Raw genomic sequence first — 288358 nt, forward strand, 5'->3', positions numbered from 1 at the left:
AGTTACATACATGACAGTAAAAGGTGCTACTATTATTATTATTATTATTGTTATTACTGTTAGCAGCAGCAGAAGTAGTAGCACCATTAGTTGTACATATGATGGTGTATTTTTTCTTGTTCGTGTTGCTGTCCGTCTGGGCTGGACACCAAAAAATGTCCAGGACACCAATAATCACAGCTGAATGCCCAAATGACTGTAGACAAGCAAAGTTTAGTAGTGATGCAAATCTGGTCTTTGGAGTAAAACCATTTTCAATTATCAACCTTTTAAACTTCTGATAAACTGATACTCGGGAGCACAGAAAAAAGAAAAAGAAGAAAAAAGAAAACATATTGGTCAACGTTAAATGATTGTTTGATGGAGCTTGTGTGTGTGCTTATACTTGTACTATTAGAAATATGTTTAGTAAAGACTGAGACAGAAAAAAGTTGCCCCCCCCCCCCCCCCCCCCGATTAGGAACCAGGACTGATGAACAGGATGAAGGGCCCCACACAGACCTGAGACTCTTTAGATTATTAGATTCTCAGTTAGCACCATCTAGTGGACAGATAACAGAACTACATCAACAGGTGGATGATTTCTTAAATGTTTCTTCATGCTGATTGGCTGTTTAAAATACCTGTTTGATGTTTGCTGGTATAAATATTCTCCAGATATTGTAAAGAGGTTAAACTACATTTATATTATAAAGATTTACATGTATGACTGTTAGTGATTAACAGGTAAAACCAACAGCAGTTTGATTTTAATCTCATCATCAGTTAAAAATGCAGGAAGTGTCAGAACTGGTTGAACAGCTTTGATCAACTTGACTAAAGTTCATTTTTTAACTGTGTTCAAACTTCCATCTTACAACTCTGAGACTGACTCTGTTTAACTGAAGCACATTTAACACAGTTCATGTCTCTAGATGGACCAGAGCCAGCTGTAAGGGACCTTAGAGGCTGCTTAGGGCCCCTCAGACATGGATGGATGTACAAAATCAAACTTTTGAAATATATTGACGTGTTTTGGGGTTTTCTAGGGCATGTGTTGTAATAATAAATCATTTAATTCTATAATTTTGTACTTTGGGGTTGTAAAACAATTCTCTGATTAATCTCTTTTTAGCATATCACCAATGTCCAGATCACCTCTTGATACTTGTGACATGTTATTGACAGTAATAAGAACTACTGTGTGTGTGTGATGTGCAGCTGGTTGTAATGAATGAGCATGTTGTTGTGTTTGTGTGAAGGTGTTTCTCTGCTATGGATCAGAGTGAGGACAGAGAGGAGGGAGTCCCTCCCTCTAAAAGCTCTCTGTGTGGGGAACATGACAGCCAGACCAAAGCTCAGAGGTGAGATGAGGATCTCTAACTGTCCATCACTGTTCTCCACTCACATCACTCCACCATCATTATTCACACTCAAAGCTCTGTGTGTGTTGTGTTGAAGGACAGAGAAGCAGCACAGACCAGACTCTGATGAACTCAGCCAACCTGAACCTAAGAAGTTCAGTGATGAACATAAATCTGCTGATCAGAGGTAAGAATGTAAAATCTTTGTTTCTGTTAGTTTCCATCACACCTCAGAAAATGTTGAAGTCTTTGTCATGAAGTCATGAACCACTTCTCATTCTTTCTCTGTAGTGTTAAAAACATGAAGTACAGCACCACATCATCAGATCTCAGTATGTTTTAAGGTTGATATGATCGTTCTGACTGATTGTCTGACTGGTCGGCTGTGTACGTGGCATGCGCTCTAACCACTCAACCACCTGCGTGCCTTCTTCAGGAATTTTAATCAGATATACTCTGAGAACCTGAAGTGAACAATGGTGTGTGAACTTTGACAGGAATCTGTTGTAGAATATGAAATTCGATCACAGTTCATTTATACTTTCCCAGCAAAACTTAAGCCAGACGTCCCAAAATGGTTCAAAAATATTTCCACAGTGAAAGTTGTGCCAAATGTCCAAGAGGTTACTTGGATGTTCCAACAATGTAAAATATGCTGTTACCATCATCAACTAGAATATTTAACTATCTGTTGATGTTTCTCTATAAAAGGTACATTCTGATATTTGTTGAGATCAACAACATTAATATGTTCTGCTTTCTACAATGGTCCAGCTGACGTCCTGGTCTGAACCAAAGGTCTGTTATATGTTTTAAAAAACGTGTAACTTTCTAGATCCTCCTGATAATAACCAAACACACAGCAACCACATGAAGCATCTGAATGAATACAAGATTAACAGAAACACACTGAGTCAATACTGATGTGTAACAAAATGTTATTAGGATCAACTAAACAGTAAAAGATGATGATCAGAAGTTCAGCTTCTTGTAAATAATCAGTCTGAATAGTTGAATTCCTAAGTTAGGAAGGCAGCTGTGGAAGACACTGAATCTGGATTGAGTCTCAGGTGGGGACAGTAGTGATAGGTCAGACAGGATCAGGTACCTTTCTTACCTTTAACTATGACGAGGCCCAGGGCAGGACAGATAGCAGATAGTCCAGGAGACAACAAGTCCTCCACAGTCAATTAAAGCAGTGCTTTGATCATGTGACTCCAGGTTTCTAATGCGGTGCCTCTATCAGCAGTAATCAGCAGGATGACATCATCATGTGTCTGTTCCACATCACTGTTAGTCAATGATGTTTGATGATGTGACAGCGCTGTGGTTAAGGTCTGGTTAGGTTTATAAAGATGATGGTTTGTGTTAAAATCATCACTTTGTTAAGGTTACAGAAACGTGCTGTGGGTTAAAGATACTACTTCCTTAAAGTTAGGCCACCTTCATCGTCATGGCAACAATGATAACCACGGGGTTAAAGGTTAGGGGACGATCGTGGTCACGCTTTTAAAAAACTGCCCCGACTTGTTGTTGGAAACATGAAACAAAGTCCAGTGTTGGGTTACTGCCTCCATCCATCCCTCCTCCTCTGAATGAGGACATCTGTCCACATATATATACATCATCTGAACTGCACCACTGCTCCACCTCACTGTTACTACGGCAACTAGATGGCAGCTGTCACTCAAACTAACTACAGCTTGTGTTCAGTGACGACCAGCTGTGTGGTTTTTCTTGGTCTCCACCAACATCACTGAGACCTGATGTTGTCCTGCTGTCAAAGGCCTCATAGCAGGAGATCATGTTTGAGCAGACTGTGTCCTGGAAGATCAGAGATGCATCTGTGCTCTCTAAGCTAGTTAGCCAAGCTAACAATGTCAGTTTGTTGTAGCTGTGTGGATCAGTTTCTTACTGCAGGTTTATGTAGAAACACCTGATGTGTCGTAGCTGTCGTCCAACAAAACACACAATCTTCAGGATCAACACTGTAGTTACACTTGTTTTATCTCTTCTCTGTTTCCATCAGGATCCATCAGCAGAGACCAGATTCTCCTGAACCCAGCTGTGTGTCCATGAAGAGTGACTGGTCTAATGATCGACTTATTACCTTCAAACATGGACATCAGTCAGCTGATCACAGGTCAGACTGTAAAATGTTTGTCTATTATCCAACTCTCATAAGAAGAAGTTTGATTGATGTAGAAATTCATTCTTGACCTCAGTGATACATAACTGCAGTAAAAACTCTGAACAGTTTTACTAACTTAGTTCATTCCAGAACTTTCTGTTGTATCCCATGGTCTTCCTCCGTGAATGAGACTTACTCAGGTATCATCAAGTCAGATGTGAATGTCCTCTTTGATCTTTCTCTGACTGTCCATTGACTGCTGGTCAATGACCTTTGACCTCTTCCCAGTGGCTACTGTGGAGTATTGTGTGTATTAAAGTCTCATATATCTCATTATTCTGATGTTGTTCAAAAACTATTAAAACAGGTCAGTGAGCCACAACTTCCCAATGCAGCTTTCAGCTTCACCAGCTCGTTGTGGCTCTGCACGAGATTTCTTGACAATGAAAAAATATAGAAAATAATGACCATACCTGAACAAATCCATTATCTGATGAAGGCTATGGGATACAGTTGAGAGCTGTAGGAATGACAACAGATGTTGAACTTAGAGTATTTACCACAGAAGAGCCATGAGAATAATTATGACTGGGTTTTTATTTCCATCAGGATCCATCAGCAGAGACCAGATTCTCCTGAACCCAGCTGTGTGTCCATGAAGAGTGACTGGTCTAATGACCGAATTCTTTCCTTCAAACATGGACACCAGTCTGCTGATCAGAGGTCAGACTGTAAAATGTTTGTCTGTTATTATCCAACTCTCATAAGAAGAAGTTTGATTGACTGAAACAGTTTTTACACACAATGTCCTCATAAACACAAACACACACACTCCTCCTACAAACACTTTTCTAGAAACCATAAACTTTATGTGTATAACAGTTTTTAAACAGAGGTACAAAGTCTTTACAGAGACAAATGATCAGAGGTCAGACAGAACAGCCGAGTGTTTTACCTGGATCCACTGTGATAGAACACAACACCTTTAACACTGAGTGTCATTATTTATTCTGAGACTTCATCTTTTCTTCACAGAGTTCATCAGCAGAGCTCAGAGGTTCTCAGTGGTCAGTCTGTCCAGCAGCATCAAACACAGCTGGACTCCATATTTATGGTGTGTAAATGTAAAGCACAGCTACTACTGCTAACTACAACAGCCACAGACTAAATACTAAACTACCATTCTGGTCCTAACAGTCTCCATGCTGCACTCTGTAGACCAGCAGCTTTTCAGTCTGTCACTGATCATCTGATGTTGACTTCTACCAGTTACATTTACATTTGATTCTGTTCCAGCTGCTGGAGGAGAACATCAGCAAGTTTGTGAAGAATGAGCTGAAGAAGATGCAGAAGGCTCTGAGTCCAGATTACCCAGAATGCTTAGAGAGTCAGAGTGAGGATGAGGAGGTGTTGGACGGTGAGGAGGAACAGCAGAGGAGGAGCAGCAGAGAGGCATTTCTGAAGATCACACTGCACTTCCTGAGGAGAATGAAGCAGGAGGAGCTGGCTGAGCTTCTGCAGAGCAGTAAGAGGATTTTAACAGATTTAACATGATGGAGAGGAAATGGAGGCAACATGGGAGAGGTTTATATTTCAAACTCTGCTGTTAATATGATGCACACATCTGCATCAGATCTATGAACTCTTCTGAGCTGAAAACAGTCAGAAACTGTCTATCTTAATCTCATGAGCTTGCAAGTAGATGAAAATATCTACGCTTGAACGTGTTTCTATATGTTTTTGTTTGTCTTTTATTTATTTAGGAACTACAGGTGTAGCTCTCTCCTGTCAGCATAAAATGAAGTCTAACCTGCAGAAGAAGTTCTGGTGTTTGTTTGAGGGGATCGCTAAAGCAGGAAACCCAACCCTTCTGAATCAGATCTACACACCGCTCTACATCACAGATGAAAAGACTGCAGAGGTCAATGATGAACATGAGGTCAGACAGATTGAAACAGCATCCAGGAAACCAGACAGACCAGAAACAACAATCAGACAAGAAGACATCTTTAAAGTCTCACCTGGAAGAGATGAACCAATCAGAACAGTGATGACAAAGGGAGTGGCTGGCATTGGGAAAACAGTCTTAACACAGAAGTTCACTCTGGACTGGGCTGAAGACAAAGCCAACCAGGACATACACTTCACATTTCCATTCACTTTCAGAGAGCTGAATGTGCTGAAAGAGAAAAAGTACAGCTTGGTGGAACTTGTTCATCACTTCTTTACTGAAACCAAAGAAGCAGGAATCTGCAGGTTTGAAGAGTTCCAGGTTGTGTTCATCTTTGACGGTCTGGATGAGTGTCGACTTCCTCTGGACTTCCACAACACTGAGATCCTGACTGATGTTACAGAGTCCACCTCAGTGGATGTGCTGCTGACAAACCTCATCAGGGGGAAACTGCTTCCCTCTGCTCGCCTCTGGATAACCACACGACCTGCAGCAGCCAATCAGATCCCTCCTGAGTGTGTCGGCATGGTGACAGAGATCAGAGGGTTCACTGACCCACAGAAGGAGGAGTACTTCAGGAAGAGATTCAGAGATGAGAAGCAGGCCAACACCATCATCTCCCACATCAAGAAATCACGAAGCCTCCACATCATGTGCCACATCCCAGTCTTCTGCTGGATCACTGCTACAGTTCTGGAGGATGTTTTGAAAAGAAGAGAGGGAGGAGAGCTGCCCAAGACCCTGACTGAGATGTACATCCACTTCCTAGTGGTTCAGTCCAAACTGAAGAACGTCAAGTATGATGGAGGAGCTGAGACAGATCCACACTGGAGTCCAGAGAGCAGGAAGATGATTGAGTCTCTGGGAAAACTGGCTTTTGAGCAGCTGCAGAAAGGCAACCTGATCTTCTATGAATCAGACCTGACAGAGTGTGGCATCGATATCAAAGCAGCCTCAGTGTGCTCAGGAGTGTTCACAGAGATCTTTAAAGAGGAGAGAGGGCTGTACCAGGACAAGGTGTTCTGCTTCGTCCATCTGAGCATTCAAGAGTTTCTGGCTGCTCTTCATGTCCATCTGACATTCATCAAGTCTGGAGTCAATTTGCTAGCAGAACAACAAACAACATCTCAGACATGTTTCTACCAGAGTGCTGTGGACAAGGCCTTAAAGAGTCCAAATGGACACCTGGACTTGTTCCTCCGCTTCCTCCTGGGTCTTTCACTACAGACCAATCAGATTCTCTTACGAGGCCTGCTGACACAGACAGGAAGTAGCTCACTCACCAATCAGGAAACAGTCGACTACATCAAGAAGAAGATCAGTGAGAATCTGTCTGCAGAGAGAAGCATCAATCTGTTCCACTGCCTGAATGAACTGAATGATTGTTCTCTAGTGGAGGAGATCCAACTGTACCTGAGATCAGGAAGTCTCTCCACAGATAAACTGTCTCCTGCTCAGTGGTCAGCTCTGGGCTTCATCTTACTGTCATCAGAAGAAGATCTGGACGTGTTTGACCTGAAGAAATACTCTGCTTCAGAGGAGGTTCTTCTGAGGCTGCTGCCAGTGGTCAAAGCCTCCAACAAAGCTTTGTAGGTGGAACAATAACATGAATAAATAATGTTAAATATGTTCATTTTATGAATGACAAAACATTTTGTTTGTGTTATCATTACCTCTTCTTCAGGTTGAATGGCTGTAACCTCTCAGAGAGAAGCTGTGCAGCTCTGTCCTCAGTTCTCAGCTCCCAGTCCTCTAGCCTGAGAGATCTGGACCTGAGTAACAATGATCTGCAGGATTCAGGAGTGAAGCAGCTTTCTGTTGGACTGGAGAGTCCACATTGTGGACTGGAAAATCTCAGGTCAGGATACATCATCCATAATTTCTTTGTTGCGCAAGCTGACAATATAGCTGGTTCTGAAAGACTTTTTATGCAGATTATAGTTGCTATTTCACATTTAAATTGACAGTTATCTTATCAACATCTGTAGGATGTACTTGGCACTTATATGACTAAAAAACATTGTGTTATCAACCTTTTCATATTTCCAGTCTGTCAGGATGTCTGATCACAGAGGAAGGCTGTGCTTCTCTGGCCTCAGCTCTGAGCTCCAACCCCTCCCATCTGAGAGAGCTGGACCTGAGCTACAATCATCCAGGAGACTCAGGAGAGAAGCTTTTGTCTGCTGGACTGGAGGATCCACACTGGAGACTGGATACTCTCAGGTATGAACAGACAGGACACTTTTAGGTAAACAACTTTGATTCAGAACATAAATATTGGTTCTTGACGTAACAGTTTGAAGATCATGTGATGTGAGTGAAACCTAAGGAAAAAACAAGTGGACCTAAAGTTATTCTTTATTAAACTTTCATCATCTCCTGGTGTCCTTGAAGTTCACTTGTATCGTGTAACAAGATGCGCTTAAATTATTAATTTAGATAATACAACTGATGAGCATGGTTCTTCTTCTTGCTGACTGTGTTGCTTATAAGAAGTCTGCCATGACACACAGTCAGTTTGGACTGTTTTGATGTAGACGAGTCACGAGAGTTTTTAAAAATATATCACTGGATCGCAACTGTCATTCCACTTTCATACAGAGCAGGTCAAGACCATCCTTTTAATATAATCAGTGTTGTCCTATGAGCAGCACTTGGCAATGACGACAAGGAGAAACTCTGATTTTATAGGAAAAAACCTTGAACAGAACCTGACACTAGGTGGGCAGCCATTTGCCTGGACCGGTTGGGTTAAGAGAAAGACGGTGTCATCTGAGAAGGAAGACCAGTCTTAAAGCAGCCATGGCAGCTTGGGTCAGATTGAAGAGTTGCAAGGGTAAATGAATAATGGCTAATCTATAATCTAGAGCAGATGGTGTGAATAGAGACTGACACTACATTGACAGTAAGTGGAAGCTGATGAGGATTTTAGCTGGCTCTGAGCAGTGAAATGAGTTATTATCACAGAGCCATTGCTGCCTTAAATGCTGCTAATAACTGAAGTGCAATACGTCAAGATATTAAAATGCTGCTAATTGGAGTGGGCAATATGCCATTCATTATTTTAAGTGCAATACATAGAGCTGTTATTTAATTATTTATACATAGTTTTATCTTTTGCACTTTTATGTTTTGTTTTGTTTGCATCAAAGGATTGCATCCAACTTCGTTGCACTTGTGTAATGACAATAAAGATTCTATTCTATTCTATTCATAAAGAGAGAAATCACTGAAGTGACTTTAGATGAATTTTATAATCATTATGTAACTTGCAACTGTGCACATGTAATGACACGTGACACTGAAGTGACATTACATTAGTTGTCTTAGTAACTTGCAGCCGAGTGCACATGATGATAGATGTTACTGATGTAATGTTAGATTAGTTGTGTCAGTATTTGGCACCCCGGTGTGTGTGAAGGCGAACAATGTGCCTTTAACTTAGTGACTTTAGCTTAGCTGTGTTGTAACTTGTGATGGATGCACATAACATTAGACTTTATGCAGGCGACATTAGATTGATTTTATTTGTAATAAGATATAGATGTTACTAAAGGGACAATGCTGGTGCCAGTAGCTATATATAATATTAAAGTGATGTTATAGTTGTATTGGAACTTGCAGCTGTGCCTGTCACGTTTCCAGTTTTCTGCCCTCACTGATTGAGGAGAGGAAGTCTGGGATCTTTTGGGAGTGTCACATTAGACAAGTATGAGTTTAGGTACACATGAGGCTGGTATGTGGTGGTATGAGACAGCTAGAAAATCATTTCTGTTTCTTCCTCCAGGGTGGACCATGGTGGAGAGCACAGGTTAAAACCTGATCTGAAGAAGTGTAAGTGTGGATTGAATTTGATTCATGACAACTAAACAGCACACAGTCAGTTTCTCTTTAAATACAAAGTTGGTCTTTGTGGTATTTATTCATTAAAACATTACTGACAAAATGTGTCATCATGAAACTTTATAGAAATGAACAACAGATCAGAAGTTAAACAGAGAATAAATCCATCAGGTGTGTCAGATGATAAACTGCTGCTGTGTTGTTTCTTCTTCTCTTCATCAGATTTCTGTGAACTCACACTGGACACAAACACAGTACACAGAAACCTCAAACTGTCTGACAACAGGAAGGTGACACATATGAAGAAAGACCAGTCATATCCTGATCATCCAGACAGATTTGACCGCTCCTATCAGCTGTTGTGTAGAAATGTTCTGACTGGTCGCTGTTACTGGGAGGTCGAGTGGAGAGGAAGAGTTAGTATATCAGTGAGTTACAGAGGAATCAGCAGGAGAGGAGACAGTCATGACTGTGTATTTGGATATAATGATCAGTCCTGGAGTCTGATCTGTTGTGATTATGGTTATTCTGTCCGTCACAATAAGACAGAAACACACATCACCTCCTCCTCCTCCTCCTCCTCCTCTTTCTCTGACAGAGTAGCAGTGTATGTGGACTATCCTGCTGGCACTCTGTCCTTCTACAGAGTCTCCTCTGACACACTGATCCACCTCCACACCTTCAACACCATATTCACTGAACCTCTGTATCCTGGGTTTGGGTTTTGTCAGTTTGGTTCCTCATTGTCTCTGTGTCCTCTGTCTGAGGGAGAGTCTCCTCCTGTGGAGACAAACAGTCACACTGCTGACTGAAGACAGCTGGTCAAATCACTGTTCACTCTGTTCACCGGTGAACAATAGAAACAGGAAGTGACAGCAGCTTCCTGTGTTTAAATGTTGATGGTGGACGAGGTTTCACTCTGGTTTCATTTGGATCACTGACTGTGCTTTAATGTCAGAATATAGTTTCTATTAGAAGTAGTGAAATGATCTCCTCTGGACTGAATTGATGTGTAAAAATTGTGTTGACTCTGATATTCACTTGAGTAAAGTTTTCTTGGAGCAGCATCTAGCAGCTGTTAGTGGCTGTTAGTTATTCCATTTTATCAGGATCTTAAAGTGAAGTCTTTCCTGAAAATGTCCACCAGACATCCCAGTCTGTTTGACATCAGCTCAGTTTGTGTTCAATCATTAACATCAACGTATGTTTCTATGTGATGTATGTATATAATAACATGTATGGGCCTCAGTTAGCACTTCTTTATTATATATGATCAATCTGTCTTTAGTAACAGGATATGTACCACAGTCCTTTGAAGTAGCTGAAATTAAACGTCTTGATTCAGGTGTATTAGCCAATTATCAACCTACATCTAATCTTCCCTTTCTCTCTACTACAGTTGAGAAAGCAGTCACCAGTTGTGGAACTTGTCAAAACTTGTGAGCTTGTGAAAGTTGTGTACCTTTCTACATAGTAATAGTTTATTGGAGGATTATCAGTCTGGATTTAGAGAGAGACAGTACTCTCTGTACTACTTTTGTTAGATATTAATGCTGGTTTAAGTCCCATTTATCAGAATGATTTCGGTTTGTGTATAATAATGATAAATCCTCCATGCACACAGTTAGACATGGAGTTCATTTTTCCTTGCTGTTGTCACCAAGTGCTTCTAATGTGGGAATGTTGGGTCTAGATCTGCTCTATGGGAGAAGTGCCCTGTGATGACTTCTGTTGTGATTTGCTTTGTGAATAAAATTGAACTGAAAATGAATTAATTGACTTATTTCATAATTATGACATATGCACTTTAAAGAGCCACCAGTGTCTTCAGATAACAGAAGTCCAGATGTTATGCTTTTAGATCCCAAGGCTGTTGGTTTGATCCCTGTTACTCACATAAACACATACAGGTTCTTCCAGTCTGCTGATTGATGCTACAAAAGATTGCAGAGAGCATCCTTCTGATAAGACTCCTCTCTGTTAATGATTTTAAAGCAAATCATTATTTTATGCTACAATCTTATATTTAATGCTCTATTCTAGTATTCTATTTCTCTCTTTCTATTTTATTATTAGTGTGTGTGTGTGTGTGTGTGTGTGTGTGTGTGTGTGTGTGTGTGTGTGTGAAAACGTTCAGGACACTCAAACAAATCAATCAGTAGTAGTAAAACTATGTGTGTGTGCATATATGTACATTTATAACTGGTACTAACAGTAACAGTTAACTGTATTATTTAAATCTAGGTCTACTCCTGTATTTAAGAACAATGTTGACACATCAGGGCCAATTAAGGTTACTGTTGCTCCTCCATTATATCTGTTATATCTGTTTGTGTTGGGCTGATTATTAAATGTTTAGTGGTCAGATATCAGAACTACATGTGATGTGTGATTTCTCGGACACAGACTGGTTAGACTGGTTTTCACGTCACTCTGATGTTGTTTAGACTTGGACTGTGAAGTTATGAGGGTGTGACAGCGTCCTCAGATCAAATGCTCACAGACAGCAGGACTGACGAGGGAGAATGAGCAGCTTCTTCTCTCCCAGTGTTTCCTCTACACATGAAGGTGGAAAGTGTCTGTAAGTTGACCTGAAGTGAGTTCAGCAGGTGAGAATCCTACCAGAGAAATCTGTAAATGTCTGATGAACACCATCACTTTGATCACATTGTGTTGTATCACTGTTTGACTGCAGCTCAAATGTTTCTTCCTGCTGATTGGTTGTTTAAAAATATGTATTTGATGCTTGCTGGTATAAATGTAGATGTTTTTTTGTCTAGGTTAAACTACATGTATTTTATAAAGATTAACATGTATCACTGTCAGTGATTACGATGTAAAACCAACAGCAGCCTGAATTTAATCTCTGACCATCAGTGAAAAATGCAGGGAGTGTCAGAACTAGTCAGACAGCTTTGATGGACTTGAAATGTTCATCTAAGAAAATTACATTATGAACAGTCACATATATGACAGTAAAAGGTGCTACTATCATTATTATTATTATTGTTATTACTGTTAGCAGCAGCAGAAGTAGTAGCACCATTAGTTGTACATATGATAATGTAATTTTTCTTGTTCGTGTTTCTGTCCATCAGGGCTGGACACCAAAAAATGTGCAGGACACCAATAATCACAGCTGAATGCCCAAATGACTGTAGACAAGCAGTGTAGTAGTGATGCAAATTTGGTCTTTGGAGTAAAAACAATTTCAATTGTCAACCTTTTAAACTTCTGATAAACTGATACTCGGGAGCACAGAAAAAAGAAAAAGAAGAAAAAAAGAGAACATATTGGTCGACGTTAAATGATTGTTTGATGGAGTAAACTAAAGAGAGTGTGTTTATACTTGTATTATTAGAAATATTTATAGTAAAGACCCCCACCCCCACCCCCCGTCCCCTTGATTAGGAACCAGGACTGATGAACAGGATGAAGGGCCCCACACAGACCTGAGACTCTTTAGATTATTAGATTGTCAATTAGCACCATCTAGTGGACAGAAAGCAGAACTACATCAACAGGTGTATGATATATACCATATATTGATATGTTTTTGGGTTTTCTAGGGCATGTGTTGTAATAATAAATAATTTAATTATATAATTTTGTACTTTGGGGTTGTAAAACAATTTGCTGATTAATCCCCTTTTAGCATATCGCCAATGTCCAGATCACCTCTTGATACTTGTGACATGTTATTGACAGTAATAAGAACTACAGTGTGTGTGTGTGATGTGCAGCTGGTTGTAATGAATGAGCATGTTGTTGTGTTTGTGTGAAGGTGTTTCTCTGCTATGGATCAGAGTGAGGACAGAGAGGAGGGAGTCCCTCCCTCTAAAAGCTCTCTGTGTGGGGAACATGACAGCCAGACCAAAGCTCAGAGGTGAGATGAGGATCTCTAACTGTCCATCACTGTTCTCCACTCACATCACTCCACCATCATTATTCACACTCAAAGCTCTGTGTGTGTTGTGTTGAAGGACAGAGAAGCAGCACAGACCAGACTTTGCTGGACCTGAACCTAAGAAGTTCAGCGATGAACATAAATCTGCTGATCAGAGGTAAGAATGTAAAATCTTTGTTTCTGTTAGTTTCCATCACACCTCAGAAAATGTTGAAGTCTTTGTCATGAAGTCATGAACCACTTCTCATTCTTTCTCTGTAGTGTTAAAAACATGAAGTACAGCACCACATCATCAGATCTCAGTATGTTTTAAGGTTGATATGATCGTTCTGACTGATTGTCTGACTGGTCGGCTGTGTACGTGGCATGCGCTCTAACCACTCAACCACCTGCGTGCCTTCTTCAGGAATTTTAATCAGATATACTCTGAGAACCTGAAGTGAACAAAGGTGTGTGAACTTTGACAGGAATCTGTTGTAGAATATGAAATTCGATCACAGTTCATTTATACTTTCCCAGCAAAACTTAATCCAGACGTCCCAAAATGGTTCAAAATATTTCCACAGTGAAAGTTGTGCCAATGTCCAAGAGATTACCTGGATGTTCCAGCAATGTAAAATATGTTGTTACCATCATCAACTAGAGTATTTAACTATCTGTTGATGTTTCTCTATAAAAGGTTCATTCTGATATTTGTTGAGATCAACAACATTAATATGTTCTGCTTTCTAAAATGGTCCAGCTGACGTCCTGGTCTGAACCAAAGGTCTGTTATATGTTTTAAAAAACGTGTAACTTTCTAGATCCTCCTGATAATAACCAAACACACAGCAACCACATGAAGCATCTGAATGAATACAAGATTAACAGAAACACAAGTCAATACTGATGTGTAACAAAATGTTATTAGGATCAACTAAACAGTCAAAGATGATGATCAGAAGTTCAGCTTCTTGTAAATAATCAGTCTGAATAGTTGAACTCTTAAGTTAGGGAGGTAGCTGTGGAAGACACTGAATCTGGATTGAGTCTCAGGTGGGGACAGTAGTGATAGGTCAGACAGGATCAGGTACCTTTCTTACCTTTAGCTATGACGAGGCCCAGGGCAGGACAGATAGCAGATAGTCCAGGAGAAGCTGCAGGCAGTCATTAATGAGGCTCACAGCAACAGGACCCAACTCACTAACAGCTGGATGTGAATCTGACACAAAACTACACAACTAACACAACAAGTCCTCCACATTCAATTAAAGCAGTGCTTTGATCATGTGACTCCAGGTTTCTAATGTGGTGCTTCTATCAGCAGTAATCAGCAGGATGACATCATCATGTGTCTGTTCCACATCACTGTTAATCAATAATGATGTTTGATGATGTGACAGCGCTGTGGTTAAGGTCTGGTTAGGTTTATAAAGATGATGCTTTGTGTTAAAATCATCACTTTGTTAAGGTTTCAGAAACGTGCTGTGGGTTAAAGATACTACTTCCTTAAAGTAAGGCCACCGTCATCGTCATGGCAACAATAATAACTACGGGGTTAGGTGATGATCGTAGTCACGCTTTTAAAAAACTGTCCCGACTCGTTGTTGGAAACAGGAAATAAAGTCCAGTGTTGGGTTACTGCCTCCATCCTCCTGTGAATGAGGACATCTGTCCACATATATATACGTCATCTGAACTGCACCACTGCTCCACCTCACTGTTACTACGGCAACTAGATGGCAGCTGTTACTCAAACTAACTACAGGTTGTGTTCAGTGACGACCAGTTGTGTGGTTTTTCTTGGTCCCCACCAACATCACTCAGACCTGATGTTGTCCTGCTGTCAAAGGCCTCATAGCAGGAGATCATGTTTGAGCAGACTGTGTCCTGGAAGATCAGAGATGCATCTGTGCTCTCTAAGCTAGTTAGCCAAGCTAACAATGTCAGTTTGTTGTAGCTGTGTGGATCAGTTTCTTACTGCAGGTTAGTGTTGTGTCGTTCGCGAACGTGTCGTTCGAACGAATGAATCTTTTGAGTGAACGAAGTGAACTGAATCACTTCATGAACTGATTCGTTCCTTTCTCAGTTCAGTTCAGTTGAGCTCAGCCGCGAGCATGGCTGCCGGTCGGGAGTGGAACTGCCGCGACTCACTCACTCGTTCACTGCGAACGAATCACTCAGTGAACGACAACACTTTGACTGACTCTGAGTGATTGTTTCCCCTTCGCGGGGATACGCTTTCATGCCAATAGCATCAATTTCTCCAAGCTAATGGCTAACGAAAACAAACACACACACACGCCCCCATCCCCATTATCGTAATGGACTTAGGCACACATAAAGTAATGAGAGGAGAGGAGACAGAAGAGTGAGTGAGAGTCACCAGTGCAGGGCATGTCGTTCAATGATTCGTTCGCGAACGTGATTCGCCGTCATTCAGTTCATGATTCAGCCCACTTTCAGCACAGTACGTGAACGAGATTCACGTCCTCAGCAGGTCGTTCAATGAATCGTTCGCGAACGAAAGTGGCGCTGTGTCAGTCACTCACTGACTCAGGGCACTGAGGGCTGAGGAGTTGATTCACATTCAGTACATGTACTGCTAACATTAGCGCTGTGTTGCTAACATCAGTGTAGCATCATGTTATGTTATTTTACTGTGCACAGAGGACACTTTCACTGTGTAATATTTTTAGTGCATGTATAAGCAGCGCTGCGTCTCCCGCAAATGATTGTATAATATAGTCCTTGAACGCACCGTCCCTCAGTAAGTGAACGTGAACCTCAGGGCTGAATCATGAACTGAATGACGGATTATTTGGCTGTTTATCAGTTCAGGGAGTTGGAGAGCACTGAACGATTCGGTGAACGAATCTTTTGAACTTTACAGTAAAAAGAACTGCCGTTCCCATCACTACTGCAGGTTTATGTAGAAACACCTGATGTGTCGTAGCTGTCGTCCAACAAAACACACAATCTTCAGGAGCAACACTGTAGTTACACTTGTTTTATCTCTTCTCTGTTTCCATCAGGATCCATCAGCAGAGACCAGATTCTCCTGAACCCAGCTGTGTGTCCATGAAGAGTGACTGGTCTATGGGTGTACCTTTTCACTTCAAACAAGGACATCAGTCTGCTGATCAGAGGTCAGACTGTAAAATGTTTATTATCCAACTCTCATAAGAAGAAGTTTGATTGATGTAGAAATTAATTCTTGACCTCAGTGATACATAACTGCAGTAAAAACTCTAACAGTTTTACTAACTTAGTTCATTCCAGACCTTTCTGTTGTATCCCATGGTCTTCCTCAGTGAATGAGACTTACTCAGGTATCATCAAGTCAGATGTGAATGTCCTCTTTGATCTTTCTCTGACTGTCCATTGACTGCTGGTCAATGACCTTTGACCTCTTCCCAGTGGATACTGTGGAGTATTGTGTGTATTAAAGTCTCATATATCTTATTATTCTGATGTTGTTCAAAAACTATTAAAACAGGTCAGTGAGCCACAACTTCCCAATGCAGCTTTCAGCTTCACCAGCTCGTTGTGGCTCTGCACGAGATTTCTTGACAATGAAAAAATATAGAAAATAATGACCATACCTGAACAAATCCATTATCTGATGAAGGCTATGGGATACAGTTGAGAGCTGTAGGAATGACAACAGATGTTAAACTAAGAGTATTTACCACAGAAGAGCCATGAGAATAATTATGACTGGGTTTTTATTTCCATCAGGATCCATCAGCAGAGACCAGATTCTCCTGAACCCAGCTGTGTGTCCATGAAGAGTGACTGGTCTAATGATCGATTTATTACCTTCAAACATGGACATCAGTCAGCTGATCAGAGGTACAAAATCTTTACAGAGAATCAATGATCAGAGGTCAGACAGAACAGCCGAGTGTTTTACCTGGATCCACTGTGATAGAACACAACACCTTTAACACTGAGTGTCATTATTTATTCTGAGACTTCATCTTTTCTTCACAGAGTTCATCAGCAGAGCTCAGAGGTTCTCAGTGGTCAGTCTGTCCAGCAGCATCAAACACAGCTGGACTCCATATTTATGGTGTGTAAATGTAAAGCACAGCTACTACTGCTAACTACAACAGCCACAGACTAAATACTAAACTACCATTCTGGTCCTAACAGTCTCCATGCTGCACTCTGTAGACCAGCAGCTTTTCAGTCTGTCACTGATCATCTGATGTTGACTTCTACCAGTTACATTTACATTTGATTCTGTTCCAGCTGCTGGAGGAGAACATCAGCAGGTTTGTGAAGAACGAGCTGAAGAAGATGCAGAAGGCTCTTAGTCCAGATTACCCAGAATGCTTAGAGAGTCACAATGAGGATGAGGAGGTGTTGGATGGTGAGGAGGAAGAGCAGAGGAGGAGCAGCAGAGAGGCATTTCTGAAGATCACAGTGCACTTCCTGAGGAGAATGAAGCAGGAGGAGCTGGCTGAGCTTCTGCAGAGCAGTAAGAGGATTTTAACAGATTTAACATGATGGAGAGGAAATGGAGGCAACATGGGAGAGGTTTATATTTCAAACTCTGCCGTTAATATGATGCACACATCTGCATCAGATCTATGAATTCTTCTGAGCTGAAAACAGTCAGAAACTGTCTATCTTAGTGTTTCCATATATTAGATTTACAAGCAACAACACGTTTTGTACGAAAGGGCCGTCAGATCAAAGGCAGATACGCGTGACAGTTACGCGCGGCGCATCGGGAGCGCGTGCACGCGAGCCTGAAGACAGCAGAAAGTGCAGAGTGGAGAGAGGGAGAGAGAGCTGACGCTGCCAGTCAGAAGCTGCCAGCCAGAGACTAAGTGGTTCAATTGATAATTGTGTGCGTGCGTCCATGAGACCTGTAAGTCGTATTATTTATGTTGCTAGTTCACTATCATTTGTTTCATAAGTTGTTAATTATAGCCACCTAGCTTGGAGCTGCTTGCTACCATGAAAACATGTGGTTGTTAATTGATTAGCTAGGATGTGTAGCTACGTATTTTTCTGTAATAAGTTAGCAAGCACACTGTTTATGCTAATTAGTTACACTGCATATAATATGCAGAAAGGTGTGTTTATTACAATTATTAAAGGTGCATCGTGTCAATATATTTTGTGTATGTAATGTGGGTAAGATAATATGTTTCTTTCTTTTTCTGGACAGAACCACTCACAAAGCTATGCCCATGTTCTGTACTGTTGCTTGAGCTTAATTAAACAGTCAAACTAAAGAAGAGTTGTCAGCATCTGTGTTTTGACGGACACACCTGGGGCGAAGCTAGAGATCAGAATCAGCCAAACAGCAATTTATACAGTCCTTTATTACCCCTCAGTAACACGTTTTGTTTGTCTTTTATTTATTTAGGAACTCCAGGTGCAGCTATCTCCTGTCAGCATAAACTCAAGTCTAACCTGCAGAAGAAGTTCCAGTGTCTGTTTGAGGGGATCGCTAAAGCAGGAAACCCAACCCTTGTGAATCAGATCTACACACCGCTCTACATCACAGAGGGAGGGACTGCAGAGGTCAATGATGAACATGAGGTCAGACAGATTGAAACAGCATCCAGGAAACCAGACAGACCAGAAACAACAATCAGACAAGAAGACATCTTTAAAGCCTCACCTGGAAGAGATGAACCAATCAGAACAGTGATGACAAAGGGAGTGGCTGGCATTGGGAAAACAGTCTTAACACAGAAGTTCACTCTGGACTGGGCTGAAGACAAAGCCAACCAGGACATACACTTCACATTTCCATTCACTTTCAGAGAGCTGAATGTGCTGAAAGAGAAAAAGTACAGCTTGGTGGAACTTGTTCATCACTTCTTTACTGAAACCAAAGAAGCAGGAATCTGCAGGTTTGAAGAGTTCCAGGTTGTGTTCATCTTTGACGGTCTGGATGAGTGTCGACTTCCTCTGGACTTCCACAACACTGAGATCCTGACTGATGTTACAGAGTCCACCACAGTGGATGTGCTGCTGACAAACCTCATCAGGGGGAAACTGCTTCCCTCTGCTCGCCTCTGGATAACCACACGACCTGCAGCAGCCAATCAGATCCCTCCTGAGTGTGTCAGCATGGTGACAGAGATCAGAGGGTTCACTGACCCACAGAAGGAGAAGTACTTCAGGAAGAGATTCAGAGATGAGGAGCAGGCCAGCACCATCATCTCCCACATCAAGACATCACGAAGCCTCCACATCATGTGCCACATCCCAGTCTTCTGCTGGATCACTGCTACAGTTCTGGAGGATGTGTTGAAAAGCAGAGAGGGAGGAGAGCTTCCCAAGACCCTGACTGAGATGTACATCCACTTCCTGGTGGTTCAGTCCAAACTGAAGAACGTCAAGTATGATGGAGGAGCTGAGACAGATCCACACTGGAGTCCAGAGAGCAGGAAGATGATTGAGTCTCTGGGAAAACTGGCTTTTGAGCAGCTGCAGAAAGGCAACCTGATCTTCTATGAATCAGACCTGACAGAGTGTGGCATCGATATCAGAGCAGCCTCAGTGTACTCAGGAGTGTTCACACAGGTCTTTAAAGAGGAGACAGGGCTGTACCAGGACAAGGTGTTCTGCTTCGTCCATCTGAGTGTTCAGGAGTTTCTGGCTGCTCTTCATGTCCATCTGACATTCATCAAGTCTGGAGTCAATCTGCTAGCAGAAGAACAAACAACATCCCACATATGTTTCTACCAGAGTGCTGTGGATGAGGCCTTAAAGAGTCCAAATGGACACCTGGACTTGTTCCTCCGCTTCCTCCTGGGTCTTTCACTGCAGACCAATCAGACTCTTCTACGAGGTCTGCTGACACAGACAGGAAGTAGCTCACAGACCAATCAGGAAACAGTCGAGTACATCAAGAAGAAGATCAGTGAGAATTTGTCTGCAGACAGAAGCATCAATCTGTTCCACTGTCTGAATGAACTGAATGATCGTTCTCTAGTGGAGGAGATCCAACGGTACCTGAGACCAGGAAGTCTCTCCACAGTTAAACTGTCTCCTGCTCAGTGCTCAGCTCTGGGCTTCATCTTACTGTCATCAGAAAAAGATCTGGACGTGTTTGACCTGAAGAAATACTCTGCTTCAGAGGAGGCTCTTCTGAGCCTGCTGCCAGTGGTCAAAGCCTCCAACAAAGCTGTGTATGTGGAACAATAACATGAATAAATAATGTTAAATATGTTCATTTTATGAATGGCTAAACATTTTGTATGTGTTAATCATTTCCTCTTCTTCAGGTTGAATGGCTGTAACCTCTCAGAGAGAAGCTGTGCAGCTCTGTCTTCAGTTCTCAGCTCCCAGTCCTCTTGCCTGAGAGAGCTGGACCTGAGTAACAACAACCTGCAGGATTCAGGAGTGAAGCAACTTTCCGCTGGACTGGAGAGTCCACACTGTACACTGAAGACTCTCAGGTCAGGATACATCATCCATCATTTCATTGTTGCGCAAGCTGACAATATAGCTGGTTCTGAAAGACTTTTTATGCAGATTATAGTTGCTGTTTTACATTTAAATTGACACTTATCTTAGCAACATCTGTAGGATGTACTTGGCACTTATATGACTAAAACACATTGTTATCAACCTTTTCATATTTCCAGTCTGTCAGGATGTCTGATCACAGAGGAAGGCTGTGCTTCTCTTGCCTCAGCTCTGAGGTCCAACCCCTCCCATCTGAGAGAGCTGGACCTGAGCTACAATCATCCAGGAGACTCAGGAGAGAAGCTTTTGTCTGCTGGACTGGAGGATCCACACTGGAGACTGGACACTCTCAGGTATGGACAGACAGGACACTTTTAGGTAAACAACTTTGATTTAGAACATAAATGTTGATTCCTGATGTAAAAGTTTGAGGATTATGTGATGTGAGTGAAACCTAAGGATCTCCTGGTGTCCCTGAAGTTCATTTCTATCATGTAAGAAGATGCACTTAAATGATTAATTTAGACAATATAATTGATGAGCATGGTTCTTCTTCTTGCTGACTGTGTTGCTTATAAGAAGTCTGCCATGACACACAGTCAGTGTGAACCCCCAAAACCTCCAACTGAGCAGATCTGCAGATCTTTAAGATGTGAATGGTGAATGGTGAATGGTACTGTTTTCATGTAGACAAGTCAAGACAGTTTTTTAAAATATATCAGCGGATCGCAACTCTCATTCCACTTTCATACATAGCAGGTCAACACCATCCTTTTAATTTACTCAGTGTTGTCCTATGAGCAGCACTTGGCAATGACGACAAGGAGAAACTCTGATTTTATTGGAAAAATCCTTGAACAGAACCTGACTCTAGGTGGGCAGCCATCTGCCTGGACCGGTTGGGTTAATAGAAAGACGGTGTCATCTGAGAAGGAAGACCAGTCTAAAAGCAGCTATAGCAGCTTGGGTCAGATTGAAGAGCTTCAAGGGTAAATGAATAATGACTAATCTATAATCTAGAGCAGATGGTGTGAATAGAGACTGACACTACATTGACAGTAAGTGGAAGCTGATGAGGATTTTAGCTAGCTTTGAGCAGTGAAATAAACTGTGGATGGATACCAGGCCTGGCTGTCAGTTAGGAGTTTAGAGACAAAAGCAGAAGATGCTAAGATAAGGGACAAGGGGCACAGATAATGAAATGGTCATGGTGAGAATGATCAATCACCAGGGAAAGCCAAAAACATAGTGAAAGACTCATCCCACCCTGGTCACCCATTGTTTGAGCAGCTGCCATCAGGTAGGAGATACAGGATTTTAAAGACAAGGACAAATAGACTAAGAAACAGTTTTCATCACAGAGCCATTGCTGCCTTGAATGCTGCTAATAACTGAAGTTCAATACGTCAAGATATTAAAATGCTGCTAATTGGAGTGGGCAATATGCCATTCATTATTTTAAGTGCAATACATAGAGCTGTTATTTAAGTATTTATACATAGTTTTATCTTTTGCACTTTTATGTTTTGTTTTGTTTGCATCAAAGGATTGCATCCAATTTCGTTGCACTTGTGTAATGACAATAAAGATTCTATTCTATTCTATTCATAACGAGAAAAATCAATGAAATGACTTTAGATGAATTTTATAATGTAATGGCAGTGTAAAGTGACACTAGATTAGTTGTCTTAGTAACTTGCAACCCGGTACACATGATGATAGATGTTACTGATGTAATGTTGGATTAGTTGTGTCAGTATTTGGCACCAGTTTAGGTACACATGAGGCTGGTATGTGGTGGTATGAGACAGCTAGAAAATCATTCTGTCTGTGTTTCTTCCTCCAGGGTGGACAATGGTGGAGAGCAGTGGTTAAAACCTGGTCTGAAGAAGTGTAAGTGCGGATTGAATTTGATTCATGACAACTAAACGGCACACAGTCAGTTTCTCTTTAAATACAAAGTTGGTCTTTGTGGTATTTATTCATTAAAACATTACTGACAAAATGTGTCATCATGAAACTTTATAGAAATGAACAACAGATCAGAAGTTAAACAGAGAATAAATCCATCAGGTGTGTCAGATGATAAACTGCTGCTGTGTTGTTTCTTCTTCTCTTCATCAGATTTCTGTGAACTCACACTGGACACAAACACAGTAAACAGAAACCTCAAACTGTCTGATAACAACAGGAAGGTGACACATATGAAGAAGGATCAGTCATATCCTGATCATCCAGACAGATTTGACGGCTCCTATCAGCTGCTGTGTAGTAATGTTCTGACTAGTCGCTGTTACTGGGAGGTCGAGTGGAGAGGAAGAGTTAGTATATCAGTGAGTTACAGAGGAATCAGCAGGAGAGGAAACAGTCATGACTGTGTGTTTGGATATAATGATCAGTCCTGGAGTCTGATCTGTTGTGATTATGGTTACTCTGTACGTCACAATAAGACAGAAACACACATCTCCTCCTCCTCCCCCTCCTCCTCCATCTCCTCCTCCTCCCCCTCCTCCTCCATCTCCTCCTCCTCCTCCTCCTCTGTCTCTAACAGAGTAGCAGTGTATGTGGACTGTCCTGCTGGCACTCTGTCCTTCTACAGAGTCTACTCTGACACACTGATCCACCTCCGCACCTTCAACACCACATTCACTGAACCTCTGTATGCTGGGTTTGGGTTTTGTCAGTTTGGTTCCTCAGTTTCTCTGTGTCCTCTGTCTGAGTGAGAGTCTCCTCCTGAGGAGACAAACAGTCACACTGCTGACTGAAGACAGCTGCTGAAATCACTGTTCACTCTGTTCAGCAGTGAACAATAGAAACAGGAACTGACAGCAGCTTCCTGTGTTTAAATGTTGAAGATGGACGAGGTTTCACTCTGGTTTCATTTGGATCACTGACTGTGCTTTAATGTCAGAATATAGTTTCTATTAGAAGTAGTGAAATGATCTCCTCTGGACTGAATTGATGTGTAAAAACTGTGTTGACTCTGATATTCACTTGAGTAAAGTTTTCTTGGAGCAGCATCTAGCAGCTGTTAGTGGCTGTTAGTTATTCCATTTTATCAGGATCTTAAAGTGAAGTTTTTCCTGAAAAGGTCCACCAGACATCCCAGTCTGTTTGACATCAGCTCAGTTTGTGTTCAATCATTAACATCAACGTATGTTTCTATGTGATGTATGTATATGGGCCTCAGTTAGCACTTCTTTATTATATATGATCAATCTGTCTTTAGTAACAGGATATGTACCACAGTCCTTTGAAGTAGCTGAAATTAAACCTCTTTGTAAAAAAACGATTGTTGATTCAGGTTTATTAGCCAATTATCAACCTACATCTAATCTTCCCTTTCTCTCTACTACAGTTGAGAAAGCAGTCACCAGTTGTGGAACTTGTCAAAACTTGTGAGCTTGTGAAAGTTATGTACCTTTCTACATAGTAATAGTTTATTGGAGGATTATCAGTCTGGATTTAGAGAGACAGTACTCTCTGTACTACTTTTGTTAGATATTAATGCTGGTTTCAGTCCCATTTATAATGATTTCGGTTTGTGTATATCAATGATAAATCCTCCATGCACACAGTTAGACATGGAGTTCATTTTTCCTTGCTGTTGTCACCAAGTGCTTCTAATGTGAGAATGTTGGGTCTAGATCTGCTCTATGGGAGAAGTGCCCTGTGATGACTTCTGCTGTGATTTGCTTTGTGAATAAAATTGAACTGAAAATGAATTAATTGACTTATTTCATAACTATGACTTAAGTATCTTATAACTTCTTTTTTGACTTATTTTCTGACTGGATGAATGAATCACAGAAAACAGTCAGACAATAATGCAAAATTATTTTATTATCTTGAACCTACTAGAACATTGTGCTCCCAGTATGCAGCTGACTTGTGGTTCCTAGTACAGTATCTCCAAAAGTAAGATGGGAAGCAGAGGAAACCTTTTGTCTGGACAACTGACATGATGGAGCCCATTTATGTGTCTTTTTAAATGTGTGTCAGAGGAGTCAAATGTTTTTCTTTCTGATCAACATTAAAACAATGCAAACGATGTTTAAGATTCATATGCACTTTAAAGAGCCACCAGTGTCTTTATATAACAGAAGTCCAGATGTTATGCTTTTAGATCCCAAGGCTGTTGGTTTGATCCCTGTTACTCACATAAACACATACAGGTGCTTCCAGTCTGCTGATTGATGCTGCAAAAGACTGCAGAGAGTGTCCTTCTGATAAGACTCCTCTCTTTCTCTGTTTTTAGTCACGTCACACCTTCGGGTTTCATTCACAATTCACACAAACAAAATACATAAAAACACTGGTGGACAAAAAGTAGAGCTATATCATCTGATATATCTGATTTCTGTGACACTGACTGCTTAGACCAGTGATTTCAAGGTCCACCGATGTTTGTTTAGACTTGTACTGTGAAGTTATGAGGATGTGACAGCGTCCTCAGATTAAATGCTCACAGACAGCAGGACTGAAGAAAGAATGAGCAGCTTCTTCTCTCCCAGTGTTTCCTCTACACAGACTCTCAAACATGCATTCATCACCTCACGTCTGGACTATTGTAATGCCGTCTTGTATGGGGTCCCCAATAAAATGCTGGACAGGCTCCAACATCAATCAATCAATCAATCAATCAATCAATCAATCAATCAATCTTCATTTGTATAGCGCCAGATCACAACAAAGTCATCTCAAGGCACTTTACACATACAGCCTCCAAAACTCAGCTGCCAGGGTTCTCACTCGAACTAAACACTGGCAACACACACTCAAACAGCTGCACTGGCTTCCAGTTAAGCTCCATATCATTTTTAAACTTCTCCTCCTCACCTATAAATCTCCTCATATCGTTGCACCCCAGTACTTAATGGACCTTCTCCATGTCTACCACCCTTCACGAGACCTGTGCTCTGCCGACTTGGGCCTCCTGTCCATCCCCCTCACCCTAACCCCCCCCTCGCACCAGAAGGCAAACCATTGGGAACAGGGCCTTCAGTGTGGAACTTGCTCCCCCCTACAATCGCCAAGCACCAACTCTGGGCTCTTTTAAATCAAAGTTGAAAAAACACTTGTTCCTGGAGGCTTTTGCCGGCTAAATGTGTGTTTTTGTCTGTGTTTATTATTATTGTGAAGTGACCTTGGGTTTCGTGAAAGGCACTAAAGTTATTATTAATATTATTATTATTATTATTATTATTATAACACATGAAGGTGGAAAGTGTCTGTAAGTTGACCTGAAGTGAGTTCAGCAGGTGAGAATCCTACCAGAGAAATCTGTAAATGACTGTACAGATAAAATGCTGATTGGCTGTTGATGATTACAGACATAAATATTAAGGTTTTTCTCAAAGTTAAACTACATTTATTTTATTACACTGTTAGCGATTTCCCATTTAAAGCCAACAGCGGTTTGATCTTTTATCTCCAGACATCAATGGAAAATCCACCATTTGTCAGAAATGGTCTGACAGCTTTGATAAATTTGACTTAATTGCTTACATGATGTATGTGTTATATACTCTATGTCCTTTTAATGATTTTAAAGCAAATCATTATTTTATGCTGCAATCTTATATTTAATGCTCTATTCTAGTATTTTATTTCTCTCTTTCTATTTTTATTATTAGTGTGTGTGTGTGTGTGTGTGTGTGTGGGGGGGGGGGTTATTATTATTGCCTATTGCCTTAAATGCCTGTATGGGCTGGGCACCAGAAAAGGTTCAGGACACTCAAACAAATCAATCAGTAGTAGTAAAACTATGTGTGTGTGCATATATGTACATTTATAACAGTAACAGTTAACTGTATTATTTAAATCTAAGTCTACTCCTGTATTAAGAACAATGTTGACATATCAGGGCCAATCAAGGATACTGTTGCTCCTGCATTATATCTGTTTGTGTTGGGCTGATCATTAGATGTTTAGTGTACAAATATCAGAAGTACAGTGATGTGTGATTTCTCTGACACTGACTGGTTAGACTGGTTTTCACGTCACTCTGATGTTGTTTAGACTTGTACTGTGAAGTTATGAGGATGTGACAGCGTCCTCAGATCAAATGCTCACAGACAGCAGGACTGACGAGGGAGAATGAGCAGCTTCTTCTCTCCCAGTGTTTCCTCTACACATGAAGGTGGAAAGTGTCTGTAAGTTGACCTGAAGTGAGTTCAGCAGGTGAGAATCCTACCAGAGAAATCTGTAAATGTCTGATGAACACCATCACTTTGATCACATTGTGTTGTATCACTGTTTGACTGCAGCTCAAATGTTTCTTCATGCTGATTGGATGTTATAATGTTTATTTGATGCTTGCAGGTATAACATTTGTACATTGTCCATCTCTGGTAAACTAGTTTTTAAGAATAACTTACATGGATCACTGTTCATGATTATCATATACGACTGTTTGACTGTACAGGTGAAATGCTGATTGGCTGTTTAACAATATAAGTTTGATGCTTGCATATATAAATATTCTCAAGATATTCTAAAGAGGTTAAACTACATTTATTTTAGTTATTAACATGTAAAACCAACAGCAATTTAACCATTTATCTCTGATCATCAGTAAAAATGCAACAAGTGTAGATAATTGGACAGCTTTGATAAATATGACTTAATGTTATTCTCAGACACTTTCCTAAGAAAATGACTCACACAATGTTTGAATTACACTGAACAGTCATGTAAGAGATAGTAAAATGTGTTAACATTATTGTTATTATTACCTGTAGTAGTAGTAGTAATAGCATTAGTTGTATGTATATATTATAATTATGTTGGTTATTGTTCTATTGCCTTGTAAGTCTGTGAGGGTTGGGCACTATAAAAGGTGCAGAACATTAAAACAAATCAATCAGTTGTAGTTGTAACACTATTTATTTGCACATGTATGTATTACTAGTATTGATAGTAGAAGCTGTAGGCAGCTGTGAAATTGCATTATTTCAGTTTTCGTATTACTCCTGTATTTAAGAACAATGTTGACACATCAGGACCCGTATTAATCACGGTTACTATTGCTGCTGCATTACATCGGTTTGTGTTGAGATCTGTAGATTATTAGATGTTTAGTGTACAAATATCGCCTCTACATCAACTAGTGTGTGATTTCTCTGACACTGACTCGTCATATGTTTGTTTTAGACTCGGACTGTGAAGTTATGAGGGTGTAAAGGTGACCTCAGACCTTCTCTCCCAGTGTTTCCTCTACACATGAAGGTGGAAAGTGTCTGTAAGTTGACCTGAAGTGAGTTCAGCAGGTGAGAATCCTACCAGAGAAATCTGTAAATGTCTGATGAACACCATCACTTTGATCACATTGTGTTGTATCACTGTTTGACTGCAGCTCAAATGTTTCTTCATGCTGATTGGATGTTTAATGATGCTTGCACATATTATTATTTGTGCGTTTTCCATCTGTGGTAGACTAGTTTTTAAGAATAACTTACATGTATCACTGTTAGTTATTACCATGTAAAACCAACAGCAGTTTCAAGTGTTAGAAATGGTTTAACAGCTTTGATTAACTTGACTGATGTTAATTGTATTAATTTCTAAGAAAATGACTAACATGATGTATGCATACTGAGCACATACATGAGAGTATACACTGTTACCATTATGATTATCATTCATAGTAGCAGCATTAGTTGTATGTACATTCATTACTCATATTGATAGTAGCAGCAGCAGCAGTAAAAACACAATTTGCATAATTTTAATCTTCTATTAGTCCTATTATTATAGTATTCAAGTATTTCTTTCAGCTCGGTAGATGAGATGATTAATTAGCACCATCTAGTGGACGCATGGTAGAACTACATCATCTGATGTGTGATTTCTCTGATACTGACTGGTTAGGTGTTTGTGTGAAGGTGTTTCTCTGCTATGGATCAGAGTGAGGACAGAGAGGAGGGAGTCCCTCCCTCTAAAAGCTCTCTGTGTGGGGAACATGACAGCCAGACCAAAGCTCAGAGGTGAGATGAGGATCTCTAACTGTCCATCACTGTTCTCCACTCACATCACTCCACCATCATTATTCACACTCAAAGCTCTGTGTGTGTTGTGTTGAAGGACAGAGAAGCAGCACAGACCAGACTCTGATGAACCTGAACCTGAACCAAGCTGTGTGTCCATGAAGAGTGACTTCAAACATGGACATCAGTCAGCTGATCAGAGGTCAGACTATAAAATGTTTGTCCATTATTATCCAACTATCATAAGAAGAAGTTAAACTAACTTCAGCCAAAGGGAAATCAAACTCTTTATAGAGTTACTTTATCCATAACTAATTTTCTTGAGATTTTAAGCTGTTTAATTAATTTATCTGTGTTGTATTTTTCTTAGGATCCATCAGCAGAGACCAGATTCTCCTGAACCCAGCTGTGTGTCCATGAAGAGTGACTGGTCTAATGATCGAATTATTACCTTCAAACATGGACATCAGTCTGCTGATCAGAGGTCAGACTGTAAAATGTTTATTATCCAGCTCTCATAAGAAGAAGTTTGATTGACTAAAACAGTTTTTTCACACAATGTCCTCATAAATACAAACACACACACTCCTCCTCCAAACACATATCTAAAAACCACAAACTTCATCTCTATAACAGGTACAAATACATTAGTTTTAGTTTATTTATTCCAGTCACTAAACTCAAATACACATGTATAAATCAAGTAAATGATCATGTCCTTGTTTACTTAATCTTCCTTAGAAATATTGACAAACTAAAAGGGTAAATACAGCATCAAATCTGGTTCAAGCAAAAGTCTCTCCCTGATGCTGGGGTTGGTCAAATGTTCAACTAGTTGGTCAAAGATCATTTCATCAATTTTATCAGCATTGTTGAAGCGAGGTCACGCACTGCAGCCATATACTGTGCAATAGTCTCATGAGGTGCTCGCTTTTGTTTTCTGAAAGCGTGCCTTTCCACAACGTTAACTTTCTGTGTGAATTGTTTTCTCTAAAGCAGCAACAGCAGAGGGAAAATTGTCACCTGTATCTAGCCATGTGTAGGAAATCTGTTGTCCCTCAGCCGGAGGCAATGGAGTAGAGTAGCTCTCTTGCAAGCTTCAGGCCAAGCATTTCCCATTGCATTAATCACCAGCGAATAGTTGTTGAAAATCTGCATTCACATGTTGAGAGGCATTGGCGGGTCTCCTGGGCAAGGCAAACACATTGCAGGTACGTTTGCAGACATGTTGAGTCAGAAGAAAAAGAGACAAAAAAACATAGGTCCACTCATCGCCAAAATGTAGTCTTGACTCAGGTGCGCCAGAGTCTCAACAAGTGCTGTTTACTGAGGAGGCAATAGTAATAATAACAAAATGTAGTAAAGTAACAACTTGGCACCATGTACTGTGCCATCTTGGAATTGTATCTAACTCTCACTCTACTGCGTATCACAGTCCTTACATCACTACAGTGCCACCTTGTGGTATAAAGTAGCTATGATATAAATAAAGAATACAACAATGTTTTCTCATCTTTTTGCAATTATTAAGGCGTATGGTCTGTAGTCTCGATTTAGAATTGATGTTGGTCTGTACGAGTTGCACTCTACTTATCTTTTGGATTACAGAGATAATTGCTTATGACCGAAACATTGGAATTTTATTAATCCATCAGTGCTGTATTTTTCTCAGGATCCATCAGCAGATACCAGATTCTGTTATTATTCAACTCTCATGAGAAGAAGTTTGATTGACTTAGTTTTACACACTATGTCCTCATAAATACAAACACACACACACTCCTCCCACAAAGACTTTTCTAGAAACCACAAACTTTATGTGTATAACAGTGTTTAAACAGAGGTACAAAGTCTTTACAGAGACAAATGATCAGAGGTCAGACAGAACAGCTGAGTGTTTTACCTGGATCCACTGTGATAGATGTTGGAATTATTGTATATAAGTTATCCCATATTTACCCCTTTTCTATAATCATTAGTCCTTATGGTGTACAAGCATGCTGTTTTTTAAGGTTGTTTTTCAGGACTCTTTGAAGACCTGTGACCCTGCACAGGACGACTATCTGAAGATCTGTGACCAACCTGTGATCCTGCACAGGACGTCTATCTGAAGTTTTATGGCCAAACTGTAACCCTTATAAAAAGGATCTTTGAAGTGTGTGTGTCCACCCGAGGCAGACCAGCTGCAGATCAGTGACCTATTTGTGACCGATGTGTGACCCCCACCCTTTAGAGCAAAAATGACTATGTAAATTAGGGACTCCCTGAAAGCAATAAAAACAAAGGGTTCGGCAAGATTTGCTCAGAGCGGGTTGGAGATCCTAACTGAGCAGATCTCTGTCCGTTCTCCTTGCTCCTTGCAAGTAAAAACTCTAATTCTGTTGTCTTCTCTCCTTTGTTTGATATTTTAAGTGTTTTAGGTTGCCTGAACCTGACATTAACTTGGTCCTTCGAGCCGGATACCAACACACCTAAAGGATCCCAGCGGGCTGGTAAACTCCAGGAAGACTGTGGCCACAGCAAAATCTAAAGATCCTTTTCCAGGACTGGTTTTTTGCCCGCCTGTTGGGATCTGAAGGTTGACGGTAGTCCGAGAGGAGAAAGACAACAGTGGTGAGTTAGAGTTTGTTAAAAACAAGCGATTGACTGAGAGTCTTTGCGCGTTGTGATAAAAAACCCTGAGAATACTAGTCACTATCAGGTAATGAGGGACGACGGAGTCCGACAAATTCCGTGTAAAGTGAAATAGGCCTAGTGGGCGACGGAGTCCGAAAATATCCGTGTAAAGAAAAATAGGCCTAGTGGACAAGGGTGTCCTGTAAGACTCAGTGAAACGTACGTGAGTGAATGAGAGTGTGAGTGGAAATGAAATACCATTAGGTATCTTCATTTCATACCAAAATAGTAGGATTGTAAACAGCAAACCTCTTGTGGATGCAAAGGCAAGAATTCTCCACTCGAAAGAGTTGAAGTGAGAATTACCACAACAGGAAATTTTCTTGCTGTCCTACTAACAAGAAACCAGTTCTTAGAACACCCTAGGTGTTGAATAACTGGACTAAAATTACTAAAATGGGGAAGAAGTGAGTAAACTACTAAACTAAAAAATAAAGTAAGAAATAGACTCAAAAGATTGGAAATATGTTGAAACCCAGGATCCTGGTAAAATTAAGGACGTACGGATAGAAATACTAAGAGAAGCAACTAAAAGATACTAAAATGTAATAAATATTAAAACTTGGGGAGACGTCCCTAGAACATAGAAAATAGAGAAGTATAACCTTTGTACAAAGTAATGAGTATACATAAGGAAGGAGAATAATATAATAATGAAATAAACTAGTTGGAATTTGTTAAAACTCAGTAATGATGTATATAATTTTTTAAGAAATAAGCCTGTCAAGAAAAGTACAAATAGGAAGTTACCATGAAAAAGTAAGAATGAAGGAAGAGTGAAGTAGAGAAAGAGAAGAGAAAAGAAGGAGACAGAAAGTGTGAGAAAGAGTGAAGTAGAGAAAGGAATAAGAAAGAAATAGACAGTTGATGTTTCAAAGAAAAGATGATGATGAAGCAGGGCCAGTGAAGTGAAGGGAAGTTAAAGATAAGGAAGAAGGTGAAGATTTACAGCAGATTTGGATGACTGTAATGGGGCCTGATTGGCATTATGTGAGAGGGGATTGGAGTCCCCTAAATAACAATAATGTGGTGTTGGCATATGCTGATAGTGAATTGACTACTCGGGTAAGACACCTTATTGATAGAGTTACTCAACGCTTTAGGTGAAGAGCAAATTATGTGGAGATAGGAAGAAGTTGAGCAGAAGGAGGATGAGCCGTTCAAAGAATAAAAAATAATAATGACCACTGCTTTTAAGACTCATAGTGGGCTTCAAGATGATAATCAACCAAATGGGCCTTTCCAGCAAACAGTTTAAAAAAAAAGAAAAGAAAAAGTTCTTCATGCAGGATCTAAAGATGCAATCCGTAGTTGGGTGACTAAGCATTACATAGGACTTCCAACAGGAACTCTTGATGAATATGTTAATCACGCTTTGCATGCAGAGAAAGTTGTAAAGGAAAAGAACAAGAGTAAGAAGGCTGTAGAGACCTTTTACCATGACATGGAAGAAATCCTCTACCAGGGAGGAGGTGCTAGAGGAAGAGGAATAAATTATAGGAGGAGTAAGAAGAGGAGGAGCAGGAAAGGGAGATTATAGACAGAACAGAAACCCTTTCTGTTGTTGGAGTTGGAGTTGGAGAAAGAAAGTATAATTCAGCTTGAATAGGCTAAGAATGGCAGGCAAAGTGTTATCAGGAGAGTGAACAGGATAAGACAAATGTAGACCTTTTTAAATTTACAAGATATACTCTCAATGGATGATGTGAAACCTGAAGTAAGATTGTTGGTAAATGGAAAATTTATTACGTTTTTGTGTGACACAGGAGCTTGCAGAACTACCTGTAGGGAAGGTGTACCACAGGCTAAAACTAATGGCAATGTTGTAGTAGTAAGATCTGCAAGCGGGAAGTTAACTGAAGTTGAAGAATCTGAGCCAGTGTGGCTAAGAGATTCAGATGGCTCGTCTTACCGTCTATCCATTCTGATGTTTCCAGAATGTCCAGTTAACCTCCTTGGGAGAGATGGGTTGTTGTTATTAGGATTAGCATTGGTGCCTACGCCAGGAGGGCGGATTGTAGTTAAAAGAAAAGCAGAACTACAGAAGGGAGACTTTTTGGTTCTCCGAGGGATAGGACTACCACACTATTTCTATTCCCTTGATGTTCCTAATAAACCACCCCATAAGACCAGATGCTAAAGTATTTACTGTAGTGGATATCAGTAATGTGTTTTTCTCTGTACCTATAGATAAAAATAGTCAATATTGGTTTGCATTCACCTTTGGAGGCCAAAGATATACCTATACTAGATTACCTCAAGGTTATTGTGAAAGTCCAACTATCTATTCTCAAGTAATGAGTGCAAGCATGGCTAAGTTTCAACCCCCAGGGGGAAGTCAAGTTTTAATATATGTAGATGACATGTTATTAGCCTCTCCTGATTTGAAAACATGTAAAGAAGATACTTTAGCTTTACTAAAGCATTTGGCTGAAGAAGGCCATAAAGTAAGCAAAAGTAAACTCCAAATGTGTAAAATGCAAGTTAAATATTTAGGACTAATCTAAGTGCGGGAGGAAGAACAATAATGGAAGACAGAAAGATTGCAATTCTCCAAGCTCCAAAACTTTTAGTAAAAAAGCAGATGATGTCATTTCTGGGGTTGACAAACTATTGCAGAAATTGGGTACTAAACTATGCTGAAATAACGGCATCGTTAAATAAATTGATGTATGAAGAAGACCTTAAAATGACATCTTAGCTAAAATGGACTGATGAAGCTGAAAAAGTTTTCTGTGAAGTAAAGCAAGTGTTAGTGTCCAGTACAGCACTAGCATTGCCAGACTAACAAACCATTCATTCAGATGATTGACTGTAAAGGTAATTTTATGACCTCTGTATTGGCACAACAATATGGAGATAAGATGAAGCCTATAGCTTATTTTTCATCAAAGCTAGATAGTGTAGCTTGTGCACTACCACATTGTGTAAGAGCAGTCATAGCAGCATCCATGACTGTGGAAACAAGTACAAGTACCAAGAAAAATAGCAGTATGCAAATGTGCAGAACACACATATGGTACTGATAAAGTTTCTCTAGGAAATGCATTTGCAGATAAAACCGCAAAAGCAGCTGCAGCAGGTCAATTTAATATATTGACCTTAGAAGAATTAATTAATTTAGATGACACCACGCTAAAAGACATGCAACAACAAAGTACATAATCTAAAAAAAAGCATTTGGGAAAAGAATGGAGCTAAATTACAAAATGACATCTATGTATGACCAAGTAATAAACCTGTCCTACCAAAGAATCTCTATAAATGGGCAGCAATATTGAGCCATGGTGTAAACACATGTCTCAACAGGAGGGATTGTAGGACAGATACATCAATACTTTACCACTTATGGATTCAACTCTAATTAAAAAAAAAAATTGTAGAGCATGTTTGACCTGTGCTAAACATAATCCACAAGGAAATTTGAGACCGCGTAGAGGTACCTCAGTAAATGGATACCTCAGTATCCATTTCAAATTATCCATATGGACTTTATAGAGTTAAACCAAAGTGAAGGGAAAAAGTATTGTTTGGTCATAATAGATGCATTTTCAAAATGGATTGAACTTTTCCCAACCAAGAATCCAGACGCTTTGACGGTAGCAAAAGCACTTTGTAAGGATATTATTCCCAGGTATGGTATTCCTGAGAAGATATATAGTGATAATGGAACCCATTTCGTTAACCAAGTGGTTAAAAAGATTGGTGTAATGTTCCACATAGATTTAAAAAATCATTGTGCATACCACCCTCAAAGTACAGGATTAGTAGAAAGGATGAATGGAGCAATTAAGAATAGGCTGAAGAAATGTATGGAGGAAACAGGCAGATTATGGAGACAATGTTTAGACCTGGAAAAATTGTATATTAATATTGATATTACTACTGGGTTAACACCATATGAAATATTATTTGAAAGACCTTATAGGTTACCTCAATTTAAGAATCAATGGGAAATAGATGAAGAGGCTAATATAGCTGACTACATGAGAAACATGCTGGAAAAACAAAAACAGAAACAAACTGATGAAAATCCTTCTGTTTCCCAGCAGGAAATCCAATTAGTGGAACTGGGAGATTGGGTGCTAATATGAAGCATAAAAAAAAAAAGAAACACTGGCGCTCACCAAAGTGGAAAGGGCTGTATCAGGTACTAATAATGACCCCACAGCATTAAAAAATAGCAGAAAGATCAACTTGGATCCATTTAACATATTGTAAAAAGATCATTTCGACTGAAGACTCCGACAGGGGAGGTGAGCCAAAGACAGATAATAGGGTGGACCTGGACATTTAGAGTTCAGGTATACCTGAAAGTCAGTGAAGATCTTACAAGCCACCAAACCTAGTAGAGGAGGTCTTTCGGTCAAAATGACTCCAGGAGGGTCTAGTACTAAAATATCAGTCTGATAAATCTGAGTGTCAATCCATAAATCTGTGGGCATATTCCAGTGGAAGAGATCCTGAATTTAGAGCAGTTTTATGTTATGGAAGCCAAACTAAACCTGAAATGCCAAAAAGAACTTACAAGAAAGGAGGACAAATTCGGATGGCAAATAAAGTGACAGTGGATGAATGGTTCCAAGTCACAACTGGTGTTTCTGGAACTAATAATAACTGGTTGTTAATGGTAGAACAAGCTGCCAATATGACTAAGACTGACTGTGTAGTTTGCATGGGACCAAGACCACTTTTGCAGATTGTCCCGGCAGTGATACCACAGGAGTGTGTGTGAGTGTGTTATAGATTTTATGAATAACACAAACCCCAGTAAAAATTGTAGTATTTGGGATTCAGTTTTCCCGGTCACAGTGGCAGAAAAGGAAAAGCCGTTGTTTTCCAAGAAAGTAGCTAGAGGTAATTTTACGTGCATTAAAATAGAGATAGGAGATGGTTTTAGGAGAGGAAACCCCCTAGTCAATCTTACTGCAACCTCATGCAGAAAACATATAAGAGTAAGTACAATTGGTTCTAAACCTAATGATTTTAAACCAGTGTCTCGAGGAGACATTTGGTGGTGGTGTGGAGACGAAAGACTTTTTGACAAGTTGCCTAGAAATGTGACTGGATATTGTGCATTAGTGACATTACTGTTACCAGTTTCAGTACTTCCTATGACGACTGAAGGACTGATCACTGAATCAGTTATATTTGTGTCACAACAGTGGCTTCATAAGAAAAGATCCACTGCTTGGTTGACAGATAAAGATCCAACTTACATTGATGCTATCGATGTTCCACGCGGTGTACATAGTGAATATAAATTGGCTGATCAAGTAGCGGCAGGATTTGAGTCCACCCTCTGTTGGTGGTGTACCATAAATAAAAACATAGACAGGATTAACTACATTCATTACAATGTTCAAAAACTAGGAAATTGGACCCAGAGCGGATTTGAAGCTGTACATGGCCAACTGGCAGCTACTTCCCTTATGGCTTTTCAGAATAGAATAGCGCTGGATATGCTGTTGACAGAAAAAGGTGGTGTATGTGCAATGTTTGGGGAAAAGTGTTGTACTTTCATCCCCAATAGTGAGGCTGCTGATGGCAGTCTGACTAAGGCCATTGAGGGCCTGCGTTCACTGAATGGTAAAATGAAAGATCATTCCGGTGTTGACACCACCTTGTGGGATTCATGGATGAATACCTTTGGGAAATACAGAGCTCTGGTATCTTTTGTCTCAATTGCAGTTTTTGCAGCGATTTTGACTTTGTGTGGCTGTTGTTGTATTCCCTGTCTCTGTGCTTTAATTAATAGACTAATCACTACTGCCATTACACCCGTGGATAGTCGATTTGCTCAGATGTATCCTTTGCTTGGACATGATGATAATGATAATAATGATCTTGAAGATAATTTACCTGATCTGTTCCTGATTTCGTCTAATGTTAATTCTGATTGGTAAACAGTAAAAAGAAAACAAATAACTCTGAGTGTAAACCTGTTCGTTCTCATAAAAATGATTTTACAACTGAAAATCTTTTGAAGTGGTTGATATAAGTGAAATGAGAAGATGAGTAAATATGTGATAAACAGGAGGGAAATGTTGGAATTATTGTATATAAGTTATCCCATATTTACCCCTTTTCTATAATCATTAGTCCTTATGGTGTACAAGCATGCTGTTTTTTAAGGTTGTTTTTCAGGACTCTTTGAAGACCTGTGACCCTGCACAGGACGACTATCTGAAGATCTGTGACCAACCTGTGATCCTGCACAGGACGTCTATCTGAAGTTTTATGGCCAAACTGTAACCCTTATAAAAAGGTCTTTGAAGTGTGTGTGTCCACCCGAGGCAGACCAGCTGCAGATCAGTGACCTATTTGTGACCGATGTGTGACCCCCACCCTTTAGAGCAAAAATGACTATGTAAATTAGGGACTCCCTGAAAGCAATAAAAACAAAGGGTTCGGCAAGATTTGCTCAGAGCGGGTTGGAGATCCTAACTGAGCAGATCTCTGTCCGTTCTCCTTGCTCCTTGCAAGTAAAAACTCTAATTCTGTTGTCTTCTCTCCTTTGTTTGATATTTTAAGTGTTTTAGGTTGCCTGAACCTGACAATAGAACACAACACCTTTAACACTGAGTGTCATTATTTATTCTGAGACTTCATCTTTTCTTCACAGAGTTCATCAGCAGAGCTCAGAGGTTCTCAGTGGTCAGTCTGTCCAGCAGCATCAAACACAGGACTCCATATTTATGGTGTGTAAATGTAAAGCACAGCTACTACTGCTAACTACAACAGCCACAGACTAAATACTAAACTACCATTCTGGTCCTAACAGTCTCCATGCTGCACTCTGTAGACCAGCAGCTTTTCAGTCTGTCACTGATCATCTGATGTTGACTTCTACCAGTTACATTTACATTTGATTCTGTTCCAGCTGCTGGAGGAGAACATCAGCAGGTTTGTGAAGAACGAGCTGAAGAAGATGCAGAAGGCTCTGAGTCCAGATTACCCAGAATGCTTAGAGAGTCAGAGTGAGGATGAGGATGTGTTGGACGGTGAGGAGGAAGAGCAGAGGAGGAACAGCAGAGAGGCATTTCTGAAGATCACAGTGCACTTCCTGAGGAGAATGAAGCAGGAGGAGCTGGCTGAGCGTCTGCAGAGCAGTAAGAGGATTTTAACAGATTTAACATGATGGAGAGGAAATGGAGGCAACATGAGAAAGGTTTATATTTCAAACTCTGCTGTTAATATGATGCACACATCTGCATCAGATCTATGAATTCTTCAGAGCTGAAAACAGTCAGAAACTGTTTGTCCTCAACCGATGAGCTGAATAGATTTTATAGTGGGGGAAAGTATAAACATCTGCAGTTTAATGTTTACATTCTACCAATTTACTGTAGAATCATCTGTTTGATTTCATTTGTTGTTTGTTCATTCAGGAATTCGAGCTGCAAAGTGTCGACGTAAACTGAAGTCTAACCTGCAGAAGAAGTTCCAGTGTGTGTTTGAGGGGATCGCTAAAGCAGGAAACCCAACCCTTCTGAATCAGATCTACACACCGCTCTACATCACAGAGGGAGGGACTGCAGAGGTCAATGATGAACAAGAGGTCAGACAGATTGAAACAGCATCCAGGAAACCAGACAGACCAGAAACAACAATCAGACAAGAAGACATCTTTAAAGCCTCACCTGGAAGAGATGAACCAAGAACAGTGATGACAAAGGGAGTGGCTGGCATTGGGAAAACAGTCTTAACACAGAAGTTCACTCTGGACTGGGCTGAAGACAAAGCCAACCAGGACATACACTTCACATTCCCATTCACTTTCAGAGAGCTGAATGTGCTGAAGGCGAAAAAGTACAGCTTTGTGGAACTTGTTCATCACTTCTTTACTGAAACCAAAGAAGCAGGAATCTGCAGGTTTGAAGAGTTCCAGGTTGTGTTCATCTTTGACGGTCTGGATGAGTGTCGACTTCCTCTGGACTTCCACAACACTGAGATCCTGACTGATGTTACAGAGTCCACCTCAGTGGATGTGCTGCTGACAAACCTCATCAGGGGGAAACTGCTTCCCTCTGCTCGTCTCTGGATAACCACACGACCTGCAGCAGCCAATCAGATCCCTCCTGAGTGGCTAGGCATGGTGACAGAGATCAGAGGGTTCACTGACCCACAGAAGAAGGAGTACTTCAGGAAGAGATTCAGAGATAAGGAGCAGGCCAGCACCATCATCTACCACATTAAGACATCACGAAGCCTCCACATCATGTGCCACATCCCAGTCTTCTGCTGGATCACTGCTACAGTTCTGGAGGATGCGTTGAAAAGAAGAAAGAGAGGAGAGCTGCCCAAGACCCTGACTGAGATGTACATCCACTTCCTGGTGCTTCAGTCCAAACTGAAGAAGGTCAAGTATGATGGCGGAGCTGGGACAGATCCACACTGGAGTCCAGAGAACAGGAAGATGATTAAATCGTTAGGAAAACTGGCTTTTGAGCAGCTGCAGAAAGGCAACCTGATCTTCTATGAATCAGACCTGACAGAGTGTGGCATCGATATCAGAGCAGCCACAGTGTACTCAGGAGTGTACACACAGGTCTTTAAAGAGGAGAGAGGGCTGTACCAGGACAAGGTGTTCTGCTTCGTCCATCTGAGCGTTCAGGAGTTTCTGGCTGCTCTTCATGTCCATCTGACATTCATCAAGTCTGGAGTCAATCTGCTAGCAGAAGAACAAACAACATCGCAGACATGTTTCTACCAGAGTGCTGTGGACAAGGCCTTAAAGAGTCCAAATGGACACCTGGACTTGTTCCTTCGCTTCCTCCTGGGTCTTTCACTGCAGACCAATCAGACTCTCCTACGAGGTCTGCTGACACAGACAGGAAGTAGCTCAAAGACCAATCAGGAAACAGTCAAGTACATCAAGAAGAAGATCAGTAAGAATCTGTCTGCAGAGAGAATAATCAATCTGTTCCACTGTCTGAATGAACTGAATGATCGTTCTCTAGTGAAGGAGATCCAACAGTACTTGAGATCAGGAAGTCTCTCCACAGATAAACTGTCTCCTACTCAGTGGTCAGCTCTGGTCTTCATCTTACTGTCATCAGAAAAAGATCTGGACGTGTTTGACCTGAAGAAATACTCTGCTTCAGAGGAGGCTCTTCTGAGGCTACTGCCAGTGGTCAAAGCTTCACATAAAGCTGTGTAAGTGGATGAAACACTGGATATTTGAAAAAATAAATGATTAATAATAACAGTAATAACAATAATAATAATAATAATAATAATAATGTATATGTTAATCATTAATTTGTCTACAGGTTGAGTGGCTGCAACCTCTCACAGAGAAGCTGTGCAGCTCTGTCCTCAGTTCTCAGCTCCAAGTCCTCTAGTCTGAGAGATCTGGACCTGAGTAACAACAACCTGCAGGATTCAGGAGTGAAGCACCTTTCTGCTGGACTGGAGAGTCCACACTGTACACTGAAGACTCTCAGGTTAGGATACAGTACTTATAATTTCTTTATCTTGAACATTTACAATAAAGCTGATTCTGAGAGACTTTTAATACTGTTGACAGTTGCTGTTTTACATTCAGATTACTGTCAGTTATTCTGTATAACATCTGTAGGATTCAGGTATTTATATGATTAAAAACATTGTTTTATCAACCTTTTATATTTCCAGTCTGTCAGGATGTCTCATCACAGAGGAAGGCTGTGCTTCTCTGGCCTCAGCTCTAAGATCCAAACCCTCCCATCTGAGAGCGCTGGACCTGAGCTACAATCATCCAGGAGACTCAGGAGAGAAGCTGCTGGCTGCTGGACTGAAGGATCCACACTGGAGACTGGACACTCTCAGGTATGGACAGACTTTGATGATCAACATAAAAAGTGATTCTTGATCATGGACCTAGATTTATTCTTTAGTTAAACTTTCATGATCTCCTTATGTCCCTGAACTCAGCCTGTTTCTGTGTCACTCTGACAAACTGAGGAACACTGCTTCATGTTGAACAGCAGTTAGGACTCATGTTGGATAGAAAATCATTCTGACTGTGTTTCTTCCTCCAGGGTGGACCATGGTGGAGAGCACAGGTTAAAACCTGGTCTGAAGAAGTGTAAGTGTGGATTGAATTTGATTCATGACAACTAAACAGCACACAGTCAGTTTCTCTTTAAATACAAAGTTGGTCTTTGTGGTATTTATTCATTAAAACATTACTGACAAAATGTGTCATCATGAAACTTTATAGAAATGAACAACAGATCAGAAGTTAAACAGAGAATAAATCCATCAGGTGTGTCAGATGATACACTGCTGCTGTGTTGTTTCTTCTTCTCTTCATCAGATTTCTGTGAACTCACACTGGACACAAACACAGTGAACAGAAGACTCAAACTGTCTGATGACAACAGGAAGGTGACACATGTGGAGGAGGATCAGTCATATCCTGATCATCCAGACAGATTTGACGGCTACAATCAGCTGCTGTGTAGAAATGTTCTGACTGGTCGCTGTTACTGGGAGGTCGAGTGGAGAGGAAGAGTTAGTATATCAGTGAGTTACAGAGGAATCAGCAGGAGAGGAGACAGTGAAGACTGTGTGTTTGGATATAATGATCAGTCCTGGAGTCTGATCTGTAATGATTATGGTTACTCTGTCCGTCACAATAAGATAGAAACACACATCTCCTCCTCCTCCTCCTCCTCCTCTGTCTCTAACAGAGTAGCAGTGTATGTGGACTGTCCTGCTGGCACTCTGTCCTTCTACAGAGTCTCCTCTGACACACTGATCCACCTCCACACCTTCAACACCACATTCATTGAACCTCTGTATGCTGGGTTTGGGTTTGGGTCTTATGGTTCCTCAGTGTCTGTGTGTCCTCTGTCAGAGGGAGAGTCTCCTCCTGTGGAGACAAACAGTCACACTGCTGACTGAAGACAGCTGCTGAAATCACTGTTCACCAGTGAACAATAGAAACAGGAAGTGACAGCAGCTTCTTGTGTTTAAATGTTGATGGTGGACGAGGTTTCACTCTGGTTTCATTTGGATCACTGACTGTGCTTAAATGTCAGAATATAGTTTCTATTAGAAGTAGTGAAATGATCATAGCACAGAGACAGCACTAGTTTTCTCTGTACTACTCTTGCTGGATCTTAGTGCTGGTCGTATTGATCAGACTGATTTCAGCTTGTGTACATCAGTGATAAATCATCCATGCATACAAAAGTTAGACATGGAGTTCCATGAGGTGGTGCTTGGACCAATACTATTATATATGTGCTTCCTTTATTAATATTATTCGGAAACATTGTTGTGCAGATGATGCCCAATTATATTCATCACACCAATCAGTAAACTAAATTTCAAGCATTCCATAAGGACATAGAGGCCGGGATGACCTACAATAACAAGTCTCTAAAGACTCTCCAGCTGCTCCAGAATGCAGCTGCACGCATTCTGACAAAAACTAGAAAGAGAGAATATATTATTCCAATTTTAGCTTCACTGCAATGGCTTCCTGTAAAATCTAGAATAGGATTTAAAATCCTTCTCCTCACGTTCAAAGCTCTTCATGATCAGGCTCCATCATATCTGAAAGAGCTCATAGTACCTTATGAATCTACTAGAACAAGGTGCTCCTTACTTCTAGTTCCTTGAGTCTCGGCCTGCTATTATTGTTATTATTATTAGTCATATCTCTATTATTATTATTGTTATTAATATAATTGTTATTCATATGATTGTCGCTGCTGTGCTTCTCTCTCTTCTTCTTTCACTCTCAAACCAGCCAAACAAGGCAGAACGTGGCCAACCTAGAGTTGGTTCTGTTTGAGCTTTCTTCCTGTTAAAGGAGTTTTTCCTTGCTGTTGTCATCAAGTGCTGCTCATGTGGCAATGTTGGGTCTCTATAAATTAAAGAGTCTAGATCTGCTCTATATTAAAAGTGCCTTGTGGTAACTTCTGTTGTGATTTGCTTTGTATATAAAATTGAATTGAAAATAAATTAATTGAATTATCTCATAACTATGACAAAAGACTTTTTTTTCCTTCAGTTCAATTCATTCAATGTTCCTTTGTATTTTTCTGCTCCCGGATTCACTTCTTTTCTGTCTACAAAATATCTAACATTTTCTAATTTTATAGCATGTAAGACCTTTTTAATTGCTAAAAACTTGAAACTCTCAAAATGAAAGAAAGTAAAACTGCTCTGAACATCAAAGTATATACTTAAAATACAGTATCTGTGATTAACCTTTTCGAAGCTATAACATTCCTAACAGCTGAAACCCCTCCTGTTAATTGCTTGTCTTGTAGAAATCTCTGAACTAGAGACTTCATCTTTCCTTTGCACCATTCTGGGTCTCTGCTCATGAAGGTAGGGTCCAACGTGCAACCTCTCTGACAGTGGGGTATTTCAAAGGGCTCTTGTCTTGCATTTTATTAACCATTCTGGATAGGCACCTTATGCAGTCCCTTCTAAATTCAATGGCACTGAGTTCACCTATTTTGTTGCTTGATTTGTTCTGAACAGCCTAGCAAGGAGGGATTGCACATCTCATGTTAGTAATATATAAGGAATGAATGCAGTGTAGTCTTATTTCTTATTTGCCCTCATAGAACAAGAATAGTACATTACCTAAAGCACAGACTCCGCTCCCAAGCCAATGTCAGTGTGGCCTGCACCTACCCAGTTCTTCTGGTCATCATCGTCATGTTTGGTCAGCTTAAAGGGAGTGATGTCTTGGAGTACCTCTCTTTTGATGAAACGTCTCATCAGACTCTATAAAATGAAAAAATAAAGTCTTGTTACTGTTAAACAGCTTTCCTATTCCACCTCACAAGGGTATTATATAGTTATTCAACGTAGTAAACCCTCTTCAAAAGCCCATACAGCTCAAAATAAAAGTCATGTCATTTAAATTAATCAACAATTAGGTGATTATCATCATCAATTCTGTCAAATCTCTGCACAAAATGGCAAGACTGGCTCATCATTCTGGTATGTTGTCAAGAATGGACAAGTAAAGACATTTGTCCCAACACTGCATATCACGTTTTCCCAATATTGTGCAGTCCTACAATAATATTCAATGAACTATGACAAACATTTGTATTTTGATTATGTATTGTATATTAACATTAAAAACATGGTATACTATATGAACTGAATAGAAAAGGAACTGTAATTCTTCTAGCCTATATACAACCTGTCTCTCTTCATCCAAAATTAATCCAAATACAATTCCATGAACCACAAGTAAATAATATATAGGGCTACTTACTTTGAAATGGTGCAGCAGATCCTCAGTCTTTGAATTGTGATCCAAGATAACGAGACTGGACACAGCCTGCTTCCCAAAATCGGACATGGACATCAAGTTGTTTACTTTTTGTTGACTGGTTGAAATTTTCATCAAACATGAGCACAAATCATCCTGCGTTGTTAACTGCAGAAGTCGATTTGCTTTTGAAATACGAGGCAAGTCCAAATTCTATAATGTAGCTGGTTTTGTCCTTTCCACAAGTGAAAGACTCTGTGATTTGCCAATCAGGAAACATTGCCACGAACAACTCAGAAATTCCTTCATTAGATGCATAGGAGTTGTGCTGCATGGCAGTATTCAGACACCAGAACACCTGCGCCTGCACCGTTGCACTGGTGCCAAACACAGCTCAAAGATCGCTAGTTTTCCCTCCGTAACGGCTGCTGCTGTAATGGTCACAGATGCTGCTGTTGTGGTGATTGCAGGTGTAATGGTGGCAGCAGGTACTTTATCAGATACTTTATAAAATAACTAGACACTGGCTTTTACTGCTGACCGGTGGTTATCAGACTATATGTGTGATTTCACTGTGTTAATACCCATTGTGCCCAGTTTGAACGTTTTTTGCAAACATTGAAAAATCCCTCTCCGACCCGACCACTAACAGGCTGCAACCATGTTTTAAAGTCTTCTACCTCCAGCTACTTTTGCTGAAACTTGCAAACTCGTTGCAAACGTCCATAACACTAAGGCTATGTATTTTTTCGACAAATTATCAATTTTATATAAACACATTCAAAGAAAACTGATATTTTTTCCTTCTAAATCATCAAAGATTTTTAATGCCTATTGGAATCTAATTTTATGCTTTTTGATAACCAGCAGAAACCCTGATAACCTTTCCTTACTGACTTTTAACTTTTCTCAGAAGTTATGTTTCTCTTGTTTACCAATTTTATCACACTCACACTCACACAACCTCTGCAGCAAAATAAAATAATGTCCTTTAAACAAGAATAGAATAGAATAGAATAGAATGCCTTTATTGTCATTATACAAAGTACAATGAGATTTGAAGCTTCGCCATGAAGTGCACACATTAAATAGACATAAAATAGTCATTAAATAGACATAAAATGGACATTAAAATAGACATAAAATAAAATAGACATTTAAGAAAATTATGTACAGTAAAGGTGAAATAAGTGACTGTAGTGGTTAGCAGCACGTGGTTGAGGTAGCCATGACATTTTTAGTGCAAGTATGCTGTAATAATAGTGCAAAGGTATATGTCTGAGAGCATATTGATATGCAAATGGCGGTGTTAAGACATATTGTAGTGCAGTGACAGATCTTGATTGGGTCTGGATCAGTTTTTTAGTGCAGGCTTGAGTTGAGTATGGTGACGGCTCTTGGGAAGAAACTGTCTCTGAGTCTGTTTGTTTTGGCTGATATGCTCCTGTAGCGCCTGCCAGAGGGCAGCAGGTTGAAGAGGTGGTAGCCGGGATGTGTATGGTCTTTTATGATGCTCATTGCCCTTCCTAGGCATCGGGAGTTGTAGATGGTGGACAGGGGAGATAGGGGGCAGCCGATGATCTTTTGTGCTGTGTTGGTCACCCTCTGTAGTCTTTTCCTGTCCGCTTGTGTGCAGCTTGAGTGCCACACTGACACAGCATAGGTCAGCAGGCTCTCAATGGCTGACCGGTAGAAGGTCACCAGCAGGTTGGTGCTGAGTTGCTCTTTCCTGAGCACTCTCAGGAAGTGTAGCCTCTGCTGAGCCTTTTTGACCAGTGCGGTGGTGTTGGCTGCCCAGGACAGGTCAGCAGAGATGTGGACCCCAAGGAATTTGAAGGTCTCCACACGCTCCACACATCCGTCGTTGATGTACAGGGGGGCAGGAGCGGCTTTGTTCCGTCGGAAGTCCAGGATGAGTTCCTTAGTTTTGGAGATGTTCAGTGCCAGGTTGTTGAGGGCGCACCACTCACTGAGTCTAAGGACCTCATCTCTGTAGGCCGTCTCGTTCCCCTCTGTGATCATCCCCACCACCGTTGTGTCATCCGCGAATTTCACAATGATGTTCTCAGGGTGGGTGGGTCTGCAGTCGTGCGTGTAGAGTGAGTAGAGTAGTGGGCTCAGCACACAGCCCTGGGGCGAGCCGGTGCTGAGCATTCGGGTGGATGAGAGGTGAGGACCCAGCTTCACGTGCTGGGGTCGGTTGACCAGAAAGTCCTTGATCCAGGAGCAGGTGGAGGATGGGAGCCCCAGGTTGGCCAACTTGGGGATAAGAATGTCCGGTATTATTGTGTTAAAGGCTGAGCTGTAGTCGATGAAGAGCATTCTGACATAGCTCCCCCTTTTCTCGAGGTGGCTCAGTGCAGCATGGAGAGCGGTGGTTATTGCATCCTCAGTGGATCTATTTGTCCGGTATGCAAACTGGTGTGGGTCAAGGGTGGGGGGGAGACAGGCTTTGATGTGTCTCAGTACCAGTTTTTCAAAGCACTTTGTGATGATTGGGGTGAGTGCTACTGGGCGGAAGTCGTTGAGATTGTTTGTGGGTGACTTCTTGGGCACTGGGATGATGGTGGCCGATTTTAGGCAGGCTGGGATGGTGGCTTGTCTCAGTGACAGGTTGAAAATGACAGTGAAGACTGGTGCAAGTTGGTCAGCACATGCCTTGAGTACTTTCCCTGGTACTCCATCCGGTCCTGTGGCCTTCCTAGGGTTGACAGCACGGAGCACACGTCTCACGTCCACTACCTCCACGGTGAGTGGGGTGGTGTCAGAGGTTGGTGTGGGATGTAGTGAAGGTTGGGGTGGTGTGGCTGAGTACTGGGCTTGGGACTCAAAGCGGGCAAAGAAGCTGTTTAGCTCCTCTGCCAGTGCTACGTCCGAGTCCCCAGGAATCGCAGCGGAGCCCTTGTAGTTGGTGAGGGACTGTATGCTCTGCCACATCTGTCGGGGGTTGTTGAGTTGCCCTTCTATCTTCCCCTTGTAGTCTGCTTTTGCAGCCTTGATGCCTCTCCTCAGGTTGGCGCGAGCTGTGCTGTAGAGTGCTCTGTCGCCGGATCTGTAGGCTGCATCGCGGGCCCGGAGAAGTGATCGGACCTGGCTGGTCATCCACGGTTTCCGGTTTGGGTACACCTGGATGGTCTTCTCCACAGTGACCATACCCATGCAGTACTTGATGTAGGATAGTACTGTGTCTGTGAATGTGGTCAGGTCCTCATGTTGGAAAGTCTCCCACTGTGTCTGTTCAAAGCAGTCCTGGAGTCGGGGGAGGGCGTCGTCAGGCCAGGTGATAATGGTCTGTCTTTTGGGCTTTGTTTTCCGGCTGAGGGGGGTGTATGCAGGGGCCAGGAACAGTGAGAGGTGATCAGACTGGCCTAGGTGTGGAAGGGGTATGGCTCTGTACGCACTCTTGATGTTAGAGTACACGTGATCCAAAGTTTTATCCTCCCTTGTTGGAAATTTCACGTGCTGGTGAAATTTGGGCAAAACAGTTTTGAGATTTGCCTGATTAAAATCTCCTGCGATAATGTGCGCGCCGCATGGGTAGGCACGCTGGTGATTGTTTATGGCGTCAAGTAGTAGAGAGAGAGCGGTTCTTACATTTGCATCCGGTGGTATGTAGACCGTGGTGATGATAATGGCGGCCAGCTCTCTAGGCAGAAAGAAGGGTCTGCATCTCACCGACATGAATTCTAGGTCCGGGGAACAGTGTCTGTCCAGTACAGTGCTATTGTTACACCAACCTTCATTCACGTAGATGCAAAGCCCACCGCCTCTTTTTTTCCCCGAGTCGCTGGTCCTGTCTGATCTGTGTAGCGTGCGGCCTGTTAGCTGCACCGCAGCGTCGGGTATTTGTGGATGTAGCCACGTCTCCGTGATGATTAACGTGCAGCATTCTCGAACGAGACGATTTCCAGCTAGCTGTAATTCCAAATCGTCCGTCTTGTTTACCATGGATCTGGCGTTGGAGAGGTAGATGCTTGGCAGTGGTGGTTTGAGTGGCTGTTTCCTGAGCTTAGTCAACAGGCCAGCTCTGCAGCCTCGCTTCTGCGTCCTCTCCCGACGACGCCTCCTTCGCCTGCCGGATCCGATAACAATCCACGGAGACCCCGCTGGTCTCGCTATCTCGTCCGGAATGTTGTGCACGCGATGGAAGTCGCTACAAACAGTCGTTTTCTGCTGGTAACCGATGTCTAATAAGTCCATACGGTTGTAGTTGATATCGAAGTCCGGTACAGACGAACAACTTGCAAAAATACACACAAAAAACACGAAAAACGTGCACAGGTAGGGAGAGCTTGAAGCCGCTGCATGCTCATGCGCCGCCATCTTGAAACACAATCAAGATACAAATAAAGAAACAACCGTTGCAGGCCTGAGTGGATGCTTGGGAGGTAGAGACCTAAAACAAATGGCTGCTTCACCTGCGGCAGCAATAAACAAAATAGCAAGTGGACTGGTCAAGAGTTACTCACAAGTCCTGAAGCTGATAGAGGGCGATAGAGGGCAAAAGAGGGATGGGGCAGAGGCGATGCTGAGAGGAGAGAGGAGGGACGTGACCGGCTGGTGGACAACAACAGTCTCTCTGGCTGCAGAGCGGGAGACACCTACTCTTCCCAACAGTCCAAGGAGGGTTTCCTGCTCCTGTCTGATAGATGTGTACGACAGTCTTTCAGTCACTTATACTTTTAACAAAAAGCTTATTTACTTTTCATATCATGTCAAGCTTTACACACATCACCATAATAACACACACTAACTACACACTGTAGTTGCTGTGTGTTGTATCTGAGTGTGTGATAGGGACAAGGGAAATGGATGACTGAAAGACTACTGCATTTTCATTTTCATTTTTCATTATTATGTTGACTAACCAGCTTGCTGACCCCGAACCGTGGTAGAGGGCCTCATGTAAAGGTAGGTGTGTGTGTGTGTAGGCCTACCTTGTTTTTGTTTTCTCTTTACTTTATTATATTGTGTTGCTATATTTTGTATTCATCGTGTTCTTTTATGCTATGGTCGGACCCCAGGAAGAATAGCTTCAGCAAGGCTGCAGCTAATGGAGATCCTAATAAAACTAAACTGTAACATTAGCTGCTAGCAAAGTGAATAACGTGCAAATATGCTAACGCGCTAATCGCGATTAGCATCATCTCTATTTTACATGCATGAATCATGAAGAAACACTACAAATATATACACAGAGGGGTTTTTACCTGCTGGAAGTGGTTTCATATCTGATACCATTGATGTGACTCTGCATCCATCCAAGCATGAAACACACTGCGATGGTTACACAGCTCATGTGTCTGATAGCTGTTATCACCCTTACATCCCGTCTCTATACATCTCCAACTGGCTGACATGAGAATTACAACCAGTGTGATTGAACAAACGTTAAATGGACAACTCTATGCCCTGCAACACTAGATTAAAAGACTATAAACATGCTTCACAGCAACCAAACTATACTTGAACTAACATGAGCTGCATCAACGTAATGACAAAGATGAATTAATCTGCCTGTAGTGATTTTTAATACATTAACTATATTTTACTTATATTATTTATTTAATTTGTATCTGTCTTGATACATTTTTAGACTGGGCTACATCAGGTTTCAACCACCTGTGAGCAACTTTAATCTTAGAATATTAAATACAGCTTGCAGTTTTTCAGTAATACAGCATGATTACTTTAAATGTACTAGGCATGAACTCTGAAGTTATGAGGATATGATGGCTTCCTCAGATCAAACACAGAACAGAGTGAAAGGCCTCGATCTGAATACACGGTCCGTTACCACCATCTAGTGGACAGATAGTAGAACTACATCAACCGGTGTGATTTCTCTGACACTGACTGGTTAGACTGGTTTTGAAGTCGTATTATTTAGACTTGTACTGTGAAGTTATGATGATGTGACGCTGTAAAGGTTTCCCGATGATATCACGTCCCGTTTTTATTTCTTTATTTCTCACAACGATGACAGGCAGCTGCTCAATAAGCGGTGATAATGTGCAAACCGCCAGATATCAGTGAAGTTATAAGATATATGGAAAAAAATGAGCACATCTCGTGGAGACAAATCAAGTATTGTTAACGATCTCAACTCACTTAGTAAATGTCACCTTATAGGCTTATCACCAGTATTACTGCTCTAAGTCAACTCATCTCAGAATATTCACAGAAAAATAATAAAGACAAAATGGTTGTTGTATTAATAATAGCTCCAAGTGTGTTCGAAAGCAGAATTAAATAAATTATAATAAATTCTACTATCAGCCCTCGTTTAACACAACTTTTAGTGGGAGGGTGTGATCTCAGTGAAATTAAATTTATAATCAAAAGAATTAGAAATATGTTTAATTACATCTGGCCCATCAGTGTCTTGAAGAAACTCAATTATTTTCCAATGAAAGTTTTCACATGTTATGAACCAGATGTTTAAAATTCCTCATACCTCCAAAAACAGAAGAAATCCTTTTTAAAATAATAAATGGTGTTTATCCATCCAGTGACTGGTTAAGAAATTGTGTTTCATGATGAAACTACTGATCATTTATTTTTCCATTGTTTGTATTCTGATGTCTACTTTATTCACAAGTTCAAACATATGAAGGTTTAATGTTTCTCTCTTATATTAAAGCTCTGAAACTCATTAAAAATCAAACTGCAGTGCAACTATTTAGTATAATAGAAGAATATGATTTAAAGAATAAACCCAAGCCCTTTTAATTTATTCACTTTTAACTTTTATTTATTGTTATTTAATTGTCATTTATCATTTATTTTTTATTTGTCTTTTGTGTATTTCAGCTGTTCCCTTAAAACAGTGTAATAATCTAGGTGTCATGATGTTTGTATAAATAAAAACTGTTGACTAAAAAAACCCTCAACAGACTTCCTGGTCCTGCTGACAGTCTCATGTTTGTTCCTCTTTTGTTCGGTTTAAGCTGCCGATTAATTCCTCCGCCTGATTCAGATGATTTTCAGCATCTAAAGGTAATGTAAGCAACAGTTTCATCATGTTTGTGTCAGCAGCTGTTAAAATGATCTGATAACAGTACAGATGGAAGTTATACTGATGACTTATGTTCATTTCTTAACTGTATTCCTAAAAAGTCTCTAATTCAATCATCTGAATTTTATGCTTTAAAATGTTTTAAACATGATTTATTTTGACAGATTGATTCGATTTTGAAGAAAACGTTACTTTTATAAAGTTAATTTAACTTCAGTTTCTCTTTTAAATGTGTTTTTGAAATATTTTTATGACGCAGTTACAGAACGCAGCAAAAAGACTTCTCATCAGAAGTGACTGAAATAGGAACTAAACGCAGTAACAGGAAGTGAACAGGAAGACATGAAACCATATATGGTGGTGAAATGTGTCTGCAGAGAGTGAAATATGACTTTACATCAATGTGTATGTGACAGGTTGAACTCTTGTGGTAGCTGCTGTTTGTGGAGACTCAAAGTATAAAAGGTTTGTGTGAGCTGTTTCCAGACTGCAGGACAGAAAAGAGTCTTAACTGGCTCCAAAGGGACCAAAGGAGGTCCAGGTTGTTGGTGCTTTGGTCTGTGGCTTTAAAGATTCCCTCCAGATCAGATTTAAGATGTAAAATACTTTGAATCAGAATTTGTGTCTGATGTGATTTTTATACAAAACAAAGTTAAATCATCTTATTGAAATCCTGAAAATGTATGTATGTATATGGGCTCTTAGATGGTTCCTGTTTTTGGTGCCAAACTGGGTGTGCACTCTTGACCTCATGTTTTCTATTCTGTAACCACATAGTTGTGGTTTGAGTCAGATGTCAGAAGGATGCATCTCTGCAGGCAGTGAAATATGACTTTACATCAATGTGTATGTGACAGGTTGAACACTTGTGGTAGCTGCTGTGTTGGGTGGAGACTGAAAGTGTGAAATGTTTGTGTGAGCTGTTTTTTTATGTTCAGTTAAAGCAGACTGCAAAAAAGAGTCTTTACTGGCTCCAAAGGGACCAAAGGAGGTCCAGGTTGTTGGTGATTTAGTTATTTTAACTTCAGTTTCTGTTTTAAATGTGTTTTTGAAATATTTTTATGACGCAGTTACAAAACGCAGCAAATAAATTTCTTATCAGAAGTGACTATTAGAAAGAGGAACTAAACGCAGTAACAGGAAGTGAACAGGAAGACATGAAACCATATATGGTGTTGAAATGTGTCTGCAGAGAGTGAAATATGACATTACATCAAAGTCTATGTGACAGGTTGAACTCTTGTCGGTGATTTAGTTATTTTAACTTCAGTTTCTGTTTTACAATGTGTTTCTGCGTCAAACATTTGTATGATGCAGAAACAAAAGTAGAAAACCAAACCAACATACAGGCGTCTGATAAACTTCTCATCATACAGCTGAGCGTATTTATTCAGATTACATCAATGATCATTTATTATTTTCAGCTGCTCCACTAACATTGTAATGTCTGAGCTGTGCATTGAAATGCTCCTTGATGTGAGATAATGTGTTCATGCTTCTGGCATCAATAAGGATCTGAGAGGGAGTTTTTTTTTTAAAAATGTGACACTGCACAAAACATAAGGATAAATTATAATAAATAATAATTATACACATCATATTGTGATGTGTTTTATGGATGTTTCATATATATATAAATTGTTGTCCTTGTTCACAACGAGAGAAGACAGTGACGAGTAAAGGAGGCACTGAGGGGCTTTCTCAGCAGTGACATGGAGGACAGGTTTGGGAGCGTATGCTAGGTGTGTGGGCTAAAAGCAGGAAACTGTCATTGGTGATTTGTTTTGGCATATTGAATTTGCCTATAAGAGATGGATTTAGTTGGTCTTGTCTCTTCGTCTGTGCAGAATAGACAACTCCTTTTCCAGAAGTTACAAAGCTGTAAGTTATCATCATGAACACAACATAGTATATATATCCATATATAATCTGCAACAATTAACTATTGGATTTAGTCTCTTCAAACATAAGGATGCAGAATAATAGATGATAATCATAAAGAGATCAAATCATGTCTTATCAAACAGTCCCTCACTCCTCCAAATACAACATATTTGACATAAACTGCAAAAATGTTTGTATCATAGTTTTATAAAAAGTTACAGCTTTATTTTTAATAACATAGTGTGACGTGTTGATGTGAAAACTGTGAAAGACATTTGCTCAGTGTGTGTTCAGTTCTTTGGGGTTCTGTTTCCATCAGACAGACAACAGTGACATTAGTTTGTGGACAGATGAACATGAGTTTCCAGTGAAATCTGTCAGATTGGTTCATGTCCTCACAGAGAGTCTTGGCAGGTTCCTCCTGTGTGTTTGGAGCTGAACTCTGCTGCAAGCTTCACTGCTTTAATATCATCTTGATGCTTTTAGACTTTGACTGTGAAGTTATGAGAGTGTGACAGCGTCCTCAGATTGATGATGAAGGACTGATGAAGGAGAATCAGCTGCAGCTTCCTCTGTGTTTCCTCTACAGGTGAAGGTAGAACCACTCTGTGACCACATGTGGATCTGAATTCACCTGGTGAGTATTTTCTTCTTTCTGACACACAGCTGGATGAAAATAGATGCATGTCATCAGTTTTTAAACACAAGTGAACTATAACTTGCTGCATATGACAGAGCTGCCAACTTCTCAAAAAACCTTGGAGTGAGATTTTGTTGGGGGTGACCAAAATTTTGTCCCGCACGCAGCCACACACATTGGTGGCTCAAATATCATGGAATTGGAATTAATTTGCCGTTGTACCCATGTTGTGCATTCTGGTGGTTTGTAGGGCCCAAAGCCATTGATAGGGCGGCATACTGGAGATGGACAACATTGGTTACATTCTGAAGCAAAGACATAGCTGGAGGTCCACCCCCAGGAAATTTTGGATAAAGTAGATGTGATTTCCTGCATTCAAGTGGATATTTGGGTGGTATAATAAAGATGTGCAATACCTGAACTAACTCTGATTCATGTTCATCTGATCATGACTTGTAGGGCCTTCTAGACTTGAAATGTTTTAACAATCATCTTGTAATGAATCACTGTAGTTCTACTTTCTAAATATATAATTATCATATGCAGTATGCAGCACTGTAAGAGGTTTCTCCATATAGATATTTTATAGATGGATCATTTTGGTATTTAAGGAAATAACAACCATAAATACAAAAGTTAGATACAATCACAAATACTAAAAAGTAAATTAAGGGGTAGAAACAATTCTAATATATAATTAAAGCTGCAAGCAGCGATGATCGGGCCCAAGCCCCCCCACGCACCGCCCCGTACGCGCATGTCGGTGCGTGCTGCAGTCACACGGCAGACACAGCGGGCACGTAGACGTCTTGGCACCCGGGCTCGTAATGAACGTTGTGTGATGGGGCTAAGTCACATTGCATGTGTCCACTAGGTGGCGCTAGAGATCACCCACCAATTATATGTCATGTTGCAGTGTGTGATGTGGAGAACACATCCTGTAAATTTCATGTTAATCGGATAATGTTTGTCATATGAGGCTGACTTCCTGTGTCCAGTAGGTGGCGCTGTGTATTTGACGCAGTATTGATGCATAGATGTGTTCAGGGCGGGACCCTCTACATGTGTGATCAATTTCATGTAGGTGGGACAATGTCTGTAGGAGTTATAAGGATTTCCTGCTTCATGGCGAAGCATCGAAATTGTTTGCACAGCCACGCCCAACAGGAAGAAGTCATAAAAAAGCTTTTGATAACTTGTCATCTCCAATGTCTCAAGATGATTGTGTGTGAATTTGAAGTGGATGGGATGGAATCTGTAGGACTAGTTAGTTCAAATATGATGCCTGGAAATGACCAAAAAACTCACTAAAATATAGCATTTTTCCCAAGATGGCCGACTTCCTGTTGGACTTAGGGTATGGGTCCAAATGGCGTTTTTGTGCGTCTGGAGATGATACATAAACCTACCGAATTTCATTCTTCTATGTCAATCAGGAAGGCTGAGGTTCAATTTTGAAATATTCAAGGGGGCGCTATTGAGCCGTTTAGTCACGCCCATCCCATTGAAGTATATAGGATGTTGAATGAACCCACTCCAGACGTGTGTGTTGAGTTTCATTACCGTGGAGGCATCCTTTGCCCCTAAAAACTGTAATCGTATTATCATGGCGTTGAATGTGTTGTCATGGCAACGGTATTTGATGATGGGTCATGAGTTGCAGAATGTAGCATCACCAAGGTCTTATGTCTCAGCTGAGTTAATTTCAGGTATAAATACTTAAGATTATGGGAGTAATCAGTGAAAGACTGAAGCAAGTGACTTCCTGTTGCCAGTAGGTGGCGCTATGACTGTCACTAAATATGAGACTGTACATGTGTTCAGACCGGGACACTGAACAAGCATATGAAATTTGGAAAAGCTGAGACCATGTGGAGTCAAGTTATGAGGGTTTGAAATTTCATGGCGAAGGATCGAATGGTGAAGGAAATTGTCGGCGCCGCCACGGCCAAACCGGATCCCTAATCAGAAAGTTCTTGATAAGTTTTCATCTCCAATGTCTCAAGATGGTTCTGAGTGAATTTGAAGTCGGTCGGATTAAATCTCTAGGAGGAGTTTGCTCAAATGCGATGCGTATTCGATACAAAATGGCCGACTTCCTGTAGGAGTGAGGGTATGGGTCCAAGAGACTTTTTTGTACGTCTTTCCACGATACATATGTGTACCGAATTTCGTTTGTCTAGGACAATCTCAGGGGTGGGGCTCGCTTTTTTAAATTTTCTAGGGGGCGCTACAGAGCCATTTTGCAACGCCGATTTATGCAAACCATAAAATATCAAATTTTTCGCCGGGCCGAACATGATTGCACAATTTGGTGACTTTTCAAGCACGTTCAGGGGGGCAAAAAGGCCGTCGTTTAGGCAGAACGATAATAATAATTAAAGCTGCAAGCAGCGATGATCGGGCCCAAGCTCCCCCGCCCCGCCACTACTGAGCGAGACTTGCTATGACGCATACACAGTCAATATAAAGTTGGTTGGATTAGGAGGAATTCATTAAAGTATGTGGTGTGAAAATTCTATCAAACCGCGCCAAAATTGCAAATTCACTTCAAAATGGCCAACTTCCTGTTGGAGTGAGGGTATGGGTCTAAGAGACTTTTTTTTGCCTCTTTATGTGATACATATATATACCAAGTTTTGTTCATCTATGTCAATCTGGAGGGAGGGGCTCAATTTTCTTAATCATCTACGGGGTGCAGTACCCCCATTTGGCCAGCTGTTCCTGTTTAATGGCGAAACGTCAAAATTCCTCACATGAGCATATGGGTCCAAGAGACTTTTTTGTGCGTCTTTACATGATACATATGTGTACCGAATTTCGTTTGTCTATGTCAATCTGATTCGAGGGGCTCAATTTTTTTAATTTTCTAGGGGGCGCTATTGAGCCATTTTGTGTAGTGAGGATATGGGTCCAAGAGACTTTTTTGTACCTCTTTACATGATACATATATATACCAAGTTCTGTTCATCTATGTCAATCTGGAGTGAGGGGCTCAATTTCCTTAATATTGTATGGGGTGCAGTACCCCCATTTGGCCAGCAGTTCCTGTTTAATGGCGAAACGTCAAAATTCCTCACATCGCCACGAAGAAACTAAATCCCTAATCAGAAAGTTTTTGATAACTTTTCATCTCCAATGTGTCAAGATGTTTCTGAGTGAATTTGAAGTCGGTCAGATTAAATCTCTAGGAAGAGTTCACTCAAATGCGATGCGTAGAAAACGCCAAAATGGCGCCAAAAACGCAGATTCGACACAAAATGGCCGACTTCCTGTTGGAGTGAGGGTATGGGTCCAAGAGACTTTTTTGTGCGTCTTTACAGGATACATATGTGTACCGAATATCGTTTTTCTAGGTCAATCTGGAGGGAGGGGCTGAATTTTTTAATTATCTAGGGGGCGCTATTGAGCCATTTTGCCTTGTGAGCATATGGGTCCAAGAGACTTTTTTGTGCGTCTTTACACGATACATATGTGTACCGAATTTCGTTTATCTAGGACAATCTCAGAGGTGGGGCTCGCTTTTTTTAATTTTCTAGGGGGCGCTATTGAGCCATTTTCTCTCGCCCATTTTCGTGATCCTTAAAATATCAAATTTTTCGCCGGGTCGGACATGATTGCAAATTTTGGTGACTTTTCGGGCACGTTTAGGCTGTCAAAAACGCGTTTGTTTAGGCAGAACTATAATAATAATTAAAGCTGCAAGCAGCGATGATCGGGCCCAAGCTCCCCCGCCCCGCCACTACTGAGCGAGACTTGCTGCGACGCATCTTCAAGGTCTTGAGATGACACAGAGTCAATATGAAGTCGGTCGGATTAGGAGGAATTCATTAAAGTATGTGGTGTGAAAATTCTATCAAACCGCGCCAAAATTGCAAATTCACTTCAAAATGGCCGACTTTCTGTTGGAGTGAGAGTATGGGTCTAACAGACTTTTTTGTGCCTCTTTATGTGATACATATATATACCAAGTTTTGTTCATCTATGTCAATCTGGAGGGAGGGGCTCAATTTTCTTAATCTTCTATGGGGTGCAGTACCCCCATTTGGCCAGCAGTTCCTGTTTAATGGCGAAACGTCAAAATTCCTCACATCGCCACGAAGCAACCAAATCCCTAATCAGAAAGTTTTTGATAACTTTTCATCTCCAGTGTCTAAAGATGTTTCTGAGTGAATTTGAAGTCAATCGGATTAAATCCCTAGGACGAGTTTGTTAAAGTACAAGGCGTGGAAAACACCAAAATCGCACATATTTTTCAAAATGGCCGACTTCCTGTTGGAGTGACATCATGGGTCCAAGAGACTTTTTGGTGCGTCTTTACATGATACATATGTGTACCAAATTTCGTTTGTCTATGTCAATCTGACGTGAGGGGCTCAATTTTTTTTCAATTTTCAATAGGACGCTATTGTATCCAGTAGGTGGCGCTATTGAGCTGACACAGTATTGATGCATATACGTGTTCAGGGCGGGACCCTCTACATGCGTGATTAATTTGGTGTAAATCGGACGATGTCTGTAGGAGTTATAAGGACTTCCTGTTTAATGGCGAAGGATCGAATGGCGAAGGAAATTGTCGGCGCCGCCACGGCCAAACCGGATCCCTAATCAGAAAGTTTTTGATAACTTTTCATCTCCAATGTCTCAAGATGTTTCTGAGTGAATTTGAAGTCGGTCGGATTAAATCCCTAGGACAAGTTCGTTAAAGTACGAGGCGTGGAAATCGCCAAAATCGCACATATTTTTCAAAATGGCCGACTTCCTGTTGGAGTGACGTCATGGGCCCCACAGACTTTTTTGTGCGTCTGGACATGATACATATATATACCAAATTTCATTCATGTACGTCAATCTCTCACATTTTTATATTCAATAGGGGGCGCTATTGAGCCATTTTGCGACGACCATTTTGGCGGACCTTAAAATATCAAATTTTTCGCCGGGTCTGATGTACGTGCAAATTTTGGTGACTTTTCGGGCACGTTTAGGCTGTCAAAAACGCGTTTACTTTATAGGAACGATAATAATAATCGGTACGATTACAATAGGGCCTTCGCACTGTATAGTGCTTGGGCCCTAATTAAAGCTGCAAGCAGCGATGATCGGGCCCAAGCTCCCCCGCCCCGCCCACTACTGAGCGAGACTTGCTGTGACGCATACAGAGTCAATATAAAGTTGTTTGGATTAGGAGGAATTTATTAAAGCATGTGGTGTGAAAATTCTATCAAACCGTGCCAAAATTGCAAATTCACTTCAAAATGGCCGACTTCCTGTTGGAGTGAGGGTATGGGTCTAAGATACTTTTTTGTGCCTCTTTATGTGATACATATATATACCAAGTTTTGTTCATCTATGTCAATCTGGAGAGAGGGGCTCAATTTCCTTAATCTTCTATGGGGTGCAGTACCCCCATTTGGCCAGCTGTTCCTGTGTAATGGCGAAACGTCAAAATTCCTCACATCGCCACGAAGCAACCAAATCCCTTATCAGAAAGATTTTGATAACTTTTCATCTCCAATGTCTCAAGATGACTCTGTGTGAATGTGAAGTGGATGGGATGAAATCTCTAGGACTAGTTCGTTCAAATATGAGGCCTGGAAATGACCAAAAAACTCAGCAAAATATAGCATTTTTCCCAAGATGGCCGACTTCCTGTTGGACTTAGGGTATGGGTCCAAATGGCGTTTTTGTGCGTCTGGAGATGATACATAAACCTTCCGAATTTCATTCTTCTATGTCAATCGGGAAGGCTGAGGTTCAATTTTGAAATATTCAAGGGGGCGCTATTGAGCCGTTTAGTCACGCCCATCCCATTGAAGTATATAGGATGTTAAATGAACGCACTCCAGACGTGTGTGTTGAGTTTCGTTACCGTGGAGGCATCCTTTGCCCCTAAAAACTGTAATCGTATTTCATGGCGTTGAATGCGTTGTCATGGCAACAGTATTTGATGATGGGTCATGAGTTGCAGAATGTAGCATCACCAAGGTCTTATGTCTCAGCTGAGTTAATTTCAGGTATAAATACTTATGATTATGGGAGTAATCAGTGAAAGACTGAAGCAAGTGACTTCCTGTTTCCAGTAGGTGGCGCTATGACTGTCACTAAATATGAGACTGTACATGTGTTCAGACCGGGACGCTGAACAAGTATATTAAATTTGGAAAAGCTCAGACCATGTGGAGTCAAGTTATGAGGGTTTGAAATTTCATGGCGAAGGATCGAATGGTGAAGGAAATTGTCGGCGCCGCCACGCCCAAACCGGATCCCAAATCAGAAAGTTTTTGATAACTTTTCATCTCCAATGTCTCAAGATGTTTCTGAGTGAATTTGAAGTCGGTCGGATTGAATCTCTAGGAGGAGTTAGGGTTCAGATGCCTCGTATGAAGTCCTTCCGCCATTCTCAGGCCAGGAGCAGAGTATCATCATGCTCAGTCCTCAGCAGTCTGTGTGTGTGTGTGTGTGTGTGTCTGTCTGTGTGCGTCTGTGTGTGTGTCTGTGTGTGTGTATGTGTGTGTGTGTCTGTGTGTGTGTCTGTGTGTCTGTGTGTGTGTGTCTGTGTATGTGTGTCTGTGTCTGTGTGTGTGTGTGTGTGTGTGTCTGTGTGTGTGTGTCTGTGTATGTGTGTGTGTCTGTGTGTGTGTCTGTGTGTGTGTGTGTGTGTGTGTGTGTATGTGTGTCTGTGTGTGTGTGTGTGTGTGTGTGTGTGACTGAGAGGTCAGAGAGTAGGTGATAAACTGAGCTCCTCCTGCATTTGTTTTATGTTTGAAAATGAACAATATAAAATATATTAATTAAATATAATTTAATCAGCTAAATTAACTGAGCTGATCATCATTTTTTCTTGTTGTAAAACAAATCAGAAAAAAAGATTTTGTACAAAAAATATCAGAAATATGTTCTTTGTGGTGTATTTTGTCTTTTTTATGTCCCTCATGAGTTTCCTTGAAGGAGAAATGTTTTTTTCTAATCTGAAGTCTGAGGTGACATGTCTCCCTTAATAAAAAACACTCGCCATTATCTGTGCAGCAGGATCAATTGTCCTCTTTGTTTAAAACAAAAGATTCCCGCCATTAACTGTGCAGCTGGATTTTGATTGGTTGAATAATTTTTTTTTTCAGGTTGAGCTCCAGGGGTATAAATAGTTTGCTCGGAGCTCCAGAGGGCGTTGTTCTGCTTTCCCGCTGGACAACTTCACACTGCCTGACCAAGCGATTTTGAGAGAGAGAGCATTGCTGATTTCATCGACGGATTCACCAGGATTATCACTCCCTTTCACCGGATTTAACACATTTCTCTTGGATTAACACTTTTTCTTGGATTTTACTCGTTTTTACTGCATTTTTTAACAGTTTTCCCAGTTTTTTTCTTCAGTGTTTTACAGGCCTTTCTTCATCCTTGGCTTTGAGGACTTTATTCGAGCTCACAGTAAGTTATTCTTAATTTATCACTTTAAAAGGTACAAATGTATAGTGATATATCTCTCTCACAGAGTTATAGTTGGATATATTTCTTAAAAAATGTATTTATTAGGCCAGACGGGCTGTTGCTAGCTGCTAGCAAACCGCTAATGCTAGTAGTTAGCTAACAGGCTAATGCTATTCCATTCATTTGAATGTTCATGTGCTAACGCTAATGCTATTAGCTAGCTGCTTAGCATGCTAACAGGCTAATGCTATGCCAATAATTTGCTGGTTCATGGGCTAATGCTAGTGCTAACTGCAGTCACTGCTGTGTGTGGGTGCTCTTTAGCATACGCTAGCATTATGCTAGCGGATTTTTACATGACGTTTCAGAGCTATAAATAGCTACTTATCTGTTGTGTTATTAGCGACATGCTATTTTATGGCTATGAGAGACACTGTGATATTTATTAACGTCCGTTTTTATGTTAATAAAGTATGGCTTACAAGGTGAATTTAGGCTGTTATATTGGTTACCCTCTGTAGTCATCTCTCTGTGTGTGTGTGTGTGTGTGTGTGTACATGTGTGTGTGCGCGCGCTGCTCGCTGCTGTTACACACAGACAGGTTGACTAAACGTGTCTGCGCAGTATTTTGGTGACATGGAGAGTTGTTTCTACTGCTCCTGGTTTGCTGTGTTTCACCTGCTTTATTGATTGAGTAACTTTGAGTTATGTGGCTTATATATGAGTTACGATGGTCGTTAGCATTATGCTGCTGGATTTTTACATGATGTTTCAGAGCTATAAATAGCTACTTATCTGTTGTGTTATTAGCGACATGCTATTTTAAGGCTATGAGAGACACTGCGATGTTTATTAACGTCAGTTTTTATGTTAAAGTATGGCTTACAAGATTAATTTAGGCTGTTATATTGGTTACCTTCTGTAGTCATCTCTGTGTGTGTGTGTGTGTGTGCGCGCGCTGCTGTTACACACAGACAGGTGGACTAAATGTGTCTGCGCAGTATTTTGGTGACACTGAGTTGTTTCTACTGCTCCTGGTTTGCTGTGTTTTACCTGCTTTATTGATTGAGTAACTTTGAGTTATGTGGCTTATATATGAGTTAAAATGGTCGTTAGCATTATGCTGCTGGACTTTTACATGATGTTTCAGAGCTATAAATAGCTACTTATCTGTTGTGTTGTTAGCGACATGCTATTTTATGGCTATGAGAGACACTGCGATGTTTATTAACGTCAGTTTTTATGTTAAAGTATGGCTTACAAGATTAATTTAGGCTGTTATATTGGTTACCTTCTGTAGTCATCTCTGTGTGTGTGTGTGTGTGTGTGCGCGCGCTGCTGTTACACACAGACAGGTGGACTAAATGTGTCTGCGCAGTATTTTGGTGACACTGAGTTGTTTCTACTGCTCCTGGTTTGCTGTGTTTTACCTGCTTTATTGATTGAGTAACTTTGAGTTATGTGGCTTATATATGAGTTAAAATGGTCGTTAGCATTATGCTGCTGGACTTTTACATGATGTTTCAGAGCTATAAATAGCTACTTATCTGTTGTGTTGTTAGCGACATGCTATTTTATGGCTATGAGAGACACTGTGATTATTAACGTCCGTTTTTATGTTAATAAAGTATGGCTTATAAGGTGAATTTAGGCTGTTTATATTGGTTACCGTCTGTAGTCATCTGTGTGTGTGTGTGTGCGCTCTGCTGTTACACACACATAGTTGGTGACATGGAGGGTTTTTATTACTGCTCCTGGTTTGCTGTGTTTTACCTGCTTTCACACAGAGATTATTGATTGAGCGTATTTCTCTGAGTTATGTGGCTTATATATTTTTATGATGCTTGTTAGCATTTGTTAGCATTATGCTGCTGGACTTTTACATGATGTTTCAGAGCTATAAATAGCTACTTATCTGTTGTATTGTTAGCGACATGCTATTTTATGGCTATGAGAGACACTGTGATGTTTATTAACGTCAGTTTTTATGTTAATAAAGTATGGCTTATAAGATTAATTTAGGCTGTTATATTGGTTACCGTGTGTGTGCTACTGTTACACACACACACACACACACACACACACACACACAGCTGGACTGTGATGGAGGAGCTTGATAAGTTATATTAAGCGATGCTTTATTTTGTGTGTGTTTTGATTGTGTAACTTTAAGTGTATTGTTAGCATTTGTTAGCATTATGCTGGCGGACTTTTACATGATGTTTCAGAGCTATAAATAGCTACTTATCTGTTGTGGTGTTAGCGACAAGATAGAATTTAAGCTGTTATATTGATTACAGACTTTAGTCACGTGTGGGTGTGTGTGTGTGTGTGTGTGGCACACCAGTGACATAGAGCGGAATTATTATTTTATTGTTTATTTTATTATCATGATTATTATAATTATTTTGTTGTTGTTCTTCCTCCTGAAAGTTAGATTGGATGTTTGTGTGTTTGAGGAGCTTGGTTTATTCTGGATGGATATTTCTCTTCATGTGAAGCTGTTACAGCAGGGTTTAAACTGGCTGATATAATAAACGTGCTAAAAAAGGAAAGAGTATATATACATGTATTGATTGTTCTGTGTTAACTTAATGTAAATGTAATTTATTTATGAAATGTTTTATTATTATTATTATTATCAGTGCAGGGACAGAGGACACACACACAGCGTTTTTGTTCAGTTAAATTGATATCAATCCTGTTAAACTGTGTCTTACTGTGACTTTGTAATTAGCATGTCCTTCTATGTTTAAAAGCTATGGTCTGTAGAAATGCACAAAAATATATATAGATGGTTACAGCTGTGTAACAGTTAATACTAAGGGTTTTGTTTATTGAGCTTAGTGCATTAAACTTGAGTCTAAATACAGTCTCTGCTGCTTTGTTACTGATGTATATAAACTTTCTATTCATTCAGATGCCTCGTATGAAGTCCTTCCGCCGTTCCCAGGCCGCCAGGAGGCGAGTGGAGGAGCAGCGGATCGTCATGCTGGGTCCCCAGCAGCCTCCTTGTGACACCCTTGCACGTATGTACCCAACTATTATTTTAATGAATATTTTCCTTCATATGTGGAAGGTGTAAACTGTCTTGCAGTTTTCCTATTGGGAAAGTGTGTTGTGTTTTGGATATGTTGTAAATGATGTTTTTATCTTGGCTTCATCTAGGCCGTGGCACCGGCTGGCGCCACAAGGTGAGGAAGTGGCCGACCTCTGAGCTGACCGGCCGTCAGCACAAGTTGGTCCTTCCAGCTGATGCCCCCGACAAGAAGGTATTATTATTGTTATTGTTATTGTTATTATTATTATTATTATTACTATTATTTATTTATTTATTTATTTATTTTTAGAATTTAATAACAAACAATTTGATCCGAGGAGTAATTATTTCCATTATTTAAAAATATATATCTTGTGTTGTTTCAGTTGGTCCTTCTTGTCGGTGCCTCGCATCTGCGAAGCTTCGCAGATGGTGTGGTTCCGATGCCGGAGGGGTCCCTGTCCTTCGCTGTCATGTCGACGCCGGGGGCCTGTGCAGCTCAGTTGCGGACCGAGGTGCTGAACGCTACGGTACCTCGGGTCCCTGACTTGGTCTGTCTCATGGCTCCTAGCAACAACTTGACAGCGAGCCGGACAGTGGACGAGGGCCGGGCCGACTTCGCCAGGCTCCTGTGCACGGTCTGCACACGCTGGCCTAAGGTAAGCACATTTGTCATTACAATGATTATTATTGCGGTTATTATGATTGGTTGTATAATTATAACATGGAGGTGAGCTTGGGTTGGGCAGGTTGGGAAGGAGCAGCGCCAGGTGAGTTGATTGGTACAGTTGGACTAATTGACTAATCAAGCTCTCCTTTCACACTGTAGTAGGTGCTGGACAGCGTGGTGGCTGCACAGAGAGAGTGGAGGAGCACCGGAGCAGTAAAAGGCTGGCGAGTTGGTCGTTGCGGTGGAGAGCCCGGTGTAAAGCACCAGCACCTGAGAGCTGCGCAAGTTTTTGTGTGGCAATAAAAAATGTTAATTGAACTGTGTCTGACTAAACTGTGTTGAGGGAATTTCTAGTGGCAGCATCTTGTGCCACAAATGAATTTGATTGTGAAAAGACTTTTGTAATGAAATCTTTTATTTTATTTTATTTTTTCTAGGTGATCGTCATGGACTTCGTGCCGCGTTTGGTTGTGGATGAGGACCTCCAGGCCCACTTCCGGAACGCGTTCAGCCAGGTCGCTGCACGCATGGGTATGTTAAAAAAGAGAAAAAAATAGCCTTAATGTGAATTATGTTGTCTTTGAATATTTCAGTAATTAATGTTTTTTTTTCCTGTAGGTGTCCCGTACATCCATCTTGCGGACGACTTCCCCACGCGGCGTCTTGAGCTGTGGAGCAGAGACGGCGTAAGTAGTAGTACTACTTCTTTGTAGTTGAAATGTGACAACTTGGAGAGTCAAATTTCTGATGAGTAAATCGACTTTTCATGTGTTGTTTTTGCAGATCCACTTGAGTGACAGCGCTGGTATGCGCATCCTTCGGGAGTCACTGTGGAGGGCCGCTCTTCTGCATCTGGCGACGCCGCCACCAGAGCCCAGGGTGTCTCCGAGGACCTCGCCAGGGACGCCTCGTCGCCTTCCACGAGTGGTCGTCAAGGGGGAGATTGTCGTTCCTCGGCAATCAGACCCCTTCGACTGGTCGCTCGTGGAACGGTGCAGAAAGGTAAGGATTTGATTTAGACTTTTTTTTTTTAAAGTAACATTATAACAATAAGGTTTGACTTAAAGCTGCAGTTGGTAACTTTGAGCAGAGAGAGGACTTAGCATCAAATTTGAAGAAGTACAACTGTCAGATCCCTCCCCCTCCCTCTCCGCTGCACTCCTGCCTCCAAAGTCCCTCCCCCAGAGGAGGCTGACGTGCACGCGACCAAGTGATCGGTAATACATGAGCTACACTCCACACAGCTAGATATAACACGTTTACAGTGACTTTCACATGGCTATACCTTACCTAGAAACTGGGAGACATGAGCTTGACCGGCTCTGATTTGGTCTGTTTTCCGGTCGTGGTGGATTCTGGCAATTTGCAGTAGGAGCAGTTTGTTTTTTACAGATGACTAGTTTCATGTAATGATGTCTTTACATAGTGACAGTCTTAGCAAATATGACAAAAAGTTACTTTTATAAGACTTACCAACTGCAGCTTCAATCTATTTAATACAAACTTTGGTCATTACAGAGGAGACGTTCCAGCGAGGAGGAGTCGTGCGGCGCGGGTCGAAGTGGGAAGCTCCAGCAGGCGGTCAGTCTATTTGTGTTATACTTGAACTTTATCATTGATATTTTTAGTGATCATATGTGTATTATATGTTAAAGCAAGTTGTCAGTAATAGTCTGTCTCCATTATTATTTGACAGCTGGAGGTGTCCTTCCCACTGAACCCGGTGCGGTTCAGCAGCGCGGTGATGGAGGCGATGGACAGGGTCGCTCCATCTGATCTCTCCAGCCCTGAGATGTGCACTGCGCCAGCCGGCAAGAAGGTAAGCTACATGCAAATGATATGTGTTGGTTGAGGCTTTCTAATGAATTAATTTCATTTTAAATTTGATGTTAATTAATATTTTCATGTTTTTCTTTTAGAAACCCCGCGTGGACCGTCAGCCCAAGGCCGCCACTTCCAAGAGGAGACGGGCTCGACAGCAGGTTAGTAATTGATGACATTTTTGTTTGTATTATGTGGTGATTGAAAGCATGAAGAAATGTGTGGATGGAGTTGGTCAATTATTTTTGGTTTTTCTCCTCTTCTAGGTGAAGGCTGTTGTCGAGGCAGCTCCTGTGGAAGTGGTCGTGACGCAGAGGGAGACTCCTGCTGCCTGCGTCACAGGTAAGATTGACCCTAGTTCTAATGCTGTCCTGAAACATGCAATGCACTTTGAGTTTGAAAACATGTTTGTTAACCATGTCACATGTGTCCTCAGAGTCATCGCTCCCCAGCCCCGTGGACGTGGTCGTGACGCAGAGGGAGACTCCGGCTGCCTGCGTCACAGGTAAGATTGACCCTAGTTCCTGATTAGCCTTAACGGTCATTTATTGATGGAGGTTGAAAACGTGTTTGTTAACCATGTCACGTGTCCTCAGAGTCATCGCCCCCCAGCCCGATGGAGGAAGACTTCCCTAGATGCGTCAAAGGTAGGACAGACTTTGATTCTTCTAGTTCAGGTTCAGTGTGTTCGGACACTGGTGTTCCAACTGACCATGATGACTGTACATCTGCTAAGGTTAAATGGGTTAGGGGGAGCTTCCATCAGGGCAATGGTAGATTTAAATACCCAGGGCGTCAGTGTATGGCCATAGCTTTAGCAAGCTTGGCTAAACACACAGTCAGTAGTGTGTTCTCGTGGCGGCGTCGTGATTTGGATCATGTTCTCCATCTAGGTGATGACTTGTACGCGTTCTTGCGTGAGAACAACAGGATCGGTGGGACCTCTGAGTTCTTGTGTGTTCCTGAGTTGCCAGGACAACATGTTTTTGACGGGCAGCAGTTTACCTTTGACTATGGTAGTGATTATGTTAGTGGTGTGGTCAATGTAGTTGATGGAGAACTTGTTGAGGCTGGTTGTCACACCTCTCTCCTAAATGGATTGGAGAGGATGCTTGATAACTATAGCACGTGCTTACTGACCCTGGGTTGTAATACATGTGCGGTTATTAGTCAGAATGGTAGATATGCTGTTGTTGATTCACACGCACGCAGCGCTGCTGGATTGGTAGGTGTTTATGGTAGAAGTATAGTTGCTTATTTTAGTTGTGTTAGAGACCTGCATGAGTATGTATGCAATCTGGCTGCATCACTCAATGCAAGTCATGAACCTTTTGAGATCGCTGGTGTGCGTGTGTTTCACGTAGTGTTTAATGATGCTCCTGCTGATGATGTAGAGGTTGTGGTTGTTAGTGGTGATGCTACTCCAGATGAGGTCGTGTCTGTGATAGTTAGTGGGGATGCTCCTGCAGCTGATGCAGATGTTGTTAGTGGGGATGCTCCTGCAGCTGATGCAGATGTTGTGTTTGTTGGTGATGAGATGTGCAGACAGCTGCAGTTTGATCCCCTTAGTAAGGAGGTTGCCCAGTTGGTTTGTAAACGGGTAAATGTAGAGTTTGAGAAGGTTGATGAGGTAGTGTCTGCAGGAGTAGGTTTGTTAGGGTCTCCTTGTAAGAAGGAGAACATAGTGGCTGATGGGAACTGTTTCTTTAGGGCAGTGTCTCTAGCTGTGAGTGGAACACAGAAGAGTCATAGGAAGATTAGATTCGCTGTTGTTAAACATCTAGAGAAGAATGCGTCACAATACAATAGCATTTTGAGAAGTGAGTATTCTTCAGTGGCAGATTATGTTAGGGAGTCAAAGATGAGCTATGTTGGCAGCTGGGCAACAGAGGTGGAGATTCAGGCAGCAGCAGATTGTTTAGGAGTTAATATCTTTACATTTTGTGATGGTAGATGGTTAGAATATAGCTGTAAGTTTAATGGTTTGTCTAGACAGGGGATTTATTTGGAAAATTGTAACGGTAACCATTATGAAACTGTTGTTTGTGTCCATGAGCCTCATGAACGGAGTAGTTGTTATGGTTTGTGTAAAGTAAATAGCTCAGATTCTAAAGTTTATAATGTGAGATGTCGTAGTGTACAGAGTTGTTCTTTGGAACGTTCAGATTGTACAGGTGAAGATGGTAGTAGTTTTTCTAAATACTTGATAAGGAAGAAGAAATTACAAAGGAAAACTGAATATCAGGAAAATGTGTTGTTTAGGCAGAGAATGAAGGAAATTAGTATTGAGAAGTATAGGGAAAATTTGTTGCATAGAGAGAGAGTTAAAGCAAAGAGTGTTGGAAAGTATAGGGAAAATGTGGTTCATAGGCAGAGTGTGAAGGAAATGAGTCGAAGAAAGTATCATGGGGACTCGGAGCATAGAATTCGTGTTGTAGTAGATAACAAGTTGAAGAGAGTAGACATAAAAGAGAAACGGAAGCAGTTTGACTTTGTGATGGACCAGTTTTTGGATAAGGTTAAAGATGGTCCAGATTTTGTGTGTTCAGTTTGTCATAGGTTGTTGTTTAGACGGCAGGTTGTAAATTGTAGAAAAGAGAATTACAACAAGAATAAGGCATTAGCTTCATTAGCAGATAAGTGTATTAGTGAGGACTATTTACACAAGTGTAGTAAGGACTGTGTAGTGCCGTGTCAGTGGTTAGATTCAGCGAGAGGTCAGTTGTGGATTTGTCACACGTGTCATAGTAAGCTGAATAATGGTGTACTGCCACCTGAGAGTTCAGTTAATAACTTGAAACTCGATCCTATTCCACCGGAGTTGGCGTGTTTGAATAGTTTAGAGCAGCATTTAATTGCGTTACACATACCGTTTATGAAGATGTTGGCTCTGCCTAAGGGAGGTCAGAATGGAGTGCATGGTCCGGTGACATGTGTTCCTGCCAACATAGTGGAGACCAGTAAATTGTTGCCGCGCTCCAATATGGAGGGATCTTTGTTGCTTGTTAAGTTGAAGCGTAAGTTGACGTATAAAGGTCATTATGAGTATCAGTTTGTGGATACTATGCGCGTTAGGAAGGCGTTGCAGTTTTTAAAAGAAACAAACGTGTATTATAAAGACGTTGATTTTAATGAGGAGTGGCTAAATGCATTTCTTAGGGAAGAAGATGAGGCAGTTGTTGAACCGGAGGTTAGTGTTAATGCAGAAACTGGGGAAGATGAAGATGTTTCAGATGAGCTTTTACATGATAGGCAGCAGCATTGTATGTTTCAGGACACGTGTTTTATGCCTGTTGACATAGGTCAGGAAACATTAGATCAATATTATGAGGGTGTGTTAAATGTTGCGCCTGCAGAAGGTAACAATCCTGTTAAGTTACTTTCTGATCAGGAAAATGAAGCTAAATGTTTCCCAGTGTTGTTTCCTCTAGGTGGTAAGACATATCATGACAGTAGGTCTAGTCGTTTAACGTTGTCTCGGTATTTGAATAATAGGATTTTGCATGCTGACGGTAGGTTTTCTAGAAATGTAGAGTATATATTTTTCGGTCAGTACATGTCTGAGGTTCAGCAGGTTGTGTCGAACGTGTCAATCGCCCTGCGGAAAGGTAAGGGGCGTCCTTCTAAGAAGGTAGGTGGTCAAACTGTAAGGGACTTAATAAACGATGAAGAGTCCATGAAGAAGTTGTTGGAGTTTGATGACGGGTATCGTTTTCTGAAGCCGATCCGAGGTACCCCGGCTTTTTGGCAGGAAGCCCAGCGTGGGTTAGTTGCGTCGGTCCGTCAGCTTGGTCTGCCTACTTGGTTTTGTTCATTTTCTTCTGCAGATTTGAGATGGACTAATTTACTAGGTAGCATTTTGAAGCAGGAAGGTAGGACTCAGACTGCAGAAGATTTAGAGTGGGCAGACAAGTGTGAGTTACTGCGTCGTAATCCGGTCACTGCAGCGAGAATGTTTGATTATCGCTGGCATGTGTTTTTGAGGGAGGTCCTTATGTCCCCCTCCAATCCAATCGGTAAAATTGTCGATTTCTTTTATAGGGTAGAATTTCAGCAGCGCGGTTCACCACATGTACATTGCTTGTTTTGGATCGAAAACGCACCTAAAATTGATGAAAACACGGACGAAGAAGTCGTGGAATTTATTGATAAATACGTGACATGCGAGTTACCGGCACAAGATGAGACATTATTGGACATTGTCACATCTGTACAGCAACACTCAAAGCGACATTCTAAAACTTGTAAAAAGAAAAACACGGCTTGTCGTTTCAATTTTCCAAAAGTGCCATCCACTCGTACATTCATTTCTCGTAGTCCATCAGCGGAAGAACTAAAAAATAAATGTAAGTGCGAGGAATCCGCAGCGTGTACATGTGGTAAACGAAACATGAAAAAACCGGATCTCATGAAAAGAGATTATGCAGAAGATATAGTGGGACGTATCAAGGCAGCTGTGTTAAAGGAGGAAAATAGTAACCTCACTGTTGAGGAGTTGTGGCAGCGTTTAGGAATTAGTCAAGCTACGTTTGAGGCTGCATATAAACGTATCGCCAAAAAGACAACGGTTGTCTTGAAGAGGCAGGTTAATGAAGTCTGGATTAACCAGTATAGTAAGCCTCTGTTGAAATGTTGGAATGCCAATTTAGACGTCCAATTTGTAGTAGACGCGTACGCTTGTATAGTTTATATTATTTCTTATATCTCTAAGGCAGAGAGAGACATAGGATTGTTGCTAGGGAACGCCCAGAGGGAAGCGTCAAAGGACGGGAACGTTAGTGCCAAAGAGGCTTTGAAAAGTTTAGGTAGTGTTTATCTGCACAATAGAGATGTGAGTGCTCAGGAAGCTGTCTATAGGTTAAGTGGCATGCACCTGAAGGAGTTCTCTAGGAAGGTTGTATTTATACCTACAGGGGACAATATAGTTAAGATGAGTCTCCCTATAAGTATATTGAGGGAAAAGGCAGAGTCTTCAGATTGTAATGTAGATGACATCTGGATGACTAGTATAATTGATAGGTATAAGAATAGGCCTAGCGATAGTACATTTAATGATATGTGTATAGCCACATTTGCGTCGGAGTATCGCATCGTAGCTAAAAATGAGAAATGTAAAGTTAAGATTCAATTACAAAATGATTGCGGATTTGTCGCTAAAAGAACAAATACTGAACCTGCAGTAATTAGATATGCGCGTTTTTCGGAGACTAAAACTCCAGAATTATTTTATCAGAGTATCCTGCAGTTGTTCTTGCCGTATCGTTCTGATAAGCAATTAAAGCCGAAGAAATTTGATACATACGGACAGTTTTATAAGGATGCGCGTGTTAGGTTTAGTGATAGTACGATGCATTCGGTTAAGGATGTCGTAGATTTAAATAGAGGCAAATTTGAAATTAATGCCGACGAGTTGGACGAGATACTGGAAAATATAGCAATAGATGGTGTAGCAGAAGATGCCTGGGGTGAATTGTGCCCAGAGCAGGAAGTAGAGAGGTTAGAGTGTGTACAGGAAGAGGAAGAGAGAAAGAAAGGGCAGGTTTTAGATGGTGATGATGATGTTGATCATGAAAACGTCCCAGACTTAGCGGTGTGTAGGGAGCAGGTAGTGACTATAGAAAAAAGGAATAACATTATGTCTAGGACTGATGGCTTGGCTCTTATTAGGTCTTTAAATGAGACTCAGCGGTGTGTTTTCTATCAGGTGAGGCAGTGGTGTTTAGATAGGGTTAGAGGGAAGAAGCCACATCCCTTTCATGTTTTTATTACAGGTGGTGCAGGGACAGGAAAGAGCCATTTAATTAAAGCCATTCAGTATGAGGCTATGAGGTTGTTGTCAACAGTCTGTCGTCAACCTGACAATATTTGTGTCTTGTTAACAGCTCCTACGGGGATTGCTGCTTACAATTTACATGGAACAACTATTCATCACACATTTAGCATTGGCAAAGATGTTCGCCTTCCCTACGTACCTTTGGGTGAGGAAAAGGTGAACTCTTTGCGTGCTAAATATAGTGATCTTCAAATTTTGATTATAGATGAAATATCGATGGTTGATCACAGACTGTTGACGTATGTTCATAGTAGGTTGAGACAGATTAAACAGACTGGTGATTTGGCTCCGTTTGGGAACGTCTGTGTCATCGCTGTAGGAGATTTTTTCCAGTTGCCTCCAGTTAGAGGGAAGCCTCTTTATGAAGAGGAACTTGGAGTCAACCTGTGGTCGAGTCTTTTTAAGGTTGTCGAGTTGACAGAAGTAGTTCGGCAGAAAGATGGTGAGTTTGCGTCGTTGTTAAATCGCGTTAGAACTCGTTCAAAAGGGACGGCAATGTTGAATAGCGACATTGAAATATTAAAGCGTTGTGAAACCGGTGAAGTCAGCTCAGCTTTACACATTTTTCCGACGAATAGACAAGTAAATGAGCACAATGATGAAGAACTGTTGAAGACATGTCCTGAGTATGAGGAAATAGAGGCTCAGGACTATGTCAATGATAAAAAAACAGGGGAGTTAGTGTTGAAGAGTGGCCATCACACAAAGACATATAACACGTGTTTAGCCCAAGTGTTGTCATTAGGTAAAGGTGCACGTGTTATGTTGTGTAAAAATGTGGATGTGTCAGATGGTCTAGTTAATGGTGTGTGTGGCTTTGTGACAGACATAGTTCATTTAGAAAAGAAAAAGTTTCCTCACAGAGTGTTTGTTAAATTTGATGATGATCATGTTGGTGCTCAGAGGAGGAAACAGTGTAGTAGTAGTTTGTCAGTTGTAGCGGGTTCCATTGGTATTGAAGCAGAGGAAGAGAGGGTGACTAAAAAAGGTGGCATGCGTCGTCAGTTTCCACTTAGACTTGCGTGGGCGTGTACTGTACATAAGGTACAGGGTATAACTGTAGATAGTGCTGTGGTGTGTCTCAAGAAGGTGTTTTCTGCAGGTCAGGCGTATGTGGCCTTAAGTCGTGTTAGAAGTTTGTCAGGGTTGGTGATTCAAGACTTTGATGATAAGGCCATTTATTGTAAAGACAACATTAAGGATGCTATGCAGAGTATGCCCCAATATTTGATAGGAAATAACATTAGGCACAAATTGGATACAAATACATTCAATGTTTTTTTGATGAATGTACAAAATCTAACTAAACATGTATCAGATTTGGCTTCATGTACACAGCATTTACAGCTTAACTGTATTGCTGTGACAGAAACATGGCTACCTGCTGCATCTACAGAAGCAGTAAACATCGAGGGCTTCACTTTTCACAGTAGTCCTCGAAGTTTATCTTATAACAGTGACCATCCAGCACTGATTGCACTGCAAGGACAACAACATGGTGGTGTTGGCTTGTACAGTGCACACAATTTGGCCTCTAATATTATCACAATGCCACCATTCAGTTTAGAATGTATAGTTTATAATTGGCTAGAATATAATCTATTAGTAGCAGTTATTTATCGGCCACCGTCATATCCCATGTCTCTGTTTAAAGAACACTTAGGGAAATTACTTGATTGGCTACATCCTAAAAGTAACAATATTGCAGTCATGGGAGATTTTAATGACGATCTCTTGAAATCATCAAGTGTCTGCAAACTTCTAACAGACAAAGGGTTTGTTCAGTTAGTAACGCAGGCGACAACAGAGCAAGGGACTTTGATAGATCATGTTTATGTTAATACATCAGATTATGAAGTTGAGTGTGAGGTTGTGCCTGCATATTTTAGTGATCATGAAGCGATTGTTTGCAGTTTTAAATGTAGAAATGTATAAATAGGAAGAGTTGTCATAGTAACTATAGGTTGTGGTGTTTAGGTAATTGTTTCCAGTATCGGGTAGAATGGATTGCGTGTTAGTTGATCATGTGTATGTAGGAATATTTTTATAATCATAATAATAATAATGATAATAATAATAATGTATCAGACTAATAGGTGGTTGGTTAGTTGTAGACTTGTAATTAGTGGTCATTATAGTTGTAGATGTCAGTCTTGTGGTCAGCTGTATGTTCTGTAATGCTTTAATGTATACAACATGGGTCAAAAAGTGATTTGTTTATTTTGATGAATAATTGAAATCATTGTCAGAAATCATGAATTATATATATATTTTTTTTGAAATGTAGTCAAAACACTCAACTATGTATTTTGTAATATGACATGACCCATGGTGTGCATTAGAGGATGTTTGCATGGCTTTATCTATGTTGTATGTGATGTTGTGTTTTATGTTATTTATTATATTATTATTTATTATGTTGAATTTTAAAAATAGGTTTTCTTTTTCCTACATTACAACAGCATCTAGATGTATTGATAAATATTTGGCCCATTGAACCATTTATTCAAAACTGCACTATTTGCATAGTTTTCTATATTTGTTGAACAAATAAATTGTAGTTGTCATTTTGACATATAATAAAATGCTGTTGCTAATGTAGGTTTTGCTTTACCTACCATGTTCAGACTAAAAGCAAAAGGCACTGGTAATGGTACTCCTGGTTTATACTGGGATTGGGTTCGATTCCCTGCGGTGCCCTGCTGATTGGTTTGGTATTTACATGAAAGGTTCAGTTCATTGTCTCCAACAACTGTCATTAACTTCCATAACGCTGTCAAAACTCAATCTGTCTCCTGTAGTTGTGCTTTCTCCTCTGTCTCCTCTCTTGTCCTGTCACTTTCTGCAGAAGGAGTGGAGACGAGTGAGACCAGCTGTCATCAATTATGATTATTTCTGTATCACAATATCGTAGACTCTGTTGATACAGACAGTCATGCCTTCCAGTTCTTGTTGACTGTTTTATTGTTCTGTCAGTAATGCACCTTTCTGAATATCTGCTTCTTCATGTTTGCAGTCTCCCAGTTACCTTCCTGCAATAAAACTATTTTAAAACCAGTTACAACCTCCTGCCTCTGTTGTCTGTTCTAGGGTTAACACACTCAGCCCATTACATTACAGCATATTTACTGTTGCCAATAAGTGGTGCCATGACAATTTGGTGCAGATTGGAACATGTCTGTTAAAGTTACAGAAATGTCCTGCTTCATGGTCATCAAAGATCACTTCCTGTGGCCTTATGAGTAAGAGACATGTTTGTCTATGTCAATCTGAGTCAAGGGGCTCCATTTTTTAATTTCATAGAAGGTGCAGTGGTGTCTGTTGTATGGCGAAACATAAAAAAATCTCCATATCACCATGGCAACCAGTAATCAAAAAAGATTTTGATAGTTTTTCAGCTCCAATATCTGAAGATGTTTGAGTGAATTTGAAGTCGATCAGATTAAATTTCTAGTAGGAGTTAGTTTTAGTGCATCTTTACACGATACACATTTCATTTCGAATTTTGTTTGTCTATGTCAATCTCAGTCGAGGGGCTCAATTTTTAAAATATTCTAGGGGGAGCTATTGATCCACTTTGCCTTGTGAGGGTATGGGTCCAAGAAACATTTTTGTGCGTTCTTACGCAATACATATATATACCAAGTTTTGTTCATCTATGTCAATCTGGAGGGAGGGGCTCAATTTCCTTAATCTTCTATGGGGTGCAGTACCCCCATTTGGCCAGCAGTGCCTGTTTAATGGCGAAACATCAAAATTCCTCACATCGCCACGAAGCAACCAAATCCCTAATCAGAAAGTTTTTGATAACTTTTCATCTGCAATGTGTCAAGATGTTTCTGAGTGAATTTGAAGTCGGTCGGATTAAATCCCTAGGACAAGTTCATTAAAGTACGAGGCGTGGAAAACGCCAAAATCGCACATATTTTTCAAAATGGCCGACTTCCTGTTGGAGTGAGGGTATGGGTCCAAGAGACTTTTTTGTGCGTCTTTAGATGATACATAAGTCTACCAAATTTCGTTCATCTACATCAATCTGGAGGGAGGGGCTCAATTTTATTAATATTCTATGGGGTGCAGTACCCCCATTTGGCCAGCTGTTCCTGTTTAATGGCAAAACATCAAAATTCCTCACATCGCCACGAAGAAACCAAATCCCTAATCAGAAAGTTTTTGATAACTTTTTATCTCCAATGTCTCAAGATGTTTCTGAGTGAATTTGAAGTCGGTCGGATTAAATCCCTAGGACAAGTTCGTTAAAGTACGAGGCGTGGAAAAAACCAAAATCACACATATTTTTCAAAATGGCCGACTTCCTGTTGGAGTGACGTCATGGGTCCAAGAGAGTTTTTTGTGCGTCTTTACAAGATACATATGTGTACCAAATTTCGTTTATCTATGTCAATCTGACTTGAGGGGCTCAATTTTTTTTCAATTTTCAACAGGGCACTTTTGTATCCAGTAGGTGGCGCTATGGAGCTGACACAGTATTGATGCATATACGTGTTCAGGGCGGGACCCTCTACATGCGTGATTAATTTGGTGTAGATCGGACGATGTCTGGAGGAGTTATAAGGACTTCCTGTTTAATGGCGAAGGATCGAATGGTGAAGGAAATTGTCGGCGCCGCCACGGCCGAACCGGATCCCTAATCAGAAAGTTTTTGATAACTTTTTATCTCCAATGTCTCAAGATGTTTCTGAGTGAATTTGAAGTCGGTCGGATTAAATCCCTAGGACAAGTTCGTTAAAGTACGAGGCGTGGAAATCGCCAAAATCGCACATATTTTTCAAAATGGCCGACTTCCTGTTGGAGTGACGTCATGGGTCCCACTGACTTTTTTGTGCGTCTGGACATGATACATATATATACCAAATTTCGTTCATGTACGTCAATCTTTCACATTTTTATATTCGTTAGGGGGCGCTATTGAGCCATTTTGCGACAGCCATTTTGGCGGACCATAAAATATCAAATTTTTCGCCGGGTCTGATGTACGTGCAAATTTTCGTGAGTTTTGGGGCACGTTTAGGCTGTCAAAAAGGCGTTTGTTTTGTATAATAATAATAATCTCTACGATTACAATAGGGCCTTCGCACTGTATAGTGCTTGGGTTAGGGTTAGGGTTAGGGTTAACCCTAACCCTAACCCCTTCGACTGGTCGCTCGTGGAACGGTGCAGAAAGGTAAGGATTTGATTTAGACTTTTTTTTTTTAAAGTAACATTATAACAATAAGGTTTGACTTAAAGCTGCAGTTGGTAACTTTGAGCAGAGAGAGGACTTAGCATCAAATTTGAAGAAGTACAACTGTCAGATCCCTCCCCCTCCCTCTCCGCTGCACTCCTGCCTCCAAAGTCCCTCCCCCAGAGGAGGCTGACGTGCACGCGACCAAGTGATCGGTAATACATGAGCTACACTCCACACAGCTAGATATAACACGTTTACAGTGACTTTCACATGGCTATACCTTACCTAGAAACTGGGAGACATGAGCTTGACCGGCTCTGATTTGGTCTGTTTTCCGGTCGTGGTGGATTCTGGCAATTTGCAGTAGGAGCAGTTTGTTTTTTACAGATGACTAGTTTCATGTAATGATGTCTTTACATAGTGACAGTCTTAGCAAATATGACAAAAAGTTACTTTTATAAGACTTACCAACTGCAGCTTCAATCTATTTAATACAAACTTTGGTCATTACAGAGGAGACGTTCCAGCGAGGAGGAGTCGTGCGGCGCGGGTCGAAGTGGGAAGCTCCAGCAGGCGGTCAGTCTATTTGTGTTATACTTGAACTTTATCATTGATATTTTTAGTGATCATATGTGTATTATATGTTAAAGCAAGTTGTCAGTAATAGTCTGTCTCCATTATTATTTGACAGCTGGAGGTGTCCTTCCCACTGAACCCGGTGCGGTTCAGCAGCGCGGTGATGGAGGCGATGGACAGGGTCGCTCCATCTGATCTCTCCAGCCCTGAGATGTGCACTGCGCCAGCCGGCAAGAAGGTAAGCTACATGCAAATGATATGTGTTGGTTGAGGCTTTCTAATGAATTAATTTCATTTTAAATTTGATGTTAATTAATATTTTCATGTTTTTCTTTTAGAAACCCCGCGTGGACCGTCAGCCCAAGGCCGCCACTTCCAAGAGGAGACGGGCTCGACAGCAGGTTAGTAATTGATGACATTTTTGTTTGTATTATGTGGTGATTGAAAGCATGAAGAAATGTGTGGATGGAGTTGGTCAATTATTTTTGGTTTTTCTCCTCTTCTAGGTGAAGGCTGTTGTCGAGGCAGCTCCTGTGGAAGTGGTCGTGACGCAGAGGGAGACTCCTGCTGCCTGCGTCACAGGTAAGATTGACCCTAGTTCTAATGCTGTCCTGAAACATGCAATGCACTTTGAGTTTGAAAACATGTTTGTTAACCATGTCACATGTGTCCTCAGAGTCATCGCTCCCCAGCCCCGTGGACGTGGTCGTGACGCAGAGGGAGACTCCGGCTGCCTGCGTCACAGGTAAGATTGACCCTAGTTCCTGATTAGCCTTAACGGTCATTTATTGATGGAGGTTGAAAACGTGTTTGTTAACCATGTCACGTGTCCTCAGAGTCATCGCCCCCCAGCCCGATGGAGGAAGACTTCCCTAGATGCGTCAAAGGTAGGACAGACTTTGATTCTTCTAGTTCAGGTTCAGTGTGTTCGGACACTGGTGTTCCAACTGACCATGATGACTGTACATCTGCTAAGGTTAAATGGGTTAGGGGGAGCTTCCATCAGGGCAATGGTAGATTTAAATACCCAGGGCGTCAGTGTATGGCCATAGCTTTAGCAAGCTTGGCTAAACACACAGTCAGTAGTGTGTTCTCGTGGCGGCGTCGTGATTTGGATCATGTTCTCCATCTAGGTGATGACTTGTACGCGTTCTTGCGTGAGAACAACAGGATCGGTGGGACCTCTGAGTTCTTGTGTGTTCCTGAGTTGCCAGGACAACATGTTTTTGACGGGCAGCAGTTTACCTTTGACTATGGTAGTGATTATGTTAGTGGTGTGGTCAATGTAGTTGATGGAGAACTTGTTGAGGCTGGTTGTCACACCTCTCTCCTAAATGGATTGGAGAGGATGCTTGATAACTATAGCACGTGCTTACTGACCCTGGGTTGTAATACATGTGCGGTTATTAGTCAGAATGGTAGATATGCTGTTGTTGATTCACACGCACGCAGCGCTGCTGGATTGGTAGGTGTTTATGGTAGAAGTATAGTTGCTTATTTTAGTTGTGTTAGAGACCTGCATGAGTATGTATGCAATCTGGCTGCATCACTCAATGCAAGTCATGAACCTTTTGAGATCGCTGGTGTGCGTGTGTTTCACGTAGTGTTTAATGATGCTCCTGCTGATGATGTAGAGGTTGTGGTTGTTAGTGGTGATGCTACTCCAGATGAGGTCGTGTCTGTGATAGTTAGTGGGGATGCTCCTGCAGCTGATGCAGATGTTGTTAGTGGGGATGCTCCTGCAGCTGATGCAGATGTTGTGTTTGTTGGTGATGAGATGTGCAGACAGCTGCAGTTTGATCCCCTTAGTAAGGAGGTTGCCCAGTTGGTTTGTAAACGGGTAAATGTAGAGTTTGAGAAGGTTGATGAGGTAGTGTCTGCAGGAGTAGGTTTGTTAGGGTCTCCTTGTAAGAAGGAGAACATAGTGGCTGATGGGAACTGTTTCTTTAGGGCAGTGTCTCTAGCTGTGAGTGGAACACAGAAGAGTCATAGGAAGATTAGATTCGCTGTTGTTAAACATCTAGAGAAGAATGCGTCACAATACAATAGCATTTTGAGAAGTGAGTATTCTTCAGTGGCAGATTATGTTAGGGAGTCAAAGATGAGCTATGTTGGCAGCTGGGCAACAGAGGTGGAGATTCAGGCAGCAGCAGATTGTTTAGGAGTTAATATCTTTACATTTTGTGATGGTAGATGGTTAGAATATAGCTGTAAGTTTAATGGTTTGTCTAGACAGGGGATTTATTTGGAAAATTGTAACGGTAACCATTATGAAACTGTTGTTTGTGTCCATGAGCCTCATGAACGGAGTAGTTGTTATGGTTTGTGTAAAGTAAATAGCTCAGATTCTAAAGTTTATAATGTGAGATGTCGTAGTGTACAGAGTTGTTCTTTGGAACGTTCAGATTGTACAGGTGAAGATGGTAGTAGTTTTTCTAAATACTTGATAAGGAAGAAGAAATTACAAAGGAAAACTGAATATCAGGAAAATGTGTTGTTTAGGCAGAGAATGAAGGAAATTAGTATTGAGAAGTATAGGGAAAATTTGTTGCATAGAGAGAGAGTTAAAGCAAAGAGTGTTGGAAAGTATAGGGAAAATGTGGTTCATAGGCAGAGTGTGAAGGAAATGAGTCGAAGAAAGTATCATGGGGACTCGGAGCATAGAATTCGTGTTGTAGTAGATAACAAGTTGAAGAGAGTAGACATAAAAGAGAAACGGAAGCAGTTTGACTTTGTGATGGACCAGTTTTTGGATAAGGTTAAAGATGGTCCAGATTTTGTGTGTTCAGTTTGTCATAGGTTGTTGTTTAGACGGCAGGTTGTAAATTGTAGAAAAGAGAATTACAACAAGAATAAGGCATTAGCTTCATTAGCAGATAAGTGTATTAGTGAGGACTATTTACACAAGTGTAGTAAGGACTGTGTAGTGCCGTGTCAGTGGTTAGATTCAGCGAGAGGTCAGTTGTGGATTTGTCACACGTGTCATAGTAAGCTGAATAATGGTGTACTGCCACCTGAGAGTTCAGTTAATAACTTGAAACTCGATCCTATTCCACCGGAGTTGGCGTGTTTGAATAGTTTAGAGCAGCATTTAATTGCGTTACACATACCGTTTATGAAGATGTTGGCTCTGCCTAAGGGAGGTCAGAATGGAGTGCATGGTCCGGTGACATGTGTTCCTGCCAACATAGTGGAGACCAGTAAATTGTTGCCGCGCTCCAATATGGAGGGATCTTTGTTGCTTGTTAAGTTGAAGCGTAAGTTGACGTATAAAGGTCATTATGAGTATCAGTTTGTGGATACTATGCGCGTTAGGAAGGCGTTGCAGTTTTTAAAAGAAACAAACGTGTATTATAAAGACGTTGATTTTAATGAGGAGTGGCTAAATGCATTTCTTAGGGAAGAAGATGAGGCAGTTGTTGAACCGGAGGTTAGTGTTAATGCAGAAACTGGGGAAGATGAAGATGTTTCAGATGAGCTTTTACATGATAGGCAGCAGCATTGTATGTTTCAGGACACGTGTTTTATGCCTGTTGACATAGGTCAGGAAACATTAGATCAATATTATGAGGGTGTGTTAAATGTTGCGCCTGCAGAAGGTAACAATCCTGTTAAGTTACTTTCTGATCAGGAAAATGAAGCTAAATGTTTCCCAGTGTTGTTTCCTCTAGGTGGTAAGACATATCATGACAGTAGGTCTAGTCGTTTAACGTTGTCTCGGTATTTGAATAATAGGATTTTGCATGCTGACGGTAGGTTTTCTAGAAATGTAGAGTATATATTTTTCGGTCAGTACATGTCTGAGGTTCAGCAGGTTGTGTCGAACGTGTCAATCGCCCTGCGGAAAGGTAAGGGGCGTCCTTCTAAGAAGGTAGGTGGTCAAACTGTAAGGGACTTAATAAACGATGAAGAGTCCATGAAGAAGTTGTTGGAGTTTGATGACGGGTATCGTTTTCTGAAGCCGATCCGAGGTACCCCGGCTTTTTGGCAGGAAGCCCAGCGTGGGTTAGTTGCGTCGGTCCGTCAGCTTGGTCTGCCTACTTGGTTTTGTTCATTTTCTTCTGCAGATTTGAGATGGACTAATTTACTAGGTAGCATTTTGAAGCAGGAAGGTAGGACTCAGACTGCAGAAGATTTAGAGTGGGCAGACAAGTGTGAGTTACTGCGTCGTAATCCGGTCACTGCAGCGAGAATGTTTGATTATCGCTGGCATGTGTTTTTGAGGGAGGTCCTTATGTCCCCCTCCAATCCAATCGGTAAAATTGTCGATTTCTTTTATAGGGTAGAATTTCAGCAGCGCGGTTCACCACATGTACATTGCTTGTTTTGGATCGAAAACGCACCTAAAATTGATGAAAACACGGACGAAGAAGTCGTGGAATTTATTGATAAATACGTGACATGCGAGTTACCGGCACAAGATGAGACATTATTGGACATTGTCACATCTGTACAGCAACACTCAAAGCGACATTCTAAAACTTGTAAAAAGAAAAACACGGCTTGTCGTTTCAATTTTCCAAAAGTGCCATCCACTCGTACATTCATTTCTCGTAGTCCATCAGCGGAAGAACTAAAAAATAAATGTAAGTGCGAGGAATCCGCAGCGTGTACATGTGGTAAACGAAACATGAAAAAACCGGATCTCATGAAAAGAGATTATGCAGAAGATATAGTGGGACGTATCAAGGCAGCTGTGTTAAAGGAGGAAAATAGTAACCTCACTGTTGAGGAGTTGTGGCAGCGTTTAGGAATTAGTCAAGCTACGTTTGAGGCTGCATATAAACGTATCGCCAAAAAGACAACGGTTGTCTTGAAGAGGCAGGTTAATGAAGTCTGGATTAACCAGTATAGTAAGCCTCTGTTGAAATGTTGGAATGCCAATTTAGACGTCCAATTTGTAGTAGACGCGTACGCTTGTATAGTTTATATTATTTCTTATATCTCTAAGGCAGAGAGAGACATAGGATTGTTGCTAGGGAACGCCCAGAGGGAAGCGTCAAAGGACGGGAACGTTAGTGCCAAAGAGGCTTTGAAAAGTTTAGGTAGTGTTTATCTGCACAATAGAGATGTGAGTGCTCAGGAAGCTGTCTATAGGTTAAGTGGCATGCACCTGAAGGAGTTCTCTAGGAAGGTTGTATTTATACCTACAGGGGACAATATAGTTAAGATGAGTCTCCCTATAAGTATATTGAGGGAAAAGGCAGAGTCTTCAGATTGTAATGTAGATGACATCTGGATGACTAGTATAATTGATAGGTATAAGAATAGGCCTAGCGATAGTACATTTAATGATATGTGTATAGCCACATTTGCGTCGGAGTATCGCATCGTAGCTAAAAATGAGAAATGTAAAGTTAAGATTCAATTACAAAATGATTGCGGATTTGTCGCTAAAAGAACAAATACTGAACCTGCAGTAATTAGATATGCGCGTTTTTCGGAGACTAAAACTCCAGAATTATTTTATCAGAGTATCCTGCAGTTGTTCTTGCCGTATCGTTCTGATAAGCAATTAAAGCCGAAGAAATTTGATACATACGGACAGTTTTATAAGGATGCGCGTGTTAGGTTTAGTGATAGTACGATGCATTCGGTTAAGGATGTCGTAGATTTAAATAGAGGCAAATTTGAAATTAATGCCGACGAGTTGGACGAGATACTGGAAAATATAGCAATAGATGGTGTAGCAGAAGATGCCTGGGGTGAATTGTGCCCAGAGCAGGAAGTAGAGAGGTTAGAGTGTGTACAGGAAGAGGAAGAGAGAAAGAAAGGGCAGGTTTTAGATGGTGATGATGATGTTGATCATGAAAACGTCCCAGACTTAGCGGTGTGTAGGGAGCAGGTAGTGACTATAGAAAAAAGGAATAACATTATGTCTAGGACTGATGGCTTGGCTCTTATTAGGTCTTTAAATGAGACTCAGCGGTGTGTTTTCTATCAGGTGAGGCAGTGGTGTTTAGATAGGGTTAGAGGGAAGAAGCCACATCCCTTTCATGTTTTTATTACAGGTGGTGCAGGGACAGGAAAGAGCCATTTAATTAAAGCCATTCAGTATGAGGCTATGAGGTTGTTGTCAACAGTCTGTCGTCAACCTGACAATATTTGTGTCTTGTTAACAGCTCCTACGGGGATTGCTGCTTACAATTTACATGGAACAACTATTCATCACACATTTAGCATTGGCAAAGATGTTCGCCTTCCCTACGTACCTTTGGGTGAGGAAAAGGTGAACTCTTTGCGTGCTAAATATAGTGATCTTCAAATTTTGATTATAGATGAAATATCGATGGTTGATCACAGACTGTTGACGTATGTTCATAGTAGGTTGAGACAGATTAAACAGACTGGTGATTTGGCTCCGTTTGGGAACGTCTGTGTCATCGCTGTAGGAGATTTTTTCCAGTTGCCTCCAGTTAGAGGGAAGCCTCTTTATGAAGAGGAACTTGGAGTCAACCTGTGGTCGAGTCTTTTTAAGGTTGTCGAGTTGACAGAAGTAGTTCGGCAGAAAGATGGTGAGTTTGCGTCGTTGTTAAATCGCGTTAGAACTCGTTCAAAAGGGACGGCAATGTTGAATAGCGACATTGAAATATTAAAGCGTTGTGAAACCGGTGAAGTCAGCTCAGCTTTACACATTTTTCCGACGAATAGACAAGTAAATGAGCACAATGATGAAGAACTGTTGAAGACATGTCCTGAGTATGAGGAAATAGAGGCTCAGGACTATGTCAATGATAAAAAAACAGGGGAGTTAGTGTTGAAGAGTGGCCATCACACAAAGACATATAACACGTGTTTAGCCCAAGTGTTGTCATTAGGTAAAGGTGCACGTGTTATGTTGTGTAAAAATGTGGATGTGTCAGATGGTCTAGTTAATGGTGTGTGTGGCTTTGTGACAGACATAGTTCATTTAGAAAAGAAAAAGTTTCCTCACAGAGTGTTTGTTAAATTTGATGATGATCATGTTGGTGCTCAGAGGAGGAAACAGTGTAGTAGTAGTTTGTCAGTTGTAGCGGGTTCCATTGGTATTGAAGCAGAGGAAGAGAGGGTGACTAAAAAAGGTGGCATGCGTCGTCAGTTTCCACTTAGACTTGCGTGGGCGTGTACTGTACATAAGGTACAGGGTATAACTGTAGATAGTGCTGTGGTGTGTCTCAAGAAGGTGTTTTCTGCAGGTCAGGCGTATGTGGCCTTAAGTCGTGTTAGAAGTTTGTCAGGGTTGGTGATTCAAGACTTTGATGATAAGGCCATTTATTGTAAAGACAACATTAAGGATGCTATGCAGAGTATGCCCCAATATTTGATAGGAAATAACATTAGGCACAAATTGGATACAAATACATTCAATGTTTTTTTGATGAATGTACAAAATCTAACTAAACATGTATCAGATTTGGCTTCATGTACACAGCATTTACAGCTTAACTGTATTGCTGTGACAGAAACATGGCTACCTGCTGCATCTACAGAAGCAGTAAACATCGAGGGCTTCACTTTTCACAGTAGTCCTCGAAGTTTATCTTATAACAGTGACCATCCAGCACTGATTGCACTGCAAGGACAACAACATGGTGGTGTTGGCTTGTACAGTGCACACAATTTGGCCTCTAATATTATCACAATGCCACCATTCAGTTTAGAATGTATAGTTTATAATTGGCTAGAATATAATCTATTAGTAGCAGTTATTTATCGGCCACCGTCATATCCCATGTCTCTGTTTAAAGAACACTTAGGGAAATTACTTGATTGGCTACATCCTAAAAGTAACAATATTGCAGTCATGGGAGATTTTAATGACGATCTCTTGAAATCATCAAGTGTCTGCAAACTTCTAACAGACAAAGGGTTTGTTCAGTTAGTAACGCAGGCGACAACAGAGCAAGGGACTTTGATAGATCATGTTTATGTTAATACATCAGATTATGAAGTTGAGTGTGAGGTTGTGCCTGCATATTTTAGTGATCATGAAGCGATTGTTTGCAGTTTTAAATGTAGAAATGTATAAATAGGAAGAGTTGTCATAGTAACTATAGGTTGTGGTGTTTAGGTAATTGTTTCCAGTATCGGGTAGAATGGATTGCGTGTTAGTTGATCATGTGTATGTAGGAATATTTTTATAATCATAATAATAATAATGATAATAATAATAATGTATCAGACTAATAGGTGGTTGGTTAGTTGTAGACTTGTAATTAGTGGTCATTATAGTTGTAGATGTCAGTCTTGTGGTCAGCTGTATGTTCTGTAATGCTTTAATGTATACAACATGGGTCAAAAAGTGATTTGTTTATTTTGATGAATAATTGAAATCATTGTCAGAAATCATGAATTATATATATATTTTTTTTGAAATGTAGTCAAAACACTCAACTATGTATTTTGTAATATGACATGACCCATGGTGTGCATTAGAGGATGTTTGCATGGCTTTATCTATGTTGTATGTGATGTTGTGTTTTATGTTATTTATTATATTATTATTTATTATGTTGAATTTTAAAAATAGGTTTTCTTTTTCCTACATTACAACAGCATCTAGATGTATTGATAAATATTTGGCCCATTGAACCATTTATTCAAAACTGCACTATTTGCATAGTTTTCTATATTTGTTGAACAAATAAATTGTAGTTGTCATTTTGACATATAATAAAATGCTGTTGCTAATGTAGGTTTTGCTTTACCTACCATGTTCAGACTAAAAGCAAAAGGCACTGGTAATGGTACTCCTGGTTTATACTGGGATTGGGTTCGATTCCCTGCGGTGCCCTGCTGATTGGTTTGGTATTTACATGAAAGGTTCAGTTCATTGTCTCCAACAACTGTCATTAACTTCCATAACGCTGTCAAAACTCAATCTGTCTCCTGTAGTTGTGCTTTCTCCTCTGTCTCCTCTCTTGTCCTGTCACTTTCTGCAGAAGGAGTGGAGACGAGTGAGACCAGCTGTCATCAATTATGATTATTTCTGTATCACAATATCGTAGACTCTGTTGATACAGACAGTCATGCCTTCCAGTTCTTGTTGACTGTTTTATTGTTCTGTCAGTAATGCACCTTTCTGAATATCTGCTTCTTCATGTTTGCAGTCTCCCAGTTACCTTCCTGCAATAAAACTATTTTAAAACCAGTTACAACCTCCTGCCTCTGTTGTCTGTTCTAGGGTTAACACACTCAGCCCATTACATTACAGCATATTTACTGTTGCCAATAAGTGGTGCCATGACAATTTGGTGCAGATTGGAACATGTCTGTTAAAGTTACAGAAATGTCCTGCTTCATGGTCATCAAAGATCACTTCCTGTGGCCTTATGAGTAAGAGACATGTTTGTCTATGTCAATCTGAGTCAAGGGGCTCCATTTTTTAATTTCATAGAAGGTGCAGTGGTGTCTGTTGTATGGCGAAACATAAAAAAATCTCCATATCACCATGGCAACCAGTAATCAAAAAAGATTTTGATAGTTTTTCAGCTCCAATATCTGAAGATGTTTGAGTGAATTTGAAGTCGATCAGATTAAATTTCTAGTAGGAGTTAGTTTTAGTGCATCTTTACACGATACACATTTCATTTCGAATTTTGTTTGTCTATGTCAATCTCAGTCGAGGGGCTCAATTTTTAAAATATTCTAGGGGGAGCTATTGATCCACTTTGCCTTGTGAGGGTATGGGTCCAAGAAACATTTTTGTGCGTTCTTACGCAATACATATATATACCAAGTTTTGTTCATCTATGTCAATCTGGAGGGAGGGGCTCAATTTCCTTAATCTTCTATGGGGTGCAGTACCCCCATTTGGCCAGCAGTGCCTGTTTAATGGCGAAACATCAAAATTCCTCACATCGCCACGAAGCAACCAAATCCCTAATCAGAAAGTTTTTGATAACTTTTCATCTGCAATGTGTCAAGATGTTTCTGAGTGAATTTGAAGTCGGTCGGATTAAATCCCTAGGACAAGTTCATTAAAGTACGAGGCGTGGAAAACGCCAAAATCGCACATATTTTTCAAAATGGCCGACTTCCTGTTGGAGTGAGGGTATGGGTCCAAGAGACTTTTTTGTGCGTCTTTAGATGATACATAAGTCTACCAAATTTCGTTCATCTACATCAATCTGGAGGGAGGGGCTCAATTTTATTAATATTCTATGGGGTGCAGTACCCCCATTTGGCCAGCTGTTCCTGTTTAATGGCAAAACATCAAAATTCCTCACATCGCCACGAAGAAACCAAATCCCTAATCAGAAAGTTTTTGATAACTTTTTATCTCCAATGTCTCAAGATGTTTCTGAGTGAATTTGAAGTCGGTCGGATTAAATCCCTAGGACAAGTTCGTTAAAGTACGAGGCGTGGAAAAAACCAAAATCACACATATTTTTCAAAATGGCCGACTTCCTGTTGGAGTGACGTCATGGGTCCAAGAGAGTTTTTTGTGCGTCTTTACAAGATACATATGTGTACCAAATTTCGTTTATCTATGTCAATCTGACTTGAGGGGCTCAATTTTTTTTCAATTTTCAACAGGGCACTTTTGTATCCAGTAGGTGGCGCTATGGAGCTGACACAGTATTGATGCATATACGTGTTCAGGGCGGGACCCTCTACATGCGTGATTAATTTGGTGTAGATCGGACGATGTCTGGAGGAGTTATAAGGACTTCCTGTTTAATGGCGAAGGATCGAATGGTGAAGGAAATTGTCGGCGCCGCCACGGCCGAACCGGATCCCTAATCAGAAAGTTTTTGATAACTTTTTATCTCCAATGTCTCAAGATGTTTCTGAGTGAATTTGAAGTCGGTCGGATTAAATCCCTAGGACAAGTTCGTTAAAGTACGAGGCGTGGAAATCGCCAAAATCGCACATATTTTTCAAAATGGCCGACTTCCTGTTGGAGTGACGTCATGGGTCCCACTGACTTTTTTGTGCGTCTGGACATGATACATATATATACCAAATTTCGTTCATGTACGTCAATCTTTCACATTTTTATATTCGTTAGGGGGCGCTATTGAGCCATTTTGCGACAGCCATTTTGGCGGACCATAAAATATCAAATTTTTCGCCGGGTCTGATGTACGTGCAAATTTTCGTGAGTTTTGGGGCACGTTTAGGCTGTCAAAAAGGCGTTTGTTTTGTATAATAATAATAATCTCTACGATTACAATAGGGCCTTCGCACTGTATAGTGCTTGGGCCCTAATAATAATCGGCACGATTACAATAGGGCCTTCGCACTGTATAGTGCTTGGGCCCTAAATATAAAGTAAATAAAGAATCTAATTATCACAAATTATAACATAAAATAAAATAAATAAATAAACATAAATAAAAGTAAATTGCACAAATCCTGTATCACATAAATACACAAGTAGAACAAAATATAAATAGTGTTATAATTTTGTAGTGCGACTCATTTTACTTTTGGCATCATTAGGCTTCCACAGAGCTAGATTATCTGCTCCTCCTATCTCAGGCGCTCAGTGTGGAGACCATACAGTCTATGGAGAGACCTGAGCCCCCCCCCATCTCATACTTCAGACTGAGATCTCCTCAGCAGGTAGAAACTGCTGACGTGACATTATAAAAAAGAAGACATGACGTGCAATTGAGCGATAGAAAGCCGATCGTCTTTTGTTTTGCGTGAGAAAATGGATGTATGGCGTGAGTGCGTGTGAAAACAGGCAAAATCGTGTGTCACACGCCGAAAGCGTGAGAGTTGGCAGCTCTGTATGAGCTCTGTAGTGGACAAAAATACAACTGTATGAAAAGGAATCTAGTTAATGCAGTTTCTTCAACATGTATCCACAGTGGAAATCTTACAGTAATGACTAACTGTGGCGCCATCTGGTGGTAGAATAAAGAAGGACAGTGTGATAGACAGCAGTGTGTGTGTGATGTGCAGCTGGTTGTAATGAATGAGCATGTTGTTGTGTTTGTGTGAAGGTGTTTCTCTGCTATGGATCAGAGTGAGGACAGAGAGGAGGGAGTCCCTCCCTCTAAAAGCTCTCTGTGTGGGGAACATGACAGCCAGACCAAAGCTCAGAGGTGAGATGAGGATCTCGAACTGTCCATCACTGTTCTCCACTCACATCACTCCACCATCATTATTCACACTCAAAGCTCTGTGTGTGTTGTGTTGAAGGACAGAGAAGCAGCACAGACCAGACTCTGATGAACTCAACCGGCCGTCTGTCAAGAATCTGCTGTCGATGTTTGAACCTAAGAAGTTCAGTGATGGACATAAATCTGCTGATCAGAGGTAAGAATGTAAAATCTTTGTTTCTGTTAGTTTCCATCACACCTCAGAAAATGTTGAAGTCTTTGTCATGAAGTCATGAACCACTTCTCATTCTTTCTCTGTAGTGTTAAAAACATGAAGTACAGCACCACATCATCAGATCTCAGTATGTTTTAAGGTTGATATGATCGTTCTGACTGATTGTCTGACTGCAGGTTTCTTCTTACTGATGTCACTGTGGTCCCACATTTCAGAGTTAATTTAATGAGCCCAGTGTTGTTAGTTCTGATAGAAATGAGACCAAACTCATAGCAGGAGATCATGTTTGAGCAGACTGTGTCCTGGAAGATCAGAGATGCATCTGTGCTCTCTAAGCTAGTTAGCCAAGCTAACAATGTCAGTTTGTTGTAGCTGTGTGGATCAGTTTCTTACTGCAGGTTTATGTAGAAACACCTGATGTGTCGTAGCTGTCTTCCAACAAAACACACAATCTTCAGGATCAACACTGTAGTTACACCTGTTTTATCTCTTCTCTGTTTCCATCAGGATCCATCAGCAGAGACCAGATCCTCCTGAACCCAGCTGTGTGTCCATGAAGAGTGACTGGTCTAATGATCGACCTAGTGTCCTAAAAGTCTTTACAGAGACAAATGATCAGAGGTCAGACAGAATTGTTTTACCTGGATCCACTGTGATAGAATACAACACCTTTAACATTGAGTGTCATTATTTATTCTGAGTGTGAGGATTTTTATGGGCGTCTATACAATGACTTTTATTATCTCTGCTTTATAACCTTAAACGTTATAAACTTCCTTTCTTCAAATTTCCACCAGGATTTACAGTATAGAAGCTGAAACTATTTGTTGTTCGGTAGAAGGACTGTGTGTCCTTCTCCATGCTGGCATGTACTGAGTAAAAGAGAAAGATTCATCACTCCGTCGTCTCTACTTCTTCAGAAACTTCTAGTAACAAAAATTCTACAACATGAGACTTCATCTTTTCTTCACAGAGTTCATCAGCAGAGCTCAGAGGTTCTCAGTGGTCAGTCTGTCCAGCAGCATCAAACACAGCTGAACTCCATATTTAAGGTGTGTAAATGTAAAGTAAGTAAATGTAAGTGTCAAAATAATGCCTAATACTTCAAAAGGTGTTGGAGTCTCAAAATATTCAATCAAGCTGAATGCAGTGTGCATCCAATGAATTTCTTGCCAGCAGCAAAACCCGGAACCAAACCATGCAAAAATTATACCATGATTTGAGATAAGGGTTTCTTTTTATACTAATAATTGTGCTGACTACCGCTATAGCCAAGTGAATTTCAACCAATCAGTTTTCCTTCAAAACAACCTTATCTCATGGTAGTACAGCTTCTTCGTTTTGGTGGCTACTTCACCCAACTTTCGGTTGTAACGAACCTTATGCTGGGCATGAGATTTTCATTCGTGAGCAGTTTTGGAAACTCAGTCCTCAAACCTCAGTATTTTTCCACCAGAGTTTCCAACAGACCATTCAGCTAGTATTCAGTTGCTTCAGTATAGGTCATTTCAATTTCAATACTGTTCAGTTGCTTTTCTTACGTCTTTTAAAATAATAAAAGTATGGTATATTTAATCACATATTTTCAATATATAGTCATTAGATCACCACTGTGTTTATTGTCTCCGTAAGTGCAGAATCACACACAATTCCTTTATCATAATGCCCTCAGTTTTGATTATCATTAGCAGATAATAGTCAATAATCAAGTTCCCTTTTTAGCAGATACAATATACTACAACAGCCACAGACTAAATACTAAACTACCATTCTGGTCCTAACAGTCTCCATGCTGCACTCTGTAGACCAGCAGCTTTTCAGTCTGTCACTGATCATCTGATGTTGACTTCTACCAGTTACATTTACATTTGATTCTGTTCCAGCTGCTGGAGGAGAACATCAGCAGGTTTGTGAAGAACGAGCTGAAGAAGATCCAGAAGGATCTGAGTTCAGATTACGCAGAATGCTTAGAGAGTCAGAGTGAGGATGAGGAGGTGTTGGATGGTGAAGAGGAACAGCAGAGGAGGAGCAGCAGAGAGGCATTTCTGAAGATCACAGTGCACTTCCTGAGGAGAATGAAGCAGGAGAAGCTGGCTGAGCTTCTGCAGAGCAGTAAGAGGATTTTAACAGATTTAACATGATGGAGAGGAAATGGAGGCAACATGGGAGAGGTTTATATTTAAAACTCTGCTGTTAATATGATGCACACATCTGCATCAGATCTATGAATTCTTCTGAGCTGAAAACAGTCAGAAACTGTTTGTCATCAACTGATGAGCTGAATAGATTTCATAGTGGAGGAAAATATAAACATCTGCAGTTTAATGTTTACATTCTACCAATTTACTGTAGAATCATCTGATTGATTTCATTTGTTGTTTGTTCACTCAGGAACGTTCAGAGCTGCAGAGTGTCGATATAAACTCAAGTCTAACCTGCAGAAGAAATTCCAGTGTCTGTTTGAGGGGATCGCTAAAGCAGGAAACCCAACCCTTCTGAATCAGATCTACACACCGCTCTACATCACAGAGGGAGGGACTGCAGAGGTCAATGATGAACATGAGGTCAGACAGATTGAAACAGCATCCAGGAAACCAGACAGACCAGAAATAACAATCAGACAAGAAGACATCTTTAAAGCCTCACCTGGAAGAGATGAACCAATCAGAACAGTGATGACAAAGGGAGTGGCTGGCATTGGGAAAACAGTCTTAACACAGAAGTTCACTCTGGACTGGGCTGAAGACAAGGCCAACCAGGACATACACTTCACATTTCCATTCACTTTCAGACAGCTGAATGTGCTGAAAGGGAAAAAGTACAGCTTGGTGGAACTTGTTCATCACTTCTTTACTGAAACCAAAGAAGCAGGAATCTGCAGGTTTGAAGAGTTCCAGGTTGTGTTCATCTTTGACGGTCTGGATGAGTGTCGACTTCCTCTGGACTTCCACAACACTGAGATCCTTACTGATGTTACAGAGTCCACCTCAGTGGATGTGCTGCTGACAAACCTCATCAGGGGGAAACTGCTTCCCTCTGCTCGCCTCTGGATAACCACACGACCTGCAGCAGCCAATCAGATCCCTCCTGAGTGTGTCGGCATGGTGACAGAGGTCAGAGGGTTCACTGACCCACAGAAGGAGGAGTACTTCAGGAAGAGATTCAGAGATAAGAAGCAGGCCAAAACCATCATCTCCCACATCAAGACATCACGAAGCCTCCACATCATGTGCCACATCCCAGTCTTCTGCTGGATCACTGCTACAGTTCTGGAGGATGTGTTGAAAAGAAGAGAGAGAAGAGATCTGCCCAAGACCCTGACTGAGATGTACATCCACTTCCTGGTGCTTCAGTCCAAACTGAGGAACGTCAAGTATGATGGAGGAGCTGAGACAGATCCACACTGGAGTCCAGAGAGCAGGCAGATGATTGAGTCTCTGGGAAAACTGGCTTTTGAACAGCTGCAGAAAGGCAACCTGATCTTCTATGAATCAGACCTGACAGACTGTGGCATCGATATCAGAGCAGCCTCAGTCTGCTCAGGAGTGTTCACACAGGTCTTTAAAGAGGAGAGAGGGCTGTACCAGGACAAGGTGTTCTGCTTCGTCCATCTGAGTGTTCAGGAGTTTCTGGCTGCTCTTCATGTCCATCTGACATTCATCAAGTCTGGAGTCAATCTGCTGGCAGAAGAACAAACAACATCCCAGACACGTTTCTACCAGAGTGCTGTGGACGAGTCCTTAAAGAGTCCAAATGGACACCTGGACTTGTTCCTCCGCTTCCTCTTGGGTCTTTCACTGCAGACCAATCAGACTCTCCTAAGAGGTCTGCTGACACAGGCAGGAAGTAGCTCACAGACCAATCAGGAAACAGTCCAGTACATCAAGAAGAAGATCAATGAGAACATGTCGGCAGAGAGAAGCATCAATCTGTTCCACTGCCTGAATGAACTGAATGATCGTTCTCTAGTGGAGGAGATCCAACAATTCCTGAGATCAGGAAGTCTCTCCACAGATAAACTGTCTCCTGCTCAGTGGTCAGCTCTGGTCTTCATCTTACTGTCATCAGAAAAAGATCTGAAAGTGTTTGACCTGAAGAAATACTCTGCTTCAGAGGAAGCTCTTCTGAGGCTTCTGCCAGTGGTCAAAGCTTCAAATAAAGCTCTGTAAGTGGATGAAACACTGGATACATGAACTATTTCAAATATGTTTAATAAAAATAAAACTTGTTCATTGATTCTTCAGGTTGAGTGGCTGTAACCTCTCAGAGAGTAGCTGTGCAGCTCTGTCCTCAGTTCTCAGCTCCCAGTCCTCTAGTCTGAGAGATCTGGACCTGAGTAACAACAACCTGCAGGATTCAGGAGTGAAGCAGATTTCTGCTGGACTAGAGAGTCCACACTGTACACTGGAAACACTCAGGTCAGGATTAAGCATCTACAGTGGAGAGAACAAATATTTGATACACTGCCGATCTTGCAGGTTTTCCCACATACAAAGCATGTAGAGAGAGGTCTGTAATTTTTATCATAGGTTCACTTCCAACTGTGAGAGACGGAATCTAAAACAGAAATCCAGAAAATCACATCTCAAATGTTTGATTTTTAAATAATTAATTTGCATTTTATTGCATGACATAAGTATTTGATCACCTACCAACCAGTAAGAATTCCGGCTCTCACAGACCAAAATTGTAGACGTGCACAAGGCTGGGATGGGCTACAGGACAATAGGCAAGCAGCTTGGTGAGATGGCAATAACTGTTGGCACAATCTCCCTTGGTCTGGGGCTCCATGCAAGATCTCACCTCGTGGGGCATCAATGATCATGAGGAAGGTGAGGGATCAGCCTAGAACTACATGGCAGGACGTGGTCAATGACCTGAAGAGAGCTGGGACCACAGTCTCACACTGTTACAAACCCAGCTTGTAAGGGAAAAGGGAAAGTAACACACACACAACCCGATAGAAAGGATTGTAAAAGTAAAGAGGTATTTATTATATTTAATTGACAAATGGGAATTAATAATAAAGCCAACAGAAAAGGGCCGCCGGTTGCTGACAAACCAATAAACAAATATAACAAAAAGAGGACTCCTTACAAATAAAACGGAGCTAACTGTTTAATGGCTAAAGTGAAAAATAAACAACAAATCAAAATATTTCGAAAATGAAAACGTAACTAACTACTCTAGTGTTAACAAAAACAGAAATACAAATGATCAGCACTCCTAAACCTAGTGTAGGAAAACAATGTGACCAAAAATATGTGTGTGTGTGTGTGTGTGTGTGTGTATATATATATATATATAAAGAGAGAGACTATTCCTACCCCTGGAAACAATGCAGGATGGATGGGGCCATGTACCTCCTTCCCTCAGTAAGGGGTCGTGGCTGGGTCTTCCAGCATGACAACAACCCGAAACACACAGCCAGGGCAACTAAGGAGTGGCTCCGTAAGAAGGAAGTTCCTGGAGTGGCCTAGCCAGTCTCCAGACCTGAACCCAATGGAAAATCTTTGGAGGGAGCTGAAAGTCCGTATTGCCCAGCGACACCCCCGAAACCTGAAGGATCTGGAGAAGATCTGTATGGAGGAGTCGGCCAAAATCCCTGCTGCAGTGCAAACCTGGTCAAGACCTACAGGAAACATCTGATCTCTGTAATTGCAAACAAAGTTTCTGTACCAAATAATAAGTTCTGTTTTTCTGATGTATCAAATACTTATGTCATGCAATAAAATGATAAATAATGACTTAAAAATCATACAATGTGATTTTCTGGATTTCTGTTTTAGTTTCTGTCTCTCACAGTTGAAGAGTACCTATGATAACAATTACAGACTTCTACATGCTTTGTATGTGGGAAAACTTGCAAAATCGGCAGTGTATCAAATACTCCCCACTGTATAGTCTTGTTGTACTGAACAATGACAATAAAGATAAATGTTAATTATTCTGCACATCTGTAGGATTCTGGTCCATATGTGATTAAAAACATTGTGTTATCAACCTTTTTATATTTCCAGTCTGTCACGATGTCTGATCACAGAGGAAGGCTGTGCTTCTCTGGCCTCAGCTCTGAGCTGCAACCCCTCCCATCTGAGAGAGCTGGACCTGAGTGACAACAACCTGCAGGATTCAGGAGTGAAGGAGCTTTCAGCTGAACTGGAGAGTCCACACTGTACACTGGAAACTCTCAGGTCAGAATAGAGAATCTACAGTTTTCATGTTCTGAAAATGACAAAAAACTGGTTCTGAGACCTTTTTTTATACAGTTGATAATTTGCATGCTGATTTACATTTAGATTACTGTCAATCCTTCTGTACATCATCTGTAGGATTCTGGTATTTATATGATCAAAAACAGTTTGTTAACAATGTATAATGTGTAATCAATATTTTTATATTTCCAGTCTGTCAGGATGTCTGATCACAGAGGAAGGCTGTGCTTCTCTGGCCTCAGCTCTGCGGTCCAACCCCTCCCATCTGAGAGAGCTGGACCTGAGCTACAATCATCCAGGAGACTCAGGAGAGAAGCTTTTGTCTGCTGGACTGGAGGATCCACAGTGGAGACTGGACACTCTCAGGTATGTGTAGAAACTAACCTCCTTTAGCACACCTGACCATCCTTTATGAAAGAAAAGGAGATAATGCTGTCCCACAATTCCTCAGGGCAGCAACATAATATAATATAATACACACAGACATATCTCTATTTACCTGGCTTGGCCATAAAAGAGCATCTCAATAACAATAATCAGCTGCTAATGTTGCTTCAAGTTTGAAGTGGAGACAGATGACAGAATAAACTCCAGTGTGTCTCTCTGTTATATTTAGTTTTCTGATTCATCATCTAGTTAAAAATCTGTTAATTATCCGTCTGATCAACAAAAGAAACAGAAACAACTTTCTTCATTTATCAGACACATTTTTCTTCTTTCGTTATTTCCTCCATTAACTGTTATTATGGATGGATATTATATGTTGTTATGGATCAAATGAACATAAGGAGGAGTTTGTCTGTCACATTTTAAACATATTTATATTTGACATAATGTGTCATCATTTCCATGTGAGCGTCTGGTTTGATATGAGTTTACTTAGTTTATTGAGTTACATCATATCAATTATTCCTGAAACATTCAACCTAATAAAACAAATCAGTATTTAATAACACTCTGGTCATATTCAGAGTTATTACTAATTAATTCACAATCAGAATATCAATAAATATCCTTCAGATACAAATAATGAATAAATAACATTCTGCCAGTAGTAATGTTTCATATGTTTCTGAGCAGCACACAGTAGATACACAGCAGGAATGTTTGTTAAATAGATATAATATAATATAATATGATATAATATAATATATAGTAAGTGGACCTAAAGTTGTTCTTTAGCCTGTTTCTGTGTCACTCTGACAAACTGAGGAACACTGCTTCATGTTGAACAGCAGTTAGGTCTCATTGTAGGTTCCTAATTAACAAAGCCTTAGTTTGATGCTCTAATCCTTCCCTCGTTGCACTAACGACAAAAAAACCTCCACAGAATCCTCTTGATTCGCTTCAGCTGTTTACTTCAAAAATTAATCAGCGGTACAAACATTAATCCTAAAATAAGAAAATAAAAAGGAGGTAGAGAGGTCAAAAAACTGTGTGTCTCCACTTCATGCTTGCCTGACCGAATGGCTCCACAGGTAACCCCACCCACACAGATCATCACGTATTAAACAAAGGCAATGAAATATGCAAAAAAGCCACAACGTACTCCCAAATATCACGAAAACAATACAGGTGAGAGATTTAAACATTTTAAATAGGGCTGTCAGCGTTAGCGCGTTAATCGCGATTACATTAATGCAATCCATAACGCGTTAATATTTTTTAATCGCATTTTAATTTTGCAAGCCTTTTTGTCCCTTCTCCTCCCCCGTAGACGGCTCCTCTAGCTGTAGCGCTATGCTTTGAAGTGGCCTCCTGCAGTAAACCTACCACGCTGATGGAAAGTAAGAGAGCTACTGGACTTTTGAACAGCTTGTTTAACTTTAAAAAACGTCCAGACGGTTCAGTTGACAAGTCAAAAGTAAAATGCAACCTGTGTCAAACAGAGTTTAACTACCACCGGAGTACGTCGAGTTTGAGTTAGCACCTCCAAACACTAAACACCCAGGTGCAGCCAAGCCAGCCTCAGCTCCACCAAAGGACCATTTTGGAGTGTGGGAGTCGCAGCAGAGCCGTGATTGATTCCCAGTTAAGACACTCTGGTAAGAAATGCTTTACATTATGGGCTTAAAACTGCCTTGAAATGTAAAATAAGAGGATTTAAACCCTTCAACAGGCAGGGATGGAAAATGAGATGTAAGTAAAATATTTCCACTCATATTTTTAATATATTGTAACGTCCCTCAATAAACACTGAGACGTTAGCCGGTTTAGCTGGCTCTTTATTCCTTTTTATTACACAGGCTACTGTGGGCCGTAGCCAACACCAAAACAACCAAACCTAATGTAGTAGCTCCTTAGCCACACATGTGCTGCCGTCTTCTTCTCAGAGGCTAACAACAACAACAACACATCTGCACGCTGCAAGTCTCACTCTCAAGACGCGTTCACAGACACTCAGGAAAAACAGCACTTTAACTGAACAGAACAGAAACTGGCTTAAACTCTCAAATTTTATAACACAAAACAGTAACATGCCCAGTTTGTTACAATATTTTGGATTTTATGAGTTGTATCTCCACCAGGATGCGTTGCCCTTATTAAGGTATAAAATGGTGATAATGATAAAAAACACTTACAAGTGTTATTTAACATAGAAAAGTGATACAATCTGGTCATTAATATCACACATACTAGTTTCTTAACTGATTTTTATAAATTCTATCAAAGTATAGACCTACCACAAGCTTCAACATGATGTTAAAGAGTCTGTATCTCCTGGTGCACGCTGCCTGTTTAAGGGTTAAACATGCAATTAAAATGCGATGAGTGTAAGTGTCTGCTTCACTCAGCCAAGATCCCGTTTGGCATCAGCTATCCTGCTGTGCTCTCATTTACAACTCCAAGTGGGACAAAGCATTGGTTTGAAGATCCTAAGAAGGCTCTGAAATGCATCAAAAACCTTTAATTGCCCCCAGCCTTTGAGCTGTGATGTACACCCCCCCGCCCTCCCTTTTTAATTCTTGTACCTTGAGTGACTTGGGTCAGACAATGTGATCTATGTTTCACTCGCCTTCTCCCTCTCTGATAGACTTTTAATATGAACATCTGTGGTTTATTATACTGGGTGTTGGAGATGGTCTTTCCTTGCCCAGTCTTTGGGCTATGTCATGCCCCACTACCTGTAACATACCTCATAGCATAGATCTACCACTGTAGCCTCATGATTGCTATTGTTATCATGGTTGTTTTTACAGGTCCACACTATTTCATAATCTGCAGACGGTATGTGCATTATTAACAGAGACGCATTATTATTTATGCCTAGGTTGTAAGTTAGGTGTGTATGTGGGGTGGAGGGCATGTTCAGAGGTGTCATGGGGTGCTGAAGATGTCCCATACTGTTATAAGGCAGATGCTTTAATGTTGAAGAAAAATCTTCACACTGCTGCTTTTTTGTTTGTTTTTGATAACTAGTGGTGTCACTGCCACACTTGAGTGGCCTGAAACTCTTTGTTCCTTGAGTTAGTTATCTAGTTGTGGATTTATCAGGAAGGTTTGCTAGCACCCTGCTTCCTCACCTTCCTTTGTTCTTTTTGGTGTTTTTTGTTTTCTCTTGTTTTGGGCTGTTTTTCTTCCAGACATCCAGACATCTCTCTCACTGCTGTGGGGGCAACTCCATTTTTTATTTCATTATATATTTCAGTGTATGACAGCTCTTAATCTCATTTCAGTCAATGCCAGGGGTCTTAACATTCCACATAAGAGAACCACTGTACTAGAGTTTCTGCGTAAGAAAAATATAGATATCACCCTGTTATAACTTCATCTGCAGCTACAAAATGTAAATGGGTAATGATACTGTGTAAACGTAAACTAAAGTTTGACATGATTGACTCTTGAGCGGATGATGAGGGTCGGATAGCCATTGCCAAGATTCGCATGGATGGGAAAACATTGCACTTATTTCTGCTTATGCCCCTAATGCGTTTGTCGCTTTTTATGATCTATTAACTAAATCTTTGCTTGATCTCACAGGATTTCATTTAATTCTAGGGGCAGATTTCAACGCGGTATGTGACAACAGTATGGACAGAATAGGTGGCATCGAGAGTAGGGACCAATGTCTTGCGTCTGAGGCTCTGCGCCAGTGGGAAACCGACACAGGCATGGTTGACATTTGGCGTATGTTAAACACTTCTTTAAAAGGACTTTTCATTTTACTCAGGGAGACACAAATCCTTCGAGGATATATTTTTATTTTTGCCTCAAAAGATTTATTTCAAAATATTCAAAATGCTCATTATATCCTGGTTACCTGGTCTGATCATAAACCAGTATATTGCTCGGTTACTGTTTGTCCTTCTCCCACTAAAGCTCCCAGATGGCATTTCAATTTATCCTTATTGTCAGGAGTTTTCTAAACAGAACAAAGACTGGACCCACAATGCAGATCTGAAACCAAGGACGATTTATTCAGACAAAAAAAAACAGAAACAAAAATGCAGCTGGAGATGACAGGGCTGGGCGAGGCGAGGCTGAGGGCAGGCAAATGGCTGGGTAGAGAGGAGAAACACAAAAACAGGTAAGACCAAAGCAAGGTAAATCCAAAAACTCCAAAACTGGGTCAAGGTATACAAAAATACAGGGTCGAAGAGCCGAGAGCGTTACCACTGTGGATGAAACAGCGAACTGGCGATGAGTTGAGGAGGAGACCGGCTTATAAATGCTGTAGAGCAGGAAACGAGGTTGATGAATCTCAGGTGTGCAGAGGAGGGTGGATGCAGAAACTACCAGAAGGCCCCGCCCAGCCCCGGGGGAAAGAAAACATGGAGACAGAAAAAGAGCAACGGGCGAACTGGATCCTGACACTTATTGAGAGATAAAAAAATTCAAGGCTCAATTTGAAACTAATCTCAGGGAATTTTTGGAGTTTAATGTTGGCTCTGTTTCCGATCCAAGGATACTTTGGGAGGCAGTGTAGGGTTTTATAAGGAGTAACACTACTTTATACGCTTCAATACGAAACAGCCCAGTTGGAAGCTTTAGAATTAATATATGCGACCCTTGATACTATCTTGCAATGTAACTTTAACGAATACTTAGCCCTGCAAAAGGAGCTGATTAAAAAAGAGATTAACTCTCTTCTGAGGTGCCGTTCAGAATTCCTCATGCACAAAACAAGGCAAACTTGCTATTTTAACTCCTCAAGACCCAGTCATCTGCTAGCAATGAAACTTCGGATGGATGAGCACTTTGCTGATATTTTTTACATTAAAGACAAGGATGGCATTATACATTATATGTGACCCAAAAAAGGTAAACGCTTCTTTTGCCTCCTTTTATCAGGACTTATATAAATCAGAAAGTGACTTCCACAACCATGTTTGCAATAATTTCTTGAATAAGATCAGACTATCTCGCCTCAGTGATGATGACTCTGGTAAGTTAGTTCTGTCACATTACAGGAGTGTGAGGCAGCCGCAAGGGATATGTGTACAGGTAGATCTCCAGGCTCGGACGGATTCCACCTGAATTTTATCTCACTTTTTGGTCCTTGATCAGCCCGCTGTTAGTGGATACGATCCAATATTCAATCAAATTGGGATCTTTTTCCAGGGATGTTAATTTGGCAATAATCTCAGTGCTTCTGAAAAAGGGAAAGGATTCGGTAGAGTGCTCCAGCTACAGGCCTCTTTAGCTTTTAAATGCGATTTGAAGATTTACGCAAAAATACTGGCCCAGTGGCTTCAAGGTCATATGACAGAATTGGTTCATTGTGACCAGACAGGGTTCATAAAATCTAGACTGGCCACAGATAATATTAGAAGATTATTACATGTTATAACTTGTGCTCAAAACGTATGCTCCCCTGCTGCTGTCCTATCACTGGATGCTCTGGAGTGGCCTTTTTTGTGGTCAGTGCTTGAGTTTATGGGGTTCGGCTTGCCATTCATTAACATGATCAAGGTGCTGTGTAAAAACCCAACAGCTGCAGTGCTCACAGGCGAAACTAGTTCTCCTCCCTTTGCCACCTCAAGAGGATTGAGACAGGGCTGTCCTCTCAGCCCTCTGTTATTCGCCCTCTCTTGAGCCTCTAGCACAAGCCATCCGCAGCTCACCCACAATCTCTCCAATTTCCATCAGAGGAACGCACCATCACATCTCTCTGTATGCTGATGATGTTTTACTATACTTAAACAACCCATTGCAATGTATCCCTGACATTTTGTCAACTTTTGAATATTATGGTAAGATTTCCGGTTTCAAAATAAATTTGCAGAAATCGGCTTTGCTAACTTTAAATGTGTAATGCTCCCATCCCTGCTTCTAGTCCAATTGCTAAAAATCTTGTTTGGCTGGGGATAGATATCTCTTCCTCCATACAGACAATTACTAAAACTAATTATGGTAACACACTTAACAAAGTCATGGTGGATCTGGACAGGTGGTCTGGCCCGCCAAATTCACTTTGTGGCCGGATAGCTATAATTAAAATTAATATTCTGCCCAGAGTCAATTTTGTCAGCTCGATGCTCGATCTACTATTAACATGGAGGAAGGTGGAGAAGTTAGCTGGCTGCTCTTCTGGGTGGGGTCCACACACTCCATTTTTTTTTAACAACGATAGACTATTAATTGGCGGCTGTCCTATCCGTTTTTCTGACTGGGAAAAAAGCAACATTCACACTCTTGGTGATATTTATGGAGGGGGGGGTTACTTTCTTTTCAGGACATATGTATTAAGCATGGTATACCACGTGCCTCCTTTTTCTTCTATTTGCAGCTGAGATCGACTTTAAAAGACAATGGTGTCCCTTTACAGGGCCCACTAACACCACATCCACTCCGTAAATTGTTCCACTCTGCTAGAAGCTCATGTGGTTTTGTCTCGAGACTCTATTGGTTTTTATTGCGGTATTCTTACAGACCTCTGGCATTAGAAGTGATGTGGAGGAGAGATGTTCCAGATCTGAACCCCACATTTGATTTGGATAAAGTGTGGGTTAATATAGGCTTAGCATCCAGAAACCCTGATCATCAGCAAATACATTACAATGTTATACATAGGGTGTATTTAACGCCTAGGAAGCTTCATTTGATGAAGGCGATTAAGGACCCTACATGCACTGTTCTTCCAAAGTTATTTTCATATGTTCTGGGATTGTGCCCCAGTTTCCAGATTTTGGAAGGTGGTTGCCTTTAACCTCTCTAAATTGTTTAAGATCAGGTTGCCCTGTTCACCTGCTGTACTCATTTTGAATGATTTGTCAGGGCTGGGTTTGACAAGGGACAAAAGAGCATTGTTGGCTGGACTTACGGCTGCAAAAAAACTAGTTGCCATGCGTTGGAAATCTCCACATTCACTTTCTCTCCGAGCATGGGTTTTAACTAGGGCTGTCAAACGATTAATTTTTTTAAAATTGCAATTAATTGCAGAATTTCCATAGTTAATCGCGATTAATCACATTTTGAATTGCATGTTTAACCCTTAAACAGGCAGCGTGCACCAGGAGATACAGACTCTTTAACATCATGTTGAAGCTTGTGGTAGGTCTATACTTTGATAGAATTTATAAAAATCAGTTAAGAAACTAGTATGTGTGATATTAATGACCAGATTGTATCACTTTTCTATGTTAAATAACACTTGTAAGTGTTTTTATCATTATCACCATTTTATACCTTGATAAGGGCAACGCATCCTGGTGGAGATACAACTCATAAAATCCAAAATATTGTAACGAACTAGGCATGTTACTGTTTTGTGTTATAAAATTTGAGAGTTTAAGCCAGTTTCTGTTCTGTTCAGTTAAAGTGCTGTTTTTCCTGAGTGTCTGAACGCGTCTTGAGAGTGAGACTTGCAGCTAGCGTGCAGGTGTGTTGTTATTGTTAGCCTCTGAGAAGAAGACGGCAGCACGTGTGTGGCTAAGGAGCTACTACATTAGGTTTTGTTGTTTTAGCGTTGGCTACGGCCCACAGTAGACTGTGTAATAAAAAGGAATAAAGAGCCAGCTAAACCGGTTAACGCCTCAGTGTTTACTGAGGGACGTTACAATATATTAAAAATATGAGTGGAAATATTTTACTTACATCTCATTTTCATTTTCCCTGCCTGTTGAAGGGTTTAAATCCTCTTATTTTACGTTTCAAGGCAGTTTTAAGCCCATAATGTAAAAGCATTTCTTACCAGAGTGTCTTAACTGGGAATCAATCACGGCTCTGCTGCGACTCCCACACTCCAAAATGGTCCTTTGGTGGAGCTGAGGCTCGCTTGGCTGCACCTGGGTGTTTAGCGTGGAGGTGCTAACTCAAACTCCACGTACTCCGGTGGTAGTTAAACTCCGTTTGACACAGGTTGCATTTTACTTTTGACTTGTCAACTGAAGCGTCTGGAAGTGTTTTAAAGTTAAACAAGCCGTTCAAAAGTCCAGTAGCTCTCTTACTTTCCATCAGCGCGGTAGGTTTACTGCAGGAGGCCACTTCAAAGCATAGCGCTACAGCTAGAGGAGCCGTCTACGGGGGAGTAGAAGGGACAAAAAGGCTTGCAAAATTAAAATGAGATTAAAAAACATTAACGCGTTATGGATTGCATTAATGCAATCGTGATTAACACGTTAACACTAACAGCCTTAGTTTTAACATATTTGGACATTGTTTATTTGGAGTTGTCAACAGCTGGGATCCACGGAGCAACAGAGTCGGCAATAAAGGCTTGGTGTTCACTCTTAACTATCCTCCATGGATCACAGGTGTAATATTGTTTGAGATATGGAGTTGTGGATCCAGGGGGGCGGGTGGGTTTTATTTGGGGCTGTGACTTTTGCCATGATTTCATTATATTCGCATTTAATTATTTTATATACATATTTTATTAATTAATTAAATTGTTTATTTCAAATTATATTTCATTTCATTTATTTATTTTTTATAATTATGTATATATTTACTTGTTTTCTATTATTATTTTATCTTAGTTGGTTGTTTATGTGTATATGCATATATGCAAATTTTTTATAATATGTGCAAGTACATGTATTTTTCTACTTTATTTCTATTTATTTATTTTTGTATTTTCTTCGCTTCTGCATTTTGTATGTTTATACCTTTCCTTACAAAATAAAACATTTGATCAGAAAAAAAAAATTGCCCCTAATTGTTATCAATGTCCTTGAAAACAATTACTCAAAAAGTGTCAACTTAAACTAAAAAGGAGCCTAAATAATTTTACTATTACTTAGTGAAGGAAGTCCTTTGTTCTTTGCCCCATTCAAAATTAGGTCTTGGCTTCAGAACAGTCCAACTTCTGATTCCTGAAGAAGACACAGCTTTGTTACAGGGCGACAACGCTCATTGGTCTTTGTCTAAATCATTGAGGTCTGATACTGCCTTCGTGATGGGCCTGCTGTTTATGACCACCTCAGCTTCACAAAGCAAGGTGTGGAGACCCTCTTCATCCAAAAGTTGCTCCTTCACTGTGATATTCAGGATTTTTCACACTCCGTGGTGAGAACCTGCTGGAGGCTTGAAATGCCACTGAACACCTCTCTGTTGCAAGTGTTTCTCAATCTTGCTGATGTTCCATTCTTTGATCAATTCAATTCTTCATATCATTGTCAGCTGACTGGAGGTTGGTTCTGTTATCTGAATACATTTCTCTGACTTGTCCACTTCTGACAAGAAATCTGATTACATTGAGACATGTATCAGTGTGGAGTAAAGATCACATGAGAAGCGTCATATTATAAAGTTATTATAATAACTTATTATTATAAAATTTGCAGATGATTCGGTGATCATGTCCCTCCTTAGTCATTACGACCCTGTGCCTGGCCCCGTAGTGGAGGAATTCATTCAGTGGTGCAAGTAGTGTTTCCTTATCATTAATGTTTCCAAAACTAAGGAAATTGATTTTAGGAAGTCCAGTGCAGCTACCACTCCCCTGTCAATCAACGACCAAGCTGTAGAGAGGGTCCAGCAGTACAAATACCTTGGTACAGTGATTGACGACAGGCTGTCCTTGGAATATCAGGTCGATGCTGTGTGCAAAAAAGCCAACCAGCGCATGTACTTTTTTTTCGAAAGCTCAGTAACTTGAACATTGACACTAGGTTCAGGAGAATGTTTTATAGAATCTGTTCTTACATTTGCTTTTATCTGTTGGTTCGAGTCAATTAACTTAAAGAACCGCAACAGACTTCAGGGCATTGCCAATGTGTCTAGTAAAATCGCTGGTACTCCACTGATTCCCTTTTGCACAAAACTATGTAGGTCCCTGAGGAAAGCAAAAGAAATCTTGTCTGACCCCAGTCATCCCCTGGCATCGGAATTCAAACTGCTCCAATCCGGACACAGATTTTGTAAACACAGATGTAGGACAGGCAGATTCAAAAAGTCCTGGGTTCCAGCGGCCATTGGCCTTTTTAAATAACGGATGATTCTTAGCCTTTTTAAGCCATTTTAAGGTGGATTGCACACACTGTGGTCACTTTAACTTTTTTGTTTTTACAATTTATTGTTATTCTCTATTGTACTTTTGTGGATTGTTTATTTTTAATTGTAACTGGAATTGTTATTGTCATTTCTATTGTTTTGCTGCTGGCTGCACCACAAATTGCTCCTTGGGGACAATAAAGATATCTTGAACTTGAACTTGATGCACAGCAACGCATGGCAATACACGTGAAGATAACCCCATATCTCTTTACTTGGCCACTTCCTCTTTTCACTTGGAACGGGCCGAAATAATCAATGCCAACTCTTTTGAATGGAGAATCGTCAGGCAAGACCCTGCATATTGGTAGATCTGCCATGAGTTGCTTGCCAGCAGCTTCATGTAGTCTTCTACAGTGTGTTTGTCTCCATTATGTCACTTCCACATCTGAGTGGTCCATTCACTGTCTGGCCCAATATCGTTCTCACGGCGTATGGTTCATTGTCCACACTATTAACAAGGCACCATCGCCTTGGGAACATTTTCTCCTATGAGTAATTCAACCTCTGCTTGGATAGTGGGAATTCTCACCTCATTCAGGTTGGTTTATCAGTGACTCTGTAGCAAAAGTAGCAGAGCTACCTGGATCTTGAGCTTGCTACAGATTGTTGTTCGCAACTTTCTTTTGTTGTTTCTTTAGGGGTGATGTTCAAAAGTGTGTGATGCAGTCTAGAGCATTCTTGACATTGAAACTTCTGTTTGCAGCTGCTACTCATATGACCATATTTCAAACATGCAAAACACAGACCTTTGCTCCTCAAGAAATCAATCTTGTCTTTGTGTTGCTTGCTCTTGAACTTTTTGCAGACAATGAGGCTGTGTTGCTCTCTATCGCAATGAACACAAGGTTTGCTGCTAGCATCCACTGAGACGGGTTGTGTTTTTGATGTTGTAGGTTTGTTGTGTTCTGTCTTGGGGGACACAACAGCTGTTGTGAACACCTTCTTTGGTTTGAGTGTCTCTACATTCTGTGATTTTGGTTTACAGGATCTTACAGGATCTTTCGTGCTTATGGTGTTGTCCTTTATGTTTCCATATAGCGGGTGCAAAAGATACTTAACTTGCTGGTTCAAAGTCCACAAAATCCTTAGATCCTTTGTTCTTTCTTGTAGGTCACAGGCAAACCTTCTCCAAGATTCTTTGAGTTTATATGGAAGTTTATTTGCCAGTGCTTTTGTATTAGCTGTGCTAATGTGCAGGCTGCTGTGTGTGAGCAGCCTGTGAGGAATAATGCAAAGGACTGAAGAGCAACACCATCTTCTGGCTTGTCGGCCAATCCAAAGCCTCCTTTATGTAGGCTTCTACTATCTTGAAGTCATCACCGAAGAACTCCTTAAACATTAGTTTTGTTTTGGTATAACCTGCTGAAGGTTCCATGTGGATGCAACTCTTAGGCACTTTGTGTGGTCCACTTGTATACTGTAGCAAAAATTGAAGGCGATCATGATTGTCACCAGTGCAGCTTTCAATTCCATGCTCAATGGCTCTAATAAAGGATTTGTATTCCAGGGGTTCATCCGTCAATGTTGGAATGGTGAGATTGGGAAGTTGAGAGGCTTTGTGATTCTTCACAAAATACTCTGTGACACTGGCTTGCTGAGAGATAGCTTGGCAAAGTCCATCAATCACTGGTCCTTGCTGGTCTTTGGTGCAGACGTGGCCATTTGAATTGTTGCTGGTGGAACATTATGTTTAATGCTGGCTGTTGGCAAAGCGTGTCGTGATGGTAGCTGAAAGGTAGGTTTTGTATCTGCTTTACCATCCTCCACATTGACTTCACTGATGCTATTGCCTTCATGTGTGCATTCATATTTCTGCAAGGCCTCCATTTTAGCATCAGACTCAGCAAGCGCTGTCTGAATTGCATGCATTTCCTTTCTAGCCTTTATGGAAGCTTCTATCCTCTTTTGTTGGGCCTCAAACTCTGCTTCTCGCTGCTTCTTTTCAGCTTGCAGTTGAGCCTCCATTCATCCTTTTTTCTGCATGCCACTCTGCTTCTTCCTGTTCTATGGCCAACTTTTCTTTTAAAGCCACAGTCTTTGCCTTTGATACATGCTCCATTTCCACCTTTAATCTAACAACTTGAAGCTTATTTTTTACAGTGTCAACGTTTGCATCATATTCCATTAATCGAAGCTTGACAAGCGCAGTTTCAGGAGTGGGAACACACCAATTACACCTATAATAAACAGACATAACCATCTGCCCCCTTGTTCGCTCGCATTCGTGTTTCTCCCGTCTGTACTAGAACAACCATTGTGATCAAGAAGTTACTTATCAAAAGTGACTTACCAGTTACCGCGGCATGGATTTCCTATGTCTGTTACCCAGCGCCAAGGTCTCCAACCAGCCGAAGAAGCCGCCATAGCCTCGGTGCCCGAGGCCCCACCATCCCGGCTCCTAAACCAGCCAAGGAAACGGTCGACTCCTGCAAGCTCCGTGTCCTCCATCGTCACCATCCCGCCCGGATCATCTCTCCTCAACCTCCAAAACTACAGTTCATCCGACGACTCCTCCACCTCGCCAGGTACACCTCCCCCACCAGCCAAAAGAGGACGCTGTGTTTCGAGGACACACCCTTTCTGCACCGCACAATTCAGCCAGATTCACCCTGCTTACAGCCAATCCATCTACGCATCCGCCCGCATCCCTCGTCTCCCGTCCCCACAAATATCAGGAAACAAATATTAGACAGTAATTATGTCGACCTAGCCATATTACTCCTTCCCTCCCTCCACCAATCTCTGGTTGATAGACAAACAGATTAACCTGTAAGGTATTTTTACCAAAAATCATCCTCCGGCTTCAGGGAACTTAATCCCACGGAGTTCGCTTACACATTCTCCTTATACAGAGACGTCCTCTGCTCCAGATTTCCGGCACAACGCCAAGAACTGGATGACTATATGTCAATTATCCTTAATCTGGCACTCCGTTTTGGCGGTTTCGGCTTTTACCAATATCATATCCACTTCGCTTCCGAAACAGCAGCCGGCCTTCAACAGTTTAACGAAGTTACTTACTGGAGCACACTGGACACCGAGACTTATTGTCGCATCTTTGCCGCCCGCGCCGCTCAGCCTTGTTCCCTGTGCGCCGCACCTTCTCATCCCGCATCCACCTGTTCTATCCCGGCCAAGACCGGTAACCAACATAATCCGACCAGGAGTTATGCCCTTCCCCATATAACATCACCAGCCCCTCCAGCGACTCTCATTCCCAGGCCAGTCGCATCCAATCGCCCCCTCTTTTCACCCAATATTAACGGAGTGGATAAGAGGGGCAGACCCATTTTACACCAAGGCGGACGCACGATACATGCAATAACTTTAACGAAGAAGGATGCAAAATGTCTCAATGCCGCTACCTTCATGTGTGCTCCTTCTGCGGCAGCGGACATGCCAGGTCTGCATGCCCGAATAACCCCACTTCCTTTAAGTCAGGTAAGCACCCCTCGACACCTATAAACATCATGGCATTGAAAGCTGCTCTCTGTCACCACCCTGATCCAGCATTCGTTGAATTTCTCGTTACCGGTTTCAAGGAAGGCTTCCACCCCGGTACATCAGCAGAACCATCTGTTTCATTCGAATGTAGGAATCTGCAGTCAGCCACTAACGACCCTAGCTCTGTCGATTGCCTACTCTCCAAAAAGATCGAGCAAGGCTTCATGATCGGCCCCTTTTCTCAACCTCCCTTCCCTAACTTTCGTATTAGCCCTCTCGGTATAGCAACTCGAAAATACTCCGGCAAGCAGCGGGTCATAATTGATCTTTCAGCTGCGCATGGCAGCAGCGTCCCCAGCGTTAACAGCCTCATTCCTATGTTATATATTATATAACTACATATACTATATTATAGTATTCCCTTCATTACGCTACCATAAACCATGCTATTGCACTCATTAAACTCGCAGGCAAAGGTTAATGGCTTTCAAAAACCGACATCACAAGTGCATTTAAAGTTCTCCCTATCCACCCCAATTTCTGGCGGTTTTTCGGCGCAAAATGGCGAGGTGCATACTACTTCGCAGTAAGACTCACCTTCGGCTGCAAAAGTAGTCCCAAGATGTTCGACACATTATCACAAGCCCTATGCTGGATATTATGTAATAATCACAGCATCCAATTCCTCGTTCATCTCTTAGATGATTTTCTGCTCATTACCCCACCCTCTTCTCCTCCCACATCTGGCATAGCCACACTGACCTCCGTGTTTACCGACCTTGGTGTCCCACTGTCGGCAGAGAAAATGGAGGGCCCATCTATTTCATTAGAGTTCTTGGGCATCACTCTCGATACTAACTTGTTCCAAGCGTTCCTCCCCATCGAGAAGGTTAAACGTATCTGTCTTCTCATATCTAATTTCCTCTTGGCCCCATCTTGCACCAAACGACAATTACTCACCCTCCTCGGCCACCTTAACTTCGCCCTGCGCATTATCCCCCAGGGTCGGGCATTCATTTCACACCTTCTGTCTAGCACCTCTTCAGTACCGTCGCTCCTGTCATCCGTCTCACTGAACCCATCATGTCTCGCCGAGCTGCGCTTATGGCTCCATCTCCTCTCGAACTGGAACGGTATTTCTTTCTTTTACGATGACCAATTGACCAACTCCCTCGACATTCAGCTCTTCACTGATGCCGCTCCCTCAGCCGGTTTTGGGGGTTTCTACCAGAGCTCATGAACAATTGCCAGGTCGCTTCCTCCGCTCTCTTCGAAATCTACCCAATAGTAGCTGCCGCCGTCCTATGGGGACACGAATGGTCCAGTAAATCCATCCTCATACACTCCGATAATCTTTAAGTAGTCGATATCATCAACAAAGGTCGTTCCAACTCCAATTCAATCATGGCATTCATGCGTCGCCTCACATGGCACTCTGTCACCCACCAATATATCCTCTGCACTGCCCATGTCCAGGCCACCATAATACTATCGTTGACTCTCTCTCTCTCGCTTCATGTTTCAGAAGTTCAGAAACTTGGCTCTGCACACCGATCTGCTGCCGACTCCAGTTCCTCCATATTCAGCACTGACTTTCAACTTATAAATCCATCTCTAATACCCCTGATCATCGAATCCCAAAATCATATTGTTAACAGTTTATCACCTGCAACACTTGCCTCATACTCATAATTTTCCTCTCGTTTGATCTCACCACTGTAATCTGCTACATTACTTATTCTCATTCTGCCTTGAAGATAAGAACATCTACCATCAAATCCTACCTCAGCGGCATTAGTTTTTTCTCTAAACTTATCACCGGTAATCCAAGCCCAGCCTTAAACCATCCCCAAGTAAAGTCTCTTCTCTCCGGTCTCCTCCGCCAAGAACCAGCCAAACCTCCTAAACGGCTTCCTCGTACCGCCGAACTACTGTCCGCTTGCCTGCACACTATTCGCTCCAGTTACCAAACTCCTCACATCACCCTGACCCTCGAAGCGATGTTCATTTAAGCTTTTTTCGGTTTCCTCAGATGCTCAGAATTCACTGCATCATCATCCCACTTCGACCCGTGCCATCATGCTTGCACCTCTGACTTATCACTGTTTTCCGACGACACTATAGTACTCCATCTGAAGAAAACAAAAACTAATCAATCCGGCCCAGGCGCAGCGGCGGATCCTTCATCCGACCTCCCCACACCGCATCCATATCTCTCTTACCAAGACCACTCATCATCAATCATGCACAATTCATTCAATCTGTCAATAAATCTTTTAAATCGTATTTCATTGGTGATGTGTTCCTTGCTCGTGAATCGAAGCTTGACAAGCGCAGTTTCAGGAGCAGGAACACACACCAATTACACCCCTCCCGGCTTCTATATAAACAGACCTAACCATCTGCCCCCATGTTCGCTCGCATTCGTGTTTCTCCCCCTCCCTCTTTCTTCTGTTCTTCTCTCCTCTCTCACAGGTTCCTAGGGGGTTCGTCGCTGCCTGTGCGCAGCGGCGGATCCTTCATCCGACCTCCCCACACCGCATCCAGATCTCCGTACCAAGACCACTCATCATCAATCATGCACAATTCATCTGTCAATAAATCTTTTAAATCGTATTTCATTGGTGATGTGTTCCTTGCTCGTGAATTGCTCAATCTGCTTCATCAAGATAGCTTGTACCTGCGTGGCTGGATTTGTTTTACTGTCCGCTTTCCACTGTCTTGTTCATCCATGACAACTTCCATCTTTCATCAATAAAAATGTCAAAGCACCGTAGAGTCTTACTTTGTCATTCAGTCGAACAACAATTCTCCTTTCTTTTTTTTCAAAGGCACTCACATACTTTGGCGCATGCCGTCCTCCATACACTTGCGTCAATGAATGATCCGTCGCCAGGCAGGGAAAACTCCGACTCACCATGTTGTTTCCTTCTTCAGCCATCCGTTTTTAGTCAAGCCGTTCCACGTTCCGTTAATCAGTGAAAAGCAAGTTTTTTGACTAATGTAGGTTCCTAATTAACAAAGCCTTAGTTTGGCGCTCTAATCATTCCCTCGTTGTAATCCACACCAACGAGAAAAAAAACCTCCACAGAATCCTCTTGATTCGGTTCAACTGTTTACTTCAAAAATGAAACAGTGGTACAAACATTAATCCAAAAGAAGAAAATAAAAAACAGAGACAAAAGGAGGTAGGGAGGTCCAAAAACTGTGTGTCTCCACTTCATGCTCGCCTGACCGAATGACTCCACAGGTAACCCCACCCACACAGATCATCACGTATTAAACAAAGGCAATGAAATATGCACAATTATTAGAAAGCTACAACATACTCCCAAATATCACGAAAACAATACAGATGAGAAATTTAAACATTTTAAATGATCCACACACATATTTTACGTGTAATGAATTAAACTCTTAACTTCTTACTGTAAATAGAAATCATCAACATTTTTATCTATTAATACAGTAAATACTGTAGCCCTTTTTTCAGCATTCAGTCATTCTGACTGTGTTTCTTCCTCCAGGGTGGACCATGGTGGAGAGCACAGGTTAAAACCTGGTGTGAAGAAGTGTAAGTGTGGATTGAATTTGATTCATGACAACTAAACAGCACACAGTCAGTTTCTCTTTAAATACAAAGTTGGTCTTTGTGGTATTTATTCATTAAAACATTACTGACAAAATGTGTCATCATGAAACTTTATAGAAATGAACAACAGATCAGAAGTTAAACAGAGAATAAATCCATCAGGTGTGTCAGATGATAAACTGCTGCTGTGTTGTTTCTTCTTCTCTTCATCAGATTTCTGTGAACTCACACTGGACACAAACACAGTACACAGAAACCTCAAACTGTCTCACAACAACAGGAAGGTGACACATGTGAAGGAGGATCAGTCATATCCTTATCATCTAGACAGATTTGACCCCTTGACTCAGCTGCTGTGTAGAAATGATCTGAGTGGTCGCTGTTACTGGGAGGTCGAGTGGAGAGGAAGAGTTAGTATATCAGTGAGTTACAGAAGAATCAGAAGGAAAGGAAACAGTGATGACAGTTTGTTTGGATGGAACGATCAGTCCTGGAGTCTGAGCTGCTCCGATGGTCGTTACTCTGTCCGTCACAATAAGACAAGAACACCCATCCCCTCCTCCTCCTCCTCTGTCTCTGACAGAGTAGCAGTGTATGTGGACTGTCCTGCTGGCACTCTGTCCTTCTACAGAGTCTCCTCTGACACACTGATCCACCTCCACACCTTCTACACCACATTCACTGAACCTCTGTATGCTGGGTTCTGGGTTGACTCTGGTTCCTCGATGACTCTGTGTCCTCTGTCTGAGGTGAACACTCCCAGGTAAAATATTAACTAGCAGTTCAGTTTAATATCAGACACAGGGTTCATTTAGATATAGTTTTAGTCATAATTGAGTCATGTACATTGTTTTAGTTTTAGTGGACTAAATATCATTAGATTATAGATTATAGTCTATATAATATAATACAGTTTAAAGGATAATGCTTTTTTAAAGTTAGTGTTGAATGAGTGAAGTCATTATTCCTACTAGATGAAATGAATGTTATATTTATCTGTTATTGAATGGTAGGAAGGTTTGAATGGTTCATACACACAGACATATCTTTATTTACCTGGCTTGGCCATAAAAGAGCATCTCAATAACAATAATCAGCTGCTAATGTTGCTTCAAGTTTGAAGTGGAGACAGATGACAGAATAAACTCCAGTGTGTCTCTCTGTTATATTTAGTTTTCTGATTCATCATCTAGTTAAAAATCTGTTAATTATCCGTCTGATCAACAAAAGAAACAGAAACAACTTTCTTCATTTATCAGACACATTTTTCTTCTTTCGTTATTTCCTCCATTAACTGTTATTATGGATGGATATTATATGTTGTTATGGATCAAATGAACATAAGGAAGAGTTTGTCTGTCACATTTTAAATATATTTATATTTGACATAATGTGTCATCATTTCCATGTGAGCGTCTGGTTTGATATGAGTTTACTTAGTTTATTGAGTTACATCATATCAATTATTCCTCAAACATTCAACCTATTAAAACAAATCACTATTTAAAAACACTCTGGTCATATTCAGAGTTATTAAATAATTAATTCACAATCAGAATATCAATAAATAGCCTTCAGATACAAATAATGAATAAATAACATTCTGCCAGTAGTAATGTTTCATATGTTTCTGAGCAGCACACAGTAGATACAAAGCAGGAATGTTTGCTAAATAGATATAATATAATATAATATAATATAATATAATATAATATAATATAAATGTTCAGGATCTCCTGATGTCCCTGAACTCATCAGAGTCCATCTGTTATTTTATTATTGATGTATTTACTGTTTATTATAAAGAAGTTCACTTGTATCATGAACTTTATTTAGAACTTTCTAACTTGTGGTTGTTTCTTCTTATTGTGTCTTTCAACTATTATTATTATTATTATTATTATTATATATTCAAACCAAATGAATGAACACATGGAATAATTACAGTCAAATGTTTTGCTGTCTTATAGCTGCATTTATTCTCTGATCACTTCAAAAATGCTCATTTTGTCTCCTTTTGATATTGAAGTGATGACTGGCTCTATCCTCAGGACAACATGCAGAGATCAATATTTAATCTAGTGATTTATCATGTGGGAGGACATATTTGTTCATCACATCTTCTTCTTCAGGTCTTTTCCTCTCAGACTTCAGTGAAAGAATCCAGCAGACAGTTGAGACAGATTAGTTTCAGCCTGTTTCTGTGTCACTCTGACAAACTGAGGAACACTGCTTCATGTTGAACAGCAGTTAGGACTCATGTTGGATAGAAAATCATTCTGACTGTGTTTCTTCCTCCAGGGTGGACCATGGTGGAGAGCACAGGTTAAAACCTGATCTGGAGAAGTGTAAGTGTGGATTGAATCATGAAACTTTATATACATGAACAACAGATCAGAAGTTAAACAGAATAAATCCATCAGGTGTGTCAGATGATAAACTGCTGCTGTGTTGTTTCTTCTTCTCTTCATCAGATTTCTGTGAACTCACACTGGACACAAACACAGTGTACAGAAGACTCAAACTGTCTGATAACAACAGGAAGGTGACATATGTGAGGAAGGTTCAGTCATATCCTGATCATCCAGACAGATTTGACTACTGGGCTCAGCTGCTGTGTAGTAATGGTCTGACTGGTTGCTGTTACTGGGAGGTCGAGTGGAGAGGAGAGGTTAATATATCAGTGAGTTACAGAAGAATCAAAAGGAAAGGAGACAGTGGTGACAGCAGGTTTGGAGGGAACGATCAGTCCTGGAGTCTGGACTGCTCTGATGAAGATGGTTACTCTGTCTGGCACAATAAGACAAGAACATCCATCTACTCCTACTCCTACTCCTACTCATCCTCCTCCTCCTCCTCCTCCTCCTCCTCCTCCTCCTCCTCCTCCTCCTCCTCCTCCGTCTCTAACAGAGTAGCAGTGTATGTGGACTGTCCTGCTGGCACTCTGTCCTTCTACAGGGTCTCCTCTGACACACTGATCCACCTCCACACCTTCAACACCACATTCACTGAACCTCTGTATGCTGGGTTTGGGGTCTGGTCTGATTCCTCGATGTCTCTGTGTCGTCTGTCTGAGGTGGACACTCTCAGGTAAAATTTAAGGGTTAATTTTAACTGTAAATTTAGATTTACAGAATATCAATAAATAGCCTTCAGATACAAATAATGAATAAATAACATTCTGCCAGTAGTAATGTTTCATATGTTTCTGAGCAGCACACAGTAGATACACAGCAGGAATGTTTGTTAAATAGATATAATATAATATAATATAATATAATATAATTTAATATAATAAATATAATATAATATAAAAACTAGTAAACTGGTTTACGCAGTGAAGCTATGCAAAAACGACTGCTCAGAGAGGCTAACCTGACATTGGAAAAGGCCATAGCGATAAGTACATCAATGGAGATGGCAGCCCAAGAAGCACAACAGTTAAGTGCATCAACCCCAATGCATAAGTTATCCTTTGAGCCCAATAGCAAGACAGGAGCTAGCAAGCCATGCTACCTTTGTGGAAAAACAGGACACCAAGCATCAGAGTGTTGGTGTAAAGACTTGGACTGAGAAAACTGTGGTAAGAAAAGCCATATTGAACGTGCATGTAAAAATAAAAAGGCCCAGTCACACAAACGGCACACTGACACAAAGAAAAGTGGTTTCCACAGATACAAGAAGAAACAGGTGAACAAGATGGAACAGGACGAGCATAGTGACTGTGAGTCTGATGATGAAGATACAGTGCATGCGTTATCTATGGATGACGAAGATGATGATGAGTACTGGGTTACTCCTCTGTTAGAGAAACAAGCAGTGAGGATGCAAGTGGATACAGGTACATGTGTATCCATGGTTTCTGAAGCTGTTTACAAGGAAAAGCTACAGCACCTCACTCTTCGAAAGACAAAGTTAAGGACCTACACAGGTGAGCCTGTCCCTGTGTTAGGAGTTGTGCAAGTAACAGTTGAACACAATAATCAGAAAAAGACTCTTCCATTGTACATCATTCAAGGCCGTTCAGCTCTGCTTGGTCGCAGCTGGCTAAGAAAGCTCAGATTGAACTGGCAGGAAGTATTCCTGGTTAATGATGGAGACACAGGCCTCCTACAGGAGATCTTAAAGAAGCACTCTGAAGTGTTTAATGGAGAACTGGGCAGTATGAAAGATATCGTGGTCAAGCTGACAATCAAACCAGGAAGCACACCGAAGTGTTTTAAAGCTAGACCTGTCCTGTATGCCATCAAACCCAAGGTAGAAGCAGAGTTAGACAGGTTAGTGGAGAGTGGAGTTTTGGAACCTGTGAGCACAAGTGAGTGGGCTAAACCAATTGTTCCAGTCATGAAAAAAGATGGGGCCCCAAGGATCTGTGGTGGTTTTAAAGTGACTGTGAACCCTGTCTTGACTGTAGAACAGTATCCATTACCCCTCATCGCTGACCTCTTCTCAGGTTTGGCTGGAGGGCAGAAGTTTAGTAAAATAGACTTATGTCAGGCCTATCTCCAGATGCATGTTGATCCACAGTCACGGAAACTGTCGACCATAGTGACACACAAGGGTCTCTACAGATATCGGAGGCTCCCTTTTGGGATAACTTCTGCTCCGGCGCTTTTCCAAATAGCAATGGACCAGATACTGAGTGGGCTTCCAGGGGTCCAGTGCTACTTAGATGACCTGCTCATCACTGGACCGGATGAACAGTCACACTTGCAAAGACTGGAGGAATATGGTCTGGGAGTCAGTAAAGACAAGTGTGAGTTTTTCCGACCACCTGTTGAGTACCTGGGGCATGTGATCGACAGCTTTGTACTCCACAAAGTACCATCAAAAGTGAAGGCCATTGTGGAGGCTCCATCCCCAAAGAACGTGAGTCAGTTGAGCTCATTCCTGGGCTTGCTGACATATTATGCAAGATTTGTGCCCGACCTTGCTAACAAACTGAAACCGCTGCATGAGCTTCTCAACAAAACCAAGACATGGACATGGACAGACAAATGTGAGACGACTTTCAAAGGAGTGAAGACAGCTCTTTCTCAGTCTGAGGCCCTCACTCATTTTGACCCTGCACTACCACTGCAACTGGCATGTGACGCCTCACTGTATGGGGTGGGTGCAGTCGTGTCACACATCATGCCTTCAGGGGAAGAGAGGCCGATCACTTTTGCATCACGAACACTGAGTAAAGCTGAAAGCAACTACGCACAGATTGAGCATGAAGCCCTGTTGATAGTGTTTGGAGTTAAGAAGTTTCATCAGTAGATTCCGCAGAAAATTCACGCTGCTCACTGACCATCCTGCTCCAGTGACCGCGACTCATGTTAAGAAACACACACACACACACAGACCCAGTCATGTCTGAGGTTTTGGACATTGTCACTCATGGAAGGAGATCAGAACTGTCACCAAGCTTGAAGGCTTATCTGGTGAGAAGAAACAAGCTCTCAGTCCAGTCTGGATGCCCCTTGTGGGGCTATTGTGTCATTAGGCAAGGCAAGGCAAGGCAGTTTTATTTATATAGCGCATTTCATACACAATGGCAACTCAATGTGCTTTACATAAAACAGAAAAACATGTAATATGAGAAACATTAAAACATACAATTAACCCCCCACCCCCCATATTAAAAACAAAGTACAGAAAAATAGAAAGACATAAATAAAATGCTAGAATAGAGCATAAAATATAAGATTGCAGCATAAAATAATAAATTAGCTTTAAAATCATTAAAAGGACATTGAGTGCTAATAAAAGATTAAAATGTAAAGTGCTTTAAAAGAGCTCAATCATAAGCACAGGAGAAGAGAAATGTTTTTAACCTGGATTTAAAAATGTTCACAGTTGGGGCTGATTTCAGTTCTGCTGGTAGTTTGTCCCAGTTGTGTAAAAGCTGTTTCACCATGTTTAGTTTGAACTCTGGGCTCCACTACCTGACCTGAGTCAATAGATCTCAGAGCTCTGGGCTCAACTATCTGACCTGAGTCAGTAGATCTCAGAGGTCTGGGCTCAACTATCTGACCTGAGTCAGTAGATCTCAGAGCTCTACTGGGTTTATATTCTACTAACATGTCATTCCTGATTCTGGACCTATACACCACCAGTGAGACAGAAAGTGCTGAGTGATCTCCACTCTGGACACTGTGGGGTGCGAATGAAAGAAATAGCACGCAGTTATTTTTGGTGGCCAGGCTTGGATGCCGCTATAGAGGAGAACACAAAGTCATGTTCTGCCTGCCAGAAACTGAGGAATCTCCCGCAGCTGGCTCCATTATATCTGTGGGACTGGCCAGAAGTACCATGGCAAAGAGTCCACATAGACTTTGCTGGACCACTAGAGAACCACATGTTCTTAGTCGTAGTCGACGCACACAGCAAATGGCCTGAGGTTGTTGTCATGAAGAGCACCTCTTCAGAGAGAACCATTGAAGATCTAAGGTCTATCTTCAGCCGTTTTGGTTTGCCACAACAGCTTGTCAGTGATAATGGCCTGCAACTAGTGTCTGAAGAGTTCGAGACATTCATGGAGGAGAATGGTATTCAGCTCATCAAGTCTGCGCCTTATCACCCAGCTACTAATGGGCTTGCTGAAAGATTTGTACAGACCATGAAGCAAGCTCTCACATCATCTCAGAGCACACAGTCTCTTAACAGGCGCCTCAATGCTTTCCTGTTGTCATACAGAAACACAAACCTCATGCGACCACCAAGTTGTCTCCTGCCTCAGCTATGCTCAAGAGATAGCTCCGCACTCGACTTGACATCCTGAGGCCTCAAAAGACAAAAGAGGATGTGCACCAGCAACAGAGAGCTCAGGTGGAGAGGCGAGGCAAAGTTTTGCAGTTTCGCAGCTTCGCAGCTGGAGACCGTGTTCTCGCTTGGAACTGCACCAAGGGTGTGAAGTGGATGCCTGCAACAGTAATTGCAAGAACAGGTCCTGTGTCATACACAGTAGAAAACAGTGATCGATCCGTTGCTTCACATTTCTCGTTCTCCTGATTACTCACCTCAACCTGCATATCTTGTTCCAGAGCCTGAGATCTGTCAGGAACAGCATCCATCACTAGAACAATTTCAAATGCAACCTTCAGCAATGGACACTGTTCCAGGCACACCCAGAGCTGCTCAGGTGCCAACACCTGATATCACTTCACCCAGACCAGGCATCATACACTCCTCAACAAAAGACAATGAGACTGATTCATCCATAGGTTGTACTTACCCCAAAAGAGACAGACGACCTCCTGATAGACTGACGTGGTAGTTAGAGACCAACCCTTGACATTTGGGGCAGAATAATTCTCCAGGGTTCAGTCTGGGAATTGAGGCAGTCTACCCTCTTTCCCTAGTTCAGGCAACAGTTCTACAGCTAAAGAAAATGTTATTAAAAGTTTATATATATATATATAGGTAAAAAGATATACCTTCAGTAAGTACTGTGTGATAGTGAAATGTTTTGCTTTTGTTAAGGGAAAATCAAAAGTAGAGGAGGAATATGTTGTGTATTGATATCCTAAGTTTGTCCTTATTGAGATACCGTCACACCCCCCATGTGTTGTCATGATTTGTCCTGAGCAACGTAAACAGACATTAAGAGCATTTCTCCTGTGGTCTCGAGTATCTTTCATAGTTGTAATAAGAGTTAGTATACAACATTTCCTCTCAGACTTCAGTGAAAGAATCCAGCAGACAGTTGAGATAGATGCGTTTCAGCCTGTTTCTGTGTCACTCTGACAAACTGAGGAACACTGCTTCATGTTGAACAGCAGTTAGGACTCATGTTGGATAGAAAATCATTCTGACTGTGTTTCTTCCTCCAGGGTGGACCATGGTGGAGAGCAGTGGTTAAAACCTGATCTGGAGAAGTGTAAGTGTGGATTGAATTTGATTCATGACAACTAAACAGCACACAGTCAGTTTCTCTTTAAATACAAAGTTGGTCTTTGTGGTATTTATTCATTAAAACATTACTGACAAAATGTGTCATCATGACACTTCATAGAAATCAACAACAGATCGGAAGGTAAACAGAGATTCACGAGCAAGGAACACATCACAACTAGATATGTTTTAACAGATTTATTGACAGAATTTGAATGAATTGTGTATTCTTGATGCGGAGTGATTCTTGAGGTTGTGTGGGGAGGTTGGACGAAGGATCCGCCGCTGCGCCCGGACAGTGACGAACCCCCCAAAACCTCCAATTATTTGAGATGTGCTTGTGCGGATCTTAGATCGTTGAGTCTTGAGCAGATATAGCAGAAGGATCCAAGGAAATTGAAAAAATGCTAATATGAACATCGCTTTGAGGGTCAGGGCGATGTGAGGAGTTTGGTATCCTGAGCGAATGGTGTGTATGCAAGTGGACAGCAGTTCAGCGGTAAGAGAAAGCCGTTTTGCTGGTTCTTGGCTGAGGAGACCAGAGAGAAGTGACTTACTTGGGGATGGTTTATGGCTGGGCTGGGATTACCTGTGATTAGTTTGGAGAAAAACTAGTACCGCTGAGGTAGGATTTGATAGTAGGTGTTCTTATGTTCATGGCAGAATGAGCATAAGTAATGTAGCAGATGACAGTGGTGAGATAGAACGAGGGGAAAATGATGTTGTGTCGGTCATGAAAGTGTTGGAAATTATTCCAAGCTGTCCAGGAGGAGGAGAGTGTAGAAGATAAGCTGTTAATGTTGTAGTTTTGGAATTCGATGATCGGGAGTATTAGAGATGGATTTACAGATTGAAAGTCAGTGGAGAATATGGAGAAACTGGAGTTGGCAGCAGTTTGGCGTGCAGAGCCAAGTTTCTGAACTTCTGGAAAATAAAATGAGAGAGAGTTAGCGATGGTATTATGGTGGCCTGGGACGTGGGCGGCGCGGAGGATATATTGGTTAGTGACGGAGTGCCACGTGAGCGACGCATGAATGGCATGATTGGAGAGGAGTTGGAGCGACCTTTGTTAACGATTTCAACAACTGAGATTATCAGAGTGTATAAGAATGGATTAACTAGACTATTCGTGTCCCTATAGAACGGCGGCGGCTACTATGGGGTAGATTTCGAAGAGGTGGAGGAAGCGACCTGGCAATTGTCCATGAGTTCTGGGGGCCATTCTGATGCTAACCATCTACTGTTGTAGAAACCCCCAAAATCAGCAGAAGGAGCGGCATCAGTGTAGCTGGATGTCAAGGTAGTTCGTCAGCTGATTATCATAAAAGAAGGAGATACCGTTACAGCTAGAGAGGAGATGGAACCACAAGCGAAGCTCGGGGAGACATGATTCAGTGAGATGGAAGAAAGAAGCGACGGGACTGAGGATGCAATAGACAGCAGGTGGCTCTAAGGGCGTCAATAAAGAAATAGTTACGGTGACAAAATAGGACAACATATGTTACTTTGAACGTGTGACAGGGGCATTGATAATGAAATGGTAGAAGTGATGAGATAGGACGAAGTGTAGGTTACGTTGAATGTATGAAAGGGGCGTTGATAATGAAATGGTCGAAGTGACAAGAGAGAACGACAGGTAGTTTACGTTAAACGTGTGAAAGGGGGTGGTCTCAGCTGGCCATTTGGCGGAGAACGATGCATGGTTCTGTCTGATAAAGTTGCGGGAGTAGCACTTGGGGGCAATGACATCCCGTTGTCACTGCCCGGGAGAAATGAGCTGCAGGGATCAGTGTAGTCAAATATGGGTTATCCTGGTACCTCGATGAAGAGACTGAGGGGTGCTGGAATCCCGGTGGCAGATGTTCCAGTTGAAGCAGAGTGCTGGCAGCTCTCGGTGCCAGGAGTCTGGACTAGAGCAGGCTTCTGTGGCAACTAGAGCAGGATGTCCATGATAAAAGCTGCCTGCTGTCGAACTAGGTGAGCCAAGGTTGGATTGAGTAAACGGCGGGGTCACTGACATCAAACATCCTGGCCGAATTGAAGTGGTGCAGATGTAGTGAAAAACAGCAGGGGTTGTAGGCATCCCGGTGCCCGATGTTCCCGTTGGAACGAAGTGCTGTGGTTGGACAGATAAACATCATGGGTTGCAGGCATCCCGATGCCTGATGTCCATAACTAATCAAAGTGCTACTGTTAGATTTAAGGAAACAGCATGGTCACAGGCATCCCGGTGCCTGATGTCCCTGTCTAAATGAAGCGCTGTGGTCGTAGTGAGGAAACGCCATGGTTGCTGGTATCACTGTGCCCAATGTTCCCGTCTAAGCGGAACACTGTGGTTGGAGTTAGAAAACCATATGGGTCGCAGGCATCCCAGTGCCTGATGTCCCTGTCTAAATGAAATGCTGTGGCTGGAGTAAAGAAAACCGCATGGGTCGCAGGCATCCTGGTGCCTGATGTCTAAACGAAATGCTGTGGCTGGAGTAAAAAAACAGCATGGTTTGCAGGCATCCTGGTGCCTGATGTCCCTGTCTAAACAAAATGCTGTGGCTGGAGTATAGTGTTGTGTCGGTCACGAATGTGTCGGTAGAACGAACAAATCTTCTGAGTGAACGAACTGAACGGAATCACTTCATGAACTGATTCGTTCCTTTCTCAGTTCAGTTGAGCTCAGCCGCGAGCATGCCGGTCGGGAGTGGAACTGCCGCGACTCACTCGTGAATCTTCGGTGAACGAAGCAGCCAGCGTGCGGGCAGGGAGGGACTGTTGTTGACGCCTGAGCGAACGTGACTCGTGATTCGTTCACTGCAAACGAACGACATGTGAACGACAACACTCTGAGTGATTCTGTTTCCTCCTCAGTTCGTTCATTGAACGACCTGCTGAGGACGTGATTCTCGTTCACGTACTGTGCTGAAAGTGGCGCTGTGTCAGTCACTCACTGACTCAGGGCAGAGGAATTGATTCATGTTCAGTAACTGTACTGCTAACATTAGCGCTGTGTTGCTAACATCCGTGTAGCATCATGTTATGTTATTTTACTGTGCACAGAGGACACTTTGCCAGTGTAATAACTTTAGTGCATGTATAAGCAGCGCTGCGTCTCCCGCAAATGATTGTATACTATAGTCCGTGAACGCACCGTCCCTCAGTGAACGTGAACCTCAGGGCTGAATCATGAACTGAATGACGGATCATTTGGGTGTTCATCAGTTCAGGGAGTTGGAGAGCACTGAACGATTCAGTGAACGAATCTGTTGAATGAATCATTTTAATGAACGGATTCTAGAGATTCAGTACAGTAAAAAGAAATGCCGTTCCCATCACTACTGGAGTAAAGAAAACCGCATGGGTCGCAGGCATCCCGGTGCCTGATGTCCCTGTTTAGGAGTGGCGCTGCAGTTGGAGTGAGGAGACGGCAGGGGGTTTATGACTCAGACAATATAGAAGCAATTTCAGGTTAGTTGTATTTGTGATAAATTGTGTTAGTAGCTTGCGATCCAGCTTTTAATGTGGACGATACGGAGTGATTTCGGTTAGTATTGTGATAAGCTGTATTAGTAACGTGCAATACGATGTGTTTAATGGCAGATGATGCCAAAAATGACGATTGACTCGATATACTGCAACGTGCAACCCGGTGTTTGTAATGTTCAAGTGCGTGTGACTGTGTGCAATGGCAAAGAAACGTTAGAGTAGCTGCACGAGAAGCTTGCAGCTGGTATATGGAAAAGACAATGTTGAAGTAACTTCAAATTAGTTATGAATCTTTACTACAAAGTAGTGGAGATGGATAACATATGATGCAGGTCTGATGCCGTTGGTATAAATGCCATAGACTATATAGAAGAAATGGACGTAACAACGTGACGTCACCCACTGGTTTGTGGACTGCTGCTCAGAAGCCAATGGTTTCTAATCTGAGGCGGGGCCATGGGCGGAGCCATGGGCGGAGCGGGGAGGTTGCAATCAACCTGTCAATCACGACGTAGCCATACCCTAATGCATACCCTGCTTTATCAAATATAAATCAGGGATGGCAAATTTTTACGAATGAACATCATACTGCATTGAAGAAGGCTTTAAACTAGTGATTGAGACCATAAACACATTTTGAAAACGTTTACTGCGGTCTGCTGCTAGGTGACGAGAGGAGAACCGGTTTCCCACGAATCTTCAGTCAAGTCGGACGGGTTGATCTGCAGTTCGTGATCCGTGGTGAGTTCGCTCTTGGAGTAGAAATCGTAGCATTTGTTCAAGTTTTGTTGATGCAATGCGGGAAGTACGATCTGTTTCTGGGATGACCATGAAGCTTGACTGAGACTGCCTGCACGTGAAACTCGAAAGCGAGAGTGAACGAGGGGGAAGCTGTTAGGTCTGTTTATATAGGAGCTGGAAGGGGTATAATTGGTGTTTGTTCCCGCTCCTGAAACTGCGCTTATCAAGCTTCGAATAAATCCATCAGGTGTGCCAGGTGATAAACTGCTGCTGTGTTGTTTCTTCTTCTCTTCATCAGATTCATGTGAACTCACACTGGACACAAACACAGTAAACAGATTCCTCAAACTGTCTGACAACAACAGGAAGGTGACATGTGTGGAGGAGGATCAGTCATATCCTGATCATCCAGACAGATTTGACCCCATGGCTCAGCTGCTGTGTAGTAATGGTCTGACTGGTCGCTGTTACTGGGAGGTCGAGTGGAGAGGAACAGTTGATATATCAGTGAGTTGCAGAGGAATCAGCAGGAAAGGAAACAGTGATGACTGTTCGTTTGGATTGAACGATCAGTCCTGGAGTCTGAGCTGCTCTGATGGTCATTACTCTGTCCGTCACAATAAGACAGAAACATCCTCCTCCTCCTCCTCCTCCTCTGTCTCTGACAGAGTAGCAGTGTATGTGGACTGTCCTGCTGGCACTCTGTCCTTCTACAAAGTCTCCTCTGACACACTGATCCACCTCCACACCTTCAACACCACATTCACTGAAGCTCTGTATCCTGGGTTTGCAGTTGGGTCTGGTTCCTCGATGTCTCTGTGTCCTCTGTCTGAGGTGGACACTCCCAGGTAAAATATTAACTAGTAGTTCAGTTAATATCAGACACAGGGTTCATTTAGATATAGTTTTAGTCATAATTGAGTCATGTACATTGTTTTAGTTTTAGTGGACTAAATATCATTAGATTATAGATTATAGTCTATATAATATAATAAAGTTTAAAGGATAATGCTTTTTTAAACAACTTTCTTCATTTATCAGACACATTTTTCTTTTCATGTTATTTCCTCCATTAACTGTTATTATGGATGGATATTATATGTTGTTATGGATCAAATGAACATAAGGAAGAGTTTGTCTGTCACATTTTAAATTGCTGTCTTATAGCTGCATTTATTCTCTGATCACTTCAAAAATGCTCCTTTTGTCTCCTCTTGATATTGAAGTGATGACTGGCTCTATCCTCAGGACAACATGCAGAGATCAATATTTAATCTAGTGATTTATCATGTGGGAGGACATATTTGTTCATCACATCTTCTTCTTCAGGTCTTTTCCTCTCAGACTTCAGTGAAAGAATCCAGTAGACAGTTGAGACAGATGAGTTTCAGACTGTTTCTGTGTCACTCTGACAAACTGAGGAACACTGCTTCATGTTGAACAGCAGTTAGGACTCATGTTGGATAGAAAATCATTCTGAATGTGTTTCTTCCTCCAGGGTGGACCATGGTGGAGAGCAGTGGTTAAAACCTGGTCTGGAGAAGTGTAAGTGTGGATTGAATTTGATTCATGACAACTAAACAGCACACAGTCAGTTTCTCTTTAAATACAAAGTTGGTCTTTGTGGTATTTATTCATTAAAACATTACTGACAAAATGTGTCATCATGAAACTTTATAGAAATGAACAACAGATCAGAAGTTAAACAGAGAATAAATCCATCAGGTGTGTCAGATGATAAACTGCTGCTGTGTTGTTTCTTCTTCTCTTCTTCAGATTTCTGTGAACTCACACTGGACACAAACACAGTACACAGAAGACTCAAACTGTCTGACAACAACAGGAAGGTGACATGTGTGAAGAAGGTTCAGTCATATCCTGATCATCCAGACAGATTTGACTCCTTGGTTCAGCTGCTCTGTAGTAATGGTCTGACTGGTCGCTGTTACTGGGAGGTCGAGTGGAGAGGAGAGGTTGATATATCAGTGAGTTACAGAGGAATCAGCCGGAAAGGAAACAGTGATAACTGTTTGTTTGGAAGGAACGATCAGTCCTGGAGACTGATGTGCTCTGATGAAGATGGTTACTCTGTCTGTCACAATAAGACAGAAACATCCACCTCCTCCTCCTCCTCCTCCTCCTCCTCCTCCTCTGTCTCTAACAGAGTAGCAGTGTATGTGGACTGTCCTGCTGGCACTCTGTCCTTCTACAGAGTCTCGTCTGACACACTGATCCACCTCCACACCTTCTACACCACATTCACTGAACCTCTGTATCCTGGGTTTATGGTCTGCTCTGGTTCCTCAGTGACTCTGTGTCGTCTGTCTGAGGTGGACACTCCCAGGTAAGATATTAACTAGTGGTTCAGTTTAATATCAGACACAAGGTTCATTTAGATTGAGTTTTAGTCATAATTGAGTCATGTACATTGTTTTAGTTTTAGTGGACTAAATATCATTAAATTATAGATTATAGTCTATATAATATCATAAAGTTTAAAGGATAATGCTTTTTAAAGTTAGTCTTGAATGAGTGAAGTCATTATTCCTACTAGATGAAATGAATGTTATATTTATCTGTTATTGAATGGTTCATACACACAGACATATCTTTATTTACCTGGCTTAGCCATAAAAGAGCATCTCAATAACAATAATCAGCTGCTAATGTTGCTTCAAGTTTGAAGTGGAGACAGATGACAGAATAAACTCCAGTGTGTCTCTCTGTTATATTTAGTTTTCTGATTCATCATCTAGTTAAAAATCTGTTAATTATCCGTCTGATCAACAAAAGAAACAGAAACAACTTTCTTCATTTATCAGACACATTTTTCTTTTCATGTTATTTCCTCCATTAACTGTTATTATGGATGGATATTATATGTTGTTATGGATCAAATGAACATAAGGAAGAGTTTGTCCGTCACATTTTAAACATATTTATATTTGACATAATGTGTCATCATTTCCATGTGAGCGTCTGGTTTGATATGAGTTTACTTAGTTTATTGAGTTACATCATATCAATTATTCCTCAAACATTCAACCTAATAAAACAAATCAGTATTTAAAAACACTCTGGTCATATTCAGAGTTATTAAATAATTAATTCACAATCAGAATATCAATAAATATCCTTCAGATACAAATAATGAATAAATAACATTCTGCCAGTAGTAATGTTTCATATGTTTCTGAGCAGCACACAGTAGATACACAGCAGGAATGTTTGTTAAATACATATAATATAATATAATGTAGTAAGTGGACCTAAAGTTGTTCTTTAGCCTGTGTCACTCTGACAAACTGAGGAACACTGCTTCATGTTGAACAGCAGTTAGGACTCATGTTGGATAGAAAATCATTCTGACTGTGTTTCTTCTTCCAGGGTGGACCATGGTGGAGAGCACAGGTTAAAACCTGGTCTGGAGAAGTGTAAGTGTGGATTGAATTTGATTCATGACAACTAAACAGCACACAGTCAGTTTCTCTTTAAATACAAAGTTGGTCTTTGTGGTATTTATTCATTAAAACATTACTGACAAAATGTGTCATCATGAAACTTTATAGAAATGAACAACAGATCAGAAGTTAAACAGAGAATAAATCCATCAGGTGTGTCAGATGATAAACTGCTGCTGTGTTGTTTCTTCTTCTTTTCATCAGATTTCTGTGAACTCACACTGGACACAAACACAGTAAACTATTACCTCAAAGTGTCTGATAACAACAGGAAGGTGACACGTGTGAAGGAGGTTCAGTCATATCCTGATCATCCAGACAGATTTGACTATTGGCCTCAGCTGCTGTGTAGTAATGGTCTGACTGGTCGCTGTTACTGGGAGGTTGAGTGGAGAGGACACGTTGAAATATCAGTGAGTTACAGAAGAATCAGCAGGAAAGGACACAGTGATGACTGTTCGTTTGGAGATAACGATCAGTCCTGGAGTCTGGAGTGCTCTGATGATGGTTACTCTGTCTGGCACAATAACAAAGCAACATACCTCTCCTCCTCCTCCTCCTCTGTCTCTGGTAGAGTAGCAGTGTATGTGGACTGTCCTGCTGGCACTCTGTCCTTCTACAGAGTCTCCTCTGACACACTGATCCACCTCCACACCTTCAACACCACATTCACTGAACCTCTGTATCCTGGGTTCTGGGTCGAACCTGGTTCCTCGATGTCTCTGTGTCCTCTGTCTGAGGTGAACACTCCCAGGTAAAATTTAAGGGTTAATTTTTACAGTAAATTTCGATTTAGTTTTAGTCATAATTGAGTCATGTACATTGTTTTATTGGACTAAATATCATTAGATTGTAGATTATAGTCTATATGATATAATAAAGTTTAAAGGATAATGCTTTTTTAAAGTTAGTGTTGAATGAGTGAAGTCATTATTCCTACTAGATTAAATGAATGTTATATTTATCTGTTATTGAATGGTAGGAAGGTTTGAATGGTTAATACACACAGACATATCTTTATTTACCTGGCTTGGCCATAAAAGAGCATCTCAATAACAATAATCAGCTGCTAATGTTGCTTCAAGTTTGAAGTGGAGACAGATGACAGAATAAAGTCCAGTGTGTCTCTCTGTTATATTTAGTTTTCTGATTCATCATCTAGTTAAAAATCTGTTAATTATCCGTCTGATCAACAAAAGAAACAGAAACAACTTTCTTCATTTATCAGACACATTTTTCTTTTCATGTTATTTCCTCCATTAACTGTTATTATGGATGGATATTATATGTTGTTATGGATCAAATGAACATAAGGAAGAGTTTGTCTGTCACATTTTAAACATATTTATATTTTACATAATGTGTCATCATTTCCATGTGAGCGTCTGGTTTGATTTGAGTTTACTTAGTTTAATGAGTTACATCATATCAATTATTCCTCAAACATTCAACCTAATAAAACAAATCAGTATTTAAAAACACTCTGTGAATTAATTATTTAATAACTCTGAATATGACCAATCAGAATATCAATAAATAGCCTTCAGATACAAATAATGAATAAATAACATTCTGCCAGTAGTAATGTTTCATATGTTCCTGAGCAGCAGGAATGTGTGTTAAATAGATATAATATAATATAATATAATATAATATAATATAATATAATATAATATAATATAATATTATATTATATTATATTATATTATATTATATTATATTATATTATATATAGTAAGTGGACCTAAAGTTGTTCTTTAGCCTGTTTCTGTGTCACTCTGACAAACTGAGGAACACTGCTTCATGTTGAACAGCAGTTAGGACTCATGTTGGATAGAAAATCATTCTGACTGTGTTTCTTCCTCCAGGGTGGACCATGGTGGAGAGCACAGGTTAAAACCTGGTCTGAAGAAGTGTAAGTGTGGATTGAATTTGATTCATGACAACTAAACAGCACACAGTCAGTTTCTCTTTAAATACAAAGTTGGTCTTTGTGGTATTTATTCATTAAAACATTACTGACAAAATGTGTCATCATGAAACTTTATAGAAATGAACAACAGATCAGAAGTTAAACAGAGAATAAATCCATCAGGTGTGTCAGATGATAAACTGCTGCTGTGTTGTTTCTTCTTCTCTTCATCAGATTTCTGTGAACTCACACTGGACACAAACACAGTACACAGACTCCTCAAACTGTCTGACAACAACAGGAAGGTGACACATGTGGAGGAGCGTCAGTCATATCCTGATCATCCAGACAGATTTGACTACTGGCCTCAGCTGCTGTGTAGTAATGGTCTGACTGGTCGCTGTTACTGGGAGGTTGAGTGGAAAGGAAGAGTTGATATATCAGTGAGTTACAGAAGAATCAGCAGGAAAGGAGACAGTGATGACTGTTTGTTTGGATGGAACAATCAGTCCTGGAGACTGTTCTGCTCTGATGATGATGGTTACTCTGTCCGTCACAATAAGAGAGGAGCATCCATCTCCTCCTCCTCCTCCTCCTCTGTCTCTGACAGAGTAGCAGTGTATGTGGACTGTCCTGCTGGCACTCTGTCCTTCTACAGAGTCTCCTCTGACACACTGATCCACCTCCACACCTTCATCACCACATTCACTGAACCTCTGTATGCTGGGTTCTGGGTCGGACTTGGTTCCTCAATGTCTCTGTGTCCTCTGTCTGAGGTGAACACTCCCAGGTAAGAACAGACAGATGGACACTAGTGTTGTAGTACTCAACACCACATTTGAAGGGTTTTGGTCTTGACCCGTCTCAGACAAGCCGCATTCTGTTTTTTTTCTGTAGACCAGTCGAGACCACAGCTGCCATTACATCTTTTATTTTTGTATTTCTTACTGTGACTGAGAGTAAAACATCCACCTTCAACCAATAACTTATTTTACTTTGAAAGTTTTAATGCTGCCACTGGGCCACCCCTCCACCTGTGAGCGTTTCACACAGCACACCGGTGTTATGATGAAGTCTGTTCCCTCGTTGATATGTGTTTCAACATGCAGACGTGGTGCTACGAGAAACACAATTTAGTGTCGCGCAACTATGGAAGCCTAATGATGCCAAAAGTAAAATGAGTCACACTACCAAATTATAACACAATTTATATTTTGTTCTGTGTTTTTATTAGCAATATGTTATAAAGGTTCTTTATTTAATTTATATTGTTTCTACTCTTTATAATTTATTTTTTAGTATTTGTGATTGTATCTAACTTGTATTTATGGTTGTTATTTCCATAACTACAAAAATCATCCATCTATAAAATATATATGGGGCTATATAAGGAGTTCTGGAGCTATCTGTTTAGGGGGATTTGTAAGCTTATCAACCGTAGCAAACAGAGTACGAGTGTTGTTGGTGTTCTTATTAATAATTTCAGAAAAGTGTCACTGTCTAGCTTTGAGTAACTCATAGTTACAATTACAAAGACTTTGTTTGTAGAGGTCAAGGTGAATTTGAAGTTTAGTTTTTCTCCACTCCACTTACGCTCTGCTTTCCTGCATTCTTTGTTTAAAGCCTTTACCAGCATAGTGTTCCTCCATGATGTTTTGCTGCTCAAGGTTGTCTTCAGTGCTTGTAGTCAGTGCAGATAACTGACAGCAGTTCAGCAAACTCATCAATAAATGTTCCTGAGTATCTTGGAGGTCTATAAATGATTTAAAAAATAACTTTTAGATATAATTTGTTGGTGCTTCATTGAGAATAGCACCACAGCTACATTCAGTCAGCCATGTTTCACTAAGAAGTAAAACATCTAGATCATAGGTCATAATGACGTCATTAACTAGCAGTGATGTGTTGGCTAGTGATCTGATATTGAGTAGAGCTAGCCTTGTGGAGATAACAGGAGACACTGGTATATTTCGAGGTTGACATGCTATACTTAATAAATTGGCAGATTTATTTGAACCCTTGTTATTTCTCACCAGTTAAATCAGTCATCTTTTACCTGTCATCACAGGGATTGAGAAAGCTACCTGAACTCCATAGGGCCCTGACTTTTCCTGGGGGAGAACATAATTGGTATCAGTATTGCAGCCTGGACCCGGCACATATCAGTCAGACTCACAGATGATCTGAGTCAAAGGAGGTGGGGGGGCTCTGTGACTTTTGGGTGACGCTGTTTTCCAGCATGGTGGAATGGGAGGGGCTGGACGAGGAGGGAGGTGGAGAAAAAATGGGATTTGGGCGTGGTGTGAGTTGGATTCCAACATTGACAAGGTCATTCATCCTGTCGGTGAAATCCAGAAGTGGGGAGTCCTGACTGAGTGGAGAGAGTGAAAGGCTGGATAGGGTCCTGGTGGATGAAAGTTGGGAGTCTCCTGGTGGGGCTGGGGGAGACTCCTCCTGTTGGGCTGTTGTGGCTGTGGGAGACTCCTCATGTTGGGTTGTTAGGGCTGGGGGAGACTCCTCCTGTTGGGTTGTTGGGGCTGGGGGAGACTCCTCATGTTGGGCTGTTGGGGATGGGGGAGACTCCTCCTGTTGTTGTTAAAGCCTCTCTCTGGGTGTGCTGTCTTTCATGGTCAGTCCTTATCTCAGGTGGTAGCAATTCTTCGTCATGATGTATTAAAGGCCAACTTCCACCAGTTTGTGTGTTTTTAAAGTGCGCACACGACGTTCCTGGATGCTGCCTCTGGTCTTCAGAGTCAACTGACTTGGATTTTGTTTTTGACATCAGTGTTTACTGACAACCACATAAAAGAGAAATTAATCATTTCTAATAACGCAGACTGAGCGAATATTATATTGTCAGTATTTCAGAGACCCCCAAACTTTCACAAATCATGTTTTAAGGGGAGCTCATGTCTTACTGAGGAAGGCCAAACTCCCCCCAGCTCCCCTGTAGTTCACACTAATGGATTATGTCCCGTTCTTTAAATTGCACTTCTGATCCATAATCATGATGACATTACTCTGTTTGTAGAGAAAGCTAGATTGGAAAGTCCAGATGATGATGAACAGCTTGGTGGTTGTCACAGAGTTATCTTTAGAGAAGAGATACAGTCTGATTATTTGAACCCTCTTCATAAGCCAGTCCAGATAACTGGTGTGTTTGTATTTATTCCTGCAGGGTGGAGGACAGACGGGACAGCGCTACACCTGCCACACATAAAGGACGTGAGTGTTGAAACTGTGACCGCTTCAAAGTGTGATTGTGATTTGACAAAATACAAATCTAAAGATGTCTAGTTGAGATTGTATCTGTGGAGTTAAGTGTCTTTGTGACTTTGGTCTGTCCACCAGTTTTTATTCCACTTTGAATGCACCATGGTGCATTTGTTCACTTATCAGGATTCAGAGTGAAAACAACACAGGAGGTTCAGGTGAGACAGGAAGTACTAGTTGGGAACACTAATCATGTGTTTGATGGTTTATCACACACTAAACACTGCATAGTTGTTTGCAGTAGAAATGCAGCGTTTATATTACAAAGGAATCCAACAGGAATGTGTCTCCACATGTTTGTGATTCATCAACACAGTTTCTTGTTGGACGAGTCTGCGTTGTGTTTCTGTAACTCGCTGTGTTGCCGGACTGCCTCCATTCAGATGAAAGAGAGATGAGAGGGCTGCATTTTTTCATACAGGATTAATGTCTGAATGCAGCCTTAAAAACTGTCAGGTCCATCTTTGTCAGAGCCCTAATATCAATTTCAAACATTCATTTGCACTGTGAATTAAGAACCACTGTGATCACAAAATCTTTAAAGTAAGGTTTGTGTCTTACTCATTTTCTGGCAGAGGGGCTGGTAGGAGGATTTTGTTACTTTTAGACGGAGCCATTATCTGTTTTTCTCTGTTTTATATCCATCTGAAGTCCATATGTTGGGTTTTGGTGTGTTGGTCAGACAAAACAACACTAGAAGATATCACCTTGCACTCTAGGGGACTATGATAGACCTATTTTTATTCTGAGGATGTTGTGTTGCCTCACTGCAAGAAGTTGAATTCAATTGAATTTCAGCGATTTCTGTGTTGAGTTTGGATTTTTCTCCTTGTGTTCAAATGTCCAAAGACGTGGAGTGATCATTTAAAATGTTGTTGTTTAGACAGTTTGTTCCACCGTAATACCTGAAACAATGGAAAAAATATTTGTGAATCCAATTTAACTTTGGTTATGGGTCTTGAAAACATGACTGTGCTTGTGGTCTTTAGTTTGTTTGTTTTTTTATTTTGACATTATTGAAGGTTTTCCAGTAGAGACCAACAGGAGACATGTGGAGAAAGTCTCTGTCCAGTCTTAAACTGGAACTTTCTCTTTGTGTCTTTGCCCACTGAGTCACAAGCTTCATGTCTAGAAGTGAGTTTAATATCTGCTGTGTGTCTTCTTCTCCACATCCTCTAATCTCCCAGTTGATCCGTCCACATCCAACACAAACCTCGATGTGTCTGAGGACAGCAAAGACGGTCAGCTGGATCCTGATGACCCAGAGAGGCTGAAGCAGCAGCAGCAGCTTGAGCACAGAGAGGATCTGACTGGGACGAGTCATGGGCAGGTAGAATCAATACAAATGTCCATTTTTCACTTTACGTGTTTATTCATTTGTTATTGATTAGATTCATATTTTTCTCAGACTCCAAACATGATTTCCTGTCATCTGTATTATCTTCAAGCTCTCGTTTCTTCTCCTCTCACTCATCTGTGAAACAACCAGCTGCTGTTTAATGTAGTCCGGCAGAATGATTTCACTGCAGAATGTAAAGTTAAAGAGCAACTGATCATTTATTCAGTTGGACTAGTGATAATCAAATGATGAATAAACAGTAAAGAGTGCAGGTGGAGTAGAGACTGAAGCAGTGAGGATCCTGTCAGCTGTACCACTGTGAGGGTCAGCTGCTCAGTTGTGTAACTAATGTTGTCTCTTTCTCCATTTTAGGACTTCACACCCAAACTGCTGCCTGAGTCTACAAACATTTCATACAGGTAACTCAAACATGAGAATATTTCAACCCTCAAACTCATTGACTCCTTTCAGTGATGACACTTTACTTTCACTTCATACTCCTGCAGTTGCTGCTTCACTCACATCTCATCCAGTTGTTCAGTTTTGTCTTTTTAAACACCTACAGGTTCAGCTGTCCTGGTCCAGGTGTGTTCAGGTGTACTTTGACTGGACTGGTGTTTGGTACGGTTCAGGAGGCGGAGCTACAGTACAGGACTGTCCAATGGGACGAAAGACTTCTACAACCAGCTGGCAAGATGGCTGCAGGGCCGCTGTTCAACATCCACAGTCCTGACGGTGCTGTCAGTCAGCTCCACCTGCCACACTGTGAAACCATGGATGGTAAGATGATTATTGTGCTTTGTGAGTTTTATTAAAACAATAATAAGACTCCTGTTAGCGCCTCCTAGAGGCTGCAGAGTTCACTACAACCACAAGATGAACAAACACTGATGATTTATGAGTTCTTTGAATTTACCAACGTTGGAGCTAAACATGTAAAGTTTATGCTGAGACTGGCCGTCGAGGAAACTTGAAAAGGATTCATCATCTGGAGATATAAATGTGTTCATGACAGTTTTGAGAATGACATTTTGAAGCAATACAGCATTTGCTCAGGTTTAGAGTTATGATAGTAAAATGGAAACTTCTTGTCAGAATTCATTTTGAAACCATGAAAATACTAAAGCCTATTTTGTAATCTGTATTCCTTATATTTTCATTTCATCATCAACTTCATTTAATTAGCAGTTTAAACAATTTATTTAATATATCTCCTCTAGTCTAGATGACTCAAAGTCTCTCACTGGCTTCCCACCAACACTGACAGTAGTGTTGGATGATTTGTCCAGCCTGTCCAAACCGTTTAATTCTTCACTGACTAGACTGAGAGTCCTACACATCAAGTAAAATCAGTACCAACATATATTGAGGTTGTTGTTAGTAACATAAATGTGTTTTCACAGCTCCGCTCCCTGATGGTCTGCTGTCTGTCGTCCACATCACTGATGATGGAATGAGCATCCTGGAGCCGCTGGAGATTACAGACACTCATGTGGTTGTGAACGTCCCTCACTTCTCTCTCCTGGGCCTCGTCTGGGACGTTGTTACGAGATTCCTGAACAACACAATTAGGGGCCAGGTTCTGCTGTTCCTCCGACCTCCGGATGATGATGATGATCAAATACTTGATGTATTTCTGCTGCAGGGCAATATTCCTCTGAGCGAGGTAAAAGTATCTGTCATATAGTATGTGCTTACCATCAGCCTTGTTCTATACCACAGCTGTTTCCACAACAGTCCTGCTTCTCTTCTCTAGACCTCTTAAATCTTTTCAAGAGTGATTGTCCGATCTGAACTGAACATCTTCAGAATAATCTTTTGCTTTCAGTTTTTACTTTTTTTTTGGTTTAGTTTAGTTTTTTTCTGCATTATCTCTAGAGTCTATTATTGTCTGCCACAGAGTCACCTGTGATACCACCATCAGATATAGTAAAAATGTAATTGTGGGTTAAATTAATATAGAATTAAATATCTATTTTAGATTTTTTTTCATCATATTTTTAATATTCATATTTTTTATGTGATATTTTATCAGAATAACATTTTTACAAGAAACCTTTCTTGTTATAATTAACAACATATAATTGTATCTAAATTGATATATATCTACAGGATCTCATGGAGAGATAAAAGAAGAAATCTTTTACAAACATTACAGTTTTATTGCCACTGCAGTGAGGAAGACTTGTTTATTTCCACCTACAACATGTCTAGATTCATCTATAGATGTCCAGCTTGTACAATCACAGAACATGAATAACTCAAAGAGTTCATTGTCTATCTCTCTGTGAATAATCGCCTCAATAATCATGCTGTGTTACTGAAGGTTGCCGCCCAACAAGGAGCAGCTGAGAACATTAAGATCTCTTCTGACTGTGATCTCAGCATTGGTCAAAGTTACAGTGTTCACTGTGAACCTGAAGCCTCCATAATCCAGCCTGAGGTGAGTCACTCCTGATACACTTTTAATGGTAACAAACTTAATTATTATATGAATATATATATATATCAATTTTGGAAAATAGATTCACGATCAGAGTACAAGATAAAAACATTTACAACAGGTATGAAAATGACGCTTTGCTTCTGGTTTTCAGCATACACAATTTCGCACAAAGTGTGGACCAAACTTTTTCCCAACGTTTGAGGTTTTCCTCACTACAAAACATAACAAAATGGCTTTCATGGTCCAAGACCAAGAGGGGACACGAAGGTGGAATCGGCTGGTGCAACTGAGAGGTAAAGCTTTCACCTCATGTAAGCGTTTAGACCCCAGTTGTAAAATTATTATAGACATTATTACTCTAATAACAGATCAAAGATTCCACTTCTGGATTTGTCTTGCAGCCTTCAGACAATTTTACAGAAGTCTGAGGGTTTTGTATTTAGGAAAGAAAAAAGAGTATTTTAGATACATTTATCTGGATGGAAAGATACCTCCCTGTCTCCTGCCACATGATGATTTTGTTAAAATGTTCATCATTTCTAAAAGGTCTCTGTTTAAAAGTGACTGTTGGGTTATTAATTAACAGTCTTTTTTCTGGTTATCTTTCAGGTTCAAGAAGTGAAAATCTACAGAGGAATCTCCAAGCAAGGGACATCACCACAGTGGGGGAAAGCAGCACAGCAGAGGACTCTCCCAGCAGGGGGCACCAAACCAGCAGAGGAATCTCTCAGCAGGGGAATCACCCAGCAGAGGACATCGTTCCAGCGGAGGAGAGGCTGCGCTCAATACGGACACAGTTTGTTAACAGAGTGTCTGAACCTAATCTAGACAAGCTTCTGGATAAACTTCTTGAGTTTGGGGTTATAAATGATGATGAAATGCAGTTAGCCAGCACAAAAACAGGAGCAAACAAAGCTCGAGAAGTGATCGACACGGTGCGAAGAAAGGGAACTGAAGCCAGCTCACGTTTTATTGTTGCCCTCCGTGAAGTGGATCCAAACCTTTCCAGACTGCTCAACTTAAGCTGAGTGTGATGATGAATATGTATAACAGCTGACTGTTTTACAGTCTCAGGTTACATATTTTCATCTTTAGCTGGCAGCTGAAACTAATATGAAGTTCAGCGTCCAAATGAGTCAAATCTTCATCTTCTATGTTTCAACGCTCTTCTCAAAAGAGAGGGATAACGTGTGGGTAGGTCCTGGCTACAGAGATTTAAACAACTTGCCTACTGCTATAACTAAGCATGAGAGATCGAGTGCACATATTCAACATCAAATTGTGCTCAAAACCTTTGGAAATGCACTCCGATCAGCCGCGCTTTAAACGAGGCTAATCGACTGTGTCCGTGCACAACGTCAAGGTGCGAGAAAACCGAGAGATCCTCAAGGACTTAATACATGCTACATATATCTCGGCTAAGCAGGAGCTAACATTTCAGGGGAATGATAAGAGTGAGGGCTCCAGTAACCGAGATCACTCCAGCAGAGCAGCAGGGTTGGGGTAAGTATAGCAGAGCCACGCTGAGGAATCATCTCAAGTTAATCTACACTGTTTTTTTATTTCACTCTTTTAATACTAATAGTTGATAATCCAATCAGTTTCCTAGTTCATAAACCTGTATATACTGTTCATTTTTACAAATCTATACAAAACCTGCAGCATATATTGTTATTTTTTATTTTTTACAAATCTATACAAAGCCTACAAGGGCATTTATTGTACATATTTACAAATCTATACAAAGCCTGCAGCATATATTGTTATTATTATTGTTATTATTATTATTATTATTATTATTTTTATTTTTATTATTTTATTATTTTTTTTTACAAATCAATACAAATCCCACAAGGGCATTTATTGTACATATTTACAAATCTAGGTAAAGTCTGCATTACTTACAATGATGTAGTTTAAGTGAAGTGTTTTATCTGCATTCATGTATGTTTAGTATTTTTGAGTCACCTTGGTTGATTCTGAAATAGGCCTGTTTGTTTGTTTGAGGGAAAATGGTTTAAATGTTCAAAGTTATGTTTTCTACTAACTTTTTTATATTTATGATACTTTGCACACATTCAACAAATTGCAGTTAAAACTTCTATAAAAAAAAAAGCACTCTGATCACCCGAGTGTTACACATTTGCATCCATATGTTGTGTTTGGCTGTAGACTTTACAATGATGAAGATTAATGGAAGTGTTTTAGCTGCAATGAAGGTTTCCGTTCATGTTATTTAATATTTCTGAGTCACTTTGGCTGAATGTTGATTTCTGAAATAGGTCTGTTTTTTTTGTTTTTGTTTATTTCTGTCAGTTTATATTAATTGTTCATATTCACATCATACAAATCTATGCATTGTGCAGGTCTGTTGTTATTGTAGTCATTATTTGCAAATTAAGAATTATTTGATATATATTTCAATTAAATTTCTCATATTTCAACAAATGCTACTGTGTTGTTAATTTATACCTTATAATAACACCAAGATTTTATTATATTATAATTGTATTCTCAGCTGGTATAAGCTTTCATAATAACTAAACCAGACAAACAAACTCTTACATGTGTAATTTACGCCAGCATGGCCCTTTATTTCAGATATTTAGAGCAGTTGATTGAGCTTACTGATATTTGGTACAACATTTTATGTATATTAGGGTGGGGATTAGATTTTTGATTGCTCACTGCCTACCCAGCCACTGACCTCACCGCACGTCACTGGTGTAATGACATACTGTATCTCTGCAGTGACACCAAAGCCCTGCAGTGAGTCAGATGAATCAAGAAGACCCTAGGCATCCCCCTACTCTCCATTGAGGACCTCTATCACAGCTGATGCCTGCATAATACACTGAGCATTGTGAAAGATGCCTCAGATCCTCTTCACAGACTGTTTGATCCTCTTCCATCAGGCTGAATTATTCATACCATCTAAGTGATAACCACAAGACTGCAGAGAGTATCCTTCTGATAAGACTCCTCTCTTTCTCTGTTTTTAGTGACCTAAAATGTTCAGGTTTCATCCACAATTCAAAACCTTTGTCTCACAAACGCAAACAAACAGCACATGAAACAACACCTTGTCTCCTTCAGCTTCCTTTCATATAAACGTGTCTGAGGTTAAAGTCCTTACTGTGGAATTTAAAGTCAACATGTGACTAACAAACAGCAGGTCACAGCTTTGATCCACCTATGAGCAATTTATCTTAGAATCATAATTCAGTTCACATTATAGCAATTTTTCCTTAATGCAGCAAGATTACTTTCAATTTACTACTTGTACTAACTCTGATGTCATTTGAAGTATGTAGTGTGTTTCAACTTCGTAGTATGCGATTAGTTCCCGGATGGTTTAAACTTTACTAGATTCGCCAGAAATGCATCAAGAGCTGACTATTCACACTCAAATTACCCAAGATGCAACGTAACTTCTGAAAAAACCCCAAAATACAAACGTCACGGATAAAATAAAAGCACCAATTCTATCGTTACGGTTTTCTTCATAATAAAAGGCAACGGGTGTTTTATTTTGTGAAAATTACCGGAAGTGCGTTACTCGCTACGGCTAACTTGAGCGGCTCCGAATTCGCAGGAACAAAACTTTAAACAGGTGTTATTTGGACAAATTAGCGTCACATTGTGGATCTGAAGGGATACTTCCTCGCTTAAAAAGGTTAGAAATGTGGATAAAGTGGTTTATTTACAGAGTTAAAGCTAAAATGAAATCAGCTTCAATCTGCTGAATTTAGCTCGGGTAGGAACGAAATGCATTATGGGTTATCGTGTAGTTTACTACAGTGTAAACGGTCTGCTTACTATCTTAGAATCATAGTTCAATTCAGATTATAGAAATGTTTCATTAATGCAGCAAGATTACTTTCAATTAATTAGTTAGACATGGACTCTGAAGTTATAAGGGTGTGACGACTTCCTCAGATCATACACAGAAACAGTAAAAGACCACATAGAAGAGTTCAGGCTCTTCAGATGATAAATGATCAAATACCACCATCTAGTGGACAGATAGCAGAACTACATGTGATGTGTGATTTCTCTGACTCTGACTGATTTGACTGGTTTTCACGTCACTCTGATGTTGTTTAGACTTGGACTGTGAAGTTATGAGGATGTGACAGCGTCCTCAGATCAAATGCTCACAGACAGCAGGACTGACGAGGGAGAATGAGCAGCTTCTTCTCTCCCAGTGTTTCCTCTACACATGAAGGTGGAAAGTGTCTGTAAGTTGACCTGAAGTGAGTTCAGCAGGTGAGAATCCTACCAGAGAAATCTGTAAATGTCTGATGAACACCATCACTTTGATCACATTGTGTTGTATCACTGTTTGACTGCAGCTCAAATGTTTCTTCATTGATTGGCTGTTTAAAATACCTGTTTGATGGTTGCTGATATAAATATTGATTTAACCCTGTAAGACCCACTGTCACTTTCAACAATTATTAAAAGGTCTGCAAATGTTTTATTTTCTGAAGACCACATTTACATAGTTAACGGGTCCTATTGTTTGTCCTCACAATGCTATAGGATAGAAGAAGTGTTTATAGTCATCTGGCCATGAACTCACTCTACCTGTAAACTTCCCGTTGAGCTCATTTCCTTTTTTTTGCAGGACTGGATTTGTCAATATTCAAGTAAGTAAAAATCCTGAAATAATGTGTTTTGTGTTCATTACAACGTCTAGAACATGTACATATTTAGTTGTTTTGGAAAACATTCATCAAATGTGACTTAGAGCTTGTTATGTCTATGTTGTGGTAGTCAAACTAGCCTGTGCTCCTTACACATTACATAAGGACACTGCACTTCTCACATGTTCACTAATTGAAACAAATTATAGTAGAAATTTAAAGTGTTAGATGATTCATTGTAACTAAGTTTTAAATGTGCCTTTCTGTTAAATTTTTACTTAGTTTAGCTTAGAGCATGATTAAACACATGACTAAATTGTATGTAAAACTCCATCATCTAGAGCAGTATTTGAAACTCCCTGTATCTTTGTCGTTTTTTAACTTCTTGTAGCACCTCGTAGCATTAGGAGATAAAAAAACAGGCTCTGAATGATCTGGATCTGTTGCATTGTTCAGGGACAGGTGCGAATGGTTCTGAATGTGAACCTGTAAGTGCTCTGGGGGGATGCATGTGTTCCTTTTAGTATGATAAGTAGAGAGCAGAATACTATCACTGCTAGTCAACATAGACAACCTTCATTCAAACCACATTGAAAGTGAACATGGCTAAAACATTTTGTAAATACAAATTTTCCAGTATTTTTATTAATAACTGCTTATTCATAAAATTATGATTGATGTGTGATTATTACTGATGATATATTCTGTTATGGGGCTAAGTAAGCAATCAACCCTGCAAATCAAAGCTTCAATGTTCTGTATATCTGTTCAGACAAAGTGACAAATACAGAAATCCTGCTCTCAACATTTCCCTAAAAACTTCCTAAAATGTAAAAAAATTGAAGTCTCTTTCATTTCTATATCAGGTGCCTCCTAAAACAATATCTGAGAGGTCAAAAAATTGTTGCTCATTTTTTTCTATATCTGGGTCTTACAGGGTTAAAAAATACATGTTAACTACAGTTATTTTATTATTAACTATTTACATGTATGACTGTTGAAAAAACAGGAAGTGTCAGAACTGGTTGAACAGCTTTGATCAATTTGACTACAGTTCCTTTTTTAACTGTGTTCAAACTTCCATCTTACAACACTGAGACTGACTCTGTTTAACTGAAGCACATTTAACACAGTTCATGTCTCTAGATGGACCAGAGCCAGCTGTAAGGGACCTTAGAGGCTGCTTAGGGCCTCTCAGCCTTCAGGGGCCCAAACTAACAGAACATGTGAACTATGTTTGAGTTTAACTGTTAAACTTCTGCCACAGTTTAAATATTTAAAGATAAATGTAAAGATTTAAAACACAGACTATTTTTCTCACTAACAAACTTAAATCCCAACAGCACATTTTATTGTTTCAGGATATAACAAAGAACCAAATCTGGATATTAAAACCATTCTGAGGATTATAACAGATAACATGTAACCACTACTTGTAATGAAATAGGCTGTAAATAGTGCCAAGTAACTGGTACAAAAATATCTCACGTATAGGCCCTTTAGGAAGGATGATAAGAAACACATTCAATTAGAAAAAAATAATTTATTCCACACAGAAGAAAAATATATATAAATCAAGATTACCCCTTGTGTGTTAACTTAGATATGACCAAATATAACAATACAATAAAATAGACCTATTGAAATGCTGTATACCTTTTTTTTCAGAGCTTTTCAAATATTAACTGTTAACTGTTAACTCTCACACAGACAGCAGTGATGATGATGATGATGAAGATCTTCTGTCTTATATTAAAGCTCTGAAACTCAAAAAAATCAAGAAAAATCAAACTGCAGTGAAACTATTTAGCATAATAGAAGAATATGATATAAAGAATAAACCCTAGTCCTTTTAATTTATTCACTTTTAACTTTTATTTAATGTTATTTAATTGTCATTTATAATTTATGTTTTATTTGTCTTTCTGTATTTCAGCTGTTCCTTTATAACAGTGTAATGATCTTGGTGTGACTTCCTCGTTAAATTATGAAAAAAACTCCTCCCACTGTCAGTTCCATGTCTGTTCCTCTTTTCTTGGTTTCCTGCTTGAAGCTGCTGATTCATTTCACCTTCACTCATCAGCTTGATTCACATGATTTTCAGCATCTAAAGGTAACGTCCTCCATCCTCCCTCCTTTCCTTCCCTCCTTCCCTCCTTCCTGCATCTAAAGGTAACGTAAGCAACAGTTTCATCATGTTTGTGTCAGCGGCTGTTAAAATGATCTGATAACAGTACAGATGGAAGTTATACTGATGACTTATGTTCATTTCTTAACTGTATTCTTAAAAAGTCTCCAATCCAATAATCTGAATTTTATGCTTTAAAATGTTTTAACAGATTGATCAATTATAAAGATAACGTTACTTCTATAAAGTTATTTTAAGTTAAATTTCTCTTTTAAATGTGTGACACAGTTACAAAACGCAGCAAATAATCTTATCAGAAGTGACTGTTAGGAGGAGGAAGTGAACGCAATAACAGGGAGTGAACAGGAAGTGAACAGGTTGAACTCTTGTGGTAGCTGCTGTGTTACAGTGGCAGTACACAGACTTTTTGAAGGGTAGGGGCGAAAAGAAAAAAAAGGGCACATACAGCGTGTTCCTGCCACTGAAGAGGGAACTTTAGCGCACACTTTTCAACAATTGGGCCCCTCTGCAAACCCCCCCCCCACCCTCTCTTGTGCACACCACTAGGTGGAGACAGTGAAAAGTTCTTGCGTGAGCTGGGTTTTTTAGAGAAACTTTCCACTTTTAGATGAAAGTGAATCATTCTGCACAGAGAAAAGACATTTACCTGAAGGATCAAGAAGAAAACATTTTTTAAGTGGAGGGGAAGAAAAAAAGATGATGATGATGAATCCAGTGTAGAAATGTGTTGAACTGATCAATTCTGTCTTCAAAGAACATGATGACCTCTTGACCTTATGTATGTTTTATAGGCTGTAAGCACTTTGTTCTGGTTTGAGTCCGATGTCTCACTAAGTTCAGAATAAACATGATGAGTTTCATAAGTGGTTGTTAGAAGGAGGAACTGAATGTGAGAACAGGAAGCTGAGACACATGACTCCATATATGGAGGTGAAACATGTGACTTTACATCAATGTGTATGTGACAAGCTGAACTCTTGTGGTAGCTGCTGTTTGTGGAGACTGAAAGTATGAAATGTTTGTGTGAGCTGTTTCCAGACTGCAGGACAGAAAAAGAGTCTTAACTGGCTCCAAAAGGACCAAAGGAGGTCCAGGTTGTTGGTGCTTTGGTCTGTGGCTTTAAAGATTCCCTCCAGATCAGATTTAAGATGTAAAATACTTAGAATCAGAATTTGTGTCTGATGTGATTTTTATACAAAACAAAGTTAAATCATCTTATTAAAATCCTGAAAACAACATCTACTCATTCTCCATCAGTAAAAACTGTAAAATCTATCAATATGCACATTTTTCCATTTCATTATTTTTTCAGCTGGACTGAGAAACTAAGACAGACAGACAGATAACGTTACTTTTATAAAGTTATTTTAACTTCAGTTTCTCTTTTAAATGTGTTTTTGAAATATTTGTATGACGAAGAAACAAAAGTAGAAAACCAAACCAACATACAGGCGTCTGATGAACTTGTCATCATACAGCTGAGCATATTTATTCAGACTATATCAATGATCATTTATTATACTAACATTGTAATGTCTGAGCTGTGCATTAAAATGCTCCTGTAGATAAAAATGTTGAAACTCATTATTACTTCATGTTTGACCCTCCAGCCAAAAAAATACTCTTTCATACATTCCTGTGTTCTGGTCATTTTAGAGACAGATATCATGATTTAACTGTATTTTACCTCTATGGGAGAATATAATGCAGTGTTCCTCAGTCCTGCTCGTCCTGTTTAATGAAGCACAGCAGACCAACCTGACCTGGATGTGCTGGTATGTGTGTCAGAGTGTGGTGTGTATGTGTGTATTGAAAAATTATACATGTGTGAGCGTGTGTACCTAAATGTGTGTGTGTGTGTGTGTGTGTGTGTGTGTGTGTGTATGTGTGTGTGTACGTAAATGTGTGTATGTGTGTAGCAGCTGTAAGACGATCACATACCAGAAATCAGGATCTGGGTGTTTATTCTATAAGAGCAGCACAGGACACAGTCCGGTTGCCCAACGAGAGGAGACAGTGATGAGTAAAGGAGGCAGTGAGGGGCTTTCTCAGCAGTGACAGTGAAATGTTTCTGAAAGCTAACTGATGATGGTCCGACTGGGTTTTCACCCTCGTGTGCAATAGTTGGTTAATTGTGGGTAAGAAGACGCACAGAGGAGGAATTATATGATGTTGTAAAAGGTTCATTCTGGTAAAAAGTTAAGGAACAGAGAGTATGTGCAGTAATACACCTAAGAGCAGGATATCACATGGGCGTAGCGTGGGAGTGCAGGACATGGAGGACAGGTTTGGGAGCATATGCTAGGTGTGTGGGCTATATATATATATATATATACTATAAATACAACAGATTTGACATACACTGCAAAATTGTTTGTATCATAGTTTTATAAAAAGTTAATGCCTTATTTTAATAACATAGTGTGAACTGTTGATGTGAAAACTGTGAAAGACATTTGTTCAGTGTGTGTGTCTGTCAGATCTGTCAATCTGTCAGATTGGTTCATGTCCTCACAGAGAGTCTTGGCAGGTTCCTCCTGTGTGTTTGGAGCTGAACTCTGCTGCAAGCTTCACTGCTTTAATATCATCTTGATGCTTTTGGACTATGACTGTGAAGTTATGAGATTGTGACAGCATCCTCAGATTGATGATGAAGGACTGATGAAGGAGAATCAGCTTCTCTCTGTGTTTCCTCTACAGGTGAAGGTAGAACCACTCTGTGACCACATGTGGATCTGAATTCACCTGGTGAGTATTTTCTTCTTTCTGACACACAGCTGGATGAAAATAGATGCATGTCATCAGTTTTTAAACACAAGTGAACTATAACTTGCTGCATATGAGCTCTGTAGTGGACAAAAATACAACTGTATGAAAAGGAATGTAGTTAATGCAGTTTCTTCAACATGTATCCACAGTGGAAATCTTACAGTAATGACTGTGGTGCCATCTGGTGGTAGAATAAAGAATGACAGTGTGATAGACAGCAGTGTGTGTGTGATGTGCAGCTGGTTGTAATGAATGAGCATGTTGTTGTGTTTGTGTGAAGGTGTTTCTCTGCTATGGATCAGAGTGAGGACAGAGAGGAGGGAGTCCCTCCCTCTAAAAGCTCTCTGTGTGGGGAACATGACAGCCAGACCAAAGCTCAGAGGTGAGATGAGGATCTCTAAATGTCCATCACTGTTCTCCACTCACATCACTCCACCATCATTATTCACACTCAAAGCTCTGTGTGTGTTGTGTTGAAGGACAGAGAAGCAGCTCAGACCAGACTCTGATGGACTCAGCCTACCTGAACCTAAGAAGTTCAGTGATGAACATAAATCTGCTGATCAGAGGTAAGAATGTAAAATCTTTGTTTCTGGTAGTTTCCATCACACCTCAGAAAATGTTGTAGTCTTTACATGAAGTCATGAACCACTTCTCATTCTTTCTCTGTAGTGTTAAAAACATGAAGTACAGCACCACATCATCAGATCTCAGTATGTTTTAAGGTTGATATGATCGTTCTGACTGATTGTCTGACTGCAGGTTTCTTCTTACTGATGTCATTGTGGTCCCACATTTCAGAGTTAATTTAATGATCCCAGTGTTGTTAGTTCTGATAGAAATGAGACCAAACTCATAGCAGGAGATCATGTTTGAGCAGACTGTGTCCTGGAAGATCAGACATGCATCTGTGCTCTCTGAGCTAGTTAGCCAAGCTAACAATGTCAGTTTGTTGTAGCTGTGTGGATCAGTTTCTTACTGCAGGTTTATGTAGAAACACCTGATGTGTCGTCGCTGTCGTGTCAGGTGTGTGTGCCTTACCATCTCTAAAATGCACATGGGCGTCTATACAATGACTTTTATTATCTCTGCTTTATAACCTTAAACGTTATAAACTTCCCTTCTTCAAATTTCCACTAGGAGTTACAGTATAGAAGCTGAAACTGTTTGTTGTTCGGTAGAAGGACTGTGTATCCTTCTCCATGCTGGCATGTACTGAGTAAAAGAGAAAGATTCATCACTCCGTCGTCTGTACTTCAGAAACTTCTAGTAACAAAAATGAGACTTCATCTTTTCTTCACAGAGTTCATCAGCAGAGCTCAGAGGTTCTCAGTGGTCAGTCTGTCCAGCAGCATCAAACACAGCTGGACTCCATATTTATGGTGTGTAAATGTAAAGCACAGCTACTACTGCTAACTACAACAGCCACAGACTAAATACTAAACTACCATTCTGGTCCTAACAGTCTCCATGCTGCACTCTGTAGACCAGCAGCTTTTCAGTCTGTCACTGATCATCTGATGTTGACTTCTACCAGTTACATTTACATTTGATTGTGTTCCAGCTGCTGGAGGAGAACATCAGCAGGTTTGTGAAGAACGAGCTGAAGAAGATGCTGAAGGCTCTGAGTCCAGATTACCCAGAATGCTTAGAGAGTCAGAGTGAGGATGAGGAGGAGTTGGACGGTGAGGAGGAAGAGCAGAGGAGGAGCAGCAGAGAGGCATTTGTGAAGATCACAGTGCACTTCCTGAGGAGAATGAAGCAGGAGGAGCTGGCTGAGTGTCTGCAGAGCAGTAAGAGGATTTTAACAGATTTAACATGATGGAGAGGAAATGGAGGCAACATGGGAGAGGTTTATATTTCAAACTCTGCTGTTAATATGATGCACACATCTGCATCAGATCTATGAACTGTTCTGAGGTGAAAACAGCTGATTGATTAATTTGTTGTTTGTTCATTCAGGAACATTCAGAGCTGCAAACTGTCAACGTAAACTGAAGTCTAACCTGCAGAAGAAGTTCCAGTGTGTATTTGAGGGGATCGCTAAAGCAGGAAACCCAACCCTTCTGAATCAGATCTACACACCGCTCTACATCACAGAGGGAGGGACTGCAGAGGTCAATGATGAACATGAGGTCAGACAGATTGAAACAGCATCCAGGAAACCAGACAGACCAGAAACAACAATCAGACATGAAGACATCTTTAAAGCCTCACCTGGAAGAGATGAAGCAATCAGAACAGTGATGACAAGGGGAGTGGCTGGCATTGGGAAAACAGTCTTAACACAGAAGTTCACTCTGGACTGGGCTGAAGACAAAGCCAACCAGGACATACACTTCACATTTCCATTCACTTTCAGAGAGCTAAATGTGCTGAAAGAGAAAAAGTACAGCTTGGTGGAACTTGTTCATCACTTCTTTACTGAAACCAAAGAAGCAGGAATCTGCAGGTTTGAAGAGTTCCAGGTTGTGTTCATCTTTGACGGTCTGGATGAGTGTCGACTTCCTCTGGATTTCCACAACACTGAGATCCTGACTGATGTTACAGAGTCCACCTCAGTGGATGTGCTGCTGACAAACCTCATCAGGGGGAAACTGCTTCCCTCTGCTCGCCTCTGGATAACCACACGACCTGCAGCAGCCAATCAGATCCCTCCTGAGTGTGTCGGCATGGTGACAGAGGTCAGAGGGTTCACTGACCCACAGAAGGAGGAGTACTTCAGGAAGAGATTCAGATATGAGAAGCAAACCAGAACCATCATCTCCCACATCAAGACATCACGAAGCCTCCACATCATGTGCCACATCCCAGTCTTCTGCTGGATCACTGCTACAGTTCTGGAGGATGTGTTGAAAAGCAGAGAGGGAGGAGAGCTGCCCAAGACCCTGACTGAGATGTACATCCACTTCCTGGTGCTACAGTCCAAACTGAAGAACACCAAGTATGATGGAGGAGCTGAGACAGATCCACACTGGAGTCCAGAGAGCAGGAAGATGATTGAGTCTCTGGGAAAACTGGCTTTTGAGCAGCTGCAGAAAGGCAACCTGATCTTCTATGAATCAGACCTGACAGAGTGTGGCATCGATATCAGAGCAGCCTCAGTGTACTCAGGAGTGTTCACCCAGGTCTTTATAGAGGAGAAAGGGCTGTACCAGGACAAGGTGTTCTGCTTCGTCCATCTGAGCATTCAGGAGTTTCTGGCTGCTCTTCATGTCCATCTGACATTCATCAAGTCTGGAGTCAATCTGCTGGCAGAAGAACAAACAACATCCCTGACACGTTTCTACCAGAGTGCTGTGGACGAGGCCTTAAATAGTCCAAATGGACACCTGGACTTGTTCCTCCGCTTCCTCCTGGGTCTTTCACTGCAGACCAATCAGATTCTCCTACGAGGCCTGCTGACACAGACAGGAAGTAGCTCACAGTCCGATAAGGAAACAGTCGACTACATCAAGAAGAAGCTCAGTGAGAATCTGTCTGCAGAGAGAAGCATCAATCTGTTCCACTGTCTGAATGAACTGAATGATCGTTCTCTAGTGGAGGAGATCCAACACTACCTGAGATCAGGAAGTCTCTCCACAGTTAAACTGTCTCCTGCTCAGTGGTCAGCTCTGGTCTTCATCTTACTGTCATCAGAAAAAGATCTGGACGTATTTGACCTGAAGAAATACTCTGCTTCAGAGGAGGCTCTTCTGAGGCTGCTGCCAGTGTTCAAAACTTCAAGTAAAGCTCTGTAAGTGGATGAAACACTGGATATATGAACTATTTCAAATATGTTTAATTTAAAATAATATGATAAATAAAACGTGATGTGTTCATTACTAATCCTTTCTTCAGACTGAGTGACTGTAAACTCTCAGAGAGAAGTTGTGCAGCTCTGTCCTCAGTTCTCAGCTCCCAGTCCTCTAGTCTAAGATATCTGGACCTGAGTAACAACAACCTGCAGGATTCAGGAGTGAAGCAGCTTTCTGCTGGACTGGAGAGTCCACACTGTGGACTGGAAACTCTCAGGTCAGAATATAGCATTTATAATCTTGTTGTACTGAACAATGACAACAAAGCTAATTCTGACTTTTTATACAGTTGACAGTTGCTGATTTACATTCAAATTCATGTCAGATATTCTGTTCAACATCTGTGGGATCTTGGTATTGATATGATTAAAAACATTGTCCCATCAACCTTTTTATATGTCCAGTCTGTCAGGATGTCTGATCACAGAGGAAGGCTGTGCATCTCTGGCCTCAGCTCTGAGCTGCAACCCCTCCCATCTGAGAGAGCTGGACCTGAGTGACAACAACCTGCAGGATTCAGGAGTGAAGCAGCTTTCTGCTGGACTGGAGAGTCCACACTGTACACTGGAAAGTCTCAGGTCAGGAGATAGCATCTATAATTTCCCTGTCCTGAGTAATGACATTGTTTGCATGCTATTTTACATTCCGGTTAATAATAATAATAACAATAATAATGTCAAATATTCTGAACATCTGTAAGGTTCAACCTTTTTATGTTTGCAGCCTGTCAGGATGTCTGATCACAGAGGAAGGCTGTGCTTCTCTTGCCTCAGCTCTGACGTCCAACCCCTCCCATCTGAGAGAGCTGGACCTGAGATACAATCATCCAGGAGACTCAGGAGAGAAGCTTCTGTCTGCTGGACTGGAGGATCCACGCTGGAGACTGGACACTCTCAGGTAAGTGTAGAGAACTTTAAAATGGGTAAAATTAAATTTAACAGTAAATTTAGATTTAGTCATAATTGAGTCATGTACATTGTTTTAGTGGACTAAATATCATAAGATTATACAGCAGGAATGTTTGTTAAATAGATATAATATAATATAATATAATATAATATAATATGATATAAAAGTTCATGATCTCCTGATGTCCCTGAACTCATCAGAGTCCATCTGTTATTTTATTATTGATGTATTTACTGTTTATTATAAAGAAGTTCACTTGTATCATGAACTTTATTTAGAACTTTCTAACTTGTGGTTGTTTCTTCTTATTGTGTCTTTCAACTATTATTATTATTATATATTCAAACCAAATGAATGAACACATGGAATAATTACAGTCAAATGTTTTGCTGTCTTTTTTGCTGTCATTTATTCTCTGATCACTTCAAAATGCTCCTTTTGTCTCCTTTTGATATTGAAGTGATGACTGGCTCTATCCTCAGGACAACATGCAGAGATCAATATTTAATCTAGTGATTTATCATGTGGGAGGACATATTTGTTCATCACATCTTCTTCTTCAGGTCTTTTCCTCTCAGACTTCAGTGAAAGAATCCAGCAGACAGTTGAGACAGATGAGTTTCAGCCTGTTTCTGTGTCACTCTGACAAACTGAGGAACACTGCTTCATGTTGAACAGCAGTTAGGACTCATGTTGGATAGAAAATCATTCTTTGACTGTGTTTCTTCCTCCAGGGTGGACCATGGTGGAGAGCACAGGTTAAAACCTGATCTGAAGAAGTGTAAGTGTGGATTGAATTTGATTCATGACAACTAAACAGCACACAGTCAGTTTCTCTTTAAATACAAAGTTGGTCTTTGTGGTATTTATTCATTAAAACATTACTGACAAAATGTGTCATCATGAAACTTTATAGAAATGAACAACAGATCAGAAGTTAAACAGAGAATAAATCCATCAGGTGTGTCAGATGATAAACTGCTGCTGTGTTGTTTCTTCTTCTCTTCATCAGATTTCTGTGAACTCACACTGGACACAAACACAGTACACAGAAAACTCAAACTGTCTGATAACAACAGGAAGGTGACATGTGTGAAGGAGGATCAGTCATATCCTGATCATCCAGACAGATTTGACACCAAGGATCAGCTGCTGTGTAGTAATGGTCTGACTGGTCGCTGTTACTGGGAGGTCGAGTGTAGAGGAGAGGTTTATATATCAGTGAATTACAGAAGAATCAGCAGGAAAGGAGACAGTGAAGACAGCATGTTCGGATTGAACGATCACTCCTGGAGTCTGTTCTGCTCTGATGATGATAGTTACTTTGTCTTTCACAATAACAGAATAACACCCATTCCCTCCTCCTCCTCCTCCTCCTCCTCCTCCTCCTCCTCTGTCTCTAACAGAGTAGCAGTGTATGTGGACTGTCCTGCTGGCACTCTGTCCTTCTACAGAGTCTCCTCTGACACACTGATCCACCTCCACACCTTCAACACCACATTCACTGAACCTCTGTATGCTGGGTTTGGGTTTGGGTCTGATGGTTCCTCAGTGACTCTGTGTCGTCTGTTGGAGGTGAACGCTCTCAGGTAAAATGTTAACTAGTAGTTCAGTTTAATATCAGACACAGGGTTAGTTTTCATTTAGTTTTAGTCATAATTGAGTTATGTACATTGTTTTAGTTTTAGTGGACTAAATATCATATATTATATGTTGTTATGGATCAAATGAACATAAGGAAGAGTTTGTCTGTCACATTTTAAACATATTTATATTTGACATAATGTGTCATCTTCAGTCATATTCAGAGTTATTAAATAATTAATTCACAATCAGAATATCAATAAATAGCCTTCAGATACAAATAATGAATAAATAACATTCTGCCAGTAGTAATGTTTCATATGTTTCTGAGCAGCACACAGTAGATACACAGCAGGAATGTTTGTTAAATAGATATAATATAATATAATATAATATAATATAGTATAACATAATATAACATAATATAATATAATATAATATGATATAATATAATATAATATAAACGTTCAGGATCTCCTGATGTCCCTGAACTCATCAGAGTCCATCTGTTATTTTATTATTGATGTATTTACTGTTTATTATAAAGAAGTTCACTTGTATCATGAACTTTATTTAGAACTTTCTAACTTGTGGTTGTTTCTTCTTATTGTGTCTTTCAACTATTATTATTATTATATATTCAAACCAAATGAATGAACACATGGAATAATTACAGTCAAATGTTTTGCTGTCTTATAGCTGCATTTATTCTCTGATCACTTCAAAAATGCTCCTTTTGTCTCCTTTTTTTTTAACAATTTGTTTATTGAAATTTTTCAAAACAATAACAAGTACGACAACAACAAAAAAACAAAACGAAACCAACAACAATGTAATGAAAACATCCTAATTAAGCATCATACCTCTCCCACCCCCCACCCCAAATGTCATACACAGATAAAACGAGAGAAGAAAAAGAAAGAAAGAAAAAACAAAACAGGATAAAATAATCATGATAATAATAATAATAATAATAAAAAGATAAAATTAAAAAAAAATAATAAAAAAATAAAAATACAAAAATACAAAAGTTTGTAGGTACAAGGGAGATAAAGGCTTGGGTGAAGCTATATATTTGTCTTATATAGCATTGTGTTACATTCAACCTTCCAGTTTCCCGCTTTCCTACACTTTAGGTGGGTTATAGAGCCACATGGAAGCCCCAAAATCCCACTAGTGCCGACAACTCCCTACAGGACACTGCAGCACAGTCTTCAAGTTTGACCATGAGCATCACAATTAGGAGATATTCTATTACGTAAAAAGGTTACAAATCCTCCCCAACATTTTTCAAAAAGTGACAGCTTTTTCTTAAGATTAAACATGATCTTCTCTGACGTTAAGTATGAGGAGAGCTCTTTAAGCCATAAAGAGACTAGGGATCGACCGATATGGTTTTTTAAGGGCCGATACCGATACCGATTATTAGTAATGAAGGAAACCGATAACCGATATTTAGAACCGATATTCATTTGCAGTAAAAATTTAAATTTTGTTTGTTTGTTTTTGTACACTGTGAAAATCTGTGATAAAAAGACCTTAAACTTTTGTAGAATAACACAAACTCTGATCTTGGTTGAAATGGTTCAAGCAATTGTTTTATTATATAAAAACAAAAAGTGTTCAACAGGTTCAGCTCTGTAGGCTACTTGCTGTACCCATATGTTGCTATGTCTTCTTTTTATAAAATAAAGGAGCTCCAGGTCATGTTCACTTGATCATTCTTTTTGCCTTGGTGCTATTTATTTAGAAGCGTAATTATTTAAGCTATTTGCAAAATCGTGTCGCACTTGATGTGAATATAGGCAGGCAGGTAGGTCCAAATTTTGCTTCTGGGCATGCATGTCATTGAAACTGATCATAATACGGTTGTGGTGTCTTTAAAACTTCACCATAGAGTATTTTTATTGCAACTTCGACATTTTCTGTTGCCTTGCCTTCAAACACCATACTGCTGCTTCACGGAGCAGTCCTCTCCTCCTCTTCCTCTCCTCTCCTCTCTTCTCTTCTCTGTGGCGCTGCAACGAGAAGCTGCAGTGTTGATTGGCTGTCACTTGTGCCGTGCAGCCAATCAGTGGGCGCTGTAGGCGGGACATTGTTACACAGCCAAGAGTGGTGACTTCAGGCAGAGAGAGACGGCTGCATAAGAGCCAAAGGAGCGTGTTTTAAAATAAACTTATCTTATTGGTTATCGGTGGAAAAAACGGCCGACGCTGATTATCATAAAAATGCCGAATATCGGCCGATATTATCGGCCATGCCGATTATTGGTCGATCCTTAAAAGAGGGGGGACTCCTCGTTCTTCCAGTAGATGGCTATACATTTATTAGCTGCGACCAGGGCTAGTCTGATAAAGCGAATATTGCCTCTCTTATTGATTGGTAAAACTGATATATCCCCCATAGTGTCAGTCGTGGGTTGGTTGGGATTTCCACCCCCACAATTGTTTTAACTATGTCCAGGATGGATCTCCAGTACTGCTCCAGACTTCTACATGTCCAGAACATGTGCAGAAGAGTACTTGCTTCAGTCTTACATCTAGGACAGTATTCCGAGTAGCTACTGCTTATTCTATGAAGGCGCTGAGGAGTCAGATAAACCCTGTGAATAAGATTAAACTGCAAGAGTTTGTGTCTACTGTTGTAGGTGAATGATTGAGAGGTCTTACAAATCTCCTCCCATTCAAAGTCCTCGAAAGCATAATCAATGTCCATTTCCCACTTAACTTTTACATTAAGAGTTTTGTTTTCTGCCAGGCTCATGAGTCTGTTATAGGAATAGGATAAAAAGCCTTTAGGATTATGCTTGTCTTGTATCACACTTTCTATTTGAAAATCCTCTAGAGAGGTAAGTTTCCCACCTTGCTGCACTCTAATATAGTCTCTAACTTGAAAAAGTGTGCCGAGGGGAGCCCAAAAGAGGTTCTCAGTTGTTCAAAGGATTTCAGATTATCGAGCTCATACAGGTGTCCAAATGTACATATGCCTCTGTTAAACCAGTCTCTGGTAATGCCATCCCTCAGTGCCCCAGGTAGCACAGGATTAAAATGAAATGGAGTAGACCTGTATATTGCACGAACACTTTGGAACTTTGCTCTGATTTCATGCCATATTTTAGATGTGTGTTTTATCATTGGGTTTTGAGTTACCTTTTTTTGATTGTGATAGGAGTGAATAAATGGAATGCTTGACAATATTTCTGCTGTATGGGATTGTTCAATCTGTTTCCAGGCTGGAGGGTGCTCTAAACTTTTAATCCAAGTCCATACAGCTCTGGATTGAGCAGCCAAATAATATAATTGAAAGTCAGGCAGGTTGAGACCTCCTTGTTCAGTGGAACGACAGAGGGTTTTTAGTTTTACTCTGGGAACTTTACCATTCCACAAGAATCTAGAAATCAGTCTATCCAGATTTTTAAAAAAGGTTTTGGGGATCGGAGTTGGAAGGGCTTGAAACAGGTATAGGAATTTAGGTAGAACATTCATTTTTATACAGTTTATTCATCCAATTAGGGATATAGGTAGAGATTTCCACCTTTCCAGATCTGCTTCCACTTTTTTAAGCAGGGGTTCATAGTTGAGAGAGTAAATCTGATGTAATTGATTGGGTATCTGTACACCAAGATAACAGAGCTTGTAGGGCTCCCAATGAAAGGAAATGTTTCCCCTTGATAATCCTTGGGCAGCTGGGTTTAGAGGCATCACCACACTTTTAGGTTTGTTTATTTTGTACCCTGAGATGCAGCCATATTCGTCTAACAGATTGCAGAGGGCAGGGAGAGATGACGCCACACTAGTCAAGTACAGTATAATATCATCAGCATATAGCGAGATGATATGTTTTTCATTTTCAACCATAATGCCCTCTATGGCATGGTGTGCTCTAATAGCAATTGCGAGCCGCTCGACCGCCAGTGCAAAGAGGAGCGGGGACAGGGGACAGCCCTAGTGTGTGCCACGTGACAGAGGGAAGAGAGATGAGGTATCAGTATTTGTTCGAATCATCGCTGATGGGTTAAGGTATAGCATCTGTATCATTCGTATCAAGTTTGGGCCAAAGTTCATTTTTTGTAAAACTGCGAAGAGAAAGGGCCATTCTAAACGATCAAATGCCTGTTCGGCATCTAAAGAAAGGGTAATGACAGGCATGTTAATTTGTTCGGCACAGTGAATAATATTAAGAAACCTACGAATATTATCAGAGGAAAAGCGGTTCTGAATGAAGCCAGTCTGGTCTTTATTTATAAGACTAGGGATAACTTTCTCCAGTCTGGTAGCTATAACCTTGGTAAATATCTTATATTCTGATGACAAGAGGGCTATGGGCCTATAGGAGCCACAGAGTTTTGGGTCCTTGCCTGGTTTTAGCAGAACAGTAATCAGAGCCTGTTCTAAAGTGTTAGGTAATTGGTGGATTTGAATTGAATGCTTAAACATTTCCATCATCGGTGTGATTAGGCTAGATGTAAAAGTCTTATAAAAATCCATAGGAAATCCATCTGGCCCTGTCGATTTTCCTGCCGAAAGCTTCCCAATTGCATCTAAAACTTCCTGCTAAGTAATATCTGCCTCTGGACTGTCCCGTGTCCCCGCCGCCATCCCCGGAATGGTCAGACCCCCCAAGAAGTTATTCATTTTGTAAGTATCTACACCCTGAGAGGAGTATAAGTCTAGATAGAAATCCTTAAAGGTTTCATCAATAAGTCTGGGGTCATGGATTATTGTGGCCTCATCCTTGGTTTTAACTGAAGGAATGCATCTTGAGCTTTCCTCTTTTCGGATCTGCCAGGCTAATAATTTACCACTTTTATCCCCATGTTCATAGTGCTGTTGTTTAGTTCTGGCCATGGCATTTTCAACCACCCGAGTGGTTAGCGTGTTGTATTCAGTCCTTTTGTTATTTAGCAGATGAGAAATTGTTTCATTTTGAGTTTGAGAATGTTCTTTTTCAAGTTTCCTAATCTCTGATTCAAGTGTATTGGTTTTCAGCATATATATTGTTTTTTTTCTCCATGATGCATAACTTATGGTTTCACCTCTCAAGTAGGCTTTTAAGGATTCCCATACAGCTGTGGGTGAGGCGGTCCCTTTGTTAATGCTGAGAAAACTGTCGATCTTATTTCTGATAAGTGTAATATAATCTGCATCAATAAGTAGGTGTGTGGGGAATCGCCACAGTCTATTACTACAAGTGGAGGTCTTTTGAGCCATTAGGAGCATGAGAGGGGCATGGTCCGAGTGAGTCATGGCCAAATATTCACATGAGGATATAAGATGGTTTCTGTCAGCATGAGTAAGAAAAATATCAATTCTAGAATAGTTTTTATGAGCATGCGAGTAGAAAGAATACTCACGTAGTGATTTATGTCTTTCCCTCCATACATCTACAAGTTTGAAATCTGCCATTTCTTTTTTGAGTGTCTTAGCTGCCTGAGAACAAGTTTTGGAGTTTGAGGATGACCTATCCTTGGCCGGATCCAAAACTATATTCATATCTCCACCTATAATGAGTTCACTAGCAGGGCAAGTAAATGTGAAAAACAAACTCTGGAAGAATTGAGGGAAATCATAATTTGGGCCATAAACATTAACTAGTGTGATAGATTCACCTGCTATGGAGCCTTTAAGTATCAGGTATCGTCCCTGCTTGTCTCGCTCAACATTATCCACCTGTAGGGGGACATTTTTACCAATTAATGTGGCCACACCTCGAGATTGGGATGTGAAGGAGGAATAAAAGATCTGCCCCTGCCACTAGCGTATCAGTTTGGCATGCTCTGCATCCGTTAGGTGGGTCTCCTGTAGTAAAGCTATGTCTATTTTATGGTTTCTCAGAAAGTTAAGTACCTTTTTGCGTTTTGTCAAATCATTGATGCCATTGGTATTCCATGTCAAGTATCTAAGAATTGTAGCTGTCATTTCGTTGATCTATTTCTCCCATAAAATAATGTAAGGTCGGATGTAACCAGTTAGAGCAGTTAATCCTGGCCGCTGTCTCGTCTAGGAAATATATTTCTATCTCTTGTACATTGAAAATAGATGTATACATGGGAATGAAAAGGAGAAAAAAATAAAATAAAATAAAATAAATAAATAAATAAAGTCAAACTAAACCCTATAGTCCCCCCTCTTGTCCCTCTTCCTCCCCAACTGAGGAAGTGCAAAACCCCTATTCTTCCTGACGCTTTTTTAATGCAGCTGGAACCTATCTTGCTGCATTATAAAATGGAGCCAATCCTCCTTTAACGTTAAACAATATATTAGCCATTTAACCCTGTTCATATAACAGAAATTCACAGTCATTTAAAGTGAGAACGCAATTTAACTGTAGTATGCGGAAAAATGCCTTATGATAACACCACCTAGTGTTAGCAATTTACTCAGTTACTCTTTGTTCTGCACAAATATGTATAGTACGATTAAAGAAAGTAATATTTACATGTATGTTTGTGCAGACAACAGTGTAGTAAAAAAAACAGCAACAAAAAACAAAAACAAGTTAACAGTAGGAGAAGGAAAAAAGGGCCAACATTAATTCACAGTATATAGTAACCATCTCGAGGTTGTCTATGGTGATTATAACATTTTAGAATATTTTATAAACAGCCTTTTGGGCATGTATGCTCCCTATTAGTAAACTACTTACTTACTGGATCCATGATGTGAGTTAACAGCTCACATAATAAACTGTCTGTCCCCCAAGAAAGCAACAGTCCTGCGTGAAAGGGACAGGGTCGAGATAAATACGGGAATCCTCCGGCCAGGCAGGACCGTGCAAACCAGGCGCCGGGTGAGAAGAGGAGCTTCCCGGGCGACCAAAGGCGGTCTTGTCCGTCACTCATTGTCTTTATTCCCTCTCCTCCGGGAGAGTAGTCCCGCCGGTACGACATGAAATAGGATCGGGGTGTTTAGTCCAGGCTGTCGGGGTGGATGGTTATTCCTGGGGCAGCACGTCCGGGTGATATTTCCTCAAATAATTTTCAGCAGCTTGCGGTGTTGTGAAGGTGCGTCGCCCTCCCTCTAGATCCATTGAAAAGCCAGTTGGATGTAGTAGCCTAAAAGTGATGTTCTTTTCTTTGAGTCTCCGTTTTAGTGGAGCAAAGGCTTTCCTCTTTTTGTACAGGGCTGTAGACATATCTCCGAAAATCATGATAGTCGAGTTGCCGTATTGCAGTGAGTTTTTGTCCCGGGCTGCGTTGATGATCTTGACCGTGTCAGAGAAGCGGAGAGAGTCTGATCACAATGGCGCGGGGTCTAGCACCATCTGCTGGGCGTTGTAACAGGGATCTGTGAGCACGCTCCACTTCAAAAGTTTCCCCATCCATATCGAGTATCTTAGGTAGCCATTTTTGTATGAATGCCACCGTGTTCTTCTCCTCCACTCCTTCTGGAAAGCCGACCAACCTCAGGTTTTTTCTGCGGGCTCTGTTTTCCTGGTCGTCCAGTTGTTCCCTCAGCTCTCTCAATTCACCCTCCGTGTTTTTCCTATAGTCGTCCAGCTCAAGCTGCAAGGCAGTCAGGGAGTCATCAAACTCGCACTGTTTTCCCTCAACGCACTTGACTCGGTTCACAATGGCTTCGTTTTCACTGACAATTTTCTCCATCGTTTCAGAAAGTTCAGTCAAACGTCCCTCAATCATGGACTCAATCCTTTGTATCCCCTTTTCCATCTCGGATATGAACCATTGTGGGGGTTTGTCGGGTAGCCCACCTCGTTGCTGCTAGCAGTCGGTGTGGGGTCTAGCCGGTTTTTATCTTCCCTCATTGTTGTTCCTCCTGTCTTTTTCGGTGGCATGGTCTCACTTTCAGTGTATTCACTTGTGGAAGCAAGGATAGTGTCAGGATATTTCACTAAAGAATCAGTAAAAGGCTAATTTCAGCGAGCCAGTGAGCGGAGGTCAGCACCATGCGTCTGCTCCCTACACCTCCATAACCGGAAGCCTCCCCTTTTGTCTCCTTTTGATATTGAAGTGATGACTGGCTCTATTCTCAGGACAACATGCAGAGATCAATATTTAATCTAGTGATTTATCATGTGGGAGGACATATTTGTTCATCACATCTTCTTCTTCAGGTCTTTTCCTCTCAGACTTCAGTGAAAGAATCCAGCAGACAGTTGAGACAGATGAGTTTCAGCCTGTTTCTGTGTCACTCTGACAAAGTGAGGAACACTGCTTCATGTTGAACAGCAGTTAGGACTCATGTTGGATAGAAAATCATTCTGACTGTGTTTCTTCCTCCAGGGTGGACCATGGTGGAGAGCACAGGTTAAAACCTGATCTGGAGAAGTGTAAGTGTGGATTGAATTTGATTCATGACAACTAAACACCACACAGTCAGTTTCTCTTTAAATACAAAGTTGGTCTTTGTGGTATTTATTCATTAAAACATTACTGACAAAATGTGTCATCATGAAACTTTATAGAAATGAACAACAGATCAGAAGTTAAACAGAGAATAAATCCATCAGGTGTGTCAGATGATAAACTGCTGCTGTGTTGTTTCTTCTTCTCTTCATCAGATTTCTGTGAACTCACACTGGACACAAACACAGTAAACAGAGTCCTCAAACTGTCTGACAACAACAGGAAGGTGACATGTGTGGAGGAGGTTCAGTCATATCCTGATCATCCAGACAGATTTGACCACTACCGTCAGCTGCTGTGTAGTAATGGTCTGACTGGTCGCTGTTACTGGGAGGTCGAGTGGAGAGGAAGAGTTGATATATCAGTGAGTTACAGAAGAATCAGAAGGAAAGGAAACAGTAAAGACTGTTTGTTTGGATGGAACGATCAGTCCTGGAGTCTGATCTGCTCTGAAGATGGTCGTTACTCTGTCCATCACAATAAGACAAGAACATACATCTTCTCCTCCTCCTCCTCCTCTGTCTCTAACAGAGTAGCAGTGTATGTGGACTGTCCTGCTGGCACTCTGTCCTTCTACAGAGTCTCCTCTGACACACTGATCCACCTCCACACCTTCTACACCACATTCACTGAACCTCTGTGTGCTGGGTTTATAGTTGGATCTGGTTCCTCAGTGTCTCTGTGTCCTCTGTCTGAAGTGGAAACTCCCAGGTAAAATTTAAGGGTTAATTTTTATAGTAAATTTAGATTTAGTTTTATTCATAATTGAGTCATGGACATTGTTTTAGTTTTAGTGGACTAAATATCATTAGTTTATAGATTATAGTCTATATAATATAATAAAGTGTAAAGGATAATGCTTTTTTAAAGTTAGTGTTGAATGAGTGAAGTCATTATTCCTACTAGATGAAATGAATGTTATATTTATCTGTTATTGAATGGTAGGAAGGTTTGAATGGTTCATACACACAGACATATCTTTATTTACCTGGCTTGGCCATAAAAGAGCATGTCAATAACAAGGCAAGGCAGTTTTATTTATATAGCTCACTTCATACACAATGGCAACTCAATGTGCTTTACAGAAAAAACAGAAAAAACAGAAAAAACATGTAATTTGAGAAACATTAAAACATACAATTCATAACTTCCAATGGTCACAAAATAACTCCGCTCTTCCAAGTAGGACCTGAACCAGTCTAGCACTGTTCCACTGAGTCCTCCATGTACGACCTGAACCAGTCTAGGACTGTTCCGCTGAGTCCTGCCCAGGTTTCCAACCTGTTCAACAGTATACTGTGATCCACAGTGTCAAACGCAGCACTGAGATCCAACAGGACCAGAACTGACACCTTGCCTGAGTCAGTGTTCAACCTTATGTCATTTAACACTCTAATAAGAGCTGTTTCTGTACTGTGGTTAGGTCGGAAGCCAGATTGAAATTTGTCAAAAAGGCCACTGGAGTTCAAGAAATTACTGAGTTGATTAAAAACCACTTTCTCAATGATCTTATGCTATATTATGCTAGGCTATAAAAGGAAGATTTGAGATAGGTCTGTAGTTGGTTAACATGGAAGCATCCAGCTTTCTCTTTTTTAAGAGTGGCTTAATGGCAGCTACTTTTAGGGGTTTAGGAAACACACCTGATTTAAGTGAGCTATTTATTATTTGTCGCAAATCTGTTTGGACAGAGTTCACAATAGTTTTAAAGAAATCTGATGGCATTGTGTCAAGACAGTATGTTGATGGTTTTAGATACTGCACTGTTTCCTCTATGGTTTTTGGTCAACTGTTTTAAATTCTGACATCGCAGTTGAGTTATTCCTGGGAGGTCTTAGGGATTGCATCATTTTATTGTTTTGTTGATTTGTGTGTCTCCTGGTGGGTCTGGGGGAGACTCCTCATGTTTGGTGGTTGGTGCTGGGGGAGACTCCTCATGTTGGGTTGTTGGGGCTGGGGAAGATTCCTCATGTTGGGTTGTTGGGGCTGGGGAAGACTCCTCATGTCCTCCTATTGGGCTGTTGGGGCTGTGGGAGAGTTCTCATGTTGGGCTGTTGGAGCTGGGGGAGACTCCTCATGTTGGGTTGTTGGAGCTGGGGGAGACTCCTCATGTTGGGTTGTTGGGGCTGGGGAAGACTCCTCATGTTGGGTTGTTGGGGCTGGGGGAGACTCCTCCTGTTGGGCTGTTGGGGCTGGGGGAGACTCCTCATGTTGGGTTAAGGATGATGACGTTAAAGCCTCTCTCTGGGTGTGCTGACTTTCATGGTCAGTCTTTATCTCAGGCGGTAGCAATTCATCTCCAGAACGCTGTCTTATCTGTTGTTTTGGATTGTCTCGCCTCTTGTCCTTGGCAGGGACTGCTGGTGACTGACGCACAAAATAAAAAATGTTGTAGCTTAACAGCTGTACTCCTGAATTGTTAAAGCAAAATCCATCTGCCTTAAAGAGGTGAAATTGTCAATAAGCAGCACGCGTATCTTTGAGCCGTCTGTTGAGCATCATCAGCCTGCTGAATCTCCCCTGGACAGGCTGATGTGTGGCTTCAAGGGGTCTACAGATGATGAAGACAGTAACTTGAACATTATGCTTGGGTCCCTCATCAGACAGTGCTGCAGCTTCATAAGTAAGATTTTATTAGGATCAGATGCAGTTTTCATATTATATGTAGAGCCAGTGTCAATCCAGAGGTTGCTGTATGAAGCTTTCTTCCTAGATCTTTTAAAATAATCAATAAACCGCATCACTTCATGGTAGAATAGGGGCTAGTTACTGTGAAGCTAGTAACATTAGCAACGATGCTAACGTTATTTACACATAGACTAAGTTACTTCTCTGCTTTGACTTTGGCTTTAATCATATTTGGTGTCAACACCTTGTTAAATACTGCCAGGCTTATTATCACACTCACTACTAAAACACATGCTACTGTACTATCAGAGAAAGAAATGCTGCTATCAAACTGAAGCTAACTTACCGTCCCGCAGCAGACGCTTCAGACTCTGCCATGTTGGTCAGCTTGTGCAGTGGATACGTCTGTTACCATGACAATACACGTCCATGAACTTCGGGGGTGGAGCCCCAGAAGGAGCACGAAGGGAGGGGGGGCTAGTTTTGGTTTTCACTCAAATATCAACAACTTTTCTCCTCGTTTTCTCCAAGGGGGGAGTTGTGGGTTCTCCGAGTGAGGACCACTTCCGTGTTCAAAAAGCTGCAGTCCCCCCCCGCGGCCTCTGGGGGCTGGACCCAGAAGTGAGCAATTTCCCATTGAGCCCCATGTTAAAATAGCCGACTTTACAGCTTAAAAAAACATATTTAAAAACATATTTAATTAAAAACATATTTAATCCCCCCCCCCCCCCCCCCCCACACATATTTAATTTTTTTGTATCACAACCGTTTAAGTGTCATCTAGGCTTAAAATTTTGGCATAAATTAGGGCGTGGTTACGTTGAGTGACAGGTTCACAGACAGTTGCCAGCAGTTAGCTCTATGCTAAAGCATCAGAATCAGAAAAAAAGTCAGAAAAAAACAATCAGAAAAAAATCCCGCGAAATCCTGGAGGGACTGATTACAGTATTACAGTATTAGTGACATTATATGTTGTTATGGATCAAATGAACATAAGGAAGAGTTTGTCTGTCACATTTTAAACATATTTACATTTTACATAATGTGTCATCATTTCCAAGTGAGCGTTTGGTTTGATATGAGTTTACTTAGTTTATTGAGTTACATCATATCAATTATTCCTCAAACATTCAACCTAATAAAACAAATCAGTTTTTAAAACACTCTGGTTATATTCAGGTTGTTCAGGGTTCAAACCAAGTGAATGAACACATGGAATAATTACAGTCAAATGTTTTGCTGTCTTATAGCTGCATTTATTCTCTGATCACTTCAAAAATGCTCCTTTTGTCTCCTTTTGATATTGAAGTGATGACTGGCTCTATCCTCAGGACAACATGCAGAGATCAATATTTAATCTAGTGATTTATCATGTGGGAGGACATATTTGTTCATCACATCTTCTTCTTCAGGTCTTTTCCTCTCAGACTTCAGTGAAAGAATCCAGCAGACAGTTGAGACAGATGAGTTTCAGCCTGTTTCTGTGTCACTCTGACAAACTGAGGAACACTGCTTCATGTTGAAGAGCAGTTAGGACTCATGTTGGATAGAAAATCATTCTGACTGTGTTTCTTCCTCCAGGGTGGACCATGGTGGAGAGCACAGGTTAAAACCTGGTCTGAAGAAGTGTAAGTGTGGATTGAATTTGATTCATGACAACTAAACAGCACACAGTCAGTTTCTCTTTAAATACAAAGTTATTCATTAAAACATTACTGACAAGAAAAATACAGATGTGGGAACTTCCGGTTAAGCCATGATCGGGATAGACGCATAGTCAATTGCCCCGTTTCAATCAGTATCAAAAATACCCCTAAACTCGAAAACTCTAACGTCAAATCTATGAAGGGCGAGGTATGAGTGGGGGGAAACAAAAAGAGACGATACAAACTGGAGAGGGAGGGTAACTGAACAACTGAACAAAAACCCCAACAAAAAACAAATGGAGCCGACCGACGAAGAAAATGGTGACTTGCTAACTAGCAGCGATGGTGGTGACAAACTGCTCTGGGAACGGTCAACTATCTCAAATAACATCAGCGCCTTCAAAGATGACATTCACTCAGCTATCTCCGACCTCAAGGGAGAATTAAAGAAAGATTTCAAAGACAAGATAGCCAGGCTGAGACACGAGCTACACCACAAGCTAACTGAAGTCGAGACCAGGCTCCAGGGTCATGACCAGGCGATCAACGAGGCAGAGGAGCGTATTTCGGATATGGAAACAATCGGCGCTACAACGAAAGAGGTTCTGCTAAGTCTGTTGAAAGAGCAACGCAGGCTGCAAGAAAAAGTCACCGATTTAGAAAGCAGATCCAGAAGAAACAAAGCCCATTTAATAGGATCCGAATCCACTGAAGCACCGGCCCACGGACCTACGAGGACGCCCACCAAGCCGCAAAGGAGCTTCACGCACGGGGGATGGAGATGCCGGCTGTCAGAGAGGACCAAGCCTCCAAGTTAGAGGAGGGGATACTGAAGGCGTTCCCGTGGCAACGAGTGGCCGATGGGGGGAAAAAAAATGGAGACGCAAGTGAAAGAAAAGCTCCAAGGATTTAGAAATTCATCCCAATGTTAAAACTGGGAAAACAAGGGAGGCGATCTGTTCCTTTTTACTCTCTCTCTTTATTTTAAAACTTGGTCTGTTGAAACTACAGTAAATCACTGACTGAACCGAATTTCAGTGTTGGGCTCATTAGTGGACATGCAGCGCACCAGCAGGTCAGCTACTGCACCACTAAGGAGGGCCCCAACCATCCAGGAGGGATTTCCCCCTCCACCCACCAACAGGGACCATAGAGGGACACAGGTTCCTCAGTTACAGGAAGTTTTTGCATTTATTGATTTTGTTATGATGACGGTACATGCTTGTTCTTGTTTTACGTTCATAACGGGTGTATACTTTTTTTTTTCTTTCCACAAGGGAAATCTGCATTTGTTGAAGCTATCATCAGGTATGTCAGATGATAAACTGCTGCTGTGTTGTTTCTTCTTCTCTTCATCAGATTTCTGTGAACTCACACTGGACACAAACACAGTGAACAGAAACCTCAAACTGTCTGACAACAACAGGAAGGTGACATTTGTGAGAGAGTATCAGTCATATCCTGATCATCCAGACAGATTTGACTGTTGGAAACAGCTGCTGTGTAGTAATGGTCTGACTGGTCGCTGTTACTGGGAGGTCGAGTGGAGAGGAAGAGTTGATGTATCAGTGACTTACAGAAGAATCAGCAGGAAAGGAAACAGTGAAGACTGTGTGTTTGGATGGAATGATCAGTCCTGGAGTCTGATCTGCTTAGATGAAGACGGTTACTCTGTCTGGCACAATAAGAGAGATACATACATCTCCTCCTCCTCCTCCTCCTCCTCCTCTGTCTCTAACAGAGTAGCAGTGTATGTGGACTGTCCTGCTGGCACTCTGTCCTTCTACAGAGTCTCCTCTGACACACTGATCCACCTCCACACCTTCAACACCACATTCACTGAACCTCTGTATCCTGGGTTTGGAGTCTGGCCTGGTTCCTCGATGTCTCTGTGTCCTCTGTCTGAGGTGAACACTCCCAGGTAAGAACAGACAGTTGGACACTAGTGTTGTAGTACTCAACACCACATTTGAAGGGTCTTGGTCTTGACTCTTTTTTTTCTGTAGACCAGACGAGACCACATCTTTTATTTTTTTATTTCTTTCTGTGAATGAGAGTAAAACACCCACCTTCAACCAATAACTTATTTTACTTTGAAAGTTTTAACGCTGCCACCGGGCCGCCCCTCCATCTGTGAGCGTTTCACACAGCACACCGGTGTTATGATGAAGTCTGTTCCCCGTTGATATGTGTTTCAATATGCGGACGTGGTGCTATGAGAAACACAATTTAGTCTAGCGCAGCTATGGAAGCCTAATGATGCCAAAAGTAAAATGAGTCGCACCATAAAATTATAACTATTTATATTTTGTTCTGCTTGTGTATTTTTAAATTTTTTTCTGTTTTTATTAGCAATATGTTATAAAGATTCTTTATTTAATTTATATTTATATATTAGAATTGTTTCTACTCTTTATAATTTACTTTTTAGTATTTGTGATTGTATCTAACTTTTGAATTTATGGTTGTTATTTCCATAAATACCAAAATGATCTATCTATATAATATCTATATGAGGAAACCTTTTACAGTGCTGCATACTGCATATGATTATTATACATTTAGAAAGTAGAACTAAAGTGATTCATTACAAGATGATTAGTTAAAACATTTCAAATCAATTTCCATTTTGTGAATTTCAAATAAAAGAACAGTCATTTATTTCCTCATTGAAGTTTTCTTAAAAATATATTTAAAATCTCGTCTCGATCTCTTGAACCCAATATCGTGTCTCGTCTTGTCACACCCCTAGTAAACGTTTTTCTCTCGTCTTTATACTCACCAGCCTCTTCAATAGGAACACGTGTGTAATCTGACTCAATCCAACACAACAGCTCTGATATAAATTCTACATTTATGAAGTTTATACATTTTTGTTAACATTGTCAAAAGGTGATAATTCTTTTTATGACTGAGGTCATAGTGGGTGATGGTGGTGTATTAAGGTTCATTATATTGAATGGTGTTCCTAATATTTTGTCCACTCCATTAATATACAACCTCAGTAATAAACATAAAGGCAAGGCAGTTTTATTGATATAGCACATTTCATACCCAATGGCAACTCAATGTGCTTTACATAAAACAAACATTTAACAGTAAGAATCATCCAAAACATGCAATTTGAGAAATGGCTCCACTATCTGATCTCAGAGCTCTACTGGGTTTATATTCTACTAACATGTCATTTATGTATTCTGGACCTAAACCATTCAGTGATTTGTAGACCAGTAGCAGAACTTTAAAATCTATTCTATAGCTGACTGGGAGCCAGTGTAAAGACTTTAGAACTGACTGGGAGCCAGTGTAAAGACTTTAGAACTGACTGGGAGCCAGTGTAAAGACTTTAGAACTGGAGTGATGTGCTCTGATCTCTTTGTTCTGGTTCAAACTGGTGCTGCAGCTGTTTAATGTCCAGTCAGAAGACCGTTACAGTAGTCGAGTCTACTGGAGATGAAAGCATGAATAAACTTCTCTTGGTCTGATTGAGACATAAAACCCTTCACTCTGGATATGTTCTTAAGCTGATAGAAGGCTGTTTTGGTGATTGATTTGATGTGACTGCTGAAGGTCAGATCTGAGTCTATCAGCACACCAAGGTTTCGGACTTCGTCCCTAGTTTTTAGAGAGAGTGACTCGAGATGTTTGCTGACAGCAATCCTCTTCTCTTTATTGCCAAAAACAATGACCTCAGTTTTGTCCTGATTTAATTGAAGGCAATTTTGGTTCATCCAATTAGTTACTTGCTCTAAACAGTGACACAATGACTGTATTGGACTGTAGTCATCTGGGAACAGTGCTAGGTATATCTGTGTGTCATCTGCATAACTGTGATAGTCTACATTAGAGTTCTGCAGAATTTGACCCAAAGGCAGCATATATAGACTGAACAGAAGGGGTCCAAGAACTGACCCCTGACCCAAGGGCAGCATATATAGACTGAACAGAAGGGGTCCAAGAACTGACCCCTGAGGAACTCCACATGTCATAGCCACTCGATCAGATTCATAACTTCCAATGGTCACAAAATAACTCCACTCTTCCAAGTAAGACCTGAACCAGTCTAGGACTGTTCCACTGAGTCCTCCAAGTAGGACCTGAACCAGTCTAGGACTGTTCCGCTGAGTCCTGCAAGTAGGACCTGAACCAGTCTAGGACTGTTCCACTGAGTCCTCCATGTAGGACCTGAACCAGTCTAGTACTGTTCCGCTGAGTCCTGCCCAAGTTTCCAACCTGTTCAACAGTATACTGTGATCCACAGTGTCAAACGCAGCACTGAGATCCAACAGGACCAGAACTGACACCTTGCCTGAGTCAGTGTTCAACCTTATGTCATTTAACACTCTAATAAGAGCTGTTTCTGTACTGTGGTTAGGTCGGAAGCCTGATTGAAATTTGTCAAAAAGTCTACTGGAGTTCAACAAATTGCTGAGTTGATTAAAAACCATTTTCTCAATGATCTTATGCTATATTATGCTAGGCTATAAAAGGAAGACTTGAGATCTGTAGTTGGTTAACATGGAAGCATCCAGCGTTCTCTTTTTTAAGAGTGGCTTAATGGCAGCTACTTTTAGGGGTTTAGGAAACGTGCCTGATTGAAGTGAGCTATTTATTACTTGTCACAAATCAGTTTGGACAGAGTTCACAATAGTTTTAAAGAAATCTGATGGCATTGTGTCAAGACAGCATGTTGATGGTTTTAGATGCTGCACTGTTTCCTCTATGGTTTTTTGGTCAACTGTTTTAAATTCTGACGTCACAGTTGAGTTATTCCTGGGAGGTCTTAGAGATTGCATCATTTTATTGTTTTATTGATTTGTGTTGATATCTAACCTTATGGACTGGAATTTTTCACTGAAAAAGCAAATTCATTGCATTTTTCTGTGGAAAGGAGTTCTGGAGCTATCTGTTGAGGGGGGGGGGGTTTGTAAGCTTATCAACCGTAGCAAACAGAGTATTGATCTGTTTGCTACGAGTGTTGTTGATGTTCTTATTAATAATTTCAGAAAAGTGTTGCTGTCTAGCTTTGAGTAACTCATAGTTAAAATTACGAAGACTTTGTTTGTAGAGGTCAACGTGAATTTGGAGTTTAGTTTTTCTCCACTGCTTTCCTGCTTTCTGTTTTCAAAGCCTTTATCATCATAGTGTTCCTCCATGATGTTTTGCTGCTCAAGGTCGTCTTAGTTTTAATAGGTGCAACAGCATCCATGACATTTGATATTTTCCAGTTAAAGAGCCAAGTCCTTAACATCAACAGAAGAAATATCAACACCTTTACAGATAACCAGATCCAGAGTGTGTGTGGGTCCTTTTACATGTTGCAAGAGGCCAAAAGTGTCAAGTAGAGCATGTTAAAATCCCCTGTTATGATAAAAAAAAGTTGTAGTCAGCCACAAACTTAATTAACTCAAAGCTAGATTGGAAAGATGATGATGAACAGCTTGGTGGTTGTCACAGAGTTATATTTAGTGAAGTGTCTGATTATTTGAAGCCTCTTCATAAGACAGTCCAGATAACTGATGTGTTTGTATTTATTCCTGCAGGGTGGAGGACAGACGGGACAGCGCTACACCTGCCACACATAAAGGACGTGAGTATTGAGAATGTGACCGCTTCAAAGTGTGATTGTGATTTGACAAAATACAAATCTAAAGACGACTAGTTGAGATTGTATCTGTGGAGTTAAGTGTGTTTGTGACTTTGCTCTGTCCACCAGTTTTTATTCCACTTTGAATGCACCATGGTGCGTTTGTTCACTTATCAGGATTCAGAGTGAAAACAACACAGGAGGCTTCGTTGGTACGGTGTGTTGGGTGAGACAGGAAGTACTAGCTGGGAACACTAATCATGTGTTTGATGGTTTATCACACACTAAACACTGCATAGTTGTTTGCAGTAGAAATGCAGCGTTTATATTACAAAGGAATCCAGCAGGAATGTGTCTTCACATATTTGTGATTCATCAACACAGTTTCTTGTTGGACGAGTCTGCGCTGTGTTTCTGTAACTCGCTGTGTCGCCTGACTGCCTCCATTCAGATGAAAGAGAGATGAGAGGGCTGCATTTTTTCATACAGGGTTAATGTGTGAATGCAGCCTTAAAAACTGTCAGTTCCATCTTCGTCAGAGCCCTAATATAAATTTCAAACATTAATTTGCACTTTCTGGCAGAGAGGCTGGTAGGAGGATTTTGTTACTTTTAGACGGAGCCATTATCTGTTTTTCTCTGTTTTATTCTGTTTTATATCCACCTGAAGTCAATATTTTGGGTTTTGGTGTGTTGGTCAGACAAAACAACACTAGAAGATATCACCTTGCACTCTAGGGGACTATGATAGACCTAATTTTATTCTGAGGATGTTGTGTTGCCTCACTGCAAGAAGTTGAATTCAGTTGAATTTCAGCGATTTCTGTGTTGAGTTTGGATTTTTCTCCTTGTGTTCAAATGTCCAAAGACATGGAGTGATCATTTAAAATGTTGTTGTTTAGACAGTTTGTTCCACCGTAATGACTGAAACAATGGAATAAAAATATTTGTGAATCCAATTTAACTTTGGTTTTGGGTCTTGAAAACATGACTGTGCTTGTGGTCTTTAGTTTGTTTGTTTTTTTATTTTGACTTTATTGAAGGTTTTACAGTAGAGACCAACAGGAGACAAGCCTCCAAGTTAGAGGAGGGGATACTGAAGGCGTTCCCGTGGCAACGAGTGGCCGATGGGGGGAAAAAAAATGGAGACGCAAGTGAAAGAAAAGCTCCAAGGATTTAGAAATTCATCCCAATGTTAAAACTGGGAAAACAAGGGAGGCGATCTGTTCCTTTTTACTCTCTCTCTTTATTTTAAAACTTGGTCTGTTGAAACTACAGTAAATCACTGACTGAACCGAATTTCAGTGTTGGGCTCATTAGTGGACATGCAGCGCACCAGCAGGTCAGCTACTGCACCACTAAGGAGGGCCCCAACCATCCAGGAGGGATTTCCCCCTCCACCCACCAACAGGGACCATAGAGGGACACAGGTTCCTCAGTTACAGGAAGTTTTTGCATTTATTGATTTTGTTATGATGACGGTACATGCTTGTTCTTGTTTTACGTTCATAACGGGTGTATACTTTTTTTTTTCTTTCCACAAGGGAAATCTGCATTTGTTGAAGCTATCATCAGGTATGTCAGATGATAAACTGCTGCTGTGTTGTTTCTTCTTCTCTTCATCAGATTTCTGTGAACTCACACTGGACACAAACACAGTGAACAGAAACCTCAAACTGTCTGACAACAACAGGAAGGTGACATTTGTGAGAGAGTATCAGTCATATCCTGATCATCCAGACAGATTTGACTGTTGGAAACAGCTGCTGTGTAGTAATGGTCTGACTGGTCGCTGTTACTGGGAGGTCGAGTGGAGAGGAAGAGTTGATGTATCAGTGACTTACAGAAGAATCAGCAGGAAAGGAAACAGTGAAGACTTTGTGTTTGGATGGAATGATCAGTCCTGGAGTCTGATCTGCTTAGATGAAGACGGTTACTCTGTCTGGCACAATAAGAGAGATACATACATCTCCTCCTCCTCCTCCTCCTCCTCCTCTGTCTCTAACAGAGTAGCAGTGTATGTGGACTGTCCTGCTGGCACTCTGTCCTTCTACAGAGTCTCCTCTGACACACTGATCCACCTCCACACCTTCAACACCACATTCACTGAACCTCTGTATCCTGGGTTTGGAGTCTGGCCTGGTTCCTCGATGTCTCTGTGTCCTCTGTCTGAGGTGAACACTCCCAGGTAAGAACAGACAGTTGGACACTAGTGTTGTAGTACTCAACACCACATTTGAAGGGTCTTGGTCTTGACTCTTTTTTTTCTGTAGACCAGACGAGACCACATCTTTTATTTTTTTATTTCTTTCTGTGAATGAGAGTAAAACACCCACCTTCAACCAATAACTTATTTTACTTTGAAAGTTTTAACGCTGCCACCGGGCCGCCCCTCCATCTGTGAGCGTTTCACACAGCACACCGGTGTTATGATGAAGTCTGTTCCCCGTTGATATGTGTTTCAATATGCGGACGTGGTGCTATGAGAAACACAATTTAGTCTAGCGCAGCTATGGAAGCCTAATGATGCCAAAAGTAAAATGAGTCGCACCATAAAATTATAACTATTTATATTTTGTTCTGCTTGTGTATTTTTAAATTTTTTTCTGTTTTTATTAGCAATATGTTATAAAGATTCTTTATTTAATTTATATTTATATATTAGAATTGTTTCTACTCTTTATAATTTACTTTTTAGTATTTGTGATTGTATCTAACTTTTGAATTTATGGTTGTTATTTCCATAAATACCAAAATGATCTATCTATATAATATCTATATGAGGAAACCTTTTACAGTGCTGCATACTGCATATGATTATTATACATTTAGAAAGTAGAACTAAAGTGATTCATTACAAGATGATTAGTTAAAACATTTCAAATCAATTTCCATTTTGTGAATTTCAAATAAAAGAACAGTCATTTATTTCCTCATTGAAGTTTTCTTAAAAATATATTTAAAATCTCGTCTCGATCTCTTGAACCCAATATCGTGTCTCGTCTTGTCACACCCCTAGTAAACGTTTTTCTCTCGTCTTTATACTCACCAGCCTCTTCAATAGGAACACGTGTGTAATCTGACTCAATCCAACACAACAGCTCTGATATAAATTCTACATTTATGAAGTTTATACATTTTTGTTAACATTGTCAAAAGGTGATAATTCTTTTTATGACTGAGGTCATAGTGGGTGATGGTGGTGTATTAAGGTTCATTATATTGAATGGTGTTCCTAATATTTTGTCCACTCCATTAATATACAACCTCAGTAATAAACATAAAGGCAAGGCAGTTTTATTGATATAGCACATTTCATACCCAATGGCAACTCAATGTGCTTTACATAAAACAAACATTTAACAGTAAGAATCATCCAAAACATGCAATTTGAGAAATGGCTCCACTATCTGATCTCAGAGCTCTACTGGGTTTATATTCTACTAACATGTCATTTATGTATTCTGGACCTAAACCATTCAGTGATTTGTAGACCAGTAGCAGAACTTTAAAATCTATTCTATAGCTGACTGGGAGCCAGTGTAAAGACTTTAGAACTGACTGGGAGCCAGTGTAAAGACTTTAGAACTGACTGGGAGCCAGTGTAAAGACTTTAGAACTGGAGTGATGTGCTCTGATCTCTTTGTTCTGGTTCAAACTGGTGCTGCAGCTGTTTAATGTCCAGTCAGAAGACCGTTACAGTAGTCGAGTCTACTGGAGATGAAAGCATGAATAAACTTCTCTTGGTCTGATTGAGACATAAAACCCTTCACTCTGGATATGTTCTTAAGCTGATAGAAGGCTGTTTTGGTGATTGATTTGATGTGACTGCTGAAGGTCAGATCTGAGTCTATCAGCACACCAAGGTTTCGGACTTCGTCCCTAGTTTTTAGAGAGAGTGACTCGAGATGTTTGCTGACAGCAATCCTCTTCTCTTTATTGCCAAAAACAATGACCTCAGTTTTGTCCTGATTTAATTGAAGGCAATTTTGGTTCATCCAATTAGTTACTTGCTCTAAACAGTGACACAATGACTGTATTGGACTGTAGTCATCTGGGAACAGTGCTAGGTATATCTGTGTGTCATCTGCATAACTGTGATAGTCTACATTAGAGTTCTGCAGAATTTGACCCAAAGGCAGCATATATAGACTGAACAGAAGGGGTCCAAGAACTGACCCCTGACCCAAGGGCAGCATATATAGACTGAACAGAAGGGGTCCAAGAACTGACCCCTGAGGAACTCCACATGTCATAGCCACTCGATCAGATTCATAACTTCCAATGGTCACAAAATAACTCCACTCTTCCAAGTAAGACCTGAACCAGTCTAGGACTGTTCCACTGAGTCCTCCAAGTAGGACCTGAACCAGTCTAGGACTGTTCCGCTGAGTCCTGCAAGTAGGACCTGAACCAGTCTAGGACTGTTCCACTGAGTCCTCCATGTAGGACCTGAACCAGTCTAGTACTGTTCCGCTGAGTCCTGCCCAAGTTTCCAACCTGTTCAACAGTATACTGTGATCCACAGTGTCAAACGCAGCACTGAGATCCAACAGGACCAGAACTGACACCTTGCCTGAGTCAGTGTTCAACCTTATGTCATTTAACACTCTAATAAGAGCTGTTTCTGTACTGTGGTTAGGTCGGAAGCCTGATTGAAATTTGTCAAAAAGTCTACTGGAGTTCAACAAATTGCTGAGTTGATTAAAAACCATTTTCTCAATGATCTTATGCTATATTATGCTAGGCTATAAAAGGAAGACTTGAGATCTGTAGTTGGTTAACATGGAAGCATCCAGCGTTCTCTTTTTTAAGAGTGGCTTAATGGCAGCTACTTTTAGGGGTTTAGGAAACGTGCCTGATTGAAGTGAGCTATTTATTACTTGTCACAAATCAGTTTGGACAGAGTTCACAATAGTTTTAAAGAAATCTGATGGCATTGTGTCAAGACAGCATGTTGATGGTTTTAGATGCTGCACTGTTTCCTCTATGGTTTTTTGGTCAACTGTTTTAAATTCTGACGTCACAGTTGAGTTATTCCTGGGAGGTCTTAGAGATTGCATCATTTTATTGTTTTATTGATTTGTGTTGATATCTAACCTTATGGACTGGAATTTTTCACTGAAAAAGCAAATTCATTGCATTTTTCTGTGGAAAGGAGTTCTGGAGCTATCTGTTGAGGGGGGGGGGGTTTGTAAGCTTATCAACCGTAGCAAACAGAGTATTGATCTGTTTGCTACGAGTGTTGTTGATGTTCTTATTAATAATTTCAGAAAAGTGTTGCTGTCTAGCTTTGAGTAACTCATAGTTAAAATTACGAAGACTTTGTTTGTAGAGGTCAACGTGAATTTGGAGTTTAGTTTTTCTCCACTGCTTTCCTGCTTTCTGTTTTCAAAGCCTTTATCATCATAGTGTTCCTCCATGATGTTTTGCTGCTCAAGGTCGTCTTAGTTTTAATAGGTGCAACAGCATCCATGACATTTGATATTTTCCAGTTAAAGAGCCAAGTCCTTAACATCAACAGAAGAAATATCAACACCTTTACAGATAACCAGATCCAGAGTGTGTGTGGGTCCTTTTACATGTTGCAAGAGGCCAAAAGTGTCAAGTAGAGCATGTTAAAATCCCCTGTTATGATAAAAAAAAGTTGTAGTCAGCCACAAACTTAATTAACTCAAAGCTAGATTGGAAAGATGATGATGAACAGCTTGGTGGTTGTCACAGAGTTATATTTAGTGAAGTGTCTGATTATTTGAAGCCTCTTCATAAGACAGTCCAGATAACTGATGTGTTTGTATTTATTCCTGCAGGGTGGAGGACAGACGGGACAGCGCTACACCTGCCACACATAAAGGACGTGAGTATTGAGAATGTGACCGCTTCAAAGTGTGATTGTGATTTGACAAAATACAAATCTAAAGACGACTAGTTGAGATTGTATCTGTGGAGTTAAGTGTGTTTGTGACTTTGCTCTGTCCACCAGTTTTTATTCCACTTTGAATGCACCATGGTGCGTTTGTTCACTTATCAGGATTCAGAGTGAAAACAACACAGGAGGCTTCGTTGGTACGGTGTGTTGGGTGAGACAGGAAGTACTAGCTGGGAACACTAATCATGTGTTTGATGGTTTATCACACACTAAACACTGCATAGTTGTTTGCAGTAGAAATGCAGCGTTTATATTACAAAGGAATCCAGCAGGAATGTGTCTTCACATATTTGTGATTCATCAACACAGTTTCTTGTTGGACGAGTCTGCGCTGTGTTTCTGTAACTCGCTGTGTCGCCTGACTGCCTCCATTCAGATGAAAGAGAGATGAGAGGGCTGCATTTTTTCATACAGGGTTAATGTGTGAATGCAGCCTTAAAAACTGTCAGTTCCATCTTCGTCAGAGCCCTAATATAAATTTCAAACATTAATTTGCACTTTCTGGCAGAGAGGCTGGTAGGAGGATTTTGTTACTTTTAGACGGAGCCATTATCTGTTTTTCTCTGTTTTATTCTGTTTTATATCCACCTGAAGTCAATATTTTGGGTTTTGGTGTGTTGGTCAGACAAAACAACACTAGAAGATATCACCTTGCACTCTAGGGGACTATGATAGACCTAATTTTATTCTGAGGATGTTGTGTTGCCTCACTGCAAGAAGTTGAATTCAGTTGAATTTCAGCGATTTCTGTGTTGAGTTTGGATTTTTCTCCTTGTGTTCAAATGTCCAAAGACATGGAGTGATCATTTAAAATGTTGTTGTTTAGACAGTTTGTTCCACCGTAATGACTGAAACAATGGAATAAAAATATTTGTGAATCCAATTTAACTTTGGTTTTGGGTCTTGAAAACATGACTGTGCTTGTGGTCTTTAGTTTGTTTGTTTTTTTATTTTGACTTTATTGAAGGTTTTACAGTAGAGACCAACAGGAGACATGTGGAGAAAGTCTCTGTCCAGTCTTAAACTGGAACTTTCTCTTTGTGTCTTTGCCCACTGAGTCACAAGCTTCATGTCTAGAAGTGAGTTTAACATTTGCTGTGTCTTCTTCTCCACATCCTCTAATATCCCAGCTGATCCGTCCACATCCAACACAAACCTTGATGTGTCTGAGGACAGCAGAGACGATCAGCTGGATCCTGATGATCCAGAGAGGCTGAAACAGCAGCAGCAGCTTGAGCGCAGAGAGGATCTGACTGGGACAAGTCACTGGCAGGTAGAATCAATACAAATGTCAATTTTTCACTTTACGTGTTTATTCATTTGTTATTGATTAGATTAATGTTTTTCTCAGACTCCAAACATGATTTCCTGTCATCTGTATTACCGTCAAGCTCTTGTTTCCTCTCCTCTCACTCATCTGTGAAACAACCAGCTGCTGTTTAATGTCCAGCAGAATGATTTCACTGCAGAATGTAAAGTTAAAGAGCAACTGATCATTTATTCAGTTGGACTAGTGATAATCAAATGATGAATAAACAGTAAAGAGTGCAGGTGGAGTAGAGACTGAAGCAGTGAGGATCCTGTAAGCTGTACCACTGTGAGGGTCAGCTGCTCAGTTTCTGTAACTAATGTTGTCTCTTTCTCCATTTTAGGACTTCACACCCAAAGTGCTGACTGAGTCTGCAAACATTTCATACAGGTAACTCAAACATGAGATGCAGAATATTTCAACCCTCAACCTCATTGGCTTCTTTCAGAGATGACGCTTCACTTTCCCTTCATACTCCTGCAGCTGCTGCTTCACTCACATCTCATCCAGCTGTTCAGTTTGGTCTTTTTAAACACCTACAGGTTCAGCTGTCCTGGTCCAGGTGTGTTCAGGTGTACTTTGACTGGACTGGTGTTTGGTACAGTTCAGGAGGCGGAGCTACAGTACAGGACTGTCCAATGGGACGAAAGCCTTCTACAACCAGCTGGCAAGATGGCTGCAGGGCCGCTGTTCAACATCCACAGTCCTGACGGTGCTGTCAGTCAGCTCCACCTGCCACACTGTGAAACCATGGATGGTAAGATGATTATTGTGCTTTGTGAGTTTTATTAAAACAATAATAAGACTCCTGTTAGCGCCTCCTACAGGCTGCAGAGTTCACTACAACCACAAGATGAACAAACACTGATGATTTATCAGTTCTGTGATCTCACCAACGTTGGAGCTAAACATGTAAAGTTTATCCTGAGACTGGCCGTCGAGGAAACTTGAAAAGGGTTCATCATCTGGAGATACAAATGTGTTCATTACAGTTTTGAGAATGACATTTTAAAGCAATACATCATTTGCTCAGGTTTAGAGTTATGGTAGTAAATTTTGCCCTGTTCAATTAAGGCCAAACTGTCCATGTGTAATTGTGATTTTGTCCAAAAAAGAAAGTTTGGGAGGCCATGTTGTCAGAGTACATTTTGGAACCATGAAAATATTAAAACCTATTTTTTAAATCTGTATTCCTTATATTTTATTTTTCTCATCAACTTCATTTAATTGGCAGTTTAAACAATTTATTTAATATATCTCCTCTAGATGACTCAAAGTCCCTCACTGGCTTCCCACCAACACTGACAGTAGTGTTGGATGATTTGTCCAGCCTGTCCAAACTGTTTAATTCCTCACTGACTAGACTGAGAGTCCTACACGTCAAGTAAAATGAGTGCTAACATATATTGAGGTTGTTGTTAGTAACATAAATGTTCTTTCACAGCTCCGCTCCCTGAAGGTCTGCTGTCTGTCGTCCACATCACTGATGATGGAATGAGCATCCTGGAGCCGCTGGAGATTACAGACACTCATGTGGTTGTGAACGTCCCTCACTTCTCTCTCCTGGGCCTCATCTGGGACGTTGTTAAGAGGTTACTGAACATCACAATTAGGGGCCAGGTTCTGCTGTTCCTCCGACCTCCGGATGATGATGATGATCAAATACTTGATGTATTTCTGCTGCAGGGCAACATTCCTCTGAGCGAGGTAAAAGTATCTGTCATACAGTATGTGCTTACCATCAGCCTTGTTCTATACCACAGCTGTTTCCACAACAGTCCTGCTTCTCTTCTCTAGACCTCTTAAATCTTTTCAAGAGTGATTGTCCAATCTGAACTGAACATCTTCAGAATAATCTTTTGCTTTCAGTTTATAAGCTTTTTTTTGGGTTTAGTTTAGTTTTTTTCTGCATTATCTGTAGAGTCTATTATTGTCTGCCACAGAGTCACCTGTGATACCACCACCAGATACAGTAAAAATGTAATTGTGGGTTAAATTAATATAGAATTAAATATCTATTTTAGATTTTTTTTCATCATATTTTTAATATTCATATTTTTTATGTGATATTTTATCAGAATAACATTTTTACAAAAAACCTTTCTTGTTATAATTAACAACATATAATTGTATCTAAATTGATATATATCTACAGGATCTCATGGAGAGATAAAAGGAGAAATCCTTTACAAACATTACAGTTTTACTGCCACTGCACCTACAACATGTCTAGATTCATCTATAGATGTCCAGCATGTACAATAACAGAACATGAATAGCTCAGAGAGTTCATTGTCTATCTCTCTGTGAATAATCGCCTCAATAATCATGCTGTGTTACTGAAGGTTGCCGCCCAACAAGGAGCAGCTGAGAACATTAAGATCTCTTCTGACTGTGATCTCAGCATTGGTCAAAGTTACAGTGTTCACTGTGAACCTGAAGCCTCCATAATCCAGCCTGAGGTGAGTCACTCCTGATACACTTTTAATGGTAACAAACTTAATTATTATATGTTCAATTTTGGAAAATAGATTCACGATCAGAGTACAAGATCAAAACATTTACAACAGGTATGAAAATGACGCTTTGCTTTTGGTTTTCAGCATACACAATTTCGCACAAAGTGTGGACCAAACTTTTTCCCAACGTTTGAGGTTTTCCTCACTACAAAACATAACAAAATGGCTTTCATGGTCCAAGACCAAGAGGGGACACGAAGGTGGAATCGGCTGGTGCAACTGAGAGGTAAAGCTTTCACCTCATGTAAGCGTTTAGACCCCAGTTGTAAAATTATTATAGACATTATTACTCTAATAACAGATCAAAGATTCCACTTCTGGATTTGTCTTGCAGCCTTCAGACAATTTTACAGAAGTCTGAGGGTTTTAGGAAAGAAAAAAGAGTATTTTAGATACATTTATCTGGATGGAAAGATCCCTCCCTGTCTCCTGCCACATGATGATTTTGTTAAAATGTTCATCATTTCTAAAAGGTCTCTGTTTAAAAGTGACTGTTGGGTTATTAATTAACAGTCTTTTTTCTGGTTATCTTTCAGGTTCAAGAAGTGAAAATCTACAGAGGAATCTCCAAGCAAGGGACATCACCACAGTGGGGGAAAGCAGCACAGCAGAGGACTCTCCCAGCAGGGGGCACCAAACCAGCAGAGAAATCTCTCAGCAGGGGAATCACCCAGCAGAGGACATCGTTCCAGCAGAGGAGAGGCTGCGCTCAATACGGACACAGTTTGTTAACAGAGTGTCTGAACCTAATCTAGACAAGCTTCTGGATAAACTTCTTGAGTTTGGGGTTATAAATGATGATGAAATGCAGTTAGCCAGCACAAAAACAGGAGCAAACAAAGCTCGAGAAGTGATCGACACGGTGCGAAGAAAGGGAACTGAAGCCAGCTCACGTTTTATTGTTGCCCTCCGTGAAGTGGATCCAAACCTTTCCAGACTGCTCAACTTAAGCTGAGTGTGATGATGAATATGTATAACAGCTGACTGTTTTACAGTCTCAGGTTACATATTTTCATCTTTAGCTGGCAGCTGAAACTAATATGAAGTTCAGCGTCCAAATGAGTCAAATCTTCATCTTCTATGTTTCAACGCTCTTCTCAAAAGAGAGGGATAACGTGTGGGTAGGTCCTGGCTACAGAGATTTAAACAACTTGCCTACTGCTATAACTAAGCATGAGAGATCGAGTGCACATATTCAACATCAAATTGTGCTCAAAACCTTTGGAAATGCACTCCGATCAGCCGCGCTTTAAACGAGGCTAATCGACTGTGTCCGTGCACAACGTCAAGGTGCGAGAAAACCGAGAGATCCTCAAGGACTTAATACGTGCTACATATATCTCGGCTAAGCAGGAGCTAGCATTTCAGGGGAATGATAAGAGTGAGGGCTCCAGTAACCGAGATCACTCCAGCAGAGCAGCAGGGTTGGGGTTAGTATAGCAGAGCCACGCTGAGGAATCATCTCAAGTTAATCTACACTGTTTTTTTATTTCACTCTTTTAATACTAATAGTTGATAATCCAATTAGTTTCCTAGTTCATAAACCTGTATATACTGTTCATTTTTACAAATCTATACAAAACCTGCAGCATATATTGTTATTTTTTATTTTTTACAAATCTATACAAAGCCTACAAGGGCATTTATTGTACATATTTACAAATCTATACAAAGCCTGCAGCATATATTGTTATTATTATTGTTAATATTATTATTATTATTATTATTTTTATTTTTATTATTTTATTATTTTTTTTTACAAATCAATACAAATCCCACAAGGGCATTTATTGTACATATTTACAAATCTAGGTAAAGTCTGCATTACTTACAATGATGTAGTTTAAGTGAAGTGTTTTATCTGCATTCATGTATGTTTAGTATTTTTGAGTCACCTTGGTTGATTCTGAAATAGGCCTGTTTGTTTGTTTGAGGGAAAATGGTTTAAATGTTCAAAGTTATGTTTTCTACTAACTTTTTTATATTTATGATACTTTGCACACATTCAACATATTGCAGTTAAAACTTCTAAAAAAAAAAAAAGCACTCTGATCACCCGAGTGTTACACATTTGCATCCATATGTTGTGTTTGGCTGTAGACTTTACAATGATGATGATTAATGGAAGAGTTTTAGCTGCAGTGAAGGTTTGCATTCATGTTATTTAATATTTCTGAGTCACTTTGGCTGAATGTTGATTTCTGAAATAGGTCTGTGGTTTTTTTGTTTTTGTTTATTTCTGTCAGTTTATATTAATTATTCATATTCACATCATACAAATCTATGCATTGTGCAGGGCTGTTGTAATTGTCATTATTTGTAAATTAATAATTATTTGATATATATTTCAATTAAATTTCTCATATTTCAACAAATGCCACTGTGTTGTTAATTTATACCTTGTAATAACACCAAGATTTTATTATATTATAATTGTATTCTCAGCTGGTATAAGCTTTCATAATAACTAAACCAGACAAACAAACTCTTACATGTGTAATTTACACCAGCATGGCCCTTTATTTCAGATATTTAAAGCAGCTGATTGAGCTCACTGATATTTGGTACAACATTTTATGTATATTAGGGTGGGGTTTAGATTTTTGAATGCCCACTGCCTACCCAGCCACTGACCTCACCGCACGTCACTGGTGTGATGACATACTGTATCTCTGAGGTGACACCAAAGCCCTGCAGAGAGAAGTCAGATGAACCAAGAAGATCCTAGGCATCCTCCTACTCTCCATCCAGGACCTCTATCACAGCTGATGCCTGCATAATACATTGAGCATTATGAAAGATGCCTCATATCCTCTTCACAGACTGTTTGATCCTCTTCCATCAGGCTGAATTATTCATACCATCTAAGTGAGAACTACAAGACTGCAGAGATATCCTTCTGATAAGACTCCTCTCTTTCTCTGTTTTTAGTCACCTAAAATTTTCAGGTTTCATCCACAATTCAAAACCTTTGTCTCACAAACACAAACAAACGATACATAAAACAACACCTTGTCTCCTCCAGCTTCCTTTCATATAAACGTGTCAGAGGTTAAAGTCCTTACTGTGGAATTCAAAGTCAAAATGTGAAAACCTGATCATGCTGATGTTCTTTTCTGAGTCATGATATCTCAGGTTCAACTCTGACTAACAAACAGCAGGTCACAGCTTTGATCTGTGAGAAACTTTAATCTTAGAATCATAATTCAGTTCATATTATAGCAATTTTTCATTAATGCAGCAAGATTGCTTTCAATTTACTACTTGTACTAATTCTGACGTCATTTCAAGTATGTAGTGTTTCAACTTCGTAGTATGCGATTAGTTCCCGGATGGTTTACTAGATTCGCCAGAAATGCATCAAGAGCTGACTACTCACACTCAAATTACCCAAGATGCAACGTAACTTCTGAAAAAAACCCAAAATACAAACATCACGGATAAAATAAAAGCACCAATTCTATCGTTATGGTTTTCTTTATAATAAAAGGCAACGGGTGTTTTATTTTGTGAAAATTACCGGAAGTGCGTTACTCGCTATGGCTAACTTGAGCGGCTCCGAATTCGCAGGAACAAAACTTTAAACAGATGTTATTTGGACAAATTAGCATCACATTGTGGATCTAAAGTGATACTTCCTCGCTTAAAAAGGTTAGACATGTGGATAAAGTGGTTTATTTACAGAGTTAGAGCTAAAATGAAATCCGCTTCAGCCTGATGATTTCAGCTCGGGTAGGAACCAAATGCATTGTGGGTCATCGTGTAGTTTACTACAGTGTAAACGGTCTGCTTACTATCTTAGAATCATAATTCAGTTCAGATTATAGAAATGTTTCATTAATGCAGCAAGATTACTTTCAATTAATTAGTTAGACATGGACTCTGAAGTTATAAGAGTGTGACGACTTCCTCAGATCATACACAGAAACAGTAAAAGGCCTCATAGAAGAGTTCAGGCTCTTCAGATGATAAATGATCAAATACCACCATCTAGTGGACAGATAGCAGAACTACATGTGATGTGTGATTTCTCTGACACTGACTGATTTGACTGGTTTTAACGTCACTCTGATGTTGTTTAGACTTGTACTGTGAAGTTATGAGGATGTGACAGCGTCCTCAGATCAAATGCTCACAGACAGCAGGACTGACGAGGGAGAATGAGCAGCTTCTTCTCTCCCAGTGTTTCCTCTACACATGAAGGTGGAAAGTGTCTGTAAGTTGACCTGAAGTAAGTTCAGCAGGTGAGAATCCTACCAGAGAAATCTGTAAATGTCTGATGAACACCATCACTTTGATCACATTGTGTTGTATCACTGTTTGACTGCAGCTCAAATGTTTCTTCATGCTGATTGGCTGTTTAAAATACCTGTTTGATGGTTGCTGATATAAATATTGATTTAACCCTGTAAGACCCACTGTCACTTTCAACAATTATTAAAAGGTCTGCAAATGTTTTATTTTCTGAAGACCACATTTACATAGTTAACGGGTCCTATTGTTTGTCCTCACAATGCTATAGGATAGAAGAAGTGTTTATAGTCATCTGGCCATGAACTCACTCTACCTGTAAACTTCCCGTTGAGCTCATTTCCTTTTTTTTGCAGGACTGGATTTGTCAATATTCAAGTAAGTAAAAATCCTGAAATAATGTGTTTTGTGAAAACATTCATCAAATGTGACTTAGAGCTTGTTATGTCTATGTTGTGGTAGTCAAACTAGCCTGTGCTCCTTACACATTACATAAGGACACTGCACTTCTCACATGTTCACTAATTGAAACAAATTATAGTAGAAATTTAAAGTGTTAGATGATTCATTGTAACTAAGTTTTAAATGTGCCTTTCTGTTAAATTTTTACTTAGTTTAGCTTAGAGCATGATTAAACACATGACTAAATTGTATGTAAAACTCCATCATCTAGAGCAGTATTTGAAACTCCCTGTATCTTTGTCGTTTTTTAACTTTTTGTAGCACCTTGTAACATTAGGAGATAAAAAAACAGGCTCTGAATGATCTGGATCTGTTGCATTGTTCAGGGACAGGTGCGAATGGTTCTGAATGTGAACCTGTAAGTGCTCTGGGGGGGAAGCATGTGTTTCTTTTAGTATGATAAGTAGAGAGCAGAATACTATCACTGCTAGTCAACATAGACTGGGACTGAGACAACCTTCATTCAAACGACATTGAAAGTAAACATGACTAAAACATTTTGTAAATACAATTTTTCCAGTATTTTTTATCAAGAACTGCTTATTCATAAAAATATGATTGATGTGTGATTATTACTGATGATATATACTGTTATGGGGCTAAGTAAGCAATCAACCCTGCAAATGAATGCTTAAATGTTCTGTATATCTGTTCAGACAAAGGGACAAATACAGAAATCCTGCTCCCAAAATTTCCCTAAAAACTTCCCAAAATGTAAAAAAAATTGAAGACTCTTTCATTTCTATATCAGATGCCTCCTAAAACAATATCTGAGAGGTCAAAAAATGGTTGCTCATTTTTTTATATATCTGGGTCTTACAGGGTTAAAAAATCCATGTAAACTACAGTTATTTTAGAACTATGTATGACTGTTGAAAAAACAGGAAGTATCAGAACTGGTTGAGCTTTGATCAATTTGACTACAGTTCCTTTTTTAACTGTGTTCAAACTTCCATCTTACAACACTGAGACTGACTCTGTTTAACTGAAGCACATTTAACACAGTTCATGTCTCTAGATGGACCAGAGCCAGCTGTAAGGGACCTTAGAGGCTGCTTAGGGCCCCTCAGCCTTCAGGGGCTCAAACTAACAGAACATGTGAACTATGTTTGAGTTTAACTGTTAAACTTCTGACACAGTTTAAATAGTTAAAGATAAATGTAAAGATTTAAAACACAGACTATTTTTTTCACTAAAACGTAACATGTAACCACTACTTGTAATGAAATAGGCTGTAAATAGTGCCAAGTAACTAGTACAGAAATATCTCACGTATAGGCCCTTTAGGAAGGATGATAAGAAACACATTCAATTAGAAAGAATGAATTTATTCCACACAGAAGAAAAATATATATAAATCAAGATTACCCCTTGTGTGTTAACTTAGATATGACCAAATATAACAATAAAATAAAATAGACCAATTGAAATGCTGTATACCTTTTTTTCAGAGCTTTTCAAATATTAACTGTCTTGGCTCAGACTCTCTCACACAGACAGCAGTGATGATGATGATGAAGATCTTCTGTCTTATATTAAAGCTCTGAAACTCAAAAAAATCAAGAAAAATCAAACTGCAGTGAAACTATTTAGCATAATAGAAGAATATGATATAAAGAATAAACCCTAGTCCTTTTAATTTATTCACTTTTAACTTTTATTTAATGTTATTTAATTGTCATTTATAATTTATGTTTTATTTGTCTTTTCTGTATTTCAGCTGTTCCTTTATAACAGTGTAATGATCTTGGTGTGACTTCCTCGTTAAATTATGAAAAAAACTCCTCCCACTGTCAGTTCCATGTCTGTTCCTCTTTTCTTGGTTTCCTGCTTGAAGCTGCTGATTCATTTCACCTTCACTCATCAGCTTGATTCACATGATTTTCAGCATCTAAAGGTAACGTCCTCCATCCTCCCTCCTTTCCTTCCCTCCTTCCCTCCTTCCTGCATCTAAAGGTAACGTAAGCAACAGTTTCATCATGTTTGTGTCAGCAGCTGTTAAAATGATCTGATAACAGTACAGATGGAAGTTATACTGATGACTTATGTTCATTTCTTAACTGTATTCTTAAAAAGTCTCTAATCCAATCATCTGAATTTTATGCTTTAAAATGTTTTAACAGATTGATCAATTATAAAGATAACATTACTTCTATAAAGTTATTTTAACTTCAGTTTCTCTTTTAAATGTGTGACACAGTTACAAAACGCAGAAAATAAACTTATCAGAAGTGACTGTTAGGAGGAGAAAGTGAACGCAATAACAGGGAGTGAACAGGAAGTGAACAGGTTGAACTCTTGTGGTAGCTGCTGTGTTACAGTGGCAGTACACAGACTTTTTGAAGGGTAGGGGCGAAAAGAAAAAAAAGGGCACATACAGCGTGTTCCTGCCACTGAAGAGGGAACTTTAGCGCACACTTTTCAACAATTGGGCCCCTCTGCAAACCCCCCCCCCCCCCCCCCCCCCCACCCTCTCTTGTGCACACCACTGGGTGGAGACAGTGAAAAGTTCTTGCGTGAGCTGGGTTTTTTAGAGAAACTTTCCACTTTTAGATGAAAGTGAATCATTCTGCACAGAGAAAAGACATTTACCTGAAGGAACAAGAAGAAAACATTTTTTAAGTGGAGGGGAAGAAAAAAAGATGATGATGATGAATCCAGTGTAGAAATGTGTTGAACTGATCAATTCTGCCTTCAAAGAACATGATGACCTCTTGACCTTATGTATGTTTTATAGGCTGTAAGCACTTTGTTCTGGTTTGAGTCCGATGTCTCACTAAGTTCAGAATAAACATGATGAGTTTCATAAGTGGTTGTTAGAAGGAGGAACTGAATGTGAGAACAGGAAGCTGAGACACATGACTCCATATATGGAGGTGAAACATGTGACTTTACATCAATGTGTATGTGACAGGCTGAACTCTTGTGGTAGCTGCTGTTTGTGGAGACTGAAAGTATGAAATGTTTGTGTGAGCTGTTTCCAGACTGCAGGACAGAAAAGAGTCTTAACTGGCTCCAAAGGGACCAAAGGAGGTCCAGGTTGTTGGTGCTTTGGTCTGTGGCTTTAAAGATTCCCTCCAGATCAGATTTAAGATGTAAAATACTTTGAACAAGAATTTGTGTCTGTTGTGATTTTTATACAAAACAAAGTTAAATCATCTTATTAAAATCCTGAAAACAACATCTACTCATTCTCCATCAGTAAAAACTGTAAAATCTATCAATATGCACATTTTTCCATTTCATTATTTTTTCAGCTGGACTGAGAAACTAAGACAGACAGACAGATAACGTTACTTTTATAGTTATTTTAACTTCAGTTTCTCTTTTAAATGTGTTTTGAAATATTTGTATGACGAAGAAACAAAAGTAGAAAACCAAACCAACATACAGGCGTCTGATGAACTTGTCATCATACAGCTGAGCATATTTATTCAGACTATATCAATGATCATTTATTATACTAACATTGTAATGTCTGAGCTGTGCATTAAAATGCTCCTGTAGATAAAAATGTAGAGAATTGTTCCCCAGATCCCCATTAAAACTCATTATTACTTCATTTTTGACCCTCCAGCCAAAAAAATACTCTTTCATACATTCCTGTGTTCTGGTCATTTTAGAGACAGATATCATGATTTAACTGTATTTTACCTCTATGGGAGAATATAATGCAGTGTTTCTCAGTCCTGCTCGTCCTGTTTAATGAAGCACAGCAGACCAACCTGACCTGGATGTGCTGGTATGTGTGTCAGAGTGTGGTGTGTATGTGTGTATTGAAAAATTATACATGTGTGAGTGTGTGTACCTAAATGTGTGTGTGTGTGTGTGTGTGTGTATGTATGTGTGTGTGTACGTAAATGTGTGTATGTGTGTAGCAGCTGTAAGACGATCACATACCAGAAATCAGGATCTGGGTGTTTATTCTATAAGAGCAGCACAGGACACAGTCCGGTTGCCCAACGAGAGGAGACAGTGATGAGTAAAGGAGGCAGTGAGGGGCTTTCTCAGCAGTGACAGTGAAATGTTTCTGAAAGCTAACTGATGATGGTCCGACTGGGTTTTCACCCTCGTGTGCAATAGTTGGTTAATTGTGGGTAAGAAGACGCACAGAGGAGGAATTATATGATGTTGTAAAAGGTTCATTCTGGTAAAAAGTTAAGGAACAGAGAGTATGTGCAGTGATACACCTAGGAGCAGGATATCACATGGGCGTAGCATGGGAGTGCAGGACATGGAGGACAGGTTTGGGAGCATATGCTAGGTGTGTGGGTATATATATATATATATATATATATACATATATATATATATATATATATATATATACACTATAAATACAACAGATTTGACATACACTGCAAAAATGTTTGTATCATAGTTTTATAAAAAGTTTCAGCCTTATTTTAATAACATAGTGTGAACTGTTGATGTGAAAACTGTGAAAGACATTTGTTCAGTGTGTGTGTGTCTGTCAGATCTGTCAATCTGTCAGATTGGTTCATGTCCTCACAGAGAGTCTTGGCAGGTTCCTCCTGTGTGTTTGGAGCTGAACTCTGCTGCAAGCTTCACTGCTTTAATATCATCTTGATGCTTTTGGACTTTGACTGTGAAGTTATGAGAGTGTGACAGCATCCTCAGATTGATGATGAAGGACTGATGAAGGAGAATCAGCTTCTCTCTGTGTTTCCTCTACAGGTGAAGGTAGAACCACTCTGTGACCACATGTGGATCTGAATTCACCTGGTGAGTATGTTCTTCTTTCTGACACACAGCTGGATGAAAATAGATGCATGTCATCAGTTTTTAAACACAAGTGAACTATAACTTGCTGCATATGAGCTCTGTAGTGGACAAAAATACAACTGTATGAAAAGGAATGTAGTTAATGCAGTTTCTTCAACATGTATCCACAGTGGAAATCTTACAGTAATGACTGTGGTGCCATCTGGTGGTAGAATAAAGAATGACAGTGTGATAGACAGCAGTGTGTGTGTGATGTGCAGCTGGTTGTAATGAATGAGCATGTTGTTGTGTTTGTGTGAAGGTGTTTCTCTGCTATGGATCAGAGTGAGGACAGAGAGGAGGGAGTCCCTCCCTCTAAAAGCTCTCTGTGTGGGGAACATGACAGCCAGACCAAAGCTCAGAGGTGAGATGAGGATCTCTAAATGTCCATCACTGTTCTCCACTCACATCACTCCACCATCATTATTCACACTCAAAGCTCTGTGTGTGTTGTGTTGAAGGACAGAGAAGCAGCACAGACCAGACTCTGATGAACTCAGCCTACCTGAACCTAAGAAGTTCAGTGATGAACATAAATCTGCTGATCAGAGGTAAGAATGTAAAATCTTTGTTTCTGTTAGTTTCCATCACACCTCAGAAAATGTTGAAGTCTTTACATGAAGTCATGAACCACTTCTCATTCTTTCTCTGTAGTGTTAAAAACATGAAGTACAGCACCACATCATCAGATCTCAGTATGTTTTAAGGTTGATATGATCGTTCTGACTGATTGTCTGACTGCAGGTTTCTTCTTACTGATGTCACTGTGGTCCCACATTTCAGAGTTAATTTAATGAGCCCAGTGTTGTTAGTTCTGATAGAAATGAGACCAAACTCATAGCAGGAGATCATGTTTGAGCAGACTGTGTCCTGGAAGATCAGACATGCATCTGTGCTCTCTGAGCTAGTTAGCCAAGCTAACAATGTCAGTTTGTTGTAGCTGTGTGGATCAGTTTCTTACTGCAGGTTTATGTAGAAACACCTGATGTGTCGTCGCTGTCGTGTCAGGTGTGTGTGCCTTACCATCTCTAAAATGCACATGGGCGTCTATACAATGACTTTTATTATCTCTGCTTTATAACCTTAAACGTTATAAACTTCCCTTCTTCAAATTTCCACTAGGAGTTACAGTATAGAAGCTGAAACTGTTTGTTGTTCGGTAGAAGGACTGTGTATCCTTCTCCATGCTGGCATGTACTGAGTAAAAGAGAAAGATTCATCACTCCGTCGTCTGTACTTCAGAAACTTCTAGTGACAAAAATGATAAAACATGAGACTTCATCTTTTCTTCACAGAGTTCATCAGCAGAGCTCAGAGGTTCTCAGTGGTCAGTCTGTCCAGCAGCATCAAACACAGCTGGACTCCATATTTATGGTGTGTAAATGTAAAGCACAGCTACTACTGCTAACTACAACAGCCACAGACTAAATACTAAACTACCATTCTGGTCCTAACAGTCTCCATGCTGCACTCTGTAGACCAGCAGCTTTTCAGTCTGTCACTGATCATCTGATGTTGACTTCTACCAGTTACATTTACATTTGATTCTGTTCCAGCTGCTGGAGGAGAACATCAGCAGGTTTGTGAAGAACGAGCTGAAGAAGATCCAGAAGGCTCTGAGTCCAGATGACCCAGAATGCTTAGAGAGTCAGAGTGAGGATGAGGAGGAGTTGGACGGTGAGGAGGAAGAGCAGAGGAGGAGCAGCAGAGAGGCATTTGTGAAGATCACAGTGCACTTCCTGAGGAGAATGAAGCAGGAGGAGCTGGCTGAGCATCTGCAGAGCAGTAAGAGGATTTTAACAGATTTAACATGATGGAGAGGAAATGGAGGCAACATGGGAGAGGTTTATATTTCAAACTCTGCTGTTAATATGATGCACACGTCTGCATCAGATCTATGAACTGTTCTGAGGTGAAAACAGCTGATTGATTAATTTGTTGTTTGTTCATTCAGGAACATTCAGAGCTGCAAACTGTCAACGTAAACTGAAGTCTAACCTGCAGAAGAAGTTCCAGTGTGTATTTGAGGGGATCGCTAAAGCAGGAAACCCAACCCTTCTGAATCAGATCTACACACCGCTGTACATCACAGAGGGAGGGACTGCAGAGGTCAATGATGAACATGAGGTCAGACAGATTGAAACAGCATCCAGGAAACCAGACAGACCAGAAACAACAATCAGACATGAAGACATCTTTAAAGCCTCACCTGGAAGAGATGAAGCAATCAGAACAGTGATGACAAGGGGAGTGGCTGGCATTGGGAAAACAGTCTTAACACAGAAGTTCACTCTAGACTGGGCTGAAAACAAAGCCAACCAGGACATACACTTCACATTTCCATTCACTTTCAGAGAGCTGAATGTGCTGAAAGAGAAAAAGTACAGCTTGGTGGAACTTGTTCATCACTTCTTTACTGAAACCAAAGAAGCAGGAATCTGCAGGTTTGAAGAGTTCCAGGTTGTGTTCATCTTTGACGGTCTGGATGAGTGTCGACTTCCTCTGGACTTCCACAACACTGAGATCCTGACTGATGTTACAGAGTCCACCTCAGTGGATGTGCTGCTGACAAACCTCATCAGGGGGAAACTGCTTCCCTCTGCTCGCCTCTGGATAACCACACGACCTGCAGCAGCCAATCAGATCCCTCCTGAGTGTGTCGGCATGGTGACAGAGGTCAGAGGGTTCACTGACCCACAGAAGGAGGAGTACTTCAGGAAGAGATTCAGATATGAGAAGCAAACCAGAACCATCATCTCCCACATCAAGACATCACGAAGCCTCCACATCATGTGCCACATCCCAGTCTTCTGCTGGATCACTGCTACAGTTCTGGAGGATGTGCTGAAAAGCAGAGAGGGAGGAGAGCTGCCCAAGACCCTGACTGAGATGTACATCCACTTCCTGGTGCTACAGTCCAAACTGAAGAACACCAAGTATGATGGAGGAGCTGAGACAGATCCACACTGGAGTCCAGAGAGCAGGAAGATGATTGAGTCTCTGGGAAAACTGGCTTTTGAGCAGCTGCAGAAAGGCAACCTGATCTTCTATGAATCAGACCTGACAGAGTGTGGCATCGATATCAGAGCAGCCTCAGTGTACTCAGGAGTGTTCACCCAGGTCTTTATAGAAGAGAAAGGGCTGTACCAGGACAAGGTGTTCTGCTTCGTCCATCTGAGCATTCAGGAGTTTCTGGCTGCTCTTCATGTCCATCTGACATTCATCAAGTCTGGAGTCAATCTGCTGGCAGAAGAACAAACAACATCCCTGACACGTTTCTACCAGAGTGCTGTGGACGAGGCCTTAAATAGTCCAAATGGACACCTGGACTTGTTCCTCCGCTTCCTCCTGGGTCTTTCACTGCAGACCAATCAGATTCTCCTACGAGGCCTGCTGACACAGACAGGAAGTAGCTCACAGTCCGATAAGGAAACAGTCGACTACATCAAGAAGAAACTCAGTGAGAATCTGTCTGCAGAGAGAAGCATCAATCTGTTCCACTGTCTGAATGAACTGAATGATCGTTCTCTAGTGGAGGAGATCCAACACTACCTGAGATCAGGAAGTCTCTCCACAGTTAAACTGTCTCCTGCTCAGTGGTCAGCTCTGGTCTTCATCTTACTGTCATCAGAAAAAGATCTGGACGTATTTGACCTGAAGAAATACTCTGCTTCAGAGGAGGCTCTTCTGAGGCTGCTGCCAGTGTTCAAAACTTCAAGTAAAGCTCTGTAAGTGGATGAAACACTGGATATATGAACTATTTCAAATATGTTTAATTTAAAATAATATGATAAATAAAACGTGATGTGTTCATTACTAATCCTTTCTTCAGACTGAGTGACTGTAAACTCTCAGAGAGAAGTTGTGCAGCTCTGTCCTCAGTTCTCAGCTCCCAGTCCTCTAGTCTAAGATATCTGGACCTGAGTAACAACAACCTGCAGGATTCAGGAGTGAAGCAGCTTTCTGCTGGACTGGAGAGTCCACACTGTGGACTGGAAACTCTCAGGTCAGAATATAGCATTTATAATCTTGTTGTACTGAACAATGACAACAAAGCTAATTCTGACTTTTTATACAGTTGACAGTTGCTGATTTACATTCAAATTCATGTCAGATATTCTGTTCAACATCTGTGGGATCTTGGTATTGATATGATTAAAAACATTGTCCCATCAACCTTTTTATATGTCCAGTCTGTCAGGATGTCTGATCACAGAGGAAGGCTGTGCTTCTCTGGCCTCAGCTCTGAGCTGCAACCCCTCCCATCTGAGAGAGCTGGACCTGAGTGACAACAACCTGCAGGATTCAGGAGTGAAGCAGCTTTCTGTTGGACTAGAGAGTCCACACTGTACACTTGAAAGTCTCAGGTCAGGAGATAGCATCTATAATTTCCCTGTCCTGAGTAATGACATTGTTTGCATGCTATTTTACATTCCGGTTAATAATAATAATAATAATAATAATAATGTCAAATATTCTGAACATCTGTAAGGTTCAACCTTTTTATGTTTGCAGCCTGTCAGGATGTCTGATCACAGAGGAAGGCTGTGCTTCTCTTGCCTCAGCTCTGACGTCCAACCCCTCCCATCTGAGAGAGCTGGACCTGAGATACAATCATCCAGGAGACTCAGGAGAGAAGCTTCTGTCTGCTGGACTGGAGGATCCACGCTGGAGACTGGACACTCTCAGGTAAGTGTAGAGAACTTTAAAATGGGTAAAATTAAATTTAACAGTAAATTTAGATTTAGTCATAATTGAGTCATGTACATTGTTTTAGTGGACTAAATATCATAAGATTATACAGCAGGAATGTTTGTTAAATAGATATAATATAATATAACATAATATAATATAATATAATATGATATAAAAGTTCATGATCTCCTGATGTCCCTGAACTCATCAGAGTCCATCTGTTATTTTATTATTGATGTATTTACTGTTTATTATAAAGAAGTTCACTTGTATCATGAACTTTATTTAGAACTTTCTAACTTGTGGTTGTTTCTTCTTATTGTGTCTTTCAACTATTATTATTATTATATATTCAAACCAAATGAATGAACACATGGAATAATTACAGTCAAATGTTTTGCTGTCTTATAGCTGCATTTATTCTCTGATCACTTCAAAAATGCTCCTTTTGTCTCCTTTTGATATTGAAGTGATGACTGGCTCTATCCTCAGGACAACATGCAGAGATCAATATTTAATCTAGTGATTTATCATGTGGGAGGACATATTTGTTCATCACATCTTCTTCTTCAGGTCTTTTCCTCTCAGACTTCAGTGAAAGAATCCAGCAGACAGTTGAGACAGATGAGTTTCAGCCTGTTTCTGTGTCACTCTGACAAACTGAGGAACACTGCTTCATGTTGAACAGCAGTTAGGACTCATGTTGGATAGAAAATCATTCTGACTGTGTTTCTTCCTCCAGGATGGACCATGGTGGAGAGCACAGGTTAAAACCTGATCTGAAGAAGTGTAAGTGTGGATTGAATTTGATTCATGACAACTAAACAGCACACAGTCAGTTTCTCTTTAAATACAAAGTTGGTCTTTGTGGTATTTATTCATTAAAACATTACTGACAAAATGTGTCATCATGAAACTTTATAGACATGAACAACAGATCAGAAGTTAAACAGAGAATAAATCCATCAGGTGTGTCAGATGATAAACTGCTGCTGTGTTGTTTCTTCTTCTCTTCATCAGATTTCTGTGAACTCACACTGGACACAAACACAGTACACAGAAAACTCAAACTGTCTGATAACAACAGGAAGGTGACATGTGTGAAGGAGGATCAGTCATATCCTGATCATCCAGACAGATTTGACACCAAGGATCAGCTGCTGTGTAGTAATGGTCTGACTGGTCGCTGTTACTGGGAGGTCGAGTGTAGAGGAGAGGTTTATATATCAGTGAATTACAGAAGAATCAGCAGGAAAGGAGACAGTGAAGACAGCATGTTCGGATTGAACGATCACTCCTGGAGTCTGTTCTGCTCTGATGATGATAGTTACTTTGTCTTTCACAATAACAGAATAACACCCATTCCCTCCTCCTCCTCCTCCTCCTCCTCCTCCTCCTCCTCCTCCTCCTCTGTCTCTAACAGAGTAGCAGTGTATGTGGACTGTCCTGCTGGCACTCTGTCCTTCTACAGAGTCTCCTCTGACACACTGATCCACCTCCACACCTTCAACACCACATTCACTGAACCTCTGTATGCTGGGTTTGGGTTTGGGTCTGATGGTTCTTCAGTGACTCTGTGTCGTCTGTTGGAGGTGAACGCTCTCAGGTAAGATATTAACTAGTAGTTCAGTTTAATATCAGACACAGGGTTAGTTTTCATTTAGTTTTAGTCATAATTGAGTTATGTACATTGTTTTAGTTTTAGTGGACTAAATATCATATATTATATGTTGTTATGGATCAAATGAACATAAGGAAGAGTTTGTCTGTCACATTTTAAACATATTTATATTTGACATAATGTGTCATCATTTCCATGTGAGCGTCTGGTTTGATATGAGTTTACTTAGTTTATTGAGTTACATCATATCAATTATTCCTCAAACATTCAACCTAATAAAACAAATCACTATTTAAAAACACTCTGGTCATATTCAGAGTTATTAAATAATTAATTCACAATCAGAATATCAATAAATAGCCTTCAGATACAAATAATTAATAAATAACATTCTGCCAGTAGTAATGTTTCATATGTTTCTGAGCAGCACACAGTAGATACACAGCAGGGATGTTTGTTAAATAGATATAATATAATATAATATAATATAATATAGTATAACATAATATAACATAATATAATATAATATAATATAATATGATATAATATAATATAATATAAAAGTTCATGATCTCCTGATGTCCCTGAACTCATCAGAGTCCATCTGTTATTTTATTATTGATGTATTTACTGTTTATTATAAAGAAGTTCACTTGTATCATGAACTTTATTTAGAACTTTCTAACTTGTGGTTGTTTCTTCTTATTGTGTCTTTCAACTATTATTATTATTATATATTCAAACCAAATGAATGAACACATGGAGTAATTACAGTCAAATGTTTTGCTGTCTTATAGCTGCATTTATTCTCTGATCACTTCAAAAATGCTCCTTTTGTCTCCTTTTTTTTTAACAATTTGTTTATTGAAATTTTTCAAAACAATAACAAGTACGACAACAACAAAAAAACAAAACGAAACCAACAACAATGTAATGAAAACATCCTAATTAAGCATCATACCTCTCCCACCCCCCACCCCAAATGTCATACACAGATAAAACGAGAGAAGAAAAAGAAAGAAAGAAAAAACAAAACAGGATAAAATAATCATAATAATAATAATAATAAAAAGATAAAATTAAAAAAAAATAATAAAAAAATAAAAATACAAAAATACAAAAGTTTGTAGGTACAAGGGAGATAAAGGCTTGGGTGAAGCTATATCTTTGTCTTATATAGCATTGTGTTACATTCAACCTTCCAGTTTCCCGCTTTCCTACACTTTAGGTGGGTTATAGAGCCACATGGAAGCCCCAAAATCCCACTAGTGCCGACAACTCCCTACAGGACACTGCAGCACAGTTTTCAAGTTTGACCATGAGCATCACAATTAGGAGATATTCTATTACGTAAAAAGGTTACAAATCCTCCCCAACATTTTTCAAAAAGTGACAGCTTTTTCTTAAGATTAAACATGATCTTCTCTGACGTTAAGTATGAGGAGAGCTCTTTAAGCCATAAAGAGACTAGGGATCGACCGATATGGTTTTTTAAGGGCCGATACCGATACCGATTATTAGTAATGAAGGAAACCGATAACCGATATTTAGAACCGATATTCATTTGCAGTAAAAATTTAAATTTTGTTTGTTTGTTTTTGTACACTGTGAAAATCTGTGATAAAAAGACCTTAAACTTTTGTAGAATAACACAAACTCTGATCTTGGTTGAAATGGTTCAAGCAATTGTTTTATTATATAAAAACAAAAAGTGTTCAACAGGTTCAGCTCTGTAGGCTACTTGCTGTACCCATATGTTGCTATGTCTTCTTTTTATAAAATAAAGGAGCTCCAGGTCATGTTCACTTGATCATTCTTTTTGCCTTGGTGCTATTTATTTAGAAGCGTAATTATTTAAGCTATTTGCAAAATCGTGTCGCACTTGATGTGAATATAGGCAGGCAGGTAGGTCCAAATTTTGCTTCTGGGCATGCATGTCATTGAAACTGATCATAATAAGGTTGTGGTGTCTTTAAAACTTCACCATAGAGTATTTTTATTGCAACTTCGACATTTTCTGTTGCCTTGCCTTCAAACACCATACTGCTGCTTCACGGAGCAGTCCTCTCCTCCTCTCCTCCTCTTCCTCTCCTCTCCTCTCTTCTCTGTGGCGCTGCAACGAGAAGCTGCAGTGTTGATTGGCTGTCACTTGTGCCGTGCAGCCAATCAGTGGGCGCTGTAGGCGGGACATTGTTACACAGCCAAGAGTGGTGACTTCAGGCAGAGAGAGACGGCTGCATAGGAGCCAAAGGAGCGTGTTTTAAAATAAACTTATCTTATTGGTTATCGGTGGAAAAAACGGCCGACGCCGATTATCATAACAATGCCGAATATCGGCCGATATTATCGGCCATGCCGATTATTGGTCGATCCTTAAAAGAGGGGGGACTCCTCGTTCTTCCAGTAGATGGCTATACATTTATTAGCTGCGACCAGGGCTAGTCTGATAAAGCGAATATTGCCTCTCTTATTGATTGGTAAAACTGATATATCCCCCATAGTGTCAGTCGTGGGTTGGTTGGGATTTCCATCCCCACAATTGTTTTAACTATGTCCAGGATGGATCTCCAGTACTGCTCCAGACTTCTACATGTCCAGAACATGTGCAGAAGAGTACTTGCTTCAGTCTTACATCTAGGACAGTATTCCGAGTAGCTACTGCTTATTCTATGAAGGCGCTGAGGAGTCAGATAAACCCTGTGAATAAGATTAAACTGCAAGAGTTTGTGTCTACTGTTGTAGGTGAATGATTGAGAGGTCTTACAAATCTCCTCCCATTCAAAGTCCTCGAAAGCATAATCAATGTCCATTTCCCACTTAACTTTTACATTAAGAGTTTTGTTTTCTGCCAGGCTCATGAGTCTGTTATAGGAATAGGATAAAAAGCCTTTAGGATTATGCTTGTCTTGTATCATACTCTCTATTTGAAAATCCTCTAGAGAGGTAAGTTTCCCACCTTGCTGCACTCTAATATAGTCTCTAACTTGAAAAAGTGTGCCGAGGGGAGCCCAAAAGAGGTTCTCAGTTGTTCAAAGGATTTCAGATTATCGAGCTCATACAGGTGTCCAAATGTACATATGCCTCTGTTAAACCAGTCTCTGGTAATGCCATCCCTCAGTGCCCCAGGTAGCACAGGATTAAAATGAAATGGAGTAGACCTGTATATTGCACGAACACTTTGGAACTTTGCTCTGATTTCATGCCATATTTTAGATGTGTGTTTTATCATTGGGTTTTGAGTTACCTTTTTTTGATTGTGATAGGAGTGAATAAATGGAATGCTTGACAATATTTCTGCTGTATGGGATTGTTCAATCTGTTTCCAGGCTGGAGGGTGCTCTAAACTTTTAATCCAAGTCCATACAGCTCTGGATTGAGCAGCCAAATAATATAATTGAAAGTCAGGCAGGTTGAGACCTCCTTGTTCAGTGGAACGACAGAGGGTTTTTAGTTTTACTCTGGGAACTTTACCATTCCACAAGAATCTAGAAATCAGTCTATCCAGATTTTTAAAAAAGGTTTTGGGGATCGGAGTTGGAAGGGCTTGAAACAGGTATAGGAATTTAGGTAGAACATTCATTTTTATACAGTTTATTCATCCAATTAGGGATATAGGTAGAGATTTCCACCTTTCCAGATCTGCTTCCACTTTTTTAAGCAGGGGTTCATAGTTGAGAGAGTAAATCTGATGTAATTGATTGGGTATCTGTACACCAAGATAACAGAGCTTATAGGGCTCCCAATGAAAGGAAATGTTTCCCCTTGATAATCCTTGGGCAGCTGGGTTTAGAGGCATCACCACACTTTTAGGTTTGTTTATTTTGTACCCTGAGATGCAGCCATATTCGTCTAACAGATTGCAGAGGGCAGGGAGAGATGACGCCACACTAGTCAAGTACAGTATAATATCATCAGCATATAGCGAGATGATATGTTTTTCATTTTCAACCATAATGCCCTCTATGGCATGGTGTGCTCTAATAGCAATTGCGAGCCGCTAGACCGCCAGTGCAAAGAGGAGCGGGGACAGGGGACAGCCCTGGTGTGTGCCACGTGACAGAGGGAAGAGAGATGAGGTATCAGTATTTGTTCGAATCATCGCTGATGGGTTAAGGTATAGCATCTGTATCATTCGTATCAAGTTTGGGCCAAAGTTCATTTTTTGTAAAACTGCGAAGAGAAAGGGCCATTCTAAACGATCAAATGCCTGTTCGGCATCTAAAGAAAGGGTAATGACAGGCATGTTAATTTGTTCGGCACAGTGAATAATATTAAGAAACCTACGAATATTATCAGAGGAAAAGCGGTTCTGAATGAAGCCAGTCTGGTCTTTATTTATAAGACTAGGGATAACTTTCTCCAGTCTGGTAGCTATAACCTTGGTAAATATCTTATATTCTGATGACAAGAGGGCTATGGGCCTATAGGAGCCACAGAGTTTTGGGTCCTTGCCTGGTTTTAGCAGAACAGTAATCAGAGCCTGTTCTAAAGTGTTAGGTAATTGGTGGATTTCAATTGAATGCTTAAACATTTCCATCATCGGTGTGATTAGGCTAGATGTAAAAGTCTTATAAAAATCCATAGGAAATCCATCTGGCCCTGTCGATTTTCCTGCCGAAAGCTTCCCAATTGCATCTAAAACTTCCTGCTAAGTAATATCTGCCTCTGGACTGTCCCGTGTCCCCGCCGCCATCCCCGGAATGGTCAGACCCCCCAAGAAGTTATTCATTTTGTAAGTATCTACACCCTGAGAGGAGTATAAGTCTAGATAGAAATCCTTAAAGGTTTCATCAATAAGTCTGGGGTCATGGATTATTGTGGCCTCATCCTTGGTTTTAACTGAAGGAATGCATCTTGAGCTTTCCTCTTTTCGGATCTGCCAGGCTAATAATTTACCACTTTTATCCCCATGTTCATAGTACTGTTGTTTAGTTCTGGCCATGGCATTTTCAACCACCCGAGTGGTTAGCGTGTTGTATTCAGTCCTTTTGTTATTTAGCAGATGAGAAATTGTTTCATTTTGAGTTTGAGAATGTTCTTTTTCAAGTTTCCTAATCTCTGATTCAAGTGTATTGGTTTTCAGCATATATATTGTTTTTTTTCTCCATGATGCATAACTTATGGTTTCACCTCTCAAGTAGGCTTTTAAGGATTCCCATACAGCTGTGGGTGAGGCGGTCCCTTTGTTAATGCTGAGAAAACTGTCGATCTTATTTCTGATAAGTGTAATATAATCTGCATCAATAAGTAGGTGTGTGGGGAATCGCCACAGTCTATTACTACAAGTGGAGGTCTTTTGAGCCATTAGGAGCATGAGAGGGGCATGGTCCGAGTGAGTCATGGCCAAATATTCACATGAGGATATAAGATGGTTTCTGTCAGCATGAGTAAGAAAAATATCAATTCTAGAATAGTTTTTATGAGCATGCGAGTAGAAAGAATACTCACGTAGTGATTTATGTCTTTCCCTCCATATATCTACAAGTTTGAAATCTGCCATTTCTTTTTTGAGTGTCTTAGCTGCCTGAGAACAAGTTTTGGAGTTTGAGGATGACCTATCCTTGGCCGGATCCAAAACTATATTCATATCTCCACCTATAATGAGTTCACTAGCAGGGCAAGTAAATGTGAAAAACAAACTCTGGAAGAATTGAGGGAAATCATAATTTGGGCCATAAACATTAACTAGTGTGATAGATTCACCTGCTATGGAGCCTTTAAGTATCAGGTATCGTCCCTACTTGTCTCGCTCAACATTATCCACCTGTAGGGGGACATTTTTACCAATTAATGTGGCCACACCTCGAGATTGGGATGTGAAGGAGGAATAAAAGATCTGCCCCTGCCACTAGCGTATCAGTTTGGCATGCTCTGCATCCGTTAGGTGGGTCTCCTGTAGTAAAGCTATGTCTATTTTATGGTTTCTCAGAAAGTTAAGTACCTTTTTGCGTTTTGTCAAATCATTGATGCCATTGGTATTCCATGTCAAGTATCTAAGAATTGTAGCTGTCATTTCGTTGATCTATTTCTCCCATAAAATAATGTAAGGTCGGATGTAACCAGTTAGAGCAGTTAATCCTGGCCGCTGTCTCGTCTAGGAAATATATTTCTATCTCTTGTACATTGAAAATAGATGTATATATGGGAATGAAAAGGAGAAAAAAATAAAATAAAATAAAATAAATAAATAAATAAAGTCAAACTAAACCCTATAGTCCCCCCTCTTGTCCCTCTTCCTCCCCAACTGAGGAAGTGCAAAACCCCTATTCTTCCTGACGCTTTTTTAATGCAGCTGGAACCTATCTTGCTGCATTATAAAATGGAGCCAATCCTCCTTTAACGTTAAACAATATATTAGCCATTTAACCCTGTTCATATAACAGAAATTCGCAGTCATTTAAAGTGAGAACGCAATTTAACTGTAGTATGCGGAAAAATGCCTTATGATAACACCACCTAGTGTTAGCAATTTACTCAGTTACTCTTTGTTCTGCACAAATATGTATAGTACGATTAAAGAAAGTAATATTTACATGTATGTTTGTGCAGACAACAGTGTAGTAAAAAAAAACAGCAACAAAAAACAAAAACAAGTTAACAGTAGGAGAAGGAAAAAAGGGCCAACATTAATTCACAGTATATACAGTAGTAACCATCTCGAGGTTGTCTATGGTGATTATAACATTTTAGAATATTTTATAAACAGCCTTTTGGGCATGTATGCTCCCTATTAGTAAACTACTTACTTACTGGATCCATGATGTGAGTTAACAGCTCACATAATAAACTGTCTGTCCCCCAAGAAAGCAACAGTCCTGCGTGAAAGGGACAGGGTCGAGATAAATACGGGAATCCTCCGGCCAGGCAGGACCGTGCAAACCAGGCGCCGGGTGAGAAGAGGAGCTTCCCGGGCGACCAAAGGCGGTCTTGTCCGTCACTCATTGTCTTTATTCCCTCTCCTCCGGGAGAGTAGTCCCGCCGGTACGACATGAAATAGGATCGGGGTGTTTAGTCCAGGCTGTCGGGGTGGATGGTTATTCCTGGGGCAGCACGTCCGGGTGATATTTCCTCAAATAATTTTCAGCAGCTTGCGGTGTTGTGAAGGTGCGTCGCCCTCCCTCTAGATCCATTGAAAAGCCGGTTGGATGTAGTAGCCTAAAAGTGATGTTCTTTTCTTTGAGTCTCCGTTTTAGTGGAGCAAAGGCTTTCCTCTTTTTGTACAGGGCTGTAGACATATCTCCGAAAATCATGATAGTCGAGTTGCCGTATTGCAGTGAGTTTTTGTCCCGGGCTGCGTTGATGATCTTGACCGTGTCAGAGAAGCGGAGAGAGTCTGATCACAATGGCGCGGGGTCTAGCACCATCTGCTGGGCGTTGTAACAGGGATCTGTGAGCACGCTCCACTTCAAAAGTTTCCCCATCCATATCGAGTATCTTAGGTAGCCATTTTTGTATGAATGCCACCGTGTTCTTCTCCTCCACTCCTTCTGGAAAGCCGACCAACCTCAGGTTTTTTCTGCGGGCTCTGTTTTCCTGGTCGTCCAGTTGTTCCCTCAGCTCTCTCAATTCACCCTCCGTGTTTTTCCTGTAGTGGTCCAGCTCAAGCTGCAAGGCAGTCAGGGAGTCATCAAACTCGCACTGTTTTCCCTCAACGCACTTGACTTGGTTCACAATGGCTTCGTTTTCACTGACAATTTTCTCCATCGTTTCAGAAAGTTCAGTCAAACGTCCCTCAATCATGGACTCAATCCTTTGTATCCCCTTTTCCATCTCGGATATGAACCATTGTGGGGGTTTGTCGGGTAGCCCACCTCGTTGCCGCTAGCAGTCGGTGTGGGGTCTAGCCGGTTTTTATCTTCCCTCATTGTTGTTCCTCCTGTCTTTTTCGGTGGCATGGTCTCACTTTCAGTGTATTCACTTGTGGAAGCAAGGATAGTGTCAGGATATTTCACTAAAGAATCAGTAAAAGGCTAATTTCAGCGAGCCAGTGAGCGGAGGTCAGCACCATGCGTCTGCTCCCTACACCTCCATAACCGGAAGCCTCCCCTTTTGTCTCCTTTTGATATTGAAGTGATGACTGGCTCTATTCTCAGGATAACATGCAGAGATCAATATTTAATCTAGTGATTTATCATGTGGGAGGACATATTTGTTCATCACATCTTCTTCTTCAGGTCTTTTCCTCTCAGACTTCAGTGAAAGAATCCAGCAGACAGTTGAGACAGATGAGTTTCAGCCTGTTTCTGTGTCACTCTGACAAAGTGAGGAACACTGCTTCATGTTGAACAGCAGTTAGGACTCATGTTGGATAGAAAATCATTCTGACTGTGTTTCTTCCTCCAGGGTGGACCATGGTGGAGAGCACAGGTTAAAACCTGATCTGGAGAAGTGTAAGTGTGGATTGAATTTGATTCATGACAACTAAACACCACACAGTCAGTTTCTCTTTAAATACAAAGTTGGTCTTTGTGGTATTTATTCATTAAAACATTACTGACAAAATGTGTCATCATGAAACTTTATAGAAATGAACAACAGATCAGAAGTTAAACAGAGAATAAATCCATCAGGTGTGTCAGATGATAAACTGCTGCTGTGTTGTTTCTTCTTCTCTTCATCAGATTTCTGTGAACTCACACTGGACACAAACACAGTAAACAGAGTCCTCAAACTGTCTGACAACAACAGGAAGGTGACATGTGTGGAGGAGGTTCAGTCATATCCTGATCACCCAGACAGATTTGACCACTACCGTCAGCTGCTGTGTAGTAATGGTCTGACTGGTCGCTGTTACTGGGAGGTCGAGTGGAGAGGAAGAGTTGATATATCAGTGAGTTACAGAAGAATCAGAAGGAAAGGAAACAGTAAAGACTGTTTGTTTGGATGGAACGATCAGTCCTGGAGTCTGATCTGCTCTGAAGATGGTCGTTACTCTGTCCATCACAATAAGACAAGAACATACATCTTCTCCTCCTCCTCCTCCTCTGTCTCTAACAGAGTAGCAGTGTATGTGGACTGTCCTGCTGGCACTCTGTCCTTCTACAGAGTCTCCTCTGACACACTGATCCACCTCCACATCTTCTACACCACATTCACTGAACCTCTGTGTGCTGGGTTTATAGTTGGATCTGGTTCCTCAGTGTCTCTGTGTCCTCTGTCTGAAGTGGAAACTCCCAGGTAAAATTTAAGGGTTAATTTTTATAGTAAATTTAGATTTAGTTTTATTCATAATTGAGTCATGGACATTGTTTTAGTTTTAGTGGACTAAATATCATTAGTTTATAGATTATAGTCTATATAATATAATAAAGTGTGAAGGATAATGCTTTTTTAAAGTTAGTGTTGAATGAGTGATGTCATTATTCCTACTAGATGAAATGAATGTTATATTTATCTGTTATTGAATAGTAGGAAGGTTTGAATGGTTCATACACACAGACATATCTTTATTTACCTGGCTTGGCCATAAAAGAGCATGTCAATAACAAGGCAAGGCAGTTTTATTTATATAGCTCACTTCATACACAATGGCAACTCAATGTGCTTTACATAAAACAGAAAAAACATGTAATTTGAGAAACATTAAAACATACAATTCATAACTTCCAATGGTCACAAAATAACTCCGCTCTTCCAAGTAGGACCTGAACCAGTCTAGCACTGTTCCACTGAGTCCTCCATGTACGACCTGAACCAGTCTAGGACTGTTCCGCTGAGTCCTGCCCAGGTTTCCAACCTGTTCAACAGTATACTGTGATCCACAGTGTCAAACGCAGCACTGAGATCCAACAGGACCAGAACTGACACCTTGCCTGAGTCAGTGTTCAACCTTATGTCATTTAACACTCTAATAAGAGCTGTTTCTGTACTGTGGTTAGGTCGGAAGCCAGATTGAAATTTGTCAAAAAGGCCACTGGAGTTCAAGAAATTACTGAGTTGATTAAAAACCACTTTCTCAATGATCTTATGCTATATTGTGCTAGGCTATAAAAGGAAGATTTGAGATAGGTCTGTAGTTGGTTAACATGGAAGCATCCAGCTTTCTCTTTTTTAAGAGTGGCTTAATGGCAGCTACTTTTAGGGGTTTAGGAAACACACCTGATTTAAGTGAGCTATTTATTACTTGTCGCAAATCTGTTTGGACAGAGTTCACAATAGTTTTAAAGAAATCTGATGGCATTGTGTCAAGACAGTATGTTGATGGTTTTAGATACTGCACTGTTTCCTCTATGGTTTTTGGTCAACTGTTTTAAATTCTGACATCGCAGTTGAGTTATTCCTGGGAGGTCTTAGGGATTGCATCATTTTATTGTTTTGTTGATTTGTGTGTCTCCTGGTGGGTCTGGGGGAGACTCCTCATGTTTGGTGGTTGGTGCTGGGGGAGACTCCTCATGTTGGGTTGTTGGGGCTGGGGAAGATTCCTCATGTTGGGTTGTTGGGGCTGGGGAAGACTCCTCATGTCCTCCTATTGGGCTGTTGGGGCTGTGGGAGAGTTCTCATGTTGGGCTGTTGGAGCTGGGGGAGACTCCTCATGTTGGGTTGTTGGGGCTGGGGGAGACTCCTCATGTTGGGTTGTTGGGGCTGGGGAAGACTCCTCATGTTGGGCTGTTGGGGCTGGGGGAGACTCCTCATGTTGGGTTAAGGATGATGACGTTAAAGCCTCTCTCTGGGTGTGCTGACTTTCATGGTCAGTCTTTATATCAGGAGGTAGCAGTTCTTCTCCAGAACGCTGTCTTATCTGTTGTTTTGGATTGTCTCGCCTCTTGTCCTTGGCAGGGACTGCTGGTGACTGACGCACAAAATAAAAAATGTTGTAGCTTAACAGCTGTACTCCTGACTTGTTAAAGCAAAATCCATCTGCCTTAAAGAGGTGAAATTGTCAATAAAATTCACTGATTGAGCAGCACGCGTATCTTTGAGCCATCTGTTGAGCATCATCAGCCTGCTGAATCTCCCCTGGACAGGCTGATGTGTGGCTTCAAGGGGTCTACAGATGATGAAGACAGTAACTTGAACATTATGCTTGGGTCCCTCATCAGACAGTGCTGCAGCTTCATAAGTAAGATTTTATTAGGATCAGATGCAGTTTTCATATTATATGTAGAGCCAGTGTCAATCCAGAGGTTTCTGTATGAAGCTTTCTTCCTAGATCTTTTAAAATAATCAATAAACCGCATCACTTCATGGTAGAATAGGGGCTAGTTACTGTGAAGCTAGTAACATTAGCAACGATGCTAACGTTATTTACACATAGACTAAGTTACTTCTCTGCTTTGACTTTGGCTTTAATCATATTTGGTGTCAACACCTTGTTAAATACTGCCAGGCTTATTATCACACTCACTACTAAAACACATGCTACTGTACTATCAGAGAAAGAAATGCTGCTATCAAACTGAAGCTAACTTACCGTCCCGCAGCAGACGCTTCAGACTCTGCCATGTTGGTCAGCTTGTGCAGTGGATACGTCTGTTACCATGACAATACACGTCCATGAACTTCGGGGGTGGAGCCCCAGAAGGAGCACGAAGGGAGGGGGGGCTAGTTTTGGTTTTCACTCAAATATCAACAACTTTTCTCCTCGTTTTCTCCAAGGGGGGAGTTGTGGGTTCTCCGAGTGAGGACCACTTCCATGTTCAAAAAGCTGCAGTCCCCCCCCGCGGCCTCTGGGGGCTGGACCCAGAAGTGAGCAATTTCCCATTGAGCCCCATGTTAAAATAGCCGACTTTACAGCTTAAAAAAACATATTTAAAAACGTATTAAATTAAAAACATATTTAATCCCCCCCCCCCCCCCCCCCCACATATTAAATTTTTTTGTATCACAACCGTTTAAGTGTCATGTAGGCTTAAAATTTTGGCATAAATTAGGGCGTGGTTACGTTGAGTGACAGGTTCACAGACAGTTGCCAGCAGTTAGCTCTATGCTAAAGCATCAGAATCAGAAAAAAATCAGAAAAAAACAATCAGAAAAAAATCCCACGAAATCCTGGAGGGACTGATTACAGTATTACAGTATTAGTGACATTATATGTTGTTATGGATCAAATGAACATAAGGAAGAGTTTGTCTGTCACATTTTAAACACATTTACATTTTACATAATGTGTCATCATTTCCAAGTGAGCGCTTGGTTTGATATGAGTTTACTTAGTTTATTGAGTTACATCATATCAATTATTCCTCAAACATTCAACCTAATAAAACAAATCAGTTTTTAAAACACTCTGGTTATATTCAGGTTGTTCAGGGTTCAAACCAAGTGAATGAACACATGGAATAATTACAGTCAAATGTTTTGCTGTCTTATAGCTGCATTTATTCTCTGATCACTTCAAAAATGCTCCTTTTGTCTCCTTTTGATATTGAAGTGATGACTGGCTCTATCCTCAGGACAACATGCAGAGATCAATATTTAATCTAGTGATTTATCATGTGGGAGGACATATTTGTTCATCACATCTTCTTCTTCAGGTCTTTTCCTCTCAGACTTCAGTGAAAGAATCCAGCAGACAGTTGAGACAGATGAGTTTCAGCCTGTTTCTGTGTCACTCTGACAAACTGAGGAACACTGCTTCATGTTGAACAGCAGTTAGGACTCATGTTGGATAGAAAATCATTCTGACTGTGTTTCTTCCTCCAGGGTGGACCATGGTGGAGAGCACAGGTTAAAACCTGGTCTGAAGAAGTGTAAGTGTGGATTGAATTTGATTCATGACAACTAAACAGCACACAGTCAGTTTCTCTTTAAATACAAAGTTATTCATTAAAACATTACTGACAAGAAAAATACAGATGTGGGAACTTCCGGTTAAGCCATGATCGGGATAGACGCATAGTCAATTGCCCCGTTTCAATCAGTATCAAAAATACCCCTAAACTCGAAAACTCTAATGTCAAATCTATGAAGGGCGAGGTATGAGTGGGGAGAAACAAAAAGAGACGATACAAACTGGAGAGGGAGGGTAACTGAACAACTGAACAAAAACCCCAACAAAAAACAAATGGAGCCGACCGACGAAGAAAATGGTGACTTGCTAACTAGCAGCGATGGTGGTGACAAACTGCTCTGGGAACGGTCAACTATCTCAAATAACATCTGCGACTTCAAAGATGACATTCACTCAGCTATCTCCGACCTCAAGGGAGAATTAAAGAAAGATTTCAAAGACAAGATAGCCAGGCTGAGACACGAGCTACACCACAAGCTAACTGAAGTCGAGACCAGGCTCCAGGGTCATGACCAGGCGATCAACGAGGCAGAGGAGCGTATTTCGGATATGGAAACAAGCGGTGCTACAACGAAAGAGGTTCTGCTAAGTCTGTTGAAAGAGCAACGCAGGCTGCAAGAAAAAGTCACCGATTTTAGAAAGCAGATCCAGAAGAAACAAAGCCCATTTAATAGGATCCGGATCCACTGGAGCACCGGCCCACGGACCTACGAGGACGCCCACCAAGCCGCAAAGGAGCTTCACGCACGGGGGATGGAGATGCTGGCTGTCAGAGAGGACCAAGTCTTCAAGTTAGAGGAGGGGATACTGAAGGCGTTCCCGTGGCAACGAGCGGCCGATGGGGGAAAAAAATGGAGACGCAAGTGAAAGAAAAGCTCCAAGGATTTAGAAATTCATCCCAATGTTAAAACTGGGAAAACAAGGGAGGCGATCTGTTCCTTTTTACTCTCTCTCTTTATTTTAAAACTTGGTCTGTTGAAACTACAGTAAATCACTGACTGAACCGAATTTCAGTGTTGGACTCATTAGTGGACATGCAGCACACCAGCAGGTCAGCTACTGCACCACTAAGGAGGGCCCCAACTATCCAGGAGGGATTTCCCCCTCCACCCACCAACAGGGACCTTAGAGGGACACAGGTTCCTCAGTTACAGGAAGTTTTTGCATTTATTGATTTTGTTATGATGACGGTAAATGCTTGTCCTTGTTTTACGTTCATAATGGGTGTGGACTTTTCTTTTTTTTTCTTTCTACAAGGGAAATCTGCAGTTGTTGAAGCTATCATCAGGTATGTCAGATGATAAACTGCTGCTGTGTTGTTTCTTCTTCTCTTCATCAGATTTCTGTGAACTCACGCTGGACACAAACACAGTGAACAGAAACCTCAAACTGTCTGATAACAACAGGAAGGTGACATTTGTGGAGGAGGATCAGTCATATCCTGATCATCCAGACAGATTTGACTGTTGGAAACAGCTGCTGTGTAGTAATGGTCTGACTGGTCGCTGTTACTGGGAGGTCGAGTGGAGAGGAAGAGTTGATGTATCAGTGAGTTACAGAAGAATCAGCAGGAAAGGAAACAGTGAAGACTGTGTGTTTGGATGGAATGATCAGTCCTGGAGTCTGATCTGCTTAGATGAAGACGGTTACTCTGTCTGGCACAATAAGAGAGATACATACATCTCCTCCTCCTCGTCCTCCTCCTCCTCTGTCTCTAACAGAGTAGCAGTGTATGTGGACTGTCCTGCTGGCACTCTGTCCTTCTACAGAGTCTCCTCTGACACACTGATCCACCTCTACACCTTCAACACCACATTCACTGAGCCTCTGTATCCTGGGTTTGGAGTCTGGCCTGGTTCCTCGATGTCTCTGTGTCCTCTGTCTGAGGTGGAAACTTCCAGGTAAAATTTAGGGGTTAATTTTAACTGTAAATTTAGATTTAGTTTTAGTCATAATTGAGTCATGTACATTGTTTTAGTTTTAGTGGACTAAATATCATTAGATTATAGATTATAGTCTATATAATATAATAAAGTTTAAAGGATAATGCTTTTTTAAAGTTTGTGTTGAATGAGTGAAGTCATTATTCCTACTAGATGAAATGAATGTTATATTTATCTGTTATTGAATGGTAGGAAGGTTTGAATGGTTCATACACACAGACATATCTTTATTTACCGGGCTTGGCCATAAAAGAGCATCTCAATAACAATATGATGCATATGATAATTATATGTTTAGAAAGTAGAACTAAAGTGATTCATTACAAGATGATTAGTTAAAACATTTCAAATCAATTTTGTGAATTTCAAATAAAAGAACAGTCATTTATTTCCTCATTGAAGTTTTCTTAAAAATATATTTAAAATCTTGTCTCGATCTCTTGAACCCAATATCGTGTCTCGTCTTGTCACACCCCTAGTAAACGTTTTTCTCTCGTCTTTATACTCACCAGCCTCTTCAATAGGAACACGTGTGTAATCTGACTCAATCCAACACAACAGCTCTGATATAAATTCTACATTTATGAAGTTTATACATTTTTGTTAACATTGTCAAAAGGTGATAATTCTTTTTATGACTGAGGTCATAGTGGGTGATGGTGGTGTATTAAGGTTCATTATATTGAATGGTGTTCCTAATATTTTGTCCACTCCATTAATATATGACCTCAGTAATAAACATAAAGGCAAGGCAGCTTTATTTATATAGCACATTTCATACCCAATGGCAACTCAATGTGCTTTACATAAAACACACATTTAACAGTAAGAATCATCCAAAACATGCAATTTGAGAAATGGCTCCACTATCTGATCTCAGAGCTCTACTGGGTTTATATTCTACTAACATGTCATTCATGTATTCTGGACCTAAAACATTCAGTGATTTGTAGACCAGTAGCAGAACTTTAAAATCTATTCTATAGCTGACTGGGAGCCAGTGTAAAGACTTTAGAGCTGACTGGGAGCCAGTGTAAAGACTTTAGAACTGGAGTAATGTGCTCTGATCTCTTTGTTCTGGTTAAAACTGGAGCTGCAGCGTTCTGAATGAGCTGCAGCTGTTTAATGCTTTTTTGTGGGAGACCAGTCAGAAGACCGTTACAGTAGTCGAGTCTACTTGAGATGAAAGCATGAATCAACTTCTCCTGGTCTGTTTGAGACATAAAACCCTTCACTCTGGATATGTTCTTAAACTGATAGAAGGTTGTTTTGGTGATTGATTTGATGTGACTGCTGAAAGTCAGATCTGAGTCTATCAGCACGCCAAGGTTTCGGACTTGGTCCGTAGTTTTTAGAGAGAGTGACTCGAGATGTTTACTGACAGCAATCCTCTTCTCTTTATTGCCAAAAACAATGACCTCAGTTTTGTCCTGATTTAATTGAAGGAAATTTTGGTTCATCCAATTAGTTACTTGCTCTAAACAGTGACACAATGACTGTATTGGACTGTAGTCATCTGGGGACAGTGCCAGGTATATCTGTGTGTCATCTGCATAACTGTGATAGTCTACATTAGAGTTCTGCAGAATTTGACCCAAAGGCAGCATATATAGACTGAACAGAAGGGGTCCAAGAACTGACCCCTGAGGAACCTCCACATGTCATAGCCACTCGATCGGATTCATAACTTCCAATGGTCACAAAATAACTCCGCTCTTCCAAGTAGGACCTGAACCAGTCTAGGACTGTTCCGCTGAGTCCTGCCCAAGTTTCCAACCTATTCAACAGTATACTGTGATCCACAGTAGGCATGGGCCGGTATGAAATTCTGACGGTATGATAACCTTAGGTAAAAATATCACGGTTTCACGGTATTATGATTATGGCTATAAAATGTGATATTTTGAAATGTCTGTATTTAAAACCAAAAAAAAAGTTTTTTTTTCCCATTGAATGGTCTTTTATTTTTAGTAAATATGTATTTAAAATAAATGATAATAAAAAATAACTGAATTATTTCTAAAAAAAAAAAAAAAGTGCAGTCCTTCAACTGAGGCTAAACCTGCAGCTCAAGTCACGACATAAATTGATTATTTTTTGTGAGAAAAAAAACAACACAAAATGCCAAACCGAAGCCGTCTGTCTTTTTACGGTAGCCTTATAAGTATAAATACAGCCGACTTGGCGCTTTTAGACGGGAGGAAAGTTCGGGGGCTCGCCTCCTCCAGCCATCATACAGCCTGCAGAGCTACCTGCTTGTAACAGCAACCGGAGGTGCGCTACTTTACGCTGCAGCTGCACACGACCTGAGGGACCTCCACTCTCTCTCTGACGAGACGTCACATTAAAAAAAAAAAACGCTCATACCGCAGGAACGGTATGACGGAAATTTTTAGTGGTTTTGAAACCGTGACTTTTTCATACCGCGGTATACCTTGAAACCGGTAACCGGCCCATGCCTAATCCACAGTATCAAACGCAGCACTGAGATCCAACAGGACCAGAACTGACACCTGAGTCAGTGTTCAACCTTGGTTGGCTGCGTATATGGCATGCGCTCTAACCACTCGACCACCTGCGCGCCATAGCATTCTCTTTTTTAAGAGTGGCTTAATGGCAGCTACTTTTAGGGGTTTAGGAAACACACCTGATTTAAGTGAGCTATTTATTATTTGTCGCAAATCTGTTTGGACAGAATTCACAATAGTTTTTAAAAAGTCTGATGGCATTGTGTCAAGACAGCATGTTGATGGGTTTAGATGCTGAACTGTTTCCTCTATGGTTTTTGGTCAACTGTATTAAATTCTGACATTGCAGTTGAGTTATTCCTGGGAGATCTGAGGGATTGCGTCATTTTATTGTTTTGTTGATTTGATGACATTACTCTGTTTGTAGAAGTATTAGGCTACTTTAGTATGCTGAGAGAGCGTTCACAGCACGGGTCATTTTTCCACATTTTTTGTCTTTTTCTGGACCTTTGATTTCACCACTTACTCACTAAATAATAATCTGTGTTTCTGTTGATCTGTTTCTGAGAGCGGGACCTCAGTCTGAGAGCTCGTAAAGTTCTTCTTCTTAGTCCACCTCAAGAAAAAAACATGACAAATTTAAAAAGAAAATATGAATATGCTCTTGCATCTGGCCCAGTGTCTTTAAAAGTTGTTTCCTCTTTTCTCCTGGTTTCTGCGCCTTAACGGCGATGTAATGTGACACATCAGTTTGGTTAAAGTAGAGAGAAGTCACAGCTAAGAATGACACAAATGTTTGTCTGAGGTCTGATTGTTGGATTTAAACCAGAGTTTAACCAAAGTTTCTTTGTGATGACTTGAAAACGCACATAGTTGTAGTTAAAGTCATGTAAACTAATAAGATGCTGCTAACTTGAGAGGTAGGACTGGATTTATTATACTGTCAATCAATCAATCAATCTTTATTTACATAGCACCAAATCACAACAAAGTCATCTCAAGGCTCTTTCCACATAGAGCAGGTCTAAACCGAACACTCTTCAGGTTTCATTTTAAAGAGACCCAACATTCCCACATGTTGTGTGTTCATTCCCACTGTGTATGTGTGTGTGTCTCCAGTGTTACTGGTTTAACTCTCAGACTCCAGAAGATGAAGAAAGAGGAGGAAGAGGAGGACGGAGCAGGGTGTAAATATTAATATTACTGAGCTACATTTGTGCTGTGGGTCAAACCAAAAATCCAGATTACTCCAAATTTAATTAACTCAAAACTAGATTAGAAAGTCCAGATGATGATGAACAGCTTGGTGGTTGTGTGGAATCACAGAGTTATCTTTAGAGAAGAGTCTGATTATTTGAACCTTCTTCATAAGACAGTCCAGATAACTGGTGTGTTTGTATTTATTCCTGCAGGGTGGAGGACAGACGGGACAGCGCTACACCTGCCACACATAAAGGACGTGAGTATTGAGACTGTGACCGCTTCAAAGTGTGATTGTGACAAAATACACATCAAAAGACGACTAGTTGAGATTGTATCTGTGGAGTTAAGTGTGTTTGTGACTTTGCTCTGTCCACCAGTTTTTATTCCACTTTGAATGCACCATGGTGCGTTTGTTCACTTATCAGGATTCAGAGTGAAAACAACACAGGAGGTTCAGGTGAGACAGGAAGTACTAGCTGGGAACACTAATCATGTGTTTGATGGTTTATCACACACTAAACACTGCATAGTTGTTTGCAGTAGAAATGCAGCGTTTATATTACAAAGGAATCCAGCAGGAATGTGTCTCCACATGTTTGTGATTCATCAACACAGTTTCTTGTTGGACGAGTCTGCGTTGTGTTTCTGTAACTCGCTGTGTCGCCGGACTGCCTCCATTCAGATGAAAGAGAGATGAGAGGGCTGCATTTTTTTCATACAGGGTTAATGTGTGAATGCAGCCTTAAAAACTGTCAGTTCCATCTTCGTCAGAGCCCTAATATCAATTTCAAACATTCATTTGCACTGTGAATTAAGAACCACTGTGATCACAAAATCTTTAAAGTAAGGTTTGTGTTTTACTCATTTTCAGGCTGAAGTCAATATTTTGGGTTTTGTTGTGTTGGTCAGACAAAACAACACTAGAAGATATCACCTTGCACTCTAGGGGACTATGATAGACCTATTTTTATTCTTAGGATGTTGTGTTGCCTCACTGCAAGAAGTTGAATTCAGTTGAATTTCAGCGATTTCTGTGTTAAGTTTGGATTTTTCTCCTTGTGTTCAAATGTCCAAAGACGTGGAGTGATCATTTAAAATGTTGTTTAGACAGTTTGTTCCACTGTAATGACTGAAACAATGGAATAAACATATTTGTGAATCCAATTTAACTTTGGTGTTGGGTCTTGAAAACATGACTGTGCTTGTGGTCTTTAGTTTGTTTGTTTTTTTATTTTGACTTTATTGAAGGTTTTCCAGTAGAGACCAACAGGAGACATGTGGAGAAAGTCTCTGTCCAGTCTTAAACTGGAACTTTCTCTTTGTGTCTTTGCCCACTGGGTCACAAGCTTCATGTCTAGAAGTGAGTTTAATATCTGCTGTGTGTCTTCTTCTCCACATCCTCTAATCTCCCAGCTGATCCGTCCACATCCAACACAAACCTCGATGTGTCTGAGGACCGCAGAGACGATCAGCTGGATCCTGATGATCCAGAGAGGCTGAAACAGCAGCAGCAGCTTGAGCGCCGAGAGGATCTGACTGGGACGAGTCATGCGCAGGTAGAATCAATACAAATGTCCATTTTTCACTTTACGTGTTTATTCATGTGTTATTGATTAGATTCATATTTTTCACAGACTCCAAACATGATTTCCTGTCATCTGTATTATCTTCAAGCTCTCGTTTCCTCTCCTCTCACTCATCTGTGAAACCACCAGCAGTGAGAATGATTTCACTGCAGAATATAAAGTTAAAGAGCAACTGATCATTTATTCAGTTGGACTAGTGATAATCAAATGATGAATAAACAGTAAAGAGTACAGGTGGAGTAGAGACTGAAGCATTGAGGATCCTGTCAGCTGTACCACTGTGAGGGTCAGCTGCTCAGTTGTGTAACTAATGTTGTCTCTTTCTCCATTTTAGGACTTCACACCCAAAGTGCTGCCTGAGTCTACAAACATTTCATACAGGTAACTCAAACATGAGATGCTGAATATTTCAACCCTCAACCTCATTGGCTTCTTTCAGAGATGACGCTTCACTTTCACTTCATACTCCTGCAGCTGCTGCTTCACTCACATCTCATCCAGTTGTTCAGTTTGGTCTTTTTAAACACCTACAGGTTCAGCTGTCCTGGTCCAGGTGTGTTCAGGTGTACTTTGACTGGACTGGTGTTTGGTACGGTTCAGGAGGCGGAGCTACAGTACAGGACTGTCCAATGGGACGAAAGCCTTCTACAACCAGCTGGCAAGATGGCTGCAGGGCCGCTGTTCAACATCCACAGTCCTGACGGTGCTGTCAGTCAGCTCCACCTGCCACACTGTGAAACCATGGATGGTAAGATGATCATTGTGCTTTGTGAGTTTTATTTAAACAATAATAAGACTCCTGTTAGCGCCTCCTACAGGCTGCAGAGTTCACTACAACCATAAGATGAACAAACACTGATGATTTATGAGTTCTTTGATCTCACCAACGTTGGAGCTAAACATGTAAAGTTTATCCTGAGACTGGCCATCAAGGAAACTTGAAAAGGGTTCATCATCTGGAGATATAAATGTGTTCATTACAGTTTTGAGAATGACATTTTAAAGCAATACAGCATTTGCTCAGGTCAGACAGGCCAGACTGTCCATGTGTGATTGTGATTTTGTCCAAAAGAGAAAGTTTGGGAGGCCATGTTGTCAGAATTCATTTTGGAACCATGAAAATATTAAAACCTATTTTGTAAGCTGTATTCCTTATATTTTCATTTTCTCACCAACTTTATTTAATTGGCCGTTGAAACAATTTATTTAATATATCTCCTCTATATGACTCAAAGTCTCTCACTGGCTTCCCACCAACACTGACAGTAGTGTTGGATGATTTGTCCAGCCTGTCCAAACCGTTTAATTCTTCACTGACTAGACTGAGAGTCCTACACATCAAGTAAAATGAGTACCAACATAAATTGAGGTTGTTGTTAGTAACATAAATCTATTTTCACAGCTCCGCTCCCTGAAGGTTTGCTGTCTGTCGTCCACATCACTGATGATGGAATGAGCATCCTGGAGCCGCTGGAGATTACAGACACTCATGTGGTTGTGAACGTCCCTCACTTCTCTCTCCTGGGCCTCATCTGGGACGTTGTTACAAGGTTCCTGAACATCACAATTAGGGGCCAGGTTCTGCTGTTCCTCCGACCTCCGGATGGTGATGATCAAATACTTGATGTATTTCTGCTGCAGGACAACATTCCTCTGAGCGAGGTAAAAGTATCTGTCATACAGTATGTGCTTACCATCAGTTTTGTTTTATACCACAGCTGTTTCCACAACAGTCCTGCTTCTCTTCTCTAGAACTCTTAAACCTTTTCAAGAGTGATTGTCCAATCTGAACTGAACATCTTCAGAATAATCTTTTGCTTTCAGTTTTTACTTTTTTTTTGGTTTAGTTTAGTTTTTTTCTGCATTATCTCTTAGAGTCTATTATTGTCTGCCACAGTCTCATCTGTGATACCACCATCAGATATAGTAAAAATGTAATTGTGTACTGAATTAATATAGAATTAAATATCTAGGTATTCAATATGGCAGCGTATAAATGCCACCATGACATTTTACTTGTTATAAACTAATATTCATGTTTTTTATGTGATATTTTATCAGAATAACCTTTTTACAAGAAACCGTTCTTGTTATAATTAACAACATATAATTGTATCTAAATTGATATATATCTACAGGATCTCATGGAGAGATAAAAGGAGAAATCCTTTACAAACATTACAGTTTTACTGCCACTGCACCTACAACATGTCTAGATTCATCTATAGATGTCCAGCATGTACAATAACAGAACATGAATAACTCAAAGAGTTCATTGTCTATCTCTCTGTGAATAATCGCCTCAATAATCATGCTGTGTTACTGAAGGTTGCCGCCCAACAAGGAGCAGCTGAGAACATTAAGATCTCATCTGACTGTGATCTCAGCATTGGTCAAAGTTACAGTGTTCACTGTGAACCTGAAGCCTCCATAATCCAGCCTGAGGTGAGTCACTCCTGATACACTTTTAATGGTAACAAACTTAATTATTATATGTTCAATTTTGGAAAATAGATTCATGATCAGAGTACAAGATCAAAACATTTACAACAGGTATGAAAATGATGCTTTGCTTCTGGTTTTCAGCAAACACAATTTCGCACAAAGTGTGGACCAAACTTTTTCCCAACGTTTGAGGTTTTCCTCACTACAAAACATAACAGAATGACTTTTATGGTCCAAGACCAAGAGGGGACACGAAGGTGGAATCGGCTGGTGCAACTGAGAGGTAAAGCTTTCACCTCATGTAAGCGTTTAGACCCCAGTTGTAAAATTATTATAGACATTATTACTCTAATAACAGATCAAAGATCCCACTTCTGGATTTGTCTTGCAGCCTTCAGACAATGTCACAGAAGTCTGAGGGTTTTATATTTAGGAAAGAAAAAAGATTATTTTAGATACATTTATCTGGATGGAAAGATACCTCCCTGTCTCCTGCCACATGATGATTTTGTTAAACTGTTCATCATTTCTAAAAGGTCTCTGTTTAAAAGTGACTGTTGGGTTATTAATTAACAGTCTTTTTTCTGGTTATCTTTCAGGTTCAAGAAGTGAAAATCTACAGAGGAATCTCCAAGCAAGGGACATTACCACAGTGGGGGAAAGCAGCACAGCAGAGGACTCTCCCAGCAGGGGGCACCAAACCAGCAGAGGAATCTCTCAGCAGGGGAATCACCCAGCAGAGGACATCGTTCCAGCAGAGAAGAGGCTGCGCTCAATACGGACACAGTTTGTTAACAGAGTGTCTGAACCTAATCTAGACAAGCTTCTGGATAAACTTCTTGAGTTTGAAGTTATAAATGATGATGAAATGCAGTTAGCCAGCACAAAAACAGGAGCAAACAAAGCTCGAGAAGTGATCGACACGGTGCGAAGAAAGGGAACTGAAGCCAGCTCACGTTTTATTGTTGCTCTCTGTGAGGTGGATCCAAACCTTTCCAGACTGCTCAACTTAAGCTGAGTGTGATGATGAATCTGTATAACAGCTGACTGTTTTACAGTCTCAGGTTACTTATTTTCATCTTTAGCTGGCAGCTGAAACTAATATGAAGCTTCAGCATCCAAATGAGTCAAATCTTCATCTTCTATGTTTCAACGTTACAGTGTTTTTAGTATCAAAGACTTTTTGTTACTATATTTCCACCACAGCTCAACAGGAAACACTAAGAGGAGATAAGATGCTAAAAACACTGTAAATGTGTCAGATATCACTGATATGACTAACTCACACTGCTGAAGCTCAATAGAAGCTGATCATCTATTTTTAAATGAGTGTGTGGACACACTGTGGATTAAGTCCTCCATCACTTTACATTGAAAGCACATTAGAAGGAGATCTGTTAATAGTCAGTATGAACAGGAGGAATGATTACAGCAATGACGTGTGTTCAGGGCCAAAGGGCCAAAGGCCAAAAATACAAGACAAAGTGACATTTAATTAAAATTGTTTACAGACTCGATGTGAAGCTAGCAGCAAACTTTCCTCTTCTCTTCTCAAAAGAGAGGGATAACGTGTGGGTAGGTCCTGGCTACAGTGACTTGAACAACTTGCGTACTGCTATAACTAAGCATGAGCGATCGAGTGCACATATTCAACATCAAATTGTGCTCAAAACCTTCGGAAATGCACTCCGATCAGCCGCGCTTTAAACGAGGCTAATCGACTGTGTCCGTGCACAACGACAAGGTGCGAGAAAACCGAGAGATCCTCAAGGACTTAATACGTGCTACGTATATCTCGGCTAAGCAGGAGCTAGCATTTCAGGGGAATGATGAGAGTGAGGGCTCCAGTAACCGGGATCACTCCAGCAGAGCAGCAGGGTTAGGGTTAGTATAGCAGAGCCACGCTGAGGAATCATCTCAAGTTAATCTACACTGTTTTTTTTATTTCACTCTTTTAATACTAATAGTTAAAAGTTCAGCCTGTATATACTGTTCATATTTACAAATCTATACAAAGCCCAAAAGGGGATTTATTGTACATATTTACAAATCTATACAAAGCCTGCAGCATATATTGTTATTATTATTATCATTATTATTATTTTATTTTATTATTTTTTTTATTATTATTATTATTATTTTTTTACAAATCTATTCAAAGCCTGTAGCATATATTTTTTTATTTTTACAAATCTATACAAATCCCACAAGGGCATTTATTGTACATATTTACAAATCTAGGTAAAGTCTGCATTACTTACAATGATGTAGTTTAAGTGAAGTGTTTTATCTGCATTCATGTATGTTTAGTATTTTTGAGTCCCCTTGGTTGATTCTGAAATAGGCCTGTTTGTTTGTTTGTTTGAGGGAAAATGGTTTAAATGTTCAAAGTTATGTTTTCTACTGACTTTTTTATATTTATGATACTTTGCACACATTCAACAAACTGCAGTTAAAACTTCTAAAAAAAAAAAAAAGCACTCTGATCTGTGCTCTGATGAGTGTTTGCATCCATATGTTGTGTTTAGCTGTAGACTTTACAATGATGAAGATTAATGGAAGAGTTTTAGCTGCAATGAAGGTTTCCGTTCATGTTATTTTAGTATTTCTGAGTCACTTTGGCTGAATGTTGATTTCTGAAATAGGTCTGTGGTTTTTTTGTTTTTGTTTATTTCTGTCAGTTTATATTAATTGTTCATATTCACATCATACAAATCTATGCATTGTGCAGGTATATTGTTATTGTCATTATGTGTAAATTAATAATTATTTGATATATATTTCAATTAAATTTCTCATATTTCAACAAATGCCACCGTGTTGTTAATTTATACCTTATAATAACACCAAGATTTTATTGTATTATAATTGTATTCTCAGCTGGTATAAGCTTTCATAATAACTAAACCAGACAAACAAACTCTTACATGTGTAATTTACGCCAGCATGGCCCTTTATTTCAGATATTTAAAGCAGCTGATTGAGCTCACTGACATTTGGTACAACATTGTATGTACATTAGGGTGGGGTTCAGATTTTTGAATGCCCACTGCCTACCCCGCCACTGACCTCACCGCACGTCACTGGTGTGATGACATACTGTATCTCTGCAGTGACACCAAAGCCCTGCAGAGAGTAGTCAGATGAACCAAGAAGATCCTAGGCAGACCTACAAGACTTCATAGAGTGTCCTTCTGATAAGACTCCTCTCTTTCTCTGTTTTTAGTGACCTAAAATGTTCAGGTTTCATCCACAATTCAAAACCTTTGTCTCACAAACACAAACAAACAGCACATAAAACAACACCTTGTCTCCTCCAGCTTCCTTTCATATAAACGTGTCAGAGGTTAAAGTCCTTACTGTGGAATTTAAAGTCAACATGTGAAAACCTGATCATGCTGATGTTTTTTTCTAAGTCATGATATCTCAGGTTCAACTCTGACTAACAAACAGCAGGTCACAGCTTTGATTCACCTGTGAACAACTTATCTTAGAATCATAATTCAGTTCAGATTATAGCAATTCTTCATTAATGCAGCAAGATTACTTTCAATTTACTACTCGTACTAATTCTGACGTCATTTGAAGTATGTAGTGTGTTTCAACTTCGTAGTATGCGATTAGTTCCCGGATGGTTTAAACTTTACTAGATTCGCCAGAAATGCATCAAGAGCTGACTACTCACACTCAAATTACCCAAGATGCAACGTAACTTCTGAAAAAAACCCAAAATACAAACATCACGGATAAAATAAAAGCACCAATTCTATCGTTATGGTTTTCTTCATAATAAAAGGCAACGGGTGTTTTATTTTGTGAAAATTACCGGAAGTGCGTTACTCGCTACGGCTAACTTGAGCGGCTCCGAATTCGCAGGAACAAAACTTTAAACAGGTGTTATTTGGACAAATTAGCATCACATTGTGGATCTAAAGGGATACTTCCTCGCTTAAAAAGGTTATAAATGTGGATAAAGTGTTATATTTACAGAGTTAGAGCTAAAATTCATCAGCTTCAGCCTGTTGATTTCAGCTCGGGTAGGAACCAAATGCATTGTGGGTCATCGTGTAGTTTACTACAGTGTAAACGGTCTGCTTACTATCTTAGAGTCATAATTCAGTTCAGATTATAGAAATGTTTCATTAATGCAGCAAAATTACTTTCAAATAATTCGTTAGACATGGACTCTGAAGTTATAAGGGTGTGACGACTTCCTCAGATCATACACAGAAACAGTAAAAGGCCTCATAGAAGAGTTCAGGCTCTTCAGATGATAAATGATCAAATACCACCATCTAGTGGACAGATAGCAGAACGACATGTGATGTGTGATTTCTCTGACTGACTGGTTAGACTGGTGTTAACGTCACTCTGATGTTGTTTAGACGTGTACTGTGAAGTTATGAGGATGTGACAGCGTCCTCAGATCAAATGCTCACAGACAGCAGGACTGACGAGGGAGAATGAGCAGCTTCTTCTCTCCCAGTGTTTCCTCTACACATGAAGGTGGAAAGTGTCTGTAAGTTGACCTGAAGTGAGTTCAGCAGGTGAGAATCCTACCAGAGAAATCTGTAAATGTCTGATGAACACCATCACTTTGATCACATTGTGTTGTATCACTGTTTGACTGCAGCTCAAATGTTTGTCATGCTGATTGGCTGTTTCAAATACCTGTTTGATGGTTGCTGATATAAATATTCTCAACATGTTCTAAAGTTAAACTATTTTAGGAAGATTTAAACGTATTACTCTCCGTGATTACCATGTAAAATGAACAGATGTGTCAGAACAGCTTTGATCAACTTGACTAAAGTTCATTTTTTAACTGTGTTCAAACTTCCATCTTACAACACTGAGACTGACTCTGTTTAACTGAAGCACATTTAACACAGTTCATGTCTCTAGATGGACCAGAGCCAGCTGTAAGGGACCTTAGAGGCTGCTTAGGGCCCCTCAGCCTTCAGGGGCCCAAACTAACAGAACATGTGAACTATGTTTGAGTTGAACTGTTAAACTTCTGTCATAGTTTAAATATTTAAAGATAAATGTAAAGATTTAAAACACAGACTATTTTTCTCACTAACAAACTTAAATCCCAACAGCACATTTTATTGTTTCAGGATATAACAAAGAACCAAATCTGGATATTAAAACCATTCTGAGGATTATAACAGATAACATGTAACCACTACTTGTAATGAAATAGGCTGTAAATAGTGCCAAGTAACTAGTACAGAAATATCTCACGTATAGGCCCTTTAGGAAGGATGATAAGAAACACATTCAATTAGAAAGAATGAATTTATTCCACACAGAAGAAAAATATATATAAATCAAGATTACCCCTTGTGTGTGAACTTAGACCCAAGCCCTTTTAATTTATTCACTTTTAACTTTTATTTAATGTTATTTAATTGTCATTTATAATTAATTTTTTATTTGTCTTTTCTGTATGCAGCTTTTCCTATATAACAGTGTAATGATCTTGATGTCATGATGTTTGTATAAATAAAAACTCCAAAACCCCTCCCACTGTCAGTCACATGTTCCTCTTTTGTTTGGTTCCCAGGTTCACCTGCCGATTAATTCCTCTGCTTGATTCAGATGATTTTCAGCATCTAAAGGTAACGTAAGCAACAGTTTCATCATGTTTGTGTCAGCAGCTGTTAAAATGATCTGATAACAGTACAGATGGAAGTTATACTGATGACTTATGTTCATTTCTTAACTGTATTCTTAAAAAGTCTCCAATCCAATCATCTGAATTTTATGCTTTAAAATGTTTTAACAGATTGATTCGATATGAAGAAAACGTTATTCTATAAAGTTATTTTAACTTCAGTTTCTCTTTTAAATGTGTTTTTGATATATTTTTATACGCAGTTACAGAACGCAGCAAAAAGACTTCTCATCAGAAGTGACTGTTAGAAAGAGGAAGTAAACAGGAAGACATGAAACCATATGTGGAGGTGAAACGTGTCTGCAGACAGTGAAATATGACTTTACATCAATGTGTACATGACAGGCTGAACTCTTGTGGTAGCTGCTGTTTGTGGAGACTGAAAGTATGAAATGTTTGTGTGAGCTGTTTCCAGACTGCAGGACAGAAAAGAGTCTTAACTGGCTCCAAAGGGACCAAAGGAGGTCAAGGGTTGTTGGTGCTTTGGTCTGTGGCTTTAAAGATTCCCTCCAGATCAGATTTAAGATGTAAAATACTTTGAATAAGAATTTGTGTCTGATGTGATTTTATACAAAACAAAGTTAAATCATCTTTTCAAATCCTGAAAATGTATGTATGTATATGGGCTCTTAGATGTTTTTGGTGCCAAACTGGTTGTGCACTCTTGACCTCATGTTTTCTGTTCTGTAACCACATAGTTGTGGTTTGAGTCAGATGTCAGAAGGATACATCTCTGCAGGCAGTGATACGTGACTTTACATCAATGTGTACGTGACAGGTTGAACTCTTCTGGTAGCTGCTGTTTGTGGAGACTGAAAGTATAAAGTGTTTGTGTAAGCTGTTTCCAGACTGCAGGACAGAAAAGAGTCTTAACTGGCTCCAAAGGGACCAAAGGAGGTCCAGAGGGGTATTGCACGAAACCAGGATAAGGGATTAAGCCGGGATATGTTAGTTATCCTGGCTGAATTTAGCCTCAAGTCGGTTGCATGAAAGCAGGTTAAATTTATCCGGGCCCAGTTACTATGGTGATTTATTCTCTGCAGCTAGCCTGCTCCAGACCAGGCTAACAACCAGGCTAAGATTATTCTCAGGGTTAGGGGCAGTTCTGTCAATCATGTGACAAATTAATGTGTTTTACAGCATTTCCATGGTCTTTCTAAATATGTTGCATCATTTTAATTATCCTGCATTAAAATATTACAGATAGACTATATTGTCGTTTCATTAAAGTCTGTTGACTGTTTAATTGCAACAGTCATTTTAGAGTCATTCATGTGGTATCATTATTGTGTATAATGTACAGTAGATTTACTTTGTACTATTTACTAGCCGATACTCACAATGTTACTTGGCTGCTTCTGAGGCTAAGCAGCATCTGGGTCCTGTTACACAGGTTATTTTCTATTAGCACCAAATCACTGACTTCATATCCATTATGGACTAAATGAGCAAGACAGTTCCACAAAATTGACATGATACCTCAAGCCTGGAGTCCAGCAACACTGTCTCCTCATCTGCAAAAGTGCATCCTGCAGCTGCAGATGTGCCTTCCCCCTGCCCTACACCTAATTATAATAATTGTTTGCACTTAATTATATTTCCTGAGTAGCATGCACTTTTACTTGCCACATTTAAATCAAAGTGTACAACTGTTGATTAGTGATGCTTAATTGTAATTTTGACAGTTCTAGTGGAGCACTGTTGTATTAATTGTACTTTTTTTTTTTAAGTATATTTTTGGGCTTTTTACCTTTGATGTACAGGTTAGTAGAGAGAGATAGGAAAACTGGAGACAGAGAGGGGGGAATGACATGCAGGATAGGAGTGCTTGGTGCAGGATTCAAACCAGGGTCGTCTGCAGCGAGGGCTGTAGCCTCAACACACGGGGCAGGTGCTCTACCCACTGAGCTATACTTAACACATTAACTGTACATTAATTGCACTACTTAGCTATTGAGCCGGTCCGCGATTGTCTGCCAGGCTTTCTCCCTTTCCTTGATTACAGTGCTTTGTGCTTGTGTTGCTTTTTTTTCTTATAATTTCTTTAACCTCATCATGAAATTCCATCTGGAGCTGTTGTTCAGCGGCCGTGAAGAATGACGTGCGACACCTTTCCATTTTCCAATCTGTGATTCTGTGATCGATGCCGTGGGTCTATTTGAGAATGCCGTAAACACGCACTTATCCCAGCTATCTACACCTGGCTTGACATAGCCGCACCTTTTCATCCTGGCTCAGCAAACGTGCAACCGAATAAGCCAAGATGCGCCGGTCAGACTAGATCAAGCTGCGCTTGCTCAGTTATCCTGGATTTCTTTATTCTACTTTTGTGCAATACCCCTCTGGTTGTTCTGTTATCAAACAGTCCCTCACTCCTCCAAATACAACAGATTTGACATAAACTGCAGAAATGTTTGTATCATAGTTTTATAAAAAGTTTCAGCCTTATTTTTAATAACATAGTGTGAACTTTTAATGTGAAAACTGTGAAAGACATTTGTTCAGTGTGTGTTCAGTTCTTTGGGGTTCTGTTTCCATCAGACAGACAACAGTAACATTAGTTTGTGGACAGATGAACATGAGTTTCCAGTGAAATCTGTCAGATTGGTTCATGTCCTCACAGAGAGTCTTGGCAGGTTCCTCCTGTGTGTTTGGAGCTGAACTCTGCTGCAAGCTTCACTGCTTTAATATCATCTTGATGCTTTTGGACTTTGACTGTGAAGTTATGAGAGTGTGACAGCGTCCTCAGATTGATGATGAAGGACTGATGAAGGAGAATCAGCTTCTCTCTGTGTTTCCTCTACAGGTGAAGGTAGAACCACTCTGTGACCACATGTGGATCTGAATTCACCTGGTGAGTATTTTCTTCTTTCTGACACACAGCTGGATGAAAATAGATGCATGTCATCAGTTTTTAAACACAAGTGAACTATAACTTGCTGCATATGAGCTCTGTAGTGGACAAAAATACAACTGTATGAAAAGGAATCTAGTTAATGCAGTTTCTTCAACATGTATCCACAGTGGAAATCTTACAGTAATGACTAACTGTGGCGCCATCTGGTGGTAGAATAAAGAATGACAGTGTGATAGATAGCAGTGCGTGTGTGATGTGCAGCTGGTTGTAATGAATGAGCATGTTGTTGTGTTTGTGTGAAGGTGTTTCTCTGCTATGGATCAGAGTGAGGACAGAGAGGAGGGAGTCCCTCCCTCTAAAAGCTCTCTGTGTGGGGAACATGACAGCCAGACCAAAGCTCAGAGGTGAGATGAGGATCTCTAACTGTCCATCACTGTTCTCCACTCACATCACTCCACCATCATTATTCACACTCAAAGCTCTATGTGTGTTGTGTTAAAGGACAGAGAAGCAGCACAGACCAGACTCTGATGAACTCAGCCTACCTGAACCTAAGAAGTTCAGTGATGAACATAAATCTGCTGATCAGAGGTAAGAATGTAAAATCTTTGTTTCTGTTGGTTTCCATCACACCTCAGAACATGTTGAAGTCTTTGTCATGAAGTCATGAACCACTTCTCATTCTTTCTCTGTAGTGTTAAAAACATGAAGTACAGCACCACATCCTCAGATCTCAGTATGTTTTAAGGTTGATATGATCGTTCTGACTGATTGTCTGACTGCAGGTTTCTTCTTACTGATGTCATTGTGGTCCCACATTTCAGAGTTAATTTAATGAGCCCAGTGTTGTTAGTTCTGATAGAAATGAGACCAAACTCATAGCAGGAGATCATGTTTGAGCAGACTGTGTCCTGGAAGATCAGAGATGCATCTGTGCTCTCTAAGCTAGTTAGCCAAGCTAACAATGTCAGTTTGTTGTAGCTGTGTGGATCAGTTTCTTACTGCAGGTTTATGTAGAAACACCGGAGGCCTGTACTACGAAGCTGGATTTTCTCTTATCGAGGTAACTTCAGGGTTAACCCTGGGTTTTCCGTACTACGAAGCTGGTTCACTTCTTACCGGGGTAAATCACCATGGTAACTTATGCTGAACGGCTAACCTGCTCCGGAGCAGGTTATGTTCTGGATAAGAGATCAATGAGTATAAAAGCACCACCTCCTGACCAATCAGCTCTCTTAGAAAATGACATGCCCATTCTTATAAGATTCTGTCAACATTGGTGCATGGATCGTGAGAGGAGCGCTTAGGAGAGAAAGAGTTTTTAGGGATAGATAAATCCCCAGTACTCCAAACACCACAGGTGAGACAAATTGGGCTGACGACTGTCCCCACCTCCACCCAGTTAAGCCACACAGCCAATGAACAGCTAGGGGCAGGCCGTCACACTTGTTTTATCTCTTCTCTGTTTCCATCAGGATCCATCAGCAGAGACCAGATTCTCCTGAACCCAGCTGTGTGTCCATGAAGAGTGACCGGTCTAATGATCGACCTATTGAGTTCAAACATGGACATCAGTCTGCTGATCAGAGGTCAGACTGTAAAATGTTTATTATCCAACTCTAATAAGAAGAAGTGTCATGACAAGCGTGTGTGTGTATCTATTCATAATGTGGTTAACGTTTGGTTTAGAAGAAGGGTTCCCAGACTGGCTTCTGGGGGCCACCAGGGGTCTTTGAGAGGACTGCACAGGGTTTAACTTTTATAACTCTAGGTTTCAGTGAATGAATCTTCTTAGAGGAGATTCTTTCAGACAAAATCCTCTCAAACACGTGTCTGTGGTCTGTTGTGAATCTATTCTAGAGTCCTCGACATGAAAACGTTTGATACTGCCTGTTTCTCAAAATCCCAACAGTGCTGGATAGGGATGCTCGATATTGACTTTTCTGCCGATATCCGATATTCCCCTACTCTTAATTTCCGATACCGATATCACCCGATACAGATACATGCAGGCTTTTTACACCTTCAAACATGGACATCAGTCTGCTGATCAGAGGTCAGACTGTAAAATGTGTGTCTGTTATTATCCAACTCTCATAAGAAGAAGTTTGATTGACTTAGTTTTACACACAATGTCCTCATAAATACAAACACACACACTCCTCCTACAAACACTTTTCTAGAAACCTTATATCTGATTAAGATTCAGATGACTTTATTTATCCCAGATGACAAACTGATATTTGTAGCATAAAGAAATAAATAAAAACATTGTAAGATATATTGCACAATGACCACACCAGCCTTGTAGAAAAGGTAGAAAGACAATACAACCCATTTAGGTTAAATGATGAAATGATACCAAACTCAGAGAATAAGACCAAACTTGTAATGAATTAGAGTTATTCCTGATGTACAAACTACAGAGTCTCACAGGGGTCAATTAGTGGAAGAAGAACATTGAGGAGGAAATTGTCACAAACAGATAAACTGTTCCTGTTTTACACTGAGATATTAAACCTGTTCTGGCTCGTCCTGATCCTCTGTGATCAAAACTGTGTTTTAACAAAGCTCAACTCATCATAGTTGTTCTTCTGTTGTATAGTATCTTAATACTCGAGCACATTGGTATTCTACCTTCTTCTTTTCATGAGGAAACATAACATCAACTTCTTCAGAGCTTTTAATCAGACATACCCTGAGAACCTGAAGTGAACAAAGCCGTGTGAACTTGATACTTTCGAAGCAAAACTTAATCCAGACACCCCCTCATGGTTCAAAAATATATCCACAGCAATGTCCAAGAAATTAGACTTTGTTGTGATTTGGTGCTATACAAATAAAGATTGATTGATTGATGGCAGCTAACTACAGGTTGTGTTCAGTGACGACCAGTTGTGTGGTTTTTCTTGGTCTCCACCAACATCACTGAGACCTGATGTTGTCCTGCTGTCAAAGGCCTCATAGCAGGAGATCATGTTTGAGCAGACTGTGTCCTGGAAGATCAGAGATGCATCTGTGCTCTCTAAGCTAGTTAGCCAAGCTAACAATGTCAGTATGTTGTAGCTGTGTAGATCAGTTTCTTACTGCAGGTTTATGTAGAAACACCTGATGTGTCGTAGCTGTCGTCCAACAAAACACACAATCTTCAGGATCAACACTGTAGTAGGTTAGATAGGGATGCTCGATATTGACTTTTCTGCCGATATCCGATATTCCCCTACTCTTAATTTCCGATACCGATATCACCCGATACAGATACATGCAGGCTTTTTACACCTTCAAACATGGACATCAGTCTGCTGATCAGAGGTCAGACTGTAAAATGTGTGTGTGTTGTTATCCAACTCTCATAAGAAGAAGTTTGATTGACTTAGTTTTACACACAATGTCCTCATAAATACAAACACACACACTCCTCCTACAAACACTTTTCTAGAAACCACAAACTTTATCTGTATAACAGTTTTTCAACAGAGACAAGGCAGTTTTATTTGTATAGCGCATTTCATACACAATGGCAACTCAATGTGCTTTACATAAAACATTTAACAGTAAGAATTGGAAACAAAAATATAAACACATACAATTTGAAAAATAAAAATGAAAAACCACCTACTAATAATAATAATAATAATAATAATAATAATAATACAAAAAAACAAGTACAGAAAATTAGAAAGAGAGAAAAATAAAATAATAGAATAAAGCATTAAATATAAGCAACATAAAATAATGATTTGCTTTAAAATCATTAAAAGGACATAGAGTGCAAATGAAAGATTAAAATGTAAAGTGCTTTAAAAGAGCTCAATCATAAGCGCAGGAGAAGAGAAATGTTTTTAACCTGGATTTAAAAATGATTTCAGTTCTGCTGCTAGTTTGTTCCAGTTGTGTAAAAGCTGCTTCATCATGTTTAGTTTGAACTCTGGGCTCAACTATCTGACCTGAGTCAGTAGATCTCAGAGCTCTGGGCTCAACTATCTGACCTGAGTCAGTAGATCTCAGAGCTCTGGGCTCAACTATAACGCTGTTTAAATAAACGGTGTTACTTTTTTCAGTAACGGGTAATGTAATTAATTACTATTTCCTTCGTTACAACGCCGTTACATTACTTAATTAAATGAGGCACGTTACAAACTGAAGACAAACTGACTAACCCTAACCCTAATCTACTCTCCTGTTCTCATCCAACTTTGCTCTCAGCCACAAAAGCTGCAAAGCCGGGAGAAGGGAGGGGTGAGACAACCGTGATGATGATTGGTTAAGGCAGAGTAAGATTTCATGGTAAGCCAATCAGAGGCACACAGCAGCCTCACGCACACAAACTAGCAGAAGCTGCAGCAATGGCGAGTTCAGAGGAAAAGGTTGCGTTTTTAAACTGGAAGTACAGATACTACTTTAATCTCCTTGAGGTAAAAGGCAGGAACATACATGTGAAATGTAGATTATGTATCAGAGCCAAGTATTTGTCCACGTCCGTTACAAACAACTCTAACCTAATGAAGCATCTCTCAACGACACACGCCACTACAAAACTTGTGGCCAAAAACACAGACATATTTATGTGTCATACTTAAAACATTTTTTTTTTTTTTTTTTTTAAAGTAACGCAATAGTTACTTTCCCTGGTAACTAGTTACTTTTATAGTGGAGTAATTCAGTTACTAACTCAGTTACTTTTTGGGAGAAGTAACTGTAATTGTAACTAATTACTTTTTTAAAGTAACGTGCCCAACACTGGGTAAGGATGATGATGTTAAAGGCTCTCTCTGGGTCAGTCTGTCTTATCTGTTGTTTTGAATTGTCTCGTCTGTTGTCCTTGGCAGGGGCTGCTGGTGCCTGACGCACAAAATAAAAAATGTTGTCGCTCAACAGCTGTACTCGTGACTTTTTAAGGCAAAATCCATCTGCCTTAAAGAGGTGTCTGCGTTCCCAAAAAATGTTGAAATTGCTGCTGAATCTCTCGTCTCCTCGCCGAACTGTCGGTAGAGGTTCACTGATAAACACCTCAGTATTCAGACATCAAACTTTGTTCAGCAGATCATTAAAATCCCGTTTCAATACCTCTGATTGTTGCTTGACAACATCAAGTGCTACTGTGTGTATGATGAAAGATCTCAAATCACTGCCGAGCATCAGACAGTGATTTCCGGAATTTTCTCTGAGATATCGGACACAATGTTGTTGGTAAAACAGAGTACTTTGGTGTTTTTGTTGCTGCAAAAGTGTTTTATCTCATTCACAGCTCTGTCACCCGATATCAGCGTTTGAGTCCCAGTGGTTAGCTCTTTCTGCTACCTTTTAGTTTTTGATTTAGCCACATACCTTTCTCTGATTCTTTTGGGGAGTCAGGGTCTTGTAAAAGCGGAGCAAATCTGTTCTCTAGTAGAATCCCTGTGTCTTGGGTCGGTTTGCTCTTACTTTTTCTTTTTGCCACAGTCCAAGGCTGTTTTCTCCTTGGTACTGGGGTTGAAGAGACCCTCCTGTGCGATGGCAGTGCAGGTCACCCAGTTTCATCACGAGTCTCCGGGTGCTGGGTTTTGCCTGCTAACTGTCTTCCCATATCTGAGGGAAGCGGTTTATCTGTACATGATTTATGCTTTGGCTTTGCAACAAGAGAGTTCCAGGAGGGACTCGTGGTTGATTTACTGCCGTAACCACCAGCCTCCTGCTTCTCTGTGGTGATAATTAGCTGTCTGTTAGCCTGCTCCTGTCCACTGATTTGGGTCATCAGTAGAGTGGTTTCATTCTCATATTGTCCGTTTACCTCCACATTGACTTCGAGTCGCTGAATTTTCGTCTCTAGTACTGCTATCTTCTGGAGAAGTTTGTAGTAGTCATCCGTGGAAAAGGGAGGCATCGTGCTGCTAATTAGCTTAGCTTAGCTGGGTTTCTCAAACCCAGTCACTATAGTGCAGGCTTGTGCTGCTGATAGGCCACACTCACAAAGTAGAAGAGTTTAAATAATAGTGTTAGCCTTCAGAGACTTTCATGAATTAAGCTCCCATTGATATAGAAGTATCCAAGACCCGCTTTCCATGAATTTTGGAGCAAAAGGACAGGATTGCAATGGAAAAAAAAGAAAGTAAAGCGGAGAGCAAAGAGCGAAGCGTCTGCACTCAAGCAAAGCAGGAAGCACTCAGAGGTACAAAGTCTTTACAGAGACAAATGATCAGAGGTCAGACAGAAGTGTTTTACCTGGATCCACTGTGATAGAACACAACACCTTTAACATTGAGTGTCATTATGTATTCTGAGTGTGAGGAATTTTTTGGGTATCTATACAATTACTTTTATTATCTCTGCTTTATAACCTTAAACGTTATAAACTTCCCTTCTTCAAATTTCCACTAGGAGTTACAGTATAGAAGCTGAAACTGTTTGTTGTTCGGTATAAGGACTGTGTGTCCTTCTCCATGCTGGCATGTACTGAGTAAAAGAGAAACATTCATCACTCCGTCGTCTGTACTTCTTCAGAAACCTCTAGTAACAAAAATGATAAAACATGAGACTTCATCTTTTCTTCACAGTGTTCATCAGCAGAGCTCAGAGGTTCTCAGTGGTCAGTCTGTCCAGCAGCATCAAACACAGCTGGACTCCATATTTAAGGTGTGTAAATGTAAAGTGTTGTAAGTGACTAAGTAAATGTAAGTGTCACAATAATGCCTAATACTTCAAAAGGTGTTGGAGTCTCAAAATATTCAATCAAGGTGAATGCAGTGTGTATCTAATGAATTTCTTGCCAGCAGCAAAACCTGGAACCAAACCATGCAGAAATGATACCATGATCTGATAATATTAACTAATAGAGAGAGAATTTCAACCAATTCGTTTTCCTTCAAAACAACCTTATCTCATGGTAGTACAGCTTCTTCGTTTTGGTGGCTACTTCACCCAACTTTCGGTTTCTTACTTCTTTTAAAATAATAAAAGTGTGGTAAATTTAATCAGGTACTTTTCAATATATAGTTATTAAATCACCACTGTGTTTATTGTCTCAGTAAGTGCAGAATCACACACAATTCCTTTATCATAATGCCCTCAGTTTTGATTATCATTAGCAGCTAATAGTCAATAATCAAGTTCCCTTTTTAGCAGATAAAATATTATTCATTGTCAGTAATTATCACCCACATTTTACACGACAAAAGCACAGCTACTACTGCTAACTACAACAGCCACAGATTAAAGGCTAAAGGCTTTTTAGTCTGTCACTGATCATCTGATGTTGACTTCTACCAGTTACATTTACATTTGATTCTCTTCCAGCTGCTGGAGGAGAACATCAGCAGGTTTGTGAAGATCGAGCTGAAGAAGATCCAGAAGGATCTGAGTCCAGATTACCCAGAATGCTTAGAGAGTCAGAGTGAGGATGAGGAGGTGTTGGACGGTGAGGAGGAAGAGCAGAGGAGGAGCAGCAGCAGAGAGGCATTTCTGGAGATCACACTGCACTTCCTGAGGAGAATGAAGCAGGAGGAGCTGGCTGAGCGTCTGCAGAGCAGTAAGAGATTTTAACAGATTTAACATGATGGAGAGGAAATGGAGGCAACATGGGAGAGGGTTATATTTCAAACTCTGCTGTTAATATGATGCACACATCTGCATCAGATCTATGAATTCTTCTGAGCTACATTCTACCAATTGACTGTAGAATCATTTGATTAATTTTATTTGTTGTTTGTTCATTCAGGAACTAATGCTGGCAGGTGTCGATATAAACTAAAGTCTAACCTGCAGAAGAAGTTCCAGTGTCTGTTTGAGGGGATCGCTAAAGCAGGAAACCCAACCCTTCTGAATGAGATCTACACACCGCTCTACATCACAGAGGGAGGGACTGCAGAGGTCAATGATGAACATGAGGTCACACAGATTGAAACAGCATCCAGGAAACCAGACAGACCAGAAACAACAATCAGACATGAAGACTTCTTTAAAGCCTCACCTGGAAGAGATGAACCAATCAGAACAGTGATGACAAAGGGAGTGGCTGGCATTGGGAAAACAGTCTTAACACAGAAGTTCACTCTGGACTGGGCTGAAGACAAAGCCAACCAGGACATACACTTCACATTTCCATTCACTTTCAGAGAGCTGAATGGGCTGAAAGAGAAAAAGTACAGCTTGGTGGAACTTGTTCATCACTTCTTTACTGAAACCAAAGAAGCAAGAATCTGCAGGTTTGAAGAGTTCCAGGTTGTGTTCATCTTTGACGGTCTGGATGAGTGTCGACTTCCTCTGGACTTCCACAACACTGAGATCCTGACTGATGTTACAGAGTCCACCTCAGTGGATGTGCTGCTGACAAACCTCATCAGGGGGAAACTGCTTCCCTCTGCTCGCCTCTGGATAACCACACGACCTGCAGCAGCCAATCAGATCCCTCCTGAGTGTGTCGGCATGGTGACAGAGGTCAGAGGGTTCACTGACCCACAGAAGGAGGAGTACTTCAGGAAGAAATTCAGAGATGAGAATCAGGCCAGTACCATCATCTCCCACATCAAGACTTCACGAAGCCTCCACATCATGTGCCACATCCCAGTCTTCTGCTGGATCACTGCTACAGTTCTGGAGGATGTGTTGAAAAGCAGAGAGGGAGGAGAGCTGCCCAAGACCCTGACTGAGATGTACATCCACTTCCTGGTGCTTCAGGCCAAACTGAAGAATGTCAAGTATGATGGAGGAGCTGAGACAGATCCACACTGGAGTCCAGAGAGCAGGAAGATGATTGAGTCTCTGGGAAAACTGGCTTTTGAGCAGCTGCAGAAAGGCAACCTGATCTTCTATGAATCAGACCTGACAGAGTGTGGTATCGATATCAGAGAAGCCTCAGTTTGCTCAGGAGTGTTCACACAGGTCTTTAAAGAGGAGAGAGGGCTGTACCAGGACAAGGTGTTCTGCTTCGTCCATCTGAGTGTTCAGGAGTTTCTGGCTGCTCTTCATGTCCATCTGACATTCATCAAGTCTGGAGTCAATCTGCTGGCAGAAGAAAGAACAACATCCCAGATATGTTTCTACCAGAGTGCTGTGGACGAGGCCTTAAAGAGTCCAAATGGACACCTGGACTTGTTCCTCCGCTTCCTCCTGGGTCTTTCACTGCAGACCAATCAGACTCTCCTACAAGGTCTGCTGACGCAGACAGGAAGTAGCTCACAGACCAATCAGAAAACGGTCAAGTACATCAAGAAGAAGATTAGTGAGAATGTGTCTGCAGAGAGGAGCATCAATCTGTTGCACTGTCTGAATGAACTGAATGATCATTCTCTAGAGGAGGAGATCCAACACTACCTGAGATCAGGAAGTCTCTCCACAGATAAACTGTCTCCTGCTCAGTGGTCAGCTCTGGTCTTCATCTTACTGTCATCAGAAAAAGATCTGGATGTGTTTGACCTGAAGAAATACTCTGCTTCAGAGGAGGCTCTTCTGAGGCTGCTGGAAGTGGTCAAAGCTTCAAGTAAAGCTTTGTAAGTGGATAAAAAAACTGGATATAGGAACAATTTCAAATATTTTTGATTTTAAATATGATAAATTAAACATTTAGTTTTGTGTTACTAATTCTTCTTCAGGCTGAGTGGCTGTAACCTCTCAGAGAGAAGCTGTGCAGCTCTGTCCTCAGTTCTCAGCTCCCAGTCCTCTAGCCTGAGAGATCTGGACCTGAGTAACAACAACCTGCAGGATTCAGGAGTGAAGCAGCTTTCTGCTGGACTGGAGAGTCCACACTGTGGACTGGAAACTCTCAGGTCAGAATATAGCATCTATAGTTTCATTGTCTTGAACAATGACAATAAAGCTGATTTTGAGACTTTTTATACAGTTGATACAGTTGCTTTTTACATTCAGATTAATGGCAATTATTCTGTGCAACATCTGAAGGATTCTGATATGTATATCATTAAAAACATTGTGTTATCAAACTTTTTATATTTCCAGTCTGTCAGGATGTCTGATCACAGAGGAAGGCTGTGCTTCTCTGGCATCAGCTCTGAGCTGCAACCCCTCCCATCTGAGAAAGCTAGACCTGAGTGACAACAACCTGCAGGATTCAGGAGTGAAGCAGCTTTCTACTGGACTGGAGAGTCCACACTGTACACTGGAAAGTCTCAGGTCAGGATAAAGCATCTATAGTTTCATTGTCTTGAACAATGACAATAAAGCTGATTTTGAGACTTTTTATACAGTTGATACAGTTGCTGTTTGACATTCAGATTAATGGCAATTATTCTGTGCAACATCTGTAGGATTCTGATATGTACAGTATATCATTAAAACATTGTGTTATCAACCTTTTTATATGTCCAGTCTGTCAGGATGTCTGATCACAGAGATAGGCTGTGCTTCTCTGGCCTCAGCTCTGAGCTGCAACCCCTCCCATCTGAGAGAGCTGGACCTGAGTGACAACAACTTGCAGGATTCAGGAGTGAAGCAGCTTTCTACTGGACTGGAGAGTCCACACTGTACACTGGAAAGTCTCTGGTCAGGATAAAGCATCTATAGTTTCATTGTCTTGAACAATGACAATAAAGCTGATTTTGAGACTTTTTATACAGTTGATACAGTTGCTTTTTTACATTCAGATTAATGGCAATTATTCTGTGCAACATCTGAAGGATTCTGATATGTATATCATTAAAAACATTGTGTTATCAAACTTTTTATATTTCCAGTCTGTCAGGATGTCTGATCACAGAGGAAGGCTGTGCTTCTCTGGCATCAGCTCTGAGCTGCAACCCCTCCCATCTGAGAAAGCTAGACCTGAGTGACAACAACCTGCAGGATTCAGGAGTGAAGCAGCTTTCTACTGGACTGGAGAGTCCACACTGTACACTGGAAAGTCTCAGGTCAGGATAAAGCATCTATAGTTTCATTGTCTTGAACAATGACAATAAAGCTGATTTTGAGACTTTTTATACAGTTGATACAGTTGCTGTTTGACATTCAGATTAATGGCAATTATTCTGTGCAACATCTGTAGGATTCTGATATGTACAGTATATCATTAAAACATTGTGTTATCAACCTTTTTATATATCCAGTCTGTCAGGATGTCTGATCACAGAGATAGGCTGTGCTTCTCTGGCCTCAGCTCTGAGCTGCAACCCCTCCCATCTGAGAGAGCTGGACCTGAGTGACAACAACTTGCAGGATTCAGGAGTGAAGCAGCTTTCTACTGGACTGGAGAGTCCACACTGTACACTGGAAAGTCTCTGGTCAGGATAAAGCATCTATAGTTTCATTGTCTTGAACAATGACAATAAAGCTGATTTTGAGACTTTTTATACAGTTGATACAGTTGCTTTTTTACATTCAGATTAATGGCAATTATTCTGTGCAACATCTGAAGGATTCTGATATGTATATCATTAAAAACATTGTGTTATCAAACTTTTTATATTTCCAGTCTGTCAGGATGTCTGATCACAGAGGAAGGCTGTGCTTCTCTGGCATCAGCTCTGAGCTGCAACCCCTCCCATCTGAGAAAGCTAGACCTGAGTGACAACAACCTGCAGGATTCAGGAGTGAAGCAGCTTTCTACTGGACTGGAGAGTCCACACTGTACACTGGAAAGTCTCAGGTCAGGATAAAGCATCTATAGTTTCATTGTCTTGAACAATGACAATAAAGCTGATTTTGAGACTTTTTATACAGTTGATACAGTTGCTGTTTGACATTCAGATTAATGGCAATTATTCTGTGCAACATCTGTAGGATTCTGATATGTACAGTATATCATTAAAACATTGTGTTATAAACCTTTTTATATGTCCAGTCTGTCAGGATGTCTGATCACAGAGGAAGGCTGTGCTTCTCTGGCCTCAGCTCTGAGATACAACCCCTCCCATCTGAGAGAGCTGGACCTGAGTGACAACAACCTGCAGGATTCAGGATTGAAGCAGCTTTCTGCTGGACTGGAGGATCCATGTTGGAGACTGGACACTCTCAGGTATGGACAGACCTATGACACTAATGATCTATGGACATTAGTGTTGTAGTCAAGACCACCTAACCCAAGACCAAGTCAAGACCATTTTCAAGACCATTCCTGTAATCATAATCATGTGGCTCAACATTTACATTATTCCTCTGTTATAAAGAAAAGCATTACGCAGGTATGTTAGTAAAATACAAATGGATGTACAGTAGGGCTGTGTGATATGATGATATACAGTCACCGGCCACTTCAATTGGTAAACCTGTGTAATCTAATTCAGTCCAATACAACAGCTCTGTTATAAATTCTTCCAGTTGTTGTTAACATTGTCAAAAATGTGTTAATTCTACTATATGTTTATTACTCAGGTCATACTAAGTGGTGGTGTACTGGGGTCCATTATATTGACTTGTGTTATTAATATTTTGCCCCTCTCATGTATGTTAATAGAGTGTACAAAATATTATGAACACCATTTAATATAATATCCAACATGAGTCCTAACTGCTGTTCAACATGAAGCAGTGTTCCTCAGTTTGTCAGAGTGACACAGAAACAGGCTGAAACTCATCTGAGATGAGGATCTCTAACTGTCCATCACTGTTCTCCACTCACATCACTCCACCATCATTATTCACACTCAAAGCTCTCTGTGTGTGTGTTGTGTTGAAGGACAGAGAAGCAGCACAGACCAGAGTCTGCTGGACCTGGACCTGAACCTGGACCTGAACTTGGAACTGAACCTGAACCTGGACCTGGACCTGGACCTGGACCTGGACCTGGACCTGAACCTGATCCTGATCCTGAACCTGAACCTGGACTTGGATCTGGACAGGGACCAAGTTGTGTGTCCATGATGAGTGACGGGTCTATGGATGAACCTATTTTCTTCAAACCTGAACCTGGGCCTGGGCTTGAACCTGGACCTGGGCCTGGGCTTGAACCTGAACCTGGACCTGGACCTGAACCTGGATCTGGATCTGGACCTGGACCTGGACCTGGACCTGGACCTGGACCTGAACCTGAACCTGAACCTGGACTTGGATCTGGACCTGGACCTGGACCTGAACCTGAACCAAGTTGTGTGTCCATGATGAGTGACGGGTCTATGGATGAACCTATTTTCTTCAAACCTGAACCTGAACCTGGGCCTAGACTTGGATCTGGATCTGGACCTGAACCTGAACCTGAACCTGATCCTGATCCTGAACCTGAACCTGAACCTGAACCTGAACCTGGACTTGGATCTGGACCTGGACCAAGTTGTGTGTCCATGATGAGTGACGGGTCTATGGATGAACCTATTTTCTTCAAACCTGAACCTGAACCTGGGCCTGGGCTTGAACCTGGACCTGGACCTGGACCTGAACCTGAACCTGAACCTGGACCTGGACCTGGACCTGGACCTGAGCCTGAGCCTGAACCTGAACCTGAACCTAAACCTGGACCTGGACCCAGCTGTGTGTCCGTGATGAGTGACGGGTCTATAGATGATCAGAGGTCAGAATATACTTTTCTTTATCTGTTTCTCTCCATTTCTCCTGAGAAGAGGTTTGATGTCTTTGTCATGATCACTTCATTGATTTTTCACTATTGACTCTTTTTTATTAATTAATGTCACATTTGCAGATCTCAGTACAAATATCAAACCCAGAGTTAAAACAGTTGGATTCTGGTTTGAGAGACTGTAAGAACATTTAAACACAGTTCTTCATCATGTGACACATTCACAGATCTCATCATCCATCATCTAAACCTTTGTATGTTCTCAGGAGCAGCAGCATATTCCAGCTCAAACCTCAACACATTTAAACACATTATGTCACACAAATCAAATCTGAAGAAAACAACACACTGCTCTCATGTTCTCAAAATGGAAAATGGAATATAATTTCATAACATTGAAAGGAATGAAGTGATGTTTTCTGAAACCTGATATTTCGAATAGTAGCTCAGTTTAATATTAGAGACATCATAGATACTGCTTTACTGGACTCTGCTGGTCACATCATGTAACTGGAAACAGAAGGTTACAGTAGGGCTGTGTGATATGATGATATACACCGGCCACTTCATTAGGTAAACCTGTGTAATCTAATTCAGTTCAGTCCAACAGCTCTGTTATAAATTCTTCCAGTTGTTGTTAACATTGTCAAAAATGTGTTAATTCTACTATATGTTTATTACTCAGGTCATACTAAGTGGTGGTGTACTGGGGTGCATTATATTGACTTGTGTTCCTAATATTTTGCCCCTCTCATGTATGTTAATAGAGTGTACAAAATATTATGAACACCATTTAATATAATATCCAGCATGAGTCCTAACTGCTGTTCAACATGAAGCAGTGTTCCTCAGTTTGTCAGAGTGACACAGAAACAGGCTGAAACTCATCTGAGATGAGGATCTCTAACTGTCCATCACTGTTCTCCACTCACATCACTCCACCATCATTATTCACACTCAAAGCTCTGTGTGTGTTGTGTTGAAGGACAGAGAAGCAGCACAGACCAGACTCTGCTGGACCTGGACCTGGACCTGGACCTGAACCTGGACCTGAACTTGGAACTGAACCTGGACCTGGACCTGGACCTGGACCTGGACCTGGACCTGGACCTGAACCTGATCCTGAACCTGAACCTGAACCTGGACTTGGATCTGGACCTGGACCAAGTTGTGTGTCCATGATGAGTGACGGGTCTATGGATGAACCTATTTTCTTCAAACCTGAACCTGAACCTGGGCCTGGGCTTGAACCTGGACCTGGACCTGAACCTGAACCTGAACCTGGACCTGGACCTGGACCTGGACCTGAGCGTGAGCCTGAACCTGAACCTGAACCTAAACCTGGACCTGGACCCAGCTGTGTGTCCGTGATGAGTGACGGGTCTATGGATGATCAGAGGTCAGAATATACTTTTCTTTGTCTGTTTCTCTCCATTTCTCCTGAGAAGAGGTGGGATGTCTTTGTCATGATCACTTCATTGATTCTTCACTATTGACTCTTTATTATTAATTAATGTCACATTTGCAGATCTCAGTACAAATATCACACCCAGAGTTAAAACAGTTGGATTCTGGTTTGAGAGACTGTAAGAACATTTAAACACAGTTCTTCATCATGTGACACATTCACAGCTCTCAGCATCCATCATCTAAACCTTTGTATGTTCTCAGGAGTAGCAGCATATTCCAGCTCAAACCTCAACACATTTAAACACATTATGTCACACAAATCAAATCTGAAGAAAACAACACACTGCTCTCATGTTCTCAAAATGGAAAATGGAATATAATTTCATAACATTGAAAGGAATGAAGTGATGTTTTCTGAAACCTGATATTTCGAATAGTAGCTCAGTTTAATATTAGAGACATCATAGATACTGCTTTACTGGACTCTGCTGGTCACATCATGTAACTGGAAACAGAAGGTTACAGTAGGGCTGTGTGATATGATGATATACACCGGCCACTTCATTAGGTAAACCTCCATCCATCCATCCATCTTCTTGCCGCTTATCCGGGGTCGGGTCGCGGGGGCAGCAGCCTAAGCAGGGAAGCCCAGACTTCCCTCTCCCCAGCCACTTCGTCCAGCTCTTCCAGGGGGACCCCGAGGCGTTCCCAGGTCAGCCGAGAGACATAGTCTCTCCAGCGTGTCCTGGGTCTTCCCCGGGGTCTCCTACCGGTGGGACGTGCCCTGAACACCTCACCAGGGAGGCGTCCGGGAGGCATCCTGATTAGATGCCCGAACCACCTCATCTGGCTCCTCTCGACGTGGAGGAGCAGCGGGTCTACTCCGAGCTCCCTCCGGATAACTGAGCTTCTCACCCTATCTCTAAGGGAGAGCCCAGCCACCCTGCGGAGGAAGCTCATTTCGGCCGCTTGTACCCGCGATCTTGTTCTTTCGGTCACTACCCAAAGCTCATGACCATAGGTGAGGGTAGGAACGAAGATCGACTGGTAAATCGAGAGCTTCGCCTTTCGGCTCAGCTCTCTCTTCACCACGACGGATCTGTGCAGAGTCCGCATTACTGCAGACGCCGCACCGATCCGCCTGTCGATCTCCCGTTCCATCCTTCCCTCACTCGTGAACAAGACCCCGAGGTACTTGAACTCCTCCACTTGAGGCAGAATCTCATCCCCGACCCGAAGAGTGCACTCCACCCTTTTCCGGTTGAGGACCATGGCCTCGGATTTGGAGGTGCTGATTTTCATCCCGGCCGCTTCACACTCGGCTGCGAACCGATCCAGTGAGAGTTGGAGGTCACGGTCTGATGAAGCCAACAGGACCACATCATCTGCAAAAAGCAGTGACCCAATCCTGAGGTCACCAAACCGGATCCCCTCTACACCCTGGCTGCGCCTAGAAATCCTGTCCATAAAAATTATGAACAGGATCGGTGACAAAGGGCAGCCCTGGCGGAGTCCAACTCTCACTGGAAACAAGTCCGACTTATTGCCGGAAATGCGGACCAAGCTCTGACACCGGTCATACAGGGAACGGACGGCCCTTATCAGGGAGTCCGATACCCCATACTCCCGGAGAACCCCCCACAGGATCCCCCGAGGGACACGGTCGAATGCCTTCTCCAAGTCCACAAAACACATGTGGACTGGTTGGGCAAACTCCCATGCACCCTCAAAGATCCTGCAGAGGGTGTAGAGCTGGTCCACTGTTCCACGGCCCGGACGAAAACCACACTGCTCCTCCTGAATCCGAGATTCGACTATCCGACGGACCCTCCTCTCCAGCACCCCCGAATAGACCTTACCAGGGAGGCTGAGGAGTGTGATTCCCCTGTAATTGGAACACACCCTCCGGTCCCCCTTCTTAAAAAGAGGGACCACCACCCCAGTCTGCCAATCCAGAGGCACTGCCCCCGATGTCCACGCGATGCTGCAGAGTCGTGTCAACCATGACAGCCCCACAGCATCCAGGGCCTTGAGGAACTCGGGGCGGATCTCATCCACCCCCGGGGCCCTGCCACCGAGGAGCTTTTCAACCACCTCGGCGACCTCCACCCCAGAGATAGGAGAGCCCACACCCAAGCCCCCAGGCCCTGCTTCCTTACCAGAAGGCGTGTTGGTGGGATTGAGGAGGTCTTTGAAGTATTCCTTCCACCGATCCACAACGTCCCGAGTCGAGGTCAGCAGCGCACCATCCCCACCGTACACAGTGTTTACGGTGCACTGCTTCCCCCTCCTGAGACGCCGGATGGTGGTCCAGAATCTCTTCGAAGCCGTCCGGAAGTCTTTTTCCATGGCCTCACCGAACTCCTCCCATGTCCGGGTTTTTGCCTCAGAGACCGCCCTAGCTGCGCTCCGCTTGGTCTGCCGGTACCTGTCTGCTGCCTCCGGAGTCCCACAAGCCAAAAAGGCCCTATAGGACTCCTTCTTCAGCTTGACGGCATCCCTCACCGCCGGTGTCCACCAGCGGGTTCGGGGATTGCCGCCCCGACAGGCACCGACCACCTTGCGGCCACAGCTCCGGTCAGCCGCCTTGACAATGGAGGCACGGAACATGGCCCACTCGGACTCAATGTCCCCCGCCTCCCCCGGTACATGGTCGAAGCTCTCCCGGAGGTGTGAGTTGAAACTCTCTCTGACAGGAGACTCTGCCAGACGTTCCCAGCAGACCCTCACAATACGTTTGGGCCTGCCAGGTCTGCCCGGCATCCTCCCCCACCATCGGAGCCAACTCACCACCAGGTGGTGATCAGTTGACAGCTCCGCCCCTCTCTTCACCCGAGTGTCCAAGACATGCGGCCGCAAGTCCGACGACACGACTACAAAGTCAATCATCGAACTGCGGCCTAGGGTGTCCTGGTGCCAAGTGCACATATGGACACCCTTATGCCTGAACATGGTGTTCGTTATGGACAATCCGTGACGAGCACAGAAGTCCAATAACAGAACACCACTCGGGTTCAGATCAGGGGGGCCGTTCCTCCCAATCACACCCTTCCAGGTCTCACTGTCGCTACCAACATGGGCGTTGAAGTCCCCCAGCAGAACGAGGGAATCCCCAGGGGGAGTGTTTTCCAGCACCCCCTCCAAGGAGTCCAAAAAGGCTGGATACTCTGAAGTGCTGTTTGGACCATAGGCACAAACAACAGTCAGGATCCGTCCCCCCACCCGAAGGCGGAGGGAGGCCACCCTCTCGTCTACCGGGGTAAACTCCAACATACAGGCACCAAGCCGGGGGGCAATAAGTATTGCCACCCCTGCCCGGCGCCTGACACCAGTGGCAACTCCAGAGTGGACGAGAGTCCAACCCCTCTCAAGGAGACTGGTTCCAGAGCCCTTGCTGTGCGTCGAGGTGAGGCCGACTATATCTAGCCGGAACTTCTCAACCTCACGCACCAGCTCAGGCTCCTTCCCCACCAGAGAGGTGACGTTCCACGTCCCTAGAGCTAGCTTCTGCAGCTGAGGATCGGACCGCCAAGGTCCCCGCCTTCGGCCGCTGCCCAGCTCACATTGCACCCGACCCCTTTGGCCCCTCTCACTGGTGGTGGGTCTGTGGGAGCGGGGTCCCATGTCCCTTTTTCGGGCTATGCCCGGCCGGGCCCCATGGGGGAAGGCCCGGCCACCAAGCGCTCGCCTCCGAGCCCCACCCCCAGGCCTGGCTCCAGGGGGGGGCCCCGGTGACCCGCGTCCGGGCAAGGGACACGAAAATCCAAATATCTTGCTCGTCATCGGGGTTTTAGGTAAACCTGTGTAATCTAATTCAGTTCAGTCCAACAGCTCTGTTATAAATTCTTCCAGTTGTTGTTAACATTGTCAAAAATGTGTTAATTCTACTATATGTTTATTACTCAGGTCATACTAAGTGGTGGTGTACTGGGGTGCATTATATTGACTTGTGTTCCTAATATTTTGCCCCTCTCATGTATGTTAATAGAGTGTACAAAATATTATGAACACCATTTAATATAATATCCAGCATGAGTCCTAACTGCTGTTCAACATGAAGCAGTGTTCCTCAGTTTGTCAGAGTGACACAGAAACAGGCTGAAACTCATCTGAGATGAGGATCTCTAACTGTCCATCACTGTTCTCCACTCACATCACTCCACCATCATTATTCACACTCAAAGCTCTGTGTGTGTTGTGTTGAAGGACAGAGAAGCAGCACAGACCAGAGTCTGCTGGACCTGGACCTGGACCTGGACCTGAACCTGGACCTGAACCTGGACCTGAACCTGAACCTGAACTTGGAACTGAACCTGGACCTGGACTTGGATCTGGACCTGGACCTGGACCTGAACCTGAACCAAGTTGTGTGTCCATGATGAGTGACAGGTCTATGGATGAACCTATTTTCTTCAAACCTGAACCTGAACCTGGGCCTAGACTTGGATCTGGATCTGGACCTGAACCTGAACCTGAACCTGATCCTGATCCTGAACCTGAACCTGGACTTGGATCTGGACCTGGACCAAGTTGTGTGTCCATGATGAGTGACGGGTCTATGGATGAACCTATTTTCTTCAAACCTGAACCTGAACCTGGGCCTGGGCTTGAACCTGGACCTGGACCTGGACCTGAACCTGAACCTGAACCTGGACCTGGACCTGGACCTGGACCTGAGCCTGAGCCTGAGCCTGAGCCTGAGCCTGAACCTGAACCTGAACCTAAACCTGGACCTGGACCCAGCTGTGTGTCCGTGATGAGTGACGGGTCTATGGATGATCAGAGGTCAGAATATAAAATGTTTTGTCTGTTTCTCTCCATTTCTTCTGGGAAGAGGTGTGATGTCTTTATTGTGATCACTTCATTGATTCTTCACTATTGACTCTTTATTATTAATTAATGTCACATTTGCAGATCTCAGTACAAATATCAAACCCAGAGTTAAAACAGTTGGATTCTGGTTTGAGAGACTGTAAGAACATTTAAACACAGTTCTTCATCATGTGACACATTCACAGCTCTCACCATCCATCATCTAAACCTTTGTATGTTCTCAGGAGCAGCAGCATCTTCCAGCTCAAACCTCAACACATTTAAACACATTATGTCACACAAATCAAATCTGAAGAAAACAGCACACTGCTCTCATGTTATCAAAATGGAAAATGGAATATAATTTCATAACATTGAAAGGAATGAAGTGATGTTTTCTGAAACCTGATATTTCAAATAACATTCTGCCAGTAGTAATGTTTCATATGTTTCTGAGCAGCACACAGTAGATACACAGCAGGAATGTTTGTTAAATAGATATAATATAATATAATATAATATAATATAATATAATATAAACTAGTAAGTGGACCTAAAGTTGTTGTTTAGTTAAACTTTCATGATCTCCAGAGGGGTATTGCACAAAAGTAGAATAAAGAAATCCAGGATAACTGAGCAAGCGCAGCTTGATCTAGTCTGACCGGCGCATCTTGGCTTATTCGGTTGCACGTTTGCTGAGCCGGGATGAAAAGGTGCGGCTATGTCAAGCCAGGTGTAGATAGCTGGGATAAGTGCGTGTTTACGGCATTCTCAAATAGACCCACGGGATCGATCACAGAATCACAGATTGGAAAATGGAAAGGTGTTGCGCGTCATTCTTCACGACCGCTGAAAAACAGCTCCTGATGGAGTTTCATGATGAGGTTAAAGAAATTATAAGAAAAAAAGGCAACACAAGCACAAAGCACTGTAATCAAGGAAAGGGAGAAAGCCTGGCAGACAATCGCGGACCGGTTCAATGCATAAGTAGTGCAATTAATGTAAAATTAATGTGTTAAGTATAGCTCGGTGGGTAGAGCACTCGCCCCATGTGTTGAAGCTGCAGTCCTCGCTGCAGGGGACCCCGGTTCAAATCCCGTACCAAGTACTCCTATCCTGCATGTCATTACCCCCTCTCTGTCTCCAGTTTTCCTGTCTCTCTCTACTAACCTGTACATCAAAGGCAAAAAGCCCAAAAATATACTTAAAAAAAAAAAGTACAATTAATACAACAGTGCTCCACTAGAACTGTCAAAATTACAATTAAAGGACTAAAGAAGTTACTGTCCAAGCCCACTAATCAACAGTTGTAAACTTTGATTTAAATGTGACAAGTAAAAGTGCATGCTACTCAGGAAATATAATTAAGTGCAAACAATTATTATAATTAGGTGTAGGGCAGGGGGAAGGCACATCTGCAGCTGCAGGATGCACTTCTGCAGATGAGGAGACAGTGTTGCTGGACTCCAGGCTTGAGGTATCATGTCAATTTTGTGGAAATGTCTTGCTCATTTAGCCCATAATGGATATGAAGTCAGTGATTAGGTGCTAATAGAAAATAACGTGTAACAGGACCCAGATGCTGCTCAGCCTCAGAAGCAGCCAAGTAACATTGTGAGTATCGGCTAGTAAATAGTACAAAGTAAATCTACTGTACATTATACACAATAATGATACCACATGAATGACTATAAAATGACTGTTGCAATTAAACAGTCAACAGACTTTAATGAAACGACAATATAGTCTATCTGTAATATTTTAATGCAGGATAATTAAAATGATGCAACATATTTAGAAAGACCATGGTAATGCTGTAAAACCCATTAATTTGTCACATGATTGACAGTAGAACTGCCAGATGAATCCCTGAGAATAATCTTAGCCTGGTTGTTGCAGAGAATAAATCACCATAGTAACTGGGCCGGGATAAATTTAACCTGCTTTCATGCAACCGACTTGAGGCTAAATTCAGCCAGGATAAATAACATATCCCGGCTTAATCCCTTATCCTGGTTTCGTGCAATACCCCTCAGGTGTCCATGAACTTAAAGTAGCTGTATGTAACAAATATATTCCAAGTAATCATAAAATGGTCCTAAATATCACCAGACATTAAGGAATCATGTTAATTTCAAACACTGATATCACTGACAGTAGTAGTCCAGCCAGAATATTCACATTTGAAAAGCTCAGTTGCAGCCCTCAAGTAATGTTTATGTTGTCATTCTGTGTTTTGCCCTGATGCTCCACCCACCATCTAGCTACCAATCACCAAGTCAGTACTGATGCTCCACCCACCACCTAGCTACCAATCACCAAGTCAGTACTGATGCTCCACCCACCACCTAGCTACCAATCACCAAGTCAGTACTGATGCTCCACTCACCACCAAGCTACCAATCACCAAGTCAGTACTGATGCTCCACCCACCACCTAGCTACCAATCACCAAGTCAGTACTGATACTCCACCCACCACCTAGCTACCAATCACCAGGTCAGTACTGATGCTCCACCCACCACCTATCTACCAATCACCAATTCAGTACTGACTCACCGACAGAGCCGCTGCTTTGTAGCCATGGTCAGCTAATGGGCTATAACCACAAGTTAGAGGTTCTACTGAACCGCTTGTGCAGCTACTTGGTGAGCAGTGGGGTAAATATTGCTATTTCCTTCTGCTAGCGTATGAGGAGAAAGTATTGCTACTTCCCTGGAGGTATTGCTACCTGTCGTATGCTAATGCTAATATACCAATAGGTATTACTACAAGTCGGTATTGCCAGCGCTAGCTATTTGCAAAAGTATTGCTACTTTGATCGGTAAGGCTAGACTGGAAGCGGTAAGGCTAGACTGGAAGCGGCCTGTCTTCGAGGGGAGAGAGGGAGCCGAGGAAGACATGGAAGCCTTCGGGTGGAGGTGAGATGCCACCAGCCATCAATGGATGGCATCTGGTGGACACCATGGGTCTCCATCCCCTCACAATCCAACAGAGAGCTACCCATGATAGGGTGTTTCTCGCTGTAGGCCTTTCTTTCCAGGTCACGGCTATCTTGTCGAGTAGCTCCGGGAAAATGGGCAATAGTTGCTTCCCTGTCTTCTTCGCTTTGGGCAGTTTCTTGCCGTCGAAGCACGATTTTACCACCTCTGCTTGGGTGACGGGCCACAGGATGCAGAGCCTGCTAGCCGCGCACTTGCACATGTCTGTCAATGGACAGTTTAGCTTAGTACCCTAGTACAGTTGTCAACAGGCTTCTGTGAGAAGCAAGAAGAGGTTTTTGAATGACGATTGCCGCTATGCCAGCCTAATACATAGGAGGAGGGTCCCGTCCCCTCCTGACATAGCCGTCACTGATGCCAGCCAATTGGGGCTGCCGTAATGTTATTTGTGCTTCTGATGAGGTCACGCAGGAGGCGTTCTCATAGTGAGACATGAAACGAATGCTATGAAAGGGAACTCATCAGAGGAGAGTACTGTTATTTTATTATTGATGTATTTACTGTTTATTATAAAGAAGTTCACTTGTATCATAAACTTTATTTAGAACTTTCTAACTTGTGGTTGTTTCTTCTTATTGTGTCTTTCAACTATTATTATTATTATATATTCAAACCAAATGAATGAACACATGGAATAATTACAGTCAAATGTTTTGCTGTCTTATAGCTGCATTTATTCTCTGATCACTTCAAAAATGTTCCTTTTGTCTCCTTTTGATATTGAAGTGATGACTGGCTCTATCCTCAGGACAACATGCAGAGATCAATATTTAATCTAGTGATTTATCATGTGGGAGGACATATTTGTTCATCACATCTTCTTCTTCAGGTCTTTTCCTCTCAGACTTCAGTGAAAGAATCCAGCAGACAGTTGAGACAGATGAGTTTCAGCCTGTTTCTGTGTCACTCTGACAAACTGAGGAACACTGCTTCATGTTGAACAGCAGTTAGGACTCATGTTGGATAGAAAATCATTCTGACTGTGTTTCTTCCTCCAGGGTGGACCATGGTGGAGAGCAGTGGTTAAAACCTGGTCTGGAGAAGTGTAAGTGTGGATTGAATTTGATTCATGACAACTAAACAGCACACAGTCAGTTTCTCTTTAAATACAAAGTTGGTCTTTGTGGTATTTATTCATTAAAACATTACTGACAAAATGTGTCATCATGAAACTTTATAGAAATGAACAACAGATCAGAAGTTAAACAGAGAATAAATCCATCAGGTGTGTCAGATGATAAACTGCTGCTGTGTTGTTTCTTCTTCTCTTCATCAGATTTCTGTCAACTCACACTGGACACAAACACAGTACACAGAAACCTCAAACTGTCTGATAACAACAGGAATGTGACATATGTGAAGGAGGTTCAGTCATATCCTGATCATCCAGACAGATTTGACTACTGGGACCAGCTGCTGTGTAGTAATGTTCTGACTGGTCGCTGTTACTGGGAGGTCGAGTGGAGAGGAGGAGTTGAAATATCAGTGAGTTACAGAAGAATCAACAGGAAAGGAGAGAGTGATGACTGTTCGTTTGGATATAATGATCAGTCGTGGAGTCTGTGGTGCTCTGATGGTTACTCTGTCTATCACAATAAGACAAAAACATCCACATCCTCCTCCTCCTCCTCCTCCTCCTCCTCCTCCTCCTCCTCCTCCTCCTCCTCCTCTGTCTCTAACAGAGTAGCAGTGTATGTGGACTGTCCTGCTGGCACTCTGTCCTTCTACAGAGTCTCCTCTGACACACTGATCCACCTCCACACCTTCAACACCACATTCACTGAACCTCTGTATGCTGGGTTTGGGTTTTGGTCTCACGGTTCCTCACTGTCTCTGTGTCCTCTGTCTGAGGTGAACACTCCCAGGTAAAATATTAACTCGTAGTTGAATTTAATATCAGACACAGGGTTCATTTTGATTAGTTTGAGTCATAATTGAGTCATGTACATTGTTTTAGTTTTAGTAAATATTTACTAAATATCATTAGATTATAGATTATAGTCTATATAATATAATAAAGTTTAAAGGATAATGCTTTTATAAAGTTAGTCTTGAATGAGTGAAGTCATTATTCCTACTAGATGAAATGAATGTTATATTTATCTGTTATTGAATGGTAGGAAGGTTTGAATGGTTCATACACACAGACATATCTTTATTTACCTGCCCTTCCCTCAAGACAAAATAAACAATAGAAACAGATGCTCTGTCCAATTACAGTTTCTCAATACAACATTAACATCACAAGAAAAAGAAAAAAAAATCAAAAATAAATTATCTGTCTCAACACTTCAATATAAATCCTAACTATCTAGTTCATACAATGCAAACATTCTTTCTTTAAACATTTTTTAAAACTGAAATATATTCAATCAACTTAACCCCAGCAACAGAAATACATATCTGCTTTAAAGTTGTTCGTGCAAATTGGTGCTTAAAATTAAATGTCTTGCGATGATCTTCATTATTAGAACTAAAAATACACAAATTGTGCAGATTCTGTGGTAATACTTTATCTTTATATTGCCCTAAACATGACTGTCTGTAGTTTAACCAAATCATCAAGTTTCAATCATCTTGATTCAATAAATAACCTGCTGGTGTGTTCTCTATAAGCCACATTATAAATAACTCTCACTGCTCAAGGTTTCATGTTGGTAGAGTATGTATTACCCCAGACTGCTGCATAATAACTTAAATAAGGCTAAATTAGTGAGCAATATAAAATTCTCATTGCTTTATAATTTAACACGTACTTAGCCTTATTCAGAACTAAAATATTCTGACACACTTTTGATTTTACCTGAGCTATTTGAGCTTTCCATGTCAATGTATCATCAATGATTCCACCTAAGAACCTAAATTCTGACTCTATTAATTGAAACTCCTTCTAAAGGAAGTGATATATCCGCCTCCAAAAATCATAAAATTAGTTTTGTTCAAATTTAAAGACAACTTATTTTCATCAAACCATTTCCTTGTCTTTACCTTTTGCAAGACTTTTAAAATCATCACCTGACCAAAAACGTTGTGTCATCTGCAAACAACACAAACTGTAGTGATTTTGACACTTCACAAATATTGTTAACATATAAATTAAAAAGTTTAGGGCAAAAGACTGAACCCTGTGGGACTCCACAATCAATGTTCATATTATCACATATATTACCAGAAAAGTGCACATATTGTTTTCTATTATCTAAATAGCTTTGTACCCAATTTAAAACCACGCCCCTCACCCCATACGAATATAATTTTGAACTAAGAATTTTATGACCAATGGTATCAATAAATAACCTTCAGATACAAATAATGAATAAATAACATTCTGCAAGTAGTAATGTTTCATATGTTTCTGAGCAGCACACAGTAGATACACAGCAGGAATGTTTGTTAAATAGATATAATATAATTAGGGCTGTCAAACGATTAATTTTTTAAATCGCGATTAATCGCAGAATTTCCATAGTTAATCACGATTAGTCACGTTTTGAATTGCATGTTTAACCCTTAAACAGGCAGCGTGCACCAGGAGATACAGACTCTTTAACGTCCTGTTGAAGCTTGTGGTAGGTCTATACTTTGATAGAATTCATAAAAATCCGTTTAGAAACTAGTATGTGTGATATTAATGAGCAGAATGTATCACTTTACTATGTTAAATAACACTTTTAAGTGTTTTTATCATTATGACCATTTTATACCTTAGTAAGGGCAATGCATCCTGGTGGAGATACAACTCATAAAATCAAAAATATATTAAAAATATGAGTGGAAATATTTTACTTTAGGTGCAAATGACATAACTAGTAACATCAAATTATGTTTTCTTACATCTCATTTTCCATCCCTGCCTGTTGAAGGGTTTAAAATCCTGTTATTTTCCATTTGAAGGCAGTTTTAAGCCCATAATGTAAAGCATTTCTTACCAGAGTGTCTTAACTGGGAATCAATCACGGCTCTGCTGCGACTCCCACACTCCAAAATGGTCCTTTGGTGGAGCTGAGGCTGGCTTGGCTGCACCTGGGTGTTTAGCGTGGAGGTGCTAACTCAAACTCCACGTACTCCGGTGGTAGTTAAACTCCGTTTGACACAGGTTGCATTTTACTTTTGACTTGTCAACTGAAGCGTCTGGAAGTGTTTTAAAGTTAAACAAGCCGTTCAAAAGTCCAGTAGCTCTCTTACTTTCCATCAGCGCGGTAGGTTTACTGCAGGAGGCCACTTCAAAGCATAGCGCTACAGCTAGAGGAGCCGTCTACGGGGGAGTAGAAGGGACAAAAAGGCTTGCAGCATTAAAAGGTGATTTAAAAAAATAACTCATTATGGATTGCATTAATCTAATCGCGATTAACGCATTAACGCTGACAGCCCTAATAATATAATATAATATAATATAAATGTTCATGATGCCCTGATGTCCCTGAACTCATCAGAGTCCATCTGTTATTTTATTATTGATGTATTTACTGTTTATTATAAAGAAGTTCACTTGTATCATGAACTTTATTTAGAACTTTCTAACTTGTGGTTGTTTCTTCTTATTGTGTCTTTCAACTATTATTATTATTATATATTCAAACCAAATAAATGAACACATGGAATAATTACAGTCAAATGTTTTGCTGTCTTATAGCTGCATTTATTCTCTGATCACTTCAAAAATGCTCCTTTTGTCTCCTTTTGATATTGAAGTGATGACTGGCTCTATCCTCAGGACAACATGCAGAGATCAATATTTAATCTAGTGATTTATCATGTGGGAGGACATATTTGTTCATCACATCTTCTTCTTCAGGTCTTTTCCTCTCAGACTTCAGTGAAAGAATCCAGCAGACAGTTGAGACAGATGAGTTTCAGCCTGTTTCTGTGTCACTCTGACAAACTGAGGAACACTGCTTCATGTTGAACAGCAGTTAGGACTCATGTTGGATAGAAAATCATTCTGACTGTGTTTCTTCCTCCAGGGTGGACCATGGTGGAGAGCACAGGTTAAAACCTGATCTGGAGAAGTGTAAGTGTGGATTGAATTTGATTCATGACAACTAAACAGCACACAGTCAGTTTCTCTTTAAATACAAAGTTGGTCTTTGTGGTATTTATTCATTAAAACATTACTGACAAAATGTGTCATCATGAAACTTTATAGAAATGAACAACAGATCAGAAGTTAAACAGAGAATAAATCCATCAGGTGTGTCAGATGATAAACTGCTGCTGTGTTGTTTCTTCTTCTCTTCATCAGATTTCTGTGAACTCACACTGGACACAAACACAGTAAACAGATTCCTCAAACTGTCTGATAACAACAGGAAGGTGACAGCTGTGGAGGAGGTTCAGTCATATCCTGATCATCCAGACAGATTTGACACCAAGCGTCAGCTGCTGTGTAGTAATGATCTGACTGGTCGCTGTTACTGGGAGGTCGAGTGGAGAGGAAGAGTTGATATATCAGTGAGTTACAAAAGAATCAGCAGGAAAGGACGCAGTGATGACTGTTTGTTTGGATTTAATGATCAGTCCTGGAGTCTGATCTGTTGTGATGAAGATGGTTACTCTGTCCGTCACAATAAGATAAGAACATCCACCTCCTCCTCCTCCTCCTCCTCCTCTGTCTCTAACAGAGTAGCAGTGTATGTGGACTGTCCTGCTGGCACTCTGTCCTTCTACAGAGTCTCCTCTGACACACTGATCCACCTCCACACCTTCAACACCACATTCACTGAACCTCTGTGTGCTGGGTTTATAGTTGGACCTGGTTCCTCAGTGTCTCTGTGTCCTCTGTCTGAGGTGAACACTCCCAGGTAAAATTTAAGGGTTAATTTTTTACAGTAAATTTAGATTTAGTTTTAGTTATAATTGACTCATGTACATTGTTTTCGTTTTAGTGGACTAAATATCATTAGATTATAGATTATAGTCTATATAATATAATAAAGTTTAAAGGATAATGCTTTTTTAAAGTTAGTGTTGAATGAGTGAAGTCATTATTCCTACTAGATGAAATGAATGTTATATTTATCTGTTATTGAATGGTAGGAAGGTTTGAATGGTTCATACACACAGACATATCTTTATTTACCTGGCTTGGCCATAAAAGAGCATCTCAATAACAATAATCAGCTACTAATGTTGCTTCAAGTTTGAAGTGGAGACAGATGACAGAATAAAGTCCAGTGTGTCTCTCTGTTATATTTAGTTTTCTGATTCATCATCTAGTTAAAAATCTGTTAATTATCCGTCTGATCAACAAAAGAAACAGAAACAACTTTCTTCATTTATCAGACACATTTTTCTTTTCATGTTATTTCCTCCATTAACTGTTATTATGGATGGATATTATATGTTGTTATTGATCAAATGAACATAAGGAAGAGTTTGTCTGTCACATTTTAAACATATTTATATTTGACATAATGTGTCATCATTTCCATGTGAGCGTCTGGTTTGATATGAGTTTACTTAGTTTATTGAGTTACATCATATCAATTATTCCTCAAACATTCAAACTAATAAAACAAATCACTATTTAAAAACACTCTGGTCATATTCAGAGTTATTAAAAAATTAATTCACAATCAGAATATCAATAAATATCCTTCAGATACAAATAATGAATAAATAACATTCTGCCAGTAGTAATGTTTCATATGTTTCTGAGCAGCACACAGTAGATACACAGCAGGGATGTTTGTTAAATATATATAATATAATATAATATAATATAATATAATATAATATAATATAATATAAACATTCATGATCTCCTGATGTCCCTGAACTCATCAGAGTCCATCTGTTATTTTATTATTGATGTATTTACTGTTTATTATAAAGAAGTTCACTTGTATCATGAACTTTATTTAGAACTTTCTAACTTGTGGTTGTTTCTTCTTATTGTGTCTTTCAACTATTATTATTATTACATATTCAAACCAAATGAATGAACACATGGAATAATTACAGTCAAATGTTTTGCTGTCTTATAACTGCATTTATTCTCTGATCACTTCAAAAATGCTCCTTTTGTCTCCTTTTGATATTGAAGTGATGACTGGCTCTATCCTCAGGACAACATGCAGAGATCAATATTTAATCTAGTGATTTATCATGTGGGAGGACATATTTGTTCATCACATCTTCTTCTTCAGGTCTTTTCCTCTCAGACTTCAGTGAAAGAATCCAGCAGACAGTTGAGACAGATGAGTTTCAGCCTGTTTCTGTGTCACTCTGACAAACTGAGGAACACTGCTTCATGTTGAACAGCAGTTAGGACTCATGTTGGATAGAAAATCATTCTGACTGTGTTTCTTCCTCCAGGGTGGACCATGGTGGAGAGCACAGGTTAAAACCTGATCTGGAGAAGTGTAAGTGTGGATTGAATTTGATTCATGACAACTAAACAGCACACAGTCAGTTTCTCTTTAAATACAAAGTTGGTCTTTGTGGTATTTATTCATTAAAACATTACTGACAAAATGTGTCATCATGAAACTTTATAGAAATGAACAACAGATCAGAAGTTAAACAGAGAATAAATCCATCAGGTGTGTCAGATGATAAACTGCTGCTGTGTTGTTTCTTCTTCTGTTCATCAGATTTCTGTGAACTCACACTGGACACAAACACAGTAAACAGAAACCTCAAACTGTCTGATAACAACAGGAAGGTGACACGTGTGGAGGAGTATCAGTCATATCCTGATCATCCAGACAGATTTGACTCCTGGGTTCAGGTGCTGTGTAGTAATGGTCTGACTGGTCGCTGTTACTGGGAGGTCGAGAGGAGAGGAGACGTTCTTATATCAGTGAGTTACAGAAGAATCAGCAGGAAAGGACGCAGGGAAGACCGTTTGTTTGGAGGGAACGATCAGTCCTGGAGTCTGGACTGCTCTGATGGTCGTTACTCTGTATGGCACGATAACAGACAAACACCCTCCTCCTCCTCCTCCTCCTCCTCCTCCTCTGTCTCTAACAGAGTAGCAGTGTATGTGGACTGTCCTGCTGGCACTCTGTCCTTCTACAGAGTCTCCTCTGACACACTGATCCACCTCCACACCTTCAACACCACATTCACTCAACCTCTGTATGCTGGGTTTGGGTTCTGGCCTGGTTCCTCGATGACTCTGTGTCCTCTGTCTGAGGCGAACACTCCCAGGTAAGAAGAGACAGTTGGACACTAATGTTGTAGTACTCAACACCACATCTGTAGGCTTTTGGTCTTGACTCGTCTCAGACGAGCCACACTCTGGTTTTTTTCTGTAGACCAGTCGAGACCACAGCTGCCATGACATCTTTTATTTTTTTATTTCTTACTGTGACTGAGAGTAAAACACCCACCTTCAACCAATAACTTATTTTACTTTGAAAGTTTTAACGCTGCCACTGGGCCGCCCGTCCACCTGTGAGTGTTTCACACAGCACACCGGTGTTATGATGAAGTCTGTTCCCCGTTGATATTTCAATATGCGGACGTGGTGCTATGAGAAACACAATTTAGTCTAGCGCACCTATGGAAGCCTAATGATGCCAAAAGTAAAATGAGTCACACTACCAAATTATAACACAGTTTATATTTTGTTCTAAATTTGTGCAATTCACTTTTATTTCTGTGTTTTTATTAACAATATGTTATAAAGATTCTTTATTTAATTTATATTTATATATTAGAATTGTTTCTATAATTCTATAATGTACTTTTATTTGTGATTGTATCTAACTTTTGTATTTATAGTTGTTATTTCCAAAAATACCAGAATGATCATTCTATAAAATATCTATATGGGGAAACCTTTTACAGTGCTGCATACTGCATATGATAATTATATATTTAGAAAGTAGAACTAAAGTGATTCATTACAAGATGATTAGTTAAAACATTTCAATTCAATTTCCATTTTGTGAATTTCAAATAAAATAACAGTCATTTATTTCCTCATTGAAGTTTTCTTAAAAATATAGTTAAAATCTTGTCTCGATCTCTTGAACCCAATATCGTGTCTCATCTTGTCACACCCCTAGTAAACGTTTTTCTCTCGTCTATATACTCATCCGACCTCTTCAATAGGAACACGTGTGTAATCTGATTCAATCTAATACAACAGCTCTGATATAAATTCTACATTTATGAAGTTTATACATTTTTGTTAACATTGTCAAAAAGTGATAATTCTTTTTATGACTGAGGTCATAGTGGGTGATGGTGGTGTATTAAGGTTCATTATATTGAATGGTGTTCCTAATATTTTGTCCACTACATTAATATATGACCTCAGTAATAAACATAAAGGCAAGGCAAGGCAGCTTTATTTATATAGCGCATTTCATACCCAATGGCAACTCAATGTGCTTTACATAAAACAAACATTTAACAGAAAGAATTGGAAATGAAAAAAATCCAAAAACATGCAATTTGAGAAATGGCTCCACTATCTGATGTCAGAGCTCTACTGGGTTTATATTCTACTAACATGTCAGTCATGTATTCTGGACCTAAACCATTCAGTGATTTGTAGACCAGTAGCAGAACTTTAAAATCTATTCTATAGCTGACTGGGAGCCAGTGTAAAGACTTTAGAGCTGACTGGGAGCCAGTGTAAAGACTTTAGAACTGGAGTAATGTGCTCTGATCTCTTTGTTCTGGTTAAAACTGGAGCTGCGGCGTTCAGAATGAGCTGCAGCTGTTTAATGCTTTTTTGTGGGAGTCCAGTCAGAAGACCGTTACAGTAGTCGAGTCTACTGGAGATGAAAGCATGAATAAACTTCTCCTGGTCTGATTGAGACATAAAACCCTTCACTCTGGATATGTTCTTAAGCTGATAGAAGCTGTTTTGGTGATTGATTTGATATGATTGCTGAAGGTCAGATCTGAGTCTATTAGCACACCAAGGTTTCGGACTTGGTCCCTAGTTTTTAGAGAGAGTGACTCGAGATGTGTACTGACAGCAATCCTCTTCTCTTTATTGCCAAAAACAATGACCTCAGTTTTGTCCTGATTTAATTGAAGGAAATTCTGGTTCATCCAATTAGTGACTTGCTCTAAACAGTGACACAATGACTGTATTGGACTGTAGTCATCTGGGGACAGTGCTAGGTATATCTGTGTGTCATCTGCATAACTGTGATAGTCTACATTAGAGTTCTGCAGAATTTGACCCAAAGGATATATAGACTGAACAGAAGGGGTCCAAGAACTGACCCCTGACCCAAGGGCAGCATATATAGACTGAACAGAAGGGGTCCAAGAACTGACCCCTGAGGAACTCCACATGTCATAGCCACTCGATCAGATTCATAACTTCCAATGGTCACAAAATAACTCCGCTCTTCCAAGTAAGACCTGAACCAGTCTAGGACTGTTCCACTGAGTCCTCCAAGTAGGACCTGAACCAGTCTAGGACTGTTCCGCTGAGTCCTGCAAGTAGGACCTGAACCAGTCTAGGACTGTTCCACTGAGTCCTCCAAGTAGGACCTGAACCAGTCTAGGTCTGTTCCGCTGAGTCCTGCCCAAGTTTCCAACCTGTTCAACAGTATACTGTGATCCACAGTGTCAAACGCAGCACTGAGATCCAACAGGACCAGAACTGACACCTTGCCTGAGTCAGTGTTCAACCTTATGTCATTTAACACTCTAATAAGAGCTGTTTCTGTACTGTGGTGAGGTCGGAAGCCAGATTGAAATTTGTCAAAAAGGCCACTGGAGTTCAACAAATTGCTGAGTTGATTAAAAAACATTTTCTCAACGATCTTGGCTATAAAAGGAAGACTTGAGATCTGTAGTTGGTTAACATGGAAGCATCCAGCGTTCTCTTTTTTAAGAGTGGCTTAATGGCAGCTACTTTTAGGGGTTTAGGAAACGTGCCTGATTGAAGAGAGCTATTTATTACTTGTTGCAAATCTGTTTGGACAGAGTTCACAATAGTTTTAAAGAAATCTGATGGCATTGTGTCAAGACAGCATGTTGATGGTTTTAGATGCTGCACTGTTTCCTCTATGGTTTTTTGGTCAACTGTTTTAAATTCTGACGTCACAGTTGAGTTATTCCTGGGAGGTCTGAGGGATTGCATCATTTTATTGTTTTGTTGATTTGTGTTGATATTTAACCACTTAACGCACGCTGTTCCTCCTACGGGACGGGACGGATGTTAGGAGGTAGCCACAAGTTCTTCTGGATGTTTTAAACACCAACCCTTAAACATATATACTCATGCCGTACATCGTTGGAAAGCTTAGATTGTCCTGATTCATTCAAGACTACTCACGACTTATATGGTTGCTCACAGCCGTAATAGTATTAGCGATTAGCTCGGCTAGCCCCTGAGCTAAGTGAGAAAAGCTATAATGCCTACATACCTTCAAAGTCTTCCCTTTATCCACAACGTTCATCTTATGACTCAGGACTTTATCTACAGCTTGCCAAGTATCCATTCTGCTGAAATATGAAATCCGTTTCCATAAAACCGAAATACTTTCCTCAATATGTCCATGTATTTAGTCCAACACGTAACGTAATAACACAAATAACAAACTATAGACGGTCCGTTTACGTCATTTCCTGACCTGCACGTCCATCTCAGAGTACACGTGACTAGATGTTTATGACCGTGAGCCTCTTCTGCTTCTGACGACACCACACACAAGCCAATCGGTGTTTAGGATTAGGCAGTACATGTCTCCAAAGCCAATGAGGACATGTGACCGACAACAATGACGACATGGCTTTGATTGACTGCTGTTCTAGCCTATGGAAATATTTGGTGAAATGAATTTGATAACCTTTTAGCCAATAGTCAGAGGTTTCCAACGGTGTATGACACTAAGCTATCAGGTTTGGCTGTCCATAAACAAACTCCAAGCGTAACCGGCGTGCGCCCTGTGCGTAAAAGAGTTGAACCATATATCATTACGCACTCGGCATTTTGGTACACGGTTGGTTCTTCTTCGACTTAACATATGACTTATAGCAAAATAAACAGATAGATAGATAGATAGATATGGCCAAACAAAAAATATATGGTTATATGTAATAATAATAATAATAATAATAATAATAATAATAATAATAATATGGCGTCAGCTTTCATTAGAGACCAAGATTTTGATTGTAGGCAAAGGGGATGTGAAGTTATAGGTGTTTGATTGCGGTTATACAGCTTTGGTAACCAAGTGTCCATTTGGAGTCTCCAAAAAGGACCTGAGGAAAACGCATGGACATACCTGTTGAAAAATAATTCTGAAAAATTCATCTTTTGGTCTTTTGACTCCAAATTTGGACTGCATGAAGCCAAGACCTGTGGCTGTGGCCTCATTGTGTCTATATCCCGCTGAGAGGTCCCTGAATGTCTGTACACATGTTATTGTAAAGACAAACCTATGGGCGAGTAAACAACTCCATCATTGTAACCTCTGCCACTCTTTGTCAGTAAGTCACAGAATCACACAGATGCTTTTACAAGAATCCTGAGAGTGCTTCCTTTCCAATGATACCAGACACATCTCTGAGTCTCAAACTATGTGGGATCTGTGCTGCTCACAACTTGGGCATGTCGTTTAGGCTAACAGCATAAAAAACAGGGGCGTGTGTTAAGTGGTTAACCTTATGGACTGGAATTTTTCACTGAAAAAGCAAATTCATTGCATTTTTCTGTGGAAAGGAGTTCTGGAGCGATCTGTTTAGGGGGTTTGTAAGCTTATCAACTGTAGCAAACAGAGCACGAGTGTTGTTGATGTTCTTATTAATAATTTCAGAAAAGTGTTGCTGTCTAGCTTTGAGTAACTCATAGTTAAAATTACGAAGACTTTGTTTGTAGAGGTCAACGTGAATTTGGAGTTTAGTTTTTCTCCACGGCTTTCCTGCTTTCTGTTTTCAAAGCCTTTATCATCATAGTGTTCCTCCATGATGTTTTGCTGCTCAAGGTCGTCTTAGTTTTAATAGGTGCAACAGCATCCATGACATTTGATATTTTCCAGTTAAAGAGCCAAGTCCTTAACATCAACAGAAGAAATATCAACACCTTTACAGATAACCAGATCCAGAGTGTGTGTGGGTCCTTTTACATGTTGCAAGAGGCCAAAAGTGTCAAGTAGAGCAGAGAGTTCTTTGGCATTACTGTCCATGTTATTGTCTACATGAATGTTAAAATCCCCTGTTATGATAAAAAAAGTTGTAGTCAGCCACAAACTTAATTAACTCAAAGCTAGATTGGAAAGATGATGATGAACAGCTTGGTGGTTGTCACAGAGTTATATTTAGTGAAGTGTCTGATTATTTGAAGCCTCTTCATAAGACAGTCCAGATAACTGGTGTGTTTGTATTTATTCCTGCAGGGTGGAGGACAGACGGGACAGCGCTACACCTGCCACACATAATGAACGTGAGTGTTGAGACTGTGACCGCTTCAAAGTGTGATTGTGATTTGACAAAATACAAATCTAAAGACGACTAGTTGAGATTGTATCTGTGGAGTTAAGTGTGTTTGTGACTTTGCTCTGTCCACCAGTTTTTATTCCACTTTGAATGCACCATGGTGCGTTTGTTCACTTATCAGGATTCAGAGTGAAAACAACACAGGAGGCTTCGTTGGTACGGTGTGTTGGGTGAGACAGGAAGTACTAGCTGGGAACACTAGTCATGTGTTTGATGGTTTATCACACACTAAACACTGCATAGTTGTTTGCAGTAGAAATGCAACGTTTATATTACAAAGGAATCCAGCAGGAATGTGTCTTCACATATTTGTGATTCATCAACACAGTTTCTTGTTGGACGAGTCTGCGCTGTGTTTCTGTAACTCGCTGTATCGCCGGACTGCCTCCATTCAGATGAATGAGAGATGAGAGGGCTGCATTTTTTCATACAGGGTTAATGTCTGAATGCAGCCTTAAAAACTGTCAGGTCCATCTTTGTCAGAGCCCTAATATCAATTTCAAACATTAATTTGCACTTTCTGGCAGAGAGGCTGGTAGGAGGATTTTGTTACTTTTAGACGGAGCCATTATCTGTTTTTCTCTGTTTTATTCTGTTTTATATCCACCTGAAGTCAATATTTTGGGTTTTGGTGTGTTGGTCAGACAAAACAACACTAGAAGATATCACCTTGCACTCTAGGGGACTATGATAGACCTATTTTTAATCTGAGGAGGTTGTGTTGCCTCACTGCAAGAAGTTGAATTCAGTTGAATTTCAGCGATTTCTGTGTTGAGTTTGGATTTTTCTCCTTGTGTTCAAATGTCCAAAGACATGGAGTGATCATTTAAAATGTTGTTGTTTAGACAGTTTGTTCCACTGTAATGAATGAAACAATGGAATAAAAATATTTGTGAATCCAATTTAACTTTGGTTTTGGGTCTTGAAAACATGACTGTGCTTGTGGTCTTTAGTTTGTTTGTTTTTTTATTTTGACTTTATTGAAGGTCTTACATTAGAGACCAACAGGAGACATGTGGAGAAAGTCTCTGTCCAGTCTTAAACTGGAACTTTCTCTTTGTGTCTTTGCCCACTGAGTCACAAGCTTCATGTCTAGAAGTGAGTTTAACATCTGCTGTGTCTTCTTCTCTACATCCTCTAATCTCCCAGCTGATCCGTCCACATCCAACACAAACCTCGATGTGTCTGAGGACAGCAGAGACGATCAGCTGGATCCTGATGATCCAGAGAGGCTGAAACAGCAGCAGCAGCTTGAGCGCAGAGAGGATCTGACTGGGACAAGTCACTGGCAGGTAGAATCAATACAAATGTCAATTTTTCACTTTACGTGTTTATTCATTTGTTATTGATTAGATTAATGTTTTTCTCAGACTCCAAACATGATTTCCTGTCATCTGTATTACCGTCAAGCTCTTGTTTCCTCTCCTCTCACTCATCTGTGAAACAACCAGCTGCTGTTTAATGTCCAGCAGAATGATTTCACTGCAGAATGTAAAGTTAAAGAGCAACTGATCATTTATTCAGTTGGACTAGTGATAATCAAATGATGAATAAACAGTAAAGAGTCAAGGTGGAGTAGAGGATCCTGTCAGCTGTACCATTGTGAAGGTGAGCTGCTCAGTTTCTGTAACTAATGTTGTCTCTTTCTCCATTTTAGGACTTCACACCCAAAGTGCTGCCTGAGTCTACAAACATTTCATACAGGTAACTCAAACATGAGATGCAGAATATTTCAACCCTCAAACTCATTGACTCCTTTCAGTGATGACACTTCACTTTCCCTTCATACTCCTGCAGCTGCTGCTTCACTCAGATCTCATCCAGCTGTTCAGTTTGGTCTTTTTAAACACCACAGGTTCAGCTGTCCTGGTCCAGGTGTGTTCAGGTGTACTTTGACTGGACTGGTGTTTGGTACAGTTCAGGAGGCGGAGCTACAGTACAGGACTGTCCAATGGGACGAAAGCCTTCTACAACCAGCTGGCAAGATGGCTGCAGGGCCGCTGTTCAACATCCACAGTCCTGACGGTGCTGTCAGTCAGCTCCACCTGCCACACTGTGAAACCATGGATGGTAAGATGATTATTGTGCTTTGTGAGTTTTATTAAAACAATAATAAGACTCCTGTTAGCGCCTCCTACAGGCTGCAGAGTTCACTACAACCACAAGATGAACAAACACTGATGATTTATCAGTTCTGTGATCTCACCAACGTTGGAGCTAAACATGTAAAGTTTATCCTGAGACTGGCCGTCGAGGAAACTTGAAAAGGGTTCATCATCTGGAGATACAAATGTGTTCATTACAGTTTTGAGAATGACATTTTAAAGCAATACAGCATTTGTTCAGGTTTAGAGTTATGGTAGTAAATTTTGCCCTGTTCAATTAAGGCCAAACTGTCCATGTTTGATTGTGATTTTGTCCAAAAAAGAAAGTTTGGGAGGCCATGTTGTCAGAATACATTTTGGAACCATGAAAATATTAAAACCTATTTTTTAAATCTGTATTCCTTATATTTTATTTTTCTCATCAACTTCATTTAATTGGCAGTTTAAACAATTTATTTAATATATCTCCTCTAGATGACTCAAAGTCCCTCACTGGCTTCCCACCAACATTGACAGTAGTGTTGGATGATTTGTCCAGCCTGTCCAAACTGTTTAATTCTTCACTGACTAGACTGAGAGTCCTACACATCAAGTAAAATGAGTGCTAATATATATTGAGGTTGTTGTTAGTAACATAAATGTTCTTTCACAGCTCCGCTCCCTGATGGTCTGCTGTCTGTCGTCCACATCACTGATGATGGAATGAGCATCCTGGAGCCGCTGGAGATTACAGACACTCATGTGGTTGTGAACGTCCCTCACTTCTCTCTCCTGGGCCTCGTCTGGGACGTTGTTACAAGGTTCCTGAACATCACAATTAGGGGCCAGGTTCTGCTGTTCCTCCGACCTCCGGATGGTGATGAAGATCAAATACTTGATGTATTTCTGCTGCAGGGCAATATTCCTCTGAGCGAGGTAAAAGTATCTGTCATATAGTATGTGCTTACCATCAGTTTTGTTTTATACCACAGCTGTTTCCACAACAGTCCTGCTTCTCTTCTCCAGACCTCTCAAACCTTTTCAAGAGTGATTGTCCAATCTGAACTGAACATCTTCAGAATAATCGTTTGCTTTCAGTTTTTACTTTTTTCTTGGTTTAGTTTAGTTTTTCCTGCATTATCTCTTAGAGTCTATTATTGTCTGCCACAGTGTCATCTGTGATACCACCATCAGATATAGTAAAAATGTAATTGTGGGCTAAATTAATATAAAATTAAATATCTAGGTATTCAATATGGCAGCGTATAAATGCCACCATGACATTTGACTTGTTATAAACTTTCATCATATTTTTCATATTCATGTTTTTTATGTGATATTTTATCAGAATAACATTTTTACAAGAAACCTTTCTTGTTATAATTAACAACATATAATTGTATCTAAATTGATATATATCTACAGGATCTCATGGAGAGATAAAAGAAGAAATCCTTTACAAACATTACAGTTTTACTGCCACTGCCTTGAGGAAGACTTGTTTAATTCAACCTACAACATGTCTAGATTCATCTATAGATGTCCAGCATGTACAATAACAGAACATGAATAACTCAAAGAGTTCATTGTCTATCTCTCTGTGAATAATCGCCTCAATAATCATGCTGTGTTACTGAAGGTTGCCGCCCAACAAGGAGCAGCTGAGAACATTAAGATCTCTTCTGACTGTGATCTCAGCATTGGTCAAAGTTACAGTGTTCACTGTGAACCTGAAGCCTCCATAATCCAGCCTGAGGTGAGTCACTCCTGATACACTTTTAATGGTAACAAACTTAATTATTATATGTTCAATCTTGGAAAATAGATTAACGATCAGAGTACAAGATAAAAACATTTCCAACAGGTATGAAAATTATGCTTTGCTTCTGGTTTTCAGAATACACAATTTCGCACAAAGTGTGGACCAAACTTTTTCCCAACGTTTGAGGTTTTCCTCACTACAAAACATAACAGAATGGCTTTTATGGTCCAAGACCAAGAGGGGACACGAAGGTGGAGTCGGCTGGTGCAACTTAGAGGTAAAGCTTTCACCTCATGTAAGGGTTTAGACCCCAGTTGTAAAGTCATCATAGACATTATTACTCTAATAACAAATCAAAGATTCCACTTCTGGATTTGTCTTGCAGCCTTCAGACAATGTTACAGAAATCTGAGGGTTTTGTATTTAGGAAAGAAAAAAGAGTATTTTAGATACATTTATCTGGATGGAAAGATACCTCCCTGTCTCCTGCCACATGATGATTTTGTTAAACCGTTCATCATTTCTAAAAGGTCTCTGTTTAAAAGTGACTGTTGGGTTATTAATTAACAGTCTTTTTTCTGGTTATCTTTCAGGTTCAAGAAGTGAAAATCCACAGAGGAATCTCCAAGCAAGGGACATCACCACAGTGGGGGAAAGCAGCACAGCAGAGGACTCTCCCAGCAGGGGGCACCAAACCAGCAGAGGAATCTCTCAGCAGGGGAATCACCCAGCAGAGGACATCGTTCCAGCGGAGGAGAGGCTGCGCTCAATACGGACACAGTTTGTTAACAGAGTGTCTGAACCTAATCTAGACAAGCTTCTGGATAAACTTCTTGAGTTTGAAGTTATAAATGATGATGAAATGCAGTTAGCCAGCACAAAAACAGGAGCAAACAAAGCTCGAGAAGTGATCGACACGGTGCGAAGAAAGGGAACTGAAGCCAGCTCACGTTTTATTGTTGCCCTCCGTGAAGTGGATCCAAACCTTTCCAGACAGCTCAACTTAAGCTGAGTGTGATGATGAATCTGTATAACAGCTGACTGTTTTACAGTCTCAGGTTACTTATTTTCATCTTTAGCTGGCAGCTGAAACTAATATGAAGCTTCAGCGTCCAAATGAGTCAAATCTTCATCTTCTATGTTTCAACGTTACAGTATTTTTAGTAGCAAAGTCTTTTTGTTACTATACTTCCACCACAGCTGAACAGGAAACACTAAGAGGGAATCTGATGCTAAACAGACTGTAAATGTGTCAGATATCACTGATATGACTAACTCACACTGCTGAAGCTCAATAGAAGCTGATAATCTATTTTTAAATGACTGTGTGGACACACTGTGGATTAAGTCCTCCATCACTTTACATTGAAATATTAGAGGGAGATCTGTTAATAGTCAGTATGAACAGGAGGAATGATTACAGCAATGACGTGCGGTCAGGGCCAAAGGCCAAAAATACAAGACACAGTGACATTTAATTAAAATTGTTTACAGACTCAAACTTGTCACAATTTGTAGTTTATTCGCATACTTTCATGATAATTTTGCCCCAAATTTCGTTTTAAAAGTCCTTGAATCTTTGATGGAACAGCCGCGCAGTTTGTCTATATCGAAATGAATGGTGAAAGCTGCTTTTAGTCTTCATTACTTTCAACGGTGTGAATATTCGAGGTTGCGCATGCGTATTGGGTGATTGATTCAAACGTCTATGGCCGAGGAAAAGCACTACTTATTGAGGAAGGGAGCCAATCAAGGCGGAGAAAATGCGAAATTGTTACAATCAGATATATCAGATATTTATGTCAGAAATGTTAATGTCCACTATTGAGTGTTTGAAAAACTTCAGCAGGCTGGATTACCAGCAGAAGATGCTTATCATCCTCTCCGTGACTTTCACCTGCGTAAGGGACCGAAAATCGTCCGGTCATTTCAACCTGAGTGGGGCTCTCGTAAAAAGAGTGGCTGTGTCGATGTGAAGCTAGCAGCAAACTTTCCTTGTCTTCTCTTCTCAAAAGAGAGAGATAACGTGTGGGTAGGGCCTGGCTACAGTGACTTGAACAACTTGCCTACAGCTATAACTAAGCATGAGAGATCGAGTGCACATATTCAACATCACATTGTGCTCAAAACCTTTAGAAATGCACTCCGATCAGCCGCGCTTTAAACGAGGCTAATCGACTGTGTCCATGCACAACGACAAGGTCAAACCGAGAGATCCTCAAGGACTTAATACATGCTACGTATATCTCGGCTAAGCAGGAGCTAGCATTTCAGGGGAATGATAAGAGTGAGGGCTCCAGTAACCGAGATCACTCCAGCAGAGCAGCAGGGTTAGGGTTAGTATAGCAGAGCCACGCTGAGGAATCTTCTCAAGTTAATCTACACTGGTTTTTTATTTCACTCTTTTCATACTAATAGTTGATAATCCAATCAGTTTCCTAATTCATACGCCTGTATATACTGTTCATTTTTACAAATCTATACAAAACCTGCAGCATATATTGTTGTTTTTTATTTTTACAAATCTATACAAAGCCCAAAAGGGCATTTATTGTACATATTTACAAATCTATACAAAGCCTGCAGCATATATTGTTATTATTATCATTATTTGTCATTTCCGAGTCCGGCATAATGTCCACTATTGAGCGTTTGAAAAACTTCAGCAGAATGGATTACCAGCAGAAGATGCTTATCATCCTCTCTGTGACTTTCACCTGCATAAGGGACTGAAAATCGTCTGGTCATTTCAACCGGAGTGGTACTCTCGTAAAAAGAGTGGCTGTGTCGATGTGAAGCTAGCAGCAAACTTTGCTTGTCTTCTCTTCTCAAAAGAGAGGGATAATGTGTGGGTAGGTCCTGGCTACAGTGACTTGAACAACTTGCCTACTGCTATAACTAAGCATGAGTGATCGAATGCACATATTCAACATCAAATTGTGCTCAAAACCTTTAGAAATGCACTCCGATCAGCCGTGCTTTAAACAAGGCTAATCGACTGTGTCTGTGCACAACGACAAGGTGCGAGAAAACCGAGAGATCCTCAAGGACTTAATACGTGCTACGTATATCTCGGCTAAGCAGGAGCTAGCATTTCAGGGGAATGATGAGAGTGAGGGCTCCAGTAACTGGGATCACCCTTACTAACCCTAACCCAGCAGAGCAGCAGGGTTAGGGTTAGTATAGCAGAGCCACGCTGAGGAATCATCTCAAGTTAATCTACACTGTTTTTTTATTTCATTCTTTTAATACTAATAGTTAAAAGTTCAGCCTGTATATACTGTTCATATTTACAAATCTATACAAAGCCCAAAAGGGCATTTATTGTACATATTTACAAATCTATACAAAGCCTGCAGCATATATTGTTATTATTATCATTATTATTATTATTTTATTTTATTATTTTTTTTATTATTATTATTATTTTTTTTTACAAATCTATTCAAAGCCTGTAGCATATATATATATATATATTTTACAAATCTATACAAATCCCACAAGGGCATTTATTGTACATATTTACAAATCTAGGTAAAGTCTGCATTACTTACAATGATGTAGTTTAAGTGAAGTGTTTTATCTGCATTCATGTATGTTTAGTATTTTTGAGTCACCTTGGTTGATTCTGAAATAGGCCTGTTTGTTTGTTTGAGGGAAAATGGTTTAAATGTTCAAAGTTATGACTGTTTTCTACTGACTTTTTTATATTTATGATACTTTGCACACATTCAACAAATTGCAGTTAAAACTTCTAAAAAAAAAAAGCACTCTGATCACCCGAGTGTTACACATTTGCATCCATATGTTGTGTTTGGCTGTAGACTTTACAATGATGAAGATTAATGGGAGAGTTTTAGCTGCAATGAAGTCAGTTTATATTAATTGTTCATTTTCACATCATACAAATCTATGCATTGTGCAGGTCTGTTGTTATTGTAGTCATTATTTGTAAATTAATAATTATTTGATATATATTTCAATTAAATTTCTCATATTTCAACAAATGCTACTGTGTTGTTAATTTATACCTTATAATAACACCAAGATTTTATTATATTATAATTGTATTCTCAGCTGGTTTAAGCTTTCATAATAACTAAACCAGACAAACAAACTCTTACATGTGTAAGTTACGCCAGCATGGCCCTTTATTTCAGATATTTAAAGCAGTTGATTGAGCTCACTGATATTTGGTACAACATTTTATGTATATTAGGGTGGGGATTAGACTTTTGAATGCTCACTGCCTACCCAGCCACTGACCTCACCGCACGTCACTGGTGTGATGACATACTGTATCTCTGCAGTGACACCAAAGCCCTGCAGAGAGTAGTCAGATGAACCAAGAAGATCCTAGGCATCCCCCTACTCTCCATCCAGGACCTCTATCACAGCTGATGCCTGCATAATACACTGAGCATTGTGAAAGATCCCTCACATCCTCTTCACAGACTGTTTGATCCTCTTCCATCAGGCTGAATTATTCATACCATCTAAGTGAGACCTACAAGACTGCAGAGAGTATCCTTCTGATAAGACTCCTCTCTTTCTCTGTTTTTAGTGACCTCAAATTTTCAGGTTTCATCCACAATTCAAAACCTTTGTCTCACAAACACAAACAAACAGCACATAAAACAACACCTTGTCTCCTCCAGCTTCCTTTCATATAAACGTGTCAGAGGTTAAAGTCCTTACTGTGGAATTTAAAGTCAACATGTGAAAACCTGATCATGCTGATGTTCTTTTCTGAGTCATGATATCTCAGGTTAAACTCTGACTAACAAACAGCAGGTCACAGCTTTGATCCACCTGTGAGCAATTTATCTTAGAATCATAATTCAGTTCAGATTATAGCAATTCTTCATTAATGCAGCAAGATTACTTTCAATTTACTACTTGTACTAACTCTGATGTCATTTGAAGTATGTAGTGTGTTTCAACTTCGTAGTATGCGATTAGTTCCCGGATGGTTTAAACTTTACTAGATTCGCCAGAATGCATCAAGAGCTGACTACTCACACTCAAATTACCCAAGATGCAACGTAACTTCTGAAAAAAACCCAAAATACAAACATCACGGATAAAATAAAAGCACCAATTCTATCGTTATGGTCTTCTTCATAATAAAAGGCAACGGGTGTTTTATTTTGTGAAAATAACCGGAAGTGCGTTACTCGCTACGGCTCACTTGAGCGGCTCCGAATTCGCAGGAACAAAACTTTAAACTGGTGTTATTTGGACAAATTAGCGTCACATTGTGGATCTGAAGGGATACTTCCTCGCTTAAAAAGGTTAGAAATGTGGATAAAGTGGTTTATTTACAGAGTTAGAGCTAAAATGAAATCAGCTTCAAACTGCTGAATTTAGCTCGGGTAGGAACGAAATGCATTGTGGGTCATCGTGTAGTTTACTACAGTGTAAACGGTTTGCTTACTTTCTTAGAATCATAGTTCAATTCAGATTATAGAAATGTTTCATTAATGCAGCAAGATTACTTTCAATTAATTAGTTAGACATGGACTCTGAAGTTATAAGGGTGTGACGACTTCCTCAGATCATACACAGAAACAGTAAAAGGCCTCATAGAAGAGTTCAGGCTCTTCAGATGATAAATGATCAAATACCACCATCTAGTGGTCAGATAGCAGAACTACATGTGATGTGTGATTTCTCTGACACTGACTGGTTAGACTGGTTTTCACGTCACTCTGATGTTGTTTAGACTTGGACTGTGAAGTTATGAGGATGTGACAGCGTCCTCAGATCAAATGCTCACAGACAGCAGGACTGACGAGGGAGAATGAGCAGCTTCTTCTCTCCCAGTGTTTCCTCTACACATGAAGGTGGAAAGTGTCTGTAAGTTGACCTGAAGTGAGTTCAGCAGGTGAGAATCCTACCAGAGAAATCTGTAAATGTCTGATGAACACCATCACTTTGATCACATTGTGTTGTATCACTGTTTGACTGCAGCTCAAATGTTTCTTCATGCTGATTGGCTGTTTAAAATACCTGTTTGATGTTAAATATATATAAATATTGATTTAACTCTGAATTTTTTTTCAATTCTTTTTTTCAGAGCTTTTCAAATATTAACTGTCTTGGCTCAGACTCTCACACAGACAGCAGTGGTGATGATGATGAAGATCTTCTGTGTCAAATTCTTTCTGGTTAGTATGCAGATTAACTTTACAGCAATGTTCTAACCTTTTATCACTTTATTTCTGCCTTAAAAACAGAAGAATAAAAACAGGCCCATAAATTTCTGCTAGCAATAATCTCTCACATCTCGTCTCATTTTCTCAGAAACTGAACACATGACATATTTATTACACTGTTTCTGTTTTAGTCACAGACTCGTTTCTCTCATCAGGTTTTTAGACCCACAGTCATGAATTTAATATGAGTTAATATCTGTTTTTTAAGCTGGAACTGAAAAACACGTCTACTAGTGATCCTCCTTCATCCTCTGGTAAACTACAGCATCCTGAACCAAGGTAAGTCTCTTCTGGACAACTTTAACATCACACTTCAACTAATAGAACAAGTGTTTCTCTCTTTTTCTCATTTTCACTGGTACATACATGAACTCTGTTTTCTCTCTGCTTGTACTCTGCTTAACTGTTAAATTATATTTGATCATTTCAGTAACATTGTAATGGAGTGGTTTCAACCTTGGCAAATCTTCTTAAAGACTGTATAACAGTGATTGGATGGAGGAAGGTATTTGGTCAGTGATTCATCTAGTAGATAGCAATGGATGCATCTTGTCATATGAGTATTTATGTCTTAAATATAATTTAATATGTAATCATAATAACATATTTAAATCTGTAACAAAAGCTATTCCCATCTCTTTTATGTTTCATTAAATAAATTATAATAAATTCTACTATCAGCCCTCGTTTAACACAACTTTTAGTGGGAGGGTGTGATCTTAGTGAAATTACATTTATAATCAAAAGAATTAGAAATATGTTTAATTACATCTGGCCCATCAGGAAGGAAAGGAGGGAAGAAGGAAGGAAGGTAGGAAGGAAAGGCCCATCAGTGTCTTGAAGAAACTCAATTATTTATTTTCCAATGAAAGTTTTCACATGTTATGAACCAGATGTTTAAAATTCCTCATACCTCCAAAAACAAAAGAAATCCTTTTTAAAATAATAAATGGTGTTTATCCATCCAGTGACTGGTTAAGAAATTGTGTTTCATGATGAAACTACTGATCATTTATTTTTCCATTGTTTGTATTCTGATGTCTACTTTATTCACAAGTTCAAACATATGAAGGTTTAATGTTTCTCTCTTATATTAAAGCTCTGAAACTCATTAAAAATCAAACTGCAGTGCAACTATTTAGCATAATAGAAGAATATGATTTAAAGAATAAACCCAAGCCCTTTTCATTTATTCACTTTTAACTTCATTTTATTTAATTGTCATTTATCATTTATTTTTTATTTGTCTTTTCTGTATTTCAGCTGTTCCTTTATAACAACTTAATAATCTTGGTGTCATGATGTTTGTATGAATAAAAACTGTTGACTAAAAAAACCCTCAACAGACTTCCTGGTTAAATAAAGATTAACAAAAACTCCTCCCACTGTCAGTTACATGTTTGTTCCTCTTTTCTTGGTTTCCTGCTTGAAGCTGTTGTTTTATTTCACTCATCAGCTTGATTCAGATGATTTTCAGCATCTAAAGGTAACGTAAGCAACAGTTTCATCATGTTTGTGTCAGCAGCTGTTAAAATGATCTGATAACAGTACAGATGGAAGTTATACTGATGACTTATGTTCATTTCTTAACTGTATTCTTAAAAAGTCTCCAATCCAATCATCTGAATTTTATGCTTTAAAATGTTTAAAACATGATTTATTTTGACAGATTGATTCAATATGAATAAAATGTTACTTCTATAAAGTTATTTTAACTTCAGTTTCTCTTTTAAATGTGTTTTTGAAATATTTTTATGACGCAGTTACAAAACGCAGCAAATAAACGTTTCATCAGAAGTGACTGTTAGAAAGAGGAAGTGAACAGGAAGACATGACTCCATATATGGGGGTGAAACGTGTCTGCAGACAGTGAAATGTGACTTTACATCAATGTGTACGTGACAGATTGAACTCTTGTGGTTTAAAATGTGTGTGTGAGCTGTTTTTTATGTTCAGTTAAACCAGCCTGCAGAAAAGAGTCTTAACTGGCTCCAATGGGACCAAAGGAGGTCCAGGTTGTTGGTGCTTTGGTTTGTGGCTTTAAAGATTCCCTCCAGATCAGATTTAAGAGGTATGTAAAATACTTTGAATAAGAATTTGTGTCTGATGTGATTATTTAATCTTATTAAAATCCTGAAAATGTATTTATGTATATGGGCTCTTAGATGGTTCCTGTTTTCGGTGCCAAACTGGTTGGTCACTCTTGACCAGTGGCGTGCACAGATTTTTTGAAGGGCGGGGGCGAAAAGAAAAAGAAGGGCACATACAGCACGTTCTCGCCACTGAAGAGCGCACTTTAGTACATGTTTTTGTCACCCAAGAGGGCAGTTTCGCGTGTTTTGCCAACCAGGAGGGCACCTTAGCACATGTTTTGGCTCCCAAGAGGGCACCTTAGCATACGTTCTGGCTCCCAAGAGGGCACCTTAGCACACGTTTTGGCTCCCAAGAGGGCACCTTAGCACACGTTTTGGCTCCCAAGAGGGCACCTTAGCACACGTTTTGGCTCCCAGGAGGGCACCTTAGCACACGTTTTGGCTCCCAAGAGGGCACCTTAGCACACGTTTTGGCTCCCAAGAGGGCACCTTAGCACACGTTTTGGCTCCCAGGAGGGCACCTTAGCACACGTTTTGGCTCCCAAGAGGGCACCTTAGCACACGTTTTAGCTCCCAAGAGGGCACCTTAGCACACGTTTTGGCTCCCAAGAGGGAACCTTAGCATGCGTTTTGGCTCCCAAGAGGGCAACTTAGCACACGTTTTGGCTCCCAAGAGGGCACCTTAGCACACGTTTTGGCTCCCAGGAGGGCACCTTAGCACACGTTTTGGCTCCCAAGAGGGCACCTTAGCACACGTTTTGGCTCCCAAGAGGGCACCTTAGCACACGTTTTGGCTCCCAGGAGGGCACCTTAGCACACGTTTTGGCTCCCAAGAGGGCACCTTAGCACATGTTTTGGCTCCCAAGAGGGCACCTTAGCACACGTTTTGGCTCTCAGGAGGGCACCTTAGCATGCGTTTTGGCTCCCAGGAGGGCACCTTAGCATGCGTTTTGGCTCTCGAGAGGGCAGCTTAGCACACATTTTGGCTCCCAAGAGGGCACCTTAGCACGCGTTCTGGCTCCCAAGAGGGCACCTTAGCACACATTTTGGCTCCCAAGAGGGCACCCTAGCACACGTTTTTCAACAATTGGGCCAAGAGCCCCCCCTTGTGCACACCACTGCTCTTGACCTCATGTTTTCTATGCTGTAAGCACATTGTTGTGGTTTGAGTCAGATGTCAGAAGGATGCATCTCTGTAGGCAGTAAAATGTAGCTTTATATCAATGTGTACGTGACAGGTTGAACTCTTGTGGTAGCTGCTGTGTTGGGTGGAGACAGTGGCAGTACACTGACTTTTTGAAGGGCAGGGGTGAAAAGAAAAAAGGGCACATACAGCGTGTTCTTGCCACTGAAGAGGGAACTTTAGCGCACGCTTTTCAACAACTGGGCCACAAAGGGGTGGAGCACACCACTGGGTGGAGCAGAGGGGCGAAAAGTTCATGTGTGAGCTGGGTTTTTAGAGAAACTTTCCACTTTGAGATGAAAGTGAATCATTCTGCACAGAGAATATTTAACTGAAGGAACAAGAAGAAAAACATTGTTTTAAGTGGAGGGGAAGAAAAAAAGATGATGATGATGATGAATCCAGTGTAGAAATGTGTTGAACTGATCAATTCTGCCTTCAAAGAACATGATGACCTCTTGACCTTATGTATGTTTTATAGGCTGTAAACACATTGTTCTGGTTTGAGTCCGATGTCTCACTAATTTCAGAATAAACATGATGAGTTTCATAAGTGTTTGTTAGAAGGAGGAACTGAATGTGAGAACAGGAAGCTGAACAGAGACACATGACTCTGTATATGGGGATGAAACGTGTCTGCAGGCAGAGATACGTGACTTTACATCAATGTGTATGTGACAGGCTGAACTCTTGTGGTAGCTGCTGTTTGTGGAGACCGAAAGTATGAAATGTTTGTGTGAGCTGTTTCCAGACTGCAGGACAGAAAAGAGTCTTAACTGGCTCCAAAGGGACCAAAGGAGGTCCAGGTTGTTGGTGCTTTGGTCTGTGGCTTTAAAGATTCCCTCCAGATCAGATTTAAGATGTAAAATACTTAGAATCAGAATTTGTGTCTGATGTGATTTTTATATAAAACAAAGTTAAATCATCTTATTAAAATCCTGAAAATAACATCTACTCATTCTCCATCAGTAAAAACTATAAAATCTATCAATATGCACATTTTTCCATTTCATTAGTTTAACAGCTGGACTCAGTGAAGTAGGAGATGAGACAGACAGATAACGTAACTTTTATAAAGTTATTTTAACTTCAGTTTCTCTTTTAAATGTGTTTTTGAAACATTTGTATGACGCAGAAACAAAAGTAGAAAACCAAACCAACATACAGGCGTCTGATAAACTTCTCATCACACAGCTGAGCATATTTATTCAGACTATATCAATGATCATTTATTATACTAACATTGTAATGTCTGAGCTGTGCATTAAAATGCTCCTTGATGTGAGATAATTCGTTCATGCTTCTGGCCTCAAATTCTCCAAGGGCATTCTTTTTAATGTATGTATATATATATACATGTATATATATATATATATATTTATTTATTTGTATCAATCACTTATAACAGGTCTATAATACAGCATGTAGATAAAATGTCCCCATTGAAACCCATTATTACTTCATTTTTTGACCCTCCAGCCAAAAAATGACTTTTTCATACATCCCTGTGTTCTGGTCATTTTAGAGACAGATATCATGATTTAACTGTATTTTACCTCTATGGGAGAATATAATGTGTGTAATGTGTTCCTCAGTCCTGCTCGTCCTGTTTAATGAAGCACAGCAGACCAACATGACCTGGATGTGCTGGTATGTGTGTCAGAGTGTGTAATTTATGTGTGTATTGAAAAATTTGTGTGTGAGTGTGTGTTAATAAATGTGTGTGTGTGTGTGTGTGTACGTAAATGTGTGTGTGTGTGTGTGTGCGTGTGTGTGTACGTAAATGTGTGTGTCACGGGTTCGTTTTTAGCAAGGTGGTAAGGATGGCTCGGACGACAAGACTTCAGTGAAATGGTTGTTTTTTTTATTCACCTCAAGTCCCACAACCGGCAGTGATGACGAGTGAAAATATTTACAGTGGCAACAAACAAAACAAAAAAAATACATAAATAAAGTAACAAAACTATTTACAGAGCTCTCCAACAACAGGCAGCTCAGCTGGTCTCCTTCCATACAGCTCTATCCTTCAACAGCCAACAACACTCCCCTATATACCCCCCTAGCCCCGCCCCTGGGCATACCAATTAACAAATTGTTCTAATCACCATGTACAGTTCACCACATTAAGACACAGCACACAGATATAACAGAATCCTGTATATATACAAGGGGCACTACTTCCTCTCCATACAGATGCCCATACAAATGACCATACAAACCAACAGGGCATAAAATATCTGGTCCATCCACCATTAATGGTTGAGTCCATGATCACATGATCTTCTGAAGCGCCAATCATGAGTATTTATGAGGTGACCTGGAAGTTCCTCGGTTTGGCCCGGTTCTGCAGTAGTCTGTGGCGGCAGCAGCAGCAGGAGGTAAATGTGTTTTGGTGTGGATGTGTGGTGCGTGTTGCGTGTTGCGTCGGCGCCGAGTGTGCACCCTCGTACGCCAGCAACAGGGGAAAAAAGAGTTGGGTTGTGGGGAAAAAGTTTATGAAAGTCCAGGACCATGTACAACAGTAACCAGTTTAACCCGCGCGTCGGGGGGGGGGGGGGGGGCTGCGCTCCGTGCGCTCCGTGCGCTCCGTGCGCTCCCGACGCACAGAGAAGAGAGAGATGACGGAGCGCTTAATGCCGCCCCGTCACAGTGTGTGTGTGTGTGTGTGTACGTAAATGTGTGTGTGTGTGTGTGTGTGTACGTAAATGTGTGTGTGTACGTAAATGTGTGTATGTGTGTAGCAGCTGTAAAACGATCACACACCAGGAATCAGGATCTGGGTGTTTATTCTATAAGAGCAGCACAGGACACTGATTTCCTCGGCACCCCGTCTTCATCACAATTCAACTTTCCACAGTTTCTTAAAGTGCTTAACAGATAAACAGAGATCACAATACATGTCTTACGAGGGGGGGGGGGGGGGATTCCAGAAAGCGGGATATATGTTATATAAGCGGGTTATGTATATATATATCTGTCTAGCTGTTGCATGCAGTACACTGCGGTTGCACAACGAGAGAAGACAGTGATGAGTAAAGGAGACAGTGATGAGTAAAGGAGGCAGTGATGAGTAAAGGAGGCAGTGAGGGGATTTCTCAGCAGTGAAAGTGAAATGTTTCTGAAAGCTAACTGATGATGGTCCGACTGGGTTTTCACCCTCGTGTGCAATGGTTGGTTAATTGTGGGTATGAAGACCCACAGAGGAGGAATTATATGATGTTGTAAAAGGTTCATTCTGGTAAAAAGTTAAGGAACAGAGAGTATGTGCAGTAATACACCTAAGAGCAGGATATCACATGGGCGTAACGTGGGAGTGCAGGACATGGAGGACAGGTAGGGAGCGTATGTTAGGTGTGTGGGCTAAAAGCAGGAAACAGCTGTAACCAGTGATGTGTTTTAGCAGATGTAACGTTGCCTATAAAAGATGTCATCTTGATGCTTTTGGACTTTGATTGTGAAGTTATGAGAGTGTGACAGCGTCCTCAGATTGATGATGAAGGAGAATCAGCTGCAGCTTCTCTCTGTGTTTCCTCTACAGGTGAAGGTAGAACCACTCTGTGACCACATGTGGATCTGAATTCACCTGGTGAGTATTTTCTTCTTTCTGACACACAGCTGGATGAAAATAGATGCATGTCATCAGTTTTTAAACACAAGTGAACTATAACTTGCTGCATATGAGCTCTGTAGTGGACAAAAATACAACTGTATGAAAAGGAATCTAGTTAATGCAGTTTCTTCAACATGTATCCACAGTGGAAATCTTACAGTAATGACTAAATGTCGCGCCATCTGGTGGTAGAATAAAGAATGACAGTGTGATAGACAGCAGTGTGTGTGTGATGTGCAGCTGGTTGTAATGAATGAGCATGTTGTTGTGTTTGTGTGAAGGTGTTTCTCTGCTATGGATCAGAGTGAGGACAGAGAGGAGGGAGTCCCTCCCTCTAAAAGCTCTCTGTGTGGGGAACATGACAGCCAGACCAAAGCTCAGAGGTGAGATGAGGATCTCTAACTGTCCATCACTGTTCTCCACGCACATCACTCCACCATCATTATTCACACTCAAAGCTCTGTGTGTTGTGTTGAAGGACAGAGAAGCAGCACAGACCTGACTCTGATGAACTCAGCCTACCTGAACCTAAGAAGTTCAGTGATGAACATAAATCTGCTGATCAGAGGTAAGAATGTAAAATCTTTGTTTCTGTTAGTTTCCATCACACCTCAGAAAATGTTGAAGTCTTTGTCATGAAGTCATGAACCACTTCTCATTCTTTCTCTGTAGTGTTAAAAACATGAAGTACAGCACCACATCATCAGATCTCAGTATGTTTTAAGGTTGATATGATCGTTCTGACTGATTGTCTGACTGCAGGTTTCTTCTTACTGATGTCACTGTGGTCCCACATTTCAGAGTTAATTTAATGAGCCCAGTGTTGTTAGTTCTGATAGAAATGAGACCAAACTCATAGCAGGAGATGATGTTTGAGCAGACTGTGTCCTGGAAGATCAGAGATGCATCTGTGCTCTCTAAGCTAGTTAGCCAAGCTAACAATGTCAGTTTGTTGTAGCTGTGTGGATCAGTTTCTTACTGCAGGTTTATATAGAAACACCTGATGTGTCGTAGCTGTCGTCCAACAAAACACACAATCTTCAGGATCAACACTGTAGTTACACTTGTTTTATCTCTTCTCTGTTTCCATCAGGATCCATCAGCAGAGACCAGATTCTCCTGAACCCAGTTGTGTGTCCATGAAGAGTGACTGGTCTAATGATCAACCTATTTGTTTCAAACATGGACATCAGTCTGCTGATCAGAGGTCAGACTGTAAAATGTTTGTCTGTTATTATCCAACTCTCATAAGAAGAAGTGTCTAAGTTGTCGTAACGCAAGCGTGTGTGTGCGACTCTCCAATAAATAATACTGCAACAGGTAAAATATCAAATGCCTGCACGTATAAATTAAATAAGGCACTCTTATTGTATAATTTAGCATGAAAATAAATGAAATAACATGTCAGATAGCAGACTGTAAAGTTAATTCTTCATCCTGCATGGTTTCCACTGAATGGATGCTCTACTACTAGGCAACATTACAGCCAATACTTACATATTAAACACAAGTGCTCACTTATAAAAAGTCACACCAAAGTGTAAGTTAACATCTTAATTAACACATTGGTTAAACAGAATGACTGGATGAGTGTTTTAGTTCAGATAATTTTAAGATGATTTAAACCGACATTAATTACTCAATGAGTAAATGATCAGAATCTTTGTGTTTCATTGTTTTAGCACAAAGACTGGATTAGAATAAAAGTTACAAACTAAATATTGGTCTGTAGCCTTCAAGCAAAGCAGCCCAAAAAGAGTCATTTCAAGTTGGAGGAACTGAATGAAATGTGATGATGTAACAACAAATATAACTGTGTGATTATGTGCTCTCATGTTGGTTTGCTGTCTCCAGGTAAGACTGAAACTGTAAGAGTTTCAGTGTTTAAACAAACACACTGTGTCTGTATTACACTGAGTTATAGAGTGAGGTGTTGATGCTACTGATAATAATGCTGGTATTGATTTTGTATCTGTGTATTGATTCGTAGTGTGGTTAACGAGTGGTTTAGAAGAACGGTTCCCAGTCTGGCTTCTGGGGGCCACCAGGGGTCTCTGAGAGGACTGCACACGGTTCCCAGCAAAAAAAGATTCATTTATTTAACTTTTATAACTCTAGCTTTCAGTGAATGGATCTTCTTAGAGGAGATTCTTTCAGACAAAATCCTCTCAAACACGTGTCTGTGGTCTGTTGTGAATCTATTCTAGAGTCCTTGACATGAAAACGTTTGATTCTGCCTCTTTCTCAAAATCCCAACAGCTGGATTTTTTAAGCTTCCATTTTATGTCCATTCCTCATTTTTGCTCCCTTGAGAAGCAGAGCAAAAAAAGTTTTATTATGTTAAATGATGTTATGTTATGTTCCTGGTGTCATTAACTTCTTTGGTTAATACATTAGTCACCTTCAGTCCAAAATGACAGAGGTGTAGCTCTGCTTTTGTTCACAGATGTTACAATGGAACAAGCAATTAGCTTTCACTTCTTCTCAATGTGAGTTCTTTGGTGAAAGTAAACATTAAACAAAAAAAGCTTCCCACACAGAATGCATTTCAGTACTACGGTGTCCTGTATGGGACAAACAGCAATATTTGCTGAATTCTCAGGAGAGTAGACAGCACAACAGTGACACCCTGTGGCTAACGTAGGCTCTGCCTTATATCTGATTCAGATTCAGATGACTTTATTTATTCCAGAGGAAAATTCAGTTTTACCATCTACCAGACCTAACATAAAACGAAAACACACACTGGGCTGTGGCAGAGATAACAGATGAGGACAGATGTGTGTGCTGACACTGTGTGGCCCGCACATACTGACTCACACAAGGTCAGGCAAGTAAAACTGATATTTGTAGCATAAAGTGATAAATAAAAACATTGTAAGATATATTGCACAATGACTCCAGCAGCCTTGTAGAAAAGGTAGAAACACAATACAACCCACCATTTTGGTTAAATGATGAACATAAATCTGCTGATCAGAGGTAAGAATGTAAAATCTTTGTTTCTGTTAGTTTCCATCACACCTCAGAAAATGTTGAAGTCTTTGTCATGAAGTCATGAACCACTTCTCATTCTTTCTCTGTAGTGTTAAAATCATGAAGTTCAGCCCCACATCATCAGATCTCAGTATGTTTTAAGGTTGATATGATCGTTCTGACTGATTGTCTGACTGCAGGTTTCTTCTTACTGATGTCACTGTGGTCCCACATTTCAGAGTTAATTTAATGAGCCCAGTGTTGTTAGTTCTGATAGAAATGAGACCAAACTCATCGCAGGAGATCATGTTTGAGCAGACTGTGTCCTGGAAGATCAGAGATGCTTCTGTGCTCTCTAAGCTAGTTAGCCAAGCTAACAATGTCAGTTTGTTGTAGCTGTGTGGATCAGTTTCTTACTGCAGGTTTATGTAGAAACACCTGATGTGTCGTAGCTGTCGTCCAACAAAACACACAATCTTCAGGATCAACACTGTAGTTACACTTGTTTTATCTCTTCTCTGTTTCCATCAGGATCCATCAGCAGAGACCAGATTCTCCTGAACCCAGTTGTGTGTCCATGAAGAGTGACTGGTCTAATGATCAACCTATTTGTTTCAAACATGGACATCAGTCTGCTGATCAGAGGTCAGACTGTAAAATGTTTGTCTGTTATTATCCAACTCTCATAAGAAGAAGTGTCTAAGTTGTCGTAACGCAAGCGTGTGTGTGCGACTCTCCAATAAATAATACTGCAACAGGTAAAATATCAAATGCCTGCACGTATAAATTAAATAAGGCACTCTTATCGTATAATTTAGCATGAAAATAAATGAAATAACATGTCAGATAGCAGACTGTAAAGTTAATTCTTCATCCTGCATAGTTTCCACTGAATGGATGCTCTACTAGCCAACATTACAGCCAATACTTTCATATTAAACACAAGTGCTCCAAAAGTCACACCAAAGTGTAAGTTAACATCTTAATTAACACATTGGTTAAACAGAATGACTGGATGAGTGTTTTAGTTCAGATAATTTTAAGATGATATAAACCGACATTAATTACTCAATGAGTAAATGATCAGAATCTTTGTGTTTCATTGTTTTAGCACAAAGACTGGATTAGAATAAAAGTTACAAACTAAATATTGGTCTGTAGCCTTCAAGCAAAGCAGCCCAAAAAGAGTCATTTCAAGTTGGAGGAACTGAATGAAATGTGATGATGTAACAACAAATATAACTGTGTGATTATGTGCTCTCATGTTGGTTTGCTGTCTCCAGGTAAGACTGAAACTGTAAGAGTTTCAGTGTTTAAACAAACACACTGTGTCTGTATTACACTGGGTTATAGAGTGATGTGTTGATGCTACTGATAATAATGCTGGTATTGATTTTGTATCTGTGTATTGATTCGTAGTGTGGTTAACGAGTGGTTTAGAAGAACGGTTCCCAGTCTGGCTTCTGGGGGCCACCAGGGGTCTTTGAGAGGACTGCACAGGGTTCCCAGCAAAAAGAGATTCATTTAACTTTTATAACTCTAGCTTTCAGTGAATGGATCTTCTTAGAGGAGATTCTTTCAGACAAAATCCTCTCAAACACGTGTCTGTGGTCTGTTGTGAATCTATTCTAGAGTCCTTGACATGAAAACGTTTGATTCTGCTTGTTTCTCAAAATCCCAACAGCTGGATTTTTTAAGCTTCCATTTTATGTCCATTCCTCATTTTTGCTCCTTTGAGAAGCAGAGCAAAAAAAGTTTTGTTATGTTAAATGATGTTATGTTATGTTCCTGGTGTCATTAACTTCTTTGGTTAATACATTAGTCACCTTCAGTCCAAAATGACAGAGGTGTAGCTCTGCTTTTGTTCACAGATGTTACAATGGAACAAGCAATTAGCTTTCACTTCTTCTCAATGTGAGTTCTTTGGTGAAAGTAAACATTAAACAAAAAAAGCTTCCCACACAGAATGCATTTCAGTACTACGGTGTCCTGTATGGGACAAACAGCAATATTTGCTGAATTCTCAGGAGAGTAGACAGCACAACAGTGACACCCTGTGGCTAACGTAGGCTCTGCCTTATATCTGATTCAGATTCAGATGACTTTATTTATCCCAGAGGAAAATTCAGTTTTACCATCTACCAGACCTAACATAAAACAAAAACACACACTGGGCTGTGGCAGAGATAACAGATGAGGACAGATGTGTGTGCTGACACTGTGTGGCCCGCACATACTGACTCACACAAGGTCAGGCAAGTAAAACTGATATTTGTAGCATAAAGTGATAAATAAAAACATTGTAAGATATATTGCACAATGACTCCAGCAGCCTTGTAGAAAAGGTAGAAACACAATACAACCCACCATTTTGGTTAAATGATGAACATAAATCTGCTGATCAGAGGTAAGAAAGTAAAATCTTTGTTTCTGTTAGTTTCCATCACACCTCAGAAAATGTTGAAGTCTTCGTCATGAAGTCATGAACCACTTCTCATTCTTTCTCTGTAGTGTTAAAATCATGAAGTTCAGCCCCACATCATCAGATCTCAGTATGTTTTAAGGTTGATATGATCGTTCTGACTGATTGTCTGACTGCAGGTTTCTTCTTACTGATGTCACTGTGGTCCCACATTTCAGAGTTAATTTAATGAGCCCAGTGTTGTTAGTTCTGATAGAAATGAGACCAAACTCATCGCAGGAGAT

At 40.5% G+C, this 288358-nt stretch overlaps 5 protein-coding genes and 1 long non-coding RNA gene across 6 annotated transcripts in view; all 6 read left to right on the forward strand.

Annotated features, from left to right (window-relative positions):
• Window positions 1-16196: 16196 nt before the first annotated feature.
• On the forward strand, window positions 16197-140109 carry LOC128377457 (NACHT, LRR and PYD domains-containing protein 5-like; the record flags this gene model as incomplete). Its single annotated transcript, XM_053337409.1, has 26 exons — window positions 16197-16303; window positions 16896-17009; window positions 17151-17229; window positions 17412-17640; window positions 18541-20317; window positions 20414-20587; window positions 20777-20868; window positions 40330-40420; window positions 40537-40710; window positions 95111-95284; window positions 97274-97447; window positions 128149-128195; window positions 130316-130865; window positions 131980-132026; window positions 132258-132701; window positions 132800-132813; window positions 135055-135110; window positions 135202-135248; window positions 136484-136626; window positions 137008-137054; window positions 137201-137415; window positions 138039-138301; window positions 138962-139078; window positions 139233-139374; window positions 139691-139724; window positions 139827-140109. Coding segments are annotated over 26 exons (5634 nt in total), but the record flags the coding sequence as incomplete, so codon positions are not given.
• On the forward strand, window positions 126957-127502 carry LOC128377131 (stonustoxin subunit beta-like; the record flags this gene model as incomplete). Its single annotated transcript, XM_053337032.1, has 1 exon — window positions 126957-127502. A coding segment is annotated over one exon (546 nt), but the record flags the coding sequence as incomplete, so codon positions are not given.
• A 35156-nt stretch (window positions 140110-175265) lies between the features above and the next one.
• Window positions 175266-180239, forward strand: LOC128377383 (uncharacterized). The gene is made up of 3 exons (XR_008323313.1): window positions 175266-175351; window positions 178974-179020; window positions 180223-180239. It is a non-coding gene; the product is annotated as an uncharacterized LOC128377383 (long non-coding RNA).
• Window positions 180240-180305: 66 nt separating this feature from the next.
• On the forward strand, window positions 180306-183875 carry LOC128377458 (NACHT, LRR and PYD domains-containing protein 1 homolog). Its single transcript, XM_053337410.1, has 7 exons — window positions 180306-180365; window positions 180745-180791; window positions 180944-181158; window positions 181846-182108; window positions 182747-182863; window positions 183005-183146; window positions 183457-183875. Exons 3-7 carry the CDS (start codon window positions 181074-181076, stop codon window positions 183873-183875), a joined length of 1026 nt encoding a protein of 341 aa, XP_053193385.1. The 5' UTR covers window positions 180306-180365; window positions 180745-180791; window positions 180944-181073.
• An 8760-nt stretch (window positions 183876-192635) lies between these two features.
• Window positions 192636-222127, forward strand: LOC128377459 (NACHT, LRR and PYD domains-containing protein 1a-like). The gene is made up of 18 exons (XM_053337411.1): window positions 192636-192782; window positions 192880-192969; window positions 193541-193565; window positions 193730-193792; window positions 193975-194203; window positions 194373-196146; window positions 196251-196424; window positions 196934-197107; window positions 197856-197902; window positions 212804-213365; window positions 217288-217334; window positions 217504-217535; window positions 218999-219045; window positions 219198-219412; window positions 220067-220326; window positions 220993-221109; window positions 221251-221392; window positions 221709-222127. Exons 1-18 carry the CDS (start codon window positions 192694-192696, stop codon window positions 222125-222127), a joined length of 4506 nt encoding a protein of 1501 aa, XP_053193386.1. The 5' UTR covers window positions 192636-192693.
• Window positions 222128-230537: 8410 nt separating this feature from the next.
• Window positions 230538-288358, forward strand: part of LOC128377460 (NACHT, LRR and PYD domains-containing protein 5-like) — a 172787-nt gene continuing 114966 nt past the window's right edge. Inside the window, exons 1-6 of the mRNA XM_053337412.1 lie at window positions 230538-230612; window positions 231135-231235; window positions 236180-236258; window positions 236919-237150; window positions 237340-239110; window positions 239213-239386. Coding sequence (XP_053193387.1) covers window positions 230538-230612; window positions 231135-231235; window positions 236180-236258; window positions 236919-237150; window positions 237340-239110; window positions 239213-239386 — 2432 coding nt within the window. The remainder of the gene's footprint in view (window positions 230613-231134; window positions 231236-236179; window positions 236259-236918; window positions 237151-237339; window positions 239111-239212; window positions 239387-288358) is intronic.

This window comes from Scomber japonicus, chromosome 17 (assembly GCF_027409825.1).
Source record: "Scomber japonicus isolate fScoJap1 chromosome 17, fScoJap1.pri, whole genome shotgun sequence".
In the NCBI taxonomy this organism is placed as follows: Eukaryota; Metazoa; Chordata; class Actinopteri; order Scombriformes; family Scombridae; genus Scomber; species Scomber japonicus.

Coding starts and splice junctions, on each gene's coding strand:
- LOC128377458 (XM_053337410.1), top strand. CDS start 181,074: ATGGCTGCAGGGCCGCTGTTCAACATCCACAGTCCTGACGGTGCTGTC. Junction 182,109..182,746: donor GCAACATTCCTCTGAGCGAG/GTAAAAGTATCT, acceptor GTGTTACTGAAG/GTTGCCGCCCAACAAGGAGC. Junction 183,147..183,456: donor TCGGCTGGTGCAACTGAGAG/GTAAAGCTTTCA, acceptor GTTATCTTTCAG/GTTCAAGAAGTGAAAATCTA.
- LOC128377459 (XM_053337411.1), top strand. CDS start 192,694: ATGGATCAGAGTGAGGACAGAGAGGAGGGAGTCCCTCCCTCTAAAAGC. Junction 193,793..193,974: donor AGCTGGACTCCATATTTATG/GTGTGTAAATGT, acceptor ATTCTGTTCCAG/CTGCTGGAGGAGAACATCAG. Junction 197,903..212,803: donor AAAACCTGATCTGAAGAAGT/GTAAGTGTGGAT, acceptor TCTCTTCATCAG/ATTTCTGTGAACTCACGCTG.